The 216893-nt window shown below is 46.0% G+C and overlaps 1 protein-coding gene across 6 annotated transcripts; it reads left to right on the top strand.

Annotated features, from left to right (window-relative positions):
* The first annotated feature begins 59526 nt into the window (after positions 1-59526).
* Cpxm2 (carboxypeptidase X 2 (M14 family)) lies at positions 59527-181605 on the top strand. Of its 6 annotated transcripts, none has more exons than XM_006508034.4 (14): positions 59528-60006; positions 70526-70624; positions 85831-85940; positions 107870-108009; positions 134171-134255; positions 135369-135519; positions 143387-143475; positions 152102-152225; positions 154362-154558; positions 156479-156658; positions 159264-159561; positions 165164-165303; positions 166478-166577; positions 181434-181605. In XM_006508034.4, the coding sequence occupies exons 1-14, from the start codon at positions 59679-59681 to the stop codon at positions 181436-181438; spliced, it is 2046 nt and encodes a 681-aa protein (XP_006508097.1). In that variant the 5' UTR covers positions 59528-59678; the 3' UTR covers positions 181439-181605. The 6 variants fall into 6 exon arrangements, with proteins under 6 accessions (XP_006508096.1, XP_006508097.1, NP_061355.3 ...); NM_018867.5 differs by lacking the exon at positions 181434-181605 and adding an exon at positions 170146-171482 and having other exon boundaries at positions 59551-60006; XM_006508033.4 differs by lacking the exons at positions 156479-156658; positions 181434-181605 and adding an exon at positions 170146-171477 and having other exon boundaries at positions 59527-60006.
* The last annotated feature ends 35288 nt before the right edge of the window (positions 181606-216893 follow it).

Below are 216893 nucleotides of genomic sequence, written 5' to 3'. Positions count from 1 at the left end.
TCATTCTTGCTTTACGTAGAAGGCCTGGGTCCTAGCCAACATCTGGCACTTTCTCTTGCCAATACTTCAACACCAGACGCCAGCAGAGAGCCAGCCTGGGATCCTGTTAGTAACTAAGTTCCGAGGCCTCGGGCCTCCGAAAAGCCTATGAGATCATGTGACTGTGAAAGGGTTTTTACGTTTGTGGACCTGATGGTGCCAACAGAAAGGGGATGTGTGCCATCTAAACTACGTAAGGTTGCTTGGGATTCTGTTCCTGAGTTTTGAATGAAATATTTTGGGCATTTATGTCTTGAGAGTCATAATGGACTTCAAAAGCACAGGAGTGGGGAGGGGGCTGCTAAAATCCAGCTTGTTTATCCTTGAATCTTGATACTCATCTTCCTACCCCAAGCTGTGACTGGAATATTCCACACATTTAGTTCCTCCCATGCAGCGATTTCATTGGCAAATGGACAGAAAAGGAAAGGTCTCCATTCACTGAGTAGCTGGAACGAATGACACAAATTTACACTCAATTCCCAACCTTTCAAATTGAGTTGGAGTTGAAACCGTAGATCACTTTTGCTGGCAGCTGACGTTTTGTGTTCTCCCTTATGGCCAGCAGGGGGCGGGCTGGGCCTGGGAATGTGCTGGGATGCTCCCTCTCCACCAGCTACATGCAGTTTCCCCAAATCCCCTAGGAAATCGGGGCTGGCCTCCTCCACGGCCCCACTCTCCACCAGTTAGGGGCAGGCCGCTTTCCTCCCCACCAAAAAATAACTCTGGAATTCTGGGCTTTGGCTTTCCTGTAGGGCCAGTCTATTCCAGGGACTGGAATCTGTCTCTTGGGGGCTCAAAGCCAGCATCTTCTGACAGGGCTGGATCCCAGCCTCCCTTCCACTGCCCTTATGAGGACATTCTGAGTTCCCACAGTAAATGTAGCTCCTGGTGAGTCTCAGAATCAACTCTTGCCAACAACACTCTCCACTCCAGTCCATCCTATGCAGGAGCAACCTTCTCTATGACTTGGTTTTCTCACCTGCAAAATGGGACTAAAGTAGAGTACAGTAGAGTATGATTGTAATCTCCATGCTAGGGAAGTTCAAGGCTAGCTTGGGCAGCTTGCTGAATCTTAGGCTATCCTGAGTTAGATGACATTCTGATTTAAAAAGCCACAAAGGAGTGTGTGTGTGTGTGTGTGTGTGTGTGTGTGTGTGTGTGTGTATGTAACAAGGTTACATAGCCAGCCTGGGCTACAGGAAAACCTGCCACAAAAAGGCATGTGTATAGGTTAGGAAGGGGCTGGAGAAATATCTCAACAGTTAAGAATGTTTGCTGCTTACCCAGAGGGCCCAATTTCAGTTCTTGTCACCAGTTTGGAGTGGTTCATAATGGCTTCACTCCAGCTCCAGGGGACCCAACACCAATGTCTAGCCTTCCATATGCTCGGCACACATATTGCATGCATGCAATATGTGCCCACAGACACCTAATTTTTTTTTAGAAAAGGAAATGATAAAAGAGACTAAACCACTGTTAAATGCTTAGAAGTAGCTTAGCACTGAATCTATGAGAGATGCTGTAGGCATGGATGCCTGCAGTTCTTGGAGACTGTGGGACATGTTTTCCTTTGGCACTTGCCAGTGGACCACACAATGATGTCATAGGGTGCAGCATATGGTGCTTGCTAACCTACTACCAATCAGAAATAGCCTGAGCCTGGTTTGCCAGCCAGCAAGCCCAGGTCAGCTGGCCTCAATACCCAGCACTTGATTTCGACTCCAGACTGTGAGACTCTTGTGCCTGTGTGCTGAGGAGGGAAGTGGATGGAGGTTTTCTGCTGTTGCTCTGAATGCTAAGGTTGAGTTTCAGCCCAGACTCTTGAAGAGGAAGGAAACTTTGAAATTCTATACAAGTAGGGCTCATTCCAGTAGCCCCCAGAGGTATGCCAGGCTTCTGAGAGCTCCTGAGAGCCGCCAAGTCTTCCTTACATCTCCATGAATGGGTAAAACTGGGCAAAGGCCATAGACACAGGCAGGGTTTGAGTGCCAGCCAAGAGAGGCTCAGGGCATGATGGGAAGGACAGAAACCTTGTCCAGATGCAATCAGATGCTGTTCTGTGTGGGTCACCAAAGCACAGGAAACCAGGCGCTGGGCTCCTCACTGCACAAGGCTCTTTTGTTGAGCCTAATCCCTGTTGACCAGGCTTGGCCTCAAGGTTCTGTGCAGGGCCCTCCCCACCAGGCCCACCCCAGCTCTTTCCAGCCAAAGCCCCCGGGACGAGCTCAGGTTCCCTTTGGCTTCAATGGTAGAGACCAGATCTTGGCTGAGTCTGCCCCCATTTTAAGAGACTCTTTATTGCGGACAGGGCCTGGGTGTGCACACTGTATGAATTCCAACATAACCTCTTTTGTTTTTACCCTTCTTGCTCTGTCTGTTTTCCACTGATGGCCTTAGTCAGCTGAAATATTAATTACATAAAGATGGCCGGGCTGTCAAGCTGGAGAGGTTCTAGTCTGACTCCCTCTTTAGCAGACCAGGAACAGGCCCGAGAGGGAGATCCTTGCTCTAGGTCCCCCAACTGCTGCAGAGGCTCCTGACCCTCATCCCTGATCTCGGCTTCATTCTGTCTAGTGATAGACAAACTCCCTGTTTTAGGTTCCGAGTTCTCTGCAAGTGGCAAAACTCTCTTAAGACCCGAGAACGATATGGAGGGCAGGCCAGAGCGTGGGCCCTCTGGGGAGGGAAGTAGGGGTAGCTGAAGGACCCCTTGATCTGAGTGTGAGGGAACAGGACAGGGCACAGGCCCCTCCCTCCCTTGATCGAATCATTCGTCCAAAAGGGACCCCAGAAATGTCTTCAGACTAGAAAGGGACAGGGTCTGGAGGCTCCTGTGATAGGCTGTGAAAGGGGAACTTAAAAACACGGGGACTCTAGGAGCTCATGAGTAGACGGAAACCTGTTTCCCATCTGTAAAGAAGCAGAGCAGGTGAAGTGGAGTTTGGGGAAGCGGCGCGTGCTCACGGGCAGCTGAGGGTTGGGTGTTGTGGGCCTGGCACGTGGCACAGGGGCAGTAGAAGGGTTGAACAGAGAGATATTGTGTTTTTCTGGGAGCAGTGGGCATATTCTCGAGTGGAGCAGTGGGCATATTCTCGAGTGGAGAGCGGGGGAGGGGGGTGATGGAGTTAGGCCTAACTCACTCCCTCTCTCTTGGGAACCAGCTGGGAGAGTCGACAGGAATCTTCTGTAGCTTGCGCCTTCTTTGGATGCTCCTCCTGTCCGGTTGGTTTGACAGAGTGGGGACTAAATGGATCCTAACACTAAGACTTGGTACTGTCAGCCATGGTCAGCCTGGACCACGCTCCTTGTGGGGAGAGTTGCCTCCAGGTCTAGATAGATGGTCAGGAGCCCCTTGCACAGGTGTGAGCCACACAGGCTACTCAGAGCAGCTAAGGTGACTCTGGATCCCAGGCTTGGAGTCCTGTTTCCATGGAAACCAGCTCTTGCTGATGCCCCTCTCTTCCCAGGCTTCCCTGGGGCTGCTGGGTTCAGGCTCCAGGTGCCAAGTAACCGAGGATTCCTCCCAAACTCAGTTTCCAGAGCATTGCAGGGCTGGTTGGGAGAAGAGTGCAATTTTCTAAGCAGAATTTTCCAGATTAGGTAAGATGGGGGGCGGGGCCCGGGCACTTTCGATGTGACTATAGAATAGAGACCTAGTATCACGCTGAGGCTGGTTGGTAAAACTGAGGATTTGGGTCAGGTGTAGCTTCCCAGGCCCTTGCTGAAGGGAAGTGTAGGCCAAATGTCACCGTGCAGACCACATTCCCGTTCCCGCACTTCTGTTTCAATCAGAGTGAAGGGCAGGATCCCCACATTAGTAAGCAGCTGGCCTCCCTTAAATAGCTATGGTCCAGGCGGGTGTGATTTGCCACAGTCTACAGAAAGAGCCCTGAATTGGGAGGCCTAGGACTCATCAGTCTCCAAGCAGGGCAGGCAGCCGCAGCTTGGACCCCAACTGCAGCCCCTCTCCTCAAGGCTGCTTCTCTGCCCTGAGTCACTAAGAGTAGTAACAAGACTCCAGGTACAGACTCCCACGGGGGCCATGCTTTCCTTTCTGGTCCCATGTCAACCTCACTACTCAGCAGAACTGACCTCTGGGGATGGGGAGGGAGGGAGGGAAGGGAGGGAGGGAGAGAGAGAGAGAGAGAGAGAGAGAGAGAGAGAGAGAGAGAGACCCACCACCACCACCACCACCATAGTTTCTTTCCATGTTTAGAGTAAATTGTAGACATGACCTAAGGAGCCAAGCATCCAGGTGGGCAGGTACCTGGAACCCTGGGGTTTCACACGCATCATGCAGCCCTCCCTCACCTGGGAACCCTAGAAGCCAAGATCATGGACTCCTGACTCTAAGATTAATGTTAATTGGAAGTGACACCTTTTTCTAGCTACCAATAAATCCTGGTTCGCGCAGGCAGGGAACCCATAAGGCCAAATCTTGGACAGTTCTGGACAGGGCCAACCGGTTGGCCAACCCTCTTACACTCGCTTGAGGTGGAGGTTTGAGGAAGGAAGGCACTGCCTAGCCGCCTCTGTCTGTGCCTGTGTACTAAGAAAAGCAGCATAAGCTTTCAAGAATAGTGACTCTGGAGGAGAGGGAGGGTGGCTGGTCCCTACTTGTTCTCCATCGGCTGTGACTACTACAGCTTACAGATCACTGCGATCCAGCCCCTGAGGTAGCCAGGGCTGCTGAGACTGAATGGTGGGCAGCAGTGGGAAGGGGAGTTTTCAAAAGGAGCAGAATTTCACACTGAATCTTAATCCGCTTCACACAGAGACTCATAAAATCCCGATATAGCCCCAGACTGTCATGTTTATAGACAGCATCAGCCAGCATGGCAGAGGCAGTGGCTTGGAGGGAGACCAGAACTTGCAGAATAAATGCATCAGGGTGAGATGTGCATTAAAATAATAGAGCAGCTTCCCCCAGCTGGGAGAGGCGGAGCAGTGGATGCTCTCACCTGGCTCCTATAAGCCAACCTGCATGTGGGCTGAGTTGCAGGGAAGGCAGCGGCAACACTGCTTTACCCTATGTCAGCCCCAGCCCTGAACTGGACATGTCTGGAAGGCATAAAGCTGATGTGTCTATGATAGTGAGCAGTGTAGGTGTTAGCTGCCAATCAATGGATGCAAGTGGGTGGATTCAGAAATGCCTGGAAGTGGTTGAGAAACAAGTGGGGTTGAGCGCGTTATGGAAGCTCAGGGGACAGGGAGGTTCCTGAGAATGTTCTGGGGGGCACTCTGACACGGTGGGGGAGCTCTAAAGCATAGGGGCATTCTGGGCATGTGCAAAAGCTGTACATGTGGGGTGGGGGAGAGTCATGGAAGGCAGGGGAAGAAACAAGAAAGAGAGGTGAGGGGTCATCAGAGGGAAGAAATACAGGTTAATGTTTCAGGCATGCAGTCAGAGGAGAGGAATACGCCCATACACCCAGAATCCTCCGGAGTCCCCGGGAGCACACCCAGGTCTTTGACATCCTTCACAGAAAATAACTTTAGGAGGAGTCCAAGTTGAGCAGAGTGAGTTTATTGATCAAGCAGGAAGACAAGATACACTTAAAGAAGTCAAGTGCCCGGGTTAGGGGAGGCACACATGCAAGCACCCCAGCAGTCCCTGTACACATGATCTGGGGGCTTTGAAACTCCTTGGTCTGCCTCCGAGCTTAGCTATTAGGGAAAGGATGCGTTGTACATTTCTTTTATTCTCCTAAGCAGGATTTTGTCCTTGAGGAGGAATGACTTTGGGGGACACTGTGAAGATGTAGGGTGAAGCAGGAGAGCTAGCAAACCCCTCCCCCCAAAAAACCATGGTCAGGGGTATCTGTAGTTATACATAAGTCACAAGGAGGGTGGACCTAAGGATGGCCTGTAGGCTGTTCTTAACGGTGTCCTTTATAGTAGTTCTTGGAAAGAGAATGCAGTGCCTTTGCAGGCTGTCTGGTCAGTTACCACAAAAACTAGATGTCAGCCAGCTGAGGATGGAAATCAAGTCAGAAGAATGAGGGAGGCCCTTCACCCTTTCACATTCCCTCTATTTCCTAACTACCTCAAGCCGGACATCCCCTGGTCTTGGTTGGGGTGACGAGAAGAATAGCCGAGCCCATGCCACAGCTTTGTCACCAAGAGAAATGACTCTTGTAGTCTAGATACTACATAGAAGAATGAGCTTGGGTATCAGAGCAAAAAAAAAAAAAAAAAAAAAACAGCACTGCTGGCATCAAAGGCTGGGGTGAGATGGGGGTTCACTGTCCAAGCAGCAGGCATTGGGCCTGCAAATCTCATCCCTCTTCTTGTGCCCCTCCAACATGTAGGGCATTGACTTGCTTGTAAGTTAACATAATGGTATCTCAGAAAAATTTTTTCTCATTATGCACTTTAGAGAAGTAATTTCTAAACATTGGTCTGTGTGGAAAACATGAGGAATGAGTCAAGCATTCCCTGGTCTGAGGTTAAATGTGGAACATAAAGGAAATGTAATGAGTTTTTCATAAGCTAAGTTTATTCAACTTAGAGGAATATGCTTTCTACTGAGATGACGCTAAGATGGTATTTTTACGGCTCTGCTGGCTTTGGCTAATGCAATCTGGGTCCCCAAAGTAACTTAAACTTAGAATCTCTGCTTTCTGAGATCCAAAAGGCCAAGGAGACCACTGTTTACATCACCGCTGAGTTCTCCGACTGGAATATATGCTGTTAACACGGGGAATGTTGTTGGTAATAGTGGAGACTCAACCTGAGCAGTTTTGCCCTTGGGAAGACAGGAAAGGCTCGACAGCAAGAAACCAAGACTCAACTGGACCCCTTCCTTGGAAGACAAAAAGATCAGGAGAGCTCATAGCCTTCCCTTCTGCGTCCTTGACTTCGGTGGCGGGCAGCAGGTTTGATGATGCTGTGAGGTGGAAAGCTGTACAGTCCATGTGAAGGCTTTGGGGCACAGAGACAGTCCTTCCTCCTAAATATAACGGAGATCAGAAAATAGCCCACGACACTGATGGCAGACCCCTCTGCCACTCTGCAGTCACCTCTCTCTGACTGTTCTCCAGCCACGCTCTTCTCCTTGGGTCAACAAGTACAAAGGCCAACTCAGAGCTTGGGCCTGCAGGCAGGAAAGGTACTATTCTCTGGATCTTCCATTGTTCTTTGGAGAGATCCTTGGAACCAATGACAGGTTAGCAAGAGAGAAGCAAGCAGGAGTTTAAAAACATGTGTATCTGATTCACAAATGGGAAATGCCCGGAGAGAGTTGCAAGTCTCAAAGAGGCAGCTAAGAGTTCTGACGTAGATGCTATTGTCCCTTGAAAAAAGTTAGAAGGGTCTGGGGCAGGAACCCGGAAAGGATACCATAGACAAGCCTGCTGAGACGTAGGCCTCCTTTCTCCCAAGCACAGGGTTTTCTGGAGGGAATTTCTCTAACCGGAGAGCGAATTCTACACTGTTTTCAGGAAGTCTTAAAATAATCAACTCAAAAGAATCCTTTTGCCAAAGAGGCATACTCTGAGGTGGCGATTTCTTAGCTACTGTGTGCTTTTCCCCTTAGTTGGTGAACCAGTTCCTAGAGCTTTGAAAGTTCCTTGTCCAAATGGCTTTGGAGTCTGGTTTCTCCAGAGAAACACAACCAGTAAAGGCTTATATTGGTTCCCTGTATTCTCTGTTTAATTGCTGATACACACATATGAAATATTTAATGGCTCATATATGTAAACATGTATATATTCATGGAGAGAGGTTTCTATTAGAGAAAAAGATTCATATGTAGAGAAAGAGATTTACTATAAGGAAGTGGTCCGTGTGGTTATGGAGGTGAAACCTAGATCTGCACCCAACAAACTATGCCCTAGGATGGGGTCCTGGACTGAGTTAAAAGGGAGAAAGGAGAAGCCAGCTGCGCTGCAGACACCATACGCCTCATTCTCTTGCCCTCCTACTGGGGTAGACATTCACCATGATCCAAAGCAAACTCTTCCTTCCTCTCTTCCTGAAGTTGCTTTGGTCAAGTCTGTTGTCATGGCAACGGGGAAGTACTAAGTTACAAATAACATGGTCTACTTTCATAAGCTTGCTTGGGGTCTGTGGCTCTCTGGGTAGGTGAGGCCACCATGATGTGAAGTTGCAAGTTAGAGTATTTAGACAAGGCTAGTGTTGACAATGGCAGGATGCTGGGGTTGGGCAGGTGTGGTCAGCTTTGATTATTATGTGCACCTTGGAAGCTAAGTGAGGTTGAACGGGTAAATTTACCTGAACTCCCACCCAAATCCTGTCAAAGAGATAGCAAAGGGGATTAAAGAGAGTACACACCTTGGGGCAAAGAGCATACAACAGACAGGGCATTTGGGAGCAGGTAGACTCATGAGAGTGTTGGAGTTTTCCAATGCTGTAACTTAATGCCACGGATGGAGCTATATTTTTTTCAAGACAGGGTTTCTCTGTGTATATTACCCTGGCTGTCTTAGAATTAGCTCTGTATACCAGGCTGGCCTTGAACTCACAGAAGTCCATCTTTGTCTGCCTCTGCCTCTCAAGTACTGGGATAAATACTAAGACATATACTAAGACTCTCACACTGAGCAATGAGTTCTAGCATGCAAATTTGAGGTGGAAAAAGCATATACATTCAGATCACAGAAATTTGGGTGAGCCGGGTGGTGGTGGTGCCCGCCTTTAATCCCACCACTTGGGAGGCAGAGGCAGGCAGATTTCTGAGTTCAAGGCCAGCCTGGTCTATAGAATGAGCTCCAGGACAGCCAGGACTATACAGAGAAACCCTGTCTCGAAACAAACAAACAGAAAGAAAGGAAGAAAGAAAGGAAGAAAGAAAGAAAGAGAGAGAGAGAGAGAGAGAGAGAGAGAGAGAGAGAGAGAGAGAGAGAAAGGAAGGAAGGAAGGAAGGAAGGAAGGAAGAAAGGAAGGAAGGAAGGAAGAAAGGAAGGAAGGAAGGAAGGAAGGAAGGAAGAAAAGAAAAAAGAAAGAAAAGAAAAGGAAAGGAAAGGAAAGGAAAGGAAAGGAAAGGAAAAAAAAGAAATGTGGGTGAACAATTAGTGCAATTAGTGGTGGAGAGGAAGCCATCAGAAAGCAGAGCTATGCAGTTAGGTTGAGATCCTGTCAAGAGAACAGCCAGACCCAGGCTACCTTGCTTCTCTTTGAAGTGTCTGTTCCCTGCAGCCCTACAGAAGCCCAGACCTCTATTTCCTCAGGAGACCTGGTAAAGGGACTTCCAGCCTCAAGATGCTGTATAGCTGGGGCTGGTGAGGGCCAGGCAGGGCCAGGCAGGGCCAGGCAGGGTGGGACTTCACATATCCAGATCACAGCTCTTTTCTGTTGCTATCAGAATATGAAGTCCTTCAAGGTAGGAACGTGGAAGTCATCTCTGTACAACAGTCATTAGCCTGAGAGCAAGACCCTCAGCTGCTGGTTGTTCCAAGTCCCTTGAGGCAAAAGTCCCAAGAGATTGCTCTGCCACCCCAGAATCTTGATAGACACAGTAGACTTTTAGCATCCCTCCTGACTGTGAGCAACAGCCAAAGCCCATGGGATGTTTGTGTGATAGGTGGTCTGAGGCACACTTCAGGAGTGGGGGTACAGTGCAGAGAGCAAAGGCAACTTAGGAGCAGGCATAAGGAATTAAAGGGCTTTTGAAACAATAGCAGGGTTCTTGGAGACTCAAAATAGGATAACCTTTTGAATCATATATATATAAGAGCCAGGAGAAATTAGGAAATAAAGGGGGCAGGGAGACAGTAGAAGATAAAAGACAGGTAAACGAGCAGATCACATTAGGAAAGACAGAGTGTGACAACCACAGCCTCCAGTGAAGGGAAGGAGGAAATGTGAACCAGCTGTCCCTGGGCTGCAAAGTCTGCAGATGTGTTCAGGCCTGGGGTGTCTGAGACAGACTTCCCCAGAGCCCTTTCCATCCATTGGTGAGGAGTCTGAATTTACTGTCAGGAACAAGGCTGCTTGCTAAGGACAGTCAGTGGGCACACAGTCTACTGTGCTCTGGAATTCACATTCACCAACTCATTTCATGAAGTGTCAGATTACTAACCTGACCTGTGAGGGACAGGGCCACCAGAGGGAGGAGGGGCAGGTGGCAAAGACTAGTTTTCAAAGCAGGAAGTCAAACCTGGGACACATGGCCATTCCAAAATAGAACTTTTCAAGTTCTTATTATTTTTATGCTCTTCCCTCTTAACTTCGAAGGGATCTTTTTGTTCTTTTTATGTCTTGGATTTGTTTTTAATGAGCATGCTTTTTTTTTTTTTTAAACAACAAAAACGTCATTATTCTTCAAGCATTTCTTTTTGAGTTTTCTCCTCTCCATCTGGTTTGCCTCATAAAAATGGGAGGGAGGGAGAGAGGGAGAGGGGGATAGAGAGGGGGAGTTGGGAGGGAGAGAGGGATGGAGGGAGGGAGGGAGGAGGAGGAGGAAGAAGAAGGAATTACCCAGAGGCTCTCTTAGTGTCTTACTTCACTGTTCTAGGACAGGAGAGCGGGATGTGCTCTGGAGCCTGGAGAGTGGATGGGACTCCCTGCTTTCCACGGAGGGGCTCAGGGAGCACTAAGTTCCCTGTAAAGAACTGTGGGGAAGCTGTGCTTGAATCATGGCTTGCTTTGTGGGGCTGGCTGAGGCTTCTTCTCTCAGGATAGCAGAAGAGAACAGGGCAAGAATTCATGTCAGGCTGGGCGTGGTGGCGCACGCCTTTAATCCCAGCACTCGGGAGGCAGAGGCAGGTGGATTTCTGAGTTTGAGGCCAGCCTGGGCTCTGTGAGTTCCAGGACAGCCAGGGCTACACAGAGAAACCCTGTCTCAAAAATGCAAAAACAAAAACAAAAACAAAAACAAACAAACAAACAAAGAATTCATGTCAGGTATGGAGTATAATATCTCCTGGAGTTGAGCAAGCTCACACAGAATCCTCAGGAGAATCATGGCAGACACTTGTCCAGTGTCCTTCTGAAGAATGTGGCCAGGACCCTGTCCTCCCCTCTCAGTTTCTAATTCACTGGATTCTTTACTTATTTGAGGACATGTGTATGGTTTAGAAGCCAAACATCCAAATTGCCCCAAATCAGCAGCTGCTAGCTACTTCTCATTTTACGGTCTCTACCTTTGACCCCCATCCAGGGTGTTCTGCTGAGAGAATTTAAAGGTAAACATGAGGAAGGAGACGTACAGAAAGTGTTCACTCATTCATTCATTCTCATTCATTCATTCATTCATTCACTAACTTATTCATTCATGCGTACTGTGTGGCCTTCACATCTAGCCTTGTGCACTGACTGGGGTAACACTCCAAGCCGGTAAGTAGCATCTCCCCATGTGAGAAGTCTGTGTAGGCATTGTCCCCAAGTGAGAGAGAGAGTGGCCTCAGGATGGGAAGAGAATCTCCTCCTGGGGAAGGTGGCTTCCCCACAGGAACTCAGGAACAATGGGAGCATGTTCCCTAGAAAAAGCTTTCTCTCCTGTGCTGACTTTCAACGGCTGGCCCGTTTCTCCACCTCCGGCCTACTCTGATTGGTCCAGAACTGGGGACACTTAACTGTCTGAGGACAATCAGAGTGACATGGTACCAGCCAGTTTGGTTCAGCTCCTTGATTGACAGATCTTGTAAGCCTGGGCAAGCCAACTATCCACTCTATGTCTCACTTGGGAAATGAAGCCTACTTCACGGGCCTCATGGCTGTGAAAGAATCAGCTGTGATGTCACTGTGACCACTCCTGGTGGACAGTGATGTAGATACACAGAGGGAATGAAAGGCTTCTTGGGTCCCTTGGTCCTACTTCAGGTTCTTCTAGAGACCTGACTTTGCTCTCGTCCTTGATGCTCATGATTCAAGCTGTGCAGATCCTGCTGTCGTGGTGATGGTGGTGATGGTGGGTTCTCTTCTTGCAACAGCATTTCTCATGTTCTGGCTGATCCAAATGTGGGGAGGGCTGTGCGGGACTGGAGGATGACTTTCAGGACCTCTGCGCAGGAACAAAGAGGAGTGAGCTTGGGAGGTGCCACTTAAGATGGAAAGAGCCAGGTTGGGGGACCTGGGCCCAGGCTGGAGGACCCAGTTGGCAAATCAAGGCACTATGTGTGTGACTGTTACACTGCAGGTGTCCAGTAAGAAGCAGTTGCCACCTCTGTGCCAGAGAGATGGCACAGCAGGTAAAGATAACTTGCTTTGTAACGCCGATGACCTGACTTTGATTTCTGGAACCCACATAAAGGTGGAAGGAGCGAATCTGCTCACAAAACTGTCTTCTCCACATGCGGTGTGTGTGTGTGTGTGTGTGTGTGTGTGTGTGTGTGTGTGTGTGTATGCATATACACAACCTATAGTAATAACAAAAACAATAATAATGAATACAATCAAATTTAAAAGAGGAAATTGAGGTGACACTGTTTTAATGGCAGAGACCTGAGCATTTCTAATGATCCATTCTTTGCATTTAACCAGTGTATCCATTATTACACCCTTCAATTCAACATCACTGCCCGCCCCTGAAATTGGTGGGTATTCAAAACTATTAAAAGGGAAGACTCACTGGGCTCACGGGGATGGAATGGAAAGGAAAGGAGCAGGTGATAAAGAGGCTCTGGAGCCCTGGCCCCTCGCAGAAAGTCTGGCAGTCCCCTTCCCTGCTCTGTGCACAGCTCGCTGTTTGAGGGGCTCGTGATGAGCATGGCAGAGTCCCACCACCCAGCCTGGGCTCCGCCTGCCTGCTCACTGGCTTTCTCTGGGCGCCTAATACTCGTTCTGCTGTGCTGTGCTCTGTTTCCCATTTAAACCTAAAACAGCACAGGATCCAGGAACCCAATATAGATCAAAAAGGTTTTTTTAATTTAGCGATTTCACATAATAATAAAAAGAAGAGTTTGGCTTCCCCCCAGGTCCTTCCCAGTCACCCTGAGTTGTTATTAGGATCCCATCCCCCAGGCTCTTGGTCTAAACTCTCAAGCCCGAGTTTGCTGTATTTTCAAAGAGTCTAGTTCTTCCTGCAGGGTCTGTGGAAAGCTAAGTTAATACATCTAGAAGGCTTTACCTGACGGTCAAATGATTTTAGGTCAGACACAGAGGTGGACAGTGAATTAAGGGGACTGAAGATCAATCAAGATAATTCCGGTTCTGGATCGGCAGCATTCCCGTTCTGCACAGCCACAGTTCTTTAATCAGTCAATTCGACTTGTAGAATCTTTAACAAAGACATGTGTGTGCATGTGTACATGTGTGCATGTGCGTGTGTGTGTGTGTGTGTGTGTAGTGTGTGTAGGTTCACATGGGCCAGGTGTAAGCAGGCAATGGTGGCCCAGGGAAGACATGGCTAGAGATGAGAGGGCTGAATACCATATGGATGTTCTGCGAGCATTCTCAACAATAATCCACCACCATCCTACCCCATGCAGACCCTGGCTCTGAGATGTGCCTAGCTGCCTTAGGCCTTGGCTCTCAGCCTCAATTTCCCCAGAGCTGAACTCATGGTCCCCTTCTGGCTTCAACTTCTGCTCTGCTCCTTCCAGTAGGGGCAGCCTGAACATCATCTCACACCAGGGACAAGGCCACCCTGGGTGAGCTCACAGGGCTGTCAGCTCTTTGGTGTGATCTAAGGGGCCAACAGCAACACGGGCTCCGTGGGGCTGGAGGGGTACAGTTGCTGACAGGACTTCAGGCTGAACTGTCTGAGCTCTGAAAGAGAAACCTATAGCTGAAGCGGGAGGTGGGCAGCATTCACAGACATGGATGGGGACTTCTGTGTGATTGGATGGATGATATCTGTCAAAGTAGTGATTCATAATGGAGGGGAGATTCCCTTAGAATTTATACAAAGTGATGGATGGTGGAGAGAGAGGCATGTTCTTCAGGTACAAATGCGTATATACAAAAACACATGAGAATAGAAGATAGGGGTGGTTTGAAAGAGGTGGGGATTTAGTGGAGTGGGAAGGGGACAAAGGAGCATTATCTGGGTGAAATTGATCAAGTATGCTATGTACATATATGAGATGTCGTAATGAAGCCCATCGTTATTTGTAATTAATGTGCTAGTAAAAATACATTTAAAGAGATAATAAGTGTAGCCAGAGATATTGGGGAGCAGAGAGGTTGGGGTTTCCATGTTAGGTTCGGGGGTTTGCTATAGATGTGTGGGTACATATGCACAATACCATTCAAGGAGTGCCACTAAGCTTGTGTGGACACAACCTGCATTGCTCAGCAGGATGACCAAGCTCTATACAGAAAATGAGCCTCACCCCGAGGGCACCGGGATGCTTTCCAAGGATTTTAAGTTAAGCAGGAGGATGTCAAGGTTAAAATAATAGTGTATTTTAAACGTCAAGCTATAGAGAAAGGGTCAGAGAGGAAAAGAGAAGAGGCAGGATTAGAGAACCCCTGGGAATCTAGGGGAAGCAGAGCCAGGGCTTCTCTGAGTCAGTGCTGGGGACAATAGAGGGAGGACAGGCTGATGGGGTCAGGGCCGTGTTTGGAGTCTGACAGCGATGATGGGCCAGCAAAGGCATAAAGAAAGCTGTCAGCACAAACTCCTTCCTGAGGAACGGCTCTGAAACCAGCTTCACTCTGCTGCTGCCTATGCCACAGACTTTCTAGGGTTTTCCTCCTCCACAGCTTGAGGGATGCTCGAAAAATAATTTTGCTCACTGCTGATAACGTGCCTTCTCTTGGGGTAATTCCTTGTTTCTGTGTCTCATCCATGCCAGCACTCAATACTCAAACAATTGTTCTTGACTCTTAACCACCCACACACCAACTCAGTTCTAGAGAACTTGAATGCAGGGGATGGGAAAGGGTGGGTGCCACTGGAGTACCTGGGACCATGTGACGTGCAGCCTGTCCCCAGCTCATACATGCAGCTAAAGGGGCAAGGTGGTCTTGGCCTTGCAAGACAGAGCCAGCAGTTTGGCGGTTCCTCTCCTAAGTGCCCCATTCCTCTTGTCCTGAGCAGAGTAGTTTAGAAACACACACACACACACACACACACACACACACACACACACACACACACACACACTTACTTTGTGTTCTCACAATGATGTCAGAACTGAATCGAATAACAATAAATTCACAAGCTATTATTGGCAACAATTTACCAAGCAGTCCTGGTTTCTCTTGATAGCTGGCTGTGGGCAAACACAGGCTCTTTGATTTCAGTCTTAACTCATATTAACACTCAGCTGGCACATTCCACATCATATAGTAAATCTATCTATCAATGCATATATGGGTTACATAATGGCTTCTGCAGGGTTAAAGAGGCCACAGCAGAGTTCAAGGGATTTAAAGAGGCCCCCTAGGGGCAAAGACAGAGAGTTGTTGCAGGTGCAGTCTGAGAGGCCAAATGGCTTCCACAGACCACAGGGTAAAAGTCAATGCACATATGACTCAGATGCAAGGATGCTATTGACTTGTGAGCTGCAATTAATGGCCAATTGGAAGTGCAATAAGACATAGCTCTTGAAAGGGGCGTCCTTAGGAGCTGACACCGCTATTCTGGTGTTTTCAGGTCTCCTACAGGCATCATGTATGGTGGGCTCTTCTGAGCTATCACAGTAGATGATGCATCATGACAGCTCCAAGCCCACAAGCATGGACCTCAGAGAGACAAGACCTCCTCTCCTTAAAGTTTTGGAGTAGTCATCAAAGGGAGAATGAAGTCTGGGTAGAAGAGGGAAAGGTTTGCATTCCTGGCCTTACTGGCAGCCTGTGCTGCACCTGAAGTTGAGAGGGAGGAGGCAGAACACAGCTTGGGGGGTTTCTTAAGTTCCCTTTGATTCTAGGCAATGAATTTCAATTAGCACTTTAACCATTTGGCAGAAACACAGAGACAGATTTCAGAGAAAGAGCCCCATCACTTGGAATAAGAGACTGAGTTGCCCACAGCTGTGGCAAGCTAGCTTCTTTGGGACAGCCGGAGCCCACACTCTGCCCCAGGATGCCTGAGGATGTCTTATTTATTTATTCTTCTGACAGGGCCAGGGATCAAATCCAGGACCCTGCATGGGCTGTGCAAGTCCTCGTCTATCGAACCTCAGCTGTGCATCTCGGGAGATCAGGATGTCAGTGCCTCTCCCCTTTGGGAACAGAAGGCTAGGCATGCAGCTGGGATTCTGTGTGTTGTCCAGGAGGCATGGCAGGTTAAAGGAAATTCCACGAATAATTCTAAGGAGCCACCCTCAGCCTTACCCTGCCCCATCTGGAAATTCCATCCCCTTGAAAACATCCACTTAGAAGCCAGGAGGAAAGGAGGAGGATGGGGGCACTTTGTTGATGTCCTGTAGCCATTTCCCTGGGGTCGGGGTGGAGGCAGTCAACTCTCCCAGCTTCTGACAAGGGCAAGGATTGATGCTAGGATCCCAGACCTGCTTAAAGACCCACAGAGAAACAAGTATGTGTCCGAGCCAGAAGTAATGTTTGAGTCCTCAGCCAGTGGAGGTTGGCCAAATCCTGTGCAGTGCTTTGAGAACCTACAGAAGGCATCTTTTGCTCTTCTGCCAGAGGAGCAGGCATGCACCTGTCTGCAGGCATAATCCATTATGCTCCAGGTGCAGCTTTCAGCATGTTCCCAGTATTCCCAAGTAACCCTTACAACTCAGCAGGTGCACACAAATTTTCTCCTTTGGGGGACCATGGTGATTACGGTTACTATTGCCCCGATAGAGCACCATGATCAAAAGCAAGTTGAAGAGGAAAGGGTTTATTTGGCTTACACCTACACATCACTGTTCATCATTGAAGGAGGTCAAGACAGAAACTCAAGCAGGGCAGGAGCCTGGAGGCAGGAGCTGATGCAGAGGCCATGGAGGGGTGCTGCTGACTTGCTTACTCTCATAGCTTACCCAGTCCACTTTCTTATAGAGCTCAAGACCACCGGTCCTCTCTGGCCCCACCCACCATGGACTGGACTCTCTCACACCACTGACTAAATTTGAAAATGCTCTTAAAACTTGCCTGCAGCCAGATCCTATGTAGGTAAGTACTCAGTTGAGGTTCTTTCCTCTCAGATGCCTCTAGCTCATGCCAAGTTGACATAAAACTATCTAGCACAGGGACTGAGTGAACTGAGTTATAAACTTCCTGTTGTGTAGCACCAGGGAAAGAGCTGAGCATTCATGCTTGTGGCTTTGGCATACCCCTACAGAGACCTTGACATTTCAGCTTTATAAAGATCCAGTCTAGGATGCCTTCCAGGCAGAAGCAGCAGCCATTACTAGAGACAGGAAAGATCTTCCCCATCCCAACTCTGGAGACAGACATGGCTTTTCCCAGTGTCCCATCTTTTTCTCCTGGGGGTGATCTTCCTCCATCTGGGAAAGGGACTGGGAGGGTCCTGTTCCTGCAGGCAACCGTGCATGCTGTACTTTTCCATGCAGGTGGAGTCCTCAGCAGAGTATCTCACTCCAGCCTCAGCCTCAGCCCTGGCCCTTGCCCATCTAGGCTGTCAACAATGTCCCAGCACCCTGGCCTTAGCCAGTTGGCATGCTGGGCCCCTACTGTACTTCCAGCAGGGATATTTTTATGGTCCTGACTGCTTTCTTTCAGATCCAGCCTCATTGCTTGGCATGTCAGCAGTTGAAATGCAGCCCTTGATTGGGCCTTCTGTGGCCACTGAGATTTGCCTCTTGTTGATCACTCATGTCCTGTGAAACTGGAAGTCCTTTCTGAGATGTTATTTGAGGCCCCAGATACTCTACTGAGCTGATATTGCTTGTACCACTGTTTACGATGCATACATACCACAACTTCTCATGTGTGAACATGTAGGTTCTAGTGTGCTAATCTAAAGTCTTTGTCAGAAGGTGACACTGTAAAAGTAAAACCAGGGCTGTCCCAGGATGTGAAATGAAAACGCGTCACCTTCATTTAACTTATCACTTGATGCAAAAAGGGTAATTCAAACCACATGTACATTTTGCGATATAGAAACAAGTTTAGGTGCAGGATGCTGGCAAGCAACGGTCCCAAAATGAACTTAGAAACAGAGAGGAAGCTGCCTCATCTCCATGGGGCAACCAGTAAAGCACTCCGCTGGGCCAGGCTTACTTGACCATCTGTGGACAGGAATCATTTGCAAGGATAAGTTTTCATAACGGTAGAACCACAGACTGGGAAAGGATCAAGTTCCTACACGCTGGCTAGGTCTGCAGGGGTGTGCCAGCCTGGTCTGCAGGGGTGTGCCAGCCTGGTCTGCAAGGGTGCACCAAATAGGTCTGCAGGGGTGTACCAACCAGGTCTGCAGGGGCGCACTGGCCAGGGAATCAGGGCTTTCTGCTAATTTTCTATTTTTTTCCACATTTTCCACCTGTTTCACTCTCAAGGACAAGGCATGTTCGTGCAGGTAAAACATCTGTCAGCCTGTGTTTGGCTATTTTCATCCTGAGGTAAGACTCTGGGCAAGAAGGCGGCTAATCCAGGCTAGAGAAAAAAACAGGCTTCTGGTCCAAACTGGATTCTAAGTTCATTCTTGAATTATTTGTGGAGGTGGTGGTGGAGGCAGGGGGTTGGGAGTCAGCTGTAGGGTCTGTAGAGTTGCACCCTGTTCAGGTGCAAGTATCTTACCTTTGAACTTGAGAATTTTGTACATTTACTTCCCCTATGACCATCGTGAGTCAACTATAAACTGTTCTTTTAAATGACTCGTTGGTATAGGAGAAATTGTGTTTCCACCCCCTAAGATAAGGTGATCTAGATCCCAAGCACTTCATCCGAAGATTTTTTTTAAAATAGGAGGCAGCTATAGGAGAGAGAAGGCCATGTGACAACAGAATGGAGGTTGAGCGGCTGCAGCTGACACCAAGGGACACCCAGATAACTGGCTAGCCAGGCACCAGGCTGGAAGAGGCTCAGAGGGACCCTCCTTACAGACTTTGGAGGGAAGAAACATAGCCCTGAGGATACCTTGGTGTTGAACTTCTAGCCCTCAGACCTGTAAAAACTGTAAGATTTTATTTATTTATTTTTAGCCACATAATTGGTGACACTTTGCTACAGAGGCCCTAAGAAGCTACTACAGTTACCACAGACATCATGGTCATTCTGGGAAGATATCCTGTGGCTTTGAGGAGTTCACAGCTTAACCTGGCATCTTGGTGGGGTGTACATTTTCCCCACCTTTCAAAAGTTGATTGTGGCCTTACATGGCAGAAGTTAAAAGGGGAAAGCTATTGGTGTATATGGTGGAGGTTCCTCTTGAGAAGTTGGGAATGAAGGACAGGATAGCTCACTGAAAACTGTAGTCAAACCAACACAGAGTATGGCTGGGAAAATGATGGGTAATTCTGGCTTAGACAAACCCTAGATCTTTCTCAGTAGATCCCAGAATCTGTTAGCAACAAGAGAGAGGCTCATTAGACCTGGGAGTCAAAGAAGGTCCATGGGGCATATGTAGGACAGTGCATCTCAGGGCAGGTGGGACACTAGGCTCCACCCTTCTATGTAGAAGGTGGAGCTGGTCCTCCTGGAGAAAGGTGGGAACATTTGGGAGGATTTGGGTTCCACTGTGGAGCCTCATTGCGAGGGTGTAGGAGGATTTGGGTGCTCCTGCCAAGACGTCTCAAATGACTAGGTAATACCCCTAACACTTCATCCAAGCACATCAGCTCTATGCTTACAGATGTGTCCCATGAGCCAGCCTTGCCAATGTGCAAGATAAGAGAATGTTGATCCCTTGTCACTGGTATCTTAGGGACCTCATGGCTCATCAGGCTCCTGGATATAGACCAACTTCCTGGGTGGTCCTGACCAGTCACATTTGGAGTACCAAGGCTTGGGAACAGAGATTCACTGGGCCTTACTGCACTGGACTTGTGTGTTTACCTGTGTGTTTTCTCTGTTGAGTTACACTGTGTGTCTGCCTGTCTATACTTGATGAAGTTCCAGCCAAGCTGGTTTTTCTCTAACAGAGCTTGCCCCGCCCACCCCTTACTTCTGATCCAGGTGCTACACTGCACACCTTTCGTGCTGAGTCTCATGTTAATTCCAAGGACCCCGGCTATTTTCTCTCTCTCCTTCCTCCTGATACCTTGTAAATGAGGATCCTGAGGCTGAGACAGTGCCATACTGGTCCAGGGCCACCACCTAAAAGTGTCAGGGATGGAATTGGAACCAAGGCGTCTATGACTCTGAAGCTCTTTCAACATCACCTTGCTGAAAAAATACACTATGACCTAGAAGATTGAAACCCACCAGGGACCCTAGCTCTTTAGGGCCTTTGTACTCTTTTGCCCTTTGTCTGCAGGATAGTGCCCTAAGCTGCTTTTTGGGCCTTGGTTAAATATGCCAGATAGGTTTCCAACCTTCTCCAAACAGACCCAGGTAGAAAAGATCACCATAGCAACCCTTGCTACAGCTTCAGAAAAAAAATGCTATCTTGGATCCCAACACTTAGTACTCTGTAGGTCTGAGGGACAGGTTTAATTGGCACTGTTCCTAGTTGGCTCAGTGGATGCCCTTCTTGGCTTTGTGTCCATGACATGGTATCCAGGATACTGGGAAACATGATGTGTTTGCCCCTGAAGCAAAGGAGTGGCTGGCTGTACCCTTGGCTTGGTCTATTTTGTCTAATCAGGGGGATTGACTGGAACTCTGGTTGAGCGCGAATAAGTCCACCTGTGTCCTTGGGTTACCAGAATGAGGACTGCCTATTGCTGCCACCATTCATTCCGTGTGGAAGACCCACTACCTCCAAGAAGCCAAAGAGTATAGAGCAGCTTCAGGTTTCTTGATGGCTATGACAGATATGGCCACCCAACCCCTGCATTTTTTTTTCCTTGCTGAAGGTATCATGATGTGTGCTTTCTTCCTCGGGCTCCCTTGCCCTCAATGTGGTCCCAGGATGCACTTGCCAATAAGAAGGAAGGGTATATTGTGAAGATTTCTGAGGACATTATCCCCTTCCTTTAAGCAAGAAAAGCCCCCTTTCCCTTTGCCAGGGAGGCCTGACAAGGAGTATAGATGATGCTGATGTAGACTGATGTGGTGGGCTGTCCAAGTCTCAGTGCATGTGCCCCTCTATATCCCTTGCTGTGTGACATCTGGGGTCCCCTGCTGCCAGAGCTCTTATTGCACAGGGTGTGGAACTTGGCAATGATTTGGTTCACCTGGAAACTCATGAGAACTGCAGACTCAGCCCTCTAATCTGCAGACACACTCAGGTTAACAAGATCTCACTGGGTGATGCATAGGAATGAGGTGCTGACCATTGAGAGAGAGAAAAAAAAGAGAGGCAGAAGAGAGACAGACAGAGGCAGAGAGAGATAGAGAAAGACAGAGAGAGAGAGAAAGAGAGAGACAGAGATATATAAGTAGAGAGAGATTAGAGAGAAAGAGACATAGACACAGAGGGACAGTGACACAGAGACAGACAGGCAGAAACAAAGAAAAAGTCAAAGACCAATCTTCAAGGGGACTAGGGCCTTTCTTGAGATCTTTCAGCTGCTCAGTGGTGGGGTCAAGACGAGAACCCGAGTCCAGATTCTGCTTTTTCCCCATTTGCCCTCCCCCATCAAAGGTTGCTCAAGGTGGTCTGGACGCCTCTCTTAGTCAAGGAATGTCTAGAGAGGCAGATTACAAACGTCCCTATCAGGCCTCCATCCCAGCCCGTCTTCTCTCTCTGATTGAGATGAGACCAATGAAAGCATGTGTGATGTTGTCATCCCTCCCCTCTCCAGCCATCTAAGGAGCAGCCTTGAAGGCTGGGTCCTTGACGCCGAGTGACATGAAGGTCCAGGAAGGGTTGAGGTCCTAGGAAAGGAAACTGATTGCTGCCCACAGGAGAGGAGAAGGATTTGGCTAAACAAAAGGGTACAACCAGAGATAAGGATGCTGTAGCAGAACCAAGGACCAGGGAAGAGAACACGGAAGGCATTCTATATGCTGTTGGCTGTGAGACTTAAGTATAGGCTTGGTTTCAAAAAGACTGTATGTGGTGTGTGATATTAATTTCCCTTGCAAAGAAACCTTCAGTGGAGACCTATGTTCCTTCTTAAGGTTTATTAGAGCTTCTAGTTTTAGAGCTCTGTGACCCCCACTGATGTACAGGATTCATTGCCTGCTGAGCCACCTCTTTGCCTTGGGAGACAAATTTGCAAAATTTGGGTAGTAACTCTTTTGTGTACTTATTGCCAAAGGCAAGAGAACCCCTGACCCATACAGACCCACCCACACCTTCTAGAAGCTGGCAAGCAGCTCTAGGGAGTGGCAGACACTGTGGAATCTTCTGAGCAATCACTTAGCTCCTGCCCATCTGCCCAAACAATCTTGAGGAGCGAATGGTTTACCAAGTGGTTCTGGCTGCTCTTCATGTCTATCGGCCTTGGGAGGTTCAAGACCTTCAAGACCCGGTTTCCTTATCTGTGAAACCAGGATGATAACACAACGTCGATGAGTTATTTAGGGTGTGTGTGTGTGTGTGTGTGTTTCAATTAAAATCATGATATTTTAAAGCACAATGTCAACTCCCTGGTAAAATTTTAATGCTGCTGGTGGTTGTGATAGTTTTTGTTTTCTGTTGCTGTGGTAAAACACTGACAAAAAGCAACTTGGATTAATTGGAGGGAAAGGTTTATTTGGCTTACAGGTCATAGTCCATCACTAAAGAAAGCTAAGGCAGGAGCTTGAAGACGAAACCATGCAGAGGCACTGCTTACTGGCTTACTTCCAGGTCCCCATTCCACTACCTTCCTTATACTTCCCTTGCTACCTGCCCAGTATCGGCACTGCCCACAATAGACTGAGCCCACACCTGTCAGTCAACAACCAAGTAAGTGCCCCACAGACCAATCGGATGCATGCAGTTCCTCAGTTGAGGATCCCTCTTCCCAGGCATCTCTAATCTGTGTCAAGTTGATGAAAATGAACCAGCTCAGCGGTGATGATGATGGTGGTGGAAACAGTGATGTTGGTGATGGGGATGGCGGTGTCATAGCTCATATCGCCAACCTGACAGGATCTAGAATCACAGGAGGCAAAGCTCTGGGTTATTACTGTGAGGAAAAATCTCTAGAAAACATTGATTGAAGCATCTTAACTATCTATAGGTGGCATCATTCCATGGAATGGGATCCTGGACTGGATCAAAAGGAGACAGCGGGCTGAGCACCAGCATTCATCTCTCTCTGCTTCCTGACGGCCTGTGCAGTGTGAGCAGCTGCCTCACGCTCCTGCAGCCGTGCTTTCTCTGCCATGATGGACTGTACCCCCAAACTGTGAGCTAAGATAAACATTCTCCCTTAAGTTGCTTTTGTCAAAACATTGTATCATAGCAACCGGAAGAGAAATTAATGAAGGTGGGGTGATGTTGATGCCATTTATGTTTGTTTCTCTGGCTGGATCTCTGTTCAGAGTTCTTGATGTCATCCTTTCTACTGTCTCTTTATTCTCCCAACTCTCAACTTTGCATTTCACCTCTCAAGCTTACAAGTGTTTGATGTCAACCCCAGGGACGCTTAATCACCTTGGGACAAGTAGGGCATAGCCTAGAAGAAGAGAACTCTGGAAGCCTTCCTTGGTGTGTTCTTTCTCCAGTTTCTGGAATATTCTAAGGAGGCTTTTTTTATAAACAGCTTTATAGGTTGTGTGTTGAGAGATAATTGCTATCTGTCAGGTCAAAAAGGGACTCCAGTTCTCCAGACTCCAAAAGGCAGTCCCCATGTCCAAAAATAAGCTCGAGCTGTACCACAGAAGGATTCCTGGCCATTAGACACAAGTCAGCATTCCTCAGGAACTTGTGAAACTGCTTCCCTTCTGCCAAGAGGAATTGTCTCTCTTATCTTTGGAAGAAGGGAAGCAGGGCTTCCTGGGAGGACTATCAACATATCAAAGCCCAGGCTGGCCTCCAGGTTCTCTCTGTCCCTACTCAGAAGCAATGGTTAAACATTTGAAAGTCCACACTAGCCTTCTGGCCCTTCCCTTGCACAGCTCCTCATCTTCGTTATAACCCAGCTACTCTGGCTATTCTCCCCCAACCCTCTGTTCTCCATCTTTTGCTACCTTGCTGTCACCACTATCCCCGTCCCTTCCCCACCACACTCTCTCCTCTCTGGTAGGTTGCTGTGGTCACATCTAATCTGCCCCTCCTTCTCTCTGCTCTGGACAGAAACCCCTAATAATGGAGTGGTCTTTTTGGCAGTTTCTTTATTGTGTCCCCTCATGTACACTGCCATTCTCTTGCCCTGTGCTGAGCATGCATGGGTAGTCACTCATGGTTTCTGGATCTCTTTTAAGCAGCCCCTCTTTGGAGGACTGGCCTGAGGCTGGCCCCTCAATTCATCCTTCCCTGCCAGAGGGAAGCTGCTTCCTCTGGAATCCCCTACCCTTGCTCTCTGGAAATACTTTCAGCTCAAGGCTTTCTTTATTTAAAAGGTGTTTCTCTGCCATGGGTCGCATTCTCAGTCAGGTATTGTAAATTCTTTTATGAGTTGTGGTACCTTTGTATCCCTTCTGAATTCAGTAGCATTAATAGTTAATAGTTGGCAGGACTGAAGGTGCTTCATTGTCTCGCGTCGCACACCTCTCCGCCTTGCAGGGAGGGAGATGGGACATCAGTTAAGTAACCAGCTTAATGAGAGGTACAGCTGTGGTGGACACAGAGACATGCAGCAGAGCAGGACTGAGTGCTGCTGTCTGGATTTTGAGGTCTGGGAAATTTGCCTCAGGACACTCTTGATGCTTGTTCTAGTTGAGGATGTCACTGCAATGACAGCCTGAGAAGGCTGGGTAGTGGGACCAAGCGGAACACAAAGCAAACTTCTAAAGGCAGCTGCCAACAGCATACATACTTGTTTCAGTTTGCAAAGCTTGCCCAAGGCCAGGTCTCTGTAGGAGGTGACACATGACCATAACAGAGACATAGAAAAGCAGGAGAGAGGCTGCAGCCTCAGCCTCCACATTCGAGGGGCAGGCAGGGAAGAAGAGCCTCCCACAGGAAAGCCGATGCTCTATTCTTGCCTTTGGTGCCCCCAACAGTCTACCTGCCAGCAGGCTTAGCTGTCGGCATGCTCTTTGCTGGATGAAGCTTGGAGTTTGGAGAGTGTCTCCTTATGTCTACGTCCACCAAGAGTTGAGACTTTATTTGGAAATAGAGCCTTTGTAAATGTAATCAAGTTCTGAGGTCAAGCTGGGTTAGTTTACAATTTAAGTCCCATGTGACTAGTGTCCTTTAAGAAGGAAAATTGGGTTTTCCCAAGTGGCTCTGCCTTTTCAGAAGTTATGCAGAAATCCCAAGAGTACAGGCTCCCATCTGAACCATGGTGTTAGCTTACTGTGGTCTATGGCCCCCAGGCAAACACACAGCAGGCAGGACATTCCAAGAACTTAAAGAACACCTCTTTGTGAGTCACGGCAAAGGCTAGACCTCTCATCCATCCATCCATCCATCCATCCATCCATCCATCCATCATACATCTGCCCACCCATCTACCCACCCAAACCATCTACCCACCCATCCATCTGCCCATCTATCTACTCCCCACCCATGCACCCATCTGCCCACTCATCTATTTATCCATTCATACACCCATCCATCCACCTATCCATTTACCCATCTGTAGTGATTTGTATATGCTCAGGTCAGGGAGTTTCAGTATTTGAGGGTGTCAGAATATATGTGGCCTTGTTGGAGTAGGTGTGCCACTGTGGGTGTGGGCTTTAAGACCCTCATCCTAGCTGCCTGGAAGCCAGTATTCTGCTGGCAGCCTTCAGATGAAGATATAGAGCTCTCAATTCTGCCTGCACCATGCCTGCCTAGAGTCTGCCAAGCTCCCACCTTGAGGATAATGAATTGAATCTCTGAACCTGTAAGCTAGCCCCAATTAAGTGTTGTCCTTGTAAGAGTTACCTTGGTCATGGTTTCTATTCACAGCAGTAAAACCATAACTAAAACACCAACCATCCATCCACTCATCCACCCACCCACGCACCTGCCCATTCATCCATCCATCCACCCACACACCTGCCCATTCACCTATCCATCCATCCATCCATCCATCCATCCATCCATCCATCCATCCATCCATCCATCCATATCTACACATCCATTTGCACACATATCCTACACACATTTCAAACATGAGGTTGTGAAGGGGTCATTTTTACAAAGGCTTGAATCAAAGGTTGATTCTGAGGGTCTCAGATCTCCCTGATCTCTTTTGTGTGTGGTCTTTTCACCTGGTGGTGGTCAGTCCTTTCCCTGTTATCTGAACCTCCCATGCCAAAGAGCCTCACTCACTCTGTTAGGGTTGCCTGTGGTCAAGCTGTCCCCAAGGATATAGCTAGACAACAGAGCCTGGACCATCAATTAGGACTTCAGACAAATCCAAAGAGGGTGAGCTTTCTGAGTGCCGCTGCACTGTGGAGAAGAAAGACTCCACGCTGGATGGTGCCCGGGTGGCTGCACAGTAAATGTGGAAGGATTATAATAGTCGGCCATTCAGCTAATTAAAATGAATGTCAGGAAATGCCATTGTGAATTGTTTTTGGAGCATCTTAAAAAAATGACTTGTTGGATTCATGCAGCCCTGGATTCCCACCCCCCCCACCTCCACCCCCATCCAACTTTTACCGTAACTGAGAAATTGAAAGCACATGGCAACTCTTAGGCTTGTTTTGAAGTTTCAAATCCAGACTCCCTTAGGAGAAATCTGAGGCTCAACCTTCCACCCTCTGCACCTTGCAGTTCCTGAGGCGGTGGGAGGATGCAAAGCTGCTTTGAAATTGCACAGGAATTGTCCCAGCACCCAGGATCCCAGTGGAGGTGCCCCTGCCCCTGACCTCTCTTCTGCCCTGCTCCTGGCAGGAGAAAGCTGCAAGACTTTGGGAAAGTTGCAGACTCAAGATAAGCTGAGCAAAGCCGCAGGTGGCTAGAGACAGGCAACCCTAAGGAGTCTTTTAGACTCCTCAAGTTCAGTCTGCCCTGCAGGGACAGACTTAAAAGCAGGCCTGGGGTGCTTGGGTTGGGGGTGAAGGAGATTAGGGAAGGTCCCTGTTCCCAGGACCATTGCTGTGTGCACTCAGGAAAGGGAAAAGTCACACACATTTCAGTGGTAACTCTACCTTTTCTGCATGGTTCACTTACTGGGTGTTTGATGGAGGTCCCAGGGTGGCAGCTGTGTGCAAGTAGGGAGCCAGGCTCCTCTGAGAACCAGCTTTCTTTGGAACATAGCCCTGGAGTACTGGACTGTCTTTGTTTATTGCTGATGGAGGGAATGGGAGGAATGTCCAGAGGTGCTTGCCACATCTGTTTGTGCAGACATTCTGGGATCTCAAGGGGGCTCAGGCAGTGGGGAGTGGGACCTGGTATCAAGCGGTATGTCCTCAGACTTTTGGATGTGACAGTCCTTTGGATGCTTTTAAATCCTGTTATATAGAAGCTATGGAAGGCATAAGAACAGCATTTCCCAAGACAGTGAGGAGGAGGGAGTGGCCGTAAAACTTTGACTGGGACGGACCTTCCTCCAGGATGGCTTTCCAGCTTCCAGTCCCCATGCCCCAGCCTTTGTCCAGTCTCTGCTTAGATTCACTCACTATGTTCTGCAACCTCCCTTTGGTGAGAGTCTTCTGATCCCTAAAGTCCTTAATGGGTCTGGCAGAGAAGGCCCCAGTTTCCAGGGCCTGCTCAACTCCTCTCACCTGGTTGGGGGTGGGGTGGGTAGGGATTTAGCATGTATTAGCATCCCCTCCCCCCTCCCCCCACCCCAGCTCTAGCCTCAAAATCTTCCCAATCTTCCATATTCATAGTATGCTAAGGAACCCCTTGCTGGCTTTTTAGATCATTTTCTATAATGGCTGGGAGAATTCTCAGCCATTGTCTGCCAGGTATTTCCTGCTCCACTCACGATAGCGCCTTTCTCCCATGGGTAGTCTTCTACTTTAAGCTTTCTGGTTTAATCCTTGGATTTTGGCTTAGCCTCTTACCAAGCAGCGGGAGGCAGCTGCACGGATGACCCCAGTTCCTTGCAGGGTCTAGGCAGCTTCCCTGGTCTCTCTGGAATGACTTCCACCCCTGCCTCCTGGTTAGTGCTGTGATGTCACAAGGACCCCAGATCCCATGGCATGAAACATCCACCCCTTATGCTCAAAGGGTAGTGGATGGGGAGTCTGGACAGAGATGAGGCCTTGCTGGTTCCTGCACTTTGGATCTAAGGACTCTGGGAAGGATAGGATGGCTGTACTTTGGTGTCATCTGCAGGCTCATTTACTAGTGTCTGATACCTGAGGCTGGCTCTGGCCTGGGTCCTCCTTTAGGGCTATGACATGAGTATATGAGCATGTGACAACTCCAGTGGCTGCTTCTGCTTCCTCACAACGTGATGGCCTGCTTCCAGGGTGGTATGTCCCAGCAGAGCATAGATGCATTTTCTGTTCATCTGCTTGTCATTGTGGTCACAAGAACAAGATATCACCACCTGAAGGAGCAGTGTCAAGGTCATGTGATCCGAACATGTGGTGACATAGAGTATTTTTGGCAGTGTTGGGGACCTAACCTAGGACCTTGTGCAAACACGATGTATTACTGAGTTACAACCGCAACCTTAATTCACTTTAAAAAACAAAACAAAACAAAAAACTTCTTTGTGAAGATTCAATTCACACAGAATAAAACTGGGGCACATTACACAAACACTGAATCTTGGAAGATAACACACCTACTCTAAGGTCTACTTTGGTTGTCTTCTTGTTTTGCTGTTTTTTGGGGAGAGGGGGGTGGTTTCAAGGCAGGATTTCTCTGTCTAGCTCTGGATGTCCTGGAACCCCCTGCCTTCTGAGTACTGGGATTAAAGGTATGACTGTCTTAACAAAGGTCCTAGTGAGGTCAGAAGCCAGAGACCATGACTGGCCAACCCAAGTTGCCAGAGTCTCTGGAGTGAATCAAAGCTCTCTCATGACACCTTCTTGTCCTATAACTAGAACAACCTTTGTAGAACAGATGGCAAATGCATACAGTGGGAGGTAGTCTGCCCATGGACCCTAGGAGGCTTGGTAGATGTTCTTGGAGTAATGCCCTACCATCATCCACAGTGAGACAAGCTCGGCTTGGACAGCTCCTCCAAGGGATGAAGCTCAGGTGTGTAGTGCGGTTCAGATGAAATATCCCCAATAGATTCATGGTTCAATAGCTAGCGGCTATTTTTTGGAAGCTGTGGATACCTTATGAAGTTGTGCCTAGGAGGTAGAAGTAGGTCCTAGGAGTGATCAGAGCCCAGCACCTAGCTCCAGCTTCCTTGTGAGAAGGAATTCTTCACCACCTGCTCCTACCACTATGGATTCTGTTATGTGTTCCCCACCAAGATGGGGTACAATCCTCAGAACAGTAAGCCAAAGCAAATTTCCTTTCCTTCCATACGGTGTTTTCAGCAGACATTTTGTCACAGTGACAATAATCAATGCAGCTGTGTGTGCGACCCCCTCAGAGGCTCTCTGCTTCTGAGATACGGATAGACGTTAAGTATCATGAGTATAGATGTCTTACTGGAATTTCATTGGGAATCTATGAAAGCAGGGTATTTGCTTATTATTTAGATCTGGGGCTCTCATTTCTACAACGAAGTTATTAGAGTGTGTTATGATTGAGTCTGGAAGTTCTGTGGCTGCTCACCGCTCCAACTCTTGTTTCTAGCTTAGATTCTTGATAGGTAGAGAGCTGTCTATAGATACTTGTCAAATGGATGAATGCGTGGCTTGCTTATGTGTGCGGGAGAACTAGACAGGTAACCAGAGGGGGCCAACCCTGAGTGTATGTGGGCAGGGTGACACCCTGCCTCATGGAGATAGAGGTGACACTTTCTATTGGGTATTGGTGACTTTCCAGGATTTTGGCACAGGACGGTTTCCAAGGAGGTGTTGACGGCATAGAGTGCATTTGGAATTTATGCCCTGTGATGCTGTGCACTCCACTATGTGGGACTGTTGTGGAGGGCCCTTCTCTCTCCACCCCCTGCATGCTAATTAGCAATCAAGCTACTGGGGTGCTCTGGAGATTTACTGAAGGCTGATGAAGATGACCTTTGATTCATTGGAAAACAAATTAGGAAGTGTGCACAATTCTTTCTAATAATCTCCACTTCTTAATGAGGCCTGGAACTCTGCCAGGGAGCTAAGCAGGCGTGAAAGCCTGCCTTCTCGGGCTTTAAAAAAAAAAGATGCGGTTTTCATTGGTAGAGATTGCACCTAGCTGAGAAAGAAAAAATAACTACTGGGTTGTTCCCTCAAGCCCCTTGCTGTTAGAACCTTATGTGTGAAACTGAAGAAAAAAGCACCCTGTTTTAATTACAATCTGTGGCCATATTTCCCTTTAGAACTAGGACCCGGCCCAGCTGGGCTTGAGGTTTCATGCACAGCACTGGGGTGTTTATAGCAGGCACGTCTGTCATGTGCCGGGGGGAAATATTAATGAATTGTCCTGGAAAATAGACTCCTTAGCCTTTAATAAAATTTGTTAAATGTATGGAGAATTGACAACTTGCATCCTTTATCTAGATTCATTTACTCAATTTGCTTTTCTCTCTGCTTGTCAATATTATATACTGTATGTTGTATTATGTATGTACATATATATATATATACATATATATATATATAATCTATTACACATATATTATATATGCATGTGTGAGAGTATATGTATATACCATGTTGTGTATGTGCAGGTCAAAAGACAAATAGAGTCTCTTATCACCATGTGGGTTCCAGAGATCAAAATCAGGTTATCAGGTTTATTGGCAAGTGCTTTTACCTGCTGACCATACTACTGGCCTATATATTTTAGATAATGCACAGACATGTCCGCATATAAAAATCATTTAATGACAAGTCATAGCTGATGAGTTTCTTCACTTTAAATCCTCATCCTTCAGCATGTGCCTCCTCAGAGCGAGGGCATTATGTTAGCATGATATAATAAAAATGCGTATTTACTCTCTGCCTCTGGTTTCTTCACTGAGTTCCTAAATCTCTTGGAATTTTCTGGGTGTCCAGGGTATCATTTGTCCTAGTGAGGAGAGTCCTGGTGGCTCCTAGACAGCTTCTTAATAGAGCAGGATGCCAGAAAGAGCAAAGTATGGTTAGAAACCTACAGCTCTGAACCCTTCTCCATCTCTTCCTGGAAGGGGCCAGGAATCAGATATTGAAAGAGGTTGAATCATATGAGAATTCCTATAAGGTGTAGGCACAGAAATCCATAGCAACATGGTCCAGAAAGTTTCTGGATGGGTGAACTCATCCTGGGGTAGATGGGGAGGGTACTAGGTCAGAAATTCTAGTATGCCTTCCAGATCTCATCTTGAAAGGAAATAAAACTTGAGACCTGTGATCCATGTAATGTATGTCAAATAGCCCAAAGAGTTGTTTGTGAGCTTTGAAACCTGGGGCTGAGAACATAGCAGAACAGACCAGGACATGCCCGGGCAGGCCCATCGCCTCCCTATCTCCCACCCCTCTGAACTAAGTTAAATGTTACAGGCTGCTGATGTTTAAATGGACCAATCATGTGAAACCGCACCAACTCCTCCCCCAGCCCCACTCCTTTTCTATAAAAACCCCTAGCTTCCAAGCCTCGTGGTCGAATACACCGTCTCCTGTGTGAGATACGTTTCGACCCAGAGCTCCGCCATTAAAATACCTCGTGTTGTTACATCAAGGTGTTGTGTTCTATTCGTGATTCTTGGGTGCACACCAAATCGGGAGCTGAGTGGGGGTTTCCCCACTAGGTTCTTTCAATCTTTTACACTGCTTCCTCTGATTCTTTAGCCTATAGCTAATCAGGGTGATTTTCAACCTGTGGTTCTTGACCCCACTGAGGGGTCACATATCCGATATACATATCAGATATTTACATTATGATTCACAATAGTAGTGAAAATACAGTTATGAAAGAGCAATGAAATCATTTTGTTTGGGTGCCACCAAAAACATGAGGAACTACATTAAAGGGTTGCAGCATTAAGAAGGTTGAGAACCACTGGCTTATGATCAAGTAGTATGTGTATGCTTCTCTGAGTTTTTTTGAGATACTGTAGTAAGTTATTGAGCTTGTGTGGTGGGCAGAAGGGCCAGAGGACTGTTTGAGTTATAACCAAGTCAGACAGAAATGTGGTAACCTGGGAGCCCTCTTTATAGTTGGTATTTGAAGTAGAGGCAGCCTTGTGGGACTGAGTGTGTCATCTGAGGGATCACCCCTTGTGACAGCTGGCTAATATCATAGCTGAACTGGAGAAAAGTCATTTGGTTTCTAGAGCCTCGGAGAATTGCTTGGTATGGAAACTTTAAATCCAGTGTCAGACGTGAAGGTGGCCAGCCAACCAATCAAACTACGGCTTCACTCCCAGCCAACCAATCAAACTACGGCTTCACTCCCAGCCAACCAATCAAACCACAGTTTCACTCCCAGAGTTGAAAGATGTGAGAATGCAGTGAGGAGGAAGATAAGGGCATTTTTTCTTTTCACTTATGTAAATATAATTCTATTATTAGAGTTGATAAAATAAACATATAAGCTCTGTAATATTGTTTATATTCAAATACCCTAATCTGTCCTATGACTGTGTTTCATAATTAGTTTTTTTTTTTTTTTACTATGATTTGATTCAAGCAAACATATTGCAGCTGGTGGTAGGTCTAAATCTTTGAAAATTGACAATGATCTCCCTACTTCTTTTCTATGACATTAACTTTTGGAAGAGTACAGGCCAGATCATATCTCTTAGGATGCCATACATCCTTGATTCTTGCCCCCAGACATTGCCACATTGGCTGTGTATGCCTTTTCTTTCTGTGTCTTCATATCTTATCTGTTCTTCTGTTTGTTGTACTTCCTCTGAACTGGGTGTGAGGCCTAGGGTTTGCTTTAATGTCCTTGGGGAATGCATCACAGTTGTGGTACTTTACATGGCTGGGCATCCCAGGGCCCAGAAGTTGATCTGATCACTTGGCTGAGGTGTTACCATCAAGATGTCTCTGTGCTGAGCCTACCCACCCCCTTGCAGGGAGCCAGGCATGCATGGAGTGACACATTGGCATGTGTGAACATTCTGTTTCCCGACAGCTTGTCACCCAGAGATGACGCTGGCCTGACTCAGTCACTATACTGTGCTTACAAAGTGGAGCTTTTCTGTCCTTTCTCCATCCTGCAGCTGGTGACATTCAACAAGGAAGACGTCTTTCTCCATCCCCTATTCCCAGCCTCTTGGGAAAATTATCTCAAGTCTTTCAGTTTTCTTCTGTGAAGTTCAGTCTCCCCTCTCAGAAATGGGGAGAATCAGTGAGGCAAAACGTAGCGCGCAGACTGTATTTGCTTATGCAAATGCATAACATGCACACAAGGCATACTGCAGATGCACATGGCCAGCTGTGCTGAGTAAGGGGCACTGGAACCTGGTGATTAGTGAGTATTGCCCCATCAAGTGAACCAATGAGCAAGTACCTAAAACATTTCCGGGTGCTTCAACAAGTCCGTCCGTCTTAATCTATGATGTCTGTGCATTTGTATGCCATGGTATGCATTTGTATGCCATGCTATGCATTTGTATGCCATGGTATGCATTTGGAGGTCAGAGCATGACTTTCAGGAGTCAGTTCTCTTCCTCCAGCTTGTTTGCTAGGCAGGGTCTCTCTGGTTTCTGCTGTCCAGTGCACTCTAGTCTAGCTAGCCCATGTGCCACGCACACTCCAGTGAAGTCTGCTTGACAGGCTGAGAAGCCTGGGGGCACTCACGAAGCATAGAGTTTCACGGAAACTCACCTCCTGGAACTTTGGTGTTCTCATAACCCGTATATTCATACCCTATCCCCGAGTTAGTCTGGTGTATGGATCCACGTGCTCTCTTTTAGTATTATCTTATTATAAGTGCCTTTTAAGATTGAATTCTGACATAGCCAGAGCCTTCGCCAGTGTTCCAATGTCCTAGAAAATGCTTGAAGCCAGGAGCTTGGTAGAGACAGTGAAACTAATTAGTCATTACAAAAGAACCAAGCCTGAGCAGTTCAGGGCTGGTCTGCAGAGTGTTTACTAAGGACAGTAACCAGTTTCACCCAAACAAGGGAATACCATGAAAGAGCTAGGGAATCCCACTGAGATAGAAATCTTCAGTACAGGCTACATTGCATATTAGAAGCAAGTTGGTGAATTCTTCTGACAAATGGAGATTCTCCACAGATACTTAAAAGTTACACTCATACAAGAAATTATCAGGGCCCAGGAAATAGTGGGGTTGTGGTATTGCATTATTCATGAGAAGGTCTGCTACAGCAGAACCCCCTGGTGCTAGCCTTCACAAGGCTCAAAGGAGTAGCCAAAATTCTCACTAGGGTGTGAAATCCTTACCTGTCATTAAGCTGACCCTAGGCAGGACTGCTTTATCTTTACTGTAAACATTTACCTGGTTCCTGTAAGTCCTTTTGAAGTCATTCCTTTGTTTTGTGTCAGGCAACTTCAATGTACTTTGCCTGCTGTGACTTCCTACCCCTTTTATTTTCTGTACTATATAAGACTGGTGTTCACTTTGTGACAATACATTCAGATTTCTACACAATCTCGAGTGTTGATCTGTCTGTCATTCACCGACTCCTTGCCCACCTGCGACTAGAGACCCTTTCCACGCAGACAAAGGGACCCAGAGGGTCTGCGGCACCCATGGGTTTCTTTCTAGGCAGTTCTCTTGTCTTAACCTCCCATTCTGCTGTAGGGGTACTGGCTTTTTATGTGGGTTCTGAGGATTGAACTTGGATCATCAGGTTGTTACTTGTTTGCTGATATTTTTACTTCCTCCAGCTTCTCCTTGGTCCAGCAGTATTTTTTTTTTTCTTTTTGGTGGTTTGAATATGCTTGGCCCAGGGAGTTGCACTATTAGGAGGTGTGACCTTGTTAGAGGAAGTGAGTTACAGTCTGGGTGGGCTTTGAGATTCTTGTCTTAGCTGACTGAGGACAGTCTTCTCCTGTCTGCTATGGAAAGCTCCTGGTGCCACTTCAAGGATATTGGCAAGAATTTGACATTGGACAAGGACAAGAAAGTAGGCTTAAGTCGAATACAGCTGAGGAATGTGTTCTTTGTATGTTGATGGTCTTGTTAAGATCCTGAGTACAGTAATCATGGGGCTTTTGTTTGTGCCTTGTTTGTTCCTCTGCTTATTGCTTGCTTGTTTCTTGACTACTTTGTCTTAGACCTAAAACTGATCCTATTCTTTGCATGTACCTAGAATGGTATAAAAGCAAACTGAAAAAGCAAGCAAACAAACAAACAACAAGCAAACAAACAAACAACAACAAACCTGCTTCTGCACTGGCTGGGGTCATGTTATAATGTCGCCTAACTGTTTTTTCTTTTTTAATCCTTACTCCCTCCCTTAAGACCCTGTTGACTGACTCATCTGGCTTTCTTAGTCTGCTTTTGAATGAAGATGTAGAACTCTCAGCTGCTCCAGCCCCACACCTGCCTGGAGTCTGCCATGTTCCCACCTTGATGATAATGGACTGAACCTCTGAACCTGTAAGCCAGCCACAGTTAAATGTTGTCCTTGTAAGGGTTGCCTTGGTCATGGTGTCTGCACACAGCAGTAAAACCCCAACTAAGATGACTTTTAACAAGATCAAACCTGCATTATATACAGAATTGATTGGTTGATTAAATTTGAGGCAGGGTCTCAAAAAGACCAGGCAAGCCTTGCTACATAGCTGAAGATAACATTGAACTCATGACCCCTCTGCTTCCTTCTTCTAAGTGCTAGGGTTACATTAGGGTGCATCCTGCAAATTCTTCTTTTCAGTTCTTTATAAAATCTTCATGAGGGCTGGCTTATTTGGTGAGGTGTCTGCCATGTAAGCACGAAGAACTGAGTTCAGAACCAGAACCCCAGCACTCATATAAACATGTAGGCATGACCACATACATGCACCTGTATCTCTTGGTGAATCCCTGGAGCTAACTGGTTATCTCATCTAGATGGCTAGTGAATATCGAATTCACTGAGAGACCCTGCCTCAAAAGATAATGTGGACAATGCTTGAGGAAGACAGTTAACATTGACCCCTGTTTCCACATGCGCACTCTCTCTCTCTCCCTCTCTCTGTATACTTGTGTATAATGAGACCATGTCTCATGCGTCTTAGAGCTCTTAGGTCCTGCTGTGCTCCATATCTACAGTTACACAGAGAAAGCCACATCTCCCTTCTTCAGAATCCTCTGTCCATGTCATTTCCAAAATGCTAGAAAATGATTCTCAGTGGAGGTGACGTTGCTCTTTCAGTGCCATTTGGAGCTATGGGGACATGTCAGGTTGTCACAGATGTAAGGCACAGGAGCTACAGATATCTGGGGTCAGAGGTCAAGGATGTTGGTATCCATTCTAAAAGACATTGGTCAGCATTTGTGGGTTAACCATGAATACCTGCCTTCCACATAGGTCAGAAATGTTTATTCTGAGAAGCCATAGAGCAAGACAGACTCTGATGGAAAGGGTTAGGGCTGTGCAGGGAAGGATGAGAATAAAGTCCCCACTTCAGTCCTTACCTCAACTCCCCTCTCTGCTCTTGGAAGGATCTAAGTCAGTAAGCAGTTCACCCTCCTGCCCAAAGCTGAAAGCTGCCAGCAAACGGAATCGCCACGTCTCCTGGGGCGCTCTTCACCTTCAGGGAAGTCTGGCTTTCTCCTCTCACTCAAGCCAACATGGCATGCAGGACTGTGTCCCTCACAAGCCAGCAGGTTCCTTGAATGATTGGGTGTCCATGGCATCTGTAGTTCATTGCTTTGCCACATGTGCAGTGTTCAGACTGGGCCAGGTCTCTTCTGCAAGTGGTCTCCAGTCCACTGGCTCTGGGGATGTGGCCATCACTTGCCCTGGCAATCTGCATGGTGTCCCTTGTGTCTATGTTTCCTTCTGCGAGGTAAGGTGAGGTGCTTTAAATTGATGACATCATCAGTGGCAGAGTGGGCCCCTGAGGAATTCTTTCCCACAAATACTCCTTTCTTTTAAAAGTAAACAGAATCAAGGACTTCCAGGAGGGCAAAAACCATAATGTTTAATAATTCTTAAACTTTAGGTTTTTTTTTTTTTTTTTTTTGAAAATCCCAATTATCGTAGGGAATGGGCACTTCACAAAAATAAGTAAAAGCTGAAATAGTTGATTCTTTTTTTCACCAGGCAAGCCCTCTCTCCTACTCCCTAGAAAAAGAAATCTTCCATCCAAAGCATGTTATTTTTCTCATATGAAGAAACATTGCTTCTTATCCTAACAAGTGCATTTACAAGTGAATTTAACTGTTACAAGATGGTTTATTATCCACTGAAATTTTAGAAATCGTGGAAATTAAGGCAAAGAAAATTACTAGTATCTCTGTTATTCCCCCCACCTCCAAAATCACAAGTAGATATTTCCTCCTACTTAGCTTTTCTCTGACTAGTATTTTTGGATACAACTCCAATCATACTGGTTGTTTGTGTGTTTGTTTTTTGTTTTTCTAAATTCAAACTCACAAACTTTTAAAACATTAGATCATAGGGAGTTTTCAAAATCACCATAAGCCCTTTATAAAATAACTTTTTATTGTTTTTATTTATACAATTGATTTTGAGTTGTCTATATGGGGTTTGGAGAGATGGGTCAGCATTCAAGAGAGCATATAGCTCTTGTAGAGAACCTAAGTTCAGTTCCCAGAACCCATGTTGGCCATTTCACAACCAACTGTAACTCAAGCTCCAGGAGGTGGGAGGGGTAGTGGTGGTGGTGGGGTCTGACGCCCTCTTCTGGCCACCACCGGAACCTGCATTCACACGTACATTCTCTCACATATGGACAGTTAAAGTAAAACAAGAATCTTTAAAGTTTGTATTGAACTGGTGATAAAAGAGCTGAGTGTGCCTTAATTTCACCCTCATTCCTGGAGGAAGTTTTGGTCAGGCATAGCATTCTTGTATTAGAGAACTTCAGAAACAATTTCTAGCTGTCTTCTAGAATCCATGGTTTCTGGTGAGAGATTTGCAGTCACCCACATGACTGCTTCTCTGTGCGTATCACATTGTCTTTCTGCAACAGATTGGAATGCCCAGCAGGGAAGGGCTGACTCTCTGGTTTTCTGCAAGCAAGAGAAGGCTTCCCTTGGAACTTGTTTAGTCCACACTTGCTGCAAAGCTCTGGGGTTTGCTGTCCAGGTGTCTAGCTGGGTAATATGGGGGTGGGGATCCAGGACACCCTCTGCTGTATCTGTATTTCTCCCAGTGTTGATGTCCCTTCTCACTTCAGATGAGATTATTTATTTTTTCAGACTACTCTGTGGCTTTGCTTTTCTTCTTTCTTGGGCTTTAGTTGCCATCTGTAGAAGGTAGGATGGACCTCCCAGACAGAATCGAAGTCTGACAAATCATTTTTCATGACTGCTTATTATTCCAGCAAGCACCTGTACCATGGCTCACTGAAAGTGTCTCCAGTTGGATTGCAAGTCATTTCCATTTGTTTACCTTGCTGTAAATTAAGAAGGATTTCTCCCTCTCTCTCTCTCTCTTTCTCTCTTTCTTCCTCCCTTTCTTTCTTCCTTCCTCCCTTCCTTCCTCCCTCCCTCCCTCCCTCCGTCCCTCCCTCCCTCCCTTCCTTCCTTCCTTCCTTCCTTCCTTCCTTCCTTCCTTCCTTCCTTCCTTCCTTTCTTTCTCTCTCTTTCTCTCTTTCTCTCTTTCTCTCTTTCTCTCTTTCTTTCTTTCCTTCATTGTCTTGTAAGAAGTGTGTTCGGGAGTAGAATTATTGTACCATATAATATGGATGTTCTTGGATCCGTATGCTTCCTTCTGCCTGTGGTACTCAATGACATAATTTCCTACAAGTGGACCTTTCTGCCATTTATCTCCTGTCACCTGCTGTACACACTGACTACATCAGCATGTTTTCGGGTCTTCACAGCTCACATCTCTATATTTATGTATTTATTTTTGGGACATGTATCCTAGACTGTCCTCAAATTTGCTATGTAGTTAAGGATAGCTTTGATGAACAGTAATGCTGCAGTATTTCAGTTGGTGTCATCTTGGTCTGACTGTCTAGACTTAAGTATGTGACGTAAGGGCTCAGTACCCACGACAGCAATCTGAGAGACTTAGGGCTCAAGTAGAACCTCCAGCTTGCTTCTTCTGTAAAATGGGTTGAGAAATCCCTTCCTCTCCTCACATCCCGAAAGAGCACATTGCTATGAACAAACTGGCTGGTAGCTGCCGTGGTGCCATTACAGCTAGAGGCAGCATGCCTGCTACTATAACAGGAAAACTTCTAACGTGCAGCAGAACTCTTGCCAACCTTTCTGCACAGCGTGGCAGTAAAATCCAAGGCTTTTTCCAAAACTCTCTCCAACTCTCTGATGGATTTGCAATGCTCCATTTGAAAAGAAAGGCTGGGTGTAAGAAGTGATTCTATAATGTAATGATTTTCAGTGACATTAAAATGTTAGTCACTGTAACTTCCCTCCCTGTGCCTGAGCCATCAGAGCGGATCCTTAATTAGCAATGGAATAAAAAGGTATTTGTCGTGGGCCTCTCTTAAGAGCTGCTTCAGAAACTCTAAAATGTTCTAAGCGTTGAGGGTATCTGGTGATTGTGTAGACCTGTCTTCACCTCCTCCCTCCCTCTCTGCCTGCTCTCTGAGTGACCACAAGGCCTGCACAGCCCCGCTAAGCCTCTAAAGCTTCAGATCCAATTCCCATTCTTGCCTCTTTCCTGTCCCCATATTCCCATCTGTCAAGCTCTGTCTCTGCCCACTCTACCCAGCAAGCAACTGGAATCAAGAAGGGAAGGAAATAGCAGAGCCAGTAGGAGCGGGAGCTGAAGACCTCCTTGAGCTAACTGAGTCAGACAGAGCTAATGAGCACTCAGTTGATGCCTGCTGCTTCCAAGACTCTGAGCTTGGTGGGAGGGATTCACAGCCATTGGAACATCCCAGTTAAAAGGATCAAAGGCACTCTGAGCAGTCACACTGGCTAGAGAGAGCTCAGTCACCTTCAGAAAAGCTCGTATGCCATAGTCTGAAGAAAATGGACAATAGCAATGGACAGGAAGGGGGGGGGCGTGTTACCTGGGAGAATGTGTTGGAGACCTTCTTACCATACCTAGTTGGGTGTGTGCATATGAGGAGAGAAATGGGGATGCCAACAGGGTGACCATGTGGCTCTGGCTGTCTTAACCATGCAGACCTGGATGTAGACTCTCTCAGATAATCCAAAGCCTTATCTAGGTTATAGTTCATCCACAGAGGGGCTCCTGAACACCTAGATATACTCCATGTATCCTGAATCTGATCACACAAGTAATATTGACTCATCCTTAGCTCCTCGGCACACAACTGAAGCTTGGCAATGGCCAGTGTGAACAACTAGGGGTTGGAAGGCTAGCCTTGGTGCTTCCTTTCCGCAGCAGCAACTAGGCTTGGCATGGATAATTTTCTTCCCCAAAGCCTAAATGCAGCATTGAACTCCAAGCCTAAGAAGAGAGCAGGCCAAAAGAGAGATGCCCTGGACTCTACCAGCTTCCAGAGATGGAGGCTTATAGGCCCCAGGAGAGTTCCAGAGTCAGGATCCAGCTTCCAGGGCAAAACAGTGATCAAGGCCAGTGTATACCTTACTGGAAAATTCCAAGAGGGTTCAGTAAGCCCCCAGGATGCATAGGACTCTCCTAAGCAACCCAAACTAGAAACTGAAATATTCGTGGACTCCCTTCTGATTCTGCAGTGATTTGAATAAAAATGGCCCTCTTAAGCCCCTAGGGAGTGGCAATGTTAGGAGGCGTGGCCTTGCTGGAGTAGGTGTGGCTTTGTCGGAGGAAGTGTGTCACTGATGGGTGGGCTACGAGGTTTCATAAGTTTAAGCCAGGCCTAGTGGCTTACTGTCTCTTCAACCTTCTCATCCAGATGTAGAACTCTCAGTTACCTCTCTGACACCATCTCTGCCTGCACGTTCCCCATGCTTCCCACCATGACGATAATGGACTAAACCTCTGAACCGTCAATGTTTTCCTTTGTAAGACTTGTTGTGGTCATGGTGTCTGTTCACAGCAACAAATTCCTAACTAAGCCACAGTCTTCCATTGTATTTTTTTGTGATTGGTTTTCAAAGCAATACTTATTGAGTGTCTGCCACGGGGGTGAGGTGGGGATTCCAGGAATATATGGAATGTGTGGCAATGGAATTGACAGCTCAGAGGAAGAGCTGAGCTTGACAGCCATACGAGCAAACATCTATGTGCACGTCATTTAAAGCCACAGGCATGGATGGAATGAGAACACGACAGCCAACTACAAGCCAGCACTGATATGTACAGATGTGCAAATCCCAGCAATGGCCAGGGAATGCTGACAGAACCCAGGCATCTGCAATCCCAGAATATAAAATAGAAGTGTGTTCAGAAAGAAGCCAGTGTTGAAGTGCTCTCCTGGGAGACTGACCAAGAAGTAGGTTTAACCTCATAGAGTCTACAGGTGACCTTGGCAAGCACCAGTTTGACCTTCAGTTTGACAGCATTCACCCTCTCCCTTCCCCCATCCATAAAGCATGTTAGATTTCCCCCAGAGCCCCTCCCCCCAAGCTTATATGTGCCATGCCTTGGGCCAAGTCATCAGGTACTGCCCTTCAGGATGCACTCTGGATTCTCAGGGAAGAGATGCTTTTAGCCTAATCGACCAGTGTCCACCCTGGTGAATCAGTTGTAGCCCCAGATCACGGAGTTGTGTGGTATTTGGGCTAGAAACAGTTTCTAGAGGACAGGATGGGCTGCCTCCTGAACTGGACCCATGCTGCAAAGACGCCCACGGCAGGCATCAGGTTAACAGTCTGTCCTCAGCATCTTCCAGGGCTTTGTCTCCATGGACCTGGAGCTTCTGGTCACCATGGAAACAGAAGCTTTTGTTCACCATTTCCTCTCCTCATTTTTTTTCTCGCTCCTCCCCCTCTCCCTCTCTTTCTTTCCTGTCTTCCACCCACTTCCCTCTCATTCTTTTCTTCTATTTTTATTCCTCATTTTCCGTCTCACTTGCCCTGATTTCTTCACCCAGAAGGAAAAAAAATCTAGGAAATTTTTATTATTTAGCTCTGTTAGCCACCTTTAATTCCCTTTGTGGGAATAAGGGATCAAACACACATGCATACATTCATTTGGCTGCATCCACAGACCCACCTACACACATAAACACATTTATGAAGCAATGATCCAGTGCTCTTTGACGAAGTCAGTACTACTCAAGAGATGATCAGGAAAAGAATAAGAAATAGAAGAAACTGTGTCTTACCCTGTCATTCACCAAATGCTATTTGGAGTGTGAGGATTCTTTTTTTCTTCTTATCTATCCTGAAACTCCACATTTAGACAAAGCACCGTTCCTTTGGCAGATCTGTGTATAACTTATAACAGCAAGGGCGTAATTGCTCCTATCTTAATAAACATAGCTGTCAGTCATGCTTAGCTAAAAATACACTCATTGCCTCTTTTATTTTACATGTACACAAAGCCAATCCCGAATCTTCCAGGAAGCTTCTGTCAAACTCCATAGTCATGAATCAAACTGAAACAACATTCCAGCGCATCAGGAACTTGCGTGCCCTCATGTTACGTCAAAGAGGCAAAGTGACCTTGGACAATTCAGTGGGTGGAGACTTGCCTAGACCCTGGGAGTCTTGAGGATGAAGCTTAGGGCAGCTCTAGTTAATTTCCTTCGGAATGCTCACAGCATAGAAGATGGGCATGTTTGGCCTCGTGTTCTTGAGCCTTCCTCAACTGGCGAGTCTTGTGTGAGCATTTGATAGAGTTTCAGTGCGAAATGCCTCCTCTAGGCTCCTGTGTTGAACACTTGGTTCCCAGCTCAGAGGAGGTTTTGAAACGTTAAGAGGCAGCAGGCCTAGCTGAAGGAAGTAGGTCATTGGGATTGGATCCTTGGTGGTGTCATGTCCCTGGCCCCTTCTCTCTCTTTCTCTGCTTCCTGTCTGCTGTGAGGTAAAGAAGCTCTCATACCACAGGTTCCTGCTGCTAGACCCTGATAATCTGTATGCGGTCATGTGACCAGGAACAGAGCCCTCTGAAACCATGAGCTGAAGTAAATCTTGCCTCTTTTTTTGCTGCTTTTGTCGGGTGTTTTAGTTACAGTGATACAAAGGTAACAATTACAGAAACAAAGAGGGCATCCCATGTAAAAAAAAAACAGTCTCTGACCATCAGGGTGGCATGGTCATCAGCTCAGCCTTTCCCTGCTTCTTGTGCTATGTCTCATGATGGCCTGTCTGCAGACTGGGGCCTTGATGTTTGAGCACAGTACCAGAGCAGTCTCCTTTGCAAGTCACAGGACTCAGGGAGAGAGCTGTAAATTCAATGGATGCATGCATTTCCCCTCTGTAGGCTACTGGGTGTCATGGGAATGGTGTTCAGTGAATGACACCTAGGAATGGGGTTCACAGATACCCCGGAGGAGTCTTGCCTTCCTGGTAACACCTAAGTAAGTGCTTTGTGTGACCTGAGGTCTCCCCACGGTCTCTTGCCATCCTCTATGTCCATTCAGCAGAGCCATTTGAGGAGTCCTGGAGATGGAGGACTCTCCTCTCTGGACTCTTGGAAAGATCCTTCCTGCTCAAGGCCTCTTTGCTTGATACTCATGACGTGGACTTGGCTTTTTCATTGCTGTTTCCTGTGGAACTTCACTGATGGTCAAGACGATGACAGGAACCCACCCGGTGGGCTCAAGCTATTCCCGTGGCATTGTTCATGGTGGGAGCCTGCTCACCTGTTTGTTGGGGGCTGCAGTGCCCAGGACTTAGTAGCTGTCCTTATGTGCTTATTAAATACAGTGCTAGGAAGAAAGCCATCACTTCGGACACAGAAGAAACTTCTGCCTGTCGTGGCTTGAATTGTGTTCTTTTAAAAAGATGTGCTGAAGATATATGCCTTGGTGTCTGCAAGTGTAACAGTCCTCAGGAAGAGAGTCTTTGGTGATGTCATTAAGTAAGGATGAAGTCATTAGGCTTCATCTGACTGAAGTCTTTATTAGAAAAGGGATAAAAGCTGACTATTGCCCAGCCTTGTATGCAGAATGCCACACAGAAGCAAAGCTGGGTGAAGAGAAGGTAGGGCTTGGAGGCAAGTGGCCATGACTAGGAGAACCCGTGAAGGCCAGAAACTAGAAGAAATAGGAAGTATCCTTTGCAGGATCCTATGGAGGGTGTGGCCTGAGATGTGAGAGACCAGTCAAAGCGGGTAAGTATTAACGTATGCCCCTATCTGGCCTCCAGAGGTAATCCTGTGGGTGAGCACATGAGGATTCCTCTCCCAGACACTGGGCAAGCCCCCGACCATCCACTGCATGGCTTCTGCTTTCAAAGAACAGGCTGGGGGTGGGGGTGGGAGGAGAGCAGCATGGATTCAGTCAGTCACTTATGTTTCATCTTTTCTGGCTTATTCTATGAGACCAGAGTGACTTGTTTAAAGACGTCCCTTGGGGAGCTTTTATTGGTTTTCCGTCTGAGTCATGCTTCTGATGTTGAGGGCTGATTGTTAACCTCCTGCATTTGGGGAATTGTCAACAAAGACTAAATGAGAGAGAGAGAGAGAGAGAGGGAGAGAGAGGGAGAGAGAGAGAGAGGCTGGAGGCTTTGCACAGCCCAGCAATTAGGCAATATCAGAACCACATGATGGACAGAGAAGAGGTGACACAGACCCAATGCATGACCAGACAGGATGTGACTGGCAGGATGCCAGCTAATTGTTTTATTCAACATAGATTCGGTGCTTTGACAAAGGCTGTTCATGAAACCTAGAGCAGCCTGGCACCTGCATGTATGGAAGGATAGCATCCAAGAGGAGGAGGGACTGAGAGAGAGTCCTACCAGAGGCCTAGGAGAGCTGTGGTGCTGAAGTCTGGCCCGGGCTGGGGAACCTCATGGTGGAACAGGGAAAAGGGGAGGCAGTGGCCCAACTGAGAAATACACACACAAACACACACACACACACACACACACACACACACACACACACAGAGAGAGAGAGAGAGAGAGAGAGAGAGAGAGGGAGAGAGAGAGAGCGAGCACAAGTCCTGTCCTCATATTGTTTTGTATGAAAGCTTGCAATCAATAGTTTCTAAAGGAAAAACAAAGTAACAACAAACCTGCCTACTAAGAGAGAGAGTGAAGGGGCTGGGATATAGCTCAGAGGGTTTGCCCAAAGCTCTGGTTTCAACCCTAGCAGCACATAAAACAGGTGTGGCAGCACATTTGTAATCCCAGAGGCAGGTGCAGATGAGTGCATAGGACATGTTAGGTTATCTTTGACTACGTAGTGAGGTAGAAGCCAGCCCGGGCTACATAAGTCCTTATTTCAAAACAAAGAAAAAATTTATAAGAAAATGCTCACTTAAATGTGTTAAGAGTTAACAATGGACTTCCTGTTTTTTTTTAAATTATTATTATTAGTCACTACTTTAGCTTTTTAAAAGTTAGGATATGGTGTACCTGTTTTGAACTGCCTGTAGTAAGGTAGATGTTCAGGGTTTGGTGTGCTGAATTTCAGCTGATTATCACACACACAAATCACCATACAGAATCTTCTTTCTACATGATGGTTCCCAGATGTGCTTTGCTGTGAGTTACCACAGTGCAGAACGCATGGACAGATGCTGCCCAACTCTGCCTCTGCAAGGCTCTGCTTGTCGCTTGGCTCTTGAATAGAAGCTCCCGGTACCCCGACAAGAAGGACCAGGTGCCCTTCTTACCAGCATCCCCTTTGACTTCCTGGAAAGTGGTCTCCATCTGTGAATTTGTCCTCACTGTCAGGCTGTGGGTTGTTCCTGCTCCCAGGGTCCCCAGGACTGCCAATAGTCACCCAGTTTGCCTATTGAATAAGTAGAGCAATCGACAGCTAACCTGGCTCATCTGCAAACAAGATGGTTTCTGCACTTGATCTAGACCCTTTTGTCAATAGCTACCGCTCAGGTTTTGGCCTCACTTCCTTGCTTCCTACTCTTCCTCCAGCAGAAATCCACAGTTCCACATCTCCTTCTCTGCTTACAGTGATACCAGCAAGTCCTTCTGACTCTCCCCATGCCTGTTGGCTTAAATCTATCCCCTCTTTCCTTTCCATGTACCCACTCCTACCAATCTGGATAGCAGAACAGCCATCAGGCCTGTCCACCTGCACTCCCACCTCCCACCCAAATTCCAAAGTCTACTCCTCTCTATCAAATGTCACCTTCCTCTTCCTTTTCCCTACCACCAAGTTTCCTCTCTCTTTCCTCCCTTTCTCTCTTCTCTCCTTTCCTTTCCTTCTTCCTCGCCTCAGCTTGGCCCCTCTCTTCCATTTGCCTTTAAAAAGATTTATCAACAACAGACTCCACGTCGTTGGTGTCGTGGCTTCCTCAGCTAGGAACCCTGTTCCCACTAGAATGTAAGCTCTACAAGGGCAGACACCATGTCCTCATGCCCACCCCCACTGGTCACTTGCAAGGGTCCTGCCCTCTCTTGTCACACAGGTACTTACTGTTCAGTGATGCAGGAGTGAACCTGAGAGAAGGCATCTGTGATCCCATGATTGGAACAATAAAGATTTATTGGGTTCAGTTTGTGAAGACAGCGGGGGAAGCCATGGAGGCAGGAGTTGGAGATAGATGGTCACACTGCATCCATGCCCAGGAAACGGAGGGAAATGCATGCTGGTTTTTCATTTTTTTTATGTGGTTCTGGAACTCAGCCCATGGAAGTGCCACCCACATTCAGGTGTCTTCTCACATTAATTAACTCCATTTAGAAAATCCCTCACAGACGTGCCCATATCCTGGTACCCTTCTGTGATTCTAGATCTTGCCAAGCTGACAATCAACATTAGTCATCACAGATGGTAACACACTCTGAGACCACACAGTCAGTTCCCAAGAGAAAGCGCCACACGAGGGGCCCACCTGCCTAGGTTATCCCCAGCAGGGGCAGGGGAGGACTTGGGGTGGGGGCAGGGGTCTGTGATGGTGACATCATCTTCCTCTACTGTGTGGGACAGGGAAGGGCACTGTAAGCTACCAAACATCAGCCTGTTCCTTCCAGGGTGCTGCGTGCTCCAAGTGCCGTCGGGCCCCAAGTAAATGCGTTTTCGTGATAGCATCGGATTAAAGCATAGAAATTCGAGAAAAAAAAGTACAATATGCCTTGAATAATAGTCTCGCTTCCAATTACTGAAAGCTGTGTGGTTGAAAGGCAAAGAGCTCTCCATTAGCCGGCCTTTAAAAATAGTCACCGTGATCTGAATGATCTTCTCCCCTTTCAGCAGCTTGTTAATTATGTTAGCAGATCATTTTGGCAGCAGGAGCAGGCATCCTTAGCCTAGCCTACCTGAACACTCCTGCACAGAAGAGCCAACTCTCCAAACTACCAGAACTGCCTAGAAAACACTCCCATGCCCCGCTCTGAGCTTCCTCCAAAGGTCCCTCACATGGAGTTCATTGTGGTGGAGATGGAGAGATGAACTCCGTGTGGCAGTGGGGACCTGGGGAGCTGTATGGCTATTAGAAATTTCACCTAGACAAAGACAGGAGCTACCTTGCCTGTGATTCTTTGTGTACCACTGGGTGGGGTCACCCCCAACCCTCTGCTTCACAGAGTGAAAAGCTCCCAGGAGTGGTTTCAATCCTGAGGAAACCTGAGAGATTCCCTCTATAGTATAGATTTCTTATCTTCGGAAGGCTTGCGGGTATCTTGGAACCAATTTTAGGGGCATTTGGGGGTGCACAAGGCAGGATGGAATAGTTATTTATGGACCCTTTGTTGGTTTGGGGTTCCACGGCCAGGGATTTGCAGTTTAATCTTTATGAGGTGGTGCAGCTTCTGGATTTAACTCTGATATCTTGCACAGGCCCATTGGAGCTGCTGAGGTTGGGTGCACAGCTCCGGAGTCTTTGGTAAACCTTTTAGGATCCCGAGGCTGGAGGACAAAAAGTGTTCCAGCCACAGAAATGAGAGGGCACTGTTGGCAGGGGAATAGGCTATCTTGGCTGCATCTGCCTGACATCTGTGTCAGGTTTCCAGTTTGTGTTGCTGGGTGGCCAGGAAGACCCCACTTTATAGACCAGGAAGCTGAAACCATTTAAGGTTAGATAGTAAGATTAGCATGTGGTCTGCCCGTGGTGCTCTTCTCGTCCTAGGTCCAGAATGGAAGGGTAGATGTGGCAATTCCGAGCGGGAGGGAGAGGAGGAGGGGTTTCCTCAAGTTTTAGCAAATCCATAGAGTAGAATGTGGGAGAGAAAAATCTGAGGTGAGCACAAGGCACAGCCTTGCTTCCAGACCAGGACGTGGCTGGTAGGATCCAAGAGGAGAGGCCATATGGAGAGGAGGCCCACCCGTTCAGCAGCAGCCCAGGGGCCAAGCCTGGGGTTTGGACACTTGGCTGGCTGGGAGATCTTGAGGGTTTAAACTTTCCTCCTAGTGAAATTTTGTTTCTGGGCAAGGATCCTGGGTATCATTTGGAGGATACTTTGATGTGAAGCTGGAGATAGGAGGAAGGTGTGGCCCGTGTTCCAGGCAAGGAATCTGGCAGGGATCATGGACCTGCCTAGCATCTCAGGTAAGTACCCCAAGTTTCCAGGGACTCAGACCCACTCTACCTACCAAGCTTCCTGGCAAAAGACAGTACTGCCACCACAGGCCAGAAGAGACTGACCTGCCATCTCCTTGAACCTGCCTGGAGCAATGAAGCTCCTTTGTCAAGACACATCTGACGGAAGACTTTCAAGACAAACAGACACTGACACCCACAGATGACAGACTTGGAACCCTCGAAGGACAGATCAACTCTCTTGCCAAAATGAAATGGCTACCAAACGGGGAAATTTACATGATAGTAAGGAAAACATGATGTCTATGTAGATAAATCAAATGTTGTTTAAAACCATTGTTAATACCCTTACAAACTGTACAATCTATTGAATCTACGGGTTCAATAATCCCTTGTCTCCCTAGCCCCTATCCCTTGTCACCAGTCTGGCTTATGTTGTGCTACCCCTCTGGCCTGGCCTGGGTTGTGTTTTATTTTAATGTCTCTACCCCACCCAAACACTCACTATGAATAACACTAGACAGTAACTCCAATGACACCTCTCCTTTAATAAAAAGACAAGGAGGAGCTGTGGGGCCAGTAAACTGTTCCAGGAAGCTTGGTGGGTAGAATAGGTCTGAGTCCCTAGAAACTCAGAGTACACACCTGAGACGGTAGGCAGCTCCCTGCTCCCTGCCAGATTCTTGGCCTGGAACACGTGCCACACTTTCCACACAGAAAAAAATGTGACCTGTGGTCATGTAGGCCTAGAACAGAGTTCTCCATGCTAATGAGGTACCTTAGAGGCCCTGAGGGTTTAGCCAATAAGCTTCCCTTTCCAGATATTCTTCCCTGCAATAGGTATTTAATCTTAGGTCTACTCTGAGAAGTTGGTATAGTTCACATCCATTTTCCACTATGAACAACCAATAAACAGTTTGGACCCAAAGACTGTCTCATCTACTACCACAGTGGGGAGCATGGAGAAGGGCCTTCACCTACAGAGAAGCAGTTTAAATCTCCCATGGAAGGCCCTGGACTTTCAGCCAACCTCAGCCAAGCTTTCCTAACCCCGGAGTGGTGTCTCCGTTCTTCCCTAAAGCCCAGCAGGGTGGAACACAGTCCCACAAGAAGGGAAGTGGTGGAATGCCAGAAACTACAGACAGACAGGTTAGGTCAGATAGCAGGTTCTTACTGCTCAGGCGGGCACCTCCAACTCACTGAGGACAGCTGAGAGTAGAGCAGGTTAGGTGGGAAGAAGGGGGCATGTGAACATGGCCAAGGGTGGCATGCAGCAGGTTGGGCATGCCTCTGAGAGTCTAGACAGTGGTGTGCTGCAGCGGGCTGGCCTCAGTATCAAGACTGGAAAGTTTGGGGTGTAGTCACTCAGCATAGAAAGACAGCAGTTAAGGCAGGATGAGAAAGTAAGCATCATGACCAGGCTCCCTGTTTGTTATGGTACAAGTGAGTCCCCAAAGATGCAGAATGGCCTCTTTGAAGCTGTGCAGGCTCCTGGTCTCTGTTCTGTCCTTGGGCTGATCTATGTGAACACAGCACTTGGAGGAGAACCATTCCAGTACAGAACTCCAAGTCTTGAAAAATACTTGGGCACAAATGGCCCATCTCCCAGGTTGTATGCTTTTTGGTTTTTTTTTTGTTTTTTGTTTGTTTGTTTTGTTTTTTGTTTTTTGTTTTTTTTTTCTGTTTCTTTTTCAGATGACCCACATGAAAAATAATCTCAGTGAGGGTGAGCTATCTGTTCAGCATGTACGTGCCTGATCAGGGAGCGGCAAAGCCCTGCTCTGTCTTACCCTCACCAATTTCCTTGTTCAACCTGCCATTTGGCATCTGCCTGGCCCAGTCTATGTCTCCAATGAGCCCTCGGGGCCTGGGGCTTCACAATGTACAGGACGTTTATCCCTCACTGTATGCAGGTGTGACTTAGGGCTCTGGGCCTCCAGATGGATGGGTGGGGCAGGGAGGTCACAGAGCCTGGGAACACACCTAAGAATCATGGGAAGGGAGGAGAACCAAGTGACAGAAAGGGAAATTCTCAGCCTGGCCAAAGGAGGGATTCTCGAGTTTAAAAAAAAATTGGGTGAGTTCAGAAACCTGTCAAGATCAGATTATGGGAAAGCCCTGTGCCAGCCGTACGGAGTGCCTACCCCAGTTCCTAGGGCACATGTGAAGTCAGAGCTGGGAAGACAGTGCAGTGACCCTGAGGAAATGACACTGAAGCTGAGGCATGGAGGAGGAAAGGGAGAGGCAAGGCCCTGTTCTAAGCACTCTATCTTTGTTCCTGGGTCGAGTGATTTATCAACACACTTCACCTGAAAGAAAAAAAGGAACTATTTTCATTTCTCTTTATTTTGGGGGAATTTTATAATTGTATACAATGAAATACAACCCTGTATATCCCTCATCTCCTCCTTTCAACTTGGCCCATATCCTTTCTAACATCCCCTCCTTCCTATTTCAGGTCTCCCCAACCCCTGATAACCCACTAAGTCCAGTAAGTGTTGCTCATACTCGAGTGGGTGGGAAGTCATCCACTGCATCATGAGAAACCCACCAGTGGCCACACTCTCAAAAGTGAATGATGTGCCCCCTCCCAGCAGCCATTGACTCCAATAGCTCTACAGGAGGAAGGCATGGTACCTGGAGACTATCTACCCTCTCTGCGCCAAGACTTGGATTTGATTTTGTGCAGGCAACCATTGCTGCTATGAGCCGTGAGTGCAGAGCTGAGTCAGGTCCAAAAGATAGCATTTCACAGTCCTCATTCACACCCTCTGCTCTTGTGTTCTTTCTGCCTCCTCTTCCATGATGCTCCCCGTGCCTTGGCAGTGAGGCTTAATATAGACGTCCTGTTTAGAGCTGAGTACTCAGCCTCTTCTTGGCCCTTTGACTTGAACTTGACAATGTAAAGTTACGTAAAGCTAAGTCCAGTTCTTCCTCCCAGCCTCTATGGGTTCTCAGAAATAAGACTCAGACTCAAAATATATTTACAAATACCTTGGCCATAAAGCTAGGCTGTACTCTGATGGGATCATAACTAAAATATCCCAATTATTTTAACCTACATTCTGCCACATGGCTGGTTATGTGTGCTCATGTACCCATCTCCTCACATCTTCCCAGGCCAATCTCTTGTGCCTGGCACTTTCCCAGAATCCTTTCTGCTTCCCGGATGTTCTGCCTCCTATTTCCTGCCAAAGCCATAGGCCATAGGCATTTTAATTGACAGGTGATCCATCCATACAATACACAAGCTAGTCCCTCTACAGTACAGTGCGGAGAGCAGCCCAAGTGTGTCGCTGCCAGGAGATGGGCAGACCAAAGGGAAGCTATTATTTTCTCTTTGTTGGATGAGGCTGTTAATAAGCCTGCTCTCTGCCAGCTTGTCTCTTACCCTAGTCACAGGAACCAGAGGTGAATGACAGTGCTGGGGTCCCCAGAGGAAAAGAACAAGACACAGAGCTAGGGAATGAGGGATGTCTCCAGACAGAATTTTCTGAGAAGGGATCCCCGAGGAAATGAGGCCTGAGAGATGGAAGGGGTTTTATTTATGTAACTAATAACTGAGAGGTTTCATAGGGAAAGAAACTACTGTATACTGATTTTAATTGTAGGCTGTTCTCAGTGTATCTTCTGAGAGAGAGAAGAGGCAGGGAGAGAGAGAGAGAAAGAGAGAGAGAGAGAGAGAGAGAGAGAGAGAGAGAGAGAGAGAGAGAGAGACCTGGGACCCTGTAAACAACCCCTGGGATTCATGCAACTCCTAGTTAGGCAAATGCAAACCAGCGGCTAATGGCCTTCTGGTAAGACGTGATTTCTGTCATTCCATATGCAGGCTTGGTCACTAGCTTAATTCATCTCTCTTGGCTGACTGAAACATGAGTTGGTCCGACTCTAATTTTTGCTTCTTTTGAGAAAGAGATCATTGTACATGTCCAGTAGCCACGCCAAAGTGGGAACATGGCAGAGCCCCCAAAACCCTAACCTTGGGCTCTGTCATTGTGGATTGAGGAAGGATTATGCTCAGGTCATGAGAATGACAGGAACATCCCTGTTCCTGAGCAGATTAAACTAACATGGAGAGGGACACCTGGGGGCGTGCAGGGGGTCAGCAAAGGTGATTCCTCCAGATCCCCATGAAGGGCACTCAGAAAAGTGGTCCAGAACTTGCCACATTCAGTATATAGGGTTTATTTTATTTTATTTTATTTATTTTTTTAATTTTTAAATTGAGTACCTATTGAATGTAACAAACCTAAATGCTGAGACTTGGGTACTTTATTCTGAGAGTTATATAAGATGTTTTATGCATTGTGTTTCATTAAATTCGCACCAAAATTCCCTATCCACTCAGATAGGGTTGTCCCACTTTGCAGCTATGAAAACTGAGGCCTGCTCCAGGCTGCACCGCTAGTGTGGTGGAGCCAGGATGGAAAGCCTGTGCTGGTGGAGCCTGTTGAGCCTGCTTGGGGGCGTCAGGCCCTCATCTGGTCATTTACTTCCCTTTCTGGGCATCTGCATCTGATTCCACACTGGATGTCTCCATGTGGAAACTGTTTATTTATTAAGGTGAAAGGTCTATATACTTCCACATTTAATATCTTCCTGGAAACAGGAAGGACAAAGGGCTTTCTGTCTGATACACTGCAGTTTGGAAACTTCAGTTTGAAAAAAATTGAGAATTACACCCAGGTAGAGAGAACAGGTGCCAGTTTTGGTTGCCTATCCAAAGTGTTGGGTCTTAGGCCTTTCGATGTCTAATCAGGTCAGTTTGATGGGATTTTGTGTTACTGTGGAGACGTGCTTCTGTCTGTGAGACACATCTGGGACAGATTTCTTGACTGGGCTAGTTGAAGTGGGAAGACCCACTCTAAATGCGGGTGACCTTGGCATCGGGTCTTGAACTATATAAGAATGAGAAGTGGACTGAGCACCAGCACTCATCACTCTCCCTTCTGACCGTGGCTGCACTGTGGCTGCACTGTGGTCTCAAACTCCATCCTTCATTAGCTTCTCTGCCATGATAGGCTTTCCTCTCAACCCGTGTGCACAGCAAACCCTTCCTCTCAGGTTGCTCTTGCCAGGCCAGGGCGCCTTACTGCAGTAAGGAGAAACATGGTAGGTACAGGTCTTGAGCTTAACCTTCTTATACATGGAAATGGATATCTTTAAACAGATTTATATGAGTACACGGTCACTCTCTTCAGACACACCATAAGAAGGCATCAGATCCCATTACAGATGGTTGTAAGCCACCATGTGGCTATTGAGACTTGAACTCAGGACCTCTGGAAGAGCGGTCAGTGCTCTTAACCACTGAGACAGCTCTCCAATCCCAGAAATGGATTTTTAGTGACAATATTTATCACTGTATGTGACAAAGTTAATCACCGGGTAAACTTGCCTTCATTTGCACATGGAAGGAGAAGCAAATTTGCTTAGGTGGAAGGAAACACTGGGCCCCAGGCTTCTCTAAGGAGTTCCAGTCTAAGAAGCAATGCCAGGGCTGGACATGAGGATAAGTTATGGGTGGAGTCTAGCTGTGAAGGAGTAATGCTGCAGCTTTAAAACACATCCTGGTTCCTGAAGGGTGTTGTCTTAGCTTCTTCTATTGTTGTTTGGGTAAAATACTCCGACGAAAGCAACCCAGAGGAGAAACCACACAGTTGGACGGCGGTCTATCTTGGCAGCAGGAGCTTGAAACAGCTGGTCTGGTCGCATCACATCTGTACTCCTGAAGCAGAGAGGGCTTAACCCTGCAGCTTCTGCTGCTCATCTCCCTTGCCCGTTTGTGCAGACCAGGTGCCAGCCAGGGAATGGCACCTTCTATACTGTGGGGGAGGTCTTCCTACTGAAGTCAAGATACTTAAGATACCTGCCTGATCATGCCAGAGGGGTGTCTCTAGGTGATTTCTAGAGTCTGTCAAGTTGGCAGTTAACACTGACTACCACACTAGGGAAATCCAACCGGATGAAATAAACTATAGAATCTCTCCTTTTGGTGTCAGGACCTCAGGTAAGTGCAGTTTGAATATTAATCTGTTTGCCTGTTTGTTTGTCCATCTACCTATCAATAAGTCACAGATGTTGGCAGAGGACATTTTACAACTGTTTTATGATTTTGCATTTGCTTGCTCATCTGTGTTTCACCCTACGACCTAGAAGTAATCATAGAGTTATGGAATAATAAGAAGAATAAGAATCTTCTTCATACAGTAATTGGTTTGGGCTAATGATTTGAATGTGAAATACCCCCCATAGGATCACTTTCCAGTTGGTGGCGATGTCTGAGGAGGGTATAGAACTCACTGGAGGAAGTAGTCACCGGAAATGGATCTTAAAGCTTTGCAGTCTTCCCCACTTCTTGTCTGATTTCTCTTTCCTTTTCTTCTGAGATGTAAGCTGCTACCTGCTCCAGCTATCACAGACAGAGCCACAAATTCCCTACCATAATGGAGCGTCTCCCCTCAAACTGTGAGCCTAGCAAATCCTCTCCCATAAGTTGCTTCGCCAGCTATTAGGTCCCAGTGGTGAGAAGAGAAGTAACTAAGACAACAGTAGGTGATCCAAAGAGGCTGGATCTTGGAGGATGCCCTGTAGGGGCTGACTTTTCATCTCCCCCGGTGCCCACTGGGATGCTCTCACAACAGTGTCTTGTTATTTACAAACGGAATTGCTCATGCCCAAGCATGCATCCCCAAAGGTCAAACTGAAAATGAAATCACAGAGCAGGGAGAGAGCTAGGTTCCAAGGGGGAGCCATGAACTAAGAATAAGACATTAAAAGATGCCAAATCTACAGGGTGTAGGGATAAGAGCAAACATGTTGAAGATTAAATATGAAATGGATAATTATGTAGTAATGAGTTTGAGACAGTACAAAGGACAATGCCATTTAAATCACCACATCTCAACATAGTAATGAACAGGAAAAGCCCTCCGGCTTCGTAATTATAATCATAGTTGCCATAACAACTCAGTATCTTTCTCCCTGAGCATCCATCTCCAGACTGTATTTTTAGAAATGGGCTGTGCCCGAGTACGTATTTTTCTTTATATAGCAGCTAATTTTTCAAATTACTGATCCTTCAAAAAAATTCTAAAAGAGTAACAGTCACAGGCATAATTAGGGAAATGAGCAGGTGTGAGAGTCCATTACGAAAAAAATTGCTATGAACGTATTGATGTCTTGACAATATTTGTTTCAACAGAATGTTCCCAGGAACTGCGCAGCCTCTTGTTCCTTGTCAAGCAGCTTAACATAAATCTCCTCTGTGGGGCTCATAAATATTTGAACAATTATTAGCTGTGTAAGGTGTTTGAGGATTATTTGACAAGTACAGATTTATGTTGTATAACAGAAATTGGCTTAACGGCATTCCGAGTCTCAGAGATGGATGAGCAGACAAACATTGGCTTACCTTACTTAACAGAAATGTAGCAATAGATTCTTGAGCAAAGCAAACAATGAGCCTGTGGCAAACCCAGAAAACGGGAGGGATCTAAGCTGCCATTTTGGTCCTCCTGTTTGGTAGCAGCCCTGCAAACTAGAAAGCCTGGTTTTATTGCATGGCTATCATCCAAGATGAATCCATATTTTATCAAGCTCCTCTGATCCTCTGGCGAGATGCTCCCAGCCCTTTGATGGGGTCTTAGACTGAAGTTAGATGGACACATTATTGGGTTAAGAGCAAAAACGGTTTCAGAGGAAAACATTCGCTGGCTGGAGCTACAAAAGACCTTCGCCAAGTTTAGTCACGTGACAAGGATTTTCTGTCTCTCTTGTGCTCTCTTTGTTTCTGCAGAGGATGTAAAATCAGTAGATTATCATAATCACTAGTTTCTGAGGAGCCTATAAAAGCTGTGTCACAGGCTACAAACAATACGTCTCACCCTGGTCACCCGTTGGGAGTGGAGAGGCCTAACGTTTAGCACAGTGAACCTGAGATCTCATTTAGGTGGACTGAACTTGTGTGGGGTCTTCACTAGGGGGGTGATGGACACTGGACCTGGAGAGTGGGTGGAAACCTCAAGTGCCAGTCAGAGAGCTGGAAACAGGAAGACCATGAAGGGAGAGCTGCGGTGACCTGGCAAAGGTCTCTGAATGAGAGGCTAGGGGGGATCGGCAGGGGTGGAGGAAGGAGTCAGTTAAAGAATGATGCCAGGTCCGAGATGGAGCTCAGTTGGTAGAGTGCTTGCATGCATCCATGAAGCCCTGAGTCTCCAACACCTCACAGAACTGGGATTAGTTATGTGGGCCCTCAATCCCAACACTCGGAAGGTAGAAGCAAGACGATCAGAAGTTCAAGGTCATCTTTGGAAGTGTTGGGAGTCTAAGATTAGCCCGGGATGCACAAAACCCTGCTTCAAACAACCCAAACCAAACCCCACTACCACCAAAACAACAACAACAACAACAACAACAAAACCAACCAATCAAACAACAACAACCGAAAAGAAAAATGGACATCCATGGGCCTTTCTGATAGCTGTCATATGGATGAAAGGAGAGACTTCATCAGGGCAGTCCAGAAGGCACCTTGGCAGAGACCTTCCCTGCAAACAGGCAGGCACTGGAAGGCAAGAAGCTTGGAGATGAGGATAATAGACTCAGCTTCGCTCTCCTCTCTGTATTTTGTGACCTTTGACTGGATGGCACAGATTTTCAAGTGAGTATCCCCAGAGGGGGTGGGGTGGGGTGGGGGAGGCAAGGAGTGATGTGCTGCTGGCTGTTGCTCTGGAGAGCTGGCACAGAGCAAGCCAGTCTCTGTTCTGTTTGTCTTGTTCGCTCTAATTATGCATCTCTCCAGGGAAAACAAACAAGCAAACATTAGCAGGGAGAGCTTACTTCCTGATTCGAGGGATTTGGAGAGATGCACGTTCAGATGGGGACGCTCTCTAGAAGCTTCCCCAGACAAGGCAGGGCAGGTGCATGCCCCACTGTTGACCTTGTACTTACCAAGGGAAGATATAAAAGCTTCCAGAAGTTAGAGATTCACAGATACTAAGGTTTACCATAACTACTGGCTCAAGCAGATGGTACCTGGTTCATTACCAGTTTGTCATATGTCTGAGAGTGACTCTGTCCTCAGCCATTCTGTAGAATTGAAATGGAGGGCAGTGTTAAACTTCAGCTCTGTCAAAATCACGTGGAAAGCACGCGAGCCTAGTGTTTAGGAGGTTTCAGGGTCTGAAGGAGCCTGGTGTTTGTCTACAACTAGATCACCTGGTCTGGGTGCTATACATATGGTCCTTTTCTGCTAGAACTCTAGTTGGATCTTTTCCTAGTCTTCACTGGTTAGTTGGGACTTTAAGAGTGTGTCTTGCCCATGGAGCCTCTCTTCTCTGAGCCACACGGATACCTGGGACTTGCTTTCTTGTCTGTAGTGGCTGGGTTTAGATAGGACAACCCCTGTGAGTAAGTGCAGGAGACATCCACAGAGAAGAGCGCAGGGGATCCAATCCAAACCAATGCCTTCTTAGAAAGCCAGGGGAGGAGGGAGACTTCCTTCTTCTCTGGAGAACTGCTCTGGATCTTGATTCCCAATTATCCTGGGTTTGACAACTAGATCCAAGGCCCTCTAGCCATCCGCCACGGGCCCTGTGTCAGCTACAGTTTTCTCTCGCAATACCCTTCCACCTAGGAGTTCTAAAACTGCAATCCAAAGGTCGGCTGGGTGGTCTGATAGCAACAGTGAGGACATAGGAGTGAGGCAAAAAGTCACAGCTGAGCTGGCTAACATCTGACATTGGGGGCCTCAGGCCTGTGATTCCCCTCTAAATGCAGAGGCCTTAGCCCAATGCCCAGGTTCATCTCAGAGGCATTCTTGGGTCATATCCCAGGCCCTCAGGGACAGACTGACAGACTTAAGGACTAGTTGTCTTTGTGGCTGGCAGACACTGTGGCCCCTTGGAGGCAACTCTACTGGATCTTTAGAACTTATGAATTAAATGTACAGAGTAGACTGATGACAGTTGGGACCAATTCTGGATCATCTCAGAGCCTCTTAAATGTGGAGTATATTCTCCGCTAGATGGAGATAGAAAAAAATAGGGGTGATTTGAAGGTACAGTTTGGATTTGACCTGTGAATTCTGACTCTGAGATGCAGGGCACCCGAGGCAGCCCCTAGAAAGCACAGCAAGCAAGCTGCAAAACAGTCACTGCCAGGACCTGACTTTAGCGATTCATTGAGTGGCTATGAAAGCTACCCCCAACCCCAGCTCTCACCACAAATGAGTCCCTCAGCCACCACTACACGCACCTTGGTGCTGCTGCCTCTGACATTTAACCTGTGAGTCAGCGAGTCTCTTGTTTTAAACCTGTCTCAATGTGTTAGAGGAGCCATAGAATACTGGTGCAGAGCCCAGAGAGAAGCTAGGGCCACTGGCTTCTTTCCACTCCACTAAGAAAAAAAACTACGGCATGATGGGTAAAGATGGAAGGCACTTTATCAAAGGGAAGGTGACACCAGGGTTCTCCAGAGAAGCCTGGATTCCTGGAAGAGACAAATGCCCTCTTGTGACTTGTGAGATAGTAGTCTTCGGCTGGCTCTATTCTCTCCTACAGAGCCACACTCTGGACGGTAGGCAGCAGGGGTTCCCAGGCCCTTAGGCCCTGCTCCCAGGGAACTTCCTCCAGGGAATCCGGGATTCCTCCACGGTCTGGGGCAAAACGACTGGAGGGCAGCCTGCTGGTTATTACCTTAGCCAGTCTTAATCAGATTTGTTCTGCAAAATGAAGGAATGGAAGACACAGCCCTATAGTTCTCTCCACGATCACCATGCCTTACCTCTGCAGAAGGGGTGCCCAGGAGGACAAAATATCGGCCTCCTAGAAATGCAAGGAAGGCTGGTGACAGTCTTCTAGTGGCCTTCAACACCTGCTGGAGAGGCCCTGGGCGGGTAGGAGGGAGGGTGGGTCGGCCGGCGCCTAGCCTCTCCTGGGCGCGCCCCTGCCCGCCCCACTCCGGCCCAGCCCCGCCCGTCCGGCCTGTCCCACCCACCATCTGCACCCGCTGCAGCGCCCGCGCCCCTGTCCCGCGCCGTAGTCGTCATTTGTAGCCCGCCTGCCGCTCCCGGGGACCCGATCCTACCCTGGGTGCGGGGCAGAGCGGGCATGGCCCGTCTGGGGACCGCCTGCCCTGCGCTGGCGCTGGCCCTGGCACTTGTGGCGGTGGCCCTGGCTGGAGTCAGAGCCCAGGGCGCAGCCTTCGAGGAGCCTGACTATTACAGCCAGGAGCTCTGGCGGCGCGGGCGCTATTATGGGCATCCGGAGCCTGAGCCGGAGCCGGAGCTCTTCTCGCCTTCAATGCATGAAGACCTTAGGGTGGAGGAGCAGGAACAGCAGGAGCCGCACCAGCAGGGCCACAGAACTCCCAAGAAGGCCATCAAGCCCAAGAAGGCTCCCAAGAGGGAGAAGTTAGTTGCAGAGACGCCTCCACCAGGTAACTTTTGCATCGGGCAGCCCGAGGGGGCGCCAGCGATCGTGGCACTCCAGGGGACACCTGGCTTCCAGTATGTTTTCTTGAGTGAGCCCAGCCAAAGTCCTGTGGTGCCTGTGTTATTCCCTAGAGACTACATCTGAGCTAAGTTCAGCTTTCTCTCCCTGCCCCCTCAGGCAGAAACAGAATGGAGCTCTTTGGGAAGCTGCCTGGGGAGCGGCCCGGTGTCCCAATGCTCGCTGGCACAGCCTAAGGAGGCATCTGTTGCTTCTTCCTGCTCTGCTTATGTATTCAATCTTTAGAAGTGTTTTTTTCAGACCGATTTTATCAATGGGCATGTGACCGGCCGGTGTCACTTGGCAGATGGCCTTGGCAAGATTCAGTCAGTGACCTTTATTCAGACAGTGCCCTTCTCAGCTCCCTCCACCCCAGTCAGTGGGGCCCTTAAATCCACTATGCACAGAATGGCACAGTCCCAGCTGCAGACTTTGGATCACTCTTGGTCCCTGTAGCAGCCAAGATTCTGCCTTCTTGGAAAGGGCAGACTACAGGAGCCCTGGAAAGCTCTGAGTGCCTGGCAGCCTGGGATGCTCTACCCATCCCTTGGGCCAATCTCAAATCCATCCTCACTTTCTTCTAGTCCAGCCTGTATCCCAAACCTGTGAAGAGGGCTTTCTCTTAACTGTTTCAGATAGTGATTGCTCAGTGCAGGAGCTGTGTTCCCACTATTTCAATCACAGGAAGCCAGCAGGACAGTGACCAAATTCTATGGCCTTTGCGTTTCTTTGCCTGAAAGGAATCACGTGCCAGGTCACAGAGCTCTGGACTCAGAAGTGGCTTTCATTTGGTTAGACGAATATTAAATTCACCAGGCGGGGTGGCAAGGGAAGATGCTGACACTCTTGAGCCCCAATTTGAGGCTATCACCTTTGTATATGGCTGAGTCCCTGCCGTCTGCCATTGATAGTTCCAAAGGTTGGGCAAACCCAAATAGAACCACAGAGACTGTCTCTCCTTTTTCTGGGGGATGATGGAGATTAAGAGGTAGAAAAGCTGCCGTGGCTCTACATGAAGGGGTGGGATGTGGCGCTGAGTTTGGTAGTGTCCCATGGTCTCATTTAGTTCTCTTCTGGCTCTGGAAGGTGGCTAGCCCTGTCATGTTACAGATTAGCAGCCTTCAAGCAGGGGAAGGTAACTTATTTTGTCATTGTTCTGCTTGGGAGAATTGAAAGCCCGATTTACCAGCCAGGTCGTGGGGTTACCATTTTGGGACCTGGAATTTGAGTTCTACTTTTTGAGCCTCAGTTGCTTCACCTGCAGATAGAAAGAAAAGTGTCTGCCATTGCATTGATGCTGCCAAAGCCTTCTATAGTGTCCGTTAGTGTGCCCTGAACTTTGAGGTGTGCTTGTTGTGTGGGAGCTCTTCATTTGTTCTACACATGGTTTATAAGTGTCTGCCCAGCACTGTAAGGCGAAGCCCTGGGGAGAGAGAACATAAGGTGGAGAGGCCGTTCCTCCAAGGACTTCATAGAATTGTGTAACTTTGGGGAAGTAATCACAAGTGTGCTGAGAGTTGCATAGAACATGGAATATCAAGAAAATAAATGATAAAAGGGCCAGTGTTTCCCAGGGGGAGATGACTAACTAGGCCTGATTAATAAGCTCACTTATTGTTCGAGTATTCTCACTAGTGACCAATTACAGTCTTTCACATCCTAGGCTAATCAGTGCCTCCAACTAATGTGTCTGGGGGCTCAGTTATCACAACCTGGAAGTGGATCTCCTTTCTTGGAGCATTGGTGGTTATCAGCCTAGGAATGGGGGGTCTCTGAAAGAGAAACCAGGTATACTCTGTCATTTGCTTTTGGACAGCCATCTTGCAGACAGAAGTTGGCCATGGGACAGGTAGTTAACTGTTCCTGGTGAATACTTAGCCACCAGGTCCTGTCTCCAAATGGAAGACACACCCCAAAGCACCAGTATCAGGCTCACAGGCCTTGGGGGAGCTGCTTCCTGGCTCATTGCTCTTTCAGCCATTTTCCTAGTGAATCAAGTGGGGCATTTTAAAGCTTCCGCAGCTAGGATGAGTGTGACATTCATTGCGTAGTTTAAATTAATGCCTCTCTGTCTCCCTCCATCTCCTCCTGCTCCCCCCTCCTCTGTGTATGTTCAATAAAACTTTCAACTGTGGATCAAAAAGTCAAAGCTGCATGCAGTAGGGGAGAGATTAGGTTAGATTAGATTAAAATGATCTTGGTTAGGGGACTGCAAAATCTGTGCACTTCAACTGCACAGAGAGGAGATGATTACACCCCACTGAAAGTGGTGGCTTGTACTTTGCAGACACAATGTTGGAAAGGCACTTTTCTGTATGGCCGGCTGTTTTATGAGCGGGTTGCCAACCTTAGACATGTGCTTCAGAGGAAGGGAGTTGGTGTTCTGCTCTGGATGTTAGATGTAAATTTCGGGAGTTTACTGCATGACTGGGTTCCAGGACCAGCTAGGGGCTGAGGTGGGAGCAGAGGACAAGATTGAGCAGAGAACTAATTTGGGTAGCACGTGCACATCGTATTTGGAGACAGTGAAATGTTTCCCACTTAGCTCTTGGGAGCTAAAAGTTGGAGTTGGTAAAGGAGATATTGGAAACGTGTGTGTGTGTGTGTGTGTGTGTGTGTGTGTGTGTGTGTGTTGAGTACCAAGAGGGCATTTGTGTGGATCCCTGAGGAGGCTGGTGCAAGGGGTATTGGGTCTGGCTTTGAGTTTTGGCTTTAATCTTTAGTAACCAGAGAAATGCCCTATGGATTCCATGTGCTGAGATCTGTGGAATTGGCTTGGAAAATGGACACCTTTAGTCAACTGAGAGTACCACTGAGCATTCCTACCTACTATGATAGTCGGTTGTCAGTTTGACACACCTGAAAAGAAGGAACCTCAATTGAAGAATCTCCTTCATCAGATTGGCCTGTGGATATGTCTGTGAGGAACTTTCTTAATCTCTAATTGATGTAGGAGGGCCCAGCCCACTGTGGGCGGTGCTCTCCTTAGGCAGGTGCTCCTGGGCTATGTAAAAAGGAAGGCAATGGGAGCGCACACCTTTAATCCCAGCACTTGGGAGGCAGAGGCAGGCTGATTTCTGAGTTCGAGGCCAGCCTGATCTGCAGAGTGAGCTCCAAGACAGCCAAGGCTACACAGAGAAACCCTGTTTCAAAAAACCAAAAAAACCAAAAAAAAAAAAAAAAAAAAAAAAAAAAGCATATATGCTCTGCTTAAAGCTCCTGCCTCTAACTCCTTCAATAGTTTACCCTGGTGATGAACTATAGAACTTGTAAGTTAAAATCAACCTTTTCTTTCCAGGTTACTTTTGGTCATGGTTTATTTTAGCATCAGAAGGCAAACTAGAACATGTACTCTGAAAAGCTAAAACGTGAAAAGCTGCAAAATCAGAACACTAGTGTACCCGTAGTGACGCTGCACCAGGAAGCTTTGCTTCATCTCAAAGTGACCTCCACGCTATGTGTGTGCTGTACCTGACACATAGATGATTTCCATGGCTGGGAAAAGCCTTGAAATCTGAACTGCTTTTGTTCCTAAGAACTTCCATCAGGGATGCTTAAGCAGCACTCCGTTTTCAATGAAGAAGGGTCCAGCTATGCCGAATGGAAGAGAATACTGAAAAGGTTTAGTTTAAAATAATCACAGACTCATAGGAACTTAGAGGAATATTTTGGTGATGTCCTATGTTCCAGCCCTCAGCTTCCCCTAATGGGAAATTTTAGGTAACTCTAGTGTAGGTTTGCCAACATTGGCAGCCTCTGCATTTTGGACTGAGCATACATGTGTGTGGAGGGGGTTGCTGTCCTGTGTGTCGTAGAATATGCTGCTTTAACCTTTAAAATACTGGTAGGACCGTCCTCTCTGCCTCACAAACAAAATGCCTCTTAAACATTGCCAGCCATCTGCAGCAGGTTGAGAATCCCCACTGGCTCTTGAAAGCATGACAAAGATTGTTATAAATACTATTAATTAGGTTGTAATGTTACATTTCAGAAGTTTCTCCACATACTTATGTGTATTGTATATATGCATGTTTGAGTATATACGCATTTCATTACTTTCTTCATGCATGTGTATGCTTTCATGCATATGTATATAATGCGCACATGTGTAAAATGGTCACAGCACAAATTCCTATCCACTGCATGGTTCAGATAGTGGTTGCACAACTCACCTCTCCCCAGACTGGCTCTCCCCATTTCAAGGCCATCAGCTTATTGGATGGATATTACTGACTGCTAGAATACTCTTCATCGTTGACAACCTTCTTCTAACTCTGTTTATTCATCTGTCTCTGGTTGAACCTTACAGTTTCTGAAGTTGGAATGTTTTGTGTTCTTAGGAGTGAACCTCAGGTCCCTAGTGTTCATCATCCAGCAGGAAGAACAAGATATCAGCCTCCTAGAGTCATGCCAGTGGATGTAGGGTGTGCTTACCTTGGGGTGACTTTGAGTTGTGGCCACCCTTCTTTTGTAGGATAGAATGTAGCTAACTGGTGGGCAGTGGTGACACACATTCTTAATCCTAAGATTCCAGAAGCAGAGGCAGGTGGATCTCTGAGTTCGAGGCCAGCCTGGTCTGCAGAGTGAGTTCCAGGACAGCCAAGGTTACGCAGAGAGATCCTGTCTTGAAAAGCAACCAACCAACCAACCAACCAACCAACCAACCAACCAACATGTAGCCAACGAATAGACTACAATTTACTGGTCTTTCCTACCTTGGTGGCAGAGAGAAACAACAAAGTCAGGGAGTAAATGATTTGGATACTTTGTTTTCTTTCTCAATGACTCCTTGGCTTCGAAGTCGGCTGGGCTATGCAGGCTTTCATTCTGATTTCCCACTGTCTTCTTTATTCAGGCTAGAATGTCCCACTGTTAGGATCTGAACAGACTCACATGGACACCCCCTACTCCTGAGCTAGTCCCTCTGGGATGTGTAGCGTGCAGAGAGTCATGTTTGTTTGTAGGTCTATGCCTAGAATCATCCAGTTTGCATTTAGTATGTGTTATGTCCCAGCGGTCAGGGGACATATTTGCTTGTAAACAATGCCCTTTCTGTGTGCGCTGTTGCTGGTTGATGGAAGGGGCTTTCTTCTAGAGCTTTGCCTCTTCTTTTGTTGGGCAAGAACAACTTGGCCTTTGATGGAAATGCCCTATCTTGGGCAAACCTGGGAGTGTGAGGATTAGGAGTGTATGTTTGTCAACATTTCAGTACTGTTGTTAATAAACCCAGGGACTATTAGTAGCATACTTAAAGGACAAGAAAGCCTTGATGTCAGCCTACATGCTTTGGTATTAAAGCCGAGGTATTCAATTCAAGTTGACTCCCTGCAAAGCTCCAAGGGAAAGGATGGATTAGGGGAAAAAAAATCTCTTCCTGAGCCACTGCCATCCTTTCCAGAGTGCTTGCCAAAGTTAACTTATTGCTGGCCTGTTCTCCCTACCTATGCCCATAGCTCCAGAAATCAGGGTAGTGCCTGGGGAATAGGGGGTGAAGACCCTACAGGGATCCAGGAAGCCAGATTGCAGCTGTGGTTCCATAAGAGTCATGGCTCTTTGTCATCTACCTCTTGTGTCTGTGACTTCCAGGTCCCAAGGTGATCATGCATCATGCCAGGGACAAAACCAGTTTTAGCCCCAGAGTCTGAATTTTCTGGCGAGACCTCCATTACATGTTCCAAAGCATTAAAAGATGACTGTGTAGGCTTAGCATCACCAGCAACGACAGGCTCTGCCCTCTGAGGCTCTCTCAGGTCCCTATCTGTGCAGCTGCCATCTGGGTCATGAAACCTTAGCATTGGGTTTCTTTGAGACTGGCTGTGGGAAGGACTAGTACTCCTAAGTGGTGGGCTCCTATCTAGCTGCTCACTGGCTCTCAAGGATGGCTGACACAGCAAAGAACACCTCGAGGTGTTAATCAGCCTCTGATGCTACACATCTGATGCACTATCTACTCCAGGCAATGCATGTGTAGTGCTGCCTGGTGAGCCTGCTGAGGATTCAGAGCCAGCTAAGGGCAGGACTCCGCCCCTTACAGTCACAAGAGACTTTCCAAGCCTTAACTCCTTGGAGGATTGGGTCAAAAACACAGTGCCTGCTGAGTTGTGAAGTTAGATGACTGTGGCCTCCCAAGTTCTGATGGGGTTGGGGGCAGTTTTGTGTCACCTTACCCCTGTTCCTGGAGTACCTACCTGCCTGGTCTGTCTTGTAGATTCTGGCAGACAATGCGTTTGGGTTGTTGGCATCTCCTTTCTCCTCTTAGTCCCCTTTCCTCAGGCTGTATGAAATCCTCTCCAGGTACAATCCTGCATTGCATGCTTTCTCACCTCAGCCTGCTCTCAGGAGATCCAAAACCCAGGTAGGTAGGTGGCCAGGGTACCCGGCACAGCCCACCGCAGAGGGCCCACACTGTCCTGCATGCACCCTCCTGTCTGGTGCTATTACTGGAGTGTTTCCATGAAGACGAAGAACTCCACATGGTTGTGGCAGAGAAATCAGGAGGGTGGTTGACTGCATAGTGTAGTAGTTCTCAACATTTGTAATGCTTTGACCCCTTAATACAGTGGTGACCCCAACTATAAAATTCTTTCACTGCTACTTTATACCTGTAATTTTGCTACTGTTATGAATTGTAATATAAATATCTGTGTTTTCTGATGGTCTTAGGCAACCCCTGTGAAAGGGTCATGACCCACAGGTTGAGAACCACTGGTGCAGAAAGTACGAGTATTGGCTTCAGAGTCAGTGCGGTGGCAGCTGAGTCACTGTCCTTGTACCCTGGTCCCAGGGGATTGAAGCTTGCCAGGCCGTTTTCTCATGAAGGATGCAGCACCTGAGAAGAATAGGCAGAGAGTGGGACAGGCATTTGTGGGTGGATTCATTTGGGCCTGGACCTAGTATAGTGGCACTGTTGTCTCCCTGATGACCCTCAGTGTCCCCTTTCTACCAGACCACTGACGTCATCCAAGGCTGGAAACAAGCATTGTCATCTGAATGCTGCACTGATTCTCAGAGTCACTCCAGTCCGCACCCTGTTTCCTCGGACACTGACTGTCCTCAGAACTAGAAAGGGACACAGGTGCCCCCTCCTTGTGCCTTGTCTCTTTCCTGCTCCTATGTATGGTTCAGGAAATTATTATTTTTATAATGTTTGTTGAAATTTAATATTAGATAATTTCCCCTTCCCCTTTTTTCTCTCCAATCCCTTCCTTGTACCCTCTAGCTCTTTCAAATACATGGCTTTTTTCTTTAATCATATCTATACATATATACATTTACACACACACACACACACACACACACACACACACACTCCTAAATACATAACTACAACCTGCTCAGTTTGTATAATGCTATCTGTATGTTTATGATCTCAGGGCTGACCACTTGATATTGGATAACCAGTCGGAAGCCTTTTCACTGGAAAACCGTTTCTCCTGTTCTCAGAGTCCCCTAGTTGCTTATAGTTCTTTGTCTAGGGTTGAGGCCTCTTGAGCTTACCCTTTCCATGTTAGGATGCCCACCGATGATGTAATTCTCAGGTAATGTTTAGCCATCCGAGTTGGTAAGACTTCATGGATGCCTCTTTCATATTTTCAGGAGACACAACCACAGAAAATGCCCTGTTCCTCTGGCTCTTACAATCTTTCTCTCTCCTTTTCTGCAATGGTCCATGAACCTTATCTGTAGGAATTACGTCGTAATGTATCACTTGGGACAGGGCACCACATAATCCTTTGCTCTCTGTATTTTGATTGGTTGTCGTTGTCTGTGATCGTCTTTATCTGTTGTAAGAAGGTTCTTTGATGAGGGGTGAGAGCTACATTTATCTATGGGTATAAGGACAATATTTAGAATGAAGTTAAGAATTGTGGTTTTAATAAGGTGCTGGATGTAGGTTCTTGCCAAGATCAATGTCTTCATCTAGCACTGAGTAGGTAGCTAGCTAGGTTTCAAGTGCCAGGCACAAGTAGGTTTTAAGTCTGATTAGAGTTGCTGGTTACTGCTAAAGTCTGTGCAGCACAGTTGTGCCCTTAGGGCTATCTGCCATGGTGCGCTGGGCTTGGTTATGGATCTCAGGCATCTTAGCCAGGTAGGGTTGTTGTTGGCTTCCCTCCCTTGGAAGCTTGCATGATGCCTTCAGATACCACAAAAACTAGTCCTCAGGGAAGGGGCTTCAGGTCAGATCCATATCAGGTCTCCAGTTAAGATAATAGTTAAAACCATCTCAGCCTTGGGGAAGCAGAGACAGGAGGATCACTGGGTTGTTGGTCAGCATGCTTGGCAAGTTCCAGATGAGTAAGACACACTGTTTAAAATGAAAAAAAAATGGCGGACAGTGGGTGAGGAACAACCTGTGTGTGTAGTGTACCCTCACACATATCACACAAGTAGACATCCACAACACACACACACACACATGACCTGCAGGATACATTTCTGAGAGACGTTTAGATTGCATTACTGGGGAGCTGCGAAGAGAACCTTATGTGGTGGTTTGTTCTTCCTGCTCTGGGTATCCTACCAAGAATCCTGTAAGAACTGCCAGCGCCCTAGCCAGCTCCCAGCTTCTAGGGGAGTACGAAGCCCTGCAGCCTGGAATTTCCTGGGGAAGCAGAGACTGCAGGGAAGCAAAGGGCTTTTCGGTTTGGGGTGGGTTGGGGGTTGCTACTGTAAGCTGCTTGTGTAGCAAGGGGAAAAATCGTTTTCTATTAAGCCAAAGGAATTATATTTATCGCCTGAGGACCAGAAGAGAACATGTGGCCGGCATTAGCGCTGCCGTTTTCTACTCTTAAGGAATTCTGTGTTGTCACGCGGCCCAGATGGAGATGCTGATTTGATTCTGGCTCCTTCTCTGAACGGTATTTCCACTTCTCTTTCTTCTTTCATCTGTACGGAGCATATGGTGTCTTTCTCGTTCTGGGGGCAGGAGGTCTATGTAAGAGGCCTTTGTGCTGGCAGGGAAGGCCCCTTGGAGCTGGTCACTAGCACTGTTACCTCCTGGCTGTCAGTGACCTTGGGAAGCCCTCTTCCTCACAATAGGTCATCAATTCTCAACCTGTGGGTTGAGACCTTTCTGGGGGTATGTCACACATGAGATATTTACACTAGGATGCATAACAGTAGAAAGATTACAGTTATGAAGTAGCAAAAGAAATAACTTTACGATGGGGGGGGGAGTCACCACTACATGTATTAAAGGGTCACAGTGCTAGGAAGGTTGAGAACCACTAACCTAGGCCTTCATGTTTCCAACTGTAAAATGTCTTTCCTATTCTCAGAGAGTTGAACCTTGCAGCGAACATGTCTTATACATTTTGGAGCCCATTGACCCTGGTAGCTTTAGCAATTGGGGTAGTGTTAGTGATGTGTAGGCCTCAGGATAATGCTGGCCAGATAGGGGCAAGAGCTGTCTTTTGCACCTTGAGGGTCTCACAGGTATCATTTTGTGTCCTCGTTCGACCTTTCTATGTGGCAGGCTCTGCTGCCTTCTTCTGCTGAGGAGGCAATTAAGTAGAGGTCAGGCTGGCGGCCCTGGAGATATCCTGGATATACATGTCTCCCAGATGCAAGCCTGGACTGTGGCTCACATGTCTTTCATGCTCTGGAAGGCTATGCCCCCACCTCTGAGTTGGCTAGTCTTTATACAGAGGGGAGCATTCTGTATGGCATTTCTTAAAGCCCCCAGGTGATGAGCTGAGCTAGACAGGCTTGCTTAGCTAAGCCTTCCCTGCCTGGATCCCACTTCCCTTTCCCTCTCCTCAGCACCTCAATCAAATCCCTGCATCAGACTTCGCTTCGAGGCAACTTGACTCTAGGCAGATGCTCTCAGAGCCCCTCCAAGGAGGATTAGATGGAAGTGGGGGATCAGGAAAGGGAGGTTTAAGTTGATGCCAGAGCCAAGACTTGAAAGATGGGAAGGAGCCAGTTAGCTTGAGAGTAGAGGGATGGATGGGCGTGTCCATGAGGGAGACAATTTATGCCAAGTGTTGTTATAACCGAGGTGGGGGGACAATGTGAGGAGAAACTGGAAGGTTAAGAGGGTCACATCAGGCTCCTACGTCCCCGATTGGTGAACAAGTGACTCGCTCACAGGTCCACAAGCCGTGGCTTTAGAGAGCGTTGGATGGGAGAGCTCAGCATAGGAAACATGCTAGCTTTGATGTCCAAGTCCAGCTTTGACCTCCAGGTCCAGCTCTTATTCCTAGTGCCCCAGGGAGGCTCAGCAGCATTTTGTAGACTTGCACTACTTAACAGCTTGCAGTTGTGCATGGGTCTATGAGGGGTGATTACCTCCATATGCACCGAGCATCTTCTGTAACTACAGACCCCTTACGGTCCAAGACTCTGTGGACTGGGGAGCAAAGCTAGGACCAGCTGTCTGCAGAAGACTGTGAGTCCTCATATCCAGAGGCTCCTCTGATACACAGAGTAACATCATTTTCCTTTCCTTCTTTTTTTTTTTCTAGGTAAAAATAGCAACAGAAAAGGCAGAAGAAGCAAGAATCTTGAGAAAGCTGCCAGTGATGACCATGGTGTCCCTGTGGCTCATGAGGATGTCAGAGAGAGTAAGTGAAGGTCTTGGAGGGTCCCTGACCCTCTTCTGTCATCTGCCCATGGTGGGTGCAGGCAGCTCTCATGGCTGTCTGGTCACAGATACCTTGTAGGGTGATTGTCTGGACCTGTGTCCGTTCTTAGCGATTCTGCAGGAGTGCAGATATCTCAGCAGCTCAAAGTTTTCTGGGGGACATTGGTGTCTTATCATGATTTTGCTGATTGAATTGCTCAAGTCACTTCCAGATTTCCTGTCCCTTCTCTTAGACCACCCGTCCTGGAAGTCCATCTTATTGTGATCTCTTACCCCTCCTGGAAGTCGGTCTTATTGTGATCCCTTAGCTGCCTACAGCTTTGCTTGTGTATTTCTTGTTTCCCAACCCAGCACATGGTCTCTGGGGTCAGTGATAAAGTCTTCTATTTCCTGAATCTGCAATACTAGACCTGACACCTTGTAGCCATATTAAACTTTTAGCTGAGTAATTACTCACTTTAGTGTGCTCACAGTGGTAGGCTGGGTATATAGTCCGATTGATTGAGTGGTTTCCTGGCGTGCGTGAAGCCTTAGGTTTTATTCCAGCACAGCACAAAGCAGATGTGATGGTACACACATAAAAGACCAGCAGTTGAGAAATTTAAGGTCATCTTCAGCAACACAGAAAGTTGGAGAACAGTCTGGGATCTATGAGATCCTATCTCAAAAAGCCCTAAAACCAAGCCCCCAAATTATAGAAAAAGAATGTTCAGTGTTTATAGGTAGTTCTAGGGTCACAGAGGTGCACGGACCCATTAGCTGTAGCTATAAATATTCTTAACTATCTTGTCACTATTATTGTATCTCTATTGTTCCAAACTTCAACATTCAGGATAATTTTCCTGCCAATATTAGCAATAGTGGCGATTTCTTAAGGGTCTATGATACTAGCTAGATCCCCTGCTCAGTGTCTGACCTTTCCTGCTGAGCATTGTGGGTATCACTACCACTACCACCCTCCTCCTCTTCCTTCCCACCCTCCTCCCATTCTTTTTCCTCCTTTTCCTCCTCCTTTTCCTCCATTTTGTAGGGTCAGGGAGGTACTTTGGCCAGGGTTGTATAGCAAAACAGAGCGTAGAATGAAAGATTTTTTGGCCTTTTGCTTAGATACAACAGCAGATGAAACATCAGCAAAACATTTGATAGATCTGCACAGGACTCACTCTCAGCTGCCACATCCACATCCTGAGCTGTGCCACAGAGGTGACTCTCACCATGGGAGCTGCACATTCTCTTAGGCACAATGACAGGGGTTGGGGCTGTGTTTCTAACCAACAACCTTCCATCAAAGAAATCACTGCTCTGACGAACAGCATGTTCTAAGATAAAGAAAAACCAAACCTTATGAGCGCCTGCAGTCTTTTATGGAGCTAAATGTGTATTCCATCTGAAGATGGGCTCTGAGGTACCCAGTGGAAAGACCCTGTCCCTTGGGAGCATGTGTTGAGTGTATAGTGTGTAGCTAGGGCTGTGACTCTGACCTCAGGCTAAGGCACAGGTTTTTTAACATCTGCAATGGTTAGATTTACTCATCTACTGAACCCCACCTAATATTACCTGGAAAGAGAATCCAAATGAGAGATTATCTGCTTTGTGCTGACCTGGGGTCTGTCTGTGGGGAATTGTTTGAATTAATTAATTGATTTAAGAAAACCCAGCCCACTATGAGAGGCACCATTCCCTAGGCAAGTGGGTCCTGCGCTGTATAAAATGGGGAAATTGAAGTAAGTCTAAGTAAGCATGAACGTGTCCATTTCTTTCCACTCTTGACTGTGGATGTGATGTGACCCACTGTTTTAAGTTCCTGCCACCTTGACCTCCCCAGTGGCAACTATAACTTAGGATTGTGAGCTTGATAAACCTGTGTCTTCTTTAGGTCATCTTTTGTCAGGGTATTTTATCATAGTGACAAAAGATGGAACTAGGACAGATTCTCCCCTTTCTGGTAAGGGGTCTCCTTACCTGATGGTGGCAGCAGTAGTTCCTTCATGTGCACATATGCCACCAGGCTGAGGTCACTTTGGGCTGCTAGCTTCAGGAGCACTTTGGAGTTTTGCTGCCAACCAATCTGGACTCGAGGATTTTTCAGTATCTGGTGAATTCTTGAGTGCTTTCAAACATATTTTAAAACATATTTTGTCCAGATTTTCTCTTAGTAGCTTCAGCAGAAGGGTTTAGTTGGAGTATCTTATGTCTTCTTTCTCAGAATTAGAAGTTATTAAAATTGGGTGAGGCATTTCAGAAATATTTTTGGGGGCCCATTTCTACGTACACACACATATACACACATACAGGCGCACGCACACACACATCATGCACACACATACACACATATGCAAAAATGCATGCACATATCACATGTGTATGCACACACGTGCACGACATGCTGTGTTCACATAGAATTTCCTTTTCTCTGTCACAAATGCCCCACTGGCAGATTATTTTCCTGATCTGCCCTCATGTATCGGGTCACTCACTTCATAGGCAGCCATCATGTCTTTAATACATGGAACATCCTGTCATATTAGTTTGTGAAATTATTCTATGTTTTTTAAAAGGAAGGATTGATGGGAACATGGGAGGGGAAGAGTTATGGCTCCCTATTGCACAGCAGAGGAAAGAAGAGAGACTGAGGGTGTTGACTAGAAGGTTCACATTGAAGACAAATGACAAAGCCCTTAAAAGTGTCTGAAGTCTATGAGGACTTCTGCAGGATGGTATTGATCAAGGCTGGGCTGCAGGCACATCGCTGGGTATTCTTAGGACCTGGAATCCATCTCCTCAGACCATGTTAGGAACCTTGCTACATGACAGAAGGGTGAGGTAGCCCGGATGTCTACTATATCACATCCAAGAAAATTGCACTTGAAGAACTTTCCCAAGAGAAATATGTGCTTAGCTGTCATGGGGCTAAAGGGTTATACCAGTTTGGTCAGGTACCCCAGGTACACTCTGGGTCATGTTCTATGATCAGCTACAAGACTGGTTGAATTCTACTTCTCCGCTGCCTTTTTCTGTGCCCACACCTTTTGCTATGTGACTTTCCAGTCTCTTCTTCCAAGTTGAATACGACTTGGCTTTGGGCTGACCCACACGACATGTCAGGCTGATAGAATAAAGAGAGGTATCTGGGCACTGGTTCTGAGCAGGGATCGCCTGCAACCAAATGTCCACTCCCAGGCTACTGGCCCAACCTGCTGAATGCTCTCCACCAATTTTCTTGTTTGCTGTTGGGATTAGTTTACCTCCTCATTTCTGTCCCAGCATTTCCTAAGAGTTTAGGCTGAGAATCCTTATGGAAAATTGACTGGAAGAACGTGTAGGCATCTGCCTGCTCTTATGATAACATGAGAAGGTTATCAGAATGCATCTACTTTTCTAGATGCCTCAGAACCTGGAATTAAAGCTGGGGCCCACACGGGAGCTGTTTTCTGCATTCATCTGACTCACATGTGGTAGCTGTTTCTCCACATCTGGTACTAGGTTCAAGTGTTTTCCCTTTTTGAGTCTCTGGCTTCTAGGGCAAGGTTAGGAGTGGTTACAAAATTTTCAACCAGAATTTTCTGAAGTCTAAGACCCTTCAAGCACTTTAGAGTTTTGTGAGACTCATCGAGTCATCCTGAGTTCAAGATGAAGCTTTATCTTGTAAAATCTTCTTTAAGAAACAGGTTTTGTTGGAAATAATTGTAGATTCACAAGAAGTTGCTAAAAAAAAAAGTACAAGGAGAAGGGTCTGATTTACCTTTCTCTCTGCCCCTAGCAGTGTGGATGCTTTACTTGACTATAGTAAAATGATAGAGTCAAGAAATTAACTTGGACAAGAACAGGCCATGTTCAGATATTCAGATTTTGCCAGCTATACATGTATATGTGTGTGTGCATGCATGAATGTGTATATGTGTGTGTGTAGCATACACGTGCATGTGTATGTATATGTGTGTGGGCATATATGTGTATGTGTTCATGTGTGTGTACATGTACAGCATACATATGCATGTATGTGTATTATGTGTGCATGTGCATGGGCATATGTGTATATGTCTGTATATGTGTGTGCATGTGCAGCATGCATGTGCATGTGTGTGTACCTCTGTGTGTGTGTATGTGTAGCATACATGTGCAGGTGTGTGTGCAAGACTGGGCAGATGTATCATGTATGGTTTCCGGAAACACGCTGTCCCATCAGAGGTTCTTTAGGCTTCTTTATAGACTCGCCCTTCCCCATGCTCAGCCTCTGACTCCTGGCAACGCAGATCTGTTCTCAAAAGTGTTGTCTCTATAAGACGGTGAGATACACAGAGTCATATGCTTTGTAACCTTGGAGACTGGCTTTCTTATATTCACCATAGATCTCTTTTAGTCATTCTGAATTGGATAAATAGATCTGGTTTTGTGTCTTTATAATGTAGTAGTTAGGCAAAGCTAAGTCATTAAAAATATTATTAAGGGCTAACCTGTATAGCGAAAAGTATGGTAAGATAAGGCTATAACTCATTGGCATGTATAATCACTACACATTGATTTGGGTTGTCATGGACACCATGCAGTGTGCAAATTGTGTCATTGTAATTGCAACTTACAACAAGAAGATTGTGCTGGAATCTTTGAAGTCTGCTCTGTCCCACAACCAGCCAATCCCCTGTTTCTCTTTAAAGACTGATGTGATCAGAGGTGATCTGTGTGATTTTGAATTTGGTAATATTTGGATTCATGTCATACCTCTTGTGTGTGATTTTTTTTTTGATGCTTATCATGTTTGTGAGGCTCATCCATCTTCATGGATCTGTAGTATTCCACAGCAGAAATATATATATCACTGTCTATGTACTCATTTTCCTGTTGATAGGTATTTGGTGTAGATTTTACCTTTTGGCTATTGCAGAGTGCATTTTAGGACTATTTTTATGTGAGTCTTCTGGTCTATACTGCCAGTGGAGTTGCTCAATCATAGGGAGTGAGTATCTTCAATAAGAGCTGTTGGGAAGGGCCTGGGGCATGGCTCAGTTGGCGAAATGTTTGCTTTGCAAGCATGAGGACTTGAGTTTGGAGCCCCATGTTGGAAATAAAAATGCTGGGCAAAGAGCCACACAGCTATAATCCCAGTGCGGGAGAGGAGGAGACCCTCCACTCACTGGCCAGTCAGCTTGACCAAATTGGTGGTCTCCAGGTTAAATGAGAGACTTTCTAAATCCAAAATAAGACAGAAAGCAAACAAAGAAGACAGAAGATCTTGAGCCCTGACCTCCATAGGCCCACGCACACAAACTTACATGCACAAACATGCACATATGAGCATGCACACATATAACACCTCGCACACAGAACTGACAGGGAATTTTCCAAATTGATGGTGACTCTCAGCATCCCTACCGGCAGTTGCTTCTCTTCCTTAACAGCTCACATTTGGTCTTACCCACCCTCTCTATCTCACTCATGTTGTGCCATGTGCTGCTCTTTTGTTGTGGCCTTTCTTTGTGTTTTCATTTCTAATGCTGAATGCTTTTTTGCCGTTAGAATGATTTCTTTTGTTCAGCCCCATTTAGGTCAGGTTTTCCCTTGCCATTCTTCTTATCCACAGGAGTGTTTTGTTTGTTTGCTTGCTTTCCTTAAAAATAGCATGATGGTGAGTCCTTTGTCAGACACCCAGATCCAGGCTTCTCTCCATCCACTGGCTTTTCTCTTCACTCTATGAAGGGTGTCTTTTGAATAACAGATGTTCATAAACCTAAAACAAACCAATCATTAACCTTTTCTTTGGTGATTAGTGCTTTTTTCCATCATGTTTAATTTTATCTTTGCCTTCTCCAAGGTCTTGAAGACATCCATTTCTATCTTCCCCTAATAGTCTAATAGTCACTGAAATTATCTGATATAATAGAAATGAAGTAAATAATAGCGTAGGAGGACCATGGATATGGTACTATTTGTGAAGATGACAAGAACTCTGTTTTGAACTAGTCATTGCCTTCTGTGGTCTTTATTAGTGATGTATGAAAAAAATATGAATTTCCCTTGAGGGTTCACTGACAGTGATTATCAGCCTGAGCAGCTTCTGATACGTGTCACTCACGTGTTTGGGAAGCATTGGTTAGATGTCAGGAATTCACTTTGCTGGTGGTTGAGGCTCCCAGCCTCTTCAGGGAGTTAAACTAGTCTATGACGTGGTGGAGCTTTCATTAGAAGTTTGGCCACAGAGCGGGGTGAGTAGGATAGGTGGAATGGTTGGGAATGGAGTGTGGGTGGCTTTTCAGATGAGGCAACCATTGAACTGGGCATCCAAGGAGAAGCTAAGTGGCCAGGTACTTTGAGTCTGAAGCCTCTTGGGGCAGACTCCATGGGCTTCAGGCCTGGGCTTGTCTCCCAGTTCTCGGAGATTTTTTTCTTTGTTGAACAATCAGTGTCTGGGAAAGAAACTTTACAGACTCTTTTTTTACTGTATAGGTGAAAGATGCCAGCCAGAATCTGGGGACTTCTTGAGGTTCTGGGAACCTCATAAGACTCTCTTGAGATCTGCTGTCATTGATCTATGTCTCTAGGTGGAATGCAGGCATCCATTTTTCTAGGTTCTTCCAAAGGTTTTGGTCTTTGGGCCAGCCTGTTTAGTTTTTCTGTCCCAGCACTGCAGTGGGGGCACGTCTTCGGGGTCTTTTTTTTTTTTTTTTGATGTGGTGAGTTTTTTTTTTTTTTTTTGATGTGGTGAGTTTTTTTTTTTGATGTGGTGAGTTAAAGAGCTTTCCAAGGGTGATTAGATAAGACCAAGATTAGCTCACAGACTTTCCAAGACCCTGAGAGACTCCCACGCCCTTTAGAGCATCTCTTGGTGGCTGAGTCAGACAGCGAACCACTGCAAACAATCTCAGCGTGCCTGGAAGCTGCCACTGCACTCTTCATTGGTCAGAAGGAATGTCAAGTTCAGAAAGGCAAAGGAAAGAACTCTATAAGTGAATCCTGTTGGATTTATAGGCAGCAATGAAAACAATAATTCAAGAGAGCTGGAAGCTTATTACTGAGAGACACTTACTTACCCTCCATAGCTTCAAAAATTTCAGCTTTGTTAGTGGCAGGCAGTGAGTGATGACGTTCCCACTTCCGGCCCTTTTGCTGATATGAACCACCCCACCCCATTGCCACCAAAGCATTGGTAGAATAGTTTGGACCTTTCAACTCAAATGGGGGATCATAAAGAATATACTTAGGTTCTCCCATTACAGCTGATTTTCAAACTGAACTTGGACACTTAGTGATTGTTTCAGTCAGTCTGGCCTTTTCAAGTCTCAGTTTACTTATGGGAAGATGGATTTGTGGACATTGGGAAGGTTAAGTGGCAAGATGTCCAGAGTGGATGATTCATAGGGAATTGCGTGCATATTTGCCGATTGCTCACAGATTTAACATACTTTTTGAGATCTGACCTTCCCAACAGTACCCTGGGGATATTTGTGGCACAGGGAGTGGAATTTTGGGGTTGGTGCTCCCAAGTCAAGGTTCCTGTGCTATATATTCTACTTTCTATATTCTTGGGCTGCAAAGTTGCCCCTGATATTAAAGGTGATTGCTACTGTTGGAATTTGTTTAGCAACTGATATACAGAGTGTTCTAGTTTCATTCCTGTTGCTGTGATAAAACACCCTGCCAAAACCAACTTAGGGGAGAAAGGGCTTGTTTCAACTCTGTCACTGTCCACTACTGTAGGCTATCACAGCAGCAAGAGCCTTAGGTAGCTGATTACATCACATCCGCAGCTAAGAGCAGAGAGGATGGAAGCTTGAGTGCTCAGCTTGCCCTTTTTTACTCTAATCTAGTTCAAGGTCCAATCAATGAAATGGTTCTGTCCACATTCAATGAAATGGTTCTGTCCACATTCAGGGAGGATCTTCCCACCTCATTTAAGACATTAAGAAAATCTGCTTTGGGGCTGGAGAGATGGTGAAGAGCACTGTCTGTTCATCCAGAGGTCCTGAGTTCAATTCCCAGCAACCACATGGTGGCTCACAACCATCTTTAATGGAATCCAATGCCCTCTTCTGCTGTGCCTGAAGACAGTGGCAGTGTACTTAAATAAAACAGACAAATACATCTTTAAAAAAAGAAAAAGAAAATCTGTTACAGTCACATCTACCAACCAATCCGATTTAGACAATCCTTCATTGAGATTGTTTTATTAGATGGTTCTAGGCTGTGTCAAGTTGATAGCTAAAATTTACTCTCACACATAGCTTGGTGGAGGTGGCAAGAACCTTAGATATTGATAAAGATACCCCAGGGTAGTGGTCTTCATTGCTGTACAGTGACCTCTGTGCAAAGAATGTTAGCAAGGGACAGATGTAATGAAATGTGTCTCCAGAGGAGGCAGGGGGTCCCATTTCCACTGCCCATGGATGGAGTGGAGCTGGGAGATGGAGCTTCATTGAGCACAGGATGTTCTGAGAGCTGCATGCCTCATGAGAAAGTGGCTCCATCCCTGGTGACTGCCAGTCTTCTCCAGACTGTGACGCATCTCAGATCTCTAATTAATATTTCCCTCAAGACTTTTTTTCACACCTTTTTCCATGATCTCCCACCTGCATGCTTCTCAGGATTAAAGCCTGCTTTAAATAGTGGGGGAGACTCAGTTTGATGGTCAGAGACATGAGAGTTTGTCTTCAGGTGGCTGTGGTGGCCCCTGGCCCAGGGCATAGATTTGTTGAGAAACAGGACCTTGCTACAGTGTGGCCATGGAGCAGAGTTTACCAGAATGCTGAGATACTGAGGAGGTATGAAGGGTTGTGAATGAGTTTTCTGTTCATTTCAGAAACTTTTTTTTAAAGTCAAATCTCATGAAGCCCTGGTTGGCACTGTGTAGCTAAGGAGGACCTAAAATGTCCTATTCTCCTGCCTCTACTTCCAAAGTTCTGGGATTCTAAGGGATTTGAAACATGATCCATCTACCTTTCTAGTTTGTTTTTAATGTGGTTTTATGCAGTGCTAGGCATCAAACCCAGGGATTCATGACTGCTGAGCAAGTACTCACCTCTTTTACATCTGAAGCCTCAATACACAGTAATTATCTTATGGCTTGCTGTTATAATAAATATAAACAGTCCCAACACTGATTCCAGACACATCAATTAATCTTAGAAACACTTTTACCCATCACTAGTGCAACCACATTCCTGTCTTTCTCTGTAGTGTTCCTTGAAGAATGTAGGAACATCTTCATTGTTGGAAGATAATATTGTGATTGGCAGGGCAGGTATTTCCTTGACTATGTAAACTGGCATTGCAACACCTGTTCCTGATTTGCTTTTGTGTTTGCAGCCCTTTGGTTAACACAGTCCTCAGTCTCACCATCTCCAGGGTTTATATGCCACTGTGCCAATTTAACTTTGACTCTTTACAGTTCCTAGCCATGATTTTTGGTTATGGGAGAAACAAGTACATTTTCCAAGTACTCATATATCTGAAAGTGCCTCTGACTCCCTTGACTGTTGATGGATAGTTTAGCTGGTAACACATTTATGATTCCTTTTCATTCAGCCCTCTGTAGGCATGAGTCATCTCTGGGTCATCTCACACAGCTGCAGACAGGCCAAGGATGGTAGCTGAAATGCAATTGTTTCCTCTGTTCTTCTGTGTTTCAGATCTTAAGGAGGCACAACTGTGCTTGGAGCCCCTCCGTTCACGCTATGGGTGTTTCCAGGGTTCCATTGCCCCAGAGAAACTGCCTTGGGGTTTACTGTTAGTGGCTTTCCTCACTGTGGCTGGAATCCAAAACCCAGAGCACATTCTGAGGTCCTGAGATGTCATTTCAGGGATGAGTAGAAACCTTGAATGTTGGCGCCAAGGAAGTTGTCAGTTGCTCCTGTGTACTCCTCTCTAGATTTTGCTTGGCCTCTGGCCACAGGAGAGAGGAACTGCCTGTCTCCCTGTACAGGACTGGGAATCTCAGATGGCTTGATGTGTTGTGGAGACATGGGCTCTTCTCTGGCTCTTGTGGCTGTTCAACCCCCCTACTGTTCTAATCATTTCCATGGCCTCCCACCTTTCCTCAGTGGGAACAAATTTAGGGTGATACCTTAATTACCTTCCTCATCTTGTTCTCCAGTGCAGAGGACCCTGCAGGTGCAGGGTGGGAGGAGGATCTCTTTGCTGACTCTGAACACCCACAAAGCTCTTCTGGAAATCTTTAGCCTATTCTTAGGGAAATCGGGGGGGGGGGGATGAACCAGGCAAGAAATACTGAAATTTGTCAGGGTTAAGCATGTAATGTGGAGGACATTTTAATATTCTAAACTTTGAATTAACTTAAAGTCTAAAAGTCAAAAGATAATTTTCCTAGCTCTTACCTTTTTATCTTTAGTGCCAGAAACTTCTTTTTCCTAACAGGGCATTCCTCTGTCAGACTTTCAGTATACATATTGAAACGGACCTTGGAGCTTTCACCAGAAAATACATGACTATAACCTGGAATTGTTGCCTTATTGATCTATGTATAAAGGAATGTGGGAGAGAAGTTTAAACCTTAAACCAGTTAGATTTAAGTCTTAAACCAGTCTAGATTTAAGCTTTTATTAATTTTAAAATAGAATGCAGGGGCAGGAAGGCAGGAGTGGGTGGGGTGAGGGAACACCCTCATAGAAGCAGGGGGAGATGAGAAGATATAGGGAGTTTCTGGAGGGGAAACCAGGAAAGGGGAGATAACATTTGAAATGTAAATAAAGAAACTATCCAATAAAAAATAAAACAAAATGTTTACCTAATTTTTTTTTACTTTGTATGTATGTGTATGTTAGTGGGAAGCATATATGTGCTGCAGTGCCAGTGTATGACACAGTGTACAAGAGGGGTCCAGAGAACAACTTCGTAGCAGTTGGTTCTTTTTTTCCTTCCTTCTGGCAGCATCCCTGGTATTGAACTCCAGTTGTTAGGCATGTTGGCAAGTATCTTTACCTGATGAGCCATCTCACCAGCTCTAAAATAGGTCTTCAAATGTTGTTTGGAGAAGCGGGGCTCTTGCAGCTGGTTTAGCAGGTGATGTGTGCCTTGAGCCCCAGAGTGCCCTGCACTGGAGTTCATATTGTCCTGTGTCAAGCAGGGAGTCAATTGCCACCAGGCATTTTTTTCCCTGGAAACCCCAGGAAGGCAATTACAATAATTTTGATGGGAGGTAAAGAGTGAGGTAGTCAGAGGAAAACAAATAAGAGTGGATAATTGATGGAACAGAAACTTCCTGCATGAGGTTGACTGCTTTGCTGTATCTCTGTGACCCCTGACCTACACTTGACCCAGATTAACCATCAGCACTGGACAGGGAACTGCACACAGTTGTCCCAGGCACTTCAGTGGCGGTGAACTTGCATCTCGCTTCTGTTACACTTTTTCAGCCCATTGCATGCAAGTCCTGGTGGCCAGGCAGGTAGCTGGATCTCCATTGCACGGGAGTGATGTGGGGCTGGGGCACCCTTAGAGTCTGTCCCTTCCTCTGGCAGCAGAGTGTAGCTTGTGCTATTTGGCTGATGGCTCTGTCCTACTCTGTCCCTTCTGTCCCTCCAGTGATCCTTCTTTGTTTAATGAGGCACAGTTGGTTTCCTTCAGCCAAGCAGCACGTACTAATCCATGTGGTCTATGTCTTCATCTTTGCCTTTCAAGGACATTGTATTCTCCTAGGGCGGATCCACCGATAGCTACTTCTGCATGGATGACAGGAAAAGCTTCCAAACAAAACAAAAACATCTAAAGATAGCACCTTCTAATAAGGAAAAAGTTCCAGTGTCAGAGTGCTGGGTTCATGGAAGATACCATCTATGAGCTGGAAGAGCCCGTGTGTTGATCTGGGCTCCCGCCAAAGTCACAGCTCAGCCGGACTATGGATAAAGGGAGCAGAAAATTTTGGTTTCTTCTGTGACACTCCTGTAGGTGTACACAAGAATAGTTGTAATTCACATGAAACTCCAATGTTGCCATGGGCACATAGTGGCCTAGCCCATCTAGAGGGCAGGGATCAAACTTTGGAGTCACAGTGAGACCTGAGTCAATGACATAACCCACTTATAGGCACTTCTTCCCATACCTCCTGTATTTTAATGGGGATTTCTCACCAGAAAAGCAATTTTAATAGATATTTAACTTTATTCAAGTAGTTCCTTTTTTAACTAAAATATTTATATGTAGGAGATGTTTTCTTTTTCTAGAAGAAATGCTTTGAATAGCAATCATTTCGGTGTGCTGAGCTATCTGTCCATCTGGCTGTCTACCTGTGTGTCTGCCAGTCTGACTATAAATGACAGAAATGGAGGTTGCAGGGACAGATGAGGTAATGGAATTCTCCTCTATGTTCTGGTTAGTGGTGGCTGAAATCCTGTCTCTGTGGCTCTGAAATAGTCTCACAAATGATGGCGGCTACTGTTTGCATTTCTGCCCTATTTACATGGAGATGCCACAGATCTGAGCATTAGAACGTGGAGAGACAGAGCCAGGGGCTCCCCCCGCCCCCCCGGTCTGGTCTTTAATGCCCTGCTCCTTCAGAGTCAAAAACTAAATTAAGAGTTGTGCTGAGCAGAGGCCATACCGAGAACATAAGGATTCACCCACAGAGCCACTGTCAGTGGCCAGCTCGGTGCCTGGATGAGGAAGTGTGGGGGTCTCTCACACACAGTGACGATGCTGCCAGTGGCTGGAGTATGGCAGGTTGAGACTAGGTGATCAGGGGAGTTACAAGGACCCAGGAGCAGGCAGGAGCAATAGAGAAGAACCAGAGATAGGAGGCAGGCACATCAGTTTAGAGAACCTTGAACCTAAATTCCTGCCAGGTTTTAAGTGGCAAATTGTCTATACCCCTAATCTTAGTGGCCCTAGTAAGTCAGTGAGTGTTACCCAAGGCCTTTCCTGAATTCTGAACACAGCCTCTGACAGCTACAAGAAAATATGGGGTCTGAGAGCTTAGGGCAGTAGCTGAAAGAGTTTTTATTTTAGTTTTAGTTTTGCCTTGTCTTGAAGCTACAGTTGAGAGGGTACAGGCCCACATTCTCTGCCCTTGTAATAGGAAAGGTATAGGTTCATCATCTGGGCTCAGGGGTCAAGTTTCATGGCTTGATGCTTTGATGGCTTAAGAAAGTCTACAGTGATGCCTAGCATAAGAGGCAAGCATTATGAATTTCAGAAGAGCGTTGTGGGACAGCCTTGCTCATTTATAAGACACGAACAGGGTGGAGGCAGGATGGAGAAGTACTCACTTAACCTTTGGTATCAAAAACATGCCACCCACGTGAGTCAGACCCCTCTGCTCTCCAGACCTGGAAGGTGGAGGGACAAAACCTTGTGAAGCAGAGGGTTCATGGTAACTGTTGACCCTGAGTGCCTGTGGTGGTTTGAATATGCCTGGCCCAGGGAATGGCACTATTAGAAGGAGTGGCCTTGTTGGAGGAAGTGTGTCACTGTGGGGGTGTGCTTTGAGACCCTTCTCTTACCTGCCTGTGGACAGTCTTCTGTTTGCCTTTGGAACAAGATATAGAACTCTCAGCTCCTCCAGAGCCATGCCTGCCTGGATGCTGCCATGCTTCCTGCATTGATGATAATGGACTGAACCTCTGAACCTGTAAACTAGCCCCAATTAAATGTTGTCCTTATAAGAGTTGCCTTGGCCGTGGTGTCTGTTCACAGCAGTAACCCCCCCCCCCCAAAAAAAAAACCCAATGTCCTTAGGAAGTTAGGGGGTCTAGCTTTAAAGATATCCCCTTCCTGATTAGCATCTCCCAGCTCACCAAGGGTCTGGCCTCAGTCATGTGCCCCTTGCCTTCCTACGGGCCCTTGAAATGCATTGCACACCCACTTCCCATTCACTGTGTGGCCTCTGATCACATCTCTCTTTTCTATATGCTGCTCACACTTACTTTACAGACCTTCACCAATGCTCTGCCAGTACATGGCTCACCATCTCCCTGATACAAGAACCTTTCCAAGAAGCCATGGAACAACTGGCCACTGGAAGTTGACTTCTCTTCTTGCACTGTGCCAGCAAATCAGCAGGACTCATCTGCTTATGCTCCCCTACTATGGTAGGAGCCAGGAACATGGCTAATGTCAGTTATCAACACAGGTAGCCCCCCTCCCAGAGGGTGTCATCAGGCCCAAGGATGCACAGTGTCCTTTACCAGCTGGAGCTGAGACTCTGGAGGCTAAATCCACTGCACAGCTCTGGCACCTCTTGGTGGCTTGCCTCAGGTCTCAATGTGCCAGTTTTTACTTTTGAGATGTTAAGGGAGGACTATGTGGTGACTTGGCTCCTGGTGGGTCTGAATGTGTCTGTCTGCAGTGTGTGAGTGGACCTTCTCATTCAGGTGCCCACAGACTCCCTATCATCTCACTAGACCCCTCCAACCTAAGACTCACATGACCTTTTGCGGAGTCTGTAGACATGTCCCCAGTGAGCCTTTGATTCCAGTTCCTCAGTGACTGTTGTGTTTGATGCTTGAAGTTGTCTGATATTTCTGGTGGAAATAGACTTGATTCTCATTTACTTGACTGTTGTTTTTCTTCTTCAAGTCAAATGATAAGGATGCTCTGTCGCTACATGTTTCTTATGGGGCATGATGGCAGGTCAGTGGGTGAGAGAGTAGTAGCCTAGCCTAGGAGACCCTGGGTCCAGGCTCTGCTGCCATCAATGCTGTCATGTGTAGGGATGGCGGTCTAGACTTGGGCAGTCATGGGCTGGCATTAATTTCAGGGTCAAGCTGTGCTCACGAGCTGATCTCACGGCTACACAATCTGCCAAGAAATAAGACAATAGCTGGTTTCTATTTATGTTGCTTTACTCATTACCATGCACGACAGAGGCCAGAGTTGCTGAAGAAAATCAACAAGTCCTGATTAATTTGCAGAGCTCAAGCATGGGATTTGTTGGAAGATTTCTACCCAGTGTCATTCTCTGACCGAGGGGCCTTAATTGCAAATGGCATCAAACAGCAGCAAGGCCAGCGGCAGAGAACAGATCTGAGAGCCCGAATATTCAGAAAGCAAACTACTGACAGAGAACCGGGAAGCCATTCACGGTTGCACTGATCTAATCTGTCTGAAATATGGGGCGTGCCAGAGCAAGGGGCCATGATGGTGGCTTGGGAGGTCATCTTGGGAAGAAAGCACATGACCACTTCTGAAAGGCAGACATTCATTTCCTTTGTCTTTGTTTCTAACAAGCCCTGTTCTTGCCAGGTTGCCCACCTCTTGGTCTGGAAACATTAAAAATCACAGACTTCCAGCTGCATGCCTCCACATCGAAGCGTTATGGCCTGGGAGCCCACCGGGGGAGACTCAACATCCAGGTACCAGTCTCTCAGATGCGTTCTGGTCACACTGCTGATTGGTCTGGACACAGACACAGGGAGGGTTCCCCGGGAGCCTTGGTTGGTGAGTGCATGGCCTGTGCAGGGTGTTAGCTAGTCCTCGAGGAGAGGGTGCACTACAGAACAGGCCTGTGTGCAGAGCATGGGGCGTCTCCAGACAGAAAGCAGGACCAATGAGATAAGGACTTTCCTCTGTCTAGAAATGACAAGAGGAAAATGAAGAGTACTAACAGGCACAGGCATGGCCGAGATGTCCATCACCCAGCAGGGAGGTGGGCTCATCATCCTTCTCCTTGGTACTCACAAGGCCTCCCCGCATCATCCATGCAGTTCCAAAGATTCTCACTGGCTCTCGGGGATGGGGAGATCACATGTGTCCAGAATCTCTCTCTCTCTCTCTCTCTCTCTCTCTCTCTCTCTCTCTCTCTCTCTCTCTCTCTCTCTTTGTCTCTCAGCTGAGCTTCTCCTGCACACCTCCACAAGCCATTCATGACCACAGGACTTTCCTTGCCCAAAGGGAAGTCTCTATAGCACTCAAAGCAATAGCAATCCCACTGAGTCATGGGCTGGGCTCCCCCTCACTGCAGGACTTGGCGTCTGTGACAATGCACAGGTGTTCTCTTACATTCAGGTGTGTGTAATGTTACACTTGGCCCAATCCAGGTGTAGGAGGGACTGTACGTTTAGAGGCTTGAGAGAAAGCCAGGCTTATGGTAGCCTCCACTGGTTCTTAGCCGGTTCTTCTGGGAAGCCCCTTTCTTATGTGCAACCCTGGACAGTCAGTTCTCTTCTGATTCCATTCTTTTCTTTTAGAGGACTCTTTAATTGCCAGGTCTTCTAAAGCTGCTTTTTGAAAGTGGCAGCTGTTAAGAAAGACACATTTGGATGGAGCAATGAGAAAGTGGGGGTGGGGAGATACTATAATAAAAGTGTGTTTTAAGACTGTAAAGATGAACTCTCAGTAATTGACCAGGGAGACCACTACTGAGCTTCAAAGAGCCCCAGGTCCCCGAGGATGAACCCCAGACCTCCAAGGGAGTCACTGTAATCTTTTCTGAGGGCAGAAGTTACTTTTCTTTTCACTGGGAGTTTTTCTGCTCAGGGTTCAAGGGTAGTCTCCATCATGGTGAGAAGATTATGGAGATAGGAGTTTGAGGCAGCTGCTAACATCATGTCCACCATCAGGAAGCAGAGAGCTGACTGCTAGAGCTCAGTTCTCTTTCTGATTTTCATTCTGTCCAGCACTCAGGCCACAGAATAGTGCTGTCTGCATTTAGGGCGGGTCTCCCCACCACAGTTCACCCAGTCCTTCTCAGGTATGCCCAGAGGTCGGTTCCTAGGTGATTCTAGATTACATCAAAGAGTCAATCAAATTAGATGCCATATTTTCATTTCTTAGGAGCCCAGTTCTTGAGCATAAGTCCCACAGGAGAAGGACCTAGTTTATGAATTTTATGTTTATGAATGTTTGTTTATGAATGCTTCAGAGTCCAGAAATGGACACACAATACATGAGGGGCACAGAGACTTGGTTCAGTGTGGCTGCAATGTGACCCTTTCTTGCCATCTCTGGGCCATGCATCAAGTCCCCTCGGAGGACAGTCCTTACCTTCTGGACTTTCTGTCAACTTGGTCTTTCATGCGTAGGGAGTGTAGCCCAGAGATCAGCCCAGATCCCCTCCACTTGACCGGCTGTGTGAGGATAGAGAAAGGACGGGTTAGAAAGCACATAAGTGCTGTCTGTCTCCATGGGAATTTTTTTTCCTGAGGTGTTAAATTGTTTACCCTGGAGCCTTTTCCTGAGGAAACCTCTAGAAGTAATGATACAGAGCAGAGCTGCTGCTCTAACCCTTGAGGGAGAAGAGATTTATCTTGACCCACTGTTTAGAACATACGACCATCATGGTGTGGGTAAGGCATTCAGCTGGAGTGACGTGGTCTGTCCATGGCAGTGGGTGCTTGGGCAAGCCTATTCACATCTTGGTGGATCCAGAAGTAAGAGCAGGTCTGGAAACTAGGTTGGCCTAGAACCCTTAAAGACTTCAGTAATTCTCTTTCCAGTAGCAACAGTTAGATATCAAGTATTCAAATATGTGAACCTACAGGGGACAATTCACAATCAGGCCATGGTATACCTCTTTTTGGGGTGGACCAGAGAGGGTAGATCATGGCTCACTGCACATAAGTATGTTTTATTTATGCGTTGTGTGTATGTATATGTATGTAGGGGTACCCATGCATATGTGTGTGAAGGCCAGAGGTCAACACTGAGTGTTTTCCTCAGTCACCCTATACCTTACATATATTTTTTGAGATGGGGTATTTCACTGAACTTAGAGCTTACACATTGGATATACTGGCTGGCCGATAAGCCACAGAGATTCCTCCCTGTTCCTACCTTCCCAGCACTTAAAAAAAATGTGGTAGTAGGGATCACTCAGGTCTTCATGCTCATGTGGTAAGTACTGAGCTACCTTCCTAATCCACTATGTGTGGGCTTTGAGAAGGTTGGCAAAGGCAACTCGCTGACTAGGTCAGGGCAATCCTTTCAGTTCCTACCTTCTGGAGCAAGCACTGCAGGAGTCACGATTTGACAGATCCAGGTGCACAATTAAAGCCCGTTCTCTGAGAATACATCACCCCCACACAACAATTAGAACCACGGTTTAAAAATAGCCACATCTTGTCTCACATATGAGTATTTTGTAGGCGTGTCAAGCTAATGGGATTTTAAGTGTGAGAACCACCAAAGTATCAGAATTAGAAGTTGTATTTCAGTCTGTTTTCTCTTGCATCAGGATTTGAGCAAGGTTAGTCTAGTCCTTCCTTGGCCCAGGGCTCTGAAGGTACACACAGGCCCAGCATCGGGGCCACAGTACACACAGCTTACAGGCTGTGATGTCAAGTTGGCTGTGGGGCTGTAGGTAGCATGCCCATCTTCCAGGATGTTTAATGTTAGTGCAGGAGGGTCCCAGATCTGCTGTGGTCACAGTGTGGTGGCGACTACAGGGAATAAAGGTGAAGGACTACCTCTGCCGAGTCTTCCATACTCCTTAGAACCCACGTGCTCCCTTGAGAAGGGCTTTCTGCTCCAGCCTAATTCAGAAGTTGCAGGAGGAAAGGCTCTCTCACCGTATTCATGATATTCTGGTCCCCAGCAGAGGGAGAGCAGCACTGCCTCCGAGAGCTGTCAGCGCCTCACTCGATGCTTTTTATGCATTATTTAATTTAACACTAACAGCACAGACAAGTACCATTATCCACTCTCTTGACTCATACAAAGCAAATACACAGAGCTTGGAGGGACACAGTGAAGATTTCCCAGGAGAGGCAGCTCATGAATCTAAGCTGCTTGAAATCTCAAATGGTTGCTCCTGGTGATGCCATAAAGTCGTCTGAGCTGCTAGGGGTGGCCCAGGTGTGACATCTGCAGGGATGAGGCATCCAGGACCCCTCTTCCATCCCTGCTCTTGCATCTTCTTTCATCTTGCATCCTCTTTCATCTGGACGCTCTTGCAGCATAACACGTCCTTATTTCCAGGGTGTTCCCTGGACAAATTTGCTGGCAGGTACAGGAGTAAGGTCACTATGGAGTGACATCACTTGGGGTAGACATAGCTTTGCTTTGCATTTGATTTTTGTTTTCCTTCTTTGACATCCATGGGGAATTGATTCAAGAGACCAAAAGGCCCTGGGGGACCCAAGTTCTTCATAGATTTTTTTTTTTAACATAACCTCCCATATCCTCCCAAATATGTTAGACTGGCTCTACATTACTCTCAGTTCTGAATTTGATGTATGTAAGTATGGCTTTAAATTCAGGGAGTAATGACACCCACTCAACATAGTCAGAGTCTGTGTTTGAATGTCTCAGCCCTGTGGCTCTTGAGATGCACAGATGGGAAACAGTGAGTCTGAGGACTGATTAGGTACTGATGGTTTTGATGGCCATGTACTTGCACCTGATGGGAGTATCCTCTGCAGGAGGATGCAGAGACTGTGTGCAGTATAGCCCCTTGTTCCCTAGTCCTTTGGCTGAGGGTGGGTACATCTTCATTTTCACTCATTTCCTTTATGAGTTTTCTCCTTGTTTCCAGAAATCAGCAGCACCCCAGACCTTCCATTGTATATCGTATATCATAAGTGATTCTTTTAAAAGATCACACCAACGCTTTGGCCAGGTTGACCAGTCAGCTATCCCTGGAAATCCCACTAGTTTCTGCTCTCCTAGTGCTGGGGTTACAAGCATGTACCCAGCTTTTCTATGACTTATGTGTACTCAATGAGTCCTTTACCAGCTGAGCTGTCTCTCTAGCCCTATTTCAACTGTCTACAGCAAGTTGCATGCCTGTGCTAATATTTAACTGCTAATTTTTAAAAATTATTTTCAGTTTTATGATTACAGCCATCAATGCCAATACACAGTTTTCACACACACACACACACACACACACACACACACAGAGAGAGAGAGAGAGAGAGAGAGAGAGAGAGAGAGAGAGAGAGAGAGAGAGAGAGAAGATTGTGTTCTGGAGCCAAATGTGAGTAACAATGGCTATGGAACAGGGATTGAGGTTCTTTATACTGTTATGTCCAATATGACAACAGTTTCATGAAATTTTTATAGTATCAGAACAAAGGAATGAATGAAGGGACCTTTTCCCTTTTCAATACATCTCTGGGAACTTTGGATAGGTAGGGTACAGCAAAGCTGGGAAAGCTCTGCTGCAAGCCTCCGGGACTGTCTGACGACACCCTTAGCCTTTGGCTTGGCAGAAGCTGGAGGTCTATTGGTACATGCCAAAGGGGTTTACATCATCATCGTAAAGATGCTAGGTCAAACACAGAGGTGGGCAGTGAGTTGCTGTTAAGGGCGCTAAAGATAGCTCAAGATAGTTTGACCTGGAACATTCCAGCTCTTCACAATCACTGGCAGTTTCAATCAGTGAGTCAGTCTTGCAGAATCTTTAACACAACTACGGCTTTTGTTCCGGAAACTTCTGTTCACAGAGAGTTGCACAGACTTTTGGAATGGCTTCACTGGGGCGGGATTTTCCCTAGGAGCTTGGGTTTTGCAGCCTAAGAGTTTGCAACCAATGAGATTTCACTGGGATACCCCTGCTGCAGGAACAACTGGCTCACTTAAGCAGAGGACTTTGAAAGCATCCCTGTGGTCCAAATTAAGACCCCTTCTTGTGTGTGTGTGTGTGAACATTTTCTGTGAATTTTATAGTATAAGTTTGATGAAGAAACAGGGCTTGTTTTGAATCAGTATATAGGGATCAGATTTTCCAAAGATGTGAAAAAGAGAAGCAGTTATCAGTCTGGGGGAAGTTTGGCCTCTCATAGTGTCACAGTGATTGTCTCTGCTGGACACCCAGGACTTTCCACTGCCTTCCCAGGATGCAATGGTCTCTTTTGCCCCAGAGGAGGCCCAGATTGCCTGGAAATGAGCAGTGCATTCCCAACAAGATCCTGTGAACCAGTCTCCAAAATATGCTCTCATCCTCTGCCTGTGGTTAGTCTTAGGTGTAACCGCACGTTGCAAGGATTCTTTTCCTGGGAGATGTAAACCCTGTGTGCCCCTCTTCTTGAGGTCTCAGTGACAAACCAAAGTATGGTTCCACTGAAATTTGCCCTGGGGAAGCAGTGATTTTATTGGGCTTACTTACATAACATAGGCGTCAGAGTTTGTTCTTATCAACTTGGCACAAACCTAGACATACCTGAGAATTGAGCCTTGCTTCCATCACATTTGCCTGTGGGCATTTTTTGATTGACGATTGATGTGTAAGGGTCTATCTAGCTCACGGTAGGCAGTGCTACCCCTGGACAGGTGGGCCTGGGCTGTATAAGAAAGGCTGCAGAGAGAGTCAGGGGAAGCAAGCTAGTAAGTAGCCATCCTTTGCTGATTTCTGCTTCAAGCTCCAGTCTTAGCTTCCCTCCACAAAAAATATACAACCTATAAGGTAAAATGGACCCATTTTCCCCCAAGTAGCTTTTGGTTGTGTTTTATCAAAGCAACAGAAAGCAAACTTGTACAATAGGTGAGCGGACACTTTCAGGAGTGTGGGGGACCACAAAGAAGCTGCACTACAAAAAACCTCTCCCCAGCAGGGACTAAGGCTTCTTTCCAGCCACTGAGGTGGATGGATGCTCCTCCATTAACCTTCCCTGGCCTTCATAACTGTAACACCTCTGAGGTCACGAGCAATCAGGTTAGAAATGCATACAAATGGCTGTGGGAATGACTGGCATTCTTTGCCCCTTCCTCACACACCTCCCACCCTCCAACCGTCCCCCAGTATGCCCAGAGAATGCCAACAGTGCACTGGCCTGATTGAGATTGGCTCTTACAAGCAAGCATGGCGTCTCTGATAAAGATGTTGGCTGTTTTGCTTAGAGACCCACACTGTGCAACACCTGGTGCTCAGGTGAGGCATCCAACAGCGGCTCACCACCTGGCTCATCCCCAAAGCATCCTTTGATGGCTCTTCAGAGCTTTACTGGGGCTGGTAAACTATGGTACCCCTGCCTAAGTGACTTGTCCCACAGTTGAAGTGTCAGGTGTTTCTGGAGCAGGAGAGGCCTGAGCAGGTTAACACAATTGCCATCCCAAGTGCTGCTTTTCTGAACCACCTTGTAGACTTTAAGGAGGACTGTCTCCCCCATAGCCTGCAGCCTACAGGCAGCCCAGGAGAGCTCTGATTGGGAGCCAACACAAAACCGTCAACTTACTTAAAACACAAGATTTTCTTTTTTGCAATTTTGTTTGTAACTCAACTGCATGGTTCTTGGGTGTGACCTTCGTAGATGTCATTATCATATCACAGTGTCTTGCGTGTGGGACACAGGTTGGACACCTCTGGGTTTAATGTGTGGCTCAAGACAATTCTTTGTCCAATATGTCTCAGAGGAGCCAAAAGATTGGAGGTCCCTGCTGGTTTTTTTTTCCCCTAAGATTTATCCATTTATTTTATGTATATGAGTACACTGTAGCTGTCTTCAGACACACCAGAAGAAGGCATCAGACCCCATTACAGATGATTGTGAGCCACCATGTGGTTGCTGGGAATTAAACTCAGGACCTGTGGAGGAGCAGTCAGTGCTCTTAACCGCTGAGTCCCAGGAGGTCCCCGATTTAAGGTTATAGTTAGCAACTGTTGACATATGCACATGAACAGAGGAAGGGAGCATTTGAAAGCATGGTTCTTGGACTCCGGAGGCACTGCAGCTCCTGTAGTGGTAGGAAAGCTGGCCTCGGATCAGAGCTTGCATGAAAGGGACAATGTTTTGAGATCATAAGAAGAGCATGGTATGTAACAGTTATATTGTGATGGCTTAGTCACAGTGTTTGGCACTTGGTGGCCTGTCTTGTCTGACCCTCAAGTGACCATTTCCCTTTCATGTAACAGAGTGCCTGTAGGTGTTGAGCCCCAGGGTCGGTGCTGTAGTACTGCTTTCAAGGTGCTCACAGAGCATCTTCAAGAAGATATTGGGGTCCAGTTGTGGGATCTGCCCTTTTTACTTGAAGTGATGATGAGCTAAGGCACACAGTGTCTATGTACCCTTGGGTCAGGAAGGCAGGTGTAGATTACTGACTGAGATTTTTTTTCAGTATTACATTCATTTATTTATGGATGTGTGAGGCCAGGGGCAACGTGCAGGGTTACTCTCCTTCCATCATGTAGGTCCTAGGGATTGAACTTGGGTCACCAGGCTTGGCACTAAGCACCTTTACCTGCTGAACCATCTTGCCAGGCCTTAAATGGGTTCTATCTGGGTGTGATAATCACATGGCTGGACTCATCCCTCATACTGCGGCTCTGTAGCTCCATAAGTTTTGGTGCCAATGCACCCAAAGCCTCACCTCTCCCCCAGAGCCTCACCTCTCCCCCAGAGCCTCACCTCTCCCCAGAGCCTCACCTCTCCCAGCTGGTAGACCTCACTTGTCGTGGGAGGAAGAACCTGGAGATGGAGTTCTCTGCAGTTTTCCTACTGCAAGTTCCATGGCTGCCCATGGCTGGACCTTTGACTCCAAAGCTTGCCTGATCCTTTAGCCCTGACTCAGTTTCATGGTGCTCAGCCTCTGTTGGTTTCTGGTAATAGGCTAGCCATATGAAACTTACTGCGACTCCACAAGCCTTCCTGGGGGTTGCTGTGTCCTGGGGCTGGTGTGTCCTGGGGGCTGCTGAGGCAAAAATAATCCCAGGGAGGCTCATTCCTGAATCAAGGCATGCCATCCGTCTGTTCCCATGAAGGGATTTTATTGTGTATCTGGCTTCAAGCAGCAGTCTGGGACACACCGCTAGGTGCCAAAAACACTGGAATTTGGGGAATTTGGATTTTTATGGTAATAACAGAACTGAATATTTTCAACGATGACTCCCTTGGAAAATTCAAATGAGTATTTATCATAATGATGGCCACACACTTCTTATTTTCTTCCAAAGAAATGTCTACTGTGGTTTGGCACTATAGCACACACCTGGGGTCTCAGATCTGGGAGGCAGAAGGATCAGGGGTTCAAGACCATATTTGGCAGCACAGTGAGTTTGAGGCCAGGCTTCACTATATGGGAAGGGGGGAAGGAAAATAATCAGAGGGGGAAGAACAAGAGGTCAGAGATGGGGTGAGTGGTGAAAAGTACCTGCTACTCCACTGGCAGAGGACCTAGGTTTTGGCTCCTATCGGGCAGCTCACAACCACTGTAACTCTAGTTCTAGGAGATCTGATGCCCTCTCTGGACTCTGAGAACATCTGCATATACATGGTATACACATAGGAACACAGGCACACACATACACATAAAATCTTCACATAAGTGGTAGAAGAAGCAACTTCCATTGTGAATTCAGGGGCTGCTAGAGGCTGACCTGGACCATACAGGACCCTGTCTGAAGAAGAGGAGGAGAAGAAGGAAGAGGAAGAGGAGGAAAAAGAAGAGAGGAGTAAGAAAAGGAGGTAGAATCGAAGAAAGGGGAAGGAGGAGCTAGTTTTCATTGTGAACGCATTCTACAGGACAGTAAGGTGAGCAAGGTTAGTGGCAATTAATCGAATATTTTAAAACAACTTATAGGAAGGGCTTAAAAACATGTCTGATTAAAACAAATTTCCTGTGAGGTTTCAGACATGCCATTTGCTCGGATCTGTTCTTCACACATTGTATATTTACATGAATCTTTTATGCTCTATCTACTGCAAAGATGCACGCCATGTACTGTGTCAGTTAAAAGGGAAAGCCAAGGTACAAGCAGATGCTAAGAAGAATGTAATAGATGTAATTAGACCATGACAGAACAAGAGGAGAGGTAGAGAGAAATAGAAATAATGACTTCAGCACTGCCCAGAGGAGGGAGACCATAGGGACTTCCTAAACAACATAGAGAATTAAGTAAGTTACATGAACTTAACTGCAAAAGAGATAGATATTTGAAATGTATATAGGAAAGATGAACTTCAACCAAAGAAATGGGTCACTAGCTGAAGGAACCGCAAAATCCCAAAATGGAATACCTAAGTCGAGGTGATGACTCATTGAGAGAGCACTTGTCAACAAGCTAGATGAACCAAGATCCACTGCTGGCAGGACAGTTACGGCATAGCCAGGAAGTACATGTAGTCACTAGTTGTAGGGGGTTCAGCCATAAAATGGAATGAATTTTGTTTACTCCCCTGGTACCTTCCCTTCTGTGATGGACAGTGTATAGATTATTTAACATAAGGAATATGTAACCATCCAACAGTCCTCTCCTAGGGACTCTATTTCAATCCCATTTTACACACAGACTGTACTATGTTGGAAGGAATGAAAATAATCCTAAAGAGACCCATGTAGCCCTCCCCCGCTTTGGATGTCAAGACCATTGAGATGATGGACCAAAAGAAACTGGTCATTTTCCAGGAGAGTTGAGCTGGGAGAATGAAAAGGCTGAGATCTGGTGCCAGCCAGAGGGGGAATTTGTCTCCCAGGAAGAGATCTCACAAAGTTATGCCAGCTTGTCAGAACACCTTGAGGGAAAGGCTAGAGCCTAGACAACCGTGGGTTAGTGATGGTTGAGACCACACCTTGGCTTTAGAGACCAGGGTTTGGACTGCATGGGGTGTTTTGCTTATAGGCATCTGAAAGTATTTTGGTTTATTTTTTAAGGATTTATTTTTATATCTGTGTTATTGTATTTGTCACATGTGTGTAGGCAAATCTCAGAGGCCAGAAAGGGTGTTGGATTCCCCAGGAGATGGAGATAGAGGCAGTGGTAAGCCTATAACAAGACGGGTGCTGGGAACTGATAAACTCTGTAAGAGCAACAAGTGCTCTTAACAGATGCGCCATCTCTCCAGCCCCAGGCACCTTATGCCACTTAGCTGCACTAATCAGAGGGACCACTAATGCTTGCAAGTTATCACCCCGCCCACCACCAAAGAAAGTCACCGTTTCTTCTTATTTTGCCCTCTCAAACCTACTTTAAAATGTAACTATCATTTCCCTCTGTTTTGCGTATAAAAAGCTCTGGGCTGTGTCTGCTGAACAGCAGCTGTAAGTCTATTATCTTAGAAATGCTAAATGGTTACAGTCATGTGGCTATGGCTTTTTAATTTGCTTCCAGATGTTTCCCCACAGAGGTGGCTGAGGGTAGCGGGAGATACAGCTCGGTGATTTCATTCCAGAGTGAGTCGCTTTCCATAAAGGCCACCAAGCAAAGCACTTCACATAATGCCTAGCCTGCAGGAGGTTTCTGTAGACTCCAGGAATGAAGGAAAATGTAGGAGAGGTTCCCTTTTCTCCACTCTACTTCTGTGTACCTTTCATGTGCTTTGAAAATCAAATGTGCATTTTTATACATCGTTTCCAGAATCAAGATACAGAAGTCAGTCAGCATTGAGAGGGCAACCACAGGGAATAGAAAGGTGACTTCTGTCAGCACTTTCCATGCTTCACCCCATCCCAGACTGCCACGGCGCTGGGGATGGGCAATGACTTTCAAATGCTTTTAATTGGTCCTTGGGGAATTTAAGTGCTAGTAAATAATGTGTACATATTGATAAGTATTAGTTTCAAACTTTTGGCTGTGTCTTTGGGTTCTGGCTATGGAAGATACTTCCTTAATATTTATAAGTATGGTCAACCCTTTTCAAACATTCAATAAAAATGTTATCATGTTATTATCATTATTTTATTATATTGTGTGTGTGTGTGTGTGTGTGTGTGAGCGCGCGCGCATGCTCACATGTAAAGGTCAGAGGACAACTTTTGGGAGTTAATTCTCTCCTTTCACCATGGGTTGCAGGTATGAAACTCAGGGCATCAGGCGAGTGTGCTTGCTTTTGGAGCCATCTTGCTGGCTGGCCCCAATGTGTCAATTTTGTAACAGATCTATATTAAAAGTTTTCCTTTTAACAGCTGCTTAAATATTACTTCCTACCGAGCCAATAAATATAATTCTGAGCCATGAAAGTTCATTTTATCTATCTTTTGACCTTTGTTTTCCTAGAATTGCTTACGTTATTGAAAAGGTCCCTCCTCCACTTTGTACCGGTCTCTGAAACAGCTTCAGCATACTTCTCTATAACGCTGAGGTCCTGAGTGTTTTTAGCCAGCTTTTGCTTTCTGTTTTTCTGTGGACATCTTTTCAGGAGCCCTGTGTTGCTCACTGACTCATCTGTACATCTACTACCATGAAGCTCCATCAGTCTGAGAATCCTCTTATGTGCTAGAAACCGGAAGAGCTCAAGCTTACCTCTGTGCTCTGGAAATGAAGGCTTTCTCCTTCAGGACCCCACCACGATGCCCAGAGCAAGGGGCTAATAGCCCTCCTAATACAGCTCTCTGATGGGCAATTGGTTTCAGCTCCTTTCTCCCTGGCATCCAATATTCTAATTTTTGTCTAACTACACCCTCTAGTAATTTAATGGAAATGATACATGAGTAATGAAGTTTGGGGGAGATGATTGTGAGGATCAGAGAACCCACCTCCATACTCATAATAAAAAGCACTAGTAGCAAGCATGCGGCAGTTTATTTTACAAGGTTGGGTACTGTACTGGCTAGTTTTGTGTCAACTTGACACAGCTGGAGTTATCACAGAGAAAGGAGCTTCAGTTGAGGAAATGCCTCCATGAGATCCAACTGTAAGGCATTTTCTCAATTAGTGATCAAGGGGGAAAGGCCCCTTGTGGGTGGGACCATCTCAGGGCTGGTAGTCTTGGTTCTATAAGAAAGCAGGCTGAGCAAGCCAGGTGAGGCAAGCCAGTAAAGAACATCCCTCCATGGCCTCTGCATCAGCTCCTGCTTCCTGACCTGCTTGAGTTCCAGTCCTGGCTTCCTTGGTGATGAACAGCAGTATGGAAGTGTAAGCCGAATAAACCCTTTCCTCCCCAACTTGTTTCTTGGTCATGATGTTTGTGCAGGAATAGAAACCCCGACTAAGACAAATTGGTACCAGAAGTGGGGTATTCCTGTGACAACCTGACCATGTTTTGGGGAGGACTGTGGAAGGACTTTGGAACTTTGGGCTTGAAGATCCATCCATTGTTAAGACCTCTGTCGGATGTTGTGTAGGAGCTTGGAAGATAATGTTGAGAACACTGCAGAAGTTGGAGCTCTGGTGTGTGAAATTTCAGAGGGAAAATTAAAGACTCTTTTCAGGGCCATTCCTGTTTTGATTGTGAAGATTCTGTAGTTCTGGTTAGCTGGGGCTGAAGAATCAGCTGTGATTAACAAGATACCAGAACTACTAAAGCAAAAAACTTTGCATTACTGGGACTATTGATGCTGGTTAGCTGGAGCTAAGAAATTAGCGGTGATTAAGAAGAGACCAGCATCATTGAGGTGACATCTTCTGGGAAGTATTTTCTGAAAGCACAGTGGCTGTGTTCCAGATATAGCCAAAGTTGTACCTTGTGCTGTGGCTGGACTTGGTAATGTGTAAGGGTCACCCAGGTGGTACTGGTTTTGAAGGCATGAAGGAGTTGAGCAGAGCAGCTGAGGCTTGGCACAGTGAGAGGCCATGGAAGGCCATTGGTGAAAGTGCAGCCTCAGTTGCAATTGATGGCCCAGGACTGAAGGGGTCATGCAGTGTTTTGGAGATGCCAGTACCATGAGATGACCACCAAGAGCAGCAGCAGCAGTGGAGTACAGGCATCTGGAGCCTAGAGGATGACTCGTGTGCTACAAAGGGCCTGGCTGGAGAAGTGACCCAAGCCCTTGGAGGAGCCCAGAAGATCGTGAGTTGGATCCCAGACATTGGACAGTTGGAGATTGACTTTTGCTTTTGATTGTGACTGTGCCCTGATATTTTCCCTCTTGAAGAAAGAAACTGTTTTAGTGGAGCCCACAGTTAAGAGACTTTTAATTGTAAAAAGACTTTGGATTTTAAAAGAGATGGATATTTTAAAGAGATTGAAATTTTAAGCATATGTAAAGACTGTGGGACTTTTAAAGTTATTTAGAATGGGGATGAATAAGATTGTAAGGGTTGAGGCTTACTAGTGATGTTTTTGTGTGTCAAGTTGACAAGGGGTCAATTGTACTGGCTAGTTTTGTGTCAACTTGACACAGCTGGAGTTATCACAGAGAAAGGAGCTTCAGTTGAGGAAATGCCTCCATGAGATCCAACTGTAAGGCATTTTCTCAATTAGTGATCAAGGGGGAAAGGCCCCTTGTGGGTGGGACCATCTCAGGGCTGGTAGTCTTGGTTCTATAAGAAAGCAGGCTGAGCAAGCCAGGTGAGGCAAGCCAGTAAAGAACATCCCTCCATGGCCTCTGCATCAGCTCCTGCTTCCTGACCTGCTTGAGTTCCAGTCCTGGCTTCCTTGGTGATGAACAGCAGTATGGAAGTGTAAGCCGAATAAACCCTTTCCTCCCCAACTTGTTTCTTGGTCATGATGTTTGTGCAGGAATAGAAACCCCGACTAAGACAGGTACCAACCCAGGTAGAGAGGCAGGTGCTCTGACTGAGTGCAGAGAACACTTTTTAAAAATCCTGAATACAGGCCCCTCCCTCCTTAACCTCACTGGCTGAGTCATGGTGGAGAGGGGAGGTTACAACATTAATATCACATGTCATGTTGGTCTAGTTCTCAACAAAGATCATACCTGAGTTTATCTATTTCACCTCTTATTTATTTTAAAGCCTTTACGTTTATGACCTGGTCCATCTGCAGGCTGCTAGGTGTGTGGCTAGACCTAACATTTAGGAAGCTGGCTCTATTAATAATCTTTTATGCCAAATTACTAGTTTGGGTGGGGGGCAGCTAGACCAGCAGGTGTTAGTAGGGTCCCAAGCTTTTTGTTCATTTGTAATTGAACCTAAGCTTAAGAGAGTCTTGTTTTGAAAAATGGGTCATAATGTTTTTATTTCTTATGCGAATGAATCTAAAAGTGTGTTTATTATCCTATCATAATGGATAGACTGTTAGGCAGAGCCTAAAATTCTAGGATGAGAAATCTTTAGAGGACCTAGAATCTCATAGCTGGTCAAGGATGAGAAGAATGGAGCTGGCTGTCTCACTCCTGTGTGTGCTGACCTTCCCTGAAACCTGTCACACTCGTCCTCCTAGCCTTGGTGTCTACATAGTCTCTCCATTTTTGTAAATGCTGCTGTTGAGAATTCTGGCAGCATCTTTGTTCTATATTCTTTGCTTTTGTTTTTGTGTGCATGCATATGTGTGTGCATGCCTGTGTGCACATGTCTGATGTCTTCATATCTGATGGGGTAATGTCTGATGTCTTCCTCAGCCTCCCTTCCCCTTGTTTTCTGAGACAGGGTCTCTCTCAAATTGAACCTGGAGCTTGCTAATTCCACCACACTGACCAGCCCAAGATCCTCAGGGATCTACCTGTCCTACCTCCCCAGAGCCATGCCTAGCTTTTTATGTAGAATTCTGTGACTCAAAGTCAGGTGACAGTGCTTGCCTGACAAGTACTTTATTCACTGACCCATCTCCCAGCCATTCTTCTCTTTGCCTTTTGTGCATTTGTTTCCTGTTCATGCTCGATGCAAGCGCGGCTCCTTCTAGCGGCATCCATTACAGTTTCCTAACAGGCCTTTCTGCTCACCATTGCATTGGTGTTAGCGTTTGGTAGGTCCTAAGTTCGGCTGTACGGTGTTCTCATGCCTGGTAAAGGATAGGAAGAATGAGCTGACTCTGCGTGTGTGTTACATTCCCCAAAACCTGTCATAGTTTCCCTTCTGGCCCTGGGGTCCACATATCTAGGCTTCCTGACTGTTTTTCATGGACACAATTTTTCAGTCACCTGTGGACCACGTTGATTCCCCATGACCACTGGGAAGCCGCTCACGTCAGTCTTGCCCACCTCACCTTCAAGACACCCGCACTCCTCTGAGCTTGTCTGGGGTTGGGTTCTCAGAGGAGTTCTGCTAGTGGGTTGTACTTCTGTCCCCTGCCACAAAGGACCTCTGTCTTTGTATGTTGTGATCTAGGGGACACAATGTCTTTGAATTTTCCCAGAGGCTGAAGCTGTATTTTGTATCTTGTTTTGTTCAGAAGATTTTTGAGGGAAGGAGAAAAGAAAGTGGAAGTGTTTTACCCAGCCCCTGTAGGGAGCCTCTGCCTCTGCCATCTTAAGTGGACCCTGTCAGGCGGTGTCTTTATTACAGACCTCCAGCCACGTTTAACCTTCACAGAATTGAGTCTGTTAGGAGCCTTGCAAATGTCTTGTATAACTTGATTGCCTTGAGAAAATTACATTATTTCTCAACCTATTTGCTGCCTTGTTCACACCATGTTAATGGTGTTTTCCAGACCCGCTTATCCTTGAAGGAATCAAATCTTTTATTTCAGCAACTTCTTACTGAACAATTTTCGAAATGTATTCCTAACTTTTTTATTTTTAGTTTTTCTTCTCAAAATGACATTTATTAGTTAATGCACAGGGAGGTGAGTACAGAGTCAGAGGACAGCATGCAGGGGTCAGGGCTTTTTTTTTTCCCCCCACTCTACCTTGTTGGTCCTGGGGATGGAACTTGGGTCATCAGGCTAGAGGGCAGGCAGGTGCCTTTAACCCCTCAGCCCTTTTGTCAGCTCTCTTTTGTTAGCGTTGTAAACCCAGCGCTGAATGTTCTCATTTTCTTCTGCTTTCTTAGGGGCATTTCACTAATACTGTTTATTGCCCTGTGGAATAATTTGGTGACCTCTCTGGATGCTTGCTTTTGAAGTTCTAATTGATTTTTCAGAGATGGCTATAATTGCCTGGTGAGTCATCTCTACCAGCAGGGTAACACTGTTCTATTTAATTGACTGGTTGCTGTGCCTACAGTGAACTGAGACTGGCAGCAGAAGCAGCGTCCCTAGGCTGGTAAAGCCAGGAACCTCAAATGCAGGTCCAAGCCCTGGTCACCTGATGCTGGCGAGAAGCATGCAGACAGCCCTGGCTCTTAGGATTCTACAGTGTGAGGATCCAAGTTGCCACATCACTCAGGGTTTGTTGGCCTCGCCTTAGACCAGAGTCCAAGGCCTGTGGCTTCACTTGATGCAGGCAACTCTTGGTGTAGCAGTCGCTCTGTGCATTGTAGGTGTTGAGTGACGTCTTTTCCCCTAGATGAAACAGTCCCCAGGGACACCAGACATTGCCACATTACCCTCATCAGGATAGTGTGGACGCGTGTTGAGAATGTTAGATCATGAATCTCCTTTCTTCTGAGCTCATAGCCATTTCCTGGATGGTTTCAGTTGGATGAAAAAGCAATAGCCAGCAATTGGAAGAGGGACACAATTTCCTGGATCCTGTAAAACTTGAAGTAAAGTGCTCACATTGACACCTGTTGCCAGTGCTAACCAAAATCTTCCTGTTTTAAATATTCTGACAACTAACATGTATTGAGCACTGTTTTGTTTTGATGTGTATGATCTGTGTGTGCGTGTGCATGTGTGTATGCTTACCTGTGTGTGTATATGTACATACATGCATGTATGTTTGTGTCTATGCATGTGTTCATACATGTTTGCTTATATGTATGTATGTATGTATGTATGTATGTGCATGTGTGTATATGTGTGCATGTGCTCATGTGTGCGCATGTATGTATGTGTGTATACACATGTATGCATGTATGTGTGTGTGTGTGTGTGTGTATGTGTGTGTGTGTGTGTGTGTGTAGAGGCTGGTGGTTAAATGGGTGGGTGTCTTCCTCTACCTTTCTCTACTTTACATATTAAGACAGTGTCTCTCACAGAACCCAGCACTTACCAACTGGCTAAATGGGGTGCCTGTTGTTTTCCAGGGATCTGCTTGTCTCTACCTCTACCTTAAGCACTAGAATTGCAGACAAACCCACCATGACCAGCTTTTCTGTGGCCACTGAAGACGGAGCTCAGGTCCTTATACTTCACTAACTGAGTTGTCTACTAGCCCTAGTGAGCACTCATTATTTAAATCCACATTTGGTGACGCACATTGCCTCCACACTGACAGATATCTGAAAACCAAGGCCCAGAGCATCTATGCAAACTCTGGAATGTCATCTAGGACTTGTAGCTTGTGGTTCATCCTTGGAGTTCACTCTCTACCAGTATCTGCATGGTGTCTGTCACTATGGTGCCATGAGTAGACTTCAGCCTTCAGTCTGCACTAGTACTTAGGGATGAGGTAAACACGGCTTTCACCTTTTACACTTGCTGGTTCAGCGAAGGTTTGAGGGACTAGATGAATGGAGCTCTGAACGGCAAGTCTCCAGTGCTTTTACGAGAACAGGGGAACCACAACAAAAACATAAGTGCATGCTCTGGTTTCTGGAGAGGGCACAAGTTGTGACATTGTAAGTCATTAATGTGCTGCAAATCTCTGTCATTAGGAGGATAATTGCCTTCTACTGTAGAGAGGAAGTTGCTGTATAATTATAGCCTGAGGGCTGGCATCTCTCCTCCCTGCTGTCTGTCAAGACAAGAAACTGTGATGCAATGCAGCAGGCACAAGGTTTCTTTTGTTGTTGTTGTTGTTGTTTTATTACATATTTTCTTTATATACATTTCAAATTTCAAATGCTATCCCCAAAGTTCCCTATACCCTCCCCCCACCATGCTCCCCTACCCACCCACTCCCACTTCTTGGCCCTGGCATTCCCCTGTACTGGGACATATAAAGTTTGCAATACCAAGGGGCCTCTCTTCCCAGTGATGGCCAACTAGGCCATCTTCTGCTACATATGCAGCTAGAGACACGAGCTCTGGGGGGTACTGGTTAGTTCATATTGTTGTTCTACCTACAGGGTTACAGACCCCTTCAGCTCCTTGAGTACTTTCTCTAGCTCCTTCATTGGAGGCCCTGTGTTCCATCTTATAGATGACTGTGAGCATCCACTCCTGTATTTGTCAGGCACTGGTATAGCCTCATATGAGACAGCTATAACAGGGTCTCTTCAGCAAAATCTTTCTGGCATATGCAATAGTGTCTGGGTTTGGTGGCAGATTATGGGATGGATCCCTGGGTGGGGCAGTCTCTGGATAGTCCATCCTTTAGTCTTAGCTCCAAACCTTGTCTCTGTAACTCCTTTCATGGGTATTTTGTTCCCTATTCTAAGGAGGAACGAAGTATCCACCCATTGGTCTTCCCTCTTCTTGATTTTCTTGTACTTTGCAAATTGTATCTTGGGTGTTATATGTTTCTGGGCTAATATCCACTTATCAGTGAGTGCATATCTAATGACTTCTTTTGTGATTGGGTTACCTCACTAAGGATGATATCCTCCAGATACATCCATTTGTCCAAGAATTTCATAAATTCATTGCTTTTAATAGCTGAGTAGTACTCCATTGTGTAAATATACCACATTTTCTGTCTCCATTCTTTGGTTGAGGGACATCTGGGTTCTTTCCAGCTTCTGGCTATTATAAATAAGGCTGCTATGAACATAGTGGAGCATGTGTTCTCATTGCCAGTTGGAACTTCTTCTGGGGATATGCCCAGGAGAGGTATTGCTGGGTCTTCCAGTAGTATTATGTCCAATTTTCTGAGGTACCTCCAGACTGACTTCCAGAGTGGTTGTACAAGCTTGCAATACCACCAGCAATGGAGGGGTGTTTCTCTTTCTCCACATCCTCGCCTGCATTTGCTGCCACCTGAATTTTTTATCTTAGCCATTCTTACTGGTGTGAGGTGGAATCTCAAGGTTGTTTTGATTTGCATTTCCCTGATGATTAAGGATGTTGAACATTTTTTCAGGTGCTTCTCAGCCATTTGGTATTTCCTCAGTTGAGAATTCTTTGTTTAGCTCTATACCCCATTTTTAATGGGGTTATTTGAATTTCTGGAGTCCAGCTTCTTGAGTTCTTTATATATATTGGATATTAGTCCCCTATCAGATTTAGGATTGGTAAAAATCCTTTCCCAATCTGTTGGTGGCCTTTTTGTCTTATTGACAGTGTCTTTTGCCTTACAGAAGCTTTGCAATTTTATGAGGTCCCATTTGTCAATTCTTGATCTTACAGCACAAGTCATTGCTGTTCTGTTTAGGAATTTTTCCCATGCCCATATCTTTGAGGCTTTTCCCCACTTTCTCCTCTATTAACTTCAGTGTCTCTGGTTTTATGTGGAGGTCTTTGATCCACCAGGTTTCTTAAGGATTAACCTACATCGGTACCTGGGGCCACTGGAAACACAGTGAAGAGCAAACTTTTCCTGATGATTTTAGGCGACAGATCCTACATAGCAACCACCATCACCTGTGTATCACTGAGGCCATCTGGACCTTGCTTCTTAGGTAGTTTAAAGCTTGCTTTCTGAGGAATATTGACTTAGAGTTTCTGAGACCGACAGTCACTTGTGATGGCAGTGCCTGCTGAAGACAGTGTGTTTGTTGTCCATATTCTATTGTTTGCCTCAAAGGTCCTGGAGGGTAGTGTCAGAAATCATTATGCATGCATGGACCAAGTTTGGTCCCAACAGGAGGCTGCTCGGACGCCTGATTTTTGTCAGTTTGTCACACACCTAGACATACCTTGGAAGAGGAAGTCTTAAGAGAGAATATCCCTCTAGAAGATTAGTCTGTAGTTAAGCAGGCAGGGCATTTTCTTGATAAATTGCTGCTGTAGAAGGGCCCAGCCTTTTGAGGATGGTTTCAGCTGCAGACAGGTGGGCCTGAGCTGTAGAAGAAATTGGGCCGAGCAAGCTCTAAGGAGCAAGCTCGTAAGCAGCACCTCTTCATGGTCTCTGCTTCAGTTCTGGCTTCCAGGTTCCTGCCTTGACTTCTTGCCTTGCCTTCCCTCAGTGATGGAGTATAACCTGAGAGCTGTAAGATGAAGTAAACACCTTTCTCCCAAGTTGCTTTTTGGTTATTGTGCTTTATCCTAGCAATAGAAACCCTAACTAAGACAGTTGTGTTAGCTCACGTTGTAATGAGTGTAGGGCTCTGGGATTGTTGGCCCAGCTATATACATAGCTATACCCTGAACTTCATATTCTGTTGCTCATTAAAAGCCAGACTGTCCCTAAAATTCACTAAAAAGTAATCAAAAATAAAGAGGATGGAAGACATAGAGATGATGGGCTGATCTATTATTATTTTTAAACAATTCACTTTACTTTTATATATGTATGTATGTATGTATGTATGTATGTATGTATGTATGTGGTGGAAATGTGCACAGGGTTGTAGGTACCAGTGGAATCCAGAAGAAGGCATCAGACCCTTTGGAACTGGAGTTACATGAAGTTGTGTTGCAGCTCACAACTGCCCAATAAGGGTTGCAGGAACCCAATTCTGGTCCTCTGCAGGAGTAGCCAGTGCTTTTTAACACTGAGCTGTCTCTTCAGCCTGGGATGAATCATACTTTCTGTTATCCAGCTACAACCATATAAAGTAGTCACTTAAAAATAAAACAGAATTCAGGCAGGCTGAGCCTTAGTAAATTGGAAGGCTTCACTTCATTCAAACGTCTCTAATTAAACATATTAAAAATGATGTCAAGGAATTATCTCTTTAAATGGTGAGACTGCAGCGATAATTTCAGAGCAGCAATTTGACCTACCTTGGAAATGCAAATATACAATGTTTTATCCATACTAGTGAGCAAAAAAATGAACACATCAAACAAGTTCTTGATAGGCAGATACTCACTAGTAAGTACTTATGTTTTGGGGCCAGCTCCACGCTGCTCCTCTTTGTGGGGAGTCTCTGTATGGTCTCAGGGACTCAGCTGAACTGTCCTTAAATGCTCCCAAGGCAGTTCGCTCATCAGAGTCCCTGAATAGTACCTGCCTCCTTGTTCTTGTTACTGTGTATCTCTTGCTGCCTGGGTGGTGAGGTTCCCCAGCACCTGGTGTGTGGGCGGCTGGATGCGTTACTTTTCTCATTGCTGGAACAAAATACCTGATTAAAGCATCTTAAAGAAGAAATTCTTTATTTTGTTTCATGGCTTGAGGGTTCAGTTCATCAAGGTGGGAAAGCATGGTAGCAGGAGTGTGAGGCAGCTGGTCACACTGTGTCCGTTGTGAGGAGGAAGACAGACATGAGTGCCGGTACCCCATACTCTTTCCTTTTCATACTGTCTGGGACCCGAGCCCCGACACAGTGCTGCCCACATGCAGGGTGGATCTTCTGATCCCCAGTTAACCTGAATTAGAAGCTCCCTCACAGACAAGCCCAGAATTTTGTCCAGTAGTTCATTGTAGATTGTGTCAAGCTGCCAATGGTACCCATCATGGTAAGTACATAGGAGATGGGGTTTCATGTGTTGACTGAATAAGTAATAGGAACTCATTAAATTTAGTCTTTCACATATGCCAAGAAGAAGACATGCTATACCAAGATAGTCTCACCTCCTTCCCATGGTTTAGAATAAGGAGTCTGTGGTACAGTAGTTTTTCTTCTCTTGTCCTCTCCGTCTCAAGAAAAGATGTCTTAGTCATCTTCAATCCAAGGTCTTTCTGAACACCAATTTCTTCTTTCCAGGCAGGCATTAATGAAAATGACTTTTACGATGGGGCTTGGTGTGCTGGTAGGAACGACTTGCATCAGTGGATCGAAGTGGATGCCCGGCGCCTGACCAAGTTCACAGGGGTCATTACCCAAGGAAGGAACTCTCTCTGGCTGTAAGTGGGTCAGCACCTGTGCCTGACAGGCTCTGTCTTACACCTATCAGTTGAAGGGAGACTGCAGAGCAGTACCTGATGAAGGGTGACTAAAAGGTGGCCAAGGCTGAAAGGACACCTCCTCTTATGCAGGGAAAGGGCAGGACCCACTGAGAAAGGAAGATGAGGTGGTCAGGGGTGCAGTCATAGATGAGCTCTGAGGCATGTGGCTAGGATCTTTTGGATCCCGACAGATTATTGGTATCTGGACAGGAGGGTTAAACTCAGCCTTAGCTAAGAACTCTCAGCAAGCAGTGAGCACAAGGTCTTGGGAGGAGAGAGGAAGAACCATCCAGACTCTGGGAGAAGGACTAGAAGTCTTGTCAGGTTCTCAAACAAATGGCCACTTGAGGTGTGTTTTAAGTGAGGAACAAACCAGCTCAGAGATCAGGGGATGAGACTGTTTCTCCGTCTTGAATTTAGGAATAGAGTTGTGGCAGTAACAAAGGTGGTCTGATGGCGACCCCGAGAGGTGGTAATAGCCTCTCCATACCCTCCATCTCCGCTGGGATGTAGCTCAGTTGGTAGAGTGTGTGCTTAGCATGTGTGGGTCCCTGGGGTCTATCTCCAGCACTGAGTAAAGCAGATGATGTCATGCACTCCTATAATCAGGCAGGAAGATCAGTTCAAGGTCAGCTTTACTGCCTGTATTCTTTACTTCCCTATTGCTATGCTAAAACCAAGACCAAGTCAGGAAGGAGGTGTATTGAGGCTTACCGTTCCAAGGGAAAAGGGTCATTACAGGAGGCATGGCAACTGGATCATCGAGCCGAGAGCTCATATTCTGTATCACAAGCAGAAAGCAGAGACTGAAGTGTGAAAGGCGTGAGGCTTTGAAGCCTCAAATCCAGTGAGTAGTGACAGATTCCTCCAGCAAAGCCCTGTCTTTTAGATTCCCATGGACAGCACCACCTCCAGGGAACCTAGTGTTCAAATGCCAGAGGCTATGGGGGCATGCTCACACAATCCTCCACAGCTATAAAGGCTATGGGGGCATGCTCATACAATCCTCCACAGCTATAGAGTTCAAGGTCAAGCTGGGCTACACGAGACCCTGCCTCAAAATAAAGAGCAGGAGAGAACAGAAGAGAGCCTATGTCTCACTGTGTCATTCCACTGTGGAACTCTAGTCTTCTGAAAGAGGAAGGGGATTCTGGCACATGCTGTATGAGAAGGAGCCTTGGGTGCATGCTGATAAATACAATAATAAATGAAAAAAAAAGGTGGATATCAGATGATTCTGCTCAGACAAGGACCTAGAGTAATCAGATCCATAGAGACTGAAACAGGATGGCGACTGTTAGGACCTGGGAGGAGAACAATGGTGAGTTAATATTTGTAAGCAAAAAGCTGAAGTTCCGGATGGGGACACCTCCTGGACATGGGTGGTGGTGATGATGGCAAGTCAGGGCAGGTGGCCTGGGAGCCATAGGGCTGCACACTTATCAAGGCAGTATGAGAAATCCTGTGTCATGCATATTTTATAAAAATATTATGTGCTTATTCTTATTATAAATGCAATATTTAACATCCAGAAACATTAACACACACACACACACACACACACACACACACACACACACACACACACACATCAGGGTAGCTACGGAGATGAACGGCTCTGACCTTGGGTCCTGTGCATGCAGTGGGGTCTTATCAGGTCTCAGGGAGGTCAACAGGATACTAGTTATTTTTGAATTTAAATGAGAAATCTTCAGGTTCCACTATACCTGTCCACACTGAGAAGCCAAGAACACCAACATTAGAAAACTGGTTGTGTTGTATGACACCATTAAGATCCCTTCCTCCTCTTAGCTCCTGCCCCTTCACACTGCTGCAATCCAAAGTTCCATTTCTTGGCATCTTTCAATATTGATCAATCATGTAAAATCAAAGTATGGCTTTCTGATGAGGCTGTCAATGTCAGAAGGGCAAGGGCCAAGGATAAGCTCCATGTTGCTGGCTGAGGGACGCCAGAGGGAGTCTTTTCAGAGAAGTCTACTCTGATGAAGACAGGACTCATGACTTGGTTGCAAAAAAAAAAAAAATGTTAGGAGTCTCTACTATGTAGAATTGGAATTTATTCAAAAGAGATGCGAATATAGGCTTAAGCAGGGAGCGCTTGGATTTAGAGAGGGGCACTCAGAGAAAGGATAATACACAACCAAGTGTTAAGTGTAAGCTTCTCAAGAAAGAATAACAAATGTGTGTCTTTATAGCAGCCATATGCATTGGTGGCTTCTAAAGTAGTTCAATTTCCAAGGATAGCCAAGGAACTTTCCAGGAGACTTTAAGGTTGTTCCTGGTTTATACTGGATGATTACATTGTATCACCAGTCAAGAAATAAAGAGTGATGAGTGCTTGCTGCTGCTCAGTTTCCTTTCTCCATTTACACTCTCTAGGATCCCAGTCTAGGGGATGGTGCCACCCACAGTGGGCAGGTTTTTCCACTTCAATTAACACAGTCAAGATAACCTCCCAGAAGCATGTCCAAAGGCCCATCTCCCAGATGTCTCTAGATCCTGTCAAGTTGACAATTAACACTAACCATCACAGAGACTAATTTTCATTTTGAAAGTGGCCAACATTAATAACTAAACTGGGATAAGACTTGACATCTGTACTCACAGTTAATCACTTGTCATTGTTCCTAACCTTGCATTTTTCTGGTATAGACACGTTTCAGATTCTCTATTATTGGTTTCTGTCTTTGTTACTGAGGCCATGCCTGTCATTTGGGGGACCTGTCCAGTACAGGCACCTGTTTGATGCCCATCAAATGCTTCCCTAATAAATAAGCAACATTAAATCAATAATAACCATATTTTTATGTGGCAATAATTGTCTGACAGTGACTCATCTCCTGCTTTTCTCTGTATTTTTTTAGTAAAAAGATAATATTGTAATATCTAATATTGTCTTAAAGTATTACCCATGATCCCACCATTTTTATACCAACAGATTTTCCTATATACTGCATATCATACCAATTATGTTGTTTTTGACTTAGTATATTACATTTTCATGCTGTGACTCAGATTTCATAATGATTATTTTTAATGGCCTGTGATGTACTCAGCCATGCCTCCATCATGTCCCAATTTCTTGCTTTCTTTTTCATATTGAGAGAAGAATTTTATGCTTACCCCTCCTTCTTTATTTGAATTATATCCCCCAAGTAAATACTTTTCAGAGCTGGGATATTTCACGCAGTTTGACAACATTTGATTATTTTTTGCTTTTTTTTTTTTTCAGGACTACACTTTATTTACTTGGCTTTTCAGGGGCAATTATGCGTACATTCATGCATGCCAATGTTTGTTCTGAACTATGTGGGTTTTCTCCTCCTTAATGGCATATTATCACATGACAGCTATTTTTACTACTTGGATTCTGAAAGGCTTTTAGGGAGGAGGGCTTGGAAGCTGGGTTGCTCAAGGGAGAATGGGAAGTTGTGAAGAAAAGACTGGTGTGAAGTAATCAATAAGGAATGAGAGCAGGGGATTGATGATTATGCCTGGCTATTAACCTGTCTGGCCACTGTCATTACAGATGAAGTCGGTCGGTTATTATAGGGTTAGGAAAAAAGAGATTGGAATAAGTACAGTGCTCCCGTTTCTTCTTAACTAGAAACACAAGGGGAATAAGCAAGACATCACAGATGGAACACCATCATCTCTCAGGGGCATTTAAGGGGGGAGGTGAGAGATAGAATTACCCTTAAGAGTCTGATTTTTCTTAATGTCTAAATTTATTTCAAGTCAAATTATTGCTCAGGGATAATGAGATCAAGAAATCTGATGGGTGTCAGTGTACTGGGCCTCCTGGAATAGTTCTGTCTCCACCAAGGGCCAACAGGAAGTAGAAGGGTGGTATGCTTCAGTATCTGAGCTGTTCCTTCACCAGGGCACGAATAATGTGGAAGGCAATTGAATCTGTTGCAAATGGTAAAACAAACAAACAAACAAACACAAACACACACATGTCCATGTTAGACAGTGTAAATACTTGCAGTGAAGATGACAGTACACATCCTTTTCTCTCTCCCCTGACTCCTGACAACATATTGTTTCTGGAACGAAAACGTTTTAGGTTTCTGTCTTTCTCTTTAGCAGTTACTGAGAGCATTGCTGATAGTGGCCATGCCCTGGTATTTGGGGGAAGCAGGCACCTATTCAATGCTCAACAAATCACTCCCTAAAAAAATGAATGTGATTAAATCAACAGAGGTTCATTTACCTTGACTAGTAATGAGTTAATTAATCTGGGGCTACAAATGACTGAGAGAAGGCATACACTAGAATGAGGAAATGGAGAGAAAGGCAGGAGAGAGAAGGCTGAGTTGTAACAGACTTCTAGAGATGAGTGACTCCCACCCTAAAATCATGGCATGCCTCTAGTTCCTCATGGTTATGCAGAGTCCCTTCTTTGGACCTCAGTTTTCCGACCTCTACAATGGATTGGCTACTCTCTATCTCATACAGATGTAAGTGTGTGTGTGTGTGTGTGTGTGTGTGTGTGTGTGTGTGTGTGTGTATGGGATTGTAAGCAATTATACTAGAATATTTAAAACTTACACAGCACATAGTAAGAGCTTAATAGAAAAGAATTTTCATCCTCTCATTTTCTGTGTTTCTCTAGAACAATTTATTTCTAGTTTTATTTTTAGCCATGGTTCCTTCTCCCAAATACAATATTTATTGGAAGCACTAGGAAGTGATAAGCAGGCGAGACCGCTCTGTGTGGTTCTAAGAGGGGGAACATTGCTTGCTTGGTCCTCTGTCCTCCTCAAGTGTCTCTGTATTAGGCATCCTGGTTACTTGATATGCCCCATGCAGGTTACACTCTGCCCACTTCCTCACATGTTAACTGCTATTCTGCAGACCTAGGCAGACATGGGATTCAGATCAAACAAGCAAAGCTAGATCTGGGATCAGAGTTTACCTTTTCCAATCAGGTGTGAAAGAGGGCTGCACTTGAGTAGGTAAGATTTCAGACACAGAAGAAAGGAATTTCCAGCTCCAGAAAGGAGTTTGCCAGGTAGATGTTGCTGTTTTGCACTCGGGGATGTGGCTCACTTGGTAGAGTGCTGGCCTAGCATGAAGGAAGCCCTGGGTTGGATCCCCAGCAGTGCAGGAAAAATTGGGTATGCTGGTGCACACCTGTTTTCTGAGCACTCTAAAAGTAGAAACAAGAGAATCTGGAGCCTACATAGTACATTGAGCCATCCTGGGCTACACAACAGCTTGCCTCAAAAACAAGAAAACAAAACAAAATCAGCCAACCCTCTTACCTACCAACCAACCAACCAAACAAACAAACAAAACCCAGCTTCTTGGTATGTGAAGGGAGAAAGCACTTTACAAATGTATATTTCAGATTATTATGGTGGATATGAAAAGAGAATCACCATCATCAACAACAACAAAAGTTGTTTGGAAAAAATGCTATGATGAAACCCAATACTTTGTATACTAAAGACACAAAACTTTTTTAAATACTAGGAAAAGACTTTTTAAAATGCTTTTCCGTTATAGGACTGGCATAGTTGGTATTTTAAAATGAACATCTTTAATATTTTGTTTGTGGCATCCCCTGTGTATTTATTAGTTAATTCATATGGCATTTATTGAGTGCTCTGTACTAAGAATAAGATTGTAAATGAAAGCAAGACTTGATCCTGCCTTTAGGGAGAAGTCTAGTAGGAGAATCCAGTATGCTATGGGGACTTCAAGAGAAGGCAGAGGCCGTACTGACCTGAGGTGGAGCTCCCATTGGACCTGTGGCAGGGCTGAGTTGAGGATGATGCCTGAGGTCCTAAGGCACGGCTGCCACATCCCCCCAGTAATTCACATTCGAGCTGATGACAAAGTCTGCAATTTCAGTTTTAATAATTCTTTCAACTAATTTGGGCTATCTGGAGTTATAAAATATAATTGTTGTAATGATTTTGAGTAATTTATATTTTTCAGCAATATAAATTATCATTCCTCACTGCATTGCCATTTAGTGAAATGTTAGTGCCCCAATAGAAACCAATCTTTCATTTCCCTAATGACAGAAAGTATATTAGACATGTGAGTGTTGCAATTATAACCACCGTGATGATTGAAAAGTTAATTACTCTGCTGAGGTGAGTCAGTGCTTCTAAGGACTTGGAAGAAATGCAGACAATTTTTAAAAACCAAATGTTTTGCACTTTAACTGTTTAATAGGGAAAACCATCTGTTTTTTGTTTTTTATTTTATTTTTTTAAGTAAGGCAGTAACTTGAGCACCGGGTTTGTGTTTGTAAGATATTGTGGGGAGAGGATGAAGAGAACTAAGGAAGGTTGACCAGTTGGCTGAATTTGGAGCAAAAAGTCAAGATTGTTAGTAAGACAAATAGAGAACTCGACTTGTAAGCCAGGCCTTGTGTCCAGGAATACAAAGATTTGACATGGCTGTGCACATCACTAAGAAGTTAGCATGACATTTGGAATGGGATATCTTTGCAGAGATTCAGGGCGCTAGTTTCTTTGAGAAAAATGAGGTACCCAAGTCACAAGGAAGGTAGGATCAGACAGACAAGTTATTACTTCCTTTATGGTCACACTTTGGTCTTGAAGTGAATAGGATTTGTGATAAACAACTACATCAGTGCACAAAGGGTTCTGGGATGCTGTGAGGCTGACAGGAGGTAGAGAGATCACCCTGGAAAGGACTAAGGTCTCCTGCAAGGATCCAGGTGAGGGAACAACTGGTTTTTACAGCTTTGGAGGAGGATTCTCTGCATAGAGTGAGTATGGCAGGTTTGTGGACTGGAACTTAAAAAAATGCAAGGTCAATGTTGGGCAAAAACCTAGGGAGTTTTTCTACTCAGCCTCAGAAAGGGCTCAGTGGATGTTAAGAACACCGACTTCTCATTATTCCTTGGGCTGTCTTGGTGGTTTGTATGTAGGGAATGTGGTAGCTGATGGTAGTTGCACTGCAGATGTTCAAGGGCACTGAGGTGGTGCTGCTAGTATACACACACTGTGCTAAGAGGGGATGAATTGGAAATTGAAGGGTAGTGCTAGTGGTACATGGATTCAAGTCAGTGGTCAGGTTCAAGGGCACACTGCGGGAATGCCAGGCTTAAGAAGTGTTGAGGCTTGTCTGGGGACCAGTGGGGTTAGAGAGTGAGCAAAAGGGAAGACAGAGTGGGGAATAAGTCTGAGAATCTTGAGGCTGCAAAGCTGACCACTTCCATATTCCCTGCAGGCAAAGAGTGTTCAGGGTGAGATGGACAGGGCGAGTTGATGGGACAAGTAAAGGACAGTCTAGTCACACCAGAGGGAAAAGTGAAGGTGGTAGAAACAGCAGTTAAAGAGTGACTGGAATAAAGGCTCGTTCCACGGGGGCAGGGGGGAAGCAGAAACCCCAACTGCTCAGTGTCTCATTTCCACAGTGCAGTGTTCAGCTGGTGCCCCCTCCCTCTTCTCCCAGTGGTACCCAGCTTTCTACACTCTGGGGACCAACCAGTCCAACCTTCACCACGGTCACCTTATCCCTACTCAGTATGTGTGGGACGCATAGATAGAACAGTTTGCCAGAGCTCAGAGGGAGGAGACACCAGAGCCCTGCACTCAGGGAGGGGGAAGGGAGCCTGGAGGCCCCAGAAGGGAAGAACTGTGGGAGGCTTCATCAATCATCTTGTCTCTTTGGGAGATAGGGAGGGCGGTGTGTTTTCAGAACATATCATGCCATGTCTTGTCCTTGCCTAATGGGGAGATGAGATGTCAGGCACCTGTGGGGTCCTGGGGAGAGAATTTCCACGCTCCTTTCTAACTTCTTGGAGAACTGTCAGTTTAGTTTCTGAGCAGGGGAGTTTGGGATGATCTTGAAGGGTTTTGATGAAAACACTGTCAAGTTCAAGTTCAAGGTGAGGCGGTCTTTCCTTCACCCTGTGCTTTGTCTGTTTTATGTATGCAGAGGGAACTGTTTAAAACCAAACAGAGATTTCACAGATGCCTCCCACGCTTCCTCCTTGGGTTTCTGGGTGTCAGCGACTAAGGAATGAACTCTCAGAATGGTGACATGTCTGAAGTCAAACAACTGTAGAGCTGGCTTCTGGGATGGAAGTTCACCACGCTGTTTTCAAGGTCTCCTTGCCAGGGTCGCTGCTCCTTGGGACACCCTCGAGGCAATGGCTGATACCCTTGCCTTTTCCCATTTCTGTTTCTCGGTGGGAAAGACCTCTTTGCAGCAGACCCTCTTCCTTGTTGCATTAGACACTTGCTCTATTGCTGCCACAAAACCAAAAGCCACTTAAGAAAGGAAAGATCTATTTTGGCTCAAGTTTATGGTCCATCATGATGAGGAAGAGGCAATTGCGGGAGCTTGTGCAGTCTAAGATCTCAGTCCATGGAACGATGCCACCCACGTGGAACATGGTTCTTCCCACCTCAATTAACCTAATCTAGAAAATCCCTCATAGGGATTACAGAGCCTTGTCTTGGATTCTGTTAAGTTGATGATCGATATTAATGACCACATCTGGTGAGCTGATGTTCTGCCTCACAAAGCCTGTTGGATTAGCTCCCTCTGTCCATATGTGTTTACTTCATGGTGCTTGCTCTCCTCCTAGACCAGAAGTTCCCATTTTTTTTTTGCTCCATAGATAGATCAAGCAGGCTACCTCCGTAGGGCCTGCACACTTGATGCCCTCTCTGCAGGGAGAGTGAGACCACTTTGCTTTCTTTTGCCAGCTTTTGAAGCCAACCTCGGTCTCTGTGTGTTCACTTGACTGTCTTCCTGCTCATGTGTTTGTGCTGCACTGATGTTACTCCTGGGGCCCAAGCAGGCTCATTTGCCCTGAAATCTCCAGTGTTAGGTCTAGGGTGGGTCTCTGTAACTGGCCTCTCTCATCCCTCCCTTCTCCAGAGGCTAAACAGGGCCAGAGTATGTCTAGCATAGGGGGCTAAGCCACAGGGTGGAGACAGGCTGCACCCACTTGGAAAGAAACTCTGGTTCATTGCCGATGTCCTGACTCGGATTAGAAATGACAAGCGAAGTCTTAGGATGGCAAGTCTGTTTCCCAATACAGCAGTGGAAGGTGGAAGCCTTTGGGAAGTGATTGGCTTATGAGGGCTTTGACCTCATCCATGGATTAATCCATCGGTGGGTTTTTGACTTGGGAGCTGTGAGGGGTCACTGGATGTGTGCTGTGCTTTGCCCCTTCCTCCACCCCTGCTTTGCATCTTCCAGGACATGAGTAGCTTTGCTCTGCCCCTCTCAGACAGGATGCATTGCACTATCACAGGCCTGGAAACAATAGAAATAAGGAAGCATATAGGCTGAACCCTCTGGAACCATGAGCCAAAATAAGTCTCTGCTCCTTACATGCATTTTTCTCTCGTCACAGCCACACAAAATGTGTGGACATAGACCTATCCCAGATTCCAGAGGGAGACTGGCATTCCTGGCTCCGTGTCCTTGGACACATTCCTGAGACTTTCTGTGCCTCCTTTTTCCACTCATCAAGTGTGACACTAGTACATACCACTGGCACGAGGATTGAAGGAACTGGTGAGGTTATCCTGGGCATACATACAGTAAGCAGCCCACTGTTGCTGTTGCTTTCTTAGGACTCTGTCCCTCTTGTAGAGGGTCCTCGGACTGTGGCAGCTCCACCCATCACTCTCTCAGCACATGCATATTGCTCAGCTGGATGTGTGTCCCATGCAATGCAGTAAGAACTCCAATCACACTCCCAACATGTAGCAAAGACCTCAAAAGTTGGCACTGCTCTTGCCACAGTGGCTACTTCTCACCTGTCCTGCCTCTGGGTCTCTTTCCCATCCACCCAGAACTAGACCCTCCAGTATCCCAGCACCTACGCACAGTACCTAGAAAAGATGCAACAGATAGCAAAGAAGCTGAGTCTGACCTTTTGCCCTATGTCTGCTTTTGGGTGGGGTACATTTGGTAGTTTGGGAATTTCTTTAAATAACAGTGTATAGGCACCTAAACTGAGACTCTGAGCACTTTGCCTGTGCCCCCTCATGTGGTGCCCACTGACCCATTGAACGGATGAAGAGACTGAGCTGTAGAAAGCCAGAGGAGCTGGCCTAACCTGCCTGTCTTGTAAGGGAATGTTTGCCCTCTTTCATCTTGCTTCCTCCACCTCTTGTCTCTGCACCAGTGCCCCTCATTACCCCTCATTTGTTCTTGTGTCATGAGGCTTGTGGGAGTGTAGAGAGAGGGACTGTGCCATATACTTCACTGAAGGTTTCTAAGGCTGGACCTGAGACCTTGCCCAAAAGGGGCCACTATTTTAGCTATTTTTAAATCAGAAGGAAGACAAAATAGGGTAAAAGAAACACTTAGCGTTATATATAGTTGGCTTTATATTAACTAGGTTGTAAGATCCCAGTTTTACAGAGAAAGGGAAATTATCCATAGGGAATAACCCTCCTCCAACCCATCTTCCTCTGCATAGAACCTGTGACTAAGCAAGTTTCCAGGACAACGTGCCAGGTGGGAATGAGGTTGTCACTCAGCTCTACTTACCATGGGGCACTACCCTGGGTTGTTTGACTGGGGCCAGGATAATTGCTAGAGTCTGTGTCTGCCCAACAGGGAAGAAGAAGCCAAAGGCAGACATATAGCTCCCAGGCAAAGAACTCCCTGCTGCCAGATATGCAGGATGGGGCTGTGAGCAAGCACAGACATGGGTTAGCAAGGACATGGAGACCTTCTCTTTCAGCCAACAACAGGAACTCAGCCCCACTGACACCTTGACTTTAGGACTTCTGGCCTCCAGAGCAGATACACTCCTGTTATTTAAACTAGTGGTTTTGTAGCATCAGCAGAAAACCAAAGGTGCTACCATTCAGAGGTCCTAGGGCCAGTAGAGGCCCTTCAGTGGCCAGCCCAGCTCTGGTGGTTTGCTGTCTGCAGCATTCTGGGCCATGATAGAGCCTCCAGCTGCGAGTGGAGCTGGCCAGACATCCGGCTAGGGCAGCACCAGACAACATCTCCGTTTTCCAGCATCCACAAGGGCCATTTCTTTGATCTCTTTTCTTCTGATCCTTCAAGTGGGGATTCCAGATTTGGGGGTCCTTGTCTATTTTCTTCTTGTGCCTTTAGCTCCTTGCTGTGGGTCTTGCTGCTTCACCCGCTACCCAAATGTATTGACTCCTTGTCCCAAAGTAGTGTTCCTCTGTTGTCTCCCCATGGGCAAGTTAACAAGATCACGGGAAGTGCATCGTACTTGGAAGTTTATGGCATTCGACTTGCATTCTCACAAAGCTGTGGTCACCCAGTCTAAAGTGAAAATCCCAATAAATCAATGGGTTCACATTTCACACAGGCTTCAACATTTGGCTGTACTGCGAATGTGGTGCAACCATTTGGCCTGGTGATTACAATTCTAGCAGAGAGAGGGTAAGAGGGAAGGGGGAGAGTGAAACGTGTGAACTCCTTTCCTAGCTACTGAGCGTGTCTACTGTAAACAAGATAGGACTTTCTGTTTTGTATTGTTTGCAGCAGCTGTGGAAGGCAGCTCTAGACCTCTTAGGATCAGCAGTTCTGCCCAAGGTTCTAATTCAGCGCTGGGCAGGATTTGGGCCCTGAGACAGCTGGAATGCGGCTCCACGGGGAGGGGAGGGGATGGGAAAGCTGCAGCCAGCTCCCTTGTGATTCCAATAATGAATTGGCTTCAAATGCTTCCTCTTCTCCAACTGAAGAAGATTTAGCCACGCTTTCCTCACTTGGATATAGTGGGGGCCGCCTAGCAAGGGTAACTTCTGAGGGCGAGGGGCTTCTCACAGGCCTGTGACGGAATGCTTGGGACCAGAGATACTTTAAAAAAAAAAATGTTCACACGTGCAACATGAGACATCTTGGGTGTAGAACTCAAGGCTAAATATGAAACCAGTTTGTTTCTTATGGCTTTTATACACAGAGGCTGATGGCGGTTTTATTCAGCATGTCTAGTGTGCCCGTATGCCACAGACTGTGACGCACCACGTAAGTTCAAGTGTGGAATTTCCCATTTATAGTGTCAAATAAGTGCTCAGAAAGCTTCAGAGATTTGGTTTCCAGATTGGGATGATCAACTTGATCTTGAATATCTTGACACATTTGTGATAGGATTTGGGTGGGGTGGGGGTCTATCCTGGAAAGATGGGCAAAAGAAACCAAGGCTGTGGGGCTCCAGTGTGGTGGACATCAAATGTGTGCCTGAGATCTTGCCAAGTAGCTCTTTGATTGGGGTTTAAGATACTTATATGTCCTCAAGTTATTCCTCTTCATAACACTTTGTTTAGGTTAGTTTTGGCTGCATGAAACTTTTGACTGTTTCACAGTTGATGTTACGTGTAGAGAGGCCGGTGCTGAAGACACTGTCCTCTCTGCTGAATCTCCCGACCCTTTGTTTATTATCAGTCCACCACAGTTGGGTGGATGAATGCCCGGGGCTCGGTTCTGCTTCACAAATCTGTGTCTGTCCCTCCTCCCATGCCACACAGTGCCTGGGTGTCTCCTTCTTTCCTTTCATATTTCCTGTTTGTTCTCTGATCCTGGGGGTTAAACCCAAAAACAACAACAATGATTTCTGCAATTATATAATGTTTGTAGTTGAGTAGATCAATTTGTCTCACTTTATCTGATTTCAAAGTTGTTATAGCTTATTTAGATCCTTTGCCTTTGTATATTAATTTTATAATAATCTTGTTTATACCTACAAAATCTTGTTATAGAGTAATCTTGCTTATATCCTACTGCAATTTTCACAGGATTATGTTAAACCTGTGTATTAATTTGTTGAGGGTTTACATCTTTGTGTCAAATCTTTCAATACAGGACCACACACTGTTTTTACACTAAAAGTATTTAGTTTCCTTCACCAAAGTTTTGTCAGGTTCAGCAAATGAGTCCTGTATGTCCTTTTAGATTCATACATAAATAACTAAATTTTTTTATTTTTATTTTTTTGAGGCCAGTATTTTATTGAGTTAGCAGAGATCTCATTTGGCTGCCAAAACAATGGGGCTGACATTGGCGTGCCTATAGCTGCTGTGCATGAATTAAGATGACTTTGACCTTATTAAGGATGTTTTTTTTTTTTTGCCCAACCCCTTCTTCCCTCTGATTTACACACATACAGTATGTCCACCTTTTCCTCTGATGAGCATGTGTGTGTGTGCGCGCACACACATACACACACACACACAGTATGTCCAGCTCTTTCCTTTGATGAACACATATACACTATGTCTACCTCTTTCCTCTGATAAATACACACAGTATGTTCAGAGTCTCTAGTGAGAAACCTACACAGAATCTGGCCAGTGGATTCTCCATATTATGAAATCTATTCTGAATTGCCAACATATGATTCTGGTCTAAAAGATGACAGTTTCTCTTGTGTCTGTGTCTGCCTCTCTGTCTCTCTCTGTCTCTCTGTCTCTGTCTCTGTCTCTCTCTCTCTCTCTCTCTCTGTATGTGTGTGTATATAATGGTCTGAGAATTGAACCCAGGTCCCTGTACATGTTAAGCAATGCTATACTGCTGAATTCTACCCAGAGTCTAGTTTTATTCCCCAAATCTCCATCCATCTTGGAAAATTAAAATAGGAACTGGCAAGTCTCTATTGGCCTGGGTCTATCCACTGAGACTGTAAAATGGCAGCCAATTGAATGCCTATGTGCCATTTGGACCTAGATGATGCCATTTAAAAAAAAAAAAGATGAGTGACAATTTGTGTGTGTGTGTGTGTTCCTATAGTTAGTTTATGTGCACCATAAATAATCTGTAGTTATGTATACAAGAGCCTGTAGGTCAGAAGACGGTGTCAGATACCTATAAGAGTTATAGGCAGTTGTGAACTCCCCAGTGTGTACTGGGAACCAAACCCAGGTCCTCTGTCCCAGTCCCATGTTTTATTACAGAACAATCTGGAGAAAATAACTAGTTTATGCTGAGCTACTGTCCCAGCAAGTGCTATTAACACTGTACCTTACAGTACCCCAGAGGTTAGAGTTTGTAAACCTCATGACAGACACTGTGTCTGCTAGAGATGTCATGATTAGCATAAGGGAACCCCCAGTTTGAGGCTGTTTCTTCTAGCCTTAGGGGGCCCTGATCTTTGCCAGAGCCCACTAAAGCCTACAAGCCCTGAGCTTTCGTATGTGTTCCCTCTCAGCTCTGCAGCATGGACTTCACTCCCTCAAAACCAACTTCCTTGCGTGCTTAGCAAGAAGCTTCCAACTTTGACCAAGTGGTTGCTTTCTAGGGGGACATTTTTATGCTATGCCAGCTTTGAACCAGGCCAAGGAATGGATGAGTCCACGGTTTTTCCCTAAGCATTTTTGAAAGTTAAAACCTCTGCTAAGTCACACAGAAGGTTATTGTTTCTCTCTCTCTTTTCAAATAGCCTGCTGATCCCCAGTTTTTCTTTCTAGTCTCTCTATAAAAACATCACATCAGTGCTGCCAGCCACTCCTCAGCTGGCAATGCTTCAGAGCTCAGGCAGGCCACGGAACGGAAAGCCACGTGCTTTCCGGTACTACTAAGAAAGTTCCATCGGCCTTCTCTCCAGAGCATTGCAGCAAAGAAATGTGGACTCTTAAAGGAGGAGGGAAAAGAAGTTCTGCTCTTCATCCTGGGCTCAATTGTTAAGTAAGATACAAACTGGTCTTGGTTCTTCTTGCGTGTGCCTGAAGAAAACAGCCTTAGAATGTGTAGCAAGATTGAAAATGTCAGAGATGAGATGGAAATGCAAAAGAGAGGGATGTAGGGGGTTATTTTTAATTAATGTATCACTTCATTGTTCAAACAGCCTAGAAACATCTCTGACCTTTAAAAATAGTCCCCATTTCAGGTCCTCTGGTCCCATTTCCTGGTCGCCTGGGCAACTACTGCAAACTGCTTAGCAGATATTTCTTGTGCTTGTTCCTTCCTTCCAATCTTCCTGCTGCCTCTCCTAAAGCTTTACAGGGAGGGACCTGAAGACAGTTGTTCCTGCAAACCTTTGGATTTTACTTCCTCAGTACAGTTTTCAGGACCTTGTCCATACTTTGTCCTAAATACTGTACATGGATGTCAAGGTGTCAGGAGCCTGAGTAGTCACATCAAATCCTGAGTAAAGTGTTGCAAGAAATATTTAAAAAACAAAAAACCAACAACAACAACAACAACAACAACAACAACAACAAACCACCAAGTTCCAGCGCTCCATTCAGCTACTCTTTGCTCGCCAACTCTGCTGCCTCCATGGTTAGACCCATACAGAGATGGATCACAGTCTTCCCAGCTCTGGTTCGCTGCCTCAGTGCCACCAGTACCCTCTCAGCTATAATCCCCCTGTGGTCTGCAGTCCCACCTTCCAGTAACCCAGTAGAACAAAACTCTAGAAACTTATAATTAACCCGTCAGATTTATATAGCAATAAATTCTCAATTCAGAAGAGGGCCAATTGATAATGGTACAAGCTGCTCACCTAGATCAGACAAGTTATCCCAATTATTCTATCCCTATTCATAACTACCTGTGATATTCATAACTACCTGTGGCTATTTAGAACCATGAGGGATCAGAATCTTCTTCCTGTCTTGTCCTCCATCTTGCTTCCTTCCCCCTCTCTCCTGGGAGGCTCTCCATCTCTGAAACTCTTAGCTCTGCCTCCCTTTACCCTGTCCAATCACAGGCCTCCTGCTGCACTAATATTTAAGTAGATTGGACAGGGAAAATCCTGCCACAGTAAAGAGCAAAGAGCAGTAACATAACCCCTGCATGCTTGTGCTTAGCGCACTCTCTCCCCTACCCCTGCTCTTATAAAGTTCACGATTTTCTGCCTATGTAAGGAATGGTATCAACCACAGTGGGCAAGTCTCTCCACCTCAATTAGCATCATAAAATTAATTCCTCATTGTCATTGCAGACCAATCTAATTGTTGAGACTTTTTCAGGTGATTCCAGATTGCCAACTTGGCAATTAAATCTAACTGTATGTATGTATGTATGTATGTATGGATGTGTATATATATATATATATATATATATATATATATATATATATATATACACATATGTATATATGTATGTACGCATATATCATATTTCTTGTATGTATCAGATTTCTTGCATTAATGTCTTCTTTGTGGCCTAAATATGAAATTGCTAACCAATTTCCCCCTAGTCACTTCTTGTCTGTTCATCATATCTCAGATCAAATACTGCCCTTCCAGAAAGCATCCTTTATGGCATTTCCCATTTTCAAGTGCTCCATGCCTTCTCCTTTAAACAGCATCACAAAAGCATTTCAATTACTGATTGAATAATTAATGATGTGGTCCCTGCCCTCCACTGGACTATGGTCTCATCGTTAAATTAGGTAAATGTACAGGAACATCTTGATGAAGCCTGTATTATCAAATATCCATTCTGCTATTCAGAATGTCATGGCCTCTGTGCTCTCAATTGGGATTGATTTGAGGGCCACTGGCCTAGGGCTTGGCTCCCTTCCTCCCCCTGATGTGGACAAGTATTTGATCCAGTGTCAATAAATGTGGCTTCTACCATAACACTGGCAAGGTCTGAGCTGCAGTTCATACTCTGTAAAAAACAGCTTTGGAGTTAGGCACAGGGGTTAGTGCCTCTAACCCCTCTAAGGAGGTGGAGGCAGGAGAATTCAAAGTTCTGCCATCCCCAGCTGCACAGTGAGTTCCAAGCCAGTTTGGTTACATGAAGCCCCAGTTCAAAGGAAAAAAAAAAGGAAAAAGAAGCAACACAGTTTCTGGTAAGCATACAAAACACATGAATGTTCATGGATATCCAAGCTTTTGAAAATAAATTGTCTCCAAATATATACATTATGTTCCCAGTAGCCATTGGCCATGCATGTCAATGCATGCTCAGTTAGTAACTGAGCCACGTTCTACAAACTGCATCGGCTCTCGCCTGCTTCCATTTTCTGCCTGTTCTTTTAGGTAAAAGTACAGGAACATCTCGACGAAGCCTGTAGAGTCCAATATCCACTCTGGTATTCAGAATGTCGTGGCCGCTGACAATTCTGTGCCTTAGTTTCTTTAATGATAAATTGGTGCTGACATCTTCTCTGGCCTTAAAATAGTCTTGAGCAGATCCAGCAGAGAATTCTACCTCATTATCTAAATTGCTTAGAGTGAGACAGGTCACTCTGTGCTATAGAAAGCTCTCCTATGCATTTAGCAGGTTTAGTGGCATTCTTGTCCCCTATTCACCAGGTCCATCCCCCCTCAAGTGTTGCACACTTCCCAGCCTCCACACTCACGTTGGTCTCTAGATGTCATCAGTTGTCCCTTGAGGAGCACGCCGCCCCCAGCAAAGCACCATTGCTGTGCATATAGTCAGGGTCTCTTTCCAGTTGAACGCAGTTGGCAGTACCTGCCCACACTCCTGCTGTCACAGAGGAAGCTGACATCCTGCACAGGATGGGAATGCACTCTCGTGGTCAGAAGAGCACACTGAACCTTGGGCTTGAACTTGAAAGAGTTTTTAGAAGTCTCCAGTGTCTGACATTACGACCTGTTGGTTCTTGCCAGTTGGGCTGACTCTGGGTAAAAAATAGACCATGCCTCTTCCAGGAACCCAGCTTCTGACTGTGTGAAGGAGCCAACTGTTTTGAGAAATACCAGGAAATTTTAATCACGGTAAGTGGATCATGAAGGCAGGCCCTGATTTGTCAGGTGAGGATGAATTTTGCAGTGTTTATTTGAACTCTAATGTTCTCTTTAAGAGAGAGGCTGGGGGATGTGATGGGGTGGGGAGGGTGGAGTGACCTAGTTTTTCCCTGGCTGTGGTTTCTTAGCTGAGACTTAAGCTTTCTATTTAGTAACTGGATTTAGGGAACTATTGCTTTATCCTGTCGTGGCCAGGCTGGCAAGATGTGTCGAGAACTCAGGCCTGTGCCAGGAGACAGAAGGTTCTGGAGTGGTGGCAAGTGAAACCAGAGTTGGAGTGAAGGTCCTGTGGTAGCAGATGTCTACCACATCCTCGTCCCCAGAATCCAGGAGATGTTGCTGTAGTAGTTACTTTTGTCTTTGCCACGATGAAATGCCTGACAGAAACTCCTTAAGAACCTGAGGGTTTCTTATGGTCTGAAGTTCCAGAGCATCTGCGCCTTGGTGGGGAAGGTACGGATGCAGGATTGTGAGGCAGCATCCACCGTGAGGAAACCGAGAGATGAATGCTGCTCGCTGCTTCTTTTTACTCAGTCCAGGACCACAGCTAATGAAATAAGTTACCCAGAATTAGGGTGAGCTTTCCTACTTCAGTTAACGCAGTCTAGAAACTTCCTCTCAGACATGCCTAGAGGTTTGTTTTCTTGGTGATTTGAGAGTCCACCAAATTGACAGGCAATACTTGTGACAAAAGGGATTTTCGTGAGAAAACGAATTTAAGAACCATGAGTGGAGAAGTGTCCCGTCCCGTCCCGTGTCCCCCACCCCACCCCACCCCCGTCTCCACCCCCCACCCCCCCCACCCCCGTATCCAGCTGAATCCCATCTTACTGACGAAGAGTCCTCTTCAGCTGTGAAAGGTGGGAGTTGTGGCTCCTTACCGACCATGGTCAGAGATACTATGTTGCTGGTTTTAATGAGGAGAAAAAGGGGCCACCTGCTAAGGGATTCAGAAAGCCGGTGGAAGCTGGGAAAGAAATGGATAGATGCCCCTTGGGATCAGAAGGACTGGAGGAGGAGACACGTGGCTTCAGTGCAGAGGTAGCAGGAGTCTAATCTCCTATTCATCAGAGCTCTGAGATAAATCTGTGTTGTTTTAAGCTTCTGTGTCCCGGGGTAATTGTTACAGTAGCTGTAGGGAGCTCACTGAGCTCTCGTAGGTCTTTATAGGTGATAGCAAACAAGTAGAAATCCTAAGTTGGACTAGCAGAAGCAAGCATGGCGGAACAGACACTGCTTTCTTGTTTTACACGTTAACTCTGGTTCTACAAGATCTGAGCACGTGCAGAGCCATGTTTGTTCCAGACATTACGCTCGGAGGCTTACAATTCTGATCAGAAAGTTACATGTGGGATCACTTGGAAGGACTAACATTCTGCTTCTTATAACACCATGATCCACATGTGTATATTCCAGTTTGTTCTTTCATGGAAAAAAGTGAATATAAGAATTTATAAGAGCAAGTTTGTCTCTCATGCCCTTAAGGAGCAGAGTTGAGGCCAAGTGTACATACATATTTCCTTCTCTGATCTTTCTGCGCAACTCTGAGGTAGAGCACTGTGGCCTGCTCTCAGGCAGTACTGAAACCTTCCAGAAAGCACTGCAATAATAATAATAAAGGGAGTGAGAGACCAGGCTTCTCTGATTCTCTTGGTTCTCCCAAGACATCACCATTTTAATGGGAGCAACATCTACTTCCTAATTTGCACCCTTACCTCCAGCTTTAGTGGGAGATTGCTGCCTTGGTTGGTGAGCCTCAGAATGTTGTGAATGCTTGGCCAGGGGCCGTAGGGCAGCCTAACAACTCCATCCTTACCTCTTGCTCCTCACCAGCTTCCAAGAGCATCAGCTTGGACAGGATATTGCCACCTTTATAATAAGTTCTTAGTTGAAGCTACATGTAGCGAACCTGGCTTTCTCTGTGTTGTTCTACCTCTTTAGACCTCTGATCAGACTCAAGACTGTTGATAATGGCTTGGCTGCTTTGCCCATGTGGGTCCAGAGCCCCCAGCCTCATTCAGGCTTAGCAAGTGCCACACCAGGTCATTGCTCTGGTTAAGTTACCAGTAGGATATTCTTAGCTGGGTATAGAAGCCTTTTCTTGAAGTACACTAAGTATTCAGGGAGCCAAAAGGCTGGGAGAGAGGGGGCAGCTGGCTTTTCTGCTGGAATGCCTGAGTGTCTCTCCCATGAGCTTCTCTCTCTCTCTCTCTCTCTCTCTCTCTCTCTTCTCCCTAGAAAGCCCCTGCCTCTCCAGCTACATGTTGTCAACTAGAACTCTCATGAGTTCCTGAGGATTCTGACTCAGGACTGAAGCTGCCTTGTTCTCAAATCTAGATTCTCAGAGAAGAATGTTTTGTTCTAGTTTGGGACAAATGTTCACTGTCTTGGACAGTCAACTATGATTGGCATAGTTTTCTTTCTTTCTTTCTTTCTTTCTTTCTTTCTTTCTTCCTTCCTTCCTCCCTCTCTCTCTCTCTCTCTCTCTCTCCTTCCTTCCTTCTCTCTCTCTCCTTCTCTCTCTCTCTCTCTTTCTTTCTTTCTTTCTTTCTACCCCAGAGCTGAGGACCGAATCCAGGGCCTTGCACTTGCTAGGCAAGTGCTCTACCACTGAGCTAAATCCCCAACCCTGGCATGTCTTTTCAAGAACCCATCTTCAGAATGTTTGTCCTTGTCCAAGGAGTATGGTCACCCTACCTTAAATACTTGCAACGAAGGTGATCATGCGGAAGGGATAGCTCAAAAAAGGATAGAGATGACCACTCAGAATTTCCATACTCCTTCCATTAAAGAGCATTTTTTTCTGAGGCCACTCTTAATTTTTGTATGTCTTTGGATAATTGACATTCTCATCTGAAGTACTGAACACAATTGATTGAGTCTGTGAAATTTTCATTAGGATCTAAGTTTTATGCTTATTTTATATGTTTCTGTAAGTTCTGATAACTAAATTGAGATGATACATCAGCGTCTCCTGGTGTTTGGAGAAAGGCGGATAACTGTCAAATGACTGAGGAATGATGATTGTGGATTTAAGATGGAAGCGTTTTTGGCTGAGAACTGCTTCTTTACAATGCCTCATAATATTGTAGAAATAATTAAATTGGTCTCTTGATAGAAACGTACTTATGTCTATATGAGCTTGTGTGTTGGTATAGGTGTGTCTACCTGTATGACACATTAGTAGATATGTATACTTATCTTAGGCCAATCCTAGCACACAGAAAATACTTTGTAAGTATTGGTGTTAGGTTCATTAATATTGCTGAGCTCCCATTTTCTAATCTTTCAGTAAGTCTTTAGTCACAAAATTATAACTTATATGTATTTTCCAAGGGTAGAATGTTTAAGTTTATCTGAAGTTATTCTGCTTCTCTTTTTAATTTCTCTCTCTCTCTCTCTCTTTCTGTGTGTGTGTGTGTGTCTGTATGAGAGGGAGACAGAGAGAGAGAGAGAGAGAGAGAGAGAGACAGAGAGAGAGACAGAGAGAGAGAGAGACAGAGAAAGGGCACAATGACTTGGGAGGCCAGAAGAAGGCATCCGATTCTCCATAGCTGGAGTTGCAGGTGGTTGTGAGCTACTTGATGTGTGTGCTGGGAACTGAACTCCGGTTTCCCTTAAGAACAGCATGGATTCTTAATGGCTGAGTCATCTCTCTCTCTAACCCTTTTTATTCTGTTTCTTGGCTTACCACGTGTTCTTTCATGTTCCTTTTTAAAGTTGTTTTTAAGTGAAAGGAGATAGCAAGTTCCTTTTTTATTGTCTAAGAATGCCTTTATTTTGTACTCGTTCTTGAAATATGATGATTTTCCTGTTGATACTGTTCTCTTAATCCATTAAACACAGTGATCTCATGGTTTTAATACTGTTCTGGAGCAGTATGCTGTCAATTTATTTTCATTCATTTGTCCTTTTTTTTTTTTCAACTTCCCGACTGCTTGTATATGATCTTTGATACTTTACAGGTTGACTATGTGTAGGTGGTGTGGGAAACAATGATCCTCCCTTCATAATAAAAGTACTCTCAGAAAGTCAGGGTAGCAAAGGCCACACAGATTTATTTTTAGTCCTACAAAAGCCAAGCACCAGCCTGGGTTAAAGGCAAAAATGGCTGGTGCATGGACTTGGCTTATAGCCGTGTTTTTTATATTTCCTAATTTCATTTTTCCACTCCCTGAATTCCCAATTCCTTGTTGGCTGAGTTCTTCAGGGAGGTACAACCTTGCTGGTGTCTAGAATTGCCTCCTCCTCCCCAAACTCTCCATCCTGTTGGTTCAGGACACAAGGCCACATCTAATGTATATCTTAGGGTTTGAGATATCCCCCCCCCCCTTTTCTGATACATGTAGCAGACTGCCTGTAGCGTTTTCACAATGGGACAGCTGAGAGTACCTATACCAGCAGAAGCCAGCTACCAGGTAGGGAGGAGATGGTCCTGGTGCCTCCTGCTTATCACAATTCATTAATGATCTGTAAATAGACCTACGCAGAAAATAAACCGTAATGACTTACTTCTTAGAGTAGAAATGAATTTATTTTTATTGATTATTGTGCCATTTATTGTTCCCCTCGAGTCTGTGGAGTCAGAGTTTACCTGTTCTAGACAGATTCTCTCTGTCCTCCCCCTCCCCCCAAGTACTGTTTTCCCTTTCTTCGGTTTGGTCTCTCTATGGAACTCTGATGAGGAACATGTTCTTTCAAAGCTGTCTTCTCCTTTGGTTTTCTATCTCCTGGTTTTTTAGTGCTGTGTTCCTAGTAACTTTTTAACTTTGTGACTATTTGTTAATTCTCCCTTTGGCAGTTTCTAGTGGAACTTTCAGTTTATCTGCGTATTTAATTTCAATGGCGTTTTTGTTTGTAAAAGCTGTGCATGTTCTTTACATCTAGTTGCTTATTTTGTACTAACCTGTTTCCTTTTGGTGTTTTTTATTTCATATTCGGTTTTTTAAAAAATATGTCATATATAAAAGTGGCTATAAATAGGAGTTCCATACCCAGAGTTTTGAGTCTAATGTTCTATAACCTTGACCTCCTGGTGCATCTGTATAGTTCAGAATAATAACACCTATGCCATTTGGTTGTCATGAAGAAAAATGAGTTAATATTTGCAAGGTGCTTAGGAAGGTATCTGTCGGGTGTAGATAAACAACCTTAGAATTGGCTCCTCCACTAGAGAATCGTACTTTGGGTTTTGACTTTTTCACAGGCAAGTGACAGTGTGTGGTGTGACACTCTGTCACCACAGCTGACTGTAGCAGTGAGTGAGCCATGCCTGTCAATCACACATGCTCAAGTAACTGCAAGACGACAGTGTGATGTGGTGTTAAGATCTGATGCTCAGTAGGTTAGGCAGATGCATACACTTTCAGCTTATGGTATAGTCAACTCATCGTGGGTTTCACTAGGGCACAGCCCTACTTGAAGTTGAGGAAGAAGGATTTGTATTTAGCAAACGACAGCCCCAAGCTCCCAAATTCTCCTGGGCCTAAATTTGTTGCATTCTAATTCTGGTACCTCTTTCTCACGGAGAGTATTTTCTAGGTGACTAATGGGGCTTTTATTTTCTAGGTGACTAATGGGGCTTTAGAATCATCCTTACTGACTCCCTGTAACCTAAAGAAACTTCCAAGGCCCTAAGAGAAAGACTAGTCTACAGAGACAATTGTGGCACCTCTGCTGGGAGCCAAGTAGGCTCCTCTGAACTGAACTATTTCCAGGGTCTTGGGGGTGGGGAGGTTTCAAGTTCAACATCCCTAGCTTTTGGTGTTCCATCCTTTCCTCTCATTATATGTATTTCCTTAAAAACAATGTGGGCCCGTTAATTTATACAATACTTAATTTTTTTTCTTTCAGCTCTTATTCCCCCTCCCCCGCCCCCCAGATCCCTGCAGCTTTCTCTTATTTACTTATTTGCAAACTCACTGGTAACATAAAACCTTTGTTTATCTTATGGTGACCAGAATCGGACTAACTTGTGGGGAAGACTCTACAGTAGAATGTTACAATATGTTTCAACTCCCTCCTCTGTGGAAACTTCCTCCTTTTGAAAACCTGATCAGAAAGAAGGCTGTGTTGACGGAAAGTGAGTTAGTGTCTTCCAGGTTATTTTGTGTTATTTATATTTACAAATGAGGGAGCTGCCAGAGCCCAGGAGGGTCAGCCCAGCCTCTGCCTTTTCCTGTGGTCTAGAGGTCTCTGACCCCAGCTCTTCTTTGCTTGGACTGCATAGCTTTGAGTCAAGCTCGAATGTCAAGGTTGTTTGGTGATGTGGAATAATCCCTCTGAAGGAAGCAGAAATAAACCACAAAAGCGGTGTGCTTATCAAGCCATCCCTGAAGATTAGGAGATCAGGAAACCAGGACTTTGCAGCTTCAGTCTTCCATAAGGCTGACTTATAATGGATGTGCCTGGCACAAAGGAAAAAAAAAAGTGCATCGCTTTATGTCAGGTGTGGACTATGCTTTCTCACTCACCTGCCATGCATCCTCCATTTGGCTGATCCAGAAGGCATCTTCTTTCTTCCCTCTATTCCCTGCTCATAGCATACTCTATCACACTCTTGAACATTCTGTTCACCTCTCTGTCTTCCTTGTTAACCTTCAAAACCCTTGAATGAAAGGATCATGTGTAGTTTAGCTGTGCACCCTCAGAGATTGGGATACTTCTATTAGAGTAGCTAAAAGGTCTGGGAGTATGTGCTACAATCCATATGGCTTTAGTCTTTATACTGCTCTGTGTGCAAATTTAATTAGTCAGCAAGTAAGTTGAAATAAGAGTGGCATGTAATGGAATAGCTGTAAGAATTCTTGATATTTAAAATAGCAGATAAGCAGAAGGTAGCCCGGCCATGTGACTTTAGCTAAGTTAGCATCTCTTCCCAGGATAGGCTGGGAGAGGGGAATTTAGATCCCAGAGGAAAATGTGGCAATCTCTGCCCTGGCTGAGGAAAACTGGATGGGCTGTTGGTGGTATAGTCAGACAGAGTCTTGACATAGTTTAGAAAGACATAGGCAGTAAATTGGCAAACTTTACAAGAGACTGAATATGGGGGGGGGGGGGTGTTGAGAGGTGGGATGGGGTGGGGTGATGTGTGTGTGTGTCTGGGAGTTGGGGGGGTTGGTGGTTGTGGATGGGATGTGCGCATGGTTATCAGGAGTGACTGCTGTTGTTTGATGAATGACAGTGGCTCTGCTAGACCACCATGTTGTAGTGCCTTCTGCCAACAAGAATGTGCTTGCTGGGTAAGTGCTTTACCACCAAATCACACACAATCCCAGTGCATTGGATACTTTTTATTTTAGGACAGGGTCTCACTAATGTGCCCAGGCTGGCCTGAAACATTCAGTTCTTCCACGTCCTGCCTCTTGAGGAGCTAGGGTTACAGGAGCGGACAGTAGGCCTAACCTCTCTTCTCTGGAGAACTTACTAAATTTCCTTTCTGCCTCCATCCTGTTGGTGTTCTTTGACTGAGAGTTTCCTAAATTCATTCCTTTTGTCTCACTAGGACAGAGCTCTGCCTCCATAGCCTGCCTTGCTGGCTTGGGTAGGAATTATCAGCTTGGGAAGCAGTCAACAGGCAAAAAGTGGTTGCTGTCAGAAATGATTGAAATATAGAGCAGAGTGCTGTTTGGGGTGAGGGTAATTTTATCGGCAGATGTGAGTTATTGTTCAGGGGTTTCCCAACAGGCCTTGCTTTCTGTTGTCTTATCTTGTGTTCCTGGGTGTTCCAGGGTGGAGTACTTGGAATGACCGATTCTTAGCACTCTGCCCAGGAATGAGTCCATATTACCCTTTACCTATTGCAAAAAAAAGAAACTTCTCTGACCATGGTTGAGAGCATCAGAAACTAATGGGCCAAAGTGTAAATATGTAGGAAGCTGTCTGACAGCATGGCAAACAACAGTCATGAGTTCCTCCCCAACCATGGGCTTATGACCTGGTTTATAGTGCAAGGCATGGGTGCTGTCCTATAGAGGAGGTCTCAGATGTAATAGAAAGCAGTGGTTAGCCACATAAACAGTCTTGCCACTACCACACTGGAAGGTCCATTTTGCCTGACAAGTTAGCATGTATGGTCCAGTGCTGGATAAGGCCACTGCTGTCTTTCTCCTTCAGTGGCATGGATAGCATCTTGTGGCACTATGAAAACTAGCCAGCATAGAAGAACTTTCCCAGTAGGTTCAAGATTGGTTTCTCTATGTTTTACAATTAAAGTGTGTGGTATCGCCACAGTAGTATCTTATTATCTAGTTGTAATGAGCAGCCAAGAGCAATGACACAAAAGAATCTATATTGTCCTCCAGAACCTCCCTGGGAATCAGGACTTGAACCAGTCCTGGAGAAAACATACCCATCCTTATGTCCACACATCAAGTGAAAAGGGTGAGCATTTTAAAGCATGTGACCCCCGTGATGGTTTTTTTTCCCCCTCACAGGAGTGACTGGGTGACATCCTATAAAGTCATGGTGAGCAATGACAGCCACACATGGGTTACTGTGAAGAATGGATCTGGCGACATGGTGAGTCCCCTCTTCCCTCTCTACCCATGCCATTGGTACCTGGCCATGGGACTTTGTCCTTCCCTGGGGAGGTTTACTAATTTTGTGTAAACTCAAACCAACCAGGAGGGTCTGATGAATAATGATCACCTTTTCATATGCTGAAGTTGGGACCTTAAACGGCCCACAGCTTGGGTTGATGCATCTGCAAGATTCAGAATTCTATATTCACTCTGTCTTAGTTAGGGTTTTATTGCTGTGAAGAGACACCATGACCATGATGACTCTTATAAAGGAAAATATTTATTTGGGGCTGGCTTACAGTTTAGGTTTGGTCATGGTGGGGAACCATGGAGTTGTGCAGGCAGACATGGTGCTGGAGGAGCTGAGAGTTCTACATCTTGATCCTCGGGCAGCAGCAGAGAGGTGACTTAAGCTTCTGAGACCTCAAAGCCCACCCCCACAGTGACACACTTCCTCCAAGGCCACACCTCTTAATAATGAGTTATGGGAGCCATTCCTACTCAAACCAGCACATATTTCAACGGAAGTACTTTTGAGATGTAGTCTCTGGTCTGGTTTTCAAGTTAGCACACTGCAGCTGGGGACCCTTGCAGCTGTAATTCACGAGAGCCCCAGCTTTTCTAGCCACCTTGCACAATTAGCTTCAGTGTGTGGCTTTTGCTACTCTCAAATTCAGATTCTCAAGTGCTATTTCCAGTGTAGCATCCAGCATCTTATCCACTGACTGCAGCCCCCTCCTTCTACCTTCTGGCTTATTCTTACATCGACAGTCCTGTTTGCACTAGCAAAAGAGAGCCAGCTGCTCTTCTACCTATGAAACTCACTGCTGGTCTACTTCCTTGTAATAGCCTGAGATATAGAGTTTTTGTTTTTGTTTTTGTTTTTGTTTTTTTGTTTTTTTGTTGTTTTTTTTTTTTTGCCGTCATGATAGGCTGAGAGATACAGGGCTTCCTGGGGCAGAGTACAGGGGTGATGTCTTCCTTTTACCTTCATTCCCAGCATGCATAAGTACTGCTTGATAGGACCCCAAGGAATGAGTGAATTGCTGGCTGTCTTGCCTTTGAGAATGAAGATCTTAAAAAGCCTCCTCTTTCCCTTGAGCATCAATAGATATTTGAAGGAAACAGTGAGAAGGAGATTCCTGTGCTCAATGAGCTGCCAGTCCCCATGGTGGCCCGCTACATTCGCATAAACCCTCAGTCCTGGTTTGATAACGGGAGCATCTGCATGAGGATGGAGATCTTGGGCTGCCCACTGCCGGGTGAGTTTGCCCCCTGCACTTCCTGCAAAGCTGTTTCCTAATGAGAGGCAGCTGCCTCCCAAAGATAAATCAAAATAAGCTGAGCCACCACCGTTTCCCCGTATCCACTGTTAACCTACAGGTTATTCAAAAAAGAAAAGGAAAACAACTTTTCATAATCCCAATTTGGAAACATGAATGTTGGTGGCACTGAGTGTCTTGCCAAGTGTGGTTTTTTGCCTGTTGTAATTTTAAGATGATGTTTATGTATGTCAAGGTTGACGAATCACTCGGGGCTGTCTCTCAGAAGTGAGAAAAAAAAAGCATCTAGCTGTCAGCTAGGAATGTAACTTAGTGGGGAAGGATATGCAAATGTTCAGTTCTCAGCGCTATAGGAAATGTTTGCCCTCAAGACATGTAGCTGTTCTCAGCATGCTTACTGCATTGAGTGCAGAGGTAGGGCAGGAGGTGGAAGAAACTTGACCATGAACATTTGAGAGGCTGTCTGGGGCACTTCCCTTGGATGCCTGTCTTCACTGAATGCTTGCTAGCTCCTTCTATTCTTATGGCCTGATAGTCATGTGATGTGGCATTTGGGTCTAACTTCTGCATACAAGTGGGAATTCCCATGCACCTTCTAATGCTGCCAGTGTCTGCTTCCGAAAGGTTCGATAGGCTGGCTTTTCAGAAGGTATTGGCTTATGTCACTGTAGACCCATGAGAAGGGCTTCTTCCTCCTCACCAGACAGCGCTAGGAAAGCAGCTGGCCCCAAACCTACTACCCCTTAGCATCTGTCAGAGCCTGCAGGAATGTCACATTCTTGTCTTCCCCCAGCCAAGGTTATCAGGAGCAGGACCAGAAGCATGGTTCACCTCACCCAGATTTCTCCCGAGTCTACTCACTCTCAGCCTCATAGAATAAGCTGGAGCATCATGGGCTGTGGGTCCCCAGGCCTGCTCAGCACTGCCAAGGACAAGTCCACCACCAGCTCTGCTGCTGTTTCGGTAGTCACCCCAGCTCTGCCACGAGCTTCCTTTGCTGTGCTTTCAAAGCATGTTTAATGTCACATGACTGTTTCTCTTGCAGTCCTGTAATATGCATAAGCTGGCTTTGCCAACTGTAGGTTTTTAGATCATGTACCCACCATGGCTGAGAAAGTCAGCTCTGTCTGTCCACATAATGACTCTCATAGCAGACACACACACATACACACACACAAATTTGTGATTTACACGTGTTTGTACTTACTAGCTTGCAATTTTCTTTTCATATCACAAAATTATTGGGACCTGTCCTGGTTATCTTTGACAGCCAATCAGAGCCACCAGAAAAGAGTGTTCACTTTGAGGTTACCCAGGTGAAGTTGGCCTGTTTTCTTGCTTGTTAACTGATGTAGGAGGGCCTTGCCCACTGTGGGCAGCACCATTCCCTAAGCTGCATAAGAAAGCTAACTAAGCACTCTCTTCCTCCAAAGAGTGAGGAAACATGCTACAGCCCTACATCTAGCCTGCTGCTATACAGAGATGTCTGGGCTCATGGTGCTTAGGATATGAATGGTATACCTTGGAGAGCTAAGATAGCATTCTAGGAAGGGGAGGAGCTATGTCTAACAAATCTTGGTCAGCATCTGTAAGGAGGATCTGTCTTCTTTCCTCCCATCCAGGACCCTTGCTTAGCACTCCCCCACTTTTTTCTGCAAAAGGTGGGGCCATGGCTTTCCTCTGTGGGCAAGAATTCAGGTGTCATTAGGAAAAGGTACAGGGCACCTTGTGTGAGTACCATGAAGTAATTATTTCTGTTAGGTTATTTTTGGTGACCATTTGAAACACAGAGATGGATGAACTGTGAACTCTGGGTAGTTTTAGGTATGGACATAGCAGGGTTCTGGTTTCTACCTGACAAATACATAGGCTCATTTTTAAAAGGCAAATTTATCTTTAAAAGGTTTTTAAATATAAATCTATACACAGGCATTGATAGATAGATAGATAGATAGATAGAAAATAGACATGTATGAAAAGGAGGGTTGTACATACCCCAGTAGGCACAGTCTTCTGAATTTTAATGTTTTAACAATAGCTATTTATGTAATTTTGGTGGCTTCTGGTATTACACTGGTCACAAGATTTGAGCCATTAAAAAGAATATTTTAGTATACGAAATTTTTTGAATTTTGTTGAAGAAGATATTTGTCATTTATGTCATAGGAAAGGAGATCTGCTTCCTGCACTTGATTCATTAAATCATGTGACCAGCTATCTTGATCTGCTTGAAACCAGACAGAACAGTCCTAGGAAAAGCAGCACTGACTCTCCACTTGCTGTATAGAATGTGGCTGGTGGCACAGAGTCTTTTTTTTGCAGGTGGTTGTTTTTTTCATTGATATCAAAAAATTCAGAAGCTAGATATGGTAGCACCTGCCCATGATCCCAGTGCTCCAGAGACTGAGGTGGAAGGATTACCATAGAATTAAAGCCAACCTGGTCTATGTAGTAAATTCTAGGACAGCCTAAGTTATAGAGAGAGACTTTGTTTTAAATTAACAAAACAAAGTAAAACAAAAAGAATTTAAGAATGGACACAGAAGGGCCCTTGGAGACAATTTGTTAGCTCTAGAAAGAAGAACACCCTGACATCATGCTCAAGGTGTTGGGGAAGGAGGGGAATAGGAAGTCACTCTTAATAGAACACAGGTGAAAGCTACACCTTGGAGAACTAAGATAGCACTCTAGGAAGGGGGAGGAGCTATGCACGTAGGACCTTTGTTCTTTGTAGCTTTTACTGAAGGTAGTGTAAAATGGTTCTTGTCTCAGGATCTGTAAGCCTTGGGTGTGACAGCAATGCTCCACCCTTTGGAGCCTATCAAGGGGTGTGTGTGTGTGTGTGTGTGTGTGTGTGTGTGTGTCTGTGTGTGTGTGTATGTCTGTGTGTGTGTGTGTGTTTGACTTCAGAGTCCTCCAGAGGAGAATGCTGTGTGTGCTCATCTGTTATTCTCTGTCCCATAGAGACAGAGTCTAGCTCTGGTCCTGGAGTGAGGTTGGTAGCAGGCAAGCCTCAGTGACCCTAAGGAGAGGAAATATTCAACTTTCATATTATTTGGCTTCATCTTGTCTGCCCATCAACTAAGACTTGTTCTGTGTCTTAGAATTCTGGAAGGAATGATAACTAACTACTGTCACCCACAGCAAGTGTAAGCTACTTACTGTTGCTAGCTTACATGTTAGCTTTGTTTAAAGCCCCTGTGTTGGTTGCCTTTAACTTTAGGAGTAGTTATAGGTAGCCTGTTCCTCTTTCTTACCCCCTAGGGCTAGTGCTGGCTCATTTAAATCAAATTATGGAAGACTAGTTCATGAACAGGAATAGCAAGCTACTTAGAGATCTTTATTACAGCATTTTAAATCTGGGCATTGGGGTCTGCATCTCATTAAGGGGTAGTTGACTCTTCACTTTTTTATCTCATCCACTAGAGAGTCCATTTTTTTTTCCATTTTGGCTTCAATTTGTCCCTTTCTTAGGACATAAAACAAAATGTTCTCTTTAGAGAAGGAAGGGTCTTGTCTCAACGGAATCCACCATGAGAGGTACCTGGTAACCACTTGTATAAAAGGGTCAATGACCTCTGACCATGCCATGAGTAAAGGGCATTGTGTACCAGGGAGTAAATGATCCACTGATAACTGGAGAGATGCTCAGCTGTTGAGAGTACGGACTGCTCTTCCAGAGGTCGTGAGTTCAATTCCCTGCAACCACATGGTGGCTCACAACCATCTGTAATGGAATCCAATGACCTCTTCTGGTGTGTGTGAAGACAGCCATGTGTACGCATATGCATTAAATAAATAAATAAAAATAAATAAATAAATAAATCTTTTTTAAAAATGACCACTGATAACACACATTGCCCCAGAGGTATGTGAATACTGACCTTCACATATCCCCAGCAGTGCCAGGGTAGCAGATGTCTACAGAGTCCTCCCCTTCTCTTCCTTCTTGCCTAGTATCCCTGTGAGACCACACAACAGACATGGTGACTCAGGCAGCAGAATTAGTAGGCTGGTATGTCGAGAACAGAAGGTTGGACTAAGTTAATGAAGTGAGTAGGCTGGATGAAGGATTTTAGGTGCTGTGCCTGGAGTTTTCTCTCCCTGTAGGTAAGGAGTCCCCCCCAGGAATCACTGGGTTTTAGTACAAAGGATCTTGAAAATTAACCACGTGGAACGAGGCAGGAAGCTGGCTTGCCAGAACTCCATCTGTGGCAATAAAGGCACAGAGATGGAATCAGCCAGTCAGGACTTCTGCTTCAAATGCCGGAAGTCTTACTCAGATTCACGTAAGAAGAAAAACTTGGCTGACAAATGAAAATTGCAGGGGTGGGTGTGATGGGCTTTAGGCAGGGGTGCAGCTAATATCTCAGGGCCTTCTTGCTGTGGTCAGGAAAGTCTTGGAGCCTCTTGCAGACTAACAGGTTGTCACCAGCACTCCAGTTCTTGCCATCTATGTGACCCCAGAAGAAAGAGACATTCCTACAAGCTCTGATGTCATTAGAGTAATTAGGATCAGAACCTGGGCCCTGATAGCCCTTATGAGCTAGACTTAGAAACCCATGCTTATTGCTCCTGTTAAAGAGACAAGGCACAGTATAACGCAGAGAGAGGCGATCTAGTGTGGTCTCCTGGAAAAAAAACAGTGAGGTGCAGTGAACCCCCAAGCCCATCTTATGGGTCCTGACTTGAGGTTTAGGTTTAAATAGAGGGCAGGACTTATACATAACTTTGAACATTTATGGTCATGGTGCATCATTGTCTAAAATCCAGTCTCTGGTGCAAGGTGCTCTGAACTGGGTGCTCCTCTTGGGAGGAGAGTGCCTCCTCTGGCCATCACAGGGCTTCCACCTTGTTCCTTTCCTAGCTTGAGATTCTTGGAGAGAATTCAGTTCCTTGAGGACCATTGTTACAATGTTCTGACAGCCAAAGGGAGGACCACTCTTTTCGAAGATCTTGGTCCCAGTGGGGATGGCTGAACTGAGAGTGTGACTTTTGTCCCAAGATCATCTCTAAGCTAGTGACTAGCTGAGCTTGCTAATGGGTTCACAGCCTGGGCCTGGGTCACAGGCTTGCACCGGAGCACATGGGGCAAGCCACTCTGAATCACATGAAATAGGTGCCAGTGGGAGAAAGGGACTCTTGGAACATAAGGAAGCCAGGGAGAGCAGCAGATGGCTGATAGCCAATCTGAGCTCAATTCTTAATTTTAAAACTGAGAGATGAACTCTTTAGAAATTCTCAATACACACACACACACACACACACACACACACACACAGAGAGAGAGAGAGAGAGAGAGAGAGAGAGAGAGAGAGAGGAAGAAGTATTTATTTAATATGGAAGACTCAGCATCATGAAAGATATTGGTATATTGATACAGTTCTACATCTTGTCCTGGATCTTTCAATATACTGTCTAGTTTCCAGGGAGAAAGGAAGGAAGGAAGGAAGGAAGGAAGGAAGGAAGGAAGGAAGGAAGGAAGGAAAGAAGGAAGGAAGGAAGGAAGGAAGGAAGGAAGGAAGGAAGGAAGGAAAGAAGGAAGGAAGGAAGGAAGGAAGGAAGGAAGGAAGGAAGGAAGAAAGGAAGGAAGGAAGGAAGGAAGGAAATTTCCTAAACGAGAAATTTTTTGTACGTAGAGCTCTGAACTTTTTCTTTAACTCCTTTTCACAGTCTTGAAGGCATAGCTGGTGTTTGAGAAAAAGGGGGCTTTCAAATCCTCTGGAAAGACACCCCTGAGGCAGAGGGTGAGTGTTAAATATCTCTTAGAAGATAGCATGTTGAACTCAGTGTCACTAAAGGGCAAACCCAAAAACAATTGTTCCCTCTCACCTTGGCTTTGGAACCCATGGACCTGGAAACCTCTTTCCAAAGGCACGGGCAGCCCATGAGAAATAAATGGGGCCTTGGCAGAGCCCAGATGGCCTTGGCTTTCTTGCCTGGAAGAAATGTCTATCTTCCTTCTGCAAACTACTGCCTTCCATGACAGTTACTGACAGTATTGCTAGAACTCTCATGAAGATGTAATGCTACCTGAGTCTCATGTGACTCCTAATTTGTCGTACTTGGCTTCAGTTTCCAAGGCTAAAGCCTTTTGTTAGGGGCGCCAAAGGGCTAGCTGCTGAGGGTGCTGATCCCTCCTTCCTGCCTCGGTGACGTAGTCATGGCATGGTGCTTCTCATGCAGAGAGTCATCTGGGATTGGTTATGGTGTGGAATCTGATTTGGCAGGGCTGAGGTCTATTAGGTGGCCGGTGCTCCTAGTCTGGGGACGTTGCTCTCTGCATTGCCCCTACTTTTGGAATGGGCCTTTGAGCCACTTGTGTGGAGACCAAGCTGTTGTAGCCTTCTGAAGCTCTGGGTGTTCTCTGTGTGGGGTCAGGGTGGGGGCTCTGTTCTGACTGAGACTTGGTGACTGAATCCTCTAGCGGGAAATGTCAGCTTAATGACCAAGGGCTGTGGACCCCTGCCATCCTTCCTCAGATGAGGACATGGACGTCAGGGCAGACTCAAAGTCCCTTCTTGTCAGTCTTGTTCATACCCTTCCTCCTCCTTGCCCTCTTTCCTCTGTGTGGTCTTTCTTTTGGAATAATATACGCAACAAATAGAAATTAAAAAGAAAAGTCAGGTTAAATGAAAAGGGGCCAGGGAGAGCAATCGGTGCTCCCTGAGCCAGAGGCCCTGTCCTCAGGATTACCTCTGTTATTACACTCTGTCATACCTCTGAGGCTGCTGTGTCAGTAAGACTTTTATCTCTATGACAAAATACTTGTCATAAACAACTTATAAGGAGGGAAGATCAATTTTGGATCAAGCACCAGAGGTTTCTGGAACACTGTTCTTGGCTCCATTGACTGGGCCTATGGTGAGATGGAACACCACAGCTATGGAAACACGTGATGGAGAATTCCCTTCACCACACAGTAGGCAGGAAGGAGAGAGAGAGAGAGAGAGAGAGAGAGAGAGAGAGAGAGAGAGAGAGAGAGAGAGAAAGAGAGAGAGAGAGGGAGGAGGGGGGTCTGAACCACATGCAACCTTCAAAGGCACCCCCCAGTTTCTATATCTATGCCATACCTACTAGATATTCTACTACATCTTAAAATATGTCACTAGCTAGGGATGTGAGGCTATAAGGACATTTCATATGGAAACTACGGCTGGTGCTTCTGGTTCTAAGTGTCATAGAAGGATTGGCTTCAAGGTTGGCTGACCAGGAGCTTCTGCTGTCATTGTGCCTCTGTGTCCTGCTGGTCACCAAGGTTGTACTGGGACCAGTTCTTTCATGGTCAGGTGACCACCACAGCAAGAGGGCAGTTTATCAGCATCGTTTGTCACTGTCTATTCCTCTGTGCCAAAGAGCTTTGCCTCTGCTGGCACAGTCAGGGCAACTGGGTGCTGTGATAGGTTTGGCCTGCTCCTGTGACTAGGCAGGGGGGGGGGGGGGCTAATGTCTCCTAGTATAGCAGTGTGGTTTTGAACTTCCTAACTATTTATTTAGTACTGACAGTGGACTAGGCACACAGGCTATCTCTTCTACATATCTCTCTTCTACTGCTCACTGTAAGCCAACAAATAGGTGAAAAAAGTAAGGCACAGACTGTTTAAGTGGCTCGTCCAAGGTCATGCAGCACTAAATAGAGATCTAGGCGCAGGCCTTGTGACTGTACACTCTTAATCACCACACAGCTCCAGCTCCCACATGCTTCCTGGTGACTTGGCTCCCTTGCCTCTGAGCCAAATGTTAGAAGTTCAGCTTTCTGTCTCAACTGTCACCACACACACAAGCCTCTGAGCAGGGATGTCATGACTGACTGTGAGTGAATTCCAAACCATCTTTCTCTCCCTAGATCCTAATAACTATTATCACCGACGTAATGAGATGACCACCACGGATGACCTGGATTTTAAGCACCACAACTATAAGGAAATGCGCCAGGTAAGACCAGAGTATGGGAATTCGATATGACTTTTAAAGAGAACATCAGGGCATGAACTGATAAGCACTATGTATGATCCCTCTGGGCAGCCAAACGGAGCCTCCTCTGCTAGGAAATGGCTGAAATGGGGCTTAAAACTAGATGTTTGGCATTGAAGTCTTTAGTCCCTAAAGCTTTTGTGTGTCAGCTGGGTCACTGACTGAAGGAAGTTAATGACTGTGGACTTGAGGGTGAGAGGGTGCTCATGGTAAAACAGGAGGCTTTCTCATGGTTCTGCATGCTTCCACAATTAACCTCCATTAATGTCTTCAGTGCTTTTAAAAGCCCAGGACAGTAGGGACTGTAATTACCTTCTCTTATCAATGGGGAAACTGAGTCACTGTGGTATTGTATAGCACTCTTACCTCTTGCCACAATATTCAGATTTTTAGCTTAATCTTGGTTGTCCACTAGAGTAACCTAGAAATTTTTTTATTGGTTATTTTATTTATTTACACTTCAAATGTTGTCCCCCTTCCCAGTTTCCCCTTCAAAAGCCCCTCATCCCACCCCCCTTGCTTTGCCCCTATGACAGTGCTTCCCCACCCATCCACCCATTCCCTTCTCACCTCTCTAGCATCCTCTTAAACTGAGGTATATAGCCTCCACAGGACCAAGGTCTTCCCCTCCCATTGATGCTAGATATGGCAGTTCTCTGCTATATATGTAGCTGGAGCCATGTATTCTCTTTGGTTAGTGGTTTAGACCCTGGGAGCTTTGCTGTGTGTGTGTGGGGGGGGGAGCCAGTTAGTTGATATTGTTGTTCTTCCTATGGGGTTGCAATTTCCCTTCACCTCCTTCAGTTCTTCCCCTAACTCCTCCATTGGGGTCCCTGGGCTCAGTTGGATGGTTGGCTGTGAGCATCCACATCTGTATTGTTCAGGTGCTGGCAAAGCCTCTCAGGGGACAGCTATACCAGGCTCCCATCAGCAAACATTTCTTGGCATTAGCAATAGTGTTGGGGTTTGGTGTCTGCAGATGGGATGAATCCCTAGGTGGGGTGGTCTCTAGATGGCATTTCCTTCACTCTCTGCTCCATGTTTTTGTCCCTGCATTTCCTTTTGAGATGGTTATGTGGCCCCATCCCTCGATTGGGGGCTGTGCCTATCTCCTGGAGACGGTCTACTCAGGTTCTATCTCCCCTTTGTTGGGTGTTTTGGCTAATGTCATCCCTATTGGGTCCTGGAAACCTCTTGCTTCCCTGGCATCTGGGCTTTACTAGTGGCTACCCCCAGCTCCCCAATCCACCACTGCTACATATTTCTGTTCAATTTCCTGGCCCTCTGTACTTCTCTCCTGTCTCTTCCCATACCTGATCCTGCACCCCCCCCCTTTCCCTCTTCCTCCTCTCTCCTTCCAAGGTCCTTTCTTCCCTCTACATCCTGTGATTATTTTGTTCCCCCTTCTAAGTAGGATGGGAGCATCCACACTTTGGTCTTTCTTCTTCTTAAGCTTCACATGGTCTGTGAGTTGCATCATGACATGTGTGACCTGGAAGATTTATAAAATATCTATATGTGAGCCACCTCAGACACAGTGAAGTGGAAATCTTAGTGGAAGTGTTCAAGAAGTTGTCCCATGCTTCTCTACAGCCAGGCCTCAGAACCCATGATTGGCATTGTTAGGAATCTGAGTCCAGGTAGCAGGAATTGGTGATCAAGTATGGTTTTCTCAGACTGACCCTGAGTCTCAGTAACTCTGAGCTGTGTCAGCCTGTGTGTGCTGGCTACAACACACCCCTAAGAAGGCCAAAGGGCCAGCAGCACCTGAACTCGGTTCATTGTCTCAGAAGCCCCGGGCCTCATTCACACCCAGTTATGTGCATTGCGTGTTTCCTGGGTAGACAAAAGTCTGTTCCCCTCAGATAAAGTACCAACGACAGAGTTTGTTTTCACTGACATCCAACTTGCTAAAGCAAAGAGTTTATTAGGCTTCCGTACAAATTATGAGTTAGGGGTTACTTACAGGAATGTAGGTGATATTAAAGCAGCTGCTTCAACAGGAAGCTTCAGCCCAGAATGAATGACAATTTCTTCATAGCTGTGGAGGCAGGGTCCTCCAACAGCTTCACTTAACCTTCTGCTTTCTGTATAACCCGGTACCTTCAAGACAGGGCCACATGCAGTTAGAATAAAATTACACTCACCTGACAGGGAGGCACAGGAAGAAATGGCTGGGCTCTCAGAGAACAGTCCAATGGCCCTGCTCCTTCCTCCTATGAGGGGAGGTCAACGGTCCATGGGCTGGAACTTGAGGGTCTCTGACAAGTAATCATAGCTGCTCTGTTGAAGACAATGGTGGCTGGTAATGCTCAGAAGACAGCGGTCTACAACAGTGTGCTGGAAAGTATGTGACTAAAGATGATATGCAGAAATAACCTCAGGATTACATTGGCAAGTAAGGACTCACCAAAGACTAGTTAATGTCCCTCAGAGGGAGGTCTTGTGGGCTGACAGACAGAGCCAGCTGCCCAGAACAAAGGCTGGAGGTGTTTCTGAGATCAGTTATCAGGCTGACCTTCAGTTCCATGGAATGAGCATGCCTGGCTTGTGCCACTGTCATTTAACTTGAGATACGCACGGCTTCCAGACACCTGTCAGCACAGACATAGAAGTGGGATGTGCTAAAGAACTCCTCTTACTGTCTTGCTCTTCAAAAACAGAGATAATGTGCTTGGACGTGAGGTTGGTGACTCATGCCTGCTGCTCCACTTTCTCGGGGTATTTTTATGGCTCTGCCCACCATTCTGTCTTCAGGAGCCCTGGTGGGTTAACATAGCCTTGCTCGATGGGTGTCCCAAGGCATCTCTTCACACCCAGCAGTGAGACAAGTATCAGTTTAGTTGGCACAGTGAGCTTCAGGTGTATGCTAAGTGAGCTGACTGCTCAGAGTCCCTGCGACGGAGACCTTGCTATCCCACGTGCATCCCTGGGGCCCTCTGGGGAGAGCTAGCAGTATGTGCTTTATATATGAGGTGGCTATGATGACCACCACTCAGGAGATGGCAGAGCTCAGGGTCACCATTACAGCCACTCTGAGTCACCTCTGAAGTCTTACTGCCCAAAATCACTGAGTTGGAAACTGTCCAGGGAGCATTTCTCAGTCCCAGTTGAGTACTCAGACCAGAAGCCATTGGCATGTAGATCGCTGGTTCTTGGGGCTGGATGAGAAGACAGAATTGCCAGCCCTCTCCCTCTATGGAGTCTTCTAGGTGGCTGTCGAAATATTTCTACCTCAGAGAGGATAGTTGGCTTAGCCTACTACTGAAAGAGACATTTATAGCCAACAATAAAATGAGACGCAGCAATAAGAAGGAACCAAAAAAAGAGTGGAGACACTCATCACGCTGTAAGAGGACAGCGATGAGAGTGTGGGTCACTCCCATGCAGCTTATGCCTTTAGAGCACTGAGCTACATGGCTTATGTTCCAGGCAGAGAGAAGGGGCAAGAGGTGGGGAAGGCAGAGAAGCAGGTGAAATCTATCCAAACACCCATACTTTGAGGCAGAGAGAATTGTGCCAAGAGAACATTGGAGGCATTCCTAGTGTGTGTATTTATAACCCCCTGGTTGCTTGTTTAAATATACATTTGTTTTCATCTCCTTTACTTGGAATGATAGGGACCATGGCCCTGTCACTTACCACAAGTCTATAATCTGAAATTTAGCATACCTGTGCTTAATGACAAATGGGATGGGGACAGATGAGTTGCTTGCTCATGGCTGCCAGAAGCTTCGGCCATAACTGGGGACCAGTTGACATCTGGATTGTTGACAGACTTTAGCAGACAGAGAGGGATGAAGACTGATTGTCTCTGTCCAAACAAGGAGGCCAGCAAGAATAAAAGGGAGGGAGCAAAGGTATCAGGTGGGTGCTGGGAAAGAAGACAGTTCCTACGTGAGCTGTGTTCCCTCCCTATGTGGAAGGAAGGCTAGGAAGTTCAGCCACGACTCCTAGGAAAGGAACTTTTGGGATTGGGGTATAAGAGAGGCATTTCTGAGGAGGATAGTTGACCTGAACCAAAATATAGCTGGTAGGTATATTTAAGGTAGGGTGTGGCATGCTCTTGTTGAGCAATGGCTTGCCCCTCTCCGGTAGGAAAGGTATAGGATTCCCAGGAACGTGTATCTTATCTTTGTTTTGAGACATGATATGGCACACCCCAGATGTTCAGGAGCTGCAGGGTGGCTGTTGTTTAATATGGTGCAGGTAAACAACAGTTAAGGAGGAATCAGGAGTTGTAGAATCACTGGCTGGCAGTATTAATGTACGTGGTGACTGAGGATAACCAGGGACATTGGGCCATGAGGAGGGAAATGAGCTGAGTCTACCCCCATGCTGTGTGGTCAGCCTGTGCATGAGGACAGGTGGTGATGGTGGGAATCCAGGCAAAGTAGTAGGCCTGGCAGTCCAGATAACCAAAGTCCTGACCCATGGATGGTCTTCACCATGCTTTCTTCCCTCTTCTTTCCATGGGGAATTTCACTTTCATTGGCTTAGAGGTAGTTTCTTCAGAGGATAGAAGAAAACTTTTCATCTTCTGCTTTAAACAATTTTTTTAAAAGAAGCACTTCCATTCACTGGTCAAGTATCCCTTTATCAACAGAACCCCAAGTCTCATGAACCCTCCATAGACTCGCTGTACTGGTGAGTCAGCAGTCTTCACATCTGCCTTGTCGCAGCTGTTCACAGATCTACTAAAGTCCAGAGGTTGAGTAATTTCCAAACAATAGAAGTTGATTTTTCGTAGTTCTTAATATTGATGGCCTAGAATCATGACACCAGCAATCTGTGCCTAGTGAGGACTGCTGGTGCCTTGTTTCTGGGTCATCATGTGGAAGATGGAAAGGCAAATAGCCTTCCTAGTTTCCTCCAATCCTTTCATAAGGATGCTCATTCAACTGATAATGGCAGAACTTATGTTACGTAATCACCCCCTGGGAAAATCCCCACCCATCCATATTATGGAATTAGATTTGGATTCCACCTTATGAATTGCTCAAACTACAGCAATAGGTTGCTATCCCTCCAGTACTTGAACTCCTGTTGACAGATTCTGCAAGGCTGTGCTTAGAATACAGCCATCTTTGCCACATGTCTCTCAGTGATGGTTCCCTAGCATCGGGCCCTCCCCTGCCGTCTCCAGTGCTGCCACATGGGCTGTTGAGTGGATGCACTGTGGTTTACCAGCCTTCTCCCTGCTTTGAAGCATTTGGAAATCTCCCAGCTTTTGACTGTGCCAAGGTAGGAAACATGCTACAACAAGTGTCATCATGCATGTAATTTTAGCATTCTCCATGCACGGTTTCCTTCAGATATATTACTGAAAATTGGATTACTAGAAAAGCATCTTGCTATTGTATCTTCTTCAGCAAAGGAGAGAAAGTGAGGGACCCAGACTTCGGTGGGTGCTAGGATGGTGATCGACTTTCCTATTTCAGAGGTGAACGAGTCCAGCAAACCATATTCTCTGTGTGTCATTCCACCCCCTTTCCCCCAAGGAGCTGTCTCAACATTCTTTTCTTAGTTGCCTTCTTTTCTCTTATATCAAATTTTAACAACTAGAAAATTTCCAGTGGGGTTGGGCTTTGAGGAGGCAAGTACACCATGAGATATATATATGTATACACACACATACACACATGCACACACACACACACATGCACACAAACACATACACACATGCACACACACACACATGCACACATACATGCACACACACACACATGCACACACACACACACACACACACACACACACACACACACACGATGTTTCAGACCCACAGAACCAGTTTTTTTCAGCCCTGTTGAGGATGTGTGCTCTAGATCCTAAGGAAACTACTTCATACTCTGTTTAAAGAGCTTATTCTGGCTTGGTTTCTTTTGCTGCGTTAGATACCATGACCACAAGCAACTTGGAGAGGAGATGTTCAGAGACCTCAAGGCAAAACCTAGAGTCAGGAACTATAGCAGAAACTAAGGAGGAATGTTGCTTACTGGCTTGCTTCTCTTGGTTTGCTCAGCTCCTTTATACAGCCCAAGGTCGTCTGCCCAGGGATAGCTGAACCTTCCTACATACAGTAGCAATCAAGAAAGCATCCCATTCATATGTCCACAGACCAGTCTGAGGGAGGCAGTTCCCAGGGATGCCAAGCTGACCATCAAGATTGGCTATCACTGACTTGGACACCATAAAAAGAATACCTAACTCTCTTCAGGACCAAGTAATCACATTTCCTCACAAGTCAGAGTTATATTTAAGTAGAAGGCCTCCTCCCTGATAATGCTTGTGATAGTGTTGTTCCTGGTTTTACAAAGAGAAAGCAGATCAATTCCCATGACCTTCCCAGGGATGGTGGTCACCCAAGATATGCTTCAGGGTATTTCAGAGCGCTACTCAGGAGGAAGAATTATAAAGAGCCTTCCCAAAGTTTAATATTCTTTAGATCTTCATGTTTGTATGAGGGAAGGTTGATTTTGGTATGACAATCCAGTGACACACAGTTTATTTAACACCAACTGTGGCCGAGAAAGTAGGGTTGGGATAAAATCCTGCAGGGAAGGACAGGACACAAGGAAGAAGGGAGATTCTCAATATATGCAGCCCACGAAGCTTCTTGCATCCATTGCTGAGTGTGAGTCCAGGGGAAGATGACGTTAGTCTTCCTGCAGTGTGCTCTTCAGTGCTAGCTGCACGAAAGAGGGAGGGTAACAGGAAAGGGTAGCTAGGCCTGTGCTTGAGCCAGGTTAGCAGTAAACGACCTAGGTCTTTTTTCCTGAAGAACTGATCCTTGGTCTGAACCCAAGACAGTGGTTTACTTGGCAACCAGAACCTGCTAGGATCCTTGACTGCAGGTGACTACACTGGAGGGCCTACTAGGCAGGGACTCGAGGCAAGTGTGCCGTGGCCGTCTTCAATGCTGCAGGAGAAAGGGACACGTGTAGCTTCAAGTTGTATTTCAGAGTGGCAGTGCCCTTCTAATGGGTACTGCCTGCTCACCACCCTTGTCAGAATGTTCTCCTTTGCTCTGCCAGTGCCTGACTCTCCCTTCTGTTCTTAACATATGCCCTGAGATGATCCTTGAAACTCTGCAGTCTTTACTTTCTGTATAGTGCCTGGTAGAGAGTGGGATCCTCAGAAAATGTGTTCTTTAATCCAGGGTCTGGTGCCTGGGCATTGCAAAACACCTTTCACCCAGCATATCAGTACTCACAAGCATCAGTCAGGGATGTGGGGTAAGGCGGTCTCTGGGAGGAGCATGTCTCTTGTCCTCTGCACCCAAAGCTTATTCAACTAGTAGAGATCTCACTGCCTTCCTTGGCAGCTCACATCATTCTACAGACTAAAGGTATCAGTTGACCAGCTGCTCTTAAAATCTAGACCATGGCGCGTGGGCATGCTCCCCACTGCAGCCTGCTTTGCTCATCATTTGGCCCCATGAGGTTTGTGTCTATGGCCAGCACATGTGGTCCTTACTTAGCACTCATGAACTGGACCATCCCATGGTTCCTTCCTGCTATACCACCTGCTCCAGAAGGGCAGAGACACCTTCAAGTATGCAATGATTGTGAAAACATACTATTAAATAATCCACATTTGTGCAATTTGATCTCCAAGGAGACTGATTCAGAAAGATGGAAACCTCAGTGAGAAAGTCATGGCCACAGCCAGGAAGGTGCTGACTGCAGCCAAGGAGCTGATGACAACCAGGGGGGTGGGGGTGATAACCACATATTACATCTGAGAGAGGTGACGATCCCAGCCCAGGAAGACGCCTTACTCTGTTGAAACGGTTGGAATGGAAATGTCAAGTAGCTGGCTAGCAGCCAATAAAAGTGCCTTGTTTGCAGTTCTAGAGGCTAAAAACTTAGGCTCAAGGTGCTGGCCAATGTAGTGCCTACTGAGGGAGGGCTTCCCTACTAGTTCATGTGTGTGTGGCCTCTCTGCACATATGGAGAACACAAGTTCTCTGTCTCTTTTGAAGGGTTCTTATCCTGTTTACGAAGTCTGCACCCACATGACATAATTACCATCCAATGCTTCACTTCTTTTTATAAATAACTGTATAACGTTTATTTGTAAGATGTGTTAGGATGTGAGCACATGCGTGCATCTGTGCTCTTGCTGCAGCCCCAGGACACCTTGTGGGAGTTGGTTTTCTCCTTCCAGTATGTGGGTCCCCAGGATGAGACTCAGGTCAGGGTATTCGCCTATTGAGCCATCTTGCTGGACTCAACGTTTCCCCTTTAATACTCTTGCCTCTATTAGATTTCAGCTGAGGTACACAGACATTCAGTTTATAGCAAGAGGCTTTATCATAATCAAGTATGCTGGGAGCACAGGGCCAGGACAGGCAATGGTAAAGCTCTTCTCCTTAGAGTTGATGGCCAAAGGATAGGTTCTGGCTGGAAAGGTGGGGAAAAAGAGGCCAGAGAGAGAATTCTGGACAGGTATAGCAGTGGGGCTGTGGGGAGGAGGGGAGTGCTGGGTGGGAGGCTGTGAAGATAGCTTCCTTTTGGGAAGCACTGCTTTTTTAGTGGACAGTCATCATGACTCAACATCTGTCATTTGCCTTGCCTTTCAGTTGATGAAGGTTGTCAATGAAATGTGCCCCAATATTACCAGGATTTACAACATTGGCAAAAGCCACCAGGGCCTGAAATTGTATGCGGTAGAGATCTCTGACCATCCTGGGGAACATGAAGTTGGTGAGAAAGACTTTTGTCTTAGTTTGTCTGCCGTTGCTATAACAAGCATCATAACCAACAGGAGCTTGGGAGGAAATCTGTTTCAGCTCAAGTTTACCATCCAAGGAAAGCAGGGGAGGCGCTCAAGCAGGCACCGGAGGCAGGAACTGAAGCAGAGGCCATGGGAGGAGTCTGCTTATTGCATGTCTCAGTTATCTTCTGAATACAGCCCAGCACCACCTGCCTAGGTACACTTACAGTGGGCATGGCCCTCCTATATCAATCAGCAATTAAGGAAATAACCTCACAGACACGACCACAGGCCATTTTGATGTAGGCATTTCCTGAGGTTCCTTCTTCCCAGGTGACTCTAGGTTCATCTCCTGTTGACAGCTGCTGACAACTGTCATTCTCTCCCAAGAGAATGGTATATTCAATAGCTCCTTACCTAACTTGAAGGCATTTCCCCACACCCCACATGACAGTGTTCATACCCTGAGTGTGAGCCACCCAACCCACAATCATTTCACACAACAAGTGGACTTTGGTTCTGGGCCTCTCATATCTGAGAAGAGCTGTGAAGCTCTCTGTGCTAGAAGCACACACACACACACACACACACACACACACACACATACACACACACACACACACACACACACACACACACACACACACCTCCTTTGCTGCACAGGGACTACATTCAACTGTGCTCTTTGCTTCTGAGGCCAATCACAAAACAAAGGAGAAAATGGCTGGATCCATGAAAGATACTCTACAGGGAGAACATTCAGGACCCTCTGATTCATGACTGGCTCAAATTGCAGGGCCTCCCTCCCTTTTGAGCAATGTCTATATTGCCTTGAAAAGCTACCTACCTTTAGTTATTTTCTCAACAGCCATCTCTACTCCCAGTCCTTGCAGGTTGGGTGAACTCTGGTTTTCTTGTTGGTAAAACTGGCCTGGCTCTCAAGTTTCACTGAAAGTTAGGTGCAAAGACAGATCTGACTTGTTTAACTTTATTGTTCCTCCATGTCTCTGCCTTGGGAGAGTTCATCTCAGGAGCTTCTTTCAGGGATAAAGGCCTTACCTGTGGATAAAACCATGCTTACTACCACACAGCAGCTTGACAAAGGGAGAAAAAAGGCGTGTGGTCAGCCATGCCCAGCAGGATAGTCTGAGTCTGTGATGCAGCTCTAACTAAATAGTCAGGACGGCATCCTTTATAAACAACCGGGTTTTATTTCTTATAATTGTGGACCCCGAGAAGTTGAAGATCAAGATGCCAGCACATCTGGAGTCTGGCAAGAGCTTATTTTCTGCTCAACTCTTGCACTATACAAGGCAGTGGAAGGCTATATTCTCACAGACCATTCTACTAGGATACTAATCCTCATCTTCTATAGGTCCTGCCTTTTCATACTATCCCAGGATCTTGACTTCAATACTAATTTTATATACACACATGTTCGCGCACGCATGTGCATACACACACACACACATCCATAGCACCTCTCAGCAGGAAGCTAACTAAGTTTTGGGGGAGAGAAAATATTCAGACCGTTAACCAAAGTGTCCTTGCTGATACCCCCTTTTTTTTTTTGGATATTTTCTTTATTTACATTTCAAATGTTATCCCTTCTCCAGGTCTCCCCTCTGGAAATCCCCTATCCCATTCCCCCTCCCCTGACTCTATGAGGGTGCTCTCCAGCCCACCCTGGCGTTCCCCTACACTGGGGCATCGAACTCCCCCGCAGCCCCTGCCAGGACCAAGGACAGCTCCTCCCACTGAAGTCCAAAAGGGCCATCCTCTTCAATCCTTGCAAAATGTAAATAAGAAATTCACAAAGAGCAACCCCAACATAGACGAGAAAAGCAATGGCTACACTTTGTGTCTAGCTTATAATGGTAGGCACCGAGCTATTTGGTCTTTCCTCGCTAAGAACCCATACCCCGTGGCTCTAGTCATTCAGGCTTGCTATCTACAGTTTTTCTTACCTGTTTGAGCATTTGGGTTTCAAATAATTATCCCAGTATAATTTTGGAGGCTTGTTTGAAAGGGAAAATAGTATGGCTGCAAGGTCGTTTGTGTCCTTCCAAACCTCACCAGCCCCCATGTGGATGCCCGCAGAAGCCTGTGTATCTGTCTCTGTCAAGGTGAGCCCGAGTTCCACTACATCGCAGGGGCCCACGGCAATGAGGTTCTGGGACGAGAACTGCTGCTGCTGCTGCTGCACTTCCTCTGCCAGGAATACTCGGCGCAGAACGCACGCATCGTCCGCTTGGTGGAGGAGACTCGAATCCACATTCTACCCTCCCTCAATCCTGATGGCTATGAGAAGGCCTATGAAGGAGTGAGTACGTTCTAGTCCCACCTCTGCCTGAAACAGGCATGGTATCCCAACTCTAAGGGTGTGCTTAGCCTAGTTCTTGTTTTTGATATCAGTGATGTGTGTGTGTAGGTGTGCACGTGTGCCTATGCATGTGCATGTATGAGAGTACGTGTACCTGTGTGTATATGTATGTGGGGAGGCCTTGAAGTTGATGTTGGGTGTCTTTGTCAATAGCTTCTCTCCTTTAGTTCTTGAGACAGAGTCTCCTGCTGAACTTAAAATGCACTGATTCGACTAGGCCATTATGTCCTAGGGATCTACCTGTTTCTACCTTCCCAGTACCGGGATTGTAGGCACATACTGTTGCACTTAGATTCTTACTTGGGTCCTGGGGATCTAAATTCAAGCTTGCCTAGCAAGTACTTTATCAACTGAGCCATCTCCCCAGCCACTTACCCTTCTTTCTGAGCATCTCATTGCTGAAGCTGGAAGCCTGTGTCTGCAGCTTTTTGCCTGGAGGAGCTGTTTGCCTTCTTTCTGATTGTTTCTTTGCATCGTAAAACGGTTTCTGGGGGGGGGGTGGGGGGGTATACAGAGCAGGAATTAAAACCGATGGTGACACTGAGAGAGGTGTATTCCTAGAGTTCCATATGAGTACTGCCACTATTACACACCCACGGCAGTAGCACCTCAGGTTGGCTGAACACTTTTGAGGTTTTGGTTGTTACCGCTAACATTCTCACCAGTCCCCTAGTGATAACTGTTTTGATTATTCTGAGATATTGCTTATATCATGTGTTGTAATTATCATATGGAATTTGTATATGTCACATGTATATATAAGACATATGTATACAATTACATTAAATCAAGCCATGGATCAATAGTTTGGGATCACAATATTTGGGATAGGACAGAACACTGTCTAAATGTCAGTTCCCGTCAAATACATCAAAGTTCAGCACTTTGTTGTGTTTGTTGGTTCTGGCACAAAGGACTGACTACCTGGATAGTCAAAATAATAACTCCCATCCAAGTACTAACCAGGCCAAGCCATGCTTAGCCTCTAAAATCAGATAAGATTGGGTATGTTCAGAGTGGTGTGGTCAAAGACACACCACTAAAGCCAGAATTCCAGCAGGGCAAGGGGAACACATTGGTACTGCATTGACAGTACGGGATTCTGCAATGCTCCAGTTCCAGACTTCTTCCTTTTTTAGAGGGTTCAGCCATGTAGTGGAAGGTCATGGGAAGGGAGAGATATAAGAAGAGATCTAAGGCTTTTGGGCTTGGCCATATGGCAGGAGTGTTCCTCTGGGAATCTACCTTTGAAGTGAGGTGACTGTGGTTTATCATATGTTCATAGCAGGTTTTTCTGTATTCTCCTGTGATATCTTTCTGGGGCCAAGAGCATTCAGAGACTTTGGAGATGCACATGGCAGACACAGACACAGACACAGACACAGACACACACACAGACAGACAGACAGACAGACAGATACAGACACAGACACAGACAGACACAGACACAGACACAGACACAGACACAGACACAGACACGGACACGGACACAGACACACAGACACAGAGACACAGAGACACAGACACAGACACACACACACACACAGACACAGACACAGACAGACACAGACACAGACACACACACACAGACACAGACACACACAGACACACACACAGACACAGACACAGACACAGACAGACACAGACACAGACACAGACACAGACACAGACACAGACACAGACACACACAGACACAGACACAGACACAGAGACACACACACACAGACACAGACACACAGACACAGACACACAGACACAGACACAGAGACACAGACACACACAGAGACACACACACAGACACATCACACATCTGGGTTCTCCTACAATCCGAGAGCTCTTCGCATTCTGAATCTTCTCCAGGGTTCCGAGTTGGGAGGCTGGTCCCTGGGACGTTGGACCCATGATGGCATCGATATCAACAACAACTTTCCGGATTTAAACTCGCTGCTCTGGGAGGCAGAGGACCAGCAGAATGCCCCAAGGAAGGTCCCCAACCACTACATTGCCATCCCTGAGTGGTTTCTGTCTGAGAATGCCACAGTGAGTGAAAACAGTTCTAATTTGTGTGTCAGAGGAGGGTGAAAGGTTGCCTGCTGGTATCTGCAGAGGATGAGGATACGGCACAGACAAAGAAGACAAATACATCTTTCTTATCTTTTCTGACAGTAGAGAACAGTATGCGTTACTACCTTCATGCTGGTTTTGTGGTAGAGTCATTTGATTGAACTTCTATAATTACAGAGTTGTAAACATACATACATACATACAAAAAAACACCCCCGGAATGCATGAATGTTTTACTATCATTATTCTTATCCATGCCAATTACACTTCCATGACATCAGCTTTCACTAGTTGCTAGGAATAGACAGTGTCATGATACACACAAGACAGAGTTCTGGTGACCTGTGGCCATTTCACTTTTGGTGATGTATGTACCAGAACACAGTACAAATGTATTCAATGCACATGGCTCCTTACAGCAAAAGACTGGTTACTTAGTGTCATTATCACATGTACAGACAAACAATCTCTTCATCGTAAAGTGGGTAAGACAGAACAATAGCATTTATCAAAATAAGGAATGAGTTTTAGGAGCATAAACTGGATCAAAAAAAAATTGAGAAGACAATTAAAACCAAGCAGTAAGATTTTTATGTCTTCACGCACAGTTAAAACGAGACAGAGAGGGAAATGAGAGCTAGTCATTTAGGGTAGGAAGCCTTTTCTGATGGGAAGCAGTGGGCTGTGGGGGTGGGGCTGAAATTACACAGGTGTATAGCAACTCCTACTGAGACCTGGGTCTTGAGTTGAACTGTGGCTTCACAGCATGGGCCAGTATTGATTCTGTGCCCTGAGCTGTGTTCCATAATTAACCTGACCCAGGGATTATGGTGTGCTTCAAGCCCGGAACCAGGTTTAATGAACCTCTGCAAGCAGGCTGCGGCCACGAGTCAGCGTTTCTGTCTGCACAGTAAGTGGCCCTCTGTGCTCCTGCGCTGGCATCAATCTTGTCTTGCTGAAATTATCTTTGTGTGACAATCGGCCATTTATTATAATCTGACTCAATTCACATGCCTGTTAAACCACGCCAACCTTTTAAATTAATCTCGTAACATTAACAGTTTTCCTCTTTAATATCTTTGTTTTCCTCTTTAATATCTTTTTTTCCCCCATAAAAAGTCAAAAGTACAAAAGTGAAGGAAGCTGTAGAGGGCTCGTAGGCACTCATGCCAGCAGTGACATGGGCCAACTCACGCTTCTTCCTAAAGCAGACATGTCATCATGTGATTTTATTTGTAAACGCTTTAACAGGCATCTCTAAATGGCAGGAGCCGTCCTTTACATCCACGGATAGTACCATTATCATGTTAAAATAAGTCATCTCTTTTCCAGGTTTATTGTGTCCATGTGTGGGTGTGGGTGCATGCATGCCATGAGACCCCTTGGTGGGGGGTGGGGCGGATGACAGCTTTCAGGACTCAGTTCTTTCTCCATGCTTTGGTCAGACCAGATCTTTCCTGCTCTTTGCATCACACTGGCACACCCAGGCTAACTGGCCAGTGAGCTCCTTCTCCGTAGGTCTCTTGTCTCTGCCTCCCATCTCTCTGTAGGCTGATTACAGATGTGGATTACCACGTCTTGATTTTAAGTAGGTTCTGAGACTTGACCTCCAGTCAGGCTTGTAAGGTGAGGCTAGCAGTTTTATCTGCTGAGTCCTTCTGGGTCCCAAATTAGGACTTTTTGTTTGTTTTTGTTTTTATATTTGTTTTAATTTAATTGCAAGGCTAGGGTCCCATTTCATTTCTTATACCAATCAGAGAACCCCCCTCCCCCCATTTCTCTCATCCCACTTTACCCCCACCCTCATCTGCTTAAATCTAGATTCAAATGAAACCCATTCCTTTCTCCTGTGTTCTAGACATTTTAGGTCTCTGCTAACAGTCCATGCTCCATTCCTCCCTCTTCTCCTCTGTCTTGCTTACCTCTGCATATCACCTTTGGTTGGCATGAGAAGCAGGGTTTCCTGCCTCTGGGAGCTGGGACTGTGTTCCTGAAATGTCACATCCTTCTGTTTTCTGGAAACTGAGAGTGACTTTAAGACTGAAGTCCACAAACTCCGGCCCACACAGCCCTGCCTTCCTGAGTGGCTTCGGTCCACACACATTTGCACTTTGTCCATGGTATTTCTTTGCTACAGGAACAGAGCTGGGTAGCTGTGACAGAGACTGCCTGGACCACAAAGCCCCAGAGTCACCATCTAGCCCTTTGCTAGAAAAGTCAGCTGATAGGTTGGCTAGCAGCATGGTGAGATTGAGGCTTGTGGTTTGGGGTTACTCCTGGTTGTGTGTCTTCCTCCTGCTGTCTGTAGTGAGTGAACACCCCAACTCAGGAGTTCATTGGATTAATGGAATGATGCCACTTTCATCCTGATGAAGTATTCACTAGAAAATCCTGCCATGGAAACTCAGCATTTCCCTGGCCTTCCCTATTGTAATCCATTGCTTCTAAAATGTCCAGTTTCCCCAGGGCACAGTTTGAGATTTTGAATATTGCTGAGATTACTCCATAAAATTTCCATTTTTTTTGAAAGCTAAGGAAGCGAAGCAACTTCTTTCTGTTTGTTAAATTTGTATACTCCCAGGTGGCCACAGAGACCAGAGCCGTCATCGCCTGGATGGAGAAGATCCCGTTTGTGCTGGGAGGCAACCTACAGGGGGGTGAGCTGGTCGTGGCATACCCCTATGACATGGTGCGGTCCCTGTGGAAGACCCAGGAGCACACCCCAACACCTGATGATCATGTGTTCCGCTGGCTGGCGTATTCCTACGCCTCCACTCACCGCCTCATGACAGATGCCAGGAGGCGAGTGTGCCACACGGAAGATTTTCAGAAGGAGGAGGGCACCGTCAATGGGGCTTCCTGGCACACAGTGGCTGGAAGTACGTCTTAGATCTATCTGCCAGTCTAACATCATGTTCCCAAGGACTACGGATGATGCACTAGTTACGTTTCCTGTTGCTGTGACAAAACATCTGACAAGAGCAATTTAAGGCATGCACATGCATGTGTGGCTGTGTGCACATGTGTGTGCGTGTGTGTGTGTGCATGTGTAATGCACATGCATGTGTGTGCATGTGTGCATGCATGTACAGGTGTATGCATATGTGTGTGTGCATGTGTGTGCATGTGTAATGCACATGCATGTGTGTGCATGTGTGCATACGTGCATGCGTGTAAGGTGTATGCATATGTGTCTGTGCATGTGTGTGTGCGTGTACATAGTCTGGAAGTAGAGAGAGATGGATACTGATACTCAGTTGCCTTTTTTCTTGTTGTTCAGCCTAACACATGGTGGTATCCACAGTTGGGTTTTCTCATCTTAATTAACAGTCTAGCTAACCCATCACAGACATATTCAGGGGTGTGTCTCTTAGGAGGATTGTAGATCCTGTCAAGTTGTCAATATTAATAATCATAGATTCTAGTCCAGAGTTAACCCCAGGCCTCTCTGCCATATGTCCCCTTTCTATTAGTCAGCATTTTCTAAAAGAATGGAACTAATAGGCTGAATGTGTGTGTGTGTGTGTGTGTGTGTGTGTGTGTGTGTGTGTGTGTGTGTCTGAGTAGGACTTTCTCCTGACAGAAAGGCATAGGGAATTCTCAAAGATCTGTTGGTTTTCAGTCTATGTTGGAATCCTGAAGACACAGGTTCTAATACCAGCAAAAGATATTTCAATGACAGGATAGATGCACTTGCCAGTAAGAGTAAGGCAAGCAGGCAAAGAGCAAAAGTTTCCTTCTTCCATTTCCCTTCATGTGGGCTACCATCAGAAGGTGTGGCCCAGATTTAGAGTACATCTTCTCACCTCAAAAGATCCAGTCAAGACATTCCCTCACAGGTGTGGCCAGTTGTTTGGGTTTTAAATAATTCTAGACATAGTAAAGTTGGCAAAGATTAGCTATCAAACTCCTTCTTGTCATTAGGGTCAGTATGGTTAGCAATGGCTTCCAAAGCACTGGCCTCGGCATTCCCCACAGACTGTCCTTTACCGGTCTTACTGAATTCTCAGAGGTGGGTGGGGCTTACTCATTTTTATGAATGAGAGGGCCTGGAGATGGCTAGAATTCTGCCCTAGCAAGAAACTGGTAGAGCTGGAAGTTGTTAGGTCTTGCCCTTAGCCACCTAGACACTCACATTTCACAGGGCTGCACATGGGAGAAAGTAGCAGGGCCTGTTGGTGTCAAAGTTAGGGCTCCTTACTTAGAACCACGATAAGGGGATGTCTGAGATCGTGAGTCTGCATCCTGGCTCAGGTGTGATGGGACTGAGTTGCTGTGTCCTGAGATCTCCCTATGATGAAAACAGTTACATACATTGGCTGTCCATGGGCTAGCTACCCAGTGTCACCAGTGCCAGATGTCAAAGCCAGTTGTGTATAGCCACCACATGGGCCTAAAGAGGCTTTTCTAAGAGACCCACAAATCATTTGGCAGCAACCAGAGAGCCCCATGGTTTACATACCAAGATTTGCAAGGGCTGAGAATAGCATAATGCCTAAGGTCATCTGCAGGGGTTGAAAGTCCCAGAAAAATACAAATTCCCCTCTTTTTTTCTTGATAGTGAGAGGACTTTCAAGGCAATAATGGAATTGAAAAATCTTTCATGTCTAATAGTTCAACTTTGGCCTCATCATTAGATAATGTATGACCCTGGATATTTTTTTCTCTGAAGCTCTACACTTTTCTATTAGAAAAACTTGGCTTAAAAATATGGTGGTAGTGTTTCCCTCTAGGATGTGTTAGGATCAAAGAGAGAATGTATGGGGATGCAATTCATGTCTGGCTGATCAGAAACACTCAGCCTAAGGTTCCATCCCCAATGGTTCCCCTTTAACAGGCATGCTCACCATGTAATATTAGATTTAACTGTCAACTTGACATAACCTAGAATTATCCTGGAGGAGAGAAATGCCCCAAGATTGCTCTCTATATTGGTTTGGCCTGTGGGATGGATGTAGGAAAGACGCAGCCCACTGTGGGCAGCACTATTCCCTAGGTAGACATCTTTAAACTAAATAAAAATGGAGAAAATGATCTGAGAATAGCCAAGCAAAAAGGTATTCATGCAAATGCATTTATTTCTCTTTGCTCTCGACTGTGGATATGACTAGTCACTCCAGATTCCCTGCTGTGTTAGACTGTGACCTGAAATTGTAAGCCAGGTAATGCCTTCTCAGTTGCTTTTTTTATTGGAATACTTTATCACAACAACTTCAAAGGAAACTAGGAGACTCTGATTTCATGAGCCTATTCTGTTCTCTGTTCCACTATACTAGTTAATTTTGATAGTATACTTTTCTATACATCAGCCTTCATATACTTTTCAAGTATGTTCCTCTCTTGGAAAAGGAAAAAAAAAAAAAAAGTTCCCATAGTCACTTTAAAACATATCAGAACAGACACCACTTTTGTCTTGGCAACAATCCAAATGAAGATATTTTCTCTGTTTTTGCACCATACAAATTCAACATTTGCACTATACAAATTACACTGCACTATACAAATTACAAAATAAACACTGATTTGCAGGGACCTAAAGACATACCTACAAGAATATCTGAGTAAAATCTATTTATTTATTTATTTATTTCTGCCATGACTACATTGTAAACAGACACTGTTGAGTCTGACAGTGCTGGGACAACAATGATGTCATGGAAAGCAGGCTGCCACAGACTGCCACATACCGATGCAGGCAGCACTGAATGCTTCCACCTTCCGAATTCTGCTTGCCCTTACTTCAGGGACTTTATGGCAAAGCAGCGTGGCAGCTTGAGCCTTTCCATCATTCTTCTATGATGGACTCTGCAGACTCCCTTTGTAGATTCATGCAATCTGCTTTCTAATTCCTTACCCCCACCCCCAATCCCCAGTCCTTCTGCTCTGTCTTCTCGCCCATTATCCTACCATGAAGATATCAGTGAGTGTGGGGGAGATGGTTACCAGTAAGACTTTGGATATTTCACAGTGTCCAGCATGGGCAGCCTGTGCTTCTGAACTCTGAAATGACTGTGTTCTTAGCTGCAGACCCACACTGGCAATCACAAGGAGGGCAGGTGAGGTGGGCAATAGGAATGATTTAGGGCACGGAGAGATTTGCAAAGGATGTCTCTCACCAGTCCTGAAGGTTTGGAAGAGCTATGAGGCTGTGTAGCAGATCCTGATCCACAGGTGCTTCCGGCAGGAAGTCACCTTCCATGGTCCAAACCTTTCTGCCTGAAATGCTCTGAGCAAGGTCTCACTTGAAGGGCAGAGTGTCAGCAACAGAGATGGATGGGCCTAGCTGCTCCGGCCTGAAGTTTCTCAGCATTTTGTCAGCATGTCTCAGGCTTTCAGTGCTTGAAATGTGCTTCTTGAAAAAAGAAAGATAGAAAGGGGGGGGGGGAGAAAAAAATGAAGGAAGGGAGGGGGGGAGAGAGAGAGAGAGACAGAGACAGAGAGAGAGAGAGAGAGACCTACTCCAGAATTTTAATTATCACAATTATTTCAGTACTAGCAGAGCCTAAGAATGTGAGGCTGATGGCATTTTTTTTAAGATTTATTTTATTTAGATGAGTACACTGTAGCTGTCTTCAGACACCCCAGATCCCATTACAGATGGTTGTAAGCCACCATGTGGTTGCTGGGAATTGAAGTCAGGACCTCTGGAAGAGCAGTCAGTGCTCTTCTCTGCTGGGCCATCTCGCCAGCCCAGGTGATGACATCTTTATGCTCAAAGGAGGCCCATTCCTCCTAAGAGTCAATACCTGGCCTGAGCAGTCACTTTGTTGCCATAGGCCCCAGATGCCCTCAGTATCTCACTGTAGGCTGATAGATAAGTCAAGACAGATGAATACAGAGTTTGCCTGCCCTTGCAAAGCATTCATGTTTCCTGAATACAATGTCATCATGTCCCCTTTGTTCCTGTCTTACTCTTCCTTGCTTGCTTTATCCTGAGAAGTCCCAGTTGCTGAAATTCAACTGTCTGGAGTCTGGAATCAAATGGAGAGAGCTAAGCTGCTAAGGGTTTGGTACAGTTTTCAGCATGGGACAGTGGGTGGACACTCCAAAATCCGGCTTTACAGCAAAAGACCCTTTGTGAGAGAGCCCTTGGAGAGCATGCTTTTCTCTGTCCACACAGAGCCTCGTGTTTCAAGCTTGCACCTTCTTCTGGCCCCCAGGGAGCAGTAGGGGTCCTTAGAAGATCTCCTCCACCGAGCAGTGCTTGCCCTGCTGTGGGAGAGCACAGCTTGCTGCATGTTCTGTTCAGAGGCAGAAATGTTGAGGGGGAAGCTCATTAGTAGAGCGGGACTCAGTGCTGAGCATGGATCATGGCTTGAGTCCAATCTCTGGCACCCCCACCCCCACCTCAAGAGGTGTGCTACTTTATGCCATGTGACACTCATGATAATAATCATTCCTTTTACAAACACTGGGTAGTGAGATGACTTGAGAAAGACCTCCCAAACAACATGTCTGTTTTATATAACTCCTTTGCACCTGTAATTGTTACTTTACTGGGAAGAAAGTCTTTGGAGATGTAATTAAGGGCCCGGAGAAGCTACTTCTCTGTCACCGGATGTGTGCTACACCCGTGAGATGTGTCTGTCCTTAAATGAACCCAAAGAGGAAAAAGCAAATACAGAAGGTTGAGCAGAGTCAAGCGGTTGACATAAGAAATGCCTAGGCCTGCAAAAGCCAGGCTGGCAAGGAGGGTGCTCCCACAAGGGTCTGCAGGGAGTACCTGCAAAAGCCAGGCTGGCAAGGAGGGTGCTCCCACAAGGGTCTGCAGGGAGCACACACACCTGAGGACTTCCAGCCTCTCAGCGCATGGCAATGAGTGCTTTAAGCCATGATGCAGTCATTTGTAATGGTAGCCCCGGGAAGCTCATATGGGACAGCCATACTCCAGCCTGGCTGCTTTCCATCTGCACATCAGGATGCAGGTCTGTTGATTTGGGAATCACTGGGTGGGTGTGATATCCAAGGCGCTGCAAAGCAACCACACACATGGTCTAGGCTCCAATCTAGACCATGATCCCTTGAAGAAGCACACATTTTGGATGAAATTCCCACTGATCTTGTCTTGTCCTCACTTGTCTTATTTGTGAGGCTGAGCTATGGCTGAGTTTGTGAGGACAATGTAGTGACCTGTAGGACACAACTTATGGGCATGCCCGGAAGAGTCAGGGGAAGAAAGAGACACAGAGAAGACCATGCAGACAGGACAGAGATTAGCTATCTTAATGAATTGAAACAGGGAACTATTCAGGCTCTCATCTGAGACCCATACAGCTGCCAAATGCAGTGAATTAAATACTTAATCCATTGTGGTTATTAACGACGGCTTTCCAGGCGCATTTATTTCCCTCTGTTTATCTATAGCTGATTCTTTCTGCTTCCCTGTTCAGCTGAAGAGCTCTAAATGTTCGTGAACATCCTTGTCCACTCCCCTTGCCACTTGAGGCGTAAATCAGCTAAAATGTCTGGTTGGCTTGACAGGTCTAAACGATTTCAGCTACCTCCATACAAACTGCTTTGAGCTGTCCATCTACGTGGGCTGTGATAAATACCCACACGAGAGCGAGCTGCCGGAGGAATGGGAGAATAACCGGGAGTCTCTGATTGTGTTCATGGAGCAGGTATGCTGGACATGCGGTTGGGATGAGAGGAACTAGCTAAGGAATAGGTTGTGGGTGTGAACATCACAGCCACGGGAGAGTCGGATGGAGCCTATAGCGTATGCTGGGGCACACGAGCTTCCTGGTGCAGAGGCTGTACCTCTGCCAGATGTCTGTGGTTGGCACCTGGATCTTATGCTAAGTCTGCCCTGCAAGGGTTTCCAGAAGGACTCTTGGTACAGAGACTAGGAGCCAGTTTCTTTCTGTCAGGAAGTCATGAGTACAACTTCTGCCCCAGTCCCCAAACCTCAGGGGAATGGTTCATTTTCCTTTGCAGAGGGAAAGGAGAGAAAGTCTTGATTGTAGAAATTAGGCAAATTTGAAGCTACGGTCTGAGTTTGCCAAAACTACCTCTGTAGATAACATGTCCAGACTCTCATTGAGAAAGTACTGAGCCATCATGGATTGTCATATTATCCTTCAGACAGGAGACTGAGGGACAGTGTCTGGCTGTTGTGTGCTATGTGACATGGTTAATTAATAGATGGACTCAAGACAAAGTGATTAATTTTGATGGGCTCTGGTTCCCTTGCTTCTGCCACCTATGTTATTAAGTCTCTGGAACCCAGGAAGATCCAAATAAGCATGCCTGATAAAAATTAAGTTACATTTTAAACTGGTGGTGCAAGCCCAGCTCTTGGGAGGCAGAAGTTGAAGGGTGCTCAGTTCAAGGCCAGCTGAGTTTCTATCGCAAATTCCAGGCCAGCTGGGACTACACAGTGAGACTCTGTCTCAAGTTAAAATAAATAAAATTAAAATTAACCAAAGTTAAATCCTGGTTTCCAGAGAATTTTGCTTTATTTTTTGGTACCAGGGAGGGACCCCAGGGCCAAGTGCATGCTAGACTGGCATTCTTTCTCTGCGCCACATCCCTTGCCCTCATGGGTGGATTTTAATGAAACTCTCAGACCCTAATGTTTTCACCTGAACGTTTTTAATTGCAATGGGAAACTTTCTGGATCATGGGCCACAGAACATTCTAGCAAGTCCCTGCAGAGCCAGGCACATATTGAGCTAGACTCATATTGTATGTTCTTGGTGAGGGCTGAGCTGATGCTATCTGCCCTGCCTCCTTGCTTGTGCCATTGGGGTCGAGAGCTGTCTGGTGACTCACTAGGTCTCATGTTTGCTGCAGGTTCATCGAGGCATCAAAGGCATAGTGAGAGATTTACAAGGGAAAGGGATTTCAAATGCTGTCATCTCTGTGGAAGGTGTTAACCATGACATCCGGACAGGTATCTGTGAAATGTATATAAACTGTCTCAGTGAGAAAAACCTGCTCCTTGAAGCATGCTGCTTGGGTTTCAGTCACTGATTGGAGTTTTAGAAACTCATTCACTGTGGGGCCAGTGACATAGTTGATTAGCACGGGGTATTCATATAGAAACTTCTTATTCAGGACTGAACCAGCAGCTCCTCTCTCCAACTTCCCGAGACCCCTGCAATGGGGTTTTTCAGCCTGACTTTTTAGCTTCTCCTTACCCCTTCCCTGGGACAGTTTAGAGCAATTATCAAAACTCCTGCTGCAGTGGAAGCTTCTGTGAAGTGAGGGGCTGTTGTATGGCATCCATGTTCTTTTCCTTCACCATTGAGCCTTTGACTCTTTCTACCACTTGTGTTAGATGTTATAGCCACTGTCCATAAGGTTTCACTAAGTATTGCATGGAAGTTTGTACCCATCGCTCCTTATGAACATGCATGTATTCATTTGTCCATCCATCCACCCATCTATCCACCCATCCATCCATCCATCCATCCATCCATTCAATAGATCTGGACCAAGTCCTTTTAATTTGCCAGAGACCGAGCAGGATGCTAGTGATCTGCATGAATGAAAGATGGGGCCATTCATTCTATGCAGGATCTGTGTTTTCAATAGTACTTCTTAAAGGAGCCCTGACCATTCCTCACACTCTTTAGTGCCTGGTGGGCAATGGAGGAAAACACTGGGGCTTTGCACAGTGGGAGGTAAAAAGGCCCTGGGGCCCTATAAGCCTAGATGAGAATGCTTTACCTAATGGGCTCTGACTTTCAAGCCCTGTAATCAAGCCGGCAGTTTGGATGAGCTAATGGCAAATGCATCTCATACCCTCTACTTCCTCCTATGAATAATTTCCCAGCATGCGCTCTGAGCAGATGCCTCCCACGTCACACACACACACACACACACACACACACACACACACACACACACACACACACACACACAGCTCTTTATGAGCATCCTCTGCTCTCACCAGAAGTGCTGAATTTGTCTTGATTTTCATCTGAGGCTTATATGATCCGACAAGTTTCATTTCAGTGGAAGTTTGTATAACATAAACAGAGGCATTAAACAGAATCCCACAGAGAGGGAGCTAGAAAGATTATTTATAAAAGCACATTGGGGTTAGGATTTCACATGCTGTCCGTTGCTTAGAAGACACCAATTTGAGCTGCTAATGAATGAGCAATCACTGGGCATGGGGTGCCCCTTACATTCTAAAAGTGACAAGCAGTGCCCACAGTGTTAACCTTGCACGGTGGCTGCATGGAGTGTTTATCCCAGAACACTAGCTCAATTGTCCAGTGAGACAGAACTCAATGTGAGGCTTCCTCTATATTCTCTAGTTCACAGTTCTAGGGTAAACGTCTTCAGGGAAAAGGGAGAAGAAATAAGAAGAGCCCTACATATGAGGTGGGAAAACATTGTCCACAGTCTTCTGAGAGACCTGCTAGGTAGAGAGGAACGCTAAGCAGATCCACGTTTCAGAAATGGAAACTTCCAGATTATAGAACCAACACCTCTTGCTCTGACTCTGTGAAGCAAATGTGGTCCTCATCGTTTTCTTCTTCCTTTTAGTTTGGTTTATTGAGCACTGACTGTGAGCCCAGAACTCCTGCTGCAAACAACAAAGATGTCCCTAACCACTAAGTGTGCTTTCTGACGGAGGACACCTACAGTGAAATTGTTAGGGAGAATAAAATTATTACAGATGGCAACCAGGGCCAGAAAGAAATGCAACAGGTAGATACAGAGACAGGCCAAAAAGACAAGATGGAGTTCCCTCACCAAGGAATGGATGCAGGCTTAAAGAGCAAAGGTGTCATGCCAAAGAGAGAGGACAGGACCACAAAGCATCTGTTCAGAGTCAGGAAAAGGGGCAGAGATGGTTCAGTGGATAAAGCACTCGTCATACAAACATGAAGACCAGAGTTTACATCCCCAGCACCCATGTACGTACTGGGCTAGTTTAGCAGAGTCTCTTATACTCCTAATGCTTAGGAATGAGACAGAATATGGAATACCCGGGTAAGCTAACTAGCAAAACTAGGCAAATTGGTGAGCTCCAGGGGCAGCAAGAGACCAAGACTCAGTAAACAAAGTAACAAAGTGTGCTCACTAGGCTCAGCCTCGAGCCTCTGCACCAACACACACGTATGCATATGAGCACTTTCACATATCTGCATGTATGTCAATGCACATACACACACACAAGAGAGAGAGAGAGAGAGAGAGAGAGAGAGAGAGAGAGAGAGAGAGAGAGAGAAAGAGAAAGAGAGAGAGAAAGAGAGAAGCTTCTCAGAGGTCCCTAGCTCTTGTCTTGTGTGTCTTCCTTTAGTGGGAATGCAGGTTTTCTACCAAAGAAGAGACTCTTCATCAGGTTAGGGGTGTAGCTCAGTGGTAGAGCTTGTCTGGCATGGAGAGATCTGGGTTCAATACATACACAGACATGTAGCTATGTAGAGATATATACCTCACAGCTTTACATGCCACAGTCCTGGGTATAATGGTGTCCAGTCTGCCTGGCGTGTAATTCTCCTTTTAAGGAACTCTACATCCCAGAGTTCCTTGAGTCATGCTGAGTGAGAGATGCCCTTTACCCTCTCAACTTTCCTTGTACAAGTCAGTGTCTCTGAGTGAGGGAGTTGTTCCCTGATCTTGCCATAGTCTCTATGTAAAGGTATGATATCCTTTAGAGCTCATGTCTTATGCCACAGTCCACCTGTAATTGAACCTCAGCCTTCCTTCTTTGAGTGTGGCCAGGTGAGGAGGGAGGCTAAAAGGAACGAATAGGCAGGAAGCCAGCATGTATGCCTGCATGAGAAAGTAAGCTTGGTAGGTCTCAAGGGAGAGTTAGTTAAGCCCCAGAGTCTGTTAACTAAGGTGGTCCTGACGAACTTGAGCTAAGGAAGGGGCCCATTGGGTAAGTAACTAGTTGTATAGATGGGTATCAGGGTTCCTCTTCAGCCCTGCCCGCAGCTTGCCAGTTCTCATGGGTCTTTCCTTGACTTATTGAGTCCCTGTCCTGCTTTGAGTCCTTGTTCCTGTGGCTTCCAAGTCTCTCCCTGCCCATGGCCATACATCAAGAGCTGGGTTAGAGTGCAGGCACCAGGGCCATCTCCTGGGCGTCTGTTCCTGAACTTTTAGAGGCCAAGAACCCTCTCCTTTTAGAAATGATTATTCTTCTATGTTCATAGCTCTGAAGCCAGGAAGCTATGAGCTGCTGACTTTACAAGAGGCCATTTGGTGGCAAGGACATAATGTTTGTGAGTTCACACTTACAATGAACGGCTTGTACTGTCACATAGGAGAGACTTGAAGATTTCATCTCCATCTGGGGTTACACACTGTGGGGAGCCTAGGCCCTAAGCCCCTTCCTGGTGAAACATTAAAGCAGCAGCCAAAGAGAAAAACACCGTGCCTTCCAGAGTGCTGTAAGCACTTGATCATGGGAGCTTAGGTCCAGCTCTGATGGGTGGGGCTGGGACTACTTGTGCTAGAAAGAATCTGTTTTGAGGTCCCCTGCTTTCTTTTCCCAGCCAGCGATGGGGATTACTGGCGTCTACTGAACCCTGGCGAATATGTGGTCACAGCCAAGGCGGAAGGCTTTATCACTTCCACCAAGAACTGCATGGTTGGCTATGATATGGGAGCTACTCGGTGTGACTTCACCCTCACAAAGACCAACCTGGCTAGGATAAGAGAAATTATGGAGACATTTGGGAAGCAGCCTGTCAGCCTACCCTCCAGGCGCCTGAAGCTGCGGGGACGGAAAAGGCGGCAGCGTGGGTGACCCTGTCGGACACTTGAGACATACCCCAGACCGTGCAAATAAAAATCCACTCCAGTAGTAACTCTGTAGCAGGCTTTCCCTGTTGTTTTGACTGTAATTCAAGAGACACTCAGGAGCATACCTGCATGGCTTGGCTGACCCCAAAGGGGAGGGCTGGTGGCTCAGGGTGTTTTGTTTTTTGTTTTTTGTTTTTTCCTTTGTTCTCATTTATCCAAATACCTTGAACAGAGCAGCAGAGAAAGGCCGGTGGCAGTGAGGGAATTAATTCAGTGAGTCAGTCTGAGATTCTAAAAAGGGTGCTTGACCACTGGCCAGGAAGGGAAATCAGGCCTTCCCCCATTTGCGTGACATTCAAGCTTCCCAGTGCATTTGCAAGTGGCACAGTTGACATTGCAGCACCCAGGGAATCCTTTGCCCCAGATGTTATCATTTGAGATGCTCTTATGCAGCCTAAGAAAATCCATCCTCTCTGGCCCCAGGGGACAAGCCAAGCTGCTATGTACACACTCGGTGTTCTATTGACAATAGAGGCATTTATTACCAAGTGTGCATCGCTGAGTCCTAAATCAGCTCTGCTCCTTTTTCCAACAAAGCTTGTCTTCCTAAGAGCAGACAGAAGTGGAGAGCACCCAAGAATGAGTGCTGGGCAGCAGACCCTGGGGGAGGGGGCTTGCTATCCCAGAAAGCCCCTAAACCCTTTGCTGCTCCATTAGCCCTGGGGTGAGGAGAGCCAGACATGTTAGGAGGCCAGAGCAGTCAGTCAGGGCATCTTGGAAAAGACCTTGAAGGAAGCAAACCCTGGGTTCCTTTTGCTCCAGAATGTGAGAGCTCCAAGTTGGCCCCAATCAGGAGGGGAGTAATGATGAACATACAGACGGCCACATCTTGCCAATCAAGCATCATCTGATGAAAAAGAAAGCAATCTTAGGATTACCTGGGACACGTCAGTCTGGGAGAGGTGGTTGAATCATTGTGTAAGGGAATAGTGTATCTTATCTGTGTTCATCCTGCTGCCTTGTTGACCTGGAGAGAATGAAACAAACAAACACATAAACAAATAAAGCAAATGGTAAGATTCTCTCATGTAGTTTTCTAAGCAGGTATGCAGCACCTAATATCTCTGTAACTACAACCATTAGGGTTGAACTCTGGGCTCTTTCAGCCCCACCCATCTGGGCTCTGCTACCCATCCCCAATACTCCAGGTAAAAAGACAGATAATGGTGAAAAGCAAAAAGAGGAAGAAGTATTCAATATGGCCATGCTGGAGAGAAGAACAAATCAAGAATCCTGTGACCCTCCCCACAAGCCATCTCTGGGTCTGTTTGAATAGAGGGCAACAGGCAGGCACAGAGAGTCAGGGCAAGGTGTGGCCCCATCCAGCATCGACACATCATCTCTGATCTAGTCTGTAATGTAAGGTGGCCAGAAATGTGTGAAACCTCTTTCTGGAAGAAGTTCCTTGTCTGACTCGTTCTAGCAAGAGGTCCCTGGGGAGACCTCAGTACCTTGGGAACCATTATGTCAACAATCCACAAAGGGAAGGGGCCCATTCCTGCCAGAAAGGTTGCCCCCACTTTTTCTCTGAGTTTGGTCACCTTAGAGGAGGTACCTGTTCAGAATAGACTCCTTGAACCTCTGTAAGTCTGAGTTCCAGGTGATGACAGCTGTGTGTTCTCCGCTTCTTCCTGGAAGAGACATATGCTTGGACGCACTGGAGATGTTGATGAATGTCTTTACATAAATATGCTCACCAGTATTTTGGCAGTCAGCATGGGGTTGGGGCAGCGAGCTTTGCTGATAAAGGTCAGACTGTCAATATCTCATGGTTAACAAAGTGTAACTGTCCATGTTGAGACAGCTCAGGTCAGGTAGTAGTCACACAAGTGGATGGGCACAGCTTGTGGTTCAGAAAACTACATAAACAGGTAGGTAGGTGACTTTGGCCTTCAGGTTGGGACATAGTTAACTTCTATGGTTAGCTGGTATTGTCCAATAGAACTTTCTGGACTGGTGGGATTAATTTACTCTGTGCCATTGAATGCAGTGATCACTAGTCTCTGTGTGGCTGGTGAACCATTTTATAGGTGCAATTAATTGAAATTTGACATCCAACAGCTATTGGTGACTGGGGATGTCACTAAAGCCCATCACAGAAAGCCTCACAGCATCAGATATGGTAGGCAGTATTACAAAGCATCTAAAGTTCTAGGCTGTCTTTATAGTTCAGAGGGTAGAAAGTCACATATCTGCTCAGGACACTTTAGACTTGTTGGGCACCTTGACCTGGAAGCCAGGTTTCTGCATTCCAAGCCACAGCTCTTCAGTGTTTAGCGCTAAACACTGAAGTCTATAGGCTGCACTGCCCCAGGTTTATGTACTTGTCATCTCACTCCCTCATGTCTCAGAAGAGTGTGGTGCAAGGCTGAGCCTATGACAGGATTCACCTTTCCAACTCTGCTCTGTAGGAGGCCTGTGACTTTGGGATCATCATGCACAAGTGGGCTTTTGTCAACCCTGAAGCTCAGAATCTTACCCTTGACTCAGCTTCTCAGTGTGTTAGTGGTTGCTTCAGAAAGAATTAGCTCCTGGATCTTGCCTAAGGTCTTACATGGACCTCTGTACACACTTCTCTTCCCACTGCTGAAAATCTCCTGATATCTTTCCAGGCCTTTTCTCAAATGCCACCTCCTCCAGAGACTCCTCCTTCGCTCCCTCAGTCTTCCTGTCTGGGATTCAGCAATCTATCTCATACTCTAAGTCCTTCAGAATAGTGCTGACAGCACAGGGGGAACTCTAATCTCAGAGCCAAGAGGTCTGACTTCCCAAGGGAAGGCCCATTGTCTTCCTTGGTACCCATTGTCATTGGCTCCACACTATATAGCATATGCACAGTGGTCACATGGAACTGGGCTAGTCCTTGCCACGTGCCAAGTCGTGTTTTTCAGTTAGCAAGTTAAGAAGATGTGATTTCAGAAAATTAAAATTGGTCACTTGGTTTTATTCAATGCCTTTATACCTCCTCAAGGGTCTTCACTCATGGACTGGCAAGATGGCACAGCCAGTGAAGGTGCCTGCTGCCAGGCCTGAGGACATGAGTTTAATTCCAGGGGCCCGATGGTGGAAGGAGAGACCTGACTCTTGCTAGTTGCCTTCTGACTTCCACAAGCATGTTGCGGTATGGGCATGCCCACACACACACACACACACACACACACACACACACACACACGGCAGTGCTTGAATGTTAGTCATGGAGCTGTGGTGGAATCTGCAGTTCTATTCCTATGTGTGTGCCTGATGGAACTGAAAGCATGCTGACACAAAGCCTGATTGTGAATATTCACAGCAGTGTGATTCCAAAGGGGACGGGGAGGGGAGAGAACAAATGCTCATAGTGGTGAAGGAGAAAAACAAAATGTGATCTAACCACAGTGGGATGTACACGTTGATGACGGGACGGGAGATGAGCTGACACCTTTCAGAGTATCTAGCTGACATCATCACGGAAATGTCATGCTAGTGAGAGAAACAGATCACCAGAGCCACATGTTGACTGATTCTGTTTCAATGAAGTGTTACATGGAGACAAGTGGTTACCTAGTGCTGAGAGACAGGGGAACCGAGTTGGGCACAAGCTAGGAAGGCTGTGTGTATCTTTGGGAGGTATATATTCCAAAAGTGATTGTGGTAATTAAAAATAATTCTTAGAATTTAATTATAAAACTGAATGTTTATAATTTAAATAAGTGATTCATACAGATTACATCTCAATAAAGCTTTAGAATAGATGGTTGTGGTGATGACTAATCCCAACTGTCACCTTGAGAGGATCCGGAATCAACTAAGAGACAAGCCTCCACATAGGTCCAGGAGAGTATTTTCAAAAAGGATTAACTGGATAAAGACTCCATCTAAGAGTTGACTGCACCTTCTGATGGAGGCTCAATCATAAGAGAACCAAGGAGAGACCTGGTGAGGACATCTGGGGCCTCTGTGGCTGCTACTGCTGTCCCCTGTTGATATCAGACTCGAGCTCCTTTGGCTTTTCAAGGTAGACTGAAAATCAGCCACTGTCCATGAGCCCTCCAGGCTGGAAGCATCAGATCAGGACTACAACGCATCCAGCTGTGTGGGCTGAGTTGATACCAGGTTCTCAGCTTCTCTGGTCAGGTGGCTATTGCTGGACCATCAGGGAGTCCTCTCCTCCCCCTCCCCCTCCTCCTCCTCCTCCTCCTCTTCCTCCTCCTCCTCCCCCCCTCTTCTCTGTCTCTTCCTCCCCCTCTTCTTCCTCCCCCTCCTCCTCCTCCTCCTCCTCCTCCTCCTCCTCCTCCTCCTCCTCCTCTTCTTCTTCTTCTTCTTCTTCTTCCTCCTCCTCCTCCTCCTCCTCCTCCTCCTCCTCCTCCTCCTCCTCCTCCACAGTTTGTGAGCATTCTATCAGTTCTGCTCCTCTAGGGCACCTTATCTAATGCAAGGGTCATACCTGCCATGCATGCCAAGCAAAAGGCTGTGCTTAACCTTTGAATGCATAATCATTTCAACAGCGTCTCCTTAGTAAAACCAAGCACAGTTCCCCTGTGTTCAAACAACTACACAGAGTCACACCAAGCAGGAGGGCTCAGGAGAGGCCCTGGAATCTGGAATGCAAATCCAAGACAAACACAGTTTACTGTGTAAACTGGTCCCTCATGGGTGCCTTTGTGGTCTGGGAGAAGCTAGCATGCTGCTTGAGGGCAAGTTGCAGGGGTCTGCAGGGCGAGGACTGATCTAATCTCAAAGGTAAGATTCATTACCACACAGAGCGTTCACTGTTGCTGACGTGTCTGAAATAAAACCTTCTTGTTTAGTGTCAAAGATAGAAATATGAATAGTTATATAACTGTGTGTCTCTTATCTCCCCTACCTTCTCCCCAAGCCCCCAGCTCCCTACCCCCAACTCCATCCCCAAGCAAAATCTTGTTGGAGTCTTCTATGAATTTTAAGTTGAGAGGTATCATTTTTAAAAACCATTTTTTAAAAGTTGTTTTCTTTTACTTTATGTGTATGAGCGTTTTGCCTGTGTGTATGTGTTCCACATGTGTGCCTGGTATGAGACAAGATCAGAAGAGGGCATCACATTCCCTAGAACTGGAGTTACAGATAGTTGCAGGACACCATGTTGGTGCTGAATATTGAACCTGGAGCCCCTGCAAGAGCAGCAAGTGCTCTGACCATGGAGTACCTCTCCAGCTTCCAGGATCTTAATTTTTTTTTAAAACTGAGAAATGTTTAACTGGGTGATGGTGGTACAAGCCTTTAATCCCAGCACTTGGAAGACAGAGGCAGAGGGAATCTCTAAATTTGAGGCCAACCTGGTCTACAAAGTGAGTTCCAGGGCAACCAGGGGTATACAGTGAAATCCTGTCTTAAAAAAACAGAAAGAGAGAGAGACAGAGAGAGAGAGAGACAGAGACAGACAGAGAGAGAGAGAGAGACAGAGACAGACACAGAGACAGACACAGAGACACAGAGAGAGAACAGCGAAATGTGACTTTGCAAGGAAATAAATTTCCCCTGAAATAAAGAATTGCATATGATGCTGTGCTGTATTGCTTCTGTGTGGTCTCAACCTTAACATCAAACATACAATTGTGGTTTGAATGTGAAATATCTCTAACAGGTTTGGGTATGTGAACATTTGGTCCCTGCAGATGGTTCTGTTCTGAAAGTCTTCGGGGCCTTTAGAGATGGAGCTGTTGGGGTGGGCCTTGAGGTTTTGCAGCCTAGATACTCTTCCTGTCCTCTCTATGTCTTACTTAGGGTTCCCATTGCTGTAAGGAGACACCATGCCCAAGACAACTCGTAGAAAGGACAACATTTAATTGGGGCTGGCTTCCAGGTTCTGAGGTTTAGTGTCAGGAAGCATGGTGGGCATAGTGCCCAGAGGAGCTCAGAGGCATATAGAAGACTGCTCTCTTCCAGGCAGCTAGAAGGAGGATCTCAAAGCCACTCCTAAAATGACATACTTCCTCAAACAAGGCCACAACTAATAATGCCACTCCCTGGGCCAAGTGTATTCAAACCACCACACTCTGTTTCTTGGCTACAGAGGCAGCATGGCCAGCACCTACACACATGCTCCTGCTGCCCTGACTTGCTCTGGTAATGGACTGTCCTCTGGAGTCAACTCTTTCCCTTATAAGTTTGTCAGAATAGTTTATCACAGAAATAAGCAAGTAACTAAAGCAATAAATGCCAATCATATAGGACATAATGCAATTTAATATCAACCCAAGGATTTAAATCAAAGATCTTGGAAATAATGTTCAAGTCAACACACTACAAGTCATAATTACTGTTAGAATACAGAGTTTCTTGGAATAATTATTCCATTTACTTAAAGACAAATTTATAGTTTTACGACCTTCAACATTCACCATGAATAACATTATTATATAATGAGTAAGCCTGGTCAAGTTTAGAGAAAGCACATATAGTAGAATAAAATGTAGTTCATATTATTTATAGCATTAATTAGAGAAGATGTGACTGTTTTTATTAAATCCAAATGATTAAGCTAGTTTCACTTGCTGAAGAGTTACCTTAATTATATTCACTCCTAAAACACTTGCAAATTGGCTAACATATTCAAAAGTTAATGTCCTTCTTTCCATGAAAATTTAATCTCTATAAGTGTGGGCCTATATACCAATCAGAATCTAGCTTCTTAAATTTAAGAGATTTTAGAAAGTAATTTCTTAATAACCTCTGACTTTAGGGAAACGTTCAGTACAGAGTGAGGGGCCTGGGGGAGGGGCTCAGTGTTAGTGTGCCTGCCCAACATGCACCAGGCCCCTGTGTTCAATCCACAGCCACAAAAAAACAAATAAGCAATAAATGGTGATGGTGTTCCTGGGTTGCAGGCACCCAGAGGTATGGCCACGCTCTCACGGATAGATAATAGTCCCAATGCCAACCACCAACCACCACAGGTCCTCAAAGCAGATTGGCTATTCTTCCCAGGAGGCACAGAGTCTTTGTGTTATTCAGTTGACAGAGGGACAAGCAGAAGTCTGTTGAAAGGTGAGTTCTCATTCCCACGGCAAGCTCTGACTCTCCAGTCCTAAGGGGTACCCTGATGTTAGGGTTCATGGGCCCATGGGCAGAAAGCACTATTGCCTGGGAAACTGAAATCGAGGAAGGTGACAGTGAATGGTCACTGTGTTTCACAGCCATGGTTTCTAAGTCAGGTGTCACACCTGGCTCTGTCTCCAGAACTCCAGTCCCTTCTAATGCTAAGCACCTTCTGTGGAATGTGCTTAGCATCATTACTTATTGGCTTCTTGCTTCCCTGATCCTAGGTCTGAAGGACTCGTTTCCCAATGTATTCCTTCTGTGCAAATCCTTAGCCTCACTGAGATCTGCTTCGAAGGAGCCTCCACCAAGGTTCTCCCTCACACGTCCCTTGTCCATTAAAACAGGACTTAGGTGCATCATGGGAGCAGGAAATGGTCTCTCACCTTGGATCCTGGCATGGTGCTCCTAATTCCTTAAAACTTTTTGGATGGTAAAGTTATTTATCCTGACAAGGTAGTACCTGGATAGTGTTGATGACCACAAAGGTAAAAATTTTATAGTAACTTAGGACTCTCACCTCCAACCCATCCCCAGGGAAGAACAAGGGGCTGCAGTTGAGCTAACACACTGCCCAGCTCTACACCAGACATTTGTAATGAGAGAGTACCATACCTTGTACATACAATGGGATGTTTTTATAAATACATACTTACAATGTAAATTAAACCAAGCATGGGAAGTATAGTAATAACTGATATGACAATAGAAAAATTAGAATAAGGCAAATATAATAAAACTTACTTTAAATGCATAAATTGTATCCAGAATTTTAACATAATGTTTATAGACTCCAGTTAACCACAGTAACAGACCATGAGAAGCAAACTGCAGAGAAGGAAGATCATTGTAACTGGTCACACTGACATGGTGAAGTCCCTCCCTAATCCCTAAAATACAGGGTAAGCCAGCTTCTAGGCTGGTGAGCACACCCAGGTGTCAGGACGGTAGTATGCCCCAATACTCAGGATCTTTCAAGACCCCGTCCTTTATACCTTTTTACCTCGATGTTAATGGGTATGATATGCCAGGAATTTTAAGCATCTCCTCCAGATCTGGGCACCATTCTGTTAGGCACTGGAGCTGTTGCTGTGACTGAATACTTTAACAGAAGCAATTTAAGGAAACTCAGTGTTTTTCTGACTCAGTTCAAAGGTACAGTCCATCATGGCGGGGGGGGGGGGGGGCTATAGGGTAAGGAGCTTGACATGGCTGCCACGTTGTATCCATCAGTCATGTCCAGCAATTTGTTTCCTAGGTGGTTCTAAATATTTGCATATTTAATTTTAAAAATGTGTTCCCCCCCCTCTCTCTCTGTGTGTTGTGTGTGTGTATATGTGTAGGTTCATGCATGTTACAGTGTGTGTGGAGGTCAGAGGACAAGGGACCTTTCCACTTCTTGTTTTGAAACAGTGTCTCTCTGTCTTAGTCAGGGTTTTACTGATGTGAACAGACACCATGACCAAGGCAAGTCTTATAAAAACAACATTTAATTGGGGCTGGCTTACAGGTTCAGAGGTTCAGTCCATTATCATCAAGGTGGGAGCATGGCAGTATCCAGGCAGGCATGGTGCAGGAGGAGCTGAGAGTTCTACATCTTCATCCAAAGGCTGCTAGTGGAAGACTGACTTCCAGGCAACTAGGGTGAGGATCTTATGCCCACACCCACAGTGACACACCCATTCCAACCAGGTCACACCTATTCCAAGAAGGCCACACCTCCAGATGGTGCCACTCCCTGGTCCAAGGATATACAAACCATCACACTCTCCTTTTTGTTTCCGGGCACATCAGGTTAGCTATTGTGTTACACTAGCTTCTGAGGACTTACCTGTCTCTGCCTCCCAGTGCACTACAGGAGTGCTGAGATCACAGGTGCATGTCATCACTTCCCGCTTCTTGTCCTCTCACTTGTAAAAGTCCTTCACCCAGTGAGCCATCTACTCAGCTGCCTCCCAGGTGACTCTCTAGCTCTCAAGCTAACAATGGGGGTTATCATCACACACTAGCAAATTAACTGAACCCAGGAAGAGAGTCTCGGAACTCGACTTCTGAGTTGTAGTCAAGTTGAACAAATATTGTGCATAACCTTTGACTTGGGATTAGAGTCTGAACTGGGCAGGGCTAAGCCCTTACCCACTGGGATCTGACCTTGTCTTCAGGCAGATGGCATAGGTGTTGAGTTAAATTATAGGATGTTGTATTAGGGTTCTCTAAAGGAACAGACCTGATGCCAAAAGGGAATTTATTAGACTCACTTATAGAGTATATATGTGTTATGTATATGTATTTAATTTATAGTAGTCCAATATCTGTCTCTCACAATGGGGAGCCAAGGCTCCAGTAGTTGTTCAACCTGAGACTGGCTGACTATGCAATCCCCTCTGGTGCTGGAGTATGGGAGGACTCCTACAGAGTTGCTGGGGTTTAGTTTATATTGGAATCCCCCAGCAACAGTGCAGACAAACTTGCCGGTGAAAGTGAAGGCAAGCAGGCAAAAGGCAGTTCCCTTTTTCCATGCCTTTGTGTGGGCAGCCACTGGGAGGCATGGTCTAGATTTACTGTGGGTCTTCTCATCTTAAATAATTGGATTAAGGAAATCCCTCACAGGCATGGCCAACAGTTTGGATTTTAGCTGATTCCAGATGTAGTCAGGTCCACAACCAAGATTAGCCATCACAGATGCCCAACGATCATCATGGAATTACTTTTCGTGTGTGTGGGTGGGGGAAGCTAGTTCCCACACATCTGGAGGCTGGAGGAAATGGTTCAGTGGTTAAGAGACCTTAGCCTGAGCTGCTCTTCCAGAGGATCCAAGCTTGGATCCCAGAACCCAAATCAGATAGCTCACCACTGCCTGTAGATCCAGTTTTAGGACACCTTCTTCTGATTTTCACAGGCACCTGCACACATCTGGCGTACATTCTGTCTGTCTGTCTGTCTGTCTGTTTGTCTCTGTCTGTCTCTCTCTTTTACACACACACACACACACACACACACACACACACGTTTTAAAAAATCAAAAAAACCCTCTGGGTCTGAAGAGCTGGCTCAGTGGTTAAGAGCATGCTGCTCTTTTGGGCAGCACTAGAATCTGATTCTCAATGCTCACATCAGGCTGCTCACAGCCACTTGTATCCTCAGCCCCAGAGAGAACTGTCACCTCTGGCCTCTGTGGGCACTGCACTCATATACAAATACCCTCACACAGAATACAGTTTTTAGAAATTCCCATACATCTGGCCACAGAAACGTTCTGAGTGTTGAGAGGAGGTAGGAAAAGCCTATTAATTTGGTTATTTATTTTCTCTGCACCAAATATGGACAGAAAAATGGCTGCACTTCCCAACTGTCCTTGTGAGTACTGGTGGTGTCATGTTTAATCTTTGTACAAGGAACTATGAGTGACAGTCCTGGGAAGGCTCTTGAAGGAGTGTCTCCTTTGTTTTCTCCTTTCTCCTGACAATGTGGAACAGGGGCACAGAGCCGGTGCTCCTGCAGCTGCCTTTGATGACTAATTTAGAGGGGAACCAAGCCTTAAGGATGGCAGAGCCTGGAGCCACCAGAATGCTGCCACAGCAGTCCCTTAGATGCCTGCCTCTGGACATGTCAACCATCTTGGCTTCAGGTGCCAAGGGTTTAATGTGACATGTTGTAGAACATATAACGTCACATGCTTCAGAGCATGTTTGTCCCAGTGACAGGGCTGCAAAGGCCAGCATAGCCAATGCTAAGCAGCATTGAACCCAGTAACAGGTTAGCCCATTTTCTAATTGTATCCTCCCCAGGGAATTGAAACCTGAAGCCACAAAGCTGGGCTGTGACTGACGCTTCATGTTTACTGGGTTATTCACAACTGGGGTTTTTATATTCTGTCTCAAGTGAAGGCCCTTTGCCCAAACTCTTTGTCTCCTGTTCCTAGGCTGACGATGCTCACAGTGTAGTGGCCACTGTTAAGTAGCCTGAAGAAAGCATTCAGTGTTCCAGCACGCTGCCATCACTACTGCATTGCACACCTCAGGCTATGGAACCAGAATCTCTCTCACTGGCCTGCACAACTCTGTATTTCTAGAGAATAAAGAGCTTCATGAATAGCTTCTGAAAACTGCTTATCCTTTCTAGTTGCTCAACCGACAAAGAACTTTGCAGAATACTTCCTTAAATTTGGAACCAATCAGAGAGTAGTCAGATATTCTCTAAGGATGCTCTCCTCAGCTCTCTGCACCTTCCCATACCTGGGCACCTGCAGTCTGCTCTGTGACCCAGCTGCCCATCCTCTTTTTCTGCCTTTCAGAATTCTCCAGAACAGATGGGATGGTGGGTGGCCCCCTTGCTCGAACGAACCCTGGTGAGTAGCTCACTCTCGTGCGGCTGGAGATAGATTTGAGTCTACCGTCTGTCTCTCCCCACTCATGGCCAGCTGTGAGCAAGCCTGCAGCCAGGAGGGACCTTTCTGCTTTGGTAAACTCATCTCCATTTATTGTAGGCCTGCTGGGTAAATGCATTCATTACATTTACCCAGCACTTTGCCCACCATCATCTGATTTGTCCCTCTCCACAATTCCTCCTCTCCTGCTGTGCAAATGAGTAGATGGTTGGAGATGGGAGTGGCCAATTTACTGCCCTACCAGTAAGGGCTGCACAGGAGGGGCTGTGCCAGCTTTTACCCTGCCCCAATCCCTTCTGATGTAGAACAGACAAACAAACCGCATTAGCTCAACTCTGCCACCTGACTATGTTTGCTTAGGGTTCACAGCTCCAGATAACAGCATATGGTTTCTTCTATACAGAGTTGGTTTCCCTCCAGGTATCTCAGCTCTCTGTCTTCCTCCCCCATGCAGCAGAGGCTTGGATTTCAGAGCCCCAGTCTGAAGAGAGAATATCTTGTGTATTGTATGGATGCATCACCTGTCAATTAAAAAGCCTATGGCTTATGGATTAGTAGGGAATAGAGGTGAGACATCTGGGAGGCAGAGAGGATTCTGAGAGAGAGTCAGGTGGGAAGATCCACCGGGAAAATGTGCCCAGACAGATGGACACATGGTAGCTGAGCACAAGTAGCCAGCCACATGGCAGAATGTAGGCAAGAATAAATGGGATATTTTACTTTGCATCTAGTCAGAGAAGAACCTAGCTCTATAGCCAAGGTATTTGTAAATATATTTTTGAGTCTGAGTCTTATTTCTGGGAGCATGGGGCTGGGAGGAAGAACAAGGGCCCAACTTCAACAACTGTCTATTTCAGGCTGTGCCTGGTGAAAGCAAGCCCTGTGCTGCTGATGCAGTCGGGAACCTGCAAAAGCAAATCAGGATGTTGTTATTCTTCACGGTTGCAGGGGGGGGGGGCCCGCAATGCCTGAGGCCCATCCTGCTGCTGCCCAGACCCTCTGTAGAGACCGAATGAGGCTCTACCAAACACGAATGGTATGAAATGTGAGTGAATGGCATGAAATGTGAGTGCAGGCCTTTTTAGAAAAGCTGAGTCAAAGAAATGTCTGGTGCAAGCCACACCTTTCCCCATGTCAATGTTAGGAATTTCAGAAGTTCTCACTGTCCTGTAAGAGTCTGAGAACAGGCACACCCAACCTTAGGTTCCTGAGTCATTGCATAAGACAGAAACAGGAGCCCATGGTCACTGGGGATTCTGGCCTCTCATGTACCTCAGCCTCGGGAGGCAGTGAGTGAGCTAGGCAGGAGAAATAGAGGAAGACCTTCGACTGGAAAAGCCAATACTTCTCTTATGGCTGGGACACTTTAGAGCTGGGGGATTTTGCATAGAAAAGGACCCCAACTATTCAATAAACATGGAAGGTCCTGGAACCTTCTTCCAGGAAGGGAATCTGGTGGCCTGAGCCAAGCATGTTACACAATACTTAAAACTCTTGGGGGTTTTTTTTTGGTGAAATGATTTTTTTTTTGGTGGAGGGGGAAAAAAACAAGCTAAGGGTTTGCTGTGGTCACACTAGTAGCTCTGAGGCTTTCATGAGGGAAAGTCCCCTGGCCTTCTGATGGGAAGACAGTAAAATGGGGAGTCTGAGAAACTAGTGTTTAGGGAAAGGACAGATACCTGGTAAACTTTCCAGGTGGGATTCAGAGGAGACCACTGTACTTAGTGAACTATTTGGTTTAATAAGGTGCCTTGGTTTAGGGTTTCCCAGATGTTGGGTCTCAATAAGAACTGGGGTGCTGGGAGCTTATTTGACAGGACACTGATTTGGGATTGGAGGAAGGAGGAACAGTGGTGGGTGGAGGAGATAAGGTCCCTGACTGAGTAGCAGTGACTCATGCCATGGGGGTCTTCCAGAAGAATAGAAGTTCCCCTGCTATCATCCAGTGGAGGACAGGAGGTAGGAGTGTTGAACCCCTGCTTTTTGCCTGCTGGGCAAAGGCTGCCCCAGGGGTGTTAACACTTTGCCCTCTGATACATTTGGATGTGGCCAGTAGACTCCTGGAGGAGGATGCTGTCCAAGAAGAGCTTGGTGTAAAGTCAGGGAGATGGAGCATTTGAGGTGGAGCATACTCGGTCCGCAGGAAATGAGTGTGAAACTGGGATCACGGGCTGCTGGCCAGGAGGCCGAAGTGCCATTCCCCATGAGCAAAAGACAACCATGAAAGGAGCACCTGGGACACAGCCCATTCAGGTGACGTTCTGAATCCATCATGGCGACACGTGGCCTGAGAACACTTACTAATATCTCTTCTCAGCTCCCTGATGCAGGCAGTAATAACTGTAAGAACTCTGCACAAACACTCCTGTACCCACAAAGCAGGAATCGAATGGGACATTGATCGGGCACAACCCTGATCCACTAATTCATCCATTTAACAAGTTATTTAGTGAGCCCCTACTGCTTACCCAGCATCATGGGGTCAGTAGACACAGCAGGGGAGGGAGCAGGAGATGGCTCTGTCCTATGGATGTGGAGTTTTCTCCCATCCTTAGCTTCAGCCCCAGTAAGTATGCCATGGATGTGTAAAAGAATTGATTTCCAGAATATCAGAGTTTGTGCTGCTTTCACAACAGAAACCAGTGAGCAGAGACAGGCACTGGGGGTTTAAGTTGCTCTTTACTCCGGGAGCCAGCAGTCTGAGGAAGCAGCAGGCTATCACCCCAACTGCCTCGTTCCTCATCTAGAGCTAGTAGATTCTATGGAGTGGGCAAAACCAGTCAGACACTCAGGTGCTCAGCCCACACCTCTGAGCCTTGTGATGTCTGTGTCTGTCTTGCAATCTGCCCTCTTTCTGTGGACATCTAGGCTCAGGTAGTTCTTGCAACGCTGAGTCTAGTTAAGTTTGTGGTGGGACAAGCTTCCATTTTCCAGGGGCATCTAGGCTGGGTGGGTTACAACGTGGACATCCTAAGCTACTAACGATATGTATGTGTGGACTCTTTTTCCTAGAACATGGAATATATATGTGTCCTTTGAGTACAGAATATCCAAGTATTCTTATCCATCTCTTCTGTCACCTATCATCCCCACTGTCAGTATTAACTCTAACATCTATAAGGCCTTTAGCATAGGACAGATAAGAATGCTTCCAGTGTACCTGGTTGACTGACAGCACGGCTTTTTACTGGTAAGGGAATTCTCCAGCACATGATTGTATATTCCAGAGTGCATCTTAGGAGACAGTAAGCAGTTAAGACTTACTGTGACCTCTCAGTTTTCCTTTTCCACTTTGGAAAAATCTAGTCATTAATGATTGCCACAAACCCTTGTTTATTTGCAGAAATCTCTCCTTATAAAAACAATTTCTCCTTTCCCTTTAACATCCCTTATAAAATACATCCTTGTATTTATATCATTTTTATTTCTCTCTCTCTCTCTCTCTCTCTCTCCACATGTTAGTTCCTTTTTACTTTCCTTTCCTAACATCACGAGACAGAGCAACAGGTAAATACTTCTATCCACTTATTAAACGAGAGCTGAGCCCAGATAACAGTTAGAACATAATGTGATGAATTAAGGTCACTTGTCAACACTGGCAAACCAGAAAGATTTTGTGTGATGTGAGGCCCAGGCAGACTTTATGGCCACTTGGAACTTTTTAAAAGGCAGTTTTACATATTTCTTCCTGTGTCTCACAAAAGTCTTGAGAATTACAGAACATTATATTCTAGCAAAATCTAACCAAGAAAACAGAGGTTCTAGTGACCTTGGATAGAAAACCTTTTAGTATAGGCAAAGGCACAAAGGAGAGAACAGAATCAGGGCTGGGAGTCCTTGAATGCTAACTCTGCAATCATAGTTTTTGGAGGCAAAAGGTACCCACTCCTCCAAGGAAGTAGGCAAGATAGCAAACCAGTACCTTTTATTTCCACAGAGGCATAACTTTGTCAGACCAAAGGAATGGAGGCTGTCACCTCTTCTAAAAGCTGGAGCTCTGAGACAAATCAGACAGAGCAGAACAAAGCAAGAAAGCATCTTTAATTCTGATACCACACTACCCAGGAAAGAGAACCTAAGCAGAAGTGAGAACAAGCAAGTCTTAGTCCAGGAACCAAATCAGGAGTTATAGCCATTCGATTTATTCGGCATGAGTGACAGTTGCTTGGGGATTTTCCAGCCCAAATTCCAGCATCGCCCTGTTCAGGAAGTCTTTGAATTCTACAAACCAGTTCTGTGAGTTACCAGAGAGTCCCAAAGCTGCCCTAAACATGGGATTCTGGAGTCAATGCTGGCTGTCACCACAGGGGCCAGTGAGCAGACTCAGAAATGGGACCTTCAAATTGTGATTTAATCAGAGATCTAGCTCTCGGAGGAGTCAGAGACTTGACACCCTAAAAGCTACTCTACATCCCACCTCCAGACAAGAGATTATCCATGGAGAAGGGGCGAGGGGTAAAGTGGTCAGTCATTCCAAAGCTCAATCCATTAGCCACATCTCAGAAACGTGTGTTTTCCGTGGTCCCCTTGTTATCATATCCTGCATTCCTTCCCTCACCGTATGGATGTCTGGGTTCTGGAAACTCTAAGTCTAATTAGCATCTGCCAGTATCAACCTTGTCCTCTTGCAGGGGCATCTAGGCTGCAGGTAGTGGTGACTGAGAACAGCAAGTCACTGAGGGTACATATGGGCTAAACTACCCATCACATACATGTACATACTCTACAATATGGGTATAAATGTAGACTATAGGAGTGGTCCTTTCATTCCATCTTGCCCCTATTAAACATTGGATTACAGACAGGAAATCAGGAGAGGGGCATTCTTGTCAGGTATAGGAATGTGATCAGTTGTACAGAGTAATGGTCATTCAGAAAGAATATATGGAGGAAGTGGCTTTCAAGAGGGAGATAAGAGGCAGGGAGTGAGCCTCATGCATTCACAATGGTCTGGAAGATGGTGGGATCAGGAGGTGAGGGGTCATCTCATTGAAGGGGAGAGATGTCAGAGGAGGGAGGAAAGTACCCCCCTTTGCTTTAACATTTTGGCTAAGCTGGGCAGGATCCACTATTCACAAATCGTTAAGTGCCACTTAGTTAAATTAACTTGTGCAAACACACAGGTGTGGCTGATTACCTAGGGTGCTACTAAGCCTAGGATGGGTGGCCATTCTCCACTTTGTTTGTCCTACATTTGAAGGAAGAGACTTTAGTGGAGCAGGAGTAATGGAGTTGGCCTGAGAAAGACTGAGGCAAGGAGGGACTATTGGAGGGACCAGTGCAAGTGAAGTGAGAGTTGATGATACAGGCCTAAACAGGGCCAGCCGTAGGCACAGTGAAGCATCCTATTGTAACTTGCTCCCGGGGACTCCATGCTATGAGTTTCTGTGGAGGTGCTGAGTCTTAGGTTAAATGTGTTTAACTCCCCCAGTCAGTACTTACATAACATGAAAGCTGGCTGCAGACTCGGGCTTTCCACCTGATCCTTCCTCCCTGTCATCTAATGAGACTCAGGTCAAGGTCAGGATGCGTAAAAGCCCAGGAATGAATGAGCTGCCCCAGATCATCTCACTCTTATCTGAGGCTTTGAGCTTTAACCAGACAAACCGAGGTGCTGCGGAACCACAGGAGGATCTCATCTTTAGACACAGTTTTCTACAACTCTCAAAAGTTGTCAGCAACATCCACCCCACCTCCTCCTCACTCTGAGCCTATGAACAGACGTCATCAACAACATTAGTACCACGGAGACATATGCTTTCCTTTCATTAATTGCTTAGACCTCTTACAGACGAGCATGTTATTTTTCTAAATGTTGGAGGAGGACTCGAAGGTATGCTAACTTTTCTAAACGATGCCTCCTGGTACCAGAAGCACAGAGGGTTTGTCCTAGGTTGCTGAACGATCCATAGGACATAATTAGCTGAGCTTTGCAGTCAGTCCTTCCTGTGTCCTTTCAGTCCGTTCAGCCACACGCATCGTGTCATGTCTCCCACACAGACGAGCTGCTATTTTTCCCGCAGCAGAAACGCACCTTCTGTTGGGGGAAGAAACGATTGTTGACTGTATCTGTGTTCTGTGAGGAAAGTGTGTGGAGATACGTCAATCTCCTGATAAATTAACAGGATCAGATTACACATTTAAGGACTGTCAATCATCACTTGGCAGCGTATGTGCCAGTAGCTGATCTATATTCTTCCTCTCAGCTTGAATCCTGTATTTAACATTTACCAGGAGATAGACAGTTGGAGGCAGGAGACTGTGAGGTCCCTCCAGAGGTGTTGTTCCTTAGCTTCACTTACCTGCTTACGACCCCTAGTTGTGATGTTAATTTCCTCCATGGCTTGACTGGATTTAAAACAAAAATCCATTATAAAGAGTGCTTTCCCAGCTTTAACCAATGAGAAAAGAGCTGCCTCAAATGTGGCTGGAGTCCTGGCTGGAGAAAGTCAGCACTACCCCTCCCCATCCCATCTGGCATCCAGCACTACACGGGTGTCCATTTAGGTCTAGGATTGCCTGTCACTTCCCTGGACCTTCCCCAGACTTATTGCTAAGCTACCCCCCAACCACACCCCGGTAAGCTTCCTTGCAATGATGGAAACTGGCACGACTTGGCTAATACCAGTCAATCAACGAAACTGATGTAGGCTGTGGAAGGACTGTTACGAAATAATCTCTGATATTGGGGAAAGACACAAACCAGCCACACCGCACCATGTCTGCATGGTTTTGGGCTGACTAAGGCAACAAGGGGATAAAGAAAGAGCAGACACAGGACCAGAAAGGCTGAGACCAGGTGGGCCGTGCTGGCTCCGATGGAGTACCAGTACTGTGCAATAAGCCAGAACCTCTGCATGTTTATTATGCACAGCACGGGTTAGCTAGTCTCAGGAGCAGGTAGCAGCGTCAAGCTGTAAACACCCAGAAGGGAGCCCTGGTTGATGCTCTCTGTGCACCCTGTACAGGGGCTAGAGGAAGGCTTTGCAACTTCCCTGAGCCTGAGCTGGGGAAAGCTTTGCCAGGTCTCTTGGACCTGAGGCATTGGGGTCCTTGGACATGGCTGTGCTCTTGGAAGAATACACACTCACCCCAGGTTTCATTAGCTCCTTGTACTTTCACTCTGGATGTTCTCTGCTCTTCACACCCCGTGTGTCTAGCAAAACAAACTCACAACCCAGTGCCAAGGTCAGTTTCTGGCGGGAGTTTGCCAGAAAAGCTACCACTCAGGATTTGGGGGTGACATGTATGCAAGGCACTAATTTGAATTAAAACAATGTCTGTCTGGATTCAGCTTGCAAATCTGGCTCTGTGGCCTGAGCTCTGCTAACCCTTTGCTTCTCTCTTCTCCACCATTAAGTGTTCGCAGATGCACAAACACTCATGTAGCCACAACAGACGCTCTGGTTTGTGGGGGTTGTGGGGGTGGGGGGATCATTGTTTAAATCCCTGGAATCTGATAGATTCTTTTCAAAGCATTGTAACCCAGTAGCTGCCTGAGCCAGCCTCCAACACATCAGCAGAGAGAAGTATGAGAACTAGGGGATTAGAGCCAGGCCTATTCTTATAATAACGTCTTAAATTACCCTTTGGAGGAATAAGTCACATTTGTCTCCAAGTAATTCAAATATAGTTTCATTATGTTCACCTTAGTTCATCACCCCCGCTGTTTACTGATCCTAAATAAGAAAATAGTAATCTGCATATCATGAGTTCTTTTATCATCTCAATAAAAGGGAGGGCAAAACAACCTCTGACAAGAGACTCCTTTGTTGATTCTTCTGAGTCTTCTCTCCTAGCAAGGAGGCCATTGGGATGAGCATCCTTTGGGCTCAGGAAGAGAGGGGGAAGGCTGTTCCCAAGCTGCAGTACCTGACACCAAAAACCGATTCTGAGGGGGAAGGGCACACACATGGAGACAGCTACTCAGATGGTGCATTGGCTGGTTTTCTGTCAACTTGACACAAGCTAGAGTCGTCTGAGAGGAGGAAGCCTCGACTGAAAAAATGCCTCCATAAGATCTGGCTGTAGGCAGGACTGTAGGGCATTTTCTTCATTGGTGATTGATGGGGGAGTTCATTGAGGGTAGTGCCATTCCTGGGTTGGTGGTCCTGGGTTCTATAAGTACGGATCAAGCCAGTAAGCAGCACCCTCCATGGCCTCTGCATCAGCTTCTGCCTCCAGATTACTGCCTTTTGTGAGTTCCTGTCTTGACTTCACTCAATGATGAACTGGGGAAATGTAAGCCAAAAAACCTTTTCCTCCCCAACTTTCTGTTTGGTCCTGGTATTTCTTCACAGCAACAGAAACCTTCAGACAAGATGGTACCAGGAGTAGGGTTCTGCTGTGACAGATCTAATCATGGTTTGGGGAGGATTGTAGAAGGGCTTTGGAACTTTGGGTTAGAAGCACCATTGAGGGTTTCGAGCTCAGCGAGCTTTTCTGTAGGAACTTGGAAGATATGAATGGTGTATTAGTCAGGGTTCTCTAGAGTCACAGAACTTATGGATAATTTCTAAATAGTAAAGGAATTTATTGATGACTTACAGTCGGCAGCCCAATTCCCAACAATGGTTCAGTCGCAGCTGTGAATGGAAGTCCAAGGATCTAGCAGTTACTCAGTCTCACGCAGCAAGCAGGCGAAGGAGCAAGAGCAAGAGCTAGACTCCCTTCTTCCAATGTCCTTATATTGTCTCCAGCAAAAGGTGTAGCCCAGATTAAAGGTGTGTTCCACCACACCTTTAATCCCAGATGAAAGGCATAGCCCAGATTAAAGGTGTGTTCCTTAACTCGGAGATTCAATCTTCTGGAATCCATAGCCACTATGGCTCAAGATCTTCAAACCAAGATCCAGATAAGGATCTCCAAGCCTCCAGATAAGGGTCACTGGTGAGCCTTCCAATTCCGGATTGTAGTTCATTCCAAATATTGTCAAGTTGACAACCAGGAATAGCCACTACAAATGGTGAGGGCAATGCAGACAATGGAGGCCTGGCTTCTGAAGTTTCAGAGTAAAGTTTAATGACTCTATCAGAGCTATTTGTTATCTTGAATTTAGATACCATGATCCTGGCTAGTGGAGGCTGAAGAATCAGCTGTGATTAACAAAAGACCAGATCCATTAAAGTGAAACCTTGGCTTTACTGGGACAATTGATGCTGGTCAGCTGGAACTGAGAAGTTAGTGGTGATTAAGAAAAGACCAGCATCATTGAGCTGAAATCTTCTGGGAAGTATTTCCTGAGAGTCAGCACACAGAAAAAGTGTTCTAGGGGTGATCAATGTTGTATGTCATGCTGACAGCTGAGCTTCATAATGTGTAAAGAGTCATCCAGGTGCTGAGATGGAAGGAAGGAACATCCAGAGACTGCCCCACCCGGGGATCCATCCCATATACAACCACCAAACCCAGACACTATTGCATATGCCAGAAAGATTTTGCTGACAGGACCCTGATATAGCTCTCTCTTGTGAGGCTATGCCAGTGCCTGGCAAACACAGAAGTGGATGCTCACAGTCATCTATTGGATAGAAAACAGGACCCCCAATGAAGGAGCTAGAGAAAGTACCCAAGGAGCTAAAGGGGTCTGCAACCCTATAGGAGAAACAACAATATGAACTAACCAGTACCTCCCCCAGAGCTGTGTCTCTAGTTGCATATGTAGCAAAGGATGGCCTAGTCAGCCATCAATGGGAGGAGAGGCCCTTGATCTTGCGAAGATCATATGCCTTAGTACAGGGGAATGCCAGGACCAGGAAGAGGGAGTGGGTAGGTTGGGGAGCAGGGCAGGGGGGGGGGTATAGGGGACTTTGGGGATAGCATTTGAAATGTAAATGAAGAAAATATCTAATAATAATAAAAAAGAGTCATCCAGTTGGTACTGCTTTTGAAAGAATAAAGGTGTCATAGAGAGCAGCTGAGATTTGGCACTGTGAGAGGACAGGAAGTTCTAATGGTAAAGGTATAGCCTCAGTAGCAATTGAAGGCCCAGGAATAAAGGGGTCATGCAGAGAAGTTGAGCCTTGGCACCATGAAGAGAGCCTAGGAGAGGTTACTGGTGGAAGTGCAATACCATTGCAACAGAAGACACCAGGATTTTGGAGATGCCAGTACCATGGAATAGCAACCAAGAACAGCAACATGTGTTGGGTGGATCTGTCCTGAGCCTGGGAGATAAGCTGTCTATGCTGCAGATAGTGGGGCCTGAGAAGCGGCCCAGGCTCTCTGGAGGAGCCCAGAAGATTGTGAGTGGAGCTCAGATATTAGCAGTGTGTTGTTAACTCAGTTGGAATTTGATTTTGCTTTGATTTGATTATGACTATGCCCTGGTTCTTCCCTCTTGAAGTAAAAAAGTATTTATTTATTTATTTAGTTAGTTAGTTAGTTTTTACAGGAACCCAGGGTTGAAAAACTGAATTTTAAAAGAGACTTTGGATTTTTTTCAAGAGACTGTATTTAAAGGTGTTTGAATTTGTAAAGACTATGGGACTTTGAAGTTTATGTTTTGAATGTGAGATCTTGGGGGTGAATGAGGAAGGAAAGATTTTAATTGAAAAGTGATAGGGATGGGTGTCAAGTTGACAAGGGGTCAGTTGTATCCACTGGTTTTATGTCAACTTGACATAAGCTAAAGTCGTCTGAGAGGAGGGAGCCTCAGTTGAGAAAGCGCCCCCAGAATTTCAGGTTGTAGACAGGCCTGTGAGGCATTCTCTTAATATAGTGGTTAATGGGGGAGGGCTCAGCCCATTGTGGGTGGAGCCTGGGCTGGTGGTTCTGAGTTCTATAGGAAAGCAGGTTGAAGAAACTCTGAAGGAAGCCAGTAATCGGCACCCCTCCCTGGCTTCTGCATCAGCTCCCACCTCCAGGTTTCTTCTGTTTCTGAGTTCTTGTTCTGACTTCCTTCAAGAGATACTGAATGTGGAAGTGAGGTGCCTGTGGGGACGGGGAGATGATGCTGGTCCTAAGTGGTACTGAGGAATCATGAAAACCATGTTCAGCAGATGGGAGGGGCTTGACTATGAAGGGCAGCTGTGAAGGAACGACAGAAAACTCACCCCATTACTGAGGTTGCCCTTCTCCCCACTGACAGGAAAGCAACTAAAACCAGCGATGGCCACAGACATTCACTGGCTGATGAAACTTGAAGGAGTGAGCACACATCAGGAGTGGCTGGACCTGAGAGCAGATAATTTTAATCAGGAACATCTCTCCAGTCCTGGACTCTGATCTCCGTGCAGGTGGCTTCAGAGCAAGAGTGTCCTCAGACATTAAGAGATAGGTCAGTCATACTGACCAGACTCTCATCTCGTGGTCTTAACGCTGGGGTGGGGTGGGGTGGGAGGCAAGAACTCCTCTTTCTACCTAGTAGTCTCACACAAAGCCTTTGGGTTGAATATTCATCTCTAACACAACTCATGTAGTACAGGGGTTGCAGTTCTCTACCTAGCCAGGTCTGGGTACTGGGTCAGGGGCTAGTGAAAGGGATAGGTTTCATCCCAAGAACATGGGAGTCAGGCTTAGGAGCTGGCTCCATTGATAAAGTGCTTGCCATGCAATCATGAAGACCTGAGCCCTCAGTACCTGTGGAAAAGATGGACAGAACAGTAGTACACACCTGTGGTCCCAGTACTGGAGAAGCAGAGCCAAGTGGATTCCCAGAGCACAGTGGCCAACCAGGATAGCTGAACTGGTAAGCTCCAGGTTCAGTGGGAGACCCTGCCCCAAAACCCAATTGGAGAGTATTGAGGAAGACACCTGACATGGCTGTCTGACCTCTACATATGCACCACACACACACACACACACACACACACACACACACCAAATGAGAAAGAGGATACTTCCAGGGAGTCTTGAGTCTTCCCAGAAGAATGCTGGGATACAGAGCACCATTAGGCTCTGAGAAGACAGGATTCTTGCTGTTTAGCTGTCTGCTGCATCACTGGTAGCATGTTGGGAGCTATTAAGACAACACTATTGTCCTGATCTCTGAATTGGGCCTCTCCCCCCGAGAAGAAAAGGGGGTCAAAAGCGGGCCACCAACGCACCGCTCCGAGAACAACCACAGATTGTCCCAGCCCTAAGTCAGCGCTGGATGTCCTGACCACAAGATGTACCCTGATACCACCAAGTTCCTGCTTCCCCATGTAGTCGCCAAAAGAAAAATTTCCGCTGCCCCATTCCTCCTGCTGAGAAGTATTTTCCCTTTGGCTTGTGCATTTAAGCCTTGAGCCTTGCTGAATACAGTGAGACCTTGATGCTAATCAGACTGCTTCCATATGTCGTTCATTGCACTTGGTTCTCGTCTCTCCCTCCCCCCATTTGGTTCTTAGGAGAAGGTCCCCCCGAGACCCTCGAGTAACTAGACCTGCTGGATGGGTCAGTAGCACATGGTTGAATGCGTGTGTGCTTCACTAGAAGAAGGAACATGGTGATCTGGACACGGATGCACCAAACTCTTGTAAGTTAACTAGGTAAAACCACTTACTTTCGACACCTCTGTGCTTCTTCACACGATGTCTAAGTCTGGTGAGTTTGACCCTCAAGCCCTGGAGATGTATCTCTCTCCCTGATGGGAGCACCCCATGTCTGTCCTCTGTCTGGGGCTGCTACTCTACTTCAGAGAACGTCTTGGGATCAGATAGACCCTGCTTATCTCTATTGAGTCCTGGGACCCTGGGAAGGATCCTTTACGACCTGATATTTTATAGCTTCAAAGAAAATGTTATGGTGAGGGATGAGGGCAATGGGGTCTTGGGAACTGATGTGTGAACGAAACATACTCGGAGAACACAGATACTGCAGTCATGACTTCAGTCTTATTAGCATTTGTTTTCCAAATCCCATCAAGAACCCCTGGTGCTGTTGACTTAGTGTCTCTTCCAAGTCTACAAAAATGAGGACAGTGACCCTTGAATGAATGCAGGCTGTGGGGTTCCTGGCTTAATCAGGAATCTCTCAGTAAAACTGTACTTCGCAATGTCAAGATGACTCTATCTCTGGCTGGGTACATTGAGGACATTGGTTATTTATTTGGGTCTGAATGAGCTTGATCTTGGGACTCTAGGAAGAAAAATAGCATGACCCTAAAAACAAAGCAGGTCAGTAGTTCTCCCCGTGTCTCCTGACTTTGATTCAGATCTAACATGGGTTCCCAGATATGCACTGGAGACATACCCCCCATAGTTCTCTTGGACATAGTGGGAAATTTGGGGCCAGGAGACCTGCTGCCCCTTCTCCTTTAGATCCACTGTGTCCTGGCTGATAGTTTTGGTGATGAAAAACAAGTCTGAGTACCACAGTTGTTTGCAGCAAAGAGCTGAAGTCAAGGGGTCTTATGAAGAGGATGCCTGAAGTACAGGCACATTGATTTACCCTGGAGTACATGTCCTTAGGGGGAAAGGCTGGAGGGGGGTGTTCAGCAAGGCTTTATTACCAAGAGCCTCTCAAAAGAGATGCCCACAGTACATCCAGGGACCAGAACCCCCCCAAAGCTGTATACCTGAACAACTCCCCCACCAACACCCAGGTGTCATACCCCTTGCCTATATCCCTCCCCTCCATCTTCCTCCATCCTCTGGTCTCCCCATGCCCAGTTGTCCCTTCTTTCAGTGCTAACTAGAACTGTGTATACAGGACCACGGAGACCAATGGGTGTGTATCAGCCACATTCCCCCACCCCAGCTATGTATGTAACCCTCCCTATGGTGCATGGGAGGGCTTAATTTGAATCTGGACTCAACACTTAGCCTGCAGTTCCAAGCCCCATGAGCCTAAATGTTTTCATCTTTCAACAGGAGGGAATACTGCCACACTCCAGGGATGTTACAGTGTTAAATGTGACAGTGTTGGCAAAAGGCTTGACATGCAAAATGCTTATTAACCGCTGTGAATTATTTCCTGTGAAAAGCACAGCTACAGGAAGTTTAACAGAGCTGGTGCAACAGTTATTTCAATCTCGGTGGTCCATGAAGGCAGGGGAGTGGAAACTGATGGTTCTCTCACATGACTCCCTTAATGACTACTGTACTTCCATTTATCTGTGACATCTCAAGTTTCCAGACAGTATTTGATTTTTCTTCTCCTCTTCCACCTTCTTCCATAAGGTCTCCAGACTACTCCTCCCTTCCTATCAGAATCTCCCCTGCCTCTTCCCCATTCTACCCTTCCTCTTCCTCCCCTCCTCTTCTGCTCTACTCATCTTCTCTTCCCATCTGCTCCCTCCTCCTCCTCTTTCTCCTCTTCCTCCTCCTCTTTCTCCTCCTCCTCCTCCTCCTCCTCCCTCCCTCCCTCCTCTCTTCCTGTGCAGCAGCTGTGTGGAGAAACTCATGGACAAAGTACACACTGAGGTTTCTGATCACCCAGCCTCTCCAGTGACCAACCAGCAGACACAGATGGTGACTTAATAGAAGTCCCTAAACCTTGTCCTGAACAAATGTGGGCCCTGTGTCTGAAATGGAGAACATCCTTCTCACAGTCCCTTCAGAAGAGTCAGAAATTCCTAGAGCAGATATTCAGAGCCAGTGGGCCCCAGGTGATCTTGGGCTCTGAGGAGAGAGGCTAGCAAATGGACAGAGGAGACCCACTGACCTAACCTGGCTTCAAGACTGTATCTATCTTCACTGTTTCTCAAGCTCATATCCCAGTCAGCCTGCCTTGATCCCAGCCCAGAGCAGAACATCTGGACGTTGAAAAGGTGTGATTTGTACAGCCTGGATTCTGACAGATCTGTTCTGAGGAGTTAATAGATAAGGAAACATAACATGGGGAAATAGTGCTGATTTCCCCAAACACCAGTCAGTTCTGGCAGTTTTGACTTGAATCCACATGAGCAAATTCTATCCCACCAAGTCTTACCTGATAGTGTTTACAGGCTGGTGCTTTGAACATTCCCAACAGATGACATGGCAAAGCTTAGGGGGCTGGGGAGGGTTCTGCTAGGAACATTTCTCCAAAAAGAACCCATCCTCACTTCCTTCTTAGAGGTGGGGTATTCTTCATAGACCTCAGATGAAGAGACTGTAGACTGTAGCTTGTCTTTGTTACTTTGTGGGTTCCTCTTTTTCCCACCCTCTCCTACCAGTTTCTCCCCCTAACAATATATAGAAGAGAAAGAAAAGTAGGAGAGAGAGAGAGAGAGAGAGAGAGAGAGAGAGAGAGAGAGAGAGAGAGAGGCCTTGAATCTGATTTCTTCCTTTTTGTTTTTTGCTTTGAGCACGACTACCAACAAACCACAACCAACTTCCAAGTCTGCCTCTCAGAAGCCCTAGCATTTGTCTACGCTCTGAAAAGTTCCCAGAATTCCAAATGTCACACAATCGCAGAAACTATCTGCAGCTGGCAAAACCAGGCCTCCTCTAGAGCACCAGACAAATCATAGTCAGCTGCTGCACAGTGTGAAGCAGCCCCAAATCCCCACACCTGAGATTACATGAAAACACACTCTTAGAATATTTCCATGTTTTCAAAGAAACCAAAATTCCTGAGTTCTCACTACAACATACTTTTGAGCAGACCAGTGGAGTTCTTAGTGTTGAAGTTGTGTCTCCTTTTTCTCTCCCTTCTGGGTTTCAGAAACACTTCAGAGATTTCTACCCCCAGCATTACTGAAGCTGCATTAATAGATGGTTTCTCTCTCTCTCTCTCTCTCTCTCTCTCTCTCTCTCTCTCTCTCTCTCTCTCTCTCTCTCTCCCTCTCCCTTTCTTTCTCTTTCTTTCTCTCTTCCTTCCTTTTTTCTCTTTCTTTCTTTCTTTCTTTCTTTCTTTCTTTCTTTCTTTCTTTCTTTCTTTCTTTCTTTCTTTCTTTCTTTCTTTCTTTCTATTTAAAGATTTATTTGCCAGGAGCCATCCAGGAGAGGCTAAGGGCTAGCAGGTGATCTTCCAGAGATGTTTCACTGTGGACTATGATGGCTGTGTCCTTGGAGACAAGGCCTGAGGGACAAATCTGTGGATTTGATTCCTGTTATTGATATGCCTTTCCTGTCATTATTGAATTGAATAATAATCCCTGGGCATTGGCCCACCCCCACTCCCCACCCCCCATTGTAGAAGATTTTCTGCAGATCAGGGAGATGTACTTTGTTGTAGCGGTGCTATACAGAGATGATTTCTTAACTCTTAACGACGATTCTGTAAGAAAATCTAAAACTATACCAATAATTATTAAGCCCTTTATAATAAGGACTTCAGCTAAGGCCCTCTGTGATATGAGTACTGCAATTAGAAATCTGTCAGTCTTCACATGTCATGAGCTAATTGCTTCTGAGATAGAAAGCAGGCATGTGCAACTTAGAACACATTCCTTAGAGCTGTAAAACAATTAACCAAAGGTCATAAAAAGAAACAACAATTTATTGTAGGTGCAAAGACAGAAGATAAAATATTGACTGGACTTATCTATACAAAACTCCAATGCTAATTTAAACACAAACATTATAGTTTTAGACTCTCAGTGAACCTGAGGAGTTAGGGACAGATAATGCATGTCTAGCTAGATAATTAGTCTTGATAAGAGCACATCTAAACATACCTGTTGTAAACTTCTTATTCCATTTATGATTTGAATTTATGTCTAAACTTGTAGTGAACTTTTTGATTGTTGAAATACCATGTAATCATGTATTCTGAGAAAATGTATAAAGAACTGAGAACAATGAAAAGAACAGGGTAGCAGAGTAGAGTAGAAATTAAGAGAGCAACTTAGAAATAAAGAGAGCATATAGTCTATCGTCTGATAGGCTTCCCACCTCCCCATACTTTCCCTTAGAATTAAAGATTAGAATTCTTTTTATAAGTGTCCCCCCCCCCGCACCCCTCCCCCCAGTCTTTCCCTAGTTGACAAGGAGTTAAATAAACCCTCAGCCTTTGGGCCAGTCACCTGAAGAGAGGGACTGTGGAGACAAGAACAAAAGACCTTTTTACCTAGTCGCCTGCTGTTAAGCACTGGTGTTAATTTGCCCCAGGCCTGCAGCTTCTGGCCTCAGAGTAACTTAAAGTCAAGATAGGTAAACATTATTATGGAAAACAACCTTAATGACTTGCAAGACCAAGTTCCCAACCCCCTACCTAGCACATGGGTTGCACTAAAGAAGTAAACAGCGAGTCTACTCCTGAGGTTTACACTAAGGGAGTTCTGCTCATGCAGGGATAGATCCACCAGAGCTTGGTTTGTAATGGAAACCAGCTGGAAAGCAACTGAATGCTCACCAACAAGTGGATGGATTGCAAAAATACTGCAGTAAACACGTGCTATTCCTGTACATTTTTTATACTTTCAGGCATCAGTTAAAATAAAGTTAATTTTAAAAACGGGGGTGCATCCATACCATGGAATACTGATTAGTTGCAGAACAGAAGGTGATTATACACATGTGACTTTCAGAGTCACATGAGTGATATAGCCAAGCAACTGGCCATATTTGAGAAGTCCTATAGAAGGCAAAGACCTTGCCAGTTGCATGGTCAACATCCAGCATCAGATGCTGGTTCTGCTGGGCTGGGATGTAGTCCAACTGTTATCACAGGAAGCAGGGTGTTGTCCTGGTTGGTCCCAGTTAAAGCACAAAAGTCATAAGAGATCATGACAGGGCTGGGGAGGTGTTTCACTCAGTGGTTAAGAGTACTTGCTGTGTTTCCAGAGGACCGGAGTTCAATTCCCAGCACCCACATAGCAGCTCACAGCTGTTTGTACCTCCAGTTCTAGGGGATCTGATACCTTCATACAGTCACACAGTTCCAGGGGATCTGATACCCTCACACAGACAAGGCAAAGCACATACGAAACAGGGAGGGAGAGAGAGAGAGAGAGAGAGAGAGAGAGAGAGAGAGAGAGAGATCATGACACTGTTCTTGTTTTATGCCGGTCCTCACACCTAACTCATTTGCAGTTAGATGACTAGACATGCTGTGGGTGTGGCCTCTGAGATTGTCTGTCAGTCCCTGATAGTCACCAAGTGGCCTGCAGCAAAACCCTGTTCATGGGAGGCCCATGACAGGCAGTCTTGAGGCACCAAAACTGTCTGGGGGGTGCTTTCATACCACACCAGGCATGTCCTGGAGAGGCTAGTCACAGAGCAATTGCCTAGTGAGTAACTGACAGTCTGGAAACTACATCCTAATTCAGATATGCCTACACATGCCTAGAGTCCCAGCTACTCAGGAGGCAGAGGCAGAATGTTCTCATAAGCCCGTGAGGTGGACAGCAATAGTGACACTCCATGTGACACGCCATTTCTCCGAGTGAACAAGCAAAAGAAACTGCTGTCCTACTTTCTGACTCTGGTGTAACACCCTGCCTGTTTATGCTGGTGCTCGGGGGTTGCTTTGCATAGGACTAACTTGGTCCATGTATCATCTGTAAGAGAATGACTACGGTGAAAGAGGGCACCAGGGAGCACCTGGGTCACCTGTTTCCTTCTGGGGCTCCATAGAATACTACCCACATGGAGTGGGAGGGGGAATGGGATCTCAGTAGGCAGGAAAGGGCAAAGGGTGTGGACACAGTAGGTCAGGGCAGCTGCTGCAGAGTAACTGACGCAGAGACTGTCCATCAAAAGGAACTGAGTGAGTTTGGGAAGCTCAGGATGTTTATTTCCCTATGAAAGTATTAGTAGGTTCTGCACATTATAGGGGTGATTTGAAGAACACCCAGTTTCAAGGTAAGTATTCAACTAATTTAATGGTGGTCATTGCTATTTTATCATCATTATCATTATCAGAGCACAGCATGCACATAGTCCTCAGATAGTCACAGGTAATCCTCCCTCTGCAGATATTGGCCTATAGTTGACCCCAGCATGGGCATCTTTCCATATAAGTACATTTGACTGTGCCAAGGGAGTATCCCTGGTATGCCTGGGCACAGTATTTGGCAGAGAAGTGCTGTGCATGTCTATTTGAAAAGTCCTTGTCTTATTAACTCATAGCCCTGGGGACTTGGTTCTTTTGTGACTGTTCATTGAGGAGACAAATAACTCAGCTGGGCTTCATGTCTGGTTTCAAGGTTTCCATGGAGACCTGGATGAAGACAGATGCAGCTTTCAAAGCCTCCACACTTTCCCCTGCAGTTGGCTAGTGAGAGGTTCTTCTGTGAGATTCATTCTCTCTCTTTCTCTCTCTCTCTCTCTCTCTCTCTCTCTCTCTCTCTCTCTCTCTCTCTCTCCTTCCCTTCCTCCCTCACTGTGTGTGTGCATGTACAGATGTGTGTGTGTGTGTGTGTGTGTTAGAAGCTTGACATTGTATATACACATGCACAGGCTATCCTCTTTGCTGGGAGATATCTTACCCCTGGAAACCAAGAAAAGCCACCACACATGCCTGATGTGGTATGAAAGCACCCCCCAGACAGTTTGGTGCCTCTAGACGGCCTGTCATGGGCCTCCCATGAACAGGGTTTTGCTGCAGGCCACTTGGTGACTATCAGGGACTGACAGACAATCTCAGAGGCCACACCCACAGCATTTCTAGTCATCTAACTGCAAATGAGTTAGGTATGAGGACCAGGCTTGCTACTAGGTCAAGGAAGCTGCTGTGATGGTGGACTCTTGGGGGCATGAGGTATTCTTGGTACTGGATTCCTCTTGTGGTTGGAAGAGGAGGAGGAGAAAGTGAGCAAGTGTTTGTGTACATTCTCTACATAATACTTACTTTCTATCGTTTATGAAGGTTTTAGGTGAGCACCTGCTTGGCACAGTTGTATGCTGCTGCTTAAGATGTTGTGCCTTGTGCATTGTGATACAAGGTGACAGTCCATGGGGGAAGAGAGACACTTAGTCCAGAAACTGGAGCACAGGACTCTGAGGCTCAGGGACACCTATGCTGAGCAGGTCACTCAGCTCTCTTGTCAAGGTTACTTCCATCTAACCTCCAGTGCATCACCCTACTCAGTTCTGTTAGCAAAGGGCAGGCCCATCCTCACTAGAGAACTCTTGCTAGATGAATGTCAAGAAGAAAGAAAAATATCTCCGGAAAAATAGGTAGATGATTTAAACAAACAAATAAACAAAAACAAATAACAAAATAACGAATGAACCAAATAGAAAATTCCCAGGTGAGTCTAGATACTTCGGATGTCTGGAGAGTCAGCAGGTTTACAATACAGAAAAAGATGGGGTTATCCATCCAGAGGCTAGGAGGAGATGAGATGGGAGGGGCTTCCATCCCAGCAGAGATCTTTTCAGTCTTCCTCCTGATTTACCTAGTCAGGGAAGCTTCCCTGTGACCAGTGACCACTGTCTACACCCTGATGACTTGTGGCACACTCTACCCTGCATCGGCTTGGTACTTCTTCTGAATCCTGCAGGCAAAGGTCATGTGGAGTTTGTCTTCTAGTTTTCTCCAGGATCTGTGAAAAGATCATACATCCAGAAAAATTCTCCTCAACATCTTACACATGTGTTCTTGCCAGAATGGCAAAAAGTCGTTCATTCATTAGACTGAGAACTTCTGGAAGGTAAACTGGTTTTGGAAATCCCATCAGGTACATCCTGCGGCCCTGAACGAGGACTCAGTTGTATTTCCTGCATGCCTGTATAATCATTCTGTGTTGGTATGTATCACTTGCCAGATTCTTGCTCTCTGATTCTCTATTGTACAGGTATATTTGATGGTTACTTATTACCTTCAAATATCGCTTACATACTAGAGAGAAAAGCAAAATACAGACAGGGTTTCTGTTCTGACACACCAGGATGCCCAGGACTGTGACTCTAAACATCTCAAATGAAGCACACTTAGAAATGGACTCCCCGCCCTCACTCACCGGAGAACCAGTGTTCACAGATCACAAAAGCCCTACGAGTTTAATGTGCATGCAGCACAGCAGACAGGCTCTCTGTTTTTTATTTTACTCATGTTTCCTTAAAGCAAAGTAGCACTCACAATCCGTTCAATTGATTTTGTGACCCGAGGCTACCTGGATCGTTCCCACAATTTGAAAAGCATTGATCCAGTGCAGAGGTTCAAAGTCTCTTCTCTGTCCCGGGTTTCTCAGCATCATTTACTTCCTCACAGAAAAGGAGGGAAGCAGGATTGTAAAGGGAATCTGTTACTTCAAAATGTCTTTATAACAATTAAAATATGTTAAGAAACAAAATACATAATCCAGTCATGGATAGGCCTCATGATCGGTGCATTAAATGCAAACTCTAGCAGCTGACTCCCAGCAACATCTTCTGAAACAGCAATGAGCAGAAATGCTATATTTAGAGTTCTGCAACTACAATTTGATTCCCAAATGCCTGATTATTAGGGGTGACTGTAACAGTGCTGCGGATACTGCTACGAAGAATCACCTACACTAACTAAGGCAGGAATGTTAACTTTCAGAAGTCAATGGAGACAAAGGAGCGACCAAATTCATTGAGCCTGGAGGGTTGTAGTGTCCCATAGGAGAACCCTGCTCTTTCCTCTCAAAAGGCACCGTCCTTTTTTTTTTTTTTTTTTGCAGCAGGACCCAAGGGTTTGATCTTGACAGTGAGATGAGAGCACTCAAAGGAAGGAGTAGATGTGTGTGGTGAAGGTTTGTTGTCCCAACACTCATAGGAGGCACAGCAGGAGGGTTGTAAGTTCAAGGCCAGCCTAGGCTATCCAGTGAGCCACTTCCCACTTAAACAAAAAAAGATGAAGCAGATAAGTTAGGTCCACCCATTGACTACCAAAATATGAGGAAGGATCCCTCAGCTGCCCATGGTTAGTCAATTTCCCATGCCATGGAGCCTAACCAGTTTAGTTCAGAAGCCTGGGCCCATATCCCAGGTAGAGGAGCCACAAGTACACTTTCTTTGGATGCTGATCATCATGGATCTATCAATTTTAAAAGTTGAGAAAGACTCACTGTTAATGGGGAGCTGGGCTAGCAAGCCCACTACCGAGGTACCTCTTCCCCTTCCCAACCCCTCAGTCCTGACCTGCAGCAGAGATTTCACAGGAGGCAGTCAGGCCTTTGTAGTCAGTTGGGAAGAAGAGCATCTTCCAGAGTTGGCCGTGTGTAACTCACTTGGGCTGTGCTGACTGATGTGTGGCCCCGCCCCAGAGAAACATCTGTTTCAGTTGTTAAGGTGGAGGATACCCTAGCAGCCCCTGTTAAATCCACCCTAAGAACCGAGTGTGGGAGGGAGCATTTTATCAGTTCCCTGGCTATTTGTCATGAACAAGGTGCCTGCTTGCTAACACGTTGTGGAGAAAGTCACTCTGAGACTACAACTGTTAGATAAATAATACGACACTTCTTTGGAAGATATTTATAGATCAAATGGGGTGAACTCCTAAGGAGCTGAAACATCTGAGAAGTGAGGCTACTGCACCTTGACTGTTTCTTCCTGACTTACTGAGGAGCAAGGAGGTCTCCCAAGTTCAATAGTGTTCGTGTGCACGCGCGTGTGTGTGTGCCTGTGCTGGCTGTACGCACATGCGTGTGCATGCATGTGAGGGTCAGAGGACAAAGTCAGCTGTTCTGCAGGCACTGCCCACTCACTGGCTTGGGACTCACTCATCAGGCTAACCTAGCTTGCCAGTGAGCCCCGAGGATCTGTGTCTGCCTCCCTAGCACTGGGATCAGCGGTACATGCCACCACACCCAGAATTTTTTATCTTTGGGTTCAGGGTGTGTGTCTTTGGGTTTCATTGCTGTGAAGAGACACCATGACCAAGGCAATTCTTATAAAGGGCTGGTATATACTTTTAGAGGTTCAGTCTATTATCATCATAGTGGGAGGCACGGCAGCATGCAGGCAGGCATGTTGCTGCGGAAGGAGCTAAGAGTTCTACATGTTGATCCAAAGACAGCCAGGAGGGGATTCCTAACCACACTGGGCGGAGCTTAAGAACAGGATATCACAGTCCACCCCCAGCACTTCCTCCAACAAGCACGCTCACTCCAACAAGGCCACACCTACTCCAACAAGGCCACCTCTCTTAAAATTGCTACTTCCCACAGGCCAAACGGTTCAAACCCCCACAGGGTGGGATTTATGTTTTTATAGTTGCAATCAACACAGCATCCTGTCCACTTGTCCAGGTTGAACAGAACAGCAGTCATTTGCATCATTTAGTGTGCATGATAGCTTATGTGTCAGCTTAGCTAGGCTAGAGTTACCAGCTGTTCAAACGCCAGTCTCTGTGCTGCTCACGGTGTGTATGTGCTCTGTATGTGTACAGTGTCAGCGGTGCCAGAAAAGGTGTCAGATTTCCCTGAAACTGGAGCTATAAGTGGTTGTGAGTCATCAACCCGGTGTGGGTTCTGGGGACCAAACCCAAGTCCTCTGCAAGTGTCACAAGTGTTCTTAACTGGAGGCATCTCTCTGGGCCCTTATGCCCGACCTTAACAGCGTATAAATGATTTTCACGAATGCTCAAGTGATTGAAGTGGCCTCTCTCTGAAGCATAACCATTGTTCTGAGCATAGTAAATACACTTCTGTGATGGGACAGTGGACTTCCGGGAGCCTAGATGATGCCTGCAATGAGTAACCCATGTTTCAAGCCAAAGAAAGCAAACCATAGGTAGGGACCATCGAGATGCACAGTGAGTGTGTCAGGGTGCTTCCAATGTGTCCACGGGGTAGGTAAGCAACCAGAGTGGCCATTCGCACTCTGTCGTGAATTTCCTCAAAACCAGATCACCTGTAAAGCACAGAAATGTATCTCTCACAGACTGGGGTCTGAGAAGTCCAAGGCCTTGCCTGGCGGACATGGTATCTGCTGAAGGCTGCTTTCAGGTTCCTGTGTTCTCAGCTGCTGGAAGATGAAAGGGAGCACTCTCTAAAATATCTTCTACAAAGATGCTAACCCCACCCACAAGAGATCTACCCTCGTGGCCTATTCACCCCTAAGGGCTCTGTCTCCTTATGCAAAGCACTTTATAAGGGAGAGTCTCCAGATATTCTGCTCGTGGACACATACCCATAGAACCCCATATCCACATACATATTTGCAATCCACGTTGATTGGTGCTGTATTTAAAATAGTGGAGGGATGGAATCATTCAAGATGTCCATCAATGGATGACTGAATAATGAAAATGGGCTACATATACAAAGTGGAATATTATTCAGCTGTAAAAAAAAATTGAACCAGAAATTTGCATGACAACAGATGAACTCCAAGACTATAATATTAAGCGAGAAAACCCAAACTCAGAAAAAATGGAAACTTGTATGTTCTCCTTCCTAGCCTATAATGCATTCATGTCCATATGCAAAATGGCAGCAGTGTCGGGATAGTATGGCAGTTACAAAGAACCTAGAGAGGGTAATATCAGTTGATGAAGAAGGACTGAATACAGATGGGAGGACTCATGAGTCTTGCAAAGGGATATAAAGCTATCATTTTCTAGTTCATATTTATTTCCTTTGTGTGGTATCTAATTGCATAGAAATACAGTTGGTAGTGAAAGTGTAAATCTGTAAACAAAGCCCCATGGCTTTGGAATGTATCTTCTCACTGCAAAGAAGTACGCTAAGGTGGGCAGAGTTTAGACACGGGCAAGTGTGTGAGTGCTCACATTAAACTGGAAGTGAGATGGTTTATTTGTGAGTTAATTAGGAGAAAGCCATATTTTAAAGGAGGAGGTTAAGGAAGAGGAGGAGAAAGGCCAGAGAGGAAAGAGGGGGAAGGGAAGGAGAAAGAAGAGGAAGAAGAGGAAGAGGAGGAGCCAGGACTCAGCAGTTAGACTAGGCTGGCTGGCCAGGTAGCCACAGGCATCTGCCTGTCCCCATCTCCTGGCATTGAGATCATAAGCATGCACGACCGTGCCTAGCTTTGGACAGGAGACTAGAACTCCAGTCCTTGTACAGAAAGTGCTTTGCCCACAGAACCAGCTCTCTAGTCCCCATGCCCACGTGTTTTGTTTTTTAAAAAAAGAACCCTGTTCATAAACTCTAGAAAGCAATCCTTATTCTAGGTTATCAGACCCTACCTGGTCCTTTAAAAAGCTCCACAAGCTTTTTAGTGTTTAGCTGTACCATTGTGTATTCAAGAGGTCCCCAAGAATTCCAAACATTTACTATGATGAACAAGACAGGCATGGGCTCCTCACATTCTGCTTGGGTTCTGATTATGACTTGCTGTAGGGCAGGCTAGGCAGAAACCATGCAAGTTTTGAGACCTATTGACAATTTGCATCCAACAGAACGGTGCCAGCTTCCTGTGTGTGTCCAGCTCAGTGAATCCGTGTGTTTGTCTTTCATCCCAACTAGGAGACAGAACAGTACATGTTGCTCTCCTGGGATTTCTTGGCACTGGAGTACACTAGCAATTTCTGTGTGACCTGGTGACTCCAGGGCCACTTTCTTATTCTAGTTATTTTATCTCTCATAAAAACCCCAGCTCTGAATCTTCCATTTGACCTCAGCCATGTCGCAGCTGCACAGACGCTGAGCTCTTTGTGACGTACTGCTATACCAACTTTCTTCCGTTTTGTGGCTGGGCTACTGAATTTCTGTACCAGGACACAGAAATGCCCACTTATCTTTATGCTAATGCCCTGTGCTACTGCAGCACACGGCATTGAATCAGCACAGGTCTATCATGCTCTGGTCCTGAGCTTCCCCGGGCTAACATCAGGGTGTCTGAAGGTGGTCTTCCTTAGGGGCCTCTGAGGGTGGAGTCCAGTTACTTACATAGGTTGCTTTTGCCCTTGGCTTCTGGCCTTCTTTTTCTATCTTTCTTTTTTAAATAACTTTATTACATTGTTTTTTGATGTACATGTCCATGAATGGAGGTTTAGAGGGTGTCTTGTGGGAACTGATTCTCTCCCTCTATCATGTATCGTCCTGGCATGCAACTCAACCTACTGAGCCATACTACCCACCCACCCAATTCTGCCTTCCAGAATCCATGGTGATAATTACACTGTACCAGATAGTGTAACATTAGGAGCCCCATGTGTCTAGGACAGGTTTGCAGATGGCTTCATCAGTGTCTGAAGCTTGTGGGAAGACAGAGGGAGCGGGGAGTGGAGGGAAGCTGTCCGCTGGCAGGTGTCCACTGACCTACATCCCAGGGAGTAAACATTTCTTTCCCACGAAGAGGAGAGGGACGCAGGTGAGTGCTGTCAGGGACTGGGGAGAAATGAAGCCAATTATTGGGTAAAGCCACCAAACAAATCACCAGCTAGAGGAGTGTCCACAAACGTTGCTCTGTCTTAGCTTGCTCACCGTTTGTCTGAGCTGAGCTTCATTTAGTTCTTCCCTTCACCCCAGATCCCATATGCTGCTCTGTGTGCCCGAGCCCACTGCTAGAGACACGGGCGTGCAATTATCCAGCTCCTACGCGTTTTCTTGTTCTCTTGCTCTCTGAGCTTAATTTCCCTGAGAGGCTTTGCCTTGAGTTTGCTTTCAAACCCATAATTACGAGGAGGCACCTAATGAGTCCAGGAACAAACTTCAGCACCGCACAGCTATTTGGTTTTAATGGGATAAACGGGGGGAATGTCAAGCAGGGGGAAATCTCTGGCTTGTTTCTCTCGCTTGTGTGCCTGAAGGATGGCCAGCTTTCCAAAGCACTTGATGCAGTTCGCACTGGGGGATTTATCTTTCTGTAGTCCTAAAGCGTCTTTGACCCACCTTGATATCATCCAGGCTGGTGACCCTAGCTGTTCTGGCAGACCCAGAAAGCTTCCTAGTTGGGATCAGCAAAGAAGTACATCACCAAGGTCACCAAGGGTACAGCAGGGCCCTGACTTCAACCAACACACCATGGCACTCCCAGGAGAGGACTGATTTCCTCCCAACACACACTACAGGGTAGTGACTCAGACTGAGGCAATTGCAAACAGCGTGGATCATAATGAATATTTTGACTTGGAAAACAGCGTTCTCAGTGATGCCTAATGTCTACGAGAACTTGAGAAGTGACAGGAAAATCTATTATCAAAGTGCCGTTCCCACCGTGTTGTTATTAAGAGGAATTTGCTAAGAGAGGTACCTGCTGAGTACCAGGTACTGTGCCGGGCACTTAGGGCCTGGGGAGGAGTATGGGGGTGGGAGAGAAGACAGAAGAAGGTGCATACGAGCATGTAAGTCAGTGGTAGTGGTTCCCAGCCTTCCTAATGCTGCAATCCCAGTTTCCCATGTTGCACTGACCCCCCCAACCATAAAATTATTTTGTTGCTATTTCATAACTATAGTTTTGCCATTGAAGACAACAAGATACAATAAATGAGGAAATAGATAAAGACAGGACTGTGTTCCAAGGTGTATCAGCCAACACTGAATGCCAGCTGTCAGTCATCCATCAGGCACACACTCCACTCCCCATGATCAGACTGACTCTTCCTGGAGTGAAGTGGTCCCTCACAGTGCAAGCCTGTTCCCCAATAACTGTATTCTCTTCTTTCTGGAAGGGCACAATTAAGGTGAGAAGTAGGATGGGATGAACAGGGACAGAGGTCACAATCTCTGCAGGCTTTGAGAGCAGGGCCCAGCATGACTGAATCAGAGAGCAGAGTGCTTTGGAAGAACACCAGCACTCAAATTATGATTGGCTGAGGCCTGAGGTCATTGATCTGGGAGCTAAGCACTGAGCCTTGGCCACCCAGGTGCCGATGGTGTAGATACTCAAAGGGAGACAGGAAGTCCTCACATAACCCCAACTCTCCCACCCCCACCTCCCACCCCTGCCCCTGGCTTGTGGCAATTTGCAGGTCACCCTTGACTTGGCTCCAGCTCAGTTAAGACTCATCTCTCCTCCCCACCTCCCATTTTCTATCCTCCTATTCCAGATGGTACCAACAAAAGGTGTGGAAGGCAGATTTATAACCTCTGCAAAGCAGACATTCTGCCTGATTTCTGATTCTCCCTTTCTCATTCGATCACAGATCAGAGTCCAGGGAAGCACCTGAGGTAACTATCCAACCTCTCCTAAAACACAGGTGAGAGTTATTCTCTTGAGTTGTTATCAGCCTTGCAGATGCTGGGGCCCTCTGCAGAAACACTGATCTCAAAGGCATAAGAGAAGTGTCGGGAGACCCTGTTTGAATGGACGGTCTAGATGGCTCGGAGTCCCTCACTTTCTGATCTGTAGCACTAGCACCAGCAGCCATCACACTCAGAACATAAACACTGAGTAGGGTCAGTATGGAAACTGCTGTCCACAGAGCTGGCATATGGCCCCACCATCTACCAGCTTGAGTTAATTGACCAGAGCCCATTATTTTGTCTGAGCCACATTTTTCTGCCTATTAAAGTTAGCTTGGGTCTGGGGATTGGTACAGTAATTGCTTAGCAAGTACCATGACTTGAGTTCAACCCCTAGTACTGCTCTCTTGCTCTTGCTCTCTCTCTCTCTCTCTCTCTCTCTCTCTCTCTCTCTCTCTCTCTCCCTCCGTGTGTGTGTGTGTGTGTGTGTGTGTGTGTGTGTGAGACATACCTATAATCCAAGTATCCCAGAGGTAGAGGCAGGAGGATCTTAAGTTGATGATCATCCTTGGCTATATATCCAGTTTAGGGTTAGCCTGGGCTACATGAGAAGACAGGAAAGGAAGGGGAGGGGAGGGAAGAGAAGGAAAGGGGAAGGGAGAGAGTGGGAAGGAAAGCAAAGGGTATCTGATGACATCAGAGGTGCCCTCTGGCTCTAGCTACCTGTGTTTTCCAAAGGTATCTGTCCCAGCTTGTGGGGGGGGGGCGGGTAGGGAGAGGGCAGCTCTGCAGCTACTGTCTGTCCCTCAAGTTCCATGGACAGCCACCACTGAGCTGGTCTGATGGAAGAAGAGCCACTCTTCTGGGTGACAGCCCTTCCTCCCTCCTATAACCTCTACTCAGTATGACTTTATGAGGACTTTCATCCCATAGCCAACCTCTGTGTCACAGTCCCTAGAGGATTCTGGCAGGCCAAAGAGCAAAGCACTCAGAAGAGTCATCAGGGTCTCTGTGGCAGCTCACCTCTCTGACAGTAAGGACTCAAACCAGCGTCAACCTCTGACACACACACACACACACACACACACACATACACACTTTCTAAAATATAAATGGTATGTACCCCATATGAGTGGCTTCCTATTGTTCCATATGCTTCTATTAGCTGTTTCAATGGTGTGTGGTGGCAACTCATTATTGTTTTGATCACTTACCTGATGGGGCCTCTTTGGAGGCTGGGTTTCTGCCCTGCCACCCCCCATGCAACCTGCTCAAGACTGTGGTACCAAAAGAGGAAGAGTCCCCCATGTTGTGCCCAGCCTGAGCCTGGGACTATCCACAGTCAGGACAAGTTTATGCCCAGACCAGCTCTGCCAACATACCTGCTTTTATCTCTCCCAACCATAGACTGAGCCCTCTAATCTTAGGAATCCAGGAATCCCCATTCTGTGAACCCCATCTATAGAGATGTCTGGAAGGGAAAGAAGCTCCATTGATCCTTAAGACATCTCCAAGTGGATCCTCCCATCCTCGTGCATGGGAGTGGGGGGGGGCGCGGAGGGTTCGTTTTCTAGAAGGACTGGCTCTTGGTACCCTCTTGTCAGCAAGACCTCCAGCTCCAAGCTTCACCACCTTCATGTGGGTTCAGGATGAAACTTGAAGAAGTCTGCCTTCGTACTTCATATGAAGCATACTGGGCAAGTGACACGGTAAATGAGTGTGTTTCTAACAGGATTCCATAGACATTGCTCAGTCTGTGAGGTCAGATGGAAGGCCACATCTTCATTTCACTCACCTTTGATAGAGATTTGGCATTACCCTCAGTTATACTGAGGGGCAGACTGTCAGGAGATTAGCTCCGCTCGACCTTAATATCAGTGGAAACCACAGCTGTTATGTGTCATCTTTCTATCCCTGCAAATATTTGAAATGTAGCTTAACATCGTGACAGTGTTTATATTGTCCCTGGATCTTGTCATTTACTGCGACAATCACTGTACTGCAGACTTCAAGAATACTTTAGCAATTATATTTTAACATGATTTGATTCTCTTCGAATTTTGAAATTATTTTACTTTCAAAAAAGTTATTTGGAGGAATCCATTGGTGTTATAGGCTGCTAACAGCCCACTGCCTATACAAGGCTACAGATACCTTCCTCGCTCCAACCCCACTTCCCCACCCCACCCCTGTTCCAAAGGAAGACTTGTTAGCATGAAGGATTCTGTCTTTGAGTGAAATTTTTAGAAATTCTGAAAAATTAAGGGCTTTTTTGATGAGAGAAGGCAATTCTGAGAATTTGTCAAGATTTCTGGATCTTAAAGAAATCTCTGCGACAGGAGACTTCCCTCATGGGACTATCAGTGGAAATGTGTCTATGAGTGATAAACACCATCCTGAGTGTGATCAGATGAACAGAGCCATCCTAAGTGTGATCAGATGAACAGCACTATCCTAAGTGTGATCAGATGAACAGAGCCATCCTGAGTGTGAGCAGATGAACAGAGCCATCCTAAGTGTGAGCAGATGAACAGCACTATCCTAAGTGTGATCAGATGAACAGAGCCACCCTGAGTGTGATCAGATGAACAGCACTATCCTAAGTGTGATCAGGTGAACAGAGCCATCTTGAGTGTGATCAGATGAACAGAGCCATCCTGAGTGTGATCAGAGCCATCCTATGTGTGATCGATGAACAGCACTATCCTAAGTGTGATCAGATGAACAACACCATCCTAAGTGTGATTGGATGAACAATGCCATTCTAAGTGTGATTGGATGGGCTTAGGAAGATGTCTCACACCATACAAGCAACAGTGCTATTAAATTAACAGTACTGAGCACCCAAATATTGCAATGTGCCTCTGAGATGTCTATTACCCCAAACCCACATGACCACGTTTTGCCATTTTAGATTAGTCTTTAAAATTATTTTCATGTAAATAGAAAAAAAAGAGAGAGAGAGACTCTACCGCGAGTGTTTACACAGCTGTTGGATGTTTGGGCTCTTTCTAGCTTTTGGCTTTGACATTCACATACAAATTCTCATCTACATAGGTACTCCCAACCACATATGTACTCTAGCTACATATGTACTCTTAGCCACACAGGTAACGCCAGCCACATGTGCACCCCAGACACACTTGCATCCACAGACACCTGTACACTCCAGCCACATGCATGCAAACACAATATCAAGTCACATCTTCAAGTACAATATGTGACTTTTAATCATTCCACACTCTTGATGGAGATGTCCCAGAGGTGTGTGTTGGGGTGATATCTCACTGCAGTTTTAATTCCCACTTGCCTGAGGGCTCTTGATACCAAGAGCTTTCTGTATCCTGCTGGTCATTTGCATACCTGTCTTTGGCGATGCTTGTTTCTTCTGTCCATTGCTGTGAGATTATCTCTCTTATGTATTATAGGTCTACAATTACGCACAATTCTTTTGCCAGACATGGGAATTGCAAATGCTCCATTTATCCCCTGCTCGTTTTATTTCCTTAATGATGTTTCAGGAGTGGGTTTTTCCCCCTGCGATGAAGCCTAGTCCATCACTTACGATCATTTATTTTTGCAAAGGCATATTTTGCATGCCCCAAAGTTGTAGAGGTTTCCTCCAGTGCTTTCTGCTGGGAAGTTTAGATCTTTAGCTTTGAATTTATGTCTATGAGAGCTTCAAGAGAGGTAAGTGCGAGGGATAGGCTGGGGCAAGGCTTATTCAGGGGCACGGGTATGCAGCCGCCTTAGCACCATTTGAGGAAGACTGTCCCTATCTCATTGGATTGGCTTAGCACCTTTGTGGCACCATGAACCATCTAAGTGCTGGTCTATTTCTGAATTCCTTTTTATTGATTTCCATGTCTAAAATTTCACTGTAGCTTTATTTTTAAAGATGGAAAAACTGGAGTGGAGAGACAGAAAATTCTTGTACAAAGGCAGATAAAATAAGTCAGAAGCCAGGCTAGAACATGGCCCTTCTAAATATGCATCCCGGAGGAGGGGACTCGGGGGTGGATATGATCTAAATGCATTCTATGCATGTATGGGATTGTCAAAGCATTTAAGATGGCAAAAAAGGCTGATCAGAAGTTAGACAAATTAAAAAGACAGTGATCTATCCTTATCTTGGGGAGTCTGTTCCAAGGCCAACCCCCAGTGGGTGCCCCAAGCCACAGGAGAGCACAGAGAAGTTAAGGAGTTCTCCATCTGCACTAGGCCTACCGTTTCTTAAGTTTTATACTCAGAAGCAAAATTAGCAGGCATTTCATTTTCCTCCTTCAGTGTTTCACCATGAAGAGATTCCTTCCTTCTTTGCACTAGATCTTAGTAATGTCAGCAAATGACTTTTTCTTCCCTTACATTGAGATTTATCTATTTTCTTAGATAAGACACTTTATTGATATTTTTAAGTCATATTCATATGGCCAGCATCATTATCCTTGTGCTTTGGAGTTGGTGCCAAGTAACAGGGATTACCCGAGCATAGGCACTTGTACTGTGACAGTCATCAAGCCTCCTGAGCAGCTGTTGAGCAGGTAGCACGTGGGCAAAGAGGGTCAGTGTGCATGTGAAGGTCTGAGTCACATCCTGGTGGGACAGAGCAGGCTGGCATGACATTTCATCATTCTTAGGGCCACATGCACTTGGAAACATGTGAATTGTTTAGCTCTAGAATTTTTCATTTAATACTTTTGAACTGTGGCATGGCCAGTGGTAACTAAAACCTGGAAAAGAAAACCAAGGTTAAGAGGAGACCACAACCATAAAGAACAGTGGGATGTGGGTGCTAAGGAATGTTGGGAGCCGCCCCCACATTCGCCGTCACAAGATGGCGCTGACATCCTGTGTTCTAAGTGGTAAACAAATAATCTGCGCATGTGCCGAGGGTGGTTCTCCACTCCATGTGCTCTGCCTTCCCCGTGACGTCAACTCGGCCGATGGGCTGCAGCCAATCAGGGAGTGACACGTCCTAGGCGAAGGATAATTCTCCTTAATAGGGACGGGGTTTCGTTTTCTCTCTCTCTTGCTTCTTACACTCTTGCTCCTGAAGATGTAAGCAATAAAGTTTTGCCGCAGAAGATTCTGGTTTGCTGTGTTCTTCCTGGCCGGGCGTGAGAACGCGATTAAGAATTGGTGCTGAAATCCGGGACGAGAAATTCCGGGACGAGAAAAAATCCGGGAAGAAAAAACCCGGGAGGAAACTCGGGACGGGAGTTTCACCAGCGCAAGGAAGATCCCTCATTCCAGAACCAGAACTGCGGGTCGCGGTAATAAAGGTTCCCGTAAAGCAGACTGTTAAGAAGGATTCAACTGCATGAATTCAGAACTTTTCAGCTGGGGAACGGCGGTAACCCGTAAGTATAGCTTTACAAGGTACGCCTGGCCTTGAACTTTCTAAGGAAATTCAAGACAGTCTATCAGAAGTAAAGTGGAAAATAGCTTTATAAGATATGTTTGGCCTTGAACTTTCTCTAGTGTTAGAAGCCCTTTTGTTCCTTTTCACATGTTATCAGGTGATTAAGATAGGGCTAAGGATTCTAGATGAAATTCAGGACAATCTATCAGAAGTAAAGCGGGGAGAGAGAGTAGGAGCAAAGAGAAAATATGGTTCACAAAATAAGTATACAGGCCTTTCCAAGGGTCTTGAACCCGAGGAAAAGTTTAGGTCAGGTAAGAATACCTGGGGAGAGATTAGAAGGAAGGAAAAGGAAAAAGAAAAGAAAAAAGATCAATTAGCGGAGGTCTCTAGGAGAAGGAGCCTATACTCATCACTAGGTGAGCTCAAGGAGCCAGTTCTTAATAGTTCTAAATCAGATGAAAAGGCTATTAGGGCCTGGAAGGCGCTCTCCCGAGCAGGTGAAGCCACTAGACAATAATGACAGAGGCAGGCTCTTGCAGCCTACAAGGTCTTATTGTCCACCCTGGAGTTGTAGATCAGGATTGTAAAGGGGAACTTCAGGTTCTCTGTTCTTGTCCTCAAGTTGTCTTTTCTATATCACAAAGAGACAGAATAGCTCAACTAATAATTTTGCCAAGCCTACATGGCTGTTTTTTCTTCCTCTGATATTCCTAGAGCTGCCAGAGGGATTGGTTCTACTAGAAATGATTCTGATTACTTAATAATGCCTTTAGATTGTTGTCAAATTTTATCTACTCACGTAGGGGTAAACCCTCGTGGCGTCAGGCCATTACAGGTCTGACAAATGGATGTCACGCATATTTCCTCCTTTGAGAGAAATCAATATTTACATGTTTAGAAGAAACCCACTTAAAAATGAGATTGTGGTATATACTGATGGATCAAAAACTGGCATAGGTGCCTATGTGGCTAATGGTAAAGTGGTATCCAAACAATATAATGAAAATTCACCTCAAGTGGTAGAATGTTTAGTGGTTTTAGAAGTTTTAAAAACCTTTTTAGAACCCCTTAATATTGTGTCAGATTCCTGTTATGTGGTTAATGCAGTAAATCTTTTAGAAGTGGCTGGAGTGATTAAGCCTTCCAGTAGAGTTGCCAATATTTTTCAGCAGATACAATTAGTTTTGTTATCTAGAAGATCTCCTGTTTATATTACTCATGTTAGAGCCCATTCAGGCCTACCTGGCCCCATGGCTCTGGGAAATGATTTGACAGATAAGGCCACTAAAGTGGTGGCTGCTGCCCTATCATCCCCGGTAGAGGCTGCAAGAAATTTTCATAACAATTTTCATGTGACGGCTGAAACATTACGCAGTCGTTTCTCCTTGACAAGAAAAGAAGCCCGTGACATTGTTACTCAATGTCAAAGCTGCTGTGAGTTCTTGCCAGTTCCTCATGTGGGAATTAACCCACGTGGTATTCGACCTCTACAGGTCTGGCAAATGGATGTTACACATGTTTCTTCCTTTGGAAAACTTCAATATCTCCATGTGTCCATTGACACATTGGCATCATGTTTGCTTCTCCGTTAACCGGAGAAAAAGCCTCACATGTGATTCAACATTGTCTTGAGGCATGGAGTGCTTGGGGGAAACCCAGACTCCTTAAGACTGATAATGGACCAGCTTATACGTCTCAAAAATTCCAACAGTTCTGCCGTCAGATGGACGTGACCCACCTGACTGGACTTCCATACAACCCTCAAGGACAGGGTATT

The sequence above is a fragment of the Mus musculus genome, chromosome 7, assembly GCF_000001635.26.
Source record: "Mus musculus strain C57BL/6J chromosome 7, GRCm38.p6 C57BL/6J".
Lineage (NCBI taxonomy): Eukaryota > Metazoa > Chordata > Mammalia > Rodentia > Muridae > Mus > Mus musculus.
Note: the sequence above shows the minus strand (reverse complement) of the source record. Positions and strands in the feature narration are given on the sequence as shown.

What these genes read in the sequence shown, in the direction of transcription:
- Cpxm2 (NM_018867.5), top strand. Translation starts at nt 59,679, where the DNA reads ATGGCCCGTCTGGGGACCGCCTGCCCTGCGCTGGCGCTGGCCCTGGCA. An exon ending in CTTGGGCTGCCCACTGCCGG is followed by an intron (nt 135,520 to 143,386) that starts GTGAGTTTGCCC and finishes TTCTCTCCCTAG; the next exon opens with ATCCTAATAACTATTATCAC. An exon ending in ACTATAAGGAAATGCGCCAG is followed by an intron (nt 143,476 to 152,101) that starts GTAAGACCAGAG and finishes CTTGCCTTTCAG; the next exon opens with TTGATGAAGGTTGTCAATGA.